Source organism: Cryptomeria japonica, chromosome 5 (assembly GCF_030272615.1).
Source record: "Cryptomeria japonica chromosome 5, Sugi_1.0, whole genome shotgun sequence".
Classification (NCBI taxonomy): Eukaryota; Viridiplantae; Streptophyta; class Pinopsida; order Cupressales; family Cupressaceae; genus Cryptomeria; species Cryptomeria japonica.
This window is the reverse complement of record NC_081409.1, coordinates 885,179,842-885,468,199: the sequence shown is the minus strand read 5'-3', so window position 1 is coordinate 885,468,199 and position 288,358 is coordinate 885,179,842. Positions and strand designations below refer to the sequence as shown.

At 38.2% G+C, this 288,358-nt stretch overlaps 1 protein-coding gene across 5 annotated transcripts; it reads left to right on the top strand.

The window, feature by feature from the left end:
- The first annotated feature begins 75,713 nt into the window (after positions 1–75,713).
- On the top strand, positions 75,714–278,310 carry LOC131028011 (uncharacterized). 5 transcript variants are annotated; one of them, XM_057958126.2, is made up of 15 exons: positions 75,714–75,923; positions 78,814–78,972; positions 113,154–113,302; positions 113,489–113,564; positions 150,924–150,975; positions 172,900–172,985; positions 173,107–174,350; positions 174,450–174,712; positions 175,090–175,336; positions 205,818–205,953; positions 229,101–229,195; positions 229,615–229,738; positions 277,091–277,233; positions 277,444–277,562; positions 277,712–278,310. In XM_057958126.2, the coding sequence occupies exons 1-13, from the start codon at positions 75,858–75,860 to the stop codon at positions 277,169–277,171; spliced, it is 2,778 nt and encodes a 925-aa protein (XP_057814109.1). In that variant the 5' UTR covers positions 75,714–75,857; the 3' UTR covers positions 277,172–277,233; positions 277,444–277,562; positions 277,712–278,310. The 5 variants fall into 5 exon arrangements, with proteins under 5 accessions (XP_057814109.1, XP_057814108.2, XP_057814107.2 ...); XM_057958125.2 differs by lacking the exon at positions 75,714–75,923 and adding an exon at positions 76,223–76,320 and having other exon boundaries at positions 277,091–277,229; XM_057958124.2 differs by lacking the exon at positions 75,714–75,923 and adding an exon at positions 76,224–76,320.
- The last annotated feature ends 10,048 nt before the right edge of the window (positions 278,311–288,358 follow it).

Genomic DNA, 288,358 nt, shown 5'->3' with positions numbered 1-288,358 from the left:
CTTCTGCCATCAACTGAAGTTTGGAGCATTTCACATGCCACGTGAGGGAGGAAAGACTGCAACTAACTAATTTGCATTCCCTTGGCTTTTTACTTAATGTGTTGGCTGCTACCACGTGGGAAGGGGAGGATATGATTGGCATTCATTTGCCAATTTCACCCATGTTTCAATAAACCTTTTACCATGCCATGTATGGGGGAAATTGATTTGTAACTGAGAATTTGCATTTGATCAATAACAGTCAACCATCCTTTTGGAATTTTCAAAGATATCTGCTTGAGGACTGGATCCTGATGCTCTTGTTGACTATTAGACAATACACATTCCATGTTCTGGACAAGAAGGGTCATATTCTCCATATCTCTATCTGAAATCTCTCCACAATTATTAGAATAACAAACATCTAGTCTGCAAATTTCTCTAGCATCATCATTTGTCAAATGGGAGATTGCATGCCATGAAATAAGAACAATTCGCCACAAAAATCAGTGCACAAACATGAGCCAAGTTGGGCCCCAAAGTGAGTCCGACTATAAAAAAAATTTGTTTTCATGCAATTGACCTTTGAAATGCTTCAAGAACCTTGAACACACCTTTGGAAACGATCGGCATCGTTTTCGGATCATAAAACTGAATTTTGCAACCTTCAAGCAATTACGCCGCATTTTCGCATTTAATCGTGAAGACGTATTTTTCAAACCTGTCAAAACAACTTTTTGGACCTTGCCATCTGACAGGCGTGTACTCTGATATACAAGCATGAAATATACCAAACGGTTTCTCAAGATGAGTCCCAAACGAAGAGATATTAATCGGCGAAAATGACAAACTGGCTTTGTCGACACTGCGGACCTGATGAAGTCAATGTTCTGGCAACACATGATGCCCTTATCAAAAATATCAAACGACCTTCATAGACCCTCAAATTTGAAACACAAGTACCTTGAAGTACATACTAAATATTTGAATTCTCATTTTGACCAAAAGCCTGACTGGATGCAAATGGCGCGCTCATAAAAACAGCTACTTTAACTGATATAGCACTGAAAGTACGGATAACTGAAAACGATGGCTAAATGAACCCTTTTGAAAACCGATCAAACAGATTGGCAGAGGCTTGAAATTTGAAACATAGCTTGTCATTTATACCGACATTAACTCAGAAGAAACATTTTGGCATGACACTCACTAAGGCAACTTTTACACTTGTGCAAAACAGGGCTCCGACTAGCTGTCGAAACAGGGACTAGTCAAACCACACAAACTGCAAACAGATTGATCCTCAAAAACGAAGCAGATGGATTCATTAGGACCTGAAATTTTGCAGGCTGACTCACATTTATGCATAAAATTGAATCCATTTTTAATTTCTTCATGAAAATCAACAGGGCAAAAGATGTAATCGCTTAAAGTAGGCTACTCAATAAAATCTGCATTTGTGCCTAAAATGCACTTTTAGCTCACCCCTCGAAATGGGTACCTCATAAACTTATCCAAACTAAATTTTGAAAGTTTCACATCACTTCATAGGCCAAATGAAAGGTGTAGGAAATGAATCCCGAGCCTCGCCCCTTGAAAATCAACAGGCTCCATTTTGCCCTCTCGCAAACTAGGCCATTCGAACTGACTCATTTGGAAATGCAAAGAAAAAATTTAAATTGGGCCTCAAAACTTGACTCAATTTTAATGAGTCCCAACAGACACATCTGCAGGTGAAAACCTTTTTAAGGCACCTAAAGATAAGAGACTTGACACTCTTTCTGAACACTATCAGAAACAATCACCCATATTGATTGAGCCTACTCAATCAATCAACATTGGTACAACAGAAGCAGCCAAAAACATACACCTAGTAGAATCTCTTACAGAGGAAGAAAGATCAGAGTTTATCCAATTTTGCAAAGAAAAGTAAATCAATTTTGCTTGGTCATATGCAGATATGCCCAGGATTGATCCATACTTAATCATGCATCACTTGTCCATTTCTTCGGGAGCCAAGCCAGTTAAGCAAAAATTGAGAAAGATGAATCCACATGTAGCACTCATGGTCAAAGATGAGCTAAAGAAACTATTAGACATCGGATTTATTCGACCTATCGACTATGCTAAACGGATTGTAACATCGTGCCAGTTTCAAAACCAGATGGCAGCATCAGGATATGCACCGATTTTAGAGATATCAACAAAGCCTATCCAAAGAATGACTTTGCTTTGCCCAGTATCGACATAATTGTAGACCTCACAGCAGGCCATGCAATTCTATCACTAATGGATGGTTTTTCTAGCTATAATCAAATCAAGATAGCTCCAGAGGATCGAGATAAAACAACATTTACCTGTCCTTGGGGAACATACTCTTGGAATGTCATGTTGTTTGGCTTAAAGAATGCTGGGGCAACTTATCAACGAGCAATGACAACAATATTTCATGACATGATGCATACCTTCATGGAGGACTATGTGAATGATTTACTAGCTAAGTCGTTTACCCGAGCAGAACATCTAAGCATCTTAGAAAAGATTTTTGACAGATTGGAAAAATTTCAAGTCATGCTCAACCCTAAGAAGTGTGTCTTTGGGGTTATATCAGGCAAATTATTAGGCTATATAGTCTCAAAAAAGGGCATTGAAGTAGATCTAGCAAAGGTCCAAGCTATCATGGAGATGCCACCACCTAAGAACATCAATGAACTCATATCCTTGCAAGGACGACTCTAGTCAATCAGGCGTTTCATCACTCAATTAGCAGATAAGAGTATACCATTCAATCATTTGCTACATAAGAATGTACCATTTAGATGGGAGGCCAAATATGCAGAATCATTCTACCAAATCAAGCAATATCTAATAAACCTGCCAGTTCTAGTACCACCCATAGCAGGGAAGCCACTTATTCTCTACATATCAACAACAGAGATATCACTGGGGGCACTGTTAGCACAAGAAAATCAAGAAGGAAAGGAACGAGCTATCTACTATATAAGTAGAACTTTAAATGAATATGAGCTCATGTATACATTCATTGTTAAGGCTTGTCTAACAGTGGTATTTGCTTCTCAAAAGTTCTGAGACTACATTGTTGGCTCATACAATCAAGCTAGTAGCAAAAATTGACCCTCTAAAGTACTTACTCAGCAAAGCAACTCTCACTGGCAGATTGGCTAAATGGGTAATGATTCTCAACGAATTTGATATCCACTACACATAGCGACAAGCTATTAAAGGACAGGTAATTGCAGATCAATTAGCTAATGCACCGCTACCAGATAACCAACCAATGGAGATTGAATTTCTAGATAGGGATGTTCTTGCTATTTCCACCAAGCAATGGACCCTATATTTTGATGGTTCCTACACTCAACATAGTTCAGGTGCCGACATTTTGTTCATCACTCCTGACGGGAACACCATACCAAGATCATATAGGCTCATATTTCCATGCACAAATAACATTGTTGAATATGAGGCACTAGTTACAGGGATCAAAATGGTCATGTAATGGAGAATCACAGAATTAAAAGTCTACGAAGATTCACAACTAGTCATCAATCAGATCAACAATGACTATCAGACGAAAGATAACAAGCTGCTACCATACAAACTGTAGTCACACAAATCTGTCCATTTTAATTAAATGAATATTTCGTATTTATTTGATTAAAAATCCACTAGCCATCAATTAATTAAATTAATATTTAATTAATTCATCCCCAAACATTCTTCTATTAATTAAATAAATTATTCGATTTATTTTAATTAATTCATTAAAATCAAATTTCAATCAATTAAATAAATAAAATCAATTTATTTAATTAAAATCCCTTTTCCTCTTTTAAATAAATTAAATAAAATATTTATTTAAATCATTATCTCCACCCCACTTGCATTTTCCTACAAATGCAACTTGCACACATTATTGAAATAAATGAATTTTTATTTCAATAAAATCCTATTTTCCCTCACCCACCAAATCCACTTGCAAAATCTAATCCCCTTCTAGATTCTTCTAACCCCTTCCTAATTAGCCTAATCCATCCTCTAATTATTGTCACATTCCTAAGCAAAATGGAGTCACTTCTCAAATGGCCCAAAGTCTTGGATAACCATTGAAGGTTTTCAACCTTCAACCACCAAAAACCCCAAAGTCTTTGAAAACCATTAAAGGCTTCCAACTTTCAACCACTTAATCCCCCAAAGTCTTCAATAACCATTAATGGTTAATTCAACCCTCCCACATGGTTAAAACATTTGTTTGACTCAACCTCTATCCAACCACAAAGGTCTCATCAAGCATTTAATACTTTGACCATGATTATCTCTTAATCATTTGCACAAAGGTTTATCCTTGGATTAACTCCTAATCCAGTGGGTAATCCTAATTTAGGCTTGACCCTTAGCCTTTAGATAACCATGAGGTCTTCTCAGGCCTTTAATGCCTCCAACCTCTTCTTTCAACCCAATCCTATGTTGACACTTGTCACCATGTCATTGGTGCAAATTGTGCACATGGATCCCCAACTTTCAAGCTTGACCCTTGATTGAACCATTCAATCCTGGCCATTCATTGCTCCATTTTTCCTATAAATAGAGCCCATTCCTTCATAATCCAGATCCTGAAAACTTGTATGCATTTAGACTATAGCCATTTTAGAGAGCATTTTAGCATAGCATAACTAAATCTTGTCTTTTTAGTTAAAATACATCATTTTAGCATTACTATTAGCTTTTCATTTCATATTTGGAGCTATTATACAAATCTCAATCCTCCATAAGCATCCATAGTGCAAAAAGCTGCTGAGAGCTACACTATTTTGGAACTTGGAGAGGAGAGGAACAAGGGAGAAGAAGCTAAGGCCATGCTAAGAGGCAGTTGGAGATGTCTCATGATCATTTGTTCTATTTATTAGATATATTTAGCATGTTTCTTTTAGTGTCTCTTTTGGAATGCCTTCATGTTTTAGTTTTTGATTGACTAACGTTAACATCTTGTGTGTTTTGTTTTGATTGATCAAGAACTAACAATTGTGCCATTTAGGAGGGCATCATTTGGTGAACCCGACGTGAATCGAACACGCAACATTCTGATCTTCATTTTTGAAATTAACATTTTTCTTGTTGAAATTGCCACACAGGTCGCGCTTCGGCGCTATTGAACGCGTTTTAGCGCTATTGAAAAATTTCTTTTAGCGCTATTGACCATAAAATAGCGCTATTGAAAATGTTTCAGCGCTATTGGAAACATTCTAGCGCTATTGTCACAGTTTCAGCGCTATTGACACACTTCTAGCGCTTTTGTCTTCTCGGATTTTTCTCTTCTTTCAGCGCTACCGTTTAAATTAGCGCTTCTGCTCATGCAAACTAGCGCTATTGCATGAATCAGCGCTTCTGCAAAAACACAGACTAGCGCTATTGCAACAGAACGTTATAAAAAAAGGCCTTGTAACCAATAAATTTTTTTTAGGCTTGTGGGAGGTAGAATATATATGGAATATAACATTTAAGTATAAGTGACATTTCCTCTTATCTTTTCTCTTTCTTATACTTTAAGTTATATTCCATATATACTTTCAGGATGTTTGAGAGGGGTTTCAGACCTCTAGGAGTTGAAATGCAAAATCTAGTTTTTGGAAGATCCTCCAAATTTCAGACTTAGTCAAATTTCAGGGCATTTCAGGATCAGGATTTGTAAAATTTGTAACCGAAAAATCAAAAATTAGGCTTGTGGAAGCCCCCCTTTGAGCATTGATTTTATTAACTTGTTTCTTTTCTTTGTGCAGGTTAACAACACAACAAAAATCACAAAAAAAAAATTTCATTTAGTGCTTAAAAAGAACTTAAAAACACAAAAAAATAGTTTCATTGTTTTCTAGTTAGGGATACATTTTGTTTTGGTGCTTAAAATCAACAAAACAAACTTTCTTTCTTACATCAATTGGGACTTAAAAATCACAATCCACACTTCAACTTTTTGGTGCAGTAAAAAGAACAATCCACTTGTCTTCATTTTGGCAAAAACAAATTTTCCTTCATGCAATCGTGTTTTTCATTAAGTTGACCAGGATTTCTCAATTCTAGATTACAAAACATATTGCTTTGAAGCTAAAAATGAACACCATGGCTATTGGAGCAACATCTCCAAATAGTTAGATCACATTTGCAAATGCTGGATTAAAAGGAACAAGTGTTTTACGTGTTTGGCACGCTTGTGCACAAAAAGTCAGTCGAGTGGTCCTACTTCTAACACACACTATCCTCTCCCTTGACTCTCGTGGTCCTAGGTGCAAGAGAAAAGTGTTAGTAACGCTCAAAATTTTATCTTTTTAAGAGAGGCCTGCCAAGGGATCGATACTCTTGGGAACGACCTCGAGCGGTAAATCCTTCGAGCCGCTATAGAAATCAGGTGAGAGCGAAAGCTGTAGCCTTGGGTATAGCTGTTCCTACAGTGTAACTGGCCGAAAGGACAAATGGGCCCCACCACCAGTTACAAGGCTCTTAAGTGAGTCACTGCAGAATGAACTTATGTCCAAAGCCATCGAACATGACTAAACACCTTTAAGTAGTAGCCCACCTGTTCTATTGATTGAGGATATTTGAGATACAATTTAGTGCAAGAGCATAGATGGTTTTGCTCCCAAGATACTCACCATACATATTTCCTTGAGTAGAAACATAGCTTTTTGAAAAGTCACTTGTGGCTTGATAAAAGTGGTGACTCCCCCATCATAGGGATCATCTATTTGTTATGCTCGTGCAAGACTTAGTATATCACATCCTTACCTGCCACGGCGGGATTCATAAGGTATGTAGTACCAAAGTCGAAGAAATATCAAGATGTGGGCTAAATTTATCACAACTGGCCATTTGACCTTAGGGATAAAAAGTGTTTGAAGTGTGTTCGTTTTACAGACCTAGTGCAAATTGAGCCGACTTCAGGCTTTGGAATTACACCTTAAAATAAATCTAAAGGAAGGGTCAGAAACAAGTCCAAGGATTGGGTTGATCTAGACCCATACTCATTTGTGCCTTTGAGGCTACAATCTTGTGTTTGTGTGCTTGCTTTGTTTTTTTGTCAAAGAAAAATCAGAAAATCAACCCCAAAAACAAAGTATTTATCCAACATCTGTCAACACAACCAAAAACATCAAAAACAAAGTGCAAACAAACAAAGAATCACATTTTATGACCATTCTTCACATCTTGCGAAAGAAGAAGTGTCATCAGAGTATCACCTTGAAAAGGAGACCACTAAGCTCAAAGGCTTTAATCAAAAGGAGGAAATTCTTCTATCTCAATAGACAAATATTTGTCTCACATAGAGTCTTTCTACATCGCATGCGTCTCTATCTTCAAGGTAAAACAAACGAGTTTGATTCAGAATCATTGAACCGCAGAGCTTTTATGCAATATAGAGCTCTGAGTTATCACAAAAATCAAGGAGGAAAGATTAATCTCAACTTCTTCCCAAACATCTGTATCACCTACAACACAGCTCGAGAAGTGCCACCAACGCCTGAAAGGGAAGAAACAGAGTTTGTCCCATTTGTGACACAGAGTTTTTATTGAAGTTAAAAACAAAAACATCCATCATCTTTCTCATCCATCATCATTTCATACTCAATCTTATACATGCACCAGCACAGGAACTGCAACCATTCACAACATCCTGGCCTTTTTTCCAGTGGGGACTGGACTTAGTGGGTAAAATATACCCTTCATTTTTAAATTGACATAAGCTCATTATCACTGCAACAAAATATTTTACCAAATGGATTGAGGTGGTCCCCATGACCACAGTAACTGGAAAACAAATTGCTTCTTTCATTCTTAATTATTTGATCTGCAGATATGGCATTCCAAGTTTCATCATCACAGACAATGGATGACCTTTCAAAAACCAAGATGTGTGAGAACTATGTGAACGATTCAAGATCCAACATCATTTCTCTACACCTTACTACCCACAGGGGAATGGTCAAGCTGAGGCATCCAACAAAACAATACTGAAAATCCTCAAAAAAATAGTAAATGATGCAGGAAAAGATTGGCATGTGCAACTCAATCCAGCACTTTGGGCATACATAACTAGCATTTGTACACCTACAGGATCTATGCCATATTCATTGGTTTATGGATCAGAAGCAATTTTACCCCTGGAGGTAGAAATCCCATCTCTCAGAGTATCTTTGAAAGGCCTCATTCCAGATGAAGAGTATCGAGTCAACCGATTGCAAGAGCTATAACTTCTAGATGAAAAGAAACAACATGCCTACACTCACCTCAAAGCATATCAGCAACTCATGTTTCGAAGCTACAATCACAAAGTCATCCCTAGGACTTTTAAAATTGGTGATCTAGTACTCAAAGAAAATCCTAGAAATCAACAGGATCAGGAAAAGAAAGGGAAGTTTGAACCTAATTGGTTAGGTCCCTATGTCATCATATCAACCTATAGATCAGGCACCTATCAGCTAACAACTTCAGAAGGAGATGTGCTCGATGAACCAACTAACAACATCCATTTGAAGAAATACTATACTTAAGCAGTCTAATGCGTGGAAAAGTCAAAAAATCAAAAACTGCAAAAAAATCAAAAAATCAAAAAAACCAAATAAAAAGGTACAATAAAAACAACTGGTGAAAACCTGGCAACATGCACTATTGTGAGAGGACAGCTCCTCTATCTATCTATACTCTTGAACTTTTATATCTACAGTCACACAATATCGGCCATCGCCCGACATTTTATCAACATAGCATTATCTAGGACATACTTAGAGTAGTCACTATCTTGGTTTATCCAAATATCATTTCATCATATCCCACCATGGCTTGCTAATCATTGTACATATCTGCATCAGGAGGAAAATTTAGCTAGGGGCAGCATTGATCAACATTTCGTCGTAAGTCAAAACTTACAACAAACTCAGAGCATTTTGTCCAACAACAAATCAACAATCACGAGAACACAACATTGATCACTTAAACAAATTCACAACATATGATGGATGATTAAACAAATTCACAACATATGATGGATGATTTTTTTGAAGTATAAAATGTTTGCATCTCACATGAAGTTTGGACTATTTTCGCACGTGAACTTTTTTTGAATTATTGGATCCTCTATATTTTCTCAACAATGCATCGAGCTAGAGAAAGTCATTAAGACTCCAATATCTTTTTAGTTTTCTATCTGTGAGGCGATCACTTGTACTATGCAAATACTTGTCTCAAGACATGATTCAAAGCATATCACTAAAGACATGATTCCACTTTGCACATACAAATGGTTTAATCTTGTCTGTTTATACGCAAGCCGCACTCAGGTCATCTTGGTTCAATTATACCTCGACGCTTGTGCCATCTTGCAAAATCAAAAATCATGTAAATTTTTTCTCAGGTCATTATGGTTCAATTATACCATTATGCTTGTATGAATTTTCAACATATCCCAACAAATCAATGCTCAATGATGATAACCACAAAGAAAGCAAAAACATGTGACTATACAGGAATGACAAACACAGAATGAGGATGATCAATTAGTTGCATATCATTTTACAATTAGTTGCATATCATTTTACAATTAGTTTCACATGATTATCAATATCATGCATCTCATTTTCAAGATACATCTCACAACATATCAATATCATACATCTCATTTTCAAGATACATCTCACATCACTATCATTATCATACATCTCATTTTCAAGATCATCTCATACATCATCCATCATCCATCAAATATCAAATCACAAACATCTATCTAAGGATTGCATCACCATCATAAAAGCATCAAGATCATATAGAAAGCATCATCCATCAAAAACATCACATGTGGATCAAAGAAAACGGTGTCATATATATATATATATATATATATATATATATATATATATATATATATATATATATATATATATATATATATATATATATATATATATATATATATATATATATATCTAAAAAATGATCAAGTACAAAATATGTCATGTCTATCCGAAAATACAACAGAATGATCAAAATACAATAGAGACACGGTCTCTCAGGTATGACTATCTCTTGAGGGTGACGGTCTCACAGCAGATGTCCCAGCATCTGGATCCCCAGGTGGATCCTGATGAATAGGCCCAATCACGCCTCTGCTCTGTGTCCTCAAACCAGTCTGCCTAGATCGACTGGATCTCATCATTGTGAAGTTGGGCACTCTGTACTCCCTAGGCACCGCATCCTCAAAATTCCATAGGTAATACTCAGCCTCTTTGGCTATATACGCCAACTCCCTCAGGGTGTCTCTCGTCGAGCCACCCGCTACTGCTCTCTCCAAGCTATCTTCTCGAGCCTCAGCTCGACCCAACCACTCCAAAACTATATGCCACTCAGTAGTCAGTTGTGTAATCTGTCGCTGATGTGCCATTAGCTATGTTTGCAGATGCTGCACTGACAACTGTAACGACCTAAACTGAGAATCCCCCCGGTGAGTAGGAATCAGAATCTGGAGAGGTACCTATGTAGTGGGACCCCCTGTCCCTGTCCCTGTCCCTGTCCCTGTCCCTGTCCCTGTCCTTGGCGCTGGTGGGGGTAAAAATCTGACCTCCTCCTCTAGGTCGACCATCTAAATTCATTTGTCCTTCCCACAACTGCTATCACCTCTCCCACTCGCTCACCACCACCAGCTCCAATAGCCAAACCTCCCCTCCCTCTATCCTCCACGGCTCGCCGCACAACTCTCTCCACTCGTATCCCTCTGTTACCACGAGCTCCATCTCTATCCCCTCTCCTCCCTCGATCAACTCTCCCCCTATCCCCACACCAACGTCGGCCACCTCCTCCACCATCTCCACTGTGATCACTTCCACCATCCCCACCTCGCTCATCTAGCTCCTCTCCCTCCTCTCCTTGTCTCCCTAGCCTCTTGGGCTACTCATCCTCATCATCATCAAAAGTGGGAATCATCTCCACTAGATCTGATATCTCGGCCACAACATGAGCCGCAAAGAGTGTTGCGAACTCATCAGTCATCCCTGCATCCACTATCACATAGGCATAGTCCCATATCTGGTCGGCTAGGTGCATGTACTCCTCAACAACCACAACTCTATTAATGGTGGGTCCCCACTCTGGCACATCCTTCTTTCGTCAAGCATACAAGCATGCTCCATGTGATATCCCCTGTTGTCATCCATACTACCACAACACTCGGTTGTGCGAAAATCTCTCAATAACAAAGGGTGTCCGCCCTATCAGAAATCGGGACATGTAGACATAAGGCATCTCCATCCCATCCTCTACCTACACCTCACAATGCATATACAGTCTCCAGACGACCGTGTCAATATCATCCAACACTTGCCTCCAATGCTCTAGTTTGCCCAGCTTACACTGGAAAACTATCCCTCGGTATCCATAGGCATAAGCACACCCAACTGGCCTATCTTTGTTTGCTAGTGGCCTTGTTGCGGGAATATGCTTCCATGCCCACACCTATAGCAACGTAACCCCACCTGATAGACTCCCATATCCCAAGTAAACCACCTGATGTAGGTCCCTGTATAAGTGTGCCAACATAGCATACCCCCATGCAAATCGGTGACCCTATGTCACCATGTCCTCCAAGACCAACCTCCATCCTACTGCTAGTCTCTTCGACCTATGGTCGAGACATAAGAAGCCACCTATAAATCTTGCCAGCACTAATGGTAGAGGAGCATAATCCAAATCAATAAACTCCTGCCATGGGATCTCATACCCGCAAATATGTTCATCATACAAAATTTGGTGAAGAGCCTCTGTCCCGCCCTCCTCAGTCTACTCATATGGTAAAAGTGCACCTACCACGGGAATCTGCAGAATTTGGTAGCAATCCTCAGGTGTCACTGTAATCTCACCTGTTGCCAAATGAAAGGTGTTGGTGTCACTATGCCACCTCTCATCCAAAGCTGTCAATAACCCCCAGTTAATGATATACTGGGGCATCTCTAACAAAGAGGATATATAGTCCACATATCTCAATAATATCCTTGTCTGCCTGTGTCAGATGTGGTATCAATGACCACGGTCTTGGAAATCGCTCTCGCGACTGCACAACCCCAAGCTGCTCCTGTCACAAACAAAACATGTCCAATATTAGTTTCCTCATCAAATCAAAATTCATATCAGAATCAAATTCATATCAACTTGAAACAATGCATATCAAATCAAGTTCATATCAAATCAAATCCATATCAAAATCCATATCAACATCCATATCAATATCAACTTGAAACATTGAAAATCAAATCAAGTTATCTATCAAATCCATATCAGCTTGAAAAACAACTCAAGTTTCACATCCATATCAGCTTGATAAACAACTCAAGTTTCGCATCCATATCGGCTTGAAAAACAACTCAAGTTTCACAACCATATCAAATTGAAAAATAACTCAAGTTTTCCATTCATATCAACTTGAAATAATGCATATCAAATCAAGTTCATATCAAATCAAATCCATATCAACATCCAATCAACATCAACTTGAAACATTGAAAATCAAATCAAGTTTGTCGACCAGATATCTGGTCGGCTAGGTGGATGAAGGTATACCATACCTGTAGATGATATAATTAAGAATTAATAGAGCTACTTGTTTGTTGGTTTCCTTGATGAGCGGAACCGCTTTTACCCACTTAGTGAAGTACTTAGTGGCAGTGATAATAAATTTGTGTCTGTTAGATGATGCAGGATATATTTGGCCAATTAGATCAAATGCCCACTGTTGGAAGGGCCAGTGTGTCACAAAGGGTATGAGATCCCTTGCTGGAGCGTGTATAAGGTGCCCATGCAACTGGCATTTTTCACAGGTTTTAGCAAATTTTATAGCTTCTTTCTCCATGTCTGGCCAGTAGTAGCCAGCCCTTAGTAGTTTTCGTGCTAAAGTTAGACTGTTTGAATGGGATCCACAAACACCTTCATGAACCTCAGATAATGCGCGTTGGGATTCCTTAGTTTCTAAACATCTACGAAAATTATTATCTAAACCTCATCTGAATAGGTCATTAGCAATGATGACATACTATGACGCATTTCGGATTAGGTTCATTTTTTCATTTTGGGAAAGATTACTAGGGACAACTTGGTCATGCAAGTAAGAATAAATGTGGCTATAAAGAGATGAGTCATGTCCAACAATAGAACATACCATCTGGGACTCAGGAGAATCATAGGCAGGGTAATGTAACTCTTCCACCAGGAATTCAAAGCAAAAATTAGACTCCTGTAGCTGTGGTATAGATGCCAAAGTGGCCATTGCATCCGCTGCTCTATTTGTTGTTTCGAGGATCTGCTGAAATGATACAAAGGTAAAGTATTTCTTGAGATCATCCACCATTCTCTTATAAGGCATCAGTTTCTCATCTTTTGTCTGATATAGATCATTGATTTGGTTGATAATGAGTTGAGAATCTCCATAGATGTGTAACTCAACACTCTTCCACTCAATGGCCAGCTTGATCCCGTTTACCAAAGCTTCATATTCTACAATGTTGTTTGTGCAAGGGAAGAGAATCTTGTAAGCTTTCAGAATCGAGTATTTCTGAGGAGTAATAAAAAGTATTTCAGCACCAGAACCATGTTGAGTGAAAGACCCATCAAAGAACATCTTCCATGTTTGTTCAGTAAGGTGCATGATTGATTCATCTGGGAATTCTATGTGCAGAGGTTGATTGTCTTCAAGTGGAGCATCAATGAGTTGGTCTGCAATAACCTATCCTTTGATGGATTTATGTTCCACATATTTGATATCAAATTCCGTAAGAACCATGACCCATTTAGCCAGTCTTCCTGTAAGCGTTGCTTTACTGAGAAGATATTTGAGCGGATCAATCTTGGCTACCAGCTTAATGGAGTGTGCTAACATATAGTGCCTTAATTTTTGTGATGCAAAGACCAATGCTAAGCATGCCTTCTCTATTATAGTGTAGTTCATTTCATATGACACCAATGTTCTGCTGATGTAATAGATAGCTCGTTCCTTTTTATTGTCATCCTGATGTGCCTGAAGTGCCCCCAGTGAAGTATCTGTAGCTGATATGTACAGGATTAGTGGCTTACCTTGAATTGGTGGCATTAATATGGGTGGATTAGAAAGATATTCTTTGATTTCCTGTAAATGTCATTCACAATATTTATCCCAGTTGTATTGAATCCCTTTCCTTAATACCTTTGTAAAGGGTTGAGCTTTGTCTGCTAGCTGAGACATAAAATGCCTTATTGACTGAAGACGACCTTGTAAACTTTGCATCTAACTGATATTCTTGGGTGGAGGCATTTCCATTATACCTTGGACCTTTTCAGGGTCAACCTCAATTCCTTTTTTTGAAATTATGTAACCAAGCAATTTTCCTGATGTTACTCCAAATGCACACTTTTTAGGATTTAATCGGAGCTTGAATCTTTCTATTCTATCTAGTATGAGGCCTAGCTCTTGAATATGTGTAGATCTCTTCATAGTCTTTACCAGGGTGTCATCAACATAATCTTCCATGTTTTTATGCATCATATCATGGAAGATAGTGGTTACTGCTCTTTGGTAAGTTGCTCCTACATTCTTTAGACCAAAAGGCATAACATTCCAGCAGAAGGTTCCCCATGCACATGTGAAAGTTGTCTTTTCTTGATCTTCAGGTGCTATCTTGATCTAATTGTAACTAGAGAATCCATCCATTAATGAATAAATCTCATATCCAGCAGTCATATCTACTATCATGTTAATTTTGGGCAATGGAAAATTGTCTTTCGGACATGCTTTGTTGAGATCCCTGAAGTCTGTGCAAACTCTAATAGATTTTTCTACCTTTGATACAGGTACTATATTTGATATCCATTCTGCGTAGTCTATAGCTCTGATAAATCCAGCTTTCAGCAATTTTTCTAGTTCATCTTTGACTAGTAGTGCCACATGAGGATGCATCTTACGGAGTTTTTGTTTGACTAGTTTAACTTCTGGTGTAATAGAGAGATGATGCATGATAAGATCAGGATCTAGTCCTGGCATATCTGAGTATGTCCATGCAAAGGTGATCTTCTTTTCTAAAAAAAGGTTATTGAAATCTTTTAAATCTTCTGCTGATAGTGATTGAGGTAAATGAATGATGTGTGGTGTCTCTGGACTCCCAATGTTCACTAGTTGAGTTGGCTCAATGAATATGGAAGATCTCTCCTAGAAGTGACTTGGCAGTATATCAAGTATCTCACCTTCAAGCGCCTCAGAGAGGTTTTCACCTTTAGGTACATCCTTTATTTTCTCTTTTTTAGATTCTGACACCGCCACAATGTGGTTTTCGCCATCAGATCTTTTATTTTTTATTTTTCTTGTTTTTTCGACTAAGATACTTGATATCCGCTTCAGTCATGTTTTCATTATGTTCGCTGGTGGAAGAGTACATGGGTTCAACTACATTGAGATAGTAGGCTAATGTATAGTCATTTGCAAAAGTAGGTACATTCAAGGGTTGGTTATAAAGAGTACAATCAATCAGTTTCAGATGCATTAAGGATAAGGTTGGAATAGGCTCAAGGGAGTTCACCGTACTATCATCATGGCTTTGGACTGACCAGTCGGGTTCTAGAAGACTACCTTGCGTATGTGTCTTGAGACCAGGAAGAGTTACGACATGATTATCGAAATTCATGTTAGTATTTATTGGACCTAACCCAACTGACCTACTTCTAGCGTCGTCACCTACTTTAGACTGGACTACATACCGTGGTGTGATAGTAGACAGTATCTCATCATTCATGACAGAGTAGTCATAATGCGTTGTTGAATAGTTGTTGTTATAAATAGAGCTCCTCTCTGAGTCATCAAAGTCATAGGATGAAGTTGCCGACTTATCTTCAAGTGGCTTAGTAAACATATATATAGTATCAACACCCACATCTTTGATTCTTCAAGTTCCTTCATGATTTGGTTCATTGATTGCTTGTATTTGACACACTTATGGACATGACTTTGACGGTTCTATTAATCCCTGTCGTCTCTTCCATTCAGCTTCCTCTAGACTGATGACTGGTTTTGTTTCTGTAGCGTCTAATTCTTCTTTTGTAGTTTCGTACCTGATTTGTCCTACCTTATTAGAGGTAGAGTTAGTAGGTGAAGAAATTGCTTGTGTCCTTTCTTCATCCATCTGTCATTCATTGTCTTCTTGTCTTTTTAGTCTGATTTCTTCCATTTCTTTTTGCATTTTTAGGTGTATCAGCTCTTGTGCATCATTTGTGATAACTTTGGATTTGTCAGGGGTTTCTGTAGTAGATGTATCTGAGAGATGGTCAGGACCTCATTCATACTCATTTGAATTGATTTCTGAATCATCTACTTGTTGTCTGCCAGTATATGTGACTGGAATGTTTAGCGGTGCAAACAATTCTCTGATTTTGTATACTTCATCTCTCATATCCTCTGGGACTTCTACTTCCTATGGTATTATAGTTGATATAACTCGAACTTGATTACCATCTATTTCCTCTCTCTGGGTGGGCAATTCTTGTTGTTCATCGTCACATTCCTCCTGAGTTTGTTGAGTATCAATTTCTTGTGTTGTTAAAGGTAGTACCTTTTTCTTCCACTTACGTTGATGGTGGGGCGTGTGCTTCTGATTTGATGACTTTCTTGGAGCATATCCCAGTCCATCTTTATCGTTAGCAGACTTAGTTTGTAATTGAATAGGTCCAACAATACCTTTTTGACGTTTGCCAAGATGACCAGTACCTGAATATCCCATGCGTTGAAGCATCTTATAGCCTGGACCATATTGTGTCGAAGAAATCTCACAATGTCATATTTCTTTATTTTCGCTGTCTTCTTTGAAAAGTGACTTGATAACATCATCCTCTTCTATTCACTTGCAAGAGAAGTAGAGGATTGTATAAAGACACCATCGTAAATGACTTTTGGAGTTGAAGTTTGGGGCTTCATAGCCTCTGATGGTTTTCCCGACTGTCTTGGTGATGGAGGAAGAGACATTAGTGAGAGTATAGGCTCTATTTTGTAGCCATCTATGCTAGTGTTTGTGATTTTCAATTTCTTTTGTAAATCTTTCAACAAAGATTCTGAACTTTTAGTTGTGGAGTTTGCTCTATTATGAGGAACAAAAGCATCAACACCCTGCGTTAATGCATTGTAGGCATAACTCGTATCGGCAGGAATACTGACTTCAACTCCATTATAAGGAAACTTCAAGCATTGGTGATACATAGATGGTACTTCTTTCATTTCATGAATACATGGCCTGCCTAGTAAGATGTTGTATGAAAGATGAAGATCCAGGACTTGAAAAATGACATCTCTTTCTACAGGTCCTACCCTGATCGATAATCGCACTAGACCCTTAGAGGTTCTTTCTTCTTCATCATAAGCCTTGATTGTTATTTTCTTTATTGGGTCAATAACATTTACAGAAAATCCTAGCTATGTCAATAGATTATATGTATAGATATTCAACCCAGCGCCTCCATCTATCAAAACACGTGTAACTCAGTGTTTATGGATCATGGCTTCAATGTGTAATGGCTGGTTATGTGGGTGACTCAGTGAGTTATCATCTTCTTCAGAGAAAGTGAGATAATAAGGTGAAGTCAAGTGACCCACCATAGATGGAAACCGATCTATGTCTAAATCTTTAGGGACACTAGTGGTAAGTAAAGCCATTTCCAGGACCTCTTTATGAGCAGAAGAAATCTTAAGCAATTCTAAAATGGAGATTTGAGCATTGGTTCTCTTCAATTGTTCGACAATACTATAACAAAGAGAAGATGATGAAGCCACTTGTTTTGATTTAGCCATGATTGTGTCTGTTTGTCTATTTGGTAGGTTTTTTGTTGTTTGATTGAAAGTTGAGGAACTGGCTCCTGGGAGAGTAATCTTCCTTTGAGCGCGAGTCATGGCATTAGCAGCTTGTGCTTGATTTTGGTGGTCTGGGACTATGATCACATTGCAATATTTAGCTTGAGCAGATTCAATCATGTTGATCACATTATCATTGTTAGTGTAAGTATAATTGACTCTAGCTCCTCCCTTGGATTTTGAGGAATCTCCTTGTTCATAAGTGGGTAAGGGATCTTTAAAGGCCTTATGGTCAGCATTAGTTGCATGATTTCCAACAACGATCTTGCTTGCGTCAATGAGATCTTGGATTTCATGTCGAAGTTTCATGCAGTGGTTTATGTTATGTCCCTTGTTTCGATGGTAGTCACAGTATTCGTTTTCTCTCGACCATTTGGGTCTAATTCTGGGTCATATGGTCTAGAATTGTCTGGTAATGTTATCAGATTATTTGCCAATAAAGTTTTGAAAGTCGATTCATATGATTCATCTAGAGGAGTAAAATCACGCTTAGGCTTTGGAAGTCAAGGTTTTTCTTTAAACCATTCTCTTGTTTTCTTTGGAGGATTCTCTGTTGTAGTTTCAGCTGCCTTGAGTGCTTGCGTGCCACTGGCCAAGTTAAATATGGTGGATTTTATTTTTGCTTGGACATTATCTACCACTCCATCATTAACGACGTTCTTGTTGCTATCTTCGCCATATTTCCAGTATTTACTCTTTTCTTTAGAGCTAGAACCTTGTGATGTTTCTTTCCAAAGCAATATATCTCCCTTTTTGATTGTTAGGTCCCGGGGACAACTGAGAGGGGGGGGGGCGGGGGGGTGAATCAGTTGTCTAATAAATTCAAACCAAAAACAACTTAACCAACTTAATGCTTTATACCGGTAAACTAGTTAAGTATGTCGGTAGACAGTTTTAACAGTTAATTGCTATACCGGTAAGTATTAGTGTATGAAGCATAAACACAAAGTCATCCACAACACATAACGCCAATATTTGTACGTGGAAACCCTGTAAGGGGAAAAACTACGGTGGGAAACCTTACCCACAATCAGATGATACTACTGTAGATAGTAAGTGTACATAAATGGGGTCTGCACATGCAGAAAGGCCAACAGCCTAGAGCTCACTGCTCAATCACAAAATGGGAGTCACACTGATTACAGTTGGATGGTTAAATCCAATAAGAATGTACTACACATAATAGCATCTTCATATGCTGGATTTAGTACGGGTGTAATGCTAATATGCTTTCACAAAAACCTAGCTTCACCTTCAAATGATGTCTTCGTGTATAGCTCTGCTTAAACTCGCATATACCTTCACACAATCCTTTTTCGCATTCCACATCTAATCTTACAAATAAGATCTTACATTTATACCATAACCTAAGACCAATTTTAGTAGGTCGGCTCTACAAGATATTACAATAAAAACACTTTACAAACAATATAATATGTGATGCAATAACCAATTGAACATGTTGGCTTATTGCATTTACAACAATAATTAATCATCTCCATAGCGTGCCATGTTGATCTGGAAAAGATAAACCTGTCGGTGTAACCCTAGACCTATTTGTCAGTAACAGCAAATATGCAACTATGAATATACCAATGATCAAAACTCCACGACAAGATGTCCAAACGATGTGTTCGACATAATCATGTGTCTTCCATGTCATTCCAAGTGCCGATGATCATTATATCTTGCCGATGTGCCATATACCAATAACTGTGCAATAGTTACTTGCTTGCCGGTGAATGTTGTTGGATCTCCAAAGTGCTAGTGTTTTAGTAGGTGTTGACATCAATGACAAAACCATACCAAAATACCAACAATCTCCCCCTTTGGCATTGATGGCAACACAAGATGGAAAAACCATCAAAGTGCCAAAATAGAAATGCCAAGTATCAAAAAACCAACAATCTCCAAAAAGATCATAACCAGAAATCAGAGAGTAATAATCTCTCCTAAACAACAATCTCTCCCCTTGCGAGCAACATGTGTTTTCCATACCAATCTCTCCAAAAGAACATGTGTTTTTCCATATATATCTCTCCCCCTTTGACATCAAATGCCAAAGTTATAATAAAACCAAGTTCATATACAAAATACCAACCAATTTAATATACCAACTACTCCCCCTAAGAAGTAGCTTCCTCATCAAAGACCAGAATAAAAGATTTCTCTATTAATCCTGTCGGTTGATGACAAACATCAATTGTCTAAGTCTCTACTGGTGGTGGTATGACTCCAAGCTGATCTCTGAGATATTCAAAAGTCTCCTTAGGCAAAGGTTTAGTGAAAATATCCACAATCTGCTCTTTAGTATTCACATAAACCAGTTTTGTCTCCTTAGCTTCAACTTTCTCCCTTAGAAAATTTAGTTTGATAGAAACATGTTTGGTTTTAGAATATAATACTGGATTCTTAGATATATCAATTGTTGTAGTGTTATCACAGTAGATAGTAATAGGTTCCTTGCATTTTACCTTTATATCTTTTAACATTTGCTTAAGCCATAGTACCTGTGTACGGTTAGTTGCTGCTGCAACATATTCTGATTTTATTGTTGATAAAGATGTACAACTCTGTTTCTTACTTAACCAAGAAACTAGTCTGTTTCCAAGAAAGAATGCTCCGTCGGTGGTGCTTTTCCTATCATCCACATCTCCTGCCCAATTTGCATCTGTGTATACACATAATTCAAAGTTTTCATCTCTAGGATGCCATAATCCAAGATTTATAGTGCCTTGTAAGTATTGGAAAATCCTTTTTATTGTTGATTCATGATTTTCTCTAGGATTACTTTGAAATCTTGAAACAATACATACTGCATTCATAATATCAGGTCTGGTTTGTGTCAAATACAGTAAACCTCCTATCATAGATTTGTATATAGTTGGATTAACAGGTGTAGATTCATCCCTTTGTGATAATTTGTCATTTGTTGTCATAGGTGTGCTTACCGGTTTAGAGTTCTCCATCCCAAATTTCTTTAGTGACTCTTTTAAGTATTTGGATTGACTCAAGAATATACCTTTATCAGTCTATGAAATCTGCAATCCTAAAAACAATTTGATTTCTCCTATCATAGACATTTCAAATTCTTGTTGTATTTTAATAGAAAATTCCTTACATAATCCATCTTCTCCTCCAAAGATTATATCATCAACAAATACTTCTATAATCAACATGTCATCATTAGTTATTTTATAATATAAATTGTTGTTTGCATTTCCTTTAGAAAAACCAATCTTTAAAAGATACTTATCCAATCTTGCATACCAAGCTCTTGGGGCTTGTTTTAGTCCATACAGAGCTTTTCTTAACCTGCATAACATATCATTGTCATCTGTCAAAGAAAATCCACCAGGTTGTTCAATGTATACTTCCTCTTCAAGATCTCCATTAAAAAATGCACATTTAATATCCATTTGATAAACTTTGTAGTTCTTGTGTGCTGCAAAAGCCAAAAATAATCTGACTGCCTCAATTCTAGCTACCGGTGCAAAGGTTTCATTGTAATCAACTCCTTTATGAGAATATCCCTTACACACTAGTCTTGCTTTATTTTTGACAACCTTACCATCTTCATTAAGTTTGTTTCTAAATACCCATTTGGTTCCAATTACATTTTTATCTTTAGGCCGGGGAACTAATGTTCAAGTGTTGTTTTTCTCAATTTGTTCTAATTCACATGCCTCATTAACAGATGATGGTTCAATTTGAGAAATAAGACATACCTCTTCATTTTCCAATCTTCCTCTTGTCATAACTCCTTTAAACTTGTTTCCAATTATCCGATCTTCAAAATGATTCAGTCTTACATACCAGGGTGTCTTAGTTTGTTGTTGTTCCTCAGATGGTACCGGGGTAACTGGATCTTCATTCTGTACCGGTGGATTTAGAGTAGGTTCATTTATCAAAAATTTTGTTGCCGGTTCAGAGTCTATATACCTTGAAGTTCCTTTGAATTGTTCATCAATCTTTACATTTGTACTCTCAACAATTTTCTGCAATCTCTTGTTAACACATCTATATATTTTGCTCTTAGATGAATAACCAAGAAATATTCCTTCATCACTTCTAGGATCAAATTTGCCAATATACTCATCTCTTCTAATATAACATTGACTTCCAAAAATTCTGAAATACTTAAGAGTAGGAGTATTACCAAACCATAGTTCATGAGAGCTCTTACTGGTTTCACCTTTGATGTGAACTTTGTTAAATGTATAGACCGTTGTCCTGACTGCTTCTCTCCAATACACATATGGTAAATTTGCTTATGATAACATACTTCTTGCTGCATCCAAGATAGTTCTATTTTTCCTTTCAACAACTCCATTCTATTGTGGTGTCCGAGGTGCTCATAGTTGTCTTTTGATTCCATTCACTTCACGGAATGTATTAAATTTCTTAGATGTAAATTCACCTCCTTGATCTGATCTTAAACATTTGATTTTCTTACTGGTTTCATTTTCAACCATTGCTTTGAACAATTTGAACTTTCCAAGTGCTTTTGATTTTTCTCTGAGAAAAGTAACCCAACACATTCTAGAATAGTCATCAATGATTAGCATGAAATACCTATCACCTTGTAAGCTTTTAGTTCTAGCTAGACCACATAAATCAGTGTGAATCAAATCAAGAGTATTATTTGATTTTTCTGGAATACTTTTGAAACTAGCTCTAACTTGTTTTCCAAATTGACATTCTTTGCATACTGTATTTTGAGGTTTGACAATTTTAGGTAAATCTCTAACTGCCTTAGTAGTACTGATCTTTACCATGCAATCAAAGTTTACATAACAGAGTCTTTTATGCCATAACCAACTTTCATCTATATGTGCAATTAAGCATGTTTTTTCATTGTTATTCAAATGAAAGATATTACCTCTAGTCTGATTACCAGTTGCAATTTCCAAACCAGTTCTATTCATGATTTTGCATTTTCCATTTTTAAATTGTAACTGAAATCCTTTCTCAACTAGTTGACCAAAACTCAAAAGATTATGCTTTAATCCTTCAACATAGTAGACATTGTCAGTGTTATGCTTACCATCAAGAGATATTGAACCTTTACCTTTGATTGAACAAGCTTTATCATCTCCAAATCTCACTAAGCCTCCATTGTATTCTTGAAAGTTCAAGAATTTACCTTTGTCTCCTGTCATATGATGTGAGCATCCTGAATCAATGATCCATTCATCCTTTACTTCAACTTTAGCTGCCAGAGCCTGTACTACCGGTTGAGCAGTAGGTGTTGGTTGATCTTCTGTTATAGCAACAAAAACCCATCCATTGTCTGTTGGATCCTCATCAGAATCATCAGTCACACCTTCATCAACAATGTAACAAGATTTGTCTTTATTCTTCTTAAATCTGTATCTCTGATATTCAGGGTTAGGCTTGTATGTTTTTCTAGCTTCTTCTCTTAGTCTAGCATGTCTATCAGGGCATCTTGAATCCATATGACCAATCTTATTGCAGCTAAAACATTTAAAAGGTGCTTTACCTTCATACTTACTTCCAACTGGACCTTTAGGCATTTTCCTTGCAAATAGTGTTTCAAGTTCTTCAAGTTCTTCACTTTCTTTCCTACTTTCTTCAAGTTCTCTTGCATAAAAGGCTTTCCAATCAGCTTTGTCAAATGATGGAGCAAATGATGTTGATGCTTTAAAAGCCAAACCTATCTTTATAGCAGCAACAGGACCAAATTCTTCAATCTCAAAAGCTGAAAGTTTCCCAATCAATGTATCCCTAGTAACTGATGTATTAGGCATTGTTCTTAACTCATTTATAGTAATAACTTTCATTTTATATGCCGGTTGCAATCCTCTTAAAACTTTTGAAACAATTTCATCCTCACTTAAGGTTCCTCCACAACATTTAATACCCAAAACAATTTCATTTACTCTTTCCATAAAAGCAGAAATCCTTTCATCTTCTTCCATTTTTAGATGTTCATACCTGACTCAGAAGCTTTCAAGTTTTGCAATTTTGACTGTGGAATATCCTTCATTCAGTGTTTTCAAATGATCCCAAATAGCTTTAGCAGTAGACCTATCTGATGGTCCCATGATTTGTTGATCTAATAATGCGCTCAAAAGTGCTTCTCTTGCTTTGCAATCATCTTCCTCATCTTTTGTCAAGTTAGCTGGACTGGGCTGACCTGGTATAGCAGCAGTATAAACATTTTTTGTAACTTCCCAGATGTCTTTTCCAATGCAATTTAGATGTGTCTCCATTCTGATCTTCCATATGTCATAGTTGGTTCCATCAAGTTTAGGATTGTCCTTCCTGAAATAATTAGTAGACATTGGATCTCCTCAAGCCGTTAAACTTCTACAAAAGTGGACTAGGCTCTGGTACCAATTGTTAGGTCCCGGAGACAACTGAGAGGGGGGGGTGAATTAGTTGTCTAATAAATTCAAACCAAAAACAACTTAACCAACTTAATGCTTAATACCGGTAAACCAGTTAAGTATGTCGGTAGACAGTTTTAACAGTTAATTGCTATACCAGTAAGTATTAGTGTATGAAACATAAACACAAAGTCATCCACAACACATAACGCCAATATTTTTACATGGAAACCCTGCAAGGGGAAAAACCACGGTGGGAAACCTTACCCACAATCAAATGATACTACTACAAATAGTAAGTGTACATAAATGGGGTCTGCACATGCAGAAAGGCCAACAGCCTAGAGCTCACTGCTCAATCACAAAATGGGAGTCACACTGACTACAGTTGGATGGTTAAATCCAATAATAATGTACTGCACATAATAGCATCTTCATATGCTGGATTCAGTACCGGTGTAATGCTGATATGCTTTTACAAAAACCTAGCTTCACCTTCAAATGATGTCTTCGTGTATAGCTCTGCTTAAACTCGCATATACCTTCACACAATCCTTTTTCACATTCCACATCTGATCTTACAAATAAGATCTTACATTTATACCATAACCTAAGACCAATTTTAGTAGGTCGGCTCTACAAGATATTACAATAAAAACACTTTACAAACAATATAATATCCGATGCAATAACCGATTGAACATGTCGGCCTAATGCATTTACAACAATAATTAATCATCTTCATAGCATGCCATGTTGATCTGGAAAAGATAAACCTACCAGTGTAACCCTAGACCTATTTGCCGGTAACACCAAATATCCAACTACGAATATACCAATGATCAAAACTCCAGGACAAGATGTCCAAACGATGTGTTCGACATAATCATGTGTCTTCCATGGAATTCCAAGTGTCGGTGATCATTATATCTTGCCGGTGTACTTGCATCTGGACACTGTATTTCAATTCAGGGACTAAGTTGTTGACAAAGATATCCATTTTCTCAAGATCTGGGATAGTCCGTGAATATCTAGAGAACATCTTTCTCCATCGTTGGAGGAAGGTGAGAAAGGGTTCTCCTGTCTTTTATCTGGTATTGCAAAGCTCTATCATAGTGACTGGGTGACGAATGTTGTATGAGTATTGTTGTAAAAATAGTTTGATTAGTTCTTCAAATGTTTTTATCCCTTTGGGTAGGCTTGCAAACCATTCCATTGTTTGACCCCCTAAACTCCTTGGGAAAAGGCGCATGAGGTACGTTTGATCATGCATGAACTCCATACAAGCAGCACAAAATTCTCTGACATGATCTTGAGGATCTGAGGTACCATCATATTTGTCAAATTTTGGGATCTCAACTCGTGAAGAAAATGGAGACATGTAAAGGTTTTTGTCAAATGGGAAATGGGCATATTCTATCCAAAGAATATTGTTTTGGCGTTTTATCTTTGTTTTCTATTCTTGTGACCACAGTTTGTAATGCTTGCATTTGTTTGCTCATTTTTTCCCATGGTGTCTCTTCCTCTTTAGTGACGAGGGCCTCCACATTATAATTAGTAGGGAGTTTGGCGCCTTGCTTTGCTAATTCTAGGAAATAGTCTTCTTTTTCCCTAGCAATGATGACCTTCATCATTTTTTGAAATTGTTTATCATTCTGACATCTATGTACTTCAGCTTCATGAGGTTCAGGAAGCTCAGATTCAGTTGATGAGGAATCACTATCATTGGTATGATTGCTAAAGTTGTCGTGAGTGTCTCGTTTATTAGCTTCTCTTTCTTGTCTTTCTCCAGATGTGGTGGGAGATAGGGGTTGACCAAAGATTGGTATGTCGTAAACTGGTATCTATGACAAGGATGGTTTATTGTAAAAGGGGTCTTCCACAAAGAATGGATTATCTTTTGACACAAAGGGTGTTTCTTTTCGTTTGTCCTTTTTGCTGCGAGAATTTCTGGTTTGAACAGGCATTTTGTAACCGATAGGACCAAGAGTGAGATGTGTTGCAGAAGTCAAGATCAAATTGTAGCTAGTAGTTTGTTTAACTTACTGATTTGAGAGAAGTAACTGAGATCTAGTCTGATTTCAGGAATGATCTATCATGTGTAAGACATTATCCAAGTTAACTTAGGTTTGATAAGATGTTTGTTTGAACTAGCTTAAAGATGATCGACAAAATTGGGCAACGCAATGGCAGAGGTACACTATCAAGGTTGTTTATGCTCCGGAGGATGATAACCAGTTTTGAGGCTCGCTGTAGACTATTTTGGACAGGTTTGCCTATTTTGGACTGGCAAAATCAGAGACTCGTACGACTGTATTTCTGAGATCGTACGACAATATAACAGCTTTGGGACGACAATAGTTTTGTTTCGTACGAATTGCTGCCTAGTACCGTATGACAAATGGGTAGGTCCCAAACGAAAAATGATTCTGAGCAGTTGTGTCTCGTACGACATAGGATTTGGCTTGAAATGAAAGACTGTTGGGTTTCGTACGATAGAGGATTGACCTTAGGATGACAATTTAGTAGACTTGTATGACACAAGATATGGTGCAGGACGACAATTTACTAGACTCGTACGACTGTTCATAGAGCAGAGACTAAAAATTCTAAGTTTTTCAATGACTGGGTATGACAACTGAGTATAACCAATTCTGAGATGGACTGATTTTTTACCAGGATGGACTAGTTCATGACACGGATAGAGTTTATCACTGAATTGTTTGATATTGTTTCATTTGTTTTCTCCAGTTTTAATATTCCAGTTTTAGTTTGAGGGATGAAAACACAGAAAACATGCAGTATAAATAGTAACTCCAATCACAGCATGCAAACCCTATGGAAGTTGGCTTAGAGAAGAAAAGCTTTGCTTGCTGACTTAGGTACACACCTAATAGCTAATCAGAATACAACCGTTGAGTCTCATGCAATGGATTCTCAACGTCATATTATCCGACTCCAAACGCTAATGGGGGCACGATATGGCAAGTGTCTTGGGAGAGTTACTATCTCTCTTGCACAAAGATTATCAACCTTTCAGAGGTGAATCGGGTAGCTTCTAATTTTAATTGGATCTAGTAAGGGTTTCGTTTGGCGCGTCTAGGTAGAAACTTAATTAAGAGGTCTCCCAGTCTTGAAAACCAAGGTTCAATATACCCGAAGATATTGAGGAGAGCTATTCTCGAGCACTGTCGTTGACTTGATTTTCATCAAATCACGTTTATTTTATAGTGGGTTGGAGTACTTGGCGTTTAGTCATTCCCACTTAGGTCGTTCCCCTCACACCGGTCGTAACAACTTTAAGAGTTTTTCAACCCCTTGGGAGGGCAGGCCTGCTAAAGATGTACAAATCTCAAACAAAGAAAAAGCCTCAAGGGTCTATATTTCTGATTGTCTTAGAAAGACAAGAGCATACTCTCCTACCTCTTGGAATTTTCCAAAAAAGCACAAAGGACAGATTTGTTCATTACCCAGATAGAAAGTTAGGTGCCTAGAAAAATTAAAGAATACACGATGTTTGATTGATTTCTCTTTTAGGCCACCTGCAAAAACAACGTATCAGTAGTCATGTTGTTTTTATTCTTTGACAAGCGTATGTTCGATTGATAAATTCTTTGACAAGCGTCCTACAAGAAACCGGTTAGGCTGTGAAAATGTCAGGCAGACAAAAGACATTTCAGGGTCAGCATTAGCATAATCAAAATTTAATTCAAGAAAAACCCTGAAAAGTAATCTGTTTTTTTTTTTTAATCTATCAGAAAACAAAATCGTACGACAATCCTCATAAAATGGGACGACAGAACACTTTTATCGTAGGGGTTAGAAATCAATACAGAATGACAGAAGATAGCATAAGCAGTATGTTGTACGAGTCATAAATCAATATAGAACGACAGAATATAACAGAATCTGTATGTCGTATGAGTCCATATTCTGATCTGTACGACAATTTATAGGATATAATCTTGTTTCGTACGATAAACCGCAGGCTTGAATATAATATCGTACAATGCAGTGAAACTACTCGTACGATATTTCACAAAGACTGTACGGACGAAACCTATAGGATAAAAAGAATGATTTTGAGGCTGAAAAAGTAGTTTTCTGCCCCACGATGGGCGCCAGAAATGTGTGTGTGAAAAGTGGACCTGTATCTATAATACACAACACTTCAATGAAGTCATTACATGCATGGTTAGACAGATATAAACATGAATATGAAAACCATAACAAATCAACCCATTGCCTTCTAAAAGATGTGAGTATAAGATTGCTCTCAGATTTGTATAAGCAATCCAGTGACTAAACAACACCAAGACGAAGGATTTTAATCTATATGAGCATGATATTAATGCTAGATGGATGCAAGATTAATCTAACAAGATTTAAGCAATAAATGAGATAAATGATCTAAATATGTATGCAATATTCTCAATGAACCTAGAGCAAAATCAGCATAATAGCAATATATTCTCCAGGATTTAGGATGAGAGATGAGAGCCTGAATATATAGAAAATTCAGAAAGAAACCAACGGCTGAGATCAAATGATGATGAGCGATCAAGATTTTCCAAGAGGAAACACAATCCAGGTGAATTTATGTGATTGGATGCTTTTCTCAGTTTTAAAGGAAATTGAACTAAAATCAAGATTAAATCAAGAAAAAACCGATTTATTCTCTATTTCATTCAATTTTAATATTTAATTGTTTTAATTGCTTTCTTTGAGATTATTCATCAATTTTTAATTTGTTTTTCAAGATTATCTCCAATTGATTTCTTTTCTCAAATTTTTAATTCTTTCTTGGTCAATTAATTCCTTTTTTGATTTATTTCCATTTTTGAAGATTTGTGCTCAATTGATTTATTTAATTAAATTCCTCTTTTTGATGATTTAATGGCAAATTGATTTATTTAATTAAATATGCAAAAGATATTTAATTAAAATAAATAAGATAATAGTTTTAAATGATTTTCTTGGAATGATTTAATTAATTAAATAAATATTTAATTAATATTGAGTGATTGATTTGCCATGTGAGATTTGATGATTAAGGAATTAATTGTGTGCTCAAGATTTATTTAATTGCCTTTGGTTAGGACCTTGGTGATATTGTCGAGATTAGGGGCTCATGTTTAGATGACCATTTTTAGGGTATTACACTAAAAACTTTTATCCACGCGCTAAGCTGCTAGATATGCGCAACCTAAAATCCCCTATGCACTACCAAATGCACCCTAAGTGCTAAAATGCACCTATGCGCTACCCTGATCTAGCTTTGCGCCACCTAGAACACCCTATGCTCTAACTCTATCTATGCGCTATTCTACTCTACCTTCGCGCTGAACCCTAACCCTATGCGCTAGGTTACACCTACGCGCTAGCCTAACCTACCCATGTAGCCCCTTGTTGACCCTATGTGCTACCCTTTCCCCCTATGCGCTAGCCTGCTAACCAGTTGCGCTAAAAACCCTCAATGCGCTATCCTAACCCCCCTCCGCGCTACCCAACCCAACCCAAACGCTACCCTGGACGCGCTACCCTTCTTATGTGCTAGGGTGTAGACCCTACGCGCTAAACCGTTAAAATCCGTGTGAAAAATTGGAAAGCATGACTAAAAAGTACAAAATGAAAAGCAAAACGAGGCAAAAATTGATGACTTACCGGTGGTCCATACGTGGCGGGCCTCTGATAGCTCCAAAGGTGCTCGAATTGATGAGAAGCATAGGGAACCGACATCTTGACTTTCTCTCCAAATGTCACTTTCTCCAAAGTCAACAAACACAAATGATACAAATGAAATCACTTTTTACCTTTTTATAGGGTAAACAGAAATTAGGGTTACATGGTGGAACATGTAAATTGCTCATGGTCTCACTTCTAACCCTAACAAACATCATTATCAGGAGATGAATGAAATTACCACATTCAACATAGACAAAATTTTCAAATGCAATCAAATTTATCAAAATCCAATCCAATTTTCAAATTTTTGATTCATCTCCCGAGGGGGCATTATCAGCATCATTTATCAAATCTGAAACATAATTTTTCAAATCTGGGGCACGACATGAACATCTCGATACGACATCACACTGATCATAATCAAATTTTGACAACACATCGTTTTTCTTTGAATCAACATGTGCACACACGTCACTTCAAAGAGGGGAAAAATGTAGACGTATAAAAATGACCATATTCCTAAATGAATATTTAATGTTCATTTTATTCTCATTCCTCTATTTAGTTAAATCTAATTTAATTAAATCACCCACATTCCTCTATTTAAATTAAATTATTTATTTATTTAAATTCACTTAAGCCTTTTATATCATTTAATGGAATAAATCATTTAATTTAATTAAATCCTTTCTCTCTACTTTTAATTAAATTTACATTTAATTAAATAGTTCACCCCAATTAAATAAATCTAATTTATTTAAATCCCCCCACTTTCAAAATCCTACAAATGCAAGTTGCAACCACAATTGAAGTAAATTAATTTTATTTTAATTAAATTCTATTTTCCCCACCCACTTGCAAAATCCTACATCTCCCACTTGTCTCCTAAACCCCTTCTAGATTCTTCTAATCACTTCTAAATTAGCCTAACCCATTTCCTAAATATTGTCACATCCCTAAACAAAGGGAAGTCACTTCTCAAAGCCTCAAAGTCTTTGAAAACCATTAAAGGCTTTATGCCTTCAACAAGTTAACCTTGAAAGTTTTCCAAACCATTAATGGTTAACTAACCCTTAGTGGCATGGTTAGAGACCTTTTGCCTAACTCAACCCTCATCTAATCCAGGGGTCTCATCAAGCATTCATTGCTTTGACCATGGTTATTCCTTTAACCCTTGCACAAGAGTTTACCCCTTGGGTAAAAGCTTTATCCAATGGATAAACCTAGCCTAACCTTAACTCTTACCTCCTAGGGTAACCATGAGGTCTTCTCAAGCATTTAATGCTTCTTACTTCTCCTCTCAAGCAGTCTTATGTTGACAATTGTCACCATTTCATTGGTGAGAATTGTAAACATGGATTGATAACTTTCAATCCTGACCATTGATTAGATCATTTAATCCTAACCATCCATTTCCCTGTTTCTTCTATAAATAGAGCTCTCATCCCTCCATTTTATGATAAAAGTCTTTAGCATCATACTTATACTTAAATTTAGCAAGCATTTAGCCTCTCTTTGTAATAGGAATAAATCTAATAAACATTTTAGAGCATTTCTATTATCTTAGATTAAATCATATAACTAGTATATCATGTTAACATAGTATTTTTACTAACCTTGTCATTTATCATCTAGTTTGGTTCATTTTTTAAAATAATGCATAAATACGATGCATTCATACTAAATTTGATCTAAAGCATCCCTCGTTCTTGCATTCGTCATCCCTAAGTCACTTTGCTCAGTGATCTAAGAGCAAAGGCATTGGCTTGAGGGACCTTGTGAGATAGAGAACCATGGAACACTCCTTAGGAAGTTGAGCTATTCTTCATGGCTCCATAACTTGCACCAAGAGTCTCATGGGTGTGTGGGCAAGTCTTTGAATATTTTCATGTTTTAGATTTCATCGAACCATTTTTCCCGCATACAGGTTGTCCTACTATGAGTAGATACAAATTGTGTATTTGTTTGATATTATGCATATCAGAAAGAATATAACATAGAAGTTATGGAAAATATTGGATGGAAGGCATGACAAAGAAAAATTTGTGAAAATTTGTAGTGACATTCAGGAATCCAATCATGCAATGAAAAATTTCATTCAATTAAATAGTGATGGAGACTAAATTAATATAAGTGCCCTTCCGTGGTTATTACGAAAATTTTGATTTCTCACAACATTTGCTATAAACATAAACAATATCATAACAAAGAAAGGTGAATTTGGCCCAGGGATGAAAACGCATGATTGATAGACCTTCTTTAAGGTAATTCATGTTCTTGTATATTTACTATATATTTGTATACTGCATGTACACATTTTTCATTGTATTATGTTTACTAGTTTTGGAAAAACAATGAAAATATCATTTTATAATTGTTGCAGTACGTTCTACCTCTATCTCTCCCAGACCGCTTCGTCAACAATGTCAAGCAAGTTATATATGATATTGGAAAATACATGAGGTAAGTAGTGATATTTGTTTAATTTGTTGTATAGAATATTATATTTTCCATTTGTTTTACTTGTTATGTAATATATTGTATATTATTTGGTTAAGTCTCGTTAATATATTTGTGTCTTGAATCACTTGTAGATGGTTGTCATCTACAAAAATACATAAATAATATATAAATTATTGGAAGAGAAAAATTCCTCATGTAATGTGTGAAATGCAAAAGTCTCTACCTTCGACATTTTTCAATGCACAAGAACACTACCTCATACACCAAGTTGAGGAGATTGAATTGTGTGGACCTGTACACACAAGGTCAATATGGATGGTTGAGAGGCACTTGAAATTTTTTAAGGCTTTGGTTCGACAAAGAGAACATCTAGAGGGTTCTATGGTGGAGGGATATATGGTATAATAGACTATGGTGTACATTATTCCTAAGTTTGCGGCAAAGATCCCTATAGATCACATTTGGGATCGCAACTCCATTAACAAATTCGAAGGGGAGTACCCAATGGGGAAAGGTAGATTGAGGAAAGTGAGAGGTAATTATAAGATGTTCATGGGCATTAATCTAATTACATTTTAATTACAATTGGTTTTTATATATTTTAGTTGATTAATTCTTAATCTTAAATATACATCAATTGTAAATTTATATTTATTTTTTATACAATTGGTCGAGAGTGGGATGCACTACATTTGTATGTCGTAAACAATCTTGATTGGATGACGGTATGGATTGAATGACGTCAACAATCTGGTGGCGCATTAACATGGGAAGGCGTGGCTTCATTGGTTAAATAAGCTCATCGTAATGGAGATTCTAATGTTACACCAAGGGAAATTGATTTAGCATATGGTTTAAGAGACAAACAGGTACATATAAATATATTAATCACCCATATTATTTAATTTTTTCAATTGTATTGATGTATGTATATATATATATATATATATATATATACATATATACATATATACATACATATATATGTACATATATATGTATGTATATATGTATATGTACATATATACATACATATATATGTACATATACATATATACATACATATATATGTACATATATATGTATGTATATATGTATATATATATACATGTACATATATATATGTACATATATATGTATACATGTACATATATATGTATATATATATATATATGTATGTATATATGTAAATATATATATATATACATATATATGTATATATATACATATATATGTATATATATACATATATACATGTATATATATACATATATACATGTATATATATACATATATACATGTATATACATATATATACATATATATACATATATATACATACATATATATACATATATATATACATATATATACATATATATATATATATATGTATATATATATATACATATATATGTATATATATATATATATATATTGCTTTTTGCATAGATTCAACCAAGAATAAATATGTTTATCAATTGACGATGCAATAATTTTTACATGTTTGACATATTGCAGGTGAAATACCACAAGGCTATTCGGTGCAATGGTCATAAATTTCGCATCAAAAAGTTGGATGACACGAAGAAAACTTGTGATTATGGGATAACTGCAGTCTTTTGGGTGACTAATGTTTCATCTAAAAGCGTCATACATTCTCTAGTCCCAGAAAATAGATACTATGGGAGTTTGGATGATATACTTGAGTGTGACTTTAGGTCCTTCAAATTAGTTTTGTTCATTGTCCAATAGTATAGGCTACAATTGAATGAAAATGATCCTGACAGAACTGTTATTGAACATGATAATGGATTTATAATGGTTAATACAAGGTCATTCGAGCGAGCTGGAAATGAGCCCTATGTTCTTCCAAGCCAATGTGAGCAGGTATTTTACTTAGAGGTTCCACATAAATTGGGTTGGTCATTTGTTGTCAGACATGATCCAAGACGAAGGCCAGTAAAGTATAATGTGATCGAAGAAGAAGATACCGAAGAACTAGAAGATTATGTAGATGATGATCAGGATCAATAGTTAGTTGATGATGTGCCTGATGAAGATGTCGAAGAAGAGGAACAAGATCACGATGATGTAGGAGTTAATGATGATGATGATGATGATGATGATGATGATGATGATGATGATGATGATGATGATGATGATGATGATGATGATGATGATGATGATGATGATGATGATGATGATGATGATGATCCTTATGATGTCGATTCTGGATCAGATGATACAGACAAAGAGTTGGATGAAGAAGAAGATCAATGACATGATTGAAATGTATGAGGTATGCGATTAGTATATATATTATATAGTTCACATTGATTTTTTGATAGAATTTTATTTGACTTATATAGTTACATAATTAATTCATTATGTTTTTAATTTTAACGTCATTACATAACTAATTCATAGTAATTACTCTCCTTTAATGAATGATATTGATGTGTCTAAAAATGATAATAATTCCTTTTGTGATTATTCAAGGTGATATTATACCTAATAATGATATGACCTAATGCTTAATGTCATTCATACTTTTACATTACAAATATTTGCATCATGATGTGTTCCCTACTGAGACATTTATGGAAAATTTAATGGATGAATCCTTTTAATGGTTTGTTATGCAATAACACAATTATTAATTCCCACAACCTTCTATAACCCTTAACCAAATTAGAATAATAGGCAAAGAGAGATAAGGGGAGGAAGGGAGAAGGGGATTGAGAGAGATGAAAGGATAGAGACAAACAGAAAGAGAGATAGGAAAAGGGAGGCGGAAGGGGAGGGAGAGAGGGAAAGAGAGAAAGAGAGATACAGGGAGAGACTTGAGAGGTAAAGAAGAAAAGAAAGAGGGAGAGAGGGAGAGAGGGAGAGCTAGACTTGGGAGAGAAAGAGAGTTATAGACAAAGAGAGATAGATTTGAGAGAGAAAGCGAAAGGAAGGAGAGGGAGAGAATGGAAAAAGTGGGATGGAGACACCTGAGAGAGAGAGAGAGAGAGAGAGAGAGAGAGAGAGAGAGAGAGAGAGAGAGAGAGAGAGAGAGAGGGGAGGAAGAGAGGGAGAGAGGGAAAGAGAGGGAGAGATAGAGATAGAGGGTGATAGGGAAAAGGGGACTGAGAGAGAGAGAGAGAGAGAGGAAGGGGAGGAAGAGAGGGAGAGAGGGAGAGAGGGAAAGAGAGGGAGAGATAGAGATAGAGGGCGATAGGGAAAAGGAGATTGAGAGAGAGAGAGAAATGAGGACATACACCACTCGGCGCGAGAAGGTATGTGATACTATAAACAATGTAATTATGAACTCATTACTCTTTATTTTTACATAATCTAACATATTTCAAAGTTTTCATAGGCTACCCGACACATCAAAGGCGACAAAGGCAAGACTAGAAAAACACGGGCAACACAAACCTAGCTCTAGTGGTTACATGAAATTTTCCACATGAATTGTAAGTATCAATAAATGAAATATCTCATCAAAATAATAAATTGCAAACAATTTTTTTTTAATCACACAATAGAAGCAAAATTCATGATATTATGCAAAAATGTAGGGCTCTGAATTCAATAGAGCGCCCACAAAGGATGATATAAATATTGCCTTCCAGCAAGGCTATGGAGTCGTGGATGAACACCTAAGAGTCTAGAATGGGCAAACAAAAGCTTGCAGTGCATCTGTCACGTAGGTAAATAACCTAAATGAATATTATTTAAAATTGAATACTTGAGCAATAATCTATTCAATATTAATTTCCACCATAAAGTGATTATATTTATTTTAAATAAGCAAGCAATGATAACAATGCACATGACATTGGAATGCAGGCTGTTGAGGGTGGAGCACAACCTTCACATGATGAAGGTCATGGTGTGCATCCTGATACTAGAGGTATTCATGTGCTATACAGTTTTTTTTATATAATTATTAATACAATTAAATATCTTTAATTGTAATTGGTATAGTAATTAATGTAACCTTTTCTGATTTTACTTTAGAGCATGTAAACCGTGATGAACAATTTGAGAATGATCAGGCTAGACAACATCAGGAACGTGATGTGCCCCCAATAGGTAAAGAGGAACGCTATTATTATTTTAAATGAATTTAATTACAATTGGTGTATTGATTAATGTAACTTTTTGTGTTTCAACTCCAGAGGATTTAGAGGGTGTTTAGCATGTTGAGGATGAGGCTAGACGACATGATTAGGAACATGGTGTGGCCCCATCAAGTAAAGAGCACACTTGTAATATTATTTCAATTAATAAAATACTTGTAATGATAATTAAAAAACTTATCAATTTAACCCATTTCTTTGTTATTGCAGTGGACCCCCCTTTGCATAGGCGTCCACGTCATGAGTACATGACTAGGCATACATTAAGATCACGAGAAGAGGGCACAACAACTGAAGAGGGGAAAAATGATGAAGAAAATGATGCTCCACTTATTCTTTACTTAGCTTAAAAAAAATGATTGTAATCATATTATGTGTTAATGAATGATAATGAATGTTATGTGTTAATGAATGTTAATGAATGTTATGTGTTAATGAATGTTACGTGTTTATGAATGTTATACGATAATGAATGAATGTTATATTTTATTAATGGATGAAAGAATGAATGAATGCTATATGTTAACGGGGAATTTAGAGTGAAGTTAGGAGGGGGGGGGGGGCAAATGAGTTTCCACCTTCACGTGGTTGGTCCTGTTAAATAGAGAATATTAAACTATTCTTGAAACAAAGAGAAGCTTAATAAGGTAATAGACTTTTCAATATTTCATTATGCTCCACTGTTAATCTTATTGAATAATATGTATTGAATCGTAATTGCAGGGTCCACCAGAGCCAACACGAACAACAACACAACAAGTTACTTAGTGGAGACCATCATAGGTAAGGTCCTTGATTAATATTTTTTATTTTTGTTTCAGTTTTTTGTTTATGTATCAGCTTGTTGATTATCAAGCTTAATTCAACATGTAATTAGTTAGAAACTTTGATACAAATTGCATCAAATAGCATCAAATAGAAAATGTATTGGCCAACATTCACCAATTATGTATCCTTCATCCTATTCCTGAGTATAATCTTCATATACCATTCATCCTTCCAACAAGTATCGACACCCTTATCTCTTCTTCTTGTACATCATCTTGTGTCAGATCTTCTTCTACCCTAAGTTACCTTTCTTTGGTGATCTCTTCCTTAAAATTAACTTTTGAAACATTAGACTTTTAAAGAGCTCATTCCTCATTATTTATTATATCAATGGTCTAGGTTTTTTTGCTTAGTGGTATCCTTTGGAGTGGTTAGTCTTCTTGTCTTCTTTAGAAGATTCAATAATAATTTGTTTGGAACCTTTTCTTAATCCATTATGCGCCATTGGAACCTTTTCTTCTTTGGCCTTAGAGTACCTTGTCCTTTGATGGATTAAAGAAGGAGTTGTAGTAGTAATAGTAACTAGTTTCTCCTTTCTAATATTATGTTGCCCTCAATAAGTTAATGCACTTTTCAATATTTCATTATGTTGCACTATTAATCTTATTGAATAATGTGTATTGAATCTTAATTATAGGGTTCAACAGAGCCAACACGAACAACAACACCTCAAGTTGCTTGGATCAACTTCTTAAACGCAGAGTTACAAATTCCCATGAACATCAAACCTTAAAGGAAAATATGAGAGAAAAGATGAGTAGAGTAATGAGTCTATACTATGAAGCATTGGATGTGTTCATGTCTTTAAAGAATCCAATACTTCATAGTATAGACTTGTTAGTCTATCCATATTTTCTTCCTTCTTGTCTTTGGGGCATCTGATGCTTCAAGTCCTAATCTTTTAGACTAAAAGCAATACTTGACATCATCAGAATAGTTGAGAACTTCATTATTTTATCTTCAACATAATTGCAAGAACAAGGTATCTATGAGCGGTGTGGCTATAATTCAAGCCAGGTAATTTGAGTAAATTACCTAAATTATTGACTAAATTAAGTTTATATTCTTGTATTTTGTTAGGTTATTTTTTTTACTTTTTACCACAAAAGCTAACACGTATCTAATATTTGATAAATGTTGATTACAGATTAGGCGAGGAACAGTTCAGGTATGCTTACCCTTCAAAGACTCATTGATGGCTTACTTTGATTATGGTTTACATGGAAATAACTCACCATTGTTATTTCATTTTGTTACCAGGGGTTGAATCCATTGATGTTCATATTTTATTTAAGATGGATCAATACAACCTATGTGGGAAGGTATAAATCTATATATTTTTCAAGTTTTCTTTCCTCACTTTAATTTTCTTGAAGCTTTGTAGATGAAGTGCTTTTTTCTTTAGAATAGTAGAATCTTGTCATTGCAATCATTAACATTTGTCACTATGAAATACATATTGATGATTTGAGATTAGTCAAGCTAAGCACTTAAATAAGACAAAAAAATATCCCCTCATATCTAAGGCTTCCCATAAACAGTCATAAATTTTACATTTCAAGATTTTAGAGCATCTTCTACACAAAACTTGCAATCATTGAACTAATAATTTTTCAATTAAAACTTTACCCAAAATTACATAACAGTAACTCGATTGCTCCAAGTCTTTCTTTGACAATGTCTCTCTAATATAAAACCTCTCATTACTATCACTTCTTGGTGAGTGATTGAACTCAAGGGTTTTTTGACCGTATTCTTGGAATTTCTTTCACCCTATCTTCTATCACCTCTTGATACTCAAAAACCCTTATCTCTATTTGATAATAAAAACCTCATAGCACTGGAATTTCGACAACATGGACATTTTCCAAAGCTAAGTTTAAGTTTCGATAACTTTCTATAACCCTTAACCAAATTAGAGTAACTTAACAATCTATTAGCCAAGTAAAAATTTCCAAAGTTAAGTTTAAGTTTGTACTAATATGTAATGCAAATAATATAGATATGGAGAGTTTGTAGTGAACCATCAATCCCCAAACCTAACCCTAAACCTTGTAAAGAAAGGGAGAGATAAAGATAGAGACCGACAGGGAGAAGGGGACAGAGAGACGAAGAGTGGGAGGGAGAGAATGGATATAATGGGATAGAGACACCTAAGAGAAAGAAAGAGGCAAATAGAGGGAGAGATAGAAATATAGGGAGAGAGAGAGAGAGAGAGGGGGGGGAGGGAGAGAATGGATAGAATGGGATAGAGACACCTGAGAGAAAGAGGCAAAGAGAGGGAGAGATAGAGATAGAGGGTGTGAGAGAGAGAGAGACTGACTGACGTTTTTTTTTTTAAATATTTTTTCATCGGAATTTCGACTAATGCCCCTATAAGAGTGCTGAACTTCCGACGAAATTTTTTGTCGGAGGCATAGAATTCTCATCGGAGCACAATGGTAGTCTGTCAGAATTCCAATGATCAATGTCGTCGAAGTTCACCGCACATACAACATGGTTTCGACAAGAATGTTTTACGTGCAACAGAAAACTACCATGGTTTCCGTCAGAGTTCCAGCGAAAATTGTTGCATGGTTTTGTGCGAGATGAAATTGGTTTCCAACAGAATGTTCGTCGGTTGTTTGATGAAATATCCTGCGTCGGACGCTGCGATGAAAAACTCATCGTCATTTCATCAAACCTATTACACAAAACCGTCGGAATTCCTACAATATTTCATCGGAAAATGTGTCCAAATGTGTTAGTGCAAGCATAGCAGTTTGTTGAGTAGGGGTTGGCAATGTGCCTAATGAAGAAGTCCCTACTTGACTAGGACTGGTTTGACCTCTAGTATTTTGTCCTCCCTTGGTGTACACCATGGAAGCTTTTTTTTTTTGCTTTTGAGTCAACTAAATCTGAGTTCTCTTCAATACAATAACAATTTTTGAATTACGGTCTTTATGTTCCTTAAGACCCTAGTCTATTGGAACAATAGGCTACATTTGAATGTGAGAAATGTAGATGAGATCAATCAAGTCAGACTCACAATCCTTGACACCATCAATATCCCACCCCAATCTAAGTGTTATAGTTTGCCTCAAAGTCATTCTCATCCAATTTATCTTCGTCACCCTATAATCATCTAATTTTTTCCCAATAGCATTCCATATGTGGAATGTGATGAAATGCAGGCCCTCATTACATTTTTTTCTTTACAAACTTTGTTGTCAAAATGAAATCTCATATCATAGGTGGAAGTAGTGTACTTAACAATTTCTTGTTCAATATTGAGAGAATTAGATTGGGATTTGCATAAATAGTGTCCAAGTCCAATTGTATATTGGACTCCTACTTTCTTCCTCTTTGCATATCGCTTATGGATCTCTAAAACTTGCATACATATTTCAATCAAGATAAATTTATCCTCTACATACTTGAGCAACTTATGAAGTATCCCATTATAGCCTCCTACTTTGATGCAGGTAAACCTTTGGAATTGAATAAAATGACTTCCATATTGTTTTATCAATTGAATGGCCTCAATAGAAATATTTTGCCCCAAATCACCTTGTAACTCACTAACCAATCTCATAGTGAAATCAACACTCACCCTCCTCAACTTATGATAACTTTTCTCTTGTCGTAGATCAAGATAGCAATTGTAAATTTAAATTTGGTCTTCAAAAATTATGATAGGCTTGAGTCTTCGGCATGATCTTGTGCATGCTAGAGCATAAAATAAATATGAAGACATATAGAAAAACCTGTTGAGAAATTTTTTTGAAACAATATAATTGATTTTATCACTGATTAAATTGGTCCTATCTAAATATTGTTGTCCAACACAAATAATTTGCACAAAGAAAAAACATCCATTCTTTGAATTCATGGGCATTCATGTTGCCTTTCAATCTATGCAAAATAAGGATAATGTCTATAATTTCACCCTTGAAATGAGATTTATGTAGGCCTTTGGGTAGCTAAGACTTACCCCTCTTGGACACTACAAACCACTCCCTTATAATTATATTTGTGTATTGTCCCTTGTTTTCGCTAAACTGACCTTGTGAGGTGGTGAAGTCAAATTGATTAGAATTCCCTCTGGGGAAATCTAGAGCACCCACTAATAGTGGCTTTGTCCAGAGTGATGAGAAATTTCTTTAATAATCTCACACTTTCTAGATTAGATTATGTAGTAGTTTTTTGCATCAACATTTCGGATCACACTTTGTGATCCATCATCAAGATATAAGAGAGTTAAGAAATTTGTTGTCATAAGTTTTAATTTCTCTAGTGTTTGTGTTATAGTGTTAATACAATCAAGCACTAAGTCTATGAATTGTACAACAATAGGAAAAACAATTGCCTCAATTAAATCACTCTCTACAAGTCTCTAAGTAATTGGATGTTTGTTTGGGTTGTTGACCATCTCCCATAAATCTCCCAAATTAATTAGCCCTAGTCTAGTATTACAAATCTCTGAAGATCTTCTATGTAGACCATGTAAGGAAGTTAAGTAGCAGAACATCTTCCTACACTAACCTTGAGAGGAGGATAATGCAAAAACTTTTACATATCATTACAACGATTATAGAAACTTAACAAAATAGACATAATAGCATGCATACCACAACATGGTGACTTACATGGGGAAAACCATTTAAGGATAAAATCCACACACTCCAAAAGTTGTCCAATATATTATTGAAAAATCAATAACAAATTACAATATACTTGCAGAGCAATCTCTTCATAGAGTACCACCAAGACTCTTACACTCAACCTCCATCTTTCTCACCTCATATATAGGAGATATAATACATGAAACCATCAAATGGTATTATAAAACCATGGGCTAAAACCACCTAATAAAGTGGAACCAGCCTTATCTCTGATCTTAGATGCCCTATGATGTGTCAAAACATACATCATCACATTCACCTCCCTTTTAAAACTCATTAATGTGTCAAATGCATTTTTATATTTCCTATTTTAGGAGACCAAACTTCTTGGGGCCATAACTTGTGAATCGGGTTTTCGATTGACAAACCGTTTGAAGCGCTGAAAAGCTCACGACGTGCTATATCACATTATTACCCACTATGCCCGTTACACCCACTTTTCAGGACATTTCAAATCCTCTAAAGTCCTCAAAATTAAATTTAAACCTTTCATCGCAACCTTCAAAATTAAAACTTTAATATCTTCAAATCTAGTTATGATTTTGCAATGAAATTTTACCAACATGCTTATCTAACCAATCCGAAGCTTTGGGGAAAATTTTGAACCAATTTGTGCCCAAATGAAAACACTATAAATAGTAACCTTATTTAAATGCAATATTGAGACACCATTTTCCCAATAGATCAAACAAATGTTCATACAACAAATAGTTGTACTTTGTTTTCACTAATTTTTGCTCAAAAATCTAGCTCCTATATCTAAGAATTTTTTTTAGCAGTGCCACCTAAGATGCCTGACTTTAGCTCTAATAATTGTAAAAATTCCTCAATACAAGTAATATGAGTAATTATTGGAGTATTAGGAATGTACGCTCACAAATTTTAAAGTTTCTAAGAACTGCTTTATTTATAATTTATTATACATTGAAACTAAGGATGCAAAGATTGCCTTGGTCTAGGGGATTATGGTCTACCTTGAATGAGAAACAACCTACCTCCACTAAGGAGTATGGAAAGTTCTCACATAGGAACTAATGTGATGAGGTGATGGGCTTGATTGTAATGCATGTTTAGGATTCCTTATTCTACCACAGTGTGGAGCTCACTTCACCTAGAGAGGTATGGGTATGAAACTAAGGATGTAAAGATTGCCTTGGCCTAGGGTATTATGGTCTACCTTGAATGAGAAACAACCTACCTCCACGAAGGAGTATGAAAAGTTTTCACATAGAAACAAATGTGATGAGGCGACGGGCTTGATTGTAATGCATGTTTAAGATTCCTTATTCTACCATATTGTGGAGCTCACTTCACCTAGAGAGGTATGGGATAAACATAAATTTCACTTTAGTTCAATTAGTGATGCAAGAGGTTTACAATTAGAAGTAGAATTGAAAACTCTTTTATTGATCTATTTCCTGCTATCAAGGATTATTTATTTAACTTAAATTCTTTGAAATATCAATTAGTGGGTTGTGGAAAATAGAATTAAAATGATAAAGAATTTATTAATTTTATGTAAATTGAATGACATCTTTGCATATTTCTCTATTTCCTTTTACTCAACCATGGATAGGTTAGGTGCTTCATTTGTCATGCCTTCATTGAGGTTGACAAGGGAACAATCTATGCTTAGTCAAAATGATTTCACACCATAGTCTCATGTATTGATAGCTACACCACGTAAGGTAAGGGTGAAGAGAAAGAACAAACCTGAGACAATCTAGTGAGATTTCCATCACCAATTCTAAAAAGGTTCATTCTAAACAGGAGAAACCTATGTGTACCTTTTGTAGAGGTATTAAGCATAGTGAAAAAGTTTGTTATAAGGAAATTCATGAGTTAATATAACTTCTCAAGGAGCATCGTACTTCCATTCCTTCTTCATCTTCTAGTTTACACTATTCTTCTACCAATCATGAAAAAACTTCACACACTAGTTATGAAAAGGGTCATGCATTGATTATCACTCATGGAAATAGAGATATTGGTTGGATTATTGATTTGGGTGCTTCAAAATATATTGCTAGTTCATTTGATCACATGGTTCTAGGATCTCTTATAGCACCCCATTATAATATGCTCTTGACTAGAAACAATAAGTTTTTTCATGTTTCTGATGTAGGAAATATTGACTTGGGTATAGGTTTTGTATCTAATGTTCTTTGTGAGTTCACATCTGATTTAGTTTTCATTCATCTTGATACAAGAGTGCATTTTGCAGTGGGTAGGATTGATCATCGATCTAAGGTGTATACTTTTTCCCACTTCAATGATGATTATGATCTTTGTGTTCCTAGATCTCCCTCTTCTAGTGTAGGGATTAATCTAGGTCTTCTTAATAGGTTTGTGAATCTTGTCATGATTGCCCAATTACCTACTTCATCAAAGTTGAGAGTTGACATGGATTTTGGGACTTCAATAGAGCATAACATATTTGGTTTTTCAGATTTGTGGTTGCCCAATAGATTCATTTTAGGTATTTCAGACTTGGTTTGCCATTCTTCATATACAAATTTGGAGGACTTGCTTGATGGGGCAAATCTCCTCTTTGCATATTTTACATTGGAGTATGTTCTTGAGTCATGTCATTTCGTTGTTTCTTCCTTGATTGGGGTTCCTACTGATTTTGATGAGACATCTTGTGAGGCACCTGATTATTCTTAAGAGATTTAATTGTGATACTTCTTCCTTCTTCATGGAGATGAAGTTTCTTATACATTCAACATTGGATCTCTTTCTTCCTAAGGGTAGAGATGTTGTTTGTCATCATTAGATTCTATTTTGGATTGATACTTTATTTTGGCTTGAGCCAATGTTGCACCAAGAATGTCAAAGTGTGACAAAACCAAGTACAACTGTGCAATATGATAGAGAAGAGAAATGGAGACACTTGTATGAGCATCGATTGGATACTCAACTATATACATTCGCAACTAGAGATGTGTACAAAGTCTCACAAGATAGTTCCTAGCCTACTGAGTACATGAGGTTTACATCAAATAAGTCTCAATGACAAAGTGCAAAGAGGTGTGACACTTTATATTAGTGCATTTGTACAACATGGATCATTCAAGAGATTGCAACATGATCACAATGATGCAAATCTAGAAACTAAAAGAAGATACCATCAAAGAGATTTCTTGTAGAAGATTGTAAATGATTCCCTTTGATTGGTATGTCGCTAAGAAAAAATTAGGAGCAACTCGCCTCCTTAGTTGGCATTTCGAAGGATGGACGGTTGTTGCATGATAGGTCTGATAGGTGGAAGAAAAAAATTTGTTCCCAATTTTTCTCATTTATTTAAAAATATTTTTAAAAAATTATTAAAGTTTAATTAAAAACATTTATTTAAAACCCATGAACTTTTTTTTATTAAAATTAACAAGGAAAAAATTATTTAAAAAAGACAAACTAAAACTTTATTAGCAATAAGGATTTTTTTTTTAAATTCCAAATAATTTTTTTTATTAAAATATGAATAAAGAAAAATATAATTTTGTTAAATTTTTTATTTAATTAAAATTTATTAAAGAAAAAATTTAATTACTTAAAAAACATTATTAATATTTTTTTTTAAAAAAGTACAACCTAAGTTGGGGTAGTAGTGGAGAACTTGTGCTCTTGAATGAGAGGCCACAAGTTAAAATCCCACAAAGGGGTAGGGTATGTACACCTTATCGACTTCAGCCCATTACCAATTAAAAAAAAAAGATTTTAATTTTTAAAAACTTAAAAAAAATTAAATTTTAAATTAAAAAAAAACTGGCCCACAAACCTGTGGTAGTAGGTTTGCAACTTGTCACTACAAGCCTACAATTCTGTGGGTTCTAGAGCCCGAGAGGGCCTACATACTCGTAGGTTCATAGGTACCCTATCGGGTACTTTGTAGTACCCGTAGGGTACCACCATTGCAAAAAAAAATGATTTTTTATTTTTGAAAAGATGAAAACAAAATAAAAAACGCACTCTTTGATTTAATTTAAATTTTCAATAAATCCTTTTTATTCTAGATTTAATTAAAAAATGAGAAGAAAAAACGTACCTAACCTAATGCACGTCCATATCGTCGAACAACAAGGGGGGTAGATTTGTCCTCATATTTGGGCCAACTACTCAAATTTTGATGAATTAACAAGTATTTTGGGGTTTTTGGGCCTTCTAAGCATGATGGCAGGGTCGATTTTGGCCCAAAATGCTTAGAAATTATATGTGCCTCTCGGATCGGGTAACCACCTTCCACCTTCAAATGGTTATAGATTTGTCCTCTGGTGTCAAATATAGATGGAACAAAATATGATTCTCATTTTCTCGATGTTTATGAATCCAATGGTGACCTTAGATCTGATCCAACAAGCTCTAATTTTTACCTGCAATAGAAAGTCACAAAATGCAAAACCCCAAATTGCATCAAAATTCTCTCCAATGGCACTCTCAAAGTTTTGATACCATGTAAGAATTGGCTATGAAGGTAGCCACCCAAGATATAGAGGCCAAATGGAAAGCATATGAACAAGAGAGAAACAATATGACAAGAATAAATTGTATTCCTATCAATGATGCAATGCAATATGATCACCTAGATGATTATTACATAGAAGACCCCTTGGTTATATAGCCAAGGTGAGAACATAGGAATGGATAAGATTGTGGCAAGTGTCATAATATTATCACATGAGACAAAAAGTGAAAATCTATCATCCCACCTAAAGTGAAAAAGTGATAGTGTGATAACACCACTAAAGGTGGATCACCCACCAAAGGTAGAAAAGTGCAACAACGAAAGGTGGATATGATAATGTGATAAAGGAACTAAAGGAAGAGATGGCACGTAAAGTGGAAATGAAAACATTATAAGTTCACCTAAAGTAAAGATGCTCTAATAACTCCTACGTGGTTTCCTAAGTAAGCTCAAGTGATGTGGAATTAGGATCCTAGTGGAGAAAAAATGAGGTAAAACACCTTAATTACACCAACAAGATTCATTGGAGGTTGCATTTATGTTATAGATTTCACCTTGTCAATAGCCTCTTAAATGCAATGTTTGGAAATAATGAATCCTAGGAGTTTGCCTAATGTAAACGCAAAGACACATTTCTCGAGATTTAAGAAAATATTATATTCTAAGAGGATTTGAAAGATATGGTATAGAATAGCTGGATGGTCTATCTTATATTTTTCATTTTGGTAGGATAACATCTACTTAGTGTTTGACATATCATGTAGCATATCAGGGAACATTACTATCATGGCTCACTAGTATGTGGCACCAATATAGTCGATGCAAAAAGGTGTGAATCTATGATAAATAGTTTTCTGAGGGGTGATATATAGCATTTTGAGATGGTCTTGGGATGCAATATTTATTTGGTTATATCCAAACAAATTATCCATGAGGGACAACATATCATGGCCAAATGTAAAATTAACTATCAGATGTAATATCCCCATTTTTATGTTTGCTCTATAAACGGCCTAAGCCAAGATTTCTTGCTGAAAGATTTGATACTTCACCAAGGCTTGAATTCATGTTATTGAAAATTTCTCATCCTTCCATTCTTGTTGAATCTTCCTTCTCAAATTTGAGAGAACCTCTTCTTCTAACAACAACTCCCCATTCTGATTTACAATCTTACAAGAAACTTCTCACAACAAGAAATAATCTCTTGCAACACTTCCGTGCGCAATCCCAACGCATCATCAATATGTTTAATAAGTTCCTTCAAAACAAGGGATTTATTCTCCATAAGTTCTCCAAATTATAGATGCATGGTCTAGTAGGAATAATGCCACTCTCTTGTAGAGCACTCATCTTTTCCTATGGCATCCTATGCCAAATTCTCAAGTTACTTTCAACCTTCTCCATATTCTATTTGAAAGCTTTAGAAGTCTGTTTTAATTTCTCTTTGATTATTTCCAGCTTGACCATTACTTGGAAAACTTCCTTCAAGACTTGAACACATATACTAGAAATTTGATCTACCCAAGAATCTAGTGCTTGCACTTTCTAAGAAGCTCTTTCAATTTCCCAAACTGATTCTTTGGCATTGAAAGAAGTTGAAGGATTGGTCTGTTCTTCAAAAGACTTGGTGATTCTCTGAGTGACTGAGATAAGCTACAAATTTTCTTCTTCCAGCTTGTCTTTCTTTGTCAGGAGTTCATCATAATGTTGCACCAATGAAGACACTGAATGTTGAGAATCATGCATGATGATTGCATGTGTTTTTTTACCCAGCTCCACCCTTGTGACTCTGCAGTCAAAAGCTTGCATTTCTTCATACGGCTTATCTACAATTGGTTTAATAATTTTTGCAACTATTATCCTATTGCTGTCAATTGTCACTCTCCAAACTATCTTATCTCTTTATCAGCCTTGGGTTTAGATTGTTTTAGCTGCTGAAAATCAAAGATGTCAGGAGAAATTTATTACTTCTTTCTTTTAGGAGTGAAAGAACTTAGCCATGGAGGTAAAGCCATTTAATTTTCCTTAGAAATAACTGGAGGTGAGGGAGAAGTAATTTTTGTTTGAACTATAGTGGTCACTCTGGAAGAAGTTTTTGTTTGAACAACAACTATTGCCCATTCAGTAACCAAAGGATGTGATGCCTGTGACATGAATTTATCAAAATTGGAAGTAGAACTATCAATTTTTGACAATGACAAGCCAGGCAAGGAGACATTTGTAGGATTATCCTTGAAGATATTTAGAAAATCCTCCTACGTGTGATCAAGAGATGGCTTTGATGCTGAAATTGGAATGGCACTTTGTGCAGACACATTTAATTGAACATGATCAATGTGAATGATGGAAAAAGAATCCACAACAGTGTCAAATGGATATGTAGGCACATCTAGAGAGATCTAAGAAAGAACTTCACGAGGTGACTCTGAAGTTCTAGACTTAGGAGCATTGTCTCGTTGTGGTTCTTCTTTTGAATCTTCAAGATGAATGATGTGAATACGAAGTTGCGGTTTCTTTTTTCCTTTCAATGTCACATCTTCAGGAGGAAGTACCATTGCTCTACTGACTCTCAACTTGACTCATGTACTAGAAGAAGATGCACCCTCCTTGTTATCAATTTTGACTTTAGACTTGCATCCAATAGGCCCTGTAGAATCATCTTCTTTACCAATCTTAATCTTGATGAGTCTAACACCATTACTTTTGAGCCAAGTATTAGAGTTAGCCAAGACTGGCTGAAATCTATCAAGAATAGAAGTGCATTCCTTATGTGACCATTGAATCGATGGAAGTGGTGCTCCATTGACTCTTTTCTCAACGTACTCAGAATCAAGTGTGTTCCCATTATCAACCATTCCTTCGGGAATGTTTACTAGGTTCAAATCGATAATTTTCTCAAGTGTGAACCTGTAATAGTCCATCCTACGAATCTCCTCTTCTATGCGAAGATCAACCTATATGTCTTCTATACGATGCACATGTGTGAAAGTCCTCTTGATTCTTTCTATCATGCCTTGGTAGTCAAAATATGCCCTTGCCTTGAACCTTTTGAGTTTGATTTCCTACATTTGAGTCTCCATAGCCTTAGCTTTTGAGGATGTCACAAGAGAATATCGACCAATCTGTAATGGGTTATTTGAAGATATCCCCATTCTTGCCTTATGTCGAACAAATTGGTGTGCATGAACTACCATGATTTGTCTTCCCAACTCCATAAGAATAATCTTATCGGTTGGATATCTTGGAAGCATATAAGGCTATGTGTTGTAACATCCAACTCTCATATAAGTGAAAGTTGAGAATTGAAGAAATGAGAAACCATATTCATTCACTCTTTCCCATGCAGCATCTAATACCCTTCTATTCTTCAATGTCTTATCAAATAAATACATGTAATGACCATAGAAAGTGTCTTGAACTCTCCTGTAATGCAATCTACTAGGTCTCAAAGGTAACTGATCATAGTAGTCCCACATAGGCAAAAGCGAGTGATCACCCTTGGTAGAAAGTCCAGGGAAGTTTCTGAGTGATGCTTCTATATAAACTAAATATGAATTCATGTAGAAAGTAAAAGTGGTAGAAACCTTTGCAAGATGATCAAACAAAGCATCACTAATGATTTCACCCCAAAAGATGTGTTGGGATTGTTTGATAAGTAGGATGAACTGATACATCCATGGTTCAAAAACATTTGAATGCTCTAAACCCATGATTATGCTCAAAAGTGTAATTGTATCACCAATCTATTCTTTGAAATCGCAACGAAATAACTTATCCCACCAGGTAAGATAGGTTTTTGGTTCCCAAATACACTTGTTGTATGTCGCTTGCATTCCTTCTCCCTCTTCGTATAGTATTTTTTTGCACTTTCCTTTGAGATCTCCACATAAACTGGAGTTATAGGTATTTTGAAAATCATTTCAATGGTTTCAACGTCAAGGCGGATAATCAACTCACCATCATTGTCTCTAATGGTTCTGGTCCCCTGATCAAAGTGAGCGGCACAAGCAAGAACAAATTCCGGCTCTAGGGTAGCTACTAGGAAGGAAGAAACAAGATGAGTATGACTATCCAGCAAGCGCTGCATGTTGTGATACACAAGATTTTTAACCCTCCTGAGGAAATCTAACATATCCACATGTCTTATTTCTATATCCTTAATCTCATCCAAAGAAGAAGAGACTTGAGAAGGAGAGATTTCATTCTAATACTTGTCATACTTATACTTCATTTTCTTTTGGGAAGATGATGTTGGCAAATCAGTCATCGAACAAGAACTTGTAACGTTGTGATGAAAATCCAAAATTGTTAATGCAACATCACGATTTGTTGAAAAAGCAATATGATGATCTTCTTCAAATGGGAAAAACTCAACCCTAGACCCAAATCTCTTGAAGAAGGAATGATGAACAGACAAGAATTTTTAAAGACTAAGCTTTTGACAAATTCTGTATCTTGGAAGATCTATTGCAAGTATGAAAAAGGGAAAAACTTTTGGAAAGACATAACTGCAATTGGGTTTTTAAATCCCGATTGGAAGTAGACTTGCAAAGAGAAAAAATGGGTGAATGTGTAACAAATGGTAAAAATATGGTTTTGACATAAGGGGAAATGATGGAAATGAATCTTATGAGCAATGATAGTAACTGTGGAATATTTTCATCTTTACCATATTTAAAATGGGAAAAGCTTTTACTTGTAATCTGGTTCATAAAACCCGATTTTGAGTGGGTAAGCTTCAAAATAACTTTTAATATTGTAATTTTGGTAAGAGAATATTAACTTTTTTCAACCAAAGAGGAAGACCAACATTTACTTATACTTGTAATCGGATTTTAAAAACCCGAATACAAGTAAAGAGGAAAAAATGAAAGATGGGAAAAACAATGCAATCTACAAATTGCATTCAAGAAATCGGGAATTTGGGAAGATCTTATACAAATCCAAATTCAAACAAGAACAAATATTTTCAAAGCATGATCAATCAAGGGATTAAAAACAACCAAAAGAAAACAAACACAAAACTGAAAAATAAAACATTCCTTGCTTGATCAAAATGCCCTTCAAAGAGATGAAAAAGTTTGGAAAGAACCAATCAACTTTATAAACAGACAAGATGAAAACCCTTGGCACCCAAAAACGAGTTTAGTTTCAACCTCCAAGCAAGAAAAACAACATGAAGAGGAGAGAAGAAAAACACACAAAGGGATTTTGCTCTCCATGTTGGAAGGAAGGATAAAAAACGTCCACAAACTCGTTGCAAGAGAGACCCAAACCGAACAAGCAAACACGTTGCAATAGAGATTTAAAAAAATGTGGCAAAACATGTCTATTACGCCCAACAAATGAAGGAGAAAAATCCTCCCATGTCTCTAGCATTCAACACTCCCCTCCTAGCAAATCGAATTCAAACAAGAAAGCTACAAAAAATGGGATCTTGGAGATATATGTGCAGGTTGGGTTCTTCATTTGCAACTCCAAGTAAAAATGCCCTTCAAAAGATGCAATCAGGTTTCTAAATCCCCTTTGCAAGTTTTAAATTACATTACTTTTCCTTCACTTGGGCAAATCGGGTTTTTAGATGAAAGAAGCACAAAACGACTTGTAATAGGGAAATAAAATCCCTATTACAACTCGAAACAATAAAATATAAAAACATGTAATAGGAAAATAAAATCCCATTACAACTAAAAAGCACAAAGTAGGAACTTTTATGAGAACTTCCAAGTTCTCATTAAACTTTTATTTTTAAATTAACTTGTAATTTGTCCAAAAAGTTCCTAGAAACAACTTAAAAGACAAAAGGGGAAAATGGGAAATAAAAAGCAAGTTACTAGTTACAAGTCTTTTATAAAGTTCACTTGTAATTGCTAGAAAAAACCCCTATAACACAAAAACATAAAGGAAAACTCTAAACTTGCAAAGGAAGGAAAATTTTTCACTTGCAGTCTAGAGAATAAAACCCGATTTTGAAGGTAAGACATAGCAAACGAACTCGAAATACAATGAAATTTGAAATGCAGATCGAGGATGAACTGAAGATCAGTCCAATTCAACAAGAAGTAAAAATTTTGCCTCAGGAAGCATGCCTTAGAGTAAAAAATTTCATTTTTGAACAAAATTTTTAAAGGGGTTGTCCAATTTTATGAATGCAAAAATACAGACAACATGTACCATTCACTAGCCCAGTGATACCTTTCTCAAGACTAATTGTAATATTTTATGTTCTTAGCATAGGGTTTTGTGAGTTTTTTTAGATATGATTTTGAAGGATTTGTCAGTTGCTAAAGGGCTAAAGGGCAATTATAATCAGTGGAATTTTCTGGGCAGATTAATCTCTTGTTTATGGTCTGAACCAAGCCATACCATACCAACTAGCAGTTGCACCTTTATTCTAGCTTGGTGACACTATAGAATCTACTTATATGTTATTTGGATGGCGTTTGATTAGAGTATTTATTGTTCTTTATTTAATCGGCAATAAAGTTTTTGAGTTGTTGGAAAGTAAATTTATTTATTAGTGTTTAGAAAGGTTTTCTAGCATTTCTCTTTAAATTCCTGCAATTTATTTCATTATAGATCAAAAACAAAAAAAAATAAACAATTTGAAAAAATAAAAAAAGAGACAAAAATTAGAAAATGAAATATCCACAGAGGGGTGGGATGTTTTAGTGTTATCAAAGTAGAGTTTCCTGCCATCATGTGTAGAGAAATTTAATGAGTGAAAAGTTTTAGCATTACCATAGAGGAACAACACAATGACAACCACCATAGGTTCTAGAAGGTGAGACTAGTTTAGGTATCACTGGTCTTCATTGGAGTTCATCAAGTGACAATGATAGTGTTATATGATAGATGGTTGAAAGATACAAAGGACAAGTAGGATCAATTTGTCCTAACACAAGATCAAAGAGGAAATTTGACACCATGATGGATATGATGTACTAGTTATTAGGACAAATAAGGCAGTAGAGTGCATCTCAGCACACTATTCATACTAGTGAGAGGAGTGAGTCCAACAGAGTTACTGAACATCATACTATAGAGAACAGGGTAATATCTATAGGTTTAGTGTTTGGATCCCTACAACCTATCTTTTATTGTAGGGAGGAGACACATGCTACGCAGGCTCAAGGGAAAGAGTCACATTTTCCTATGACTGAGGAGATTAGACTACATCATGCAAAGTATATGACACTACCCATAGAGATTAGGGAGACATTGATATTAGAGCTATTTATAAAATAGAAGAGATAGAGACGAGGTGCAATAATTAGGACAAAGTACATAGCACCTCAAGGTTAGAGTTATTTTTAGTAGGTTGTGAACAAGGTAACCTTGCCACATTTAAATGGTAGTGATAAATGCACTGCAAGAGCTTGGATACAGAAGCTGGACAACTTTATTCCTTTGAGGCCTATGCTAGAAGAGGAAAAAAATTAAGTTCTCCACTTTATACCTAAATGGTGTAGCACATGAGTGGTGGTATTGGTGACACTTGGTCAGAATCTTATTACCACCTATGATGAGTTCACCACTAAACTCATTGAACGATTTGATAGGGAGGATCCAGAGATGTATTTCAGGGGGCTTGCTCAACTCAAACAATATAGTTATTTGGAGACTTAAATTTTTTTTATTTTTTGAGATTTTCCATGATGTTGCATATTATCAAAGAGAGGAGACTTGTGATTTTATTTAGTGAGGGATTTTTGGAGCTCTTACGCATAATAATCAAGGCATTTGACCCTCCCAATTTATAAGAGGTCGCAAGGAAATTTAGGGGCATGGAACTTGCTTCCCATAGTGGAAAAAATGTCATCTAAGTCCTTTTCCTCTAATAAGGAAAATAAATAGTTACAAGAAGGAATGGTTCAGTCTAAGAGACCATCTCAAAAAATTGATGATAAGACTAAATGACTTGAGAAGGAAGAAATTGTGCTTTAACTGCAACGGTCCTTGGGAACTAGGTCATAAGTTTGAAGGGTAAAGTTAATTGAATGGAATACTACTATGTTGATGAAACTAACTCAAAAAATTCTAATCAACAATATAATTTGGAGACTAAAGAGGCAAAAATTACATCCAGTGAGTTAGAGAGAGAACTAGAAGAAGTGGCTTCCATAACACAACTCTCTAGCATTCAAAAAGAGAGTAGATTCATGATTAGAGGAGTATTTGGTGGACAACTTGTGATTAATTTGTTGGAAATAGGTGCCACATATAACTTCATTGATGAAGGCTTTGTGTCTAAGAGAGGAATCAAAGATAAAGAATTCAGAGGACTCAGGGTGAGAATTGTAGATGGCTTCATTCTCACTTGTAACATAAGGACTCCCAAGTTGACCATTCAGTTGAGTGACTACAAGTTCTAGACTTATTTTTGTGTGGTTAGTTTGAGAGAGATGGATGTTGTGTTGGGCATGACATGGTCTCAGTCTATTGGAGAATTCTGCCTCAAATTTCAAATGTTGTAAATGATGTTTGAGGTTCATGGAAGAAAGCATGCTCTTAGAGGAATGTTTGATGGGAGTGAGAGTAGAGCCTCTCTAAGAAGAATGGAGCAAATCATTTAACATTCTCCAAAGGAGTGGGATAGTCCTAGAATCAATGATGACACACGTGTTAGTTCTGGGTCTAATGTTCATCATAGTGGCAATTTACTTTATTTAAATGATCAGTATTGGAGGAGTCAAATTTAATTTTATTGATAACCCATTGTTTGAGATGGGGGCTGACTCCACTCATGACAATTTTCTTTTTGAGTTGGGACATGATTTTGAATCTGATGTTGAAGGGTGTACCTTTTTTGATAGCTTAGAGATTTCTTTGTGTGCAAGTGATTTTGATCTTGGAGGTTGCAAATCATAGTGTTTAGAGATCTAATTGACATACCCTTATGAAGAGGATAATATTGTGATTGGGCATGATGTTGTCCCAATCTCAAAACTTGCAAATAGCTCTAATTTTTTAATTATGAATAGTCTTATATTTATTGGGTTAGGTTGTAGTTTTGAGAAGAGTGATTTTCAAAGTGATATACACTTTGGACAACAATGCACAATGACACTGATGAAAGAAAAATTGGAAGTGGTGGTATCAAAGAGTGGTATATTAATGGTGAACATAAAATTCTCAACTATATTTAATTTCATTGGTTATGTTGGCATGCAAGTTTATATGATGAAGATTGGAGAAACGAGTATGCCATTTTGTAATTCTTGTGTGAGATTTTTGGCAATGTTTGCTCTTGATTTCTCTTGGGGGTTACATAAGGCACATGTACATCATGATATCAAGGCTTGTTTTAAGATGTTGTCAATTTTTGATGGTGTATGGCAGAATGAAAACTTAGTTAATCCAAGTTAGGTGAACTTTGAATCAGTTAATGAGCAAGCTTATCTCATGGGTTAGTGAATTGAAGTAGGGATTTCAAACTTCATTTGAGTTCACTTCATACCTTGATGGTTGATGGCTGCCCTGGCCTATTGGGCATCACCTTTTCACATTACAAATTATTGTTGAAAGCTAGTTGGGTCAAGTTGGAGGCAAGGCCTTGTCACTATATCCCAAGGCAAGTGTATGTTGAAGGGATTATACCCTTTTATGATAGCAACAATATTATTGCAAATATGATTTTTAGTTTGTTGATTTCTAACCCAGACTATAGCAGCTGCCCAAAGTGGATGGACTTCATACAACTTATAGACACTTGTCAAGTCCATATAACATAATTCACCTCTAGATGATTATCTAATGATATTCCTAAAAGAGTAATGCAACAAAAGCCACTTTTGTATCCAAGTTCAATTTGGGATTTGTGTATTGATTGGAGTATTTGGGCTTACTACAAAGTTGACACATGTAATTAATTGTGGACAACCAATTTTTGGGAGGGCAGACTATAATGTCCCCATTTTTGTGTCTTCCTAAGTATCAATTATTTTCAGAGGTTAGCCCATGATCAATGGTCCTTGTAAGCTAATGTGGTGATTAGAGGGTCCTTTGTGGGTGATTTGGGGATTTTTTATTGACCCTTGTGTTGTTTATTTTACTATTCTCTATCTCAAAGATGACATTTGATTAGAGTATGCATTGTTCTTTATTTAATCAGTAATGAAGTTCTTGAGTTTTTGGAAAGTGAATTTAATTATTAGTATTTAAAAAGGTTTTCTATTATTTCTCTTTGAATTCTTTAAATTTGTTTCATTGTATCTAAAAAACACACAAAAAAAGAAGATTAAACAAAACAAAAAAGACAAAAATCAAAAAATTAAATATCCACATAAGGGTGACATATTTCATCATATCAATATGAGGGAAAGAAAAATCATCCCTAGGGCAAACTTTTTTGAAATCTATAAAAGTAGTAGATACCTTGATGCCTTTATTTTTTCCTCTCTTGAACTATATTGGATACCCACTTGGAACATTCAATGGGTTGGATGAATTTTTTATATAGTAGTGTAGACACCTAAAATTATCCTAGCCTAATCAAATAAATATTTTATTTATTATATTATTTTATCCTAAGCCTTCTATTAATGAAATATATTTTTATTTATTTAATTAATTCATTTATCCTCTTCTAGCCTTTCCCTATTTAAATACATATTTTTATTTATTTAAATTATCCTTTCCCTAAACTAAATAACTATTTTATTTATTTAAATGGTCCCACCTCTTCTATTAATTTAATAGATCTTTATTTATTTAATTAATTCATTAGCTTTTCCCCTCCATGACATTTGTCATTCATCTATTAATTTGCCTTTAACCACCTCTCTAATATTTTATTATTTCCTCTACTTACCCTTTAATCATAGCCGACCATTTATCCTTTCACCTCTTAATCTTATCCCTCCATTTTCTAAGGTGTCTTCTATATAAGAGAATCCTTTCATCCTTATCAACCCTAATGACTTCATATGCGATCAAGCAATAAATAATCTACATAACCACAATTCATTTTTTGTTGAGCTCTTGTGCACAATACAAAATCTAAGAGCAACCATATCAAGCCTGATCAATGGAGATAGGAAACAATGGAGATCAAACCCTACCAAGCTTGTGAAAGATATAATCTTTCATGTTTTGATGTTTTGCATTTTTTAGGTTCTTCATTGGTGTAAGGTGGTTTTTCAATTGTAGAACTAGGGTTTTATGTGGTTGGATCTTTATTGATTTTACAGTAGCTTATCATCCCATTTTCATCGTACACAAGTAGAATTTGAAGTTCTTCCTTTATTAGGATCGTCACCCAAGGATGCATTTTTTTTAGCTTTTGGTGAGCTAGTTAAGAATCATATCATAACATAGGGTGATGGATGACCAAAGATGTGTCTAAGATAGGCATGTTAGTATAGGACCATGTGAACATATCAAGATAGTCTTTAAGTACTATGGATATGTCTTCATTCAACTCAAGATGTAGAAAAACAACTACTTCTATGAGTTTGAGTTTGGAACTTGTACCCAAATTGATGTCCATAGCTTCCTCAATAAGGAAACATGATCCATAATGGAGAGATGTAGATATTAATAGAAATGGAGCTTACTACCAACTAATGTATCTATATGACATGCTAATTAGGATGGCTCCTTAGGATTGTAAGCTATGCTTTCTCCCCAAAATATTTGAATGAGATCAATGGGATTTTAAAGTCCCTTTTATCCCCTAAGAGTATGTGGTCTTGAGATTACATGAGTTCATGTATATCTTCATTATTTTTGAAGGAATCCAAGGTAGGAGGATCTTGTTGGTACTAGTTAATGATGTTGGGATATTATAGGTTGAGATGAGTATCAAAGATGATGTTTTCATGGAATAACCTTGTAGTAGAAAGATATTTGAAATAATTGACAATAATATTTTCTTTGATGTCACCATGACCAAAAGAGGTGTATTTATCAATACCATGAAAATTGATAAGGGTGTCATAATACTCATTATAGGTGCTAAATATTAGACCGATCGTGCCATCATTTAGTAGAATACATACAAGATGAAAAAGGCCTTGCTTGTGGAGGCAAAGACCTTTTCCTTTGTAATTCGCATAATGGAACATTCACAATGAGAAATGATACTTGTGTTCTCTAAAGAAAGTAGAATTCTATCCATATTTACAAAGGCATGTGGTATCAAATCCTTCTATTTCTTTATTCTCAGGGTATTTTTTGTAGATAAAGGTAATTGGCCTCCATTACAACATAAAAGGGAGTCTTAGAATTTAGGTGTAGGTCAACCAAAGGAGAAAGGGGAGATGGGTAATTTGGTGATGTGAAGTCATTGATAGATTTAATATTATCCATGCCCATTATAAAGTATTTTGAATATGGATTTTAGGGAATTACTTTTGAGGTGGATCGAAAGAAGTAGAAGGTAAATCATGATGACCAATGCATGTCAGGTTTTGTGGAGGCAGATTTAGGGACAACCTAAAAAATTGGACCACAATAGAAGTCTTTGTATTGTATTTCTAACATCTTATAGTATTGAAATGGATGGAGCTTTCTAAGAATAGTAACTTTCACATTATTATATGAAAATTTGAGACAATGATGATAAGTGGATGGAATGAATTTCATGGTATGGAGCCATGGTCAACCAAAGAGTACTTTTTAGGGAGAATGTAGATTGAGTTGTCCTTGTTAATTCTCATTGTGTATTATCAAAATCCTTGATGATGGTGGTTTGAGGACCAAAAGCATCTATTGAATATACTAAATGTTTCACCAATTGAAGTCTACAAATTTTTAGGCTAGACCTATTGTTTATGAGGACACACTTTATTTTATATCTAGATATGAGAAATTAAATATATAATACTTGAATTTTTTTGATGGGTTGATAGAAGGAGGTAATTGGGAATGAAAATGAGGTGGTAACCAATAAAGATATGGCCAATAATGACTTGGAAATGTGAAGTATTAAAGTTATTTTACATTTAGGATTCCTAAAGGATTTCATTTAGGATGTTGTTGTGGAGAAGGGATATTTGAAGGAGTTGAAAGATATAAATTTTGTGGGTTTCTTCTCAAGGTGGTCAATAAAGTTAAATCACTTTTTTAGGGTCAGGATTAGTTAGAGGAGGGCCTTGAAATGTGAATCTACCACTTTAAGAAGTTACAAGAAAATAAAGTGATTTAATATTGATGGTTTGAACTCATTTATTACACCGTTCATTATATCAAACGATAGGATCATAATTGTGGTGATTCTTATGGTAATAGATGTTTTGCATTTAGGAATGTCCTTGATTTTTCTTATATGCATGTTGTTGACTATGCTTAGGGAATGGGTTTTGATAGATCCCTAATTATTGATTAGGCAAGGAGTCGAATGGACCCTCAACTTTGACTTTGCCCCTATTTATAAGGTATTGGATATAATGTTTTAATTTCATGGTGTAGAGTTGTAAATTATAACCTTGCATAATTTACACCACCTTTTCACCTCAAAAATTATGTCATATTTCTGCAATGTGATCTAAACCTTGACATGGGGTCATGCGCTCTTCATTTCCCACTTGTTTGCTCTGTTTTTGGTGGATAGGAGTGATTGGGGCATCCTTGTCTAAATAGGAGTGCCCGAGGCACACTTTGTTAGTCCCAACCGGTGCTAAGAGGGGAGGGGTGAATCAACACTTTACCGGTTTTAACCAATTTAAACTTTTACTTTAAGTTTGAACTAATTTACCATTCATCAATATAAACATATGTTGCAGAAGATTAAGCATACATGAAAAGATACAAAATGACACACATGTTTATCTTGTGGAAACCCAATAGGGAGAAAACCACGGTGTGAGTAGGAACTCACAAAGTTTGTACTCTTCTGAAGTATGCCCAGTAAAGAGCCATCCCTGTTAGGAGATTACAAAGACATTGTTAGGTGCCACCCAGTTAAGGGATTTTGATCAAGGCCGATTAGTGCCTTTACCCTGTTAAAGGTAGCCTGGTTAAAGGACTTAGAACATCAATAAAGATGTTACCCGATTAAGGGATTTATACAATGGGACCTGTTAAAGTCCACCCAATTAAGGGGTTTATGTTGCAGTTGTTAGAAAGCAATAGATGGATGATCTACAAAACTGCTACTCATTAGCCTGATTAGATCACACTAAAGAATCACACTAGATCTGCATCGGTTATGTATGTTCTACACAACTCTGATTTCCAGAAATCACTTTCAACTCTGCCTTCTGCCGATTTGTTGATCCTTGAATGTCACACTGTCGGTCCTCTGTCACTTGAGTCACCACTCTGTGAAACTTCCACTCTACCGGTCCTCTGTCATTCGGCTCTGCAATCTCTTAAACTCCCCCTATGTCGACTTTCACATTTTCTTCATTCACCTTGACAACAACCATCACAAGAATGAGATATGTGTATTTATAGACCCTTTAGTCTGTTGCCAACTTTTCCCTCCAAAACATACCTTTCGAAATTATGTTGTCAGGCCTTAAATTACGCCTCTGAAATCATGCAGGAATCTCTGTCAATATAGTCGAACATGCCGATAAGTCCGTCGGTTGACTGGAGAAGACTTCTGATTTAGCTGGATGTAACTAAACGTTACCAGTCTATCGATTACCGACTCTTCCTGTTAACTGATCAAAATATGTCTAGCCGGTTTCCTCCTGAATACCGGTCTGTTCTTTGCTTAGCTGATAGACCTCTACTATGCCAATCTACTTACTGCTTGCTGGTCTACTCACTGCTTGCCGGTCTGCTCACTACTTGCCGGTCTACTCACTGCTTGTCGGTTTAGTTACTACTTGCCAGTCTACTCACTACTTATCCTATTTACATATTGCTTAGCCGGTTGACCTTAGTATCCTAGTTTGCTTACTACCAATGGATTGTGAAGACTTAAGAAATTATGTTGCCAACAATGACAACCATATCAGTAACCGGTCATACAAAACTGCATCTTAATGCCAACACACTTGTCCTCCTTAAACATGACCCATTTCAAATAGGTCGCATCACTTCCCCTTCCTGGTGATTTTGGATCTTTGTGTCTCAAATTGACCATTGGAGGTTGGCCTAATTGCTAAATTACATTGGGAACCCTATATAAGAGCATCCTTTTAATTTAGTTTATTCATCGCATCACCCATGCTCATCCATTCCACATGCATCCACAAGCAACATCAAGCATCTTCAAGCATTCGAGGTAGTAGTTCATGCCACCATATCCTTCCAACATTTTCAAGCATCATGGAGCAACAAGCTATATCGATATTTATGTAAGAATGTGTTTATGATTGTGTCTCTTATGTTTTGTCATGTTATTGCATTCAAAGAGCATTGCATCATCAACTATTATCAATTTCATCAATATGAGGTATATTAATTAACATTTACTTCAGTATTTTCATTTACAATTTCATTTCAATTCAAAGGTTGAATCCAAACTTGGGTTTGAATTAGGCAAAACTCTATCAACAATGCAATTTCCTCTCTTTCTATGCATAGGTGATAGATCCAAAAGGTATAAACAAAGATTCTGGTAGAGAAGATGACAACTATCAAATTTGACTTTTGTGGTAGTGAAAAGTGGAGGATAGGGTTGTCCCATACCACCTTGTCCAATGAAATTTTGACGAACTTTTAGGAGAAGATTCTAAGTGACATTTTGTTTCTTGAAGTTTCCTATTTGTTCACATCTAATAACTAGAGTAGAGGGTCGTCCCCAAGCCATGTTTTCTTGTACTTCCAGGCCATATTTTTAGACACGTTCCTCTTTTTTCCATTACCTTAGATATAGCTCCATGCCTATATACCACATATGTAGCTCACTATTTATGTTATTTTACACCAATTTTCTATCATTTACCATAGACCCAACATTCAATTTAAATTCCCTTCAACACCTTCAACTCAAACAAAGAGAGGGTGAAGTCTAATAAGCATTCCATTCCATTTAGGGTTGAATCTATTGATTTTACTCCTTCCATATTTGGTTGTCCTTTCATGGATCCCTATTTCACCACTGAACACATGAAATTGCTTTTGATGTGACCTATTATTTGATGATAATCACAATATTCATTTTTCTTATACTTGGAGGATTTGAGTTGAATTTCATCAAAATATTTTGTGATAAAAATGTTACCATGCTAGCTTCTACTAATTGATGGAAGACTATCTCTATAGGTTCCCCTAGTGGCATAAATTGTCATATATTTTTTCTGAATTCTGGGGTGAATATGGAATGGTTATGGATGGAGATTGTTAAATTTTTTGGATGTGTTTCAAGTTGATGATCATATTGCCAACCAAATTCTTGTTCTTGTTAAGTATTTTGGTTTTATTATTTGAAAATTTTGATGAATTTTGATTTTTTTAGTTAGTAATTGCTTTTGACTGGAGCTATGAACTAGTGGGGTCACATTGGGGGACCCCATCCATGTGGCTTTTGAGGCATTACCACCTCCCTTATTTTGTCTCTCTTGCCTTTATCCCTTTGCTCCTTGCCTTATCCCTCAACTCCCCCTTATTCCTTTGCTCCTCGCCTTATCTCTCTACTCCCCTTATCCCTCCACTCCCCTATGTTCCTCATATTATCCCTTTGCTCCTCTCTACTTGCCTTATCCATCTGCTCCTCACCTTATCCCTCCACTTCCCTCTATTCCTCACCTTATCCCTCTTCTCTCCTCTGCTCTTCGTTCCTCACCTTATTCCTCCACCTCCCTTATCTCATCACTCTCTCCTCATCTCTCTAAATTTTGATTTATATTTTTGGCTTTGATATTTTACCGAAATTTTTGTTTACCCATTTATCAATGGGGGCCTTTTCAATGCAAATGCCCTTTTTCACAAGCTCATCACAATAAGTGACACATTGTAGTTGTGAATGAAATGCCAAATTTGGGTTGAGATTAGTAACAAAGATGGTATGGTTTTTTGTATGTTGGCCATGGGAACCTACTAGACAATGCTCTCCATTGTTGGAGGAATTATATTGATCTTTTCGTTGATTTTTATATGATGTTGCAAAGGTCCATCATGGTTTTAACCCATGTTCTATCTCGTAGGAGAAATATTTTTCTAGATTTCATAACTAAACCTCCAAATAATGTAATTATTCTCTTCTATTGGTGCAAAAACTACTTGAGTGCTTTTCCACATAGATACATAGGAATAAATAGAGTAGGTACATGTTCTCATATGCCACTTCTTGGATTTCCATGAAGAAGTCTTTAGCGTTTTCCTTAAGTCACCCTTACCTTTGTATTTTTCATACTTTGGGATCTCAAAGAAGAGAGGGAATTGTTATAACTTAGATTGTGCCCCTTTCTAAGTAGCTAAATTAGTAATATAGTGAAACATGGAAACACTCCAGGGCATGTGGATTGCCCGTAATTTGGAGTGAATCTCCAAAGAAGGTTGATTCCTTTGATTACTTCCTAAATAGGTGCTTCCATGTTGGGGGGAAAGAGAAGAATGGAAGTAAATGTATTGTAATCACTTTTATTTATTGATAATGGATACTTGACCTCTTTTTCTTGGTGGATTTTCCGTGTAAATCTTGTATTATGTGATGTTCTTATGTTCCTAATTTGTTCCTCTTTATTGCTTTCTTATGGTGATGCTATTCATTATTTTATTGTTGTTATAAGTTCACATAAATTAATGTTAAATTAAGCGTGATATGAAGGCTATTTTTTTGCATAAAGAAGAAGGATCTATTCATGGTGTTTCTACGTTAAGACAATAATTTTTTTATATTTGCATGCAAGTTTTAGATTTTCATGTCATAGTTATCCAAGCCTTGTATCCCATCCTTTGTTTGGTTTGTTGTAAAGAGATTGACCTTCACAATCTTTAATTTTGAACATATGCATTTCCTTATATATCTATCATATTGTAATGCTCTATATTTTATCAGATTGGTGATGCATCAATTGTATGTGTGCATAAGCTATTCTTTTCACATGTATTTACTGCATTGTATTCAATTATTTTCAATGACCCTTTCCAACTCATATTTGTTATTATTTTACAAATATATGTTATAATTAGTTACAAGCCTCAAAAACTTGATTATGTTTCAAATCTTTGTTTTAAATCTTCTTATTTGATGGTCATTAATATGAATCCTTGAGTGTATTCATAATAAAACATGACTTGCTAGCTTTTTCAACCATCTATTTATTCAAATGGCTTTGTAATTCATTTTAGATTATTTTATACAAAATATACTTATTTTCAATAAGAAATATTATTTATCTACATACATGATGACCTTGTATAATTCATTCATATACCTTTTGTTAGCCGCATTATTGTATACGGGAATAAGAATAGTTAATTAAGTCGTAATTGGGTTTGTTAGTTGGCAACCGAGGGGTGGCAGTTGCGGTGTGATGGTTGGCGCTCGCACCCCCTTGGTATCTTTATATACTTTCGATTGTAACTTGTGAAGGACACAAATTATGAATAGAATAACATATCTGATACTTGTCTGATATCTATGGCATTGTTCTGCATTACGTACTTTATGTTTTAAGTTATTCACTCGAGAGGGCAAACATTTAGCTCCATTGCCTATACGTACTCGGGAATGGAAGACACGGATGGTGCACAAACACAATGGGCCTACCCGTTGGTGAAATAAACCCAGAGGCCGACGACGCGCAAACAGAACTTTACACGGGAGAAGACACGACAACGAGAGAATTTTCAATTCTACTCCAGGTAGCCATCCAGACCTACGTCCGACGAGAGGTGACGGAGGCGGAAATCCCACCAAGTGTCGTGTGGACAGCTCTGGAGGTTAGCCCGGCAGTAAACCGGTTGATGAACCACCTCCCCCAGTTGCTTGCACAGGCATCGCTGGCACAACAGGCTCACCTGGAGGAGATTGCCTAAGAAGAGCGACGCCAACAGATCCTTTGACACTACGAAGAAAACAACCAATGGGAAACAAAACAGGATGGCGTCAGGCTAGGAGGGAATTGAACCTTGAACTTTTTATTTTCAAATAAAAGTGTCATTGACACGAGTTGTATTTGAGCAGATGAATTAATAAAGACGTGTTTTGATTTATGTATTGTGAGTTATGGAAATGTGCGACAATTAATGCCAAACCTATTGAATAAAGATAGAAATAAAAAAGCAGCAACAAACGAGTGGGAGGCCGCACAAAGGGCCTTGATTCTGGAGCAGCAAGTAGAACGTAAACGGAGGTTGAGGCAACTTGCTGAAGGACGACCTGCCGAAGGGTGGCCCGAGGGGAACCAAGGAGGTGTCACGGAGGGTGCAAAGGCCGATGAAAGTTTCTACGCATCGCCAGATCATCGTAGGATGCGGAGCCATGAAGAGTTTTTGGAAGAAACAAGGTTACAGCGAAATCTAGTCAAGGAGACTCGGGATTAGTTTAGGAACTTATCCCTTACACCACGGAGTGAAGATCACCAATGGGAACTAGGAGTGGGCACGTGTGAGAGCGAAGGGGAGGGCAACTGTATGGGTGTAGGTGCCACACACGATAGGCAAAACACCATACCTCCAGTCGCCCATGTAGGACACACCACCGACGCCACCAGAGGAAGCAGCGCAGGGTCACAAACACGACACAACCGCCCCCAGGAAGACGACCTGGGATGGCGAGTAAACAAAAATTGCCAAAGTTCACAGGGGACGGCAAGGAAGACCCCTTATGGCACTGTCGTACATGTGAAACCATTTGGTCTGCCAATGGAGTGACAGACCAGGATGACTGGGTACAACACCCTAGCCACGTTACGTGGAGTTGCCATAGATTGGTACTCCGATGTAGATAAGCAAAAAGTGGCCACGTGGGCCAACCTACAGAAGGAATTCACGGAGGAGTTTCAGTTGCTCCATGATGATAGCAAAATTGTAACGGAGATATACAGTACCAAACAAGGTACCAAGGAGACAGTACGGGCATACAGCAGGAGACTAAAGGAATTGTTGGGCAAAATGGAAAGCCAACCGGCTGAGGGCTTGAAAAAATGATGGTTTGTTGAAGGATTGAAATCCTCCCTATGAAAAAAAATGAAAATTGTACCCCCGCCGTCATATGACGACGCCTATAATAGGACAATGGACCTAGAGAGCGAATACAAAACATCAAGGAAGAAGAAAAGTAATAAATATTCATCTGACGATGATGAAGACTCTGACGGGGAAAGCAGTAGCGGTGGCGAATTGAGTAAAAAGGTGCACACTCTCCAAAAGGACATGGAACAAATGCTGAAAGAATTCAAAGCCATGAAAGGGAGTACAAGTAAGACGGAAGAAAATGACATGTGGTGTACCGATTGTATGAGTGACGGACACACCAAGGGGTCCTGTCCCAAGAAGGCTTTCTGCGACATTTGTCAGATTGCGGGACATTTGACAAAGGAATGTCCCTACAATATGAAAACCAGGAACCAACAAGTTCTCTTCACGCAAGAGTAGCCGGCCGTTGGAACTTCGCAAACCACCAACAATAATGCATCATCTGGCAGATACCGGAATAACCGGCGAGGGGGGAGGACCAATAATAATAATAGGAGCCGAATCCAATATGATGCAAAGGGATGACCAATGCTCCAGTGCCGAGCCTGCAATCAATGGGGCCACTTTGCCAGGGAATGCACCTCAGAAGAAACTCCACAAAAACTATGCAAATGGTGTGGGCCTGGAGACCACGATGATGGAACTTGCCCAAAGTTGGGAGTGAACCTGCTCAACATCGACAGGATGGAGGAACGGGTATTGGCAATCACACGGTCACAGGCAAAGAAGGCCACATACCTGGACCCTCGCACAGAGAAGCAACAGGCGCTGGAGGCCAAGGCTGAAGTGGCGAAGGAAATGTTGGCACAAGGGAGCACCCAGGAAGCAGTAAGTACTTCCTGATCTAAGGCAGAGGAAAATATCCTGAAGCAAATGCTGCAGATTGAAGTGTCGGTGAAGATGAAGGACCTCCTGGAAACGATGCCGCAATTACGTACGACACTCCTACGTACGGTCCAAGTAACCCCACATAGTCAGGTGATCCGGAATACAAATGGTTCCGACAGAACACCTATAGACCCATTGGTCCTGACACTATACAGTGGTCGACACCCGACGGTGGTAGAAATGGGAATACTGGGCACCATTCTGACTGACACTATCGTCGATGGCGGGTCCGGAGTGAATGTGCTTCCGGAAGAAACTTGGAAGTAACTTGGCAAGCCGACACTATGGCCGTCAACCTTGAACTTACTGGGAGTGGATCAACATGGTATCAAACCCCTTGGAACGCTCATGGCGCAACAAGTGACCATCGGAACACGACCATTTGTCCTCGACTTCGTGGTGATTCTGCTCACCAAGAAAGGATACGACACCATTCTGGGCAGAGGGTGGTTGGTGGCAACTAGAGTGAATCACAACTGGAAGCGTAACACATTGTAAATGGAGAAAGCCGGGAGAAAATTTATTATCGACCTAAAAACACAACTTGTGAGTGAAGAACTCGCGTTAGAGCCGGAATCAGACGATGAAGGTGGAGTTGACAGATGAAAGTATGGAAGGGAACTGAACGAGGAAGGCATTCTCAGAATCCAAGGATGTTCTGAGGACGAGACCGATTCCCTTAATGGGCTCTTCCACTAGCAAATGGAGGACTACGAGCTGCTGTATGGGTGTAACATGTTGCAGGTTGACGAGGATCGGGACGAGAACGAATTTCCGCCAGCGTACGAGGAATACATCGAAGGGGATGCCCCGGTCAACGAAGTACCAGCACATAGGTTTGACATGACAAAACCAATCCAGTACGAAGAGTCCGTAAAACCTACAAACCTCGGCACGGAAGCAGAGCCAAGGAACATCCTGGTTGGCGACGACTGGAATCCAGTCCTGAAAGCCGTAGCATTTAAAATATTCATGGAATACAAGGATGTATTCGCTTGGACGTATAAGGACCTCAAAGGGGTGCCGCCAGAACTGTGTGTACACTAATTTCACTTGTACCTGGGGCCGTACCTATACGAAAGAGGCCGTACAGAATGAATAAAAACTATGCGATGAGAGTGAATGATGAAATTGAACGTATGCTCGAAGCCGGGATTATTTTTAAAGTGCAGACCAGCGAGTGGGTGTTGCCCATTGTGCTATCCCTTAAAAAGGAGGCAAACCAGATCCGAATCTGCATGGATTTCAGATGCCTTAACGCGGTCACCATAAAAGACCCGTTTCCAATACCATTTACGGATAGCATCTTGGATGAAGTGGCCGGTCATGAAATTTATTCATTCATGGATGGATTTTCTGGGTATAACTAGATATTCATCGCCGAAGAAGACAAATTAAAAACCACCTTCATAGTGGAGGATGGCGTGTACGCGTATAATCGAATGTCGTTCAGATTATGTAGCGCACCAGTGACCTTTCAACGGATAATCCTTCACATATTTGAAAAGATGTCAGTAGGGAACTTCAGGGCATTCCTTGACGACTGGTCCATCTACAGTAACCAAGATACACATTTGGCCGCACTTGGCGAATGCATGGAGAGATGCAGGCGAGCTCGCCTAGCACTCAACCCCCAAAAATGCAGATTCATGGTGCCTCAAGGGAAGCTGTTAGGACACATAGTGTGTAAGGCTGGACTCAAGACTGACCTAGACAAGATTCAGGTGATAGTGGAAATGGAGGCACCCACAGATGTCACGGGAGTCAAATCCTTCCTAGGACACATAGTGTTTTACAGGCGATTTATCAAAAATTTTGCTCGAGTATCCTGCCCTTTGGACAAGCTGACAAGGAAAGGTGAACAATATACATGGGGGATGGCTCAGGAGGAGGCCTTCCAAGAACTGAAGTCACGGTTGGTGGGTGCGCCAATCCTAACATATCTTGACTGGGACAACGAGTTCCACGTACACGTTGACGCATCCAACTTTTCCATAGGGGCCACATTGGCGTAGGTTGGCGACCATGGGCTAGATCACCCGGTCTACTTTGCAAGTAGACTCCTATCGAAGGCAGAGAAAAATTATAGCACCACAGAAAGGGAAGCCCTCGGGATGGTGTACTCTGTCCAGAAATTTTGACATTACTTGCTCGGCACCGCGTTCACATTTTATGTGGACCACCAGGCTTTAATGTATTTGGTAAACAAGCCAATTATCCAAGGACGAATTAGCTGATGGCTGCTATTGCTGTAGGAATTTACATTCAACATTATAGTAAGACCTGGGAAGAGCCATGTGATAGCTGACTAGTTGTCGAGAATCCAGTCAGGAGAACCAGCCGAAGGAGTGAATGAAGATTTTCCAGACGCTCACTTATTTCGCATCGCAGTTCTCCTCGCTTGGTACGCAAGCGTGGGGGAATACTTGTCGACATCACGATTCCCGAGGGAGATGCCACTAGGAGAAAGAAGGAAACTGGTATTGAGGAGCAGGACATTCCAACTCATTAATGGCCTCTTGTATAAAATGGGGCCTGATCAGATCCTATGGTGATGCGTCCTAGAAGAGGAAATTTCGGGCGTCCTAAGGGAAGCACATGAAGGGCCCGCAGGTGGACACATGGGGCCCGACAACACGGTGAGGAAAGTTCTGTTGGAAGAACTGTGGTGGCCGACACTACATAATGACGCCAGGGAGTGGGTGACAAGCTGTGATACTTGCCAACGGGCCGGACGACCATTAAAGAGGGATTTTATGCCCCTCAACCCATCGAATGCCTAGGAACTGTTTGAGAGATGGGGATTGGATTTTGTCGGACCATTAAAACCAAGTAGAGCCCGACGATGCAAATACATTACAGTGGCAACATAATACTTGACCAAGTGGGTGGAGGCACGGGCCTTACCCGATAATTCGGCGGTCAATACAACAAAATTCATCTATGAACACATCATTACGCGGTATGGGATTCCAATCCAACTGATGAGTGACAGAGGAGGCCATTTTGTAAATCACATAATCCGATTGCTAACAACGGAGTTTAAAATCTTCCACTCCTTATCAAGCCCCTACTATCCACAGGCGAACGGGCAGGACGAGGCGACCAATAAAATAATCATGTCGGTGATATATAAGTCTTGTAGAGTGGAGAAGGATGACTGGGAGGAGCGCCTACCGTCAGTATTTTGGGCATACGAAACAACTTACAAGGTAACTACTGGACAGACTCCCTTCCAGCTAATGTATGGACAAGAAGCCGTGGTGCCAGTTGAATTCATGGTGCCGAGTCTCCGGATCGCCATCGATAATTGACTTGGCGACATGGAAAGCCTGAGGGAGAGACTATACGCTTTGAACAAATTGGACGAACGAAGGATGATGGCTCAGTGGGCGACAGAGACAACCTAGCAAAGACAGAAGGTTTGGCACGACAAGCATCTCCGACGAATGAAGTTTACTCCTGAGCAGTTGGTGTTGAAATTCAACGGAAGGAACAAAATCAAACCTGGGAAATTCAAAGTGCGTTGGCTAGGACCCTTCAAGGTATGCGAGGTCAATACCAACGGGGCAATTAAGTTGTGGACACTGGATGAGGAAGAGATACTAGATGTCGTCAACGGGTCGAAATTAAAAATTTACCACGAACGGAGGGAGCCTGGACCATGACGAATGCTTAAAAGACTTATAAAAAAGAAAAGAAAAGAAGAAAGCGGGCCCACCGTACGGTGGAACCACCGACTGTGGGACCATCGACGGTGGGGCCACTGGCGGTGGATGCCACCGTGCGGTGGTCACCGCACACCAGAAATAAAAGCCCACAGCCCCACGAAAATAGAAAAGCCCACACAGCCGAGGGAGAAAGAAAAAAATGCAGCCGAGGGAGAAAGAAAAAAAAAAGACAGCCGCGGGGGGAAGAAAGAGAGAAACGACGCGCAGCCGCACAACCCACACGCGCAGCCGCACAACCCACACGCACAGCTCGTAGCCGTAGCCGCACAGCCCGCACACGCGCAGCTGCACAACCTGCACACACGTAGCCGCACAACCCGCATCCTCACAGCCGTAGCCGCACAGCCCGCACACGCGCAGCTGGCACAAGCCCGCACAGATACACACACCAAGCCGCACAAGTCTGTGCCACTACGAGAGACGGGTTTTAGTTTTGAAAAAAAAGAAGAGGTTATAAAAGCAGAATTGAAGAAGTAATCTGGTACTAATGGACATAAACAGGAACAAGGCAGATTGGCGGAAACAGTTGCAGCCGTTAGAAGACAAGTTGCAGGGAGGGCAAAAAGAAACCAGTGCAGACACAGGCAAACAGATTTTACCATCTGGGGTGCGCATTGCAGGTAGTCTCGGTATGAGCACCAGTCAAAAAAGCAAGAAGCATCGTCCCAAACCCTTGGCGACAAAGGACAAAGATGAAATAACGACAGATAATATTATGTTCGAGGGTTTGAATGGAATCGATTGTCGGAACTGGTGGGCAAAGACACCTCAGGATGATTTAATAAAGAAAAGCCTTCGCTAGGCACAGGTACACTGGGCCGTCCAGATGCCATTTTTTTCGATAAAGGACTTTGAGGTAGTTTTGCGTGCCATGATTGGCATCTATGATAGACATCGCCACCAGTCGGTATTTGATTATCAAAATCAGAGGATAACAGTGTCATTCACGACAGGCAAGTTCACTAGGGTATTTGGCATACCGGGGATAAAAGGAAAGAAAATAGACACTTCACATAAAATATCCCCAAAGAATCGTGCCACAGTACTCCAGTTGATGTTGTGCGATAACCTTACCCAAGGCGAGAAAGATAGCTTCAAGAGTGCAGGCAAGAGTCGGGGAGTGAAGAAATAATTTTTTGCCAAGGGAGTATGGCGATGCCTGTTGTCGATGGTGAAGAGTCACCTCACAGGTGCCACCTACGCGTCAAACATAGCCATTGCACAGATAGTGCTGATGAACGGGCTGCACAATGGAGTGGTATATGATTGGGCGTCACTATTGGCCGATAAGATGGATGAGTTCATGACGCTACAATACAAGAAGTTCTACATGCCGCATCACGCCATTGGATTATTCCTGGACGCAGTCCACACGCAGATCACCCTGGGCTCACAACCATTGGAGCCACAGGGGCGTGTTGCACCAGACCAACCGCCCATATTCTATTGGTCCCACTTGGACGTCTTGGCACATGGCACAGAGGCACGTTTGGGTACAAAAAGAAAGAAGGCCGCCATGTCTGATACGGAGTCCGACACGAAAGAGTCTGAGGCTGAGGATGCAGAAAGTGGCAGGGAGGAATCCGCAGACACCTCCCAGGTAAGCAGAGGGAGCTTTTGACTGGCAGGGAGAAGGGGCGACCAGTTGCCTGAAGAGGGGGTAGTGGAGTCTGCAGATATAGTAGGGTCTACTGTAGCATCACAGGTGCAGGTCCACTTTACACCAGCCCGCTTACCAGAGACTTGTCAGTTGGCGGTGTCGCGGTCCTTCGGGACAGTGAGTGTAGTCACCACGGTACCAGTTCCTAGTTTTAGGCAGCCTTGGGCGACGATAGCCATGACACCACCACGGGTGGAGACCTTGGCGAGTGCAGAGGCTTCCATGGTGCATGAGGTGCCGGATGTGACAGGACAGGATGTGCCAGGGTTGCCCGGATATATGCAAGAGGCAATGACGACAACAGGCACTCTTCATGATGACCTCACTAACTGGTTGAGCCGTTACCAGATGGTACCCATGGCACCGGGAGAGGCCACTCTATCCCCAGGGCGGACCACATATTCCTTGGATGTCATTGACCTCGAGGAAGGGAGTTCCTCGAGCAGCAGGACAGTTTAAAGGGTTGCTTCACCCCCTGTGGTGGTAGTAACCAGTCCGTACAGAGCAGAGGAGGTGCCCGTGGGAAGTCAGCAGGGTGCAGAGTTGGAGCAGTTTATTACTGAGATGACTCTGGGAGCACAACGGCTTGTGTCATTTGCCACGCTCTAGGGCAATGCGACCATGGTTGAGCAAATGGAAGGGTTGTTGACCTTTGCCCGCACGGGATGCTGAGCTGAGTTTGAGAGGTGTTTTGAGTGTGCTGGGTGGCCGGACATGGAGACCCTGGCGATGCTGGAGGCTTGGCGCCTCACTGAGGGGGTTGGCGAGACCCAGATGCAGTCGTTGGTGAGAGAGGTAGAGCAAGCCTTCCGTGAAGGTTATCTGGAGCTTCGGAGGTCACAATAGACGACAACTACAGTTGAGGCTTTGAGGGTGGCAACAGTAACAACTCGGGAGGAGCTGGCTACTAGGTTTCGCGAGCTAGAGGCTACCATGGCACACAACCAAGCAACGGTGGACATTTTACTAGCAGAGAAGTCTGCCTTGCTGATACAGTTGGAAGAGGAGAGGGCCTCGAGGGAGCTGTTGGAGACTCGGTTGGTCAGTGCCCTGGAAAATATGGACAAGAAGGATAAGGAGGTGCTCGAGGCAACCTATATGGTAAAGACTACTATGGAGCGGCAGATGGTTGCGAAACGGGATCTCAAGAGGAGGACAGAGCAGGTGTATGACCTCTGTGGGCGCTTGGCGTCCAATGCTACACCACCACCGACGCCTTCTTCATTAGGGACGCCTTCTGCACTTCCTTAGTTTTTTCTTCTTCTGGATTTTTGCGAGCTCCATGTATTCTCCATTTTGTTGTAAGTCGCCTGGAGATGACTTTTCTTTTTGGGGGGGATGATGTTAGCCGCATTATTGTATATGGGAATAAGAATAGTTAATTAAGTCGTAATTGGGTTTGTTAGTTGGCAACCGAGGGGGGGGCAGTTGCGGTGCGTCGGTTGGCGCTCACACCCCCTCGGTATCTTTATATACTTCCGATTGTAACTTGTGAAGGAGACAAATTATGAATAGAATAACATGTCTGATACTTGTCTGATATCTATGGCATTGTTTTGCATTATGTACTTTATGTTTTAAGTTATTCACCCGAGAGGGCAAACACCTTTGGTGGGCCATTTATGTTAAGGTGTATTGGGCTTGTCCATTAGTATCTAATGGTTGCTTATTTTGTTCTTTTCAAAATTCTCATTGATCTTTTTAGGTCCTCAACTAATATATATGCACAAATAATGGCAATATGGTATTATATTATGTCAATATTAATGAATAATTATATCATACTTTAGTTATATATGTGTGAAAAACCTTTAGTTTAACACAATAAAAATTGGACTTGAAACAACCCTCTCTTTTCTCACACAAATTCCTTAACCTCTTGAGGTATTAATAAACTATGAGAATGACATAAAAACTTTTGCCAATTGTAGAAGAAGAAATAAATGTTTCTTCATTAAAAGTCAATATTATTACTTTTAAATATGGTTATGAGGTTAGAAATTTGTTATTGAATTATCTACTTATGGAATATAACAATCCAAGGTTGTGTAGAAACTTGAGAAGCACAGGGTTTGGTGACATTCTTGACAAGTTTTAGCATTGCATTTATTGTGTTGAGCAATCTTTTTAGTATTGACACTATTGTGTTTTAGCCATTACAATTTCCAAATTTTGTGGTAAACCTAATAGTTCATGAAGGTCAAATGCTAATGACAAGTATGTTATATCTTGCTTTATGTTTCATAAATGAATATTAAAAGAAGTGTTATGCAAATTAACATGTAAAACAATATCAACATCATCTTTTTTTTCGTTGGTCGTATAGGTATCCTCGTGACTCATCCCAACGATTTCCATTGGACCTTGCCTTAAACTTACAAACATATTTACGAAGACAAATAAAACAAAACATATTTTGTTATCTACATACAAATGTCCTTGATGATTCGATATGATTCTATCAATAACCATCTTAAGAAACATAAATAAATTAAAAATCAATCCATACTAACATTTAACATTTAACATTACCTAAAAATCTCTCTAAATAAACAAGTTTTTTTTATAAACAATAATTTACTAAGACAAAAACAAAACATATTTTACTCTCTAAATACAAATGTCCTTAATGATTCCATGCGATTCTACCAATAACCATCTTAAAAAACATAAATAAACCTTACCTAAAAATTTATCTAAATAAACGAATATTTTTTAAACAACAGTTTATATTAAATAATTATAAAATAATATTTAATTATGAAAAAACTGATATAAAATATAATTTAAAAATTAGTATCGAACTAAGAAATAATTAAAATTATAGAAAAATATATTTCGCATAAAAATCAAACATTAGAAATAAGGTTATATGAGAAGAGCCAAGGCAGATTTATAAACCCACGAAGTTTAAAGCTCACGACTAGATATTCATCATACACCCTTTTGAAACAAAGTTTTGAGACTTAGGCTTGGCACATATATATTATGCAGGACTCTGCGTGTGGGCTTTTGACGGTTTGAGGGTGCATCTTGGGTGTTTTGAAATCGTCATTAAATATGAAGATATCAGTTAAGGTTGTCAAAGGGAAACGCTTTGATATCCATGTCCACCTTTCTAATACGGTGAGTTACTATTCCATGTTCTGTTTATACGATTGTGTTGGTTTTTTTTTCTAAAGATAAATTAAAGAAATGAATGCCTATTTATTTCCAAAGTAGAGTGCATTCAAAATCTTTATTTCCCACAATTTGAAGTTCACATACAGATCTTCACTACCGCAGTTAAAAAGGAAGCCATATTCATATTTTTTAAACAGCGTTATGACCAGGAGCATTTACATGAACTTGTGGAAATATCATGTCTATAAAAACGATCACCCAAATATTGTTTGAAATTCTTCATCGTCCACAAGCGAGAAACTGCATTCGAAATATTCATTACCAAATGCTAGCAGTTGCATTCAGAATTTTCATCATGCACACGCCAAAATTTGCATTCAAAATCTTCAGTCATATGCATGTTAGTATCTCTCTCCATGGCACCTGAATTTCAAAACAAAACTTAAAATGATGAGTACGAATGATCAAAAGAGAAATTCTATAAACCCCAGAAAAACCCTTAGAAAATTCAAAGAATTAAGGGAAAATTAATAGTATTTTTTTTCCCTTCATTTAAATGGGTTGAGTGGAATTGCTTTACTTGGGTTGTGGGCTTGGATTACTTGGACACGAAGGTGATCATAATGCCCTGTGGGCTTTAGAATATAGTGCTATATTAGCTTGTTCTAGGTATTAGAGGTAGGTACCCATGCTTTATAATCCATAGTGATGGAAAAATAGAAACTAAGAATGCCAATGCGAGGATAACATTGCAAAGCGTCAGGTCTAATTTTTCAGTACAACCAATGGATACCTCAGCTTTGTAACAAATAATCTTGACAGTCAGCAGCCGGGAGACCAAAAAGATATGCACAAAGACCTGAAAACTTGACCATAATTCGTGGACTCAAAACTGATCAACAGCTTCTACTTAACTAGAAACTATACTAAAGTATACACAGCAGAGATTGGCATTAATAGTCCAAGATGCCTTTTTCAATATGATTTTAACAATAGAAATCCTAAAACATATCATTAATCCAAAATTTCCTTGAAGATGGATCTCAAAGGAGGCTCCAAACTTTAGAAGGAAGTAATTTAACACAGATGCATCTGGATAGATGTTCTTGATATATTTACCTGTGAAATCTCAATTCATTAAGTTCGTTAAATTTCCTGCTAAGAAAAAATTGTTAGACCAAAAGCAGGTCAAAATTTAAAAAATGCACTAGAAACAAGAAATGTCATGGTTCTTTTTTATGTGAAACCCATTTCATTGTGCAAGTCATGGAAACAGGAGCAATGCTTTACCAAGTCATGTAATTACCTTCAAAATGGCTATCATAGAAACTATAAGACCGTCGCAGGAGCAACTGATACATTCAGATTGATCCCTGGATGTCCTGCAATGCTTCCTGAAATGAAATGTATAATATGTGTATGCTGACTCATTTCATCCACTAGATTGCGAGTGAATATCATATGGGTAACTGTAAAGGCCTTGATATTGGCAATAGTAGTATGAAGAAAAAACAAAGACACTAGTTGCAACAAAGGTCAGTGGCAAGATCATTATCTAGTTGTGCACTTTATGACGGGTCATGATCTGGCCAAAGTTGTTGAGAACAGGTAAATATGAACAGCTATATCAGTGCCACCTGTATTTTTTCATTTCTGAGGCAGTGCAGATAGGCTTGAACATCCATTTACAAATGCGAGGTTTTTAATATTTTGCATGTTTTTTTATAAATGGCATCTTTCATTTCATCAAATCCAAAATTGCAGAATATGGACCAAAATCTCAGCACACTTACGTCATTCTGCTTTGGCCTTTGATAAGACTGCTCTTCACCTTCCTTCCATTGAGCTGCTGGCCAATATACCACAATTAAATAATGAGCCACTCCTCCAATAAAGGCTTGAGAGGCCAGATTCTTTCCAAAGATTGCACACATGATCAGTTCTGGTCTGGTGAGAGTTGGCGAGAAGTGCGTGATGTCAGTGGTGACATCTGTCTCACTAATCTTTTTCATTTTCTGGTCGGTCTGGGATAATCTTGAACAACTACTTACAAATGTAGGGTTTTAAATTGTTTTATTCTCAGTCACACCTATTTTTATTCCTTCTTTGTACCTTCTGGATAGCATTGAGTTTTGTGTTGGTAGGCCTGCGAAAAGCCTCCTATTGTGGAATTCATGCGCTTGCCCCCTCTTGTTGGCCCATTTACATTGTTTATGAAGGACATGCCTGTTGAAACTTTGATTATTGTTTAACTTTATTCTATATGCATTCGTGTTATAGCGCAGAACATTTACAAAGATTTAGGGGAGAGGACATTTTATTTTTCTCAGTATTTAATGTCTTTAAAATCTCTAATACAATCTGCTCCATAGGAGCCATGGATGATAAACCATTTAGCAATTAATTTATTATGCTTGAGCAGGACCTTTACAAAGGGTACAAATAATTTGATGGAGAGAAATACATACTATTGGATTATTTTATATGCCTTTCTGAATGAAACAAAAATGTCTTTAGGGAAAATTTTAGATGAACACTTTGGATGCGGACAATCCTTGAGTACGAGAACTTAAGATAAGTGCATTATTTTCTTTTGGATTGGAAGCCAGATGAACACATGTTATACAATGTCATAGTCGAAAATTGTAAAAAAATGCTTCAACATCCTTTAATTGGAAGACAATGAAAAGCATTATGCTCAGGCCTAGCAGATCTTACACTATTTATTCACCCAATTTTTCTTGTTAAATATTTTGTGTAACACTGTAAAACATTCAAAGTTTTAAGCTTTGTTACATTTCACAGACGCCTCGCTGAAATGTTAATATTCTGACTTTTTTTTCTTTTAAGATGCTTAATAAATTGCAAATTAACAATCTGTCTCATTTTTCAGGTTATGGATGTAAAGATACAGCTTGAACAAATACAAGGTGATACTTTCCCAAGTGGACGACAAAAAATAATATATAAAGGCAATGTGTTGAAGGATGACACTACCATGGATGATAATGGTGTTATTGAGAATAGTCATCTACATGTCATGTTGCATAAGGTAACTGTAATGATCTTCGATTGCTATCAGTAGCTGTTAAAAATGACCTGATGCCTTTGCTTGGTTAGAAACTTATAAAGGGTATGAAAGAACATAATGTCGCAAAAAGAAGAAAGGCAGCTTTGAAACTTAATTTTCTTGTTATCACACATTGTCATATGTATACCCATCTATTCTATTCATGGCAAAGCATGGCTCATATTGCGATATCCATACAATGTTTTCATCTTTAATCTTCATTTGCAACTTAAATAGTTCTGACAGAAACATATAATGAAATTCTTTTTGATATTAACAATCAAATTTATTGAACATCCTCCTTGTTTTCTCTTGGAGGTTCCGCAAAACCACTTCTACAAAAACGTATTGTATGTCCAAATTATGTTGCACTTGTAGCACATGATATTGTAGTCCAGTAGAGGGGAAAATGAATTATAGTTCCTTGAGGAGAAACCAAAGTCATTCCTTGTACAAGTTCTACAAACAATTGCATTATGACCAGACTAATTGCAAAAGAAGCAATAACCAAAGAAAAGAGTGTTGGATCTTGGACATGTGAGACTGCCTTGGGGGAAATGATCTTTTGAATATTTCATTGTTGTCCTTGTGAGAGATTTTATTCTTATGTGAGATATTACTTTCTTGTTGATGGTATTATTGATAGATTTCCTTAGCACATCGGCATAGCCTTTAGGCTTTTCTCCATTAATTTTCTTTGGTAATTCTGTAGCCTTAGAACTTGCATTATCTTTGGTCGTCTTTTGATAGATTTCTTTAGCACATTGGCATAGCCCTTAGGCTTTTCTCCATTCATTTTCTTTGGTAGTTCTATAGCCTTAAAACTTGCATTATCTTTGATCGTCTTTTGACTTTCCTCAAAGTCAAGACCTGTCTTGATGAATGGTGATCTTTGGGAGTTGATAATGTCCTCCAATGTTTCGGTGCTCTTTTCAAAATTCATGCTTTGATTCAATTGATAATTAGTTTTTTCCAACTCCTTCCCCAAGGAAACAATTTCAAGCTCCATTTTCTCACAATCCTATTCTTTTTCCTTTAGCTTTTTTCTTACAACTTCAATTCATTTTGCCTCCTCAATTTGAATCTTCAGATCCATGATCATCCTTTCCAATTCTTCAAAATTTTGAGATATCTTTGCCTTAGATTCATCGTCATGTTGAATTTATAATTTTAGCTTTGAGTTCTTAAGCTTCTTGATTTCATCTAGGGCATAAATAAGTTCTTCCTCTAGATCTACCATGGCATCTTGTTCTCCTTCTAACTCTTTTTTTTTTTGTCTTCACATTGTTGTCCTCATTTTTGTTTCCAAAAATGAAGGACCACTACGATGGAATTTTTATGAAAAAATAAAAATTATTACTCTATGGCACGCTTTTCGAGGCAGAATTTTGACTAATCCTTGGACTGGTTTAATCCTCAGTCCATTCTCGAACTACGTTTCAAATTTCGTCCAATTCTGGGTTCGTTTGCTATGTCTTTCCTTCAATTTCGGGTTTTAAAACCCAGACTGCAGGTGGAGAATTTTCTTCAAACTGCAAGTTTTAATGATATTCATTGTTGTGGTCTTTGTAGGGGAATTTTTGATCACTTACATGTGCATTTTTTATTTCAAATATGTCACTTGTAATTTATTTTAAGTTTCCCATTTAATGTTTTTATCTTTTTGTTGTTTTTTGGTCATTTTTAGTTAAAATAGGGGTTTTTTAGCTCAACTGCAAGTAAACTTGCAGTTTGTTCAAAAAACCCCTACTTTAATGGTTTTCACATGTAATAGGGATTTTAAATCCCCATTACATGTGTGCAAGTGTTTAATACTTGTTGTAGGGATTTTATTTCCCCCTTACAAGTATTTTTAAACTTGCAGTTTGTCTTTTAAAACCCGATTTTAACATAAAAGTTCATTTTTGACAATTTTAAACTTGTCATTTGTCCAAAAAAAACCCGATTTTGGCTTAATGAGTGAAAAAGTGAGATTTTAAACTTGTCATTTGTCTTTTAAAACCCGATTTTAAGCATGAAAGAGGGAAAAAGTGAAAATCGAACTTGTTGTTTTATATCCAAAACCCGATTTGCTTCCTTTTGAAGAAAACGAACTTGCCTTTGGCTCTTCAAAACCCGAAATGCAAGAGAAAAACGATTTTAGACCTTTTCAAGGCGAAATTTGTGGAGGAATCGTTGGATGAAGGAGGCGTTTTGGGTTTGCATCCTATCTTCATGCATTGTTGGACATCTCTCATGCCATTTGAAGGATACATTCGCTGGTTTTTACCCTAAATCAGCAACCACGCTATTTATTAATGCCACGTTTTTAGGAGTTAAATCTATAACAATTTGCACACTCCTAAATCGTTTTGCTCTTTTCTACTAAGGCATGGAGTATGGGATTGGTTTCAAGACATTTAATAATCCATTGAATGTGTATTGAATACCACGTTTTTTGCAAAAACGTGATTCTCTTTGGCTGCGTTTTAAACCTTTGGCATTGTTACCTCTTCAAATACCTTTGGTGTTATTGCTTCAGCAAATACCTTGATCGTTTTGCTTCAACAAACTTGAAATGAACACTTTCATTGGCATTTTGCTCCTCCAAGTTTAAGATTGCTGCCATTTTTGGGGGCATTTTCACAAAAACGTGATAAGGGTTTAATAGTCCAGTTTTGCTTCTTCATCTCAAGAAGTATTGCATTGTTGGAAAAGCATTTTGATTTTCTAATCAAGCATTCCAGGTTCGCAATCAATGTCAGATTTGCTGGCATCGCCAACTCCAAAGAAAATGAAATACAAATATGACAAATACCAGAATGAGGTTGCACCTTCCCAGGTATCTTCTCCATTGGATCGCATCAGGGACACAGAAATAGGGCATGTTGATATGGCATAATTCATTCACAGGGTAGAAGATCCACAGGATAACAACTTGCAGTGGCTGTTGGACAGCCATATCCATCATGCGTCTTCTTTCCCAGTGGCTGCCCTAGAACCTGAATTTGTTCTTGCATGCGCCCATCATTTTGACAAAGAGTCAAGAGTCATAAAAAATGATGATGGTGAAGCCATAATTCGTCTTGATGCGGATACAATCGAGAAGGTCTTCAAAATACCTCCTGCACCTGTTTATATGGAAATCACCAAAGAAAGTGCAGCAGAGTATTATGTGAAAAGAGAAAAAGATTGCAAGCGCCACATCAATAGGTGGATTCATGAGCCACGTCCTTCCTTCTCAAGATGGGCAAAGTTGTACCGTTGTGATTTCAAGTGGGAGATAGGAGACACCATCACTCTTCTCAGCAGAATGTTAGGCCTTGAGCACTCTAATGTCTTTGAGCCATGGATGTATCAATTCATCATGTTCATACGGCAGTCGCATCACATTTCATGGGGTGAAATCATCAACGATGCTTTGTGCGAACAACTTGTAGCGGTTCCTACCACTATGACCTTCTTTATGAATTCTTATTTGGTATATTTAGCAGCATCACTTAGACACTTTCCAGGTCTTTCTACCAAGGGTGATCGCTTGCTCATACCAGTTTGGGAATATTATGACCAGCTGCCTTTGAAACCTAGCAGACTACATTTCAGAAGAGTCCAAGACGCATTCTTTGGATATTTTATGTGTCAGTTTGACATGGATCTCAGAAATAAACGAGTATCAGATGAGGCATGGGTCAAGGTATCTGAGTATGGGTGTTTATTCCTGCAATTTCCCACCTTCACCTACATGAGGATTGGGTGCTATGATGGACAACCATACATGCTTCCAAGATACCTGATCGATAGGATAATTCTTATGGAGTTGGGAAGACAGATTATGGCTGTTCATACTCTTCAGTCTGCTAGACACAAGGTTGGAATGGGGATCTCCAGCACAAATCCATTGAAAATTGGTCGATACTCCCTTGTCACATCTGTGAAGGCTAAGGCCATGGAGGTTGAATTGCAGGAAATCAAGCTTAAGAGGTTCAAACCTAGAGCTGATTTTGATTATAGAGGTATGAAAGAAAAGATCAAGAAATCCTTTGTGCATGTTCATCGCATTGAAGACATCTGGGCAGATCTCCGCACAGAAGCTGAAGTTCTGAAGATGGATTACTGCAGGCTCACTGTTGAGCAAATTGTTGACTTGAACTTGGCAGATATCCCACAAGGGATGATTGATGACGGGCGTATACTTGATCCTGAATACACTTCACGGAGGGTTGAGGAAGCTCCACTTCCTTTGATCCAATGGTCACATAAAGAGTTCGTCTCCATTCTTGACAGATTTCAGCCTATCTTGGCCAACACTAACGCATGGTTGAAAAGCAATGCTGTTAGACTTATCAAAATCAAGGTTGGTAAAGAAGATGATTCTACAGGGCCTCTTGGACGGAAGTCTGAGATTCAAATTGATAATAAGGAGGGTGCTTCATCTTCAAGCACAAGGATCAAATTACGAGTTAGTCGTGCAGTAGTGCTTCCACCTGAAGAGACAACTACTCGTGGGAAGGAGAAATCACGGTTCCATGTTCAGGTGGTCGATCTGGATAATCCAGAAGAGGGGCAGCAATCTGATGATGCGCCTAAGTCTCCAGTTCTAGACACGCCTCACGAGGTCATTCCTCCAGTTTCCATTGAGACGCCTCTTTCTCCTCCTGATTTGCTCATTGATGAGTCTCCTCAGAATGCAGTTCCCATTTCGGCATACGAGCCTTCTCCTGATCAACAGCGAGAAAGTGTGTTGAAAGTTCCTGAAGATATTCCCATTTGCATTCAGTTATCAGAAATTGACACTTCCACTTCTGGTTTTGAAGAATTCATGAGGCAATCTTCATGTCCGTTGGTAACTGAGCAAAACATAGTCGCTATTCAAACAGATATTCCTCCCAGGGTGACCACGGTGATTCAAACAGAAACTGCTTCTCCTTTGCCTACAGCTGCTACAGGAAGTGAGTTGATGACTTTGCCTCCATGGCTTAGTTCTTTCACCCCGAAAAGAAAGAAGCAAGAGATCTCACCTGATGCCTTTGACTACCAGCAACTCAAACAGTCCAGATCCAAAGTTGCTAAGAAGGCGAAGACTATTTCCAGGGTAACTGTTGATAGCAACAAGATGAAAGTAGCTGAAATTGTGGAACCTATTGCAGATAAACCACTTGATGAAATGTCAGCTGCTGATTATAAGGTTACAAAGGTAGAATTGGGCAAGCAAACACATGAGGTTATTAAACATGATGCTCAGTTTTCTGTTGCTTCACTAGTGCAAAGATGTGACGATCTTCTTGCAAAGAAAAACAAGCTAGAAGAAGAAAATCGACAGCTCATGGCAGCCATCCATAAAATCACAAAACCTGCTGCCGAAGGGAGTAACTCTATAGGTTCTTCTGGTTCCCAAGAATCGATTCGTGGAGTGGAAAGAGCTGCTCAGAAAGTACAAGCACTGGATTCCTGGGTTGATCAGCTTCATGATCAATGCGTGCAAGTGATAAAAGACATTTTTCAAATAATGTCTAAGCTGGAAACCATTGAGGAGAAATTGGATCAGACTTCTAACACTTTCAAAAAGAATCTGGAAAGTGTTGAGAAAAGTCTGGCAATCTGGCGTACCATGCCCCAACAACAGCTCAATATCCTGCAGGATCACGCCATCATTTCTTCCAGGGTCATGTACTTGGAATTCGAGGAACTCATGGAAAACAAAACTCTTGTTCTTAAATCCCTCATCGAAGAGATCAGCGATGCAAGGAGATTCCGGGATGAAGTTTATCAAGGTATTGTCTCACATTGTGAAAGGGCCTCTTGCAATATAGTAAGTCAGGATGGAGAGCTAATTCCAGAAGAAGAGGTTCTTGCGGATTTACAGATGAGGATTCACGGTGAATGGAGGAGTGAACAATTCTCAGCAGTTTCAATTCAAACATTGATGAAACACCAAGCCTTTTTGCATGAGATTCAGTCCATCTTGGATAAAGACAATTCCGCGCTTCTCCATTGCCACGACACTATTGTGAAGACTATGGTAGTTGCTAAGAACACTCATGAACCGAATCCCGAGGAACTACAAGCGAGCATCCGGAAGTTTCAAGGATTCATGTCTTCACAAAATTCAACTTAAGTGTTTCTCAGCACTTAGTTGAATTTTCTCTCTTTTTGTAATTTCTTAGTTGTAATTTTGTTTTAACAAGATACATGTAAAAGTAGTTTATGTAAAATGCAAGTTACACATTACTTGTACTTTTGTAATTACATGTAAGGTAACTACAAGTTGTGTCCGATTAGGACTGTAGTCTGAATAAGTCTTAGTTAGTTAGAATAACTCCTAGTTAATTAATGAAGTCTCAGTTATTTATTAAAAGAGTCTTGGTGGTTGAGAGAATCTCTCAAATTAGTTGGGATCCTTCCACCTTTTTCTCAAGCCTCCTATTCTATAAATACTTGAGAGGTCCATTGTAATTGATATCTTTTTGAAAGCAAGCAAAAACTCTGCCAAATTTACAGCAAGAAGTCTTTGAGCTTATGAATGTGAATTGAAGGTTTTGGAAGAATAATAAAGAAGGATTACTCAAGTTTTGAGTCTTTGAGCTACATGTTTGAGTTTGAATCTTTTTACTTCTTCTATGCAAAGTATTTCTAAAGGAGCTTAGTCCAATCTGATTTGAAGTCTTTGAGCTGCAAGTAGAGAAGATTAATTAAAATAGGAAACTCTCTTGAAGGAGCAACAAGTCTTTGAGCTTGCGTCCATTCTTGAGAAAAATTATTGTTTGATAAGAAATAGCAGCAAGTCTTTGAGCTTGCATTAGTTCTTGTCTTTGTGTTAAAAGAATAGATTATTTCAGTCTTTGAGCTGTTATCTTTTATTCGTTGTAAAATTTAGTATAACAAAGGGTAGATAGGACTTCCAATAGTCAAGTCTTTGAACTTGATATTGCTGTCCCGTCCCGAAGGAAGTGACGGAAGTCTTTGCGCTTTCAAGAAACTTCATTTCCTTTCTCTCATTTCACTTGAAAGTAGTTACTGTTGTTCGTTTTCAATCGCTATCCTTTTCTGTGAAGAGAAAAGGATATTGTCTTTCTTGAAGAAAGAAGGAAGACTGCTGTCCCATCCTGTTTTTATTTCAGTTTTAGTTAGATAGGGGGAGCCTTCCCTTAATTAGCAGAGTTTTTACTCGTGTGCTGTGGTTGAAACCACAATTTTGTATATTTCCCCCAAGTGTACAAAATTTTCAACCAACACACATTTTGAGTTACCATCTCTTGTTTCCATTGTCATGAATAGAATCTCTTCTCTATCATTGTTGGAGAAACTTCCATTGCTTTCCTTTGGATGAGCTATTATCTTCTTGGATGTAGAGGCTCTTCTTATGCTTTCAAAGGCTCTTCTTCTTTTCATGCTTCCTTCGCATGTACTTTTTCTTGTTATGTTGATGTTTCCTTCCTTTTGTTTTGCTCTAATCTTCTTCCTCTTCACTACTTTCACTCTCGGCTTTTGGACACAGCAGCAAAATGACCTATATTATCATAATTAAAGCATTTAAGAGTATACTTACCTTTGTGCTTGCCGGATCCTTTCTTGAGTGTAATGTTTCCTTCTCTCGGGTTCTCTTGCAATCTAGCTGGTGCTAACTTTTAGGGTTTGTGTCAGCCAGTTTAGAGGAGTATTTCGATGTCGCTAGTGAGTTCAAAGGTTTTTTTGGAGTTGTTTGATACATTCGGGAGGGTTCTCGGACAATTTGTCTATACTTACTATTCATAGTAAGTGTCAGTTTGAACAATGATTTAATATATTGACAGAGTTACTATTTTTGTATCTTCTATGATTGCTAAAATTGATGATATCTTGGTGACATAAGATGTTTTGAGATATTATTTTAAATAACCTCAAATTATTAAAGTTAAATTAAATATTTAACTTTATGTTATTTAATTTAATAAAATGACCATCTTGGTGCCAAAAGTTTTAAATAATCAAGTACTTTCTAGAGGTGGGCACCAACTTAGGGAGACAAAGTGAATTTAAAATAAAAAATTGCAAAACCCTAATCAGGGCGTTGGTCTTGGAGGAGCTTATTTAAAGGCATTTCAGAGATCATTTGTAGAGGGGGAGTTTCATTATTTCTATTGTCAATTATGTCTCTCTAATGAGAAAACCTTGCGTGGTTTTTGGAGTTGGACTTGGTTCATCTCAACCTTCTTGAGGACAAAATCCCTCTTGAAGAAGACTAGCTACAATAGTGAAAGATCTACTTTGGTTGGTATTGTTGAAGATATCTTACAAGTATTTCATAGTGTATTCAAGGATTTAAGATTATCAATTTGAAATATCCCCCTGTTGTGACCTTTTTCACACATCGCCCCATTGCAAATGGGGACCCTCTGATTTTCCTGCTTTCTAGGGTTTTGTTAGTGCCCTGTGACCTTTTGCTGCAGTTTCACCAAGCCTTATCTAGTTCAGAGCATTTTAGGCCCTGACGAGTGAAAGTTAGTTTTTGCAAGTTATGTGATTCCGAAGTGTGAACACCACCAGATTGCTTAGAGAGGCCAAAGGACGAAGATCGCAATTGATTTGGACGAATTTGGATAACTTTCTATTTTTAGAAAGTTTGCTTTTTGCTTTTTTTTTTCCCCTATTTTTTAGGAAGTTTCGTTTTTGGCATTTTCAGCCCAATCCCTGGTATGGCTATTTTTAGAAAGTTTTCCCTATTTTTTAGGGATGTCTGCTTTTTGCTTTTTCGGGATGCAAACCTAGGGTTTACACTTGCACCACTGACCAGCTTCGACCGGAACTCGAAAATTCCAAGTTTTGGCCTAAAAAAGCTAAATCCCTAGATTTTAGGCTTTTTGCTTTTTCGGGATGCAAACCTAGGGTTTACACTTGCATTATCAAGCTCTTCCATCCCTTGAAAAGTTAGTCAAAGGTATGCCTAAACTCAGTCAAATCCATGATAACACTTGTAAAGGTTGTGCTATAGGTAAAAATGTTAAAAGTCCTTTTCATAAAAGTGAAAATAGAGCTAAAGACAAACTAGAACTTGTTCACTCTGATTTATGTGGTCCTATGTCTATAACATCTCCTAGTGGATTTCTTTATTACGTAATCTTCATAGATGATTTCTTTAGGAAAACTTGGATCTACTTCTTGAAATCTAAAGAATCTGATGAAGTCTTAAATAAATTTAAAGAGTTTAAAGCATTAACTGAAAACTCCTCTGGTAAAAGAATTAAATGTTTAAGATCTGACAATGGAGGTGAGTACACCTTCGGTAGCTTTTATGATTTTTGTGTTTAGTCAGGAATTAAGAGGGAGTTTTGTGTTCCATACAATCCTCAACAAAATGGTGTTGCTCAAAGAAAGAATAGGACTATTGTGGAGGCTGCAAAGGCTATGATTCACGATCAAGACTTGCAGACCTTCCTATGGGCTGAGGCTTCTAGAACAACAGTGTATATCCAGAATAGATGTCCTCATCGTGTTCTAAAGAACATGACCCCAGAAGAAGCCTTCTCAGGATCCAAACCTGACATTAGTCACCTCAGAATTTTTGGAAGTCTCGTTTATGTTCATGTGCCCAAGGAAAAGCGATCAAAGTTGGAACCCTCCGGAAAGAAAGGCATGCTAGTCGGCTACAGTGAATCCTCCAAGGCATTCAGGATATGCATCCCGGGTCAAAGGTATGTTGAGGTAAGTAGGGATGTTACATTTGAAGAAGACATTGCTTTTAAGAAATCGAAAGGTTCTTGTGTTATTGATGAAGCTATTGACAAACAAGATATAAATGTTGATACTAACCTTGAGATTCAGAGGGAGCAAGTTGAACCTCCACCTCAAGATGAACATCATGATCCACTAGAGCCCATGAATCCCACTGATATTCCTAGTGACATTGTCATTACCAAAAAGAGGCCTCTTTGGGTAAGAAACACCATCCAAGAAGCCGAAAGATTTGCTACTCCCAGTGGCACCTTCCGTGAAACTAAGAGACCTCAGGTATTCTCCAACTACGTTGCTTTGATGTGTAGTCTCATTGAAACTAAACCTTGCAATGTTGAAGAAGCCTTGAATGATGTGTGGGACATTGTGCCAAGACCCAAAGGTAAATTTGTTGTTTCCTCTAAATGGTTATTTAAAATTAAACATAATGCTGATGGTAGTATTGAAAAATATAAGGCTAGATTTGTAGCTTGTGGTTTTTCTCAAAAGGAAGGCATAGACTATGAAGAAACATTTGCTCCTGTTGCTAGATATACTTCTATTAGAACGATAATAGCTATTGCTGCTGCTAGGGGTTGGAAACTACATCAGATGGATGTTAAGACTGCCTTCCTCAATGGTGTCATTGAGGAAGAGGTCTATATTGAGCAACCTGAGGGTTATGAGATTCAAGATAGATTAACCCATGTGTGCAAGTTAAAGAAAGCTCTGTATGGCCTTAAACAAGCTCCTCCTGCTTGGTATGAAAGAATTGGTAAATACTTGCTAAGTCTAGGTTTTTGTAAAAATGATGCGGACTCTAACATATACTTTAAGGTAGCCAATGATGAAATGCTATTTCTAGTTCTATATGTGGATGACCTATTCCTTACTGGTAAAGATGAATTTATTATTAGATGCAAGAAAGAACTAGCTTCAGAATTTGAAATGAAAGACTTAGGTCTAATGCATTATTTTCTAGGTCTAGAAGTATGGCAAAGATCTAACGAAATTTTTCTAAGTCAAGGAAAATATACTATTGACATTTTGAAAAGATTTAGAATGATGGATTGTAAACCCATGTCTACTCCTATGGAATCTAACTTAAAGAAGTTAAGTGTTTCTGCAGCTAACTCTGGTTTTGCAGATCCACCAGAGTATCGACAGTTGATTGAATCACTGATGTATCTTGTTAACACTAGACCAGACATATGTTTTGCTGTGAATGCTCTCAGCCAGTTTATGAGCATGCCCAAACATGTTCATCTTGTTGCGGCCAAGCACATCCTAAGATATTTGCGAGGCACAGTTGGTTTTGGGCTGAAGTATCCACTTAACACTCCAATAACCTTGGAAGGTTATTTAGATGCAGACTGGGCTGGAAGCGTCAAAGACAGGAAAAGCACCTCCGATATTTGTTTTAGCTTGGGATCCGCAGTGATCTCTTGGGCTTGCGGAAAACAATCCTCAGTGGCATTGAGTACTATTGAAGCTAAGTATATTGCAGCAAGTGTAGCTTCTAGAGAAGCAGTGTGGCTTCGCAAGCTTCTTGCAGGGCTGTTTGGACAGGCTTGGGATCCTACAGTTATTCACTGTGATAACCAGAGTTATATTAAAATGTCCATAAATCCAATGTTTCATGACAGATCAAAACATGTGGAAACCCACTATCATTTCATTCGGGATATGGTGCAAAGAGGAGCTATTCAGCTGAAGTATGTTAGTACTGATGAGCAGGTTGCAGATATTCTTACCAAGCCTCTATCCAAAGTGAAGTTTGTGTACTTCAGGGACAGACTTGGTATTATGGAAAATGAAACCCTAATTGAGAGGGAGTCTCAATCTCAGTGATACGTTGTGTTGTATCAAACCACCCTTTGCAGGCAATGTAAGGTGGTATTGTAAATTTCTCAAGGAGAAGTGTAATTATTAACCATCCTTTGCGGGCAATGTAAGATGGTATTGTAAATGTTAACCACCCTCTGCGGGCAATGTAAGGTGGTATTGTAAACTTCTCAGGGAGAAATGTAATTAGTAACCATCCTCTGCGAGCAATGTAAGATGGTATTGTAAAAACTTCTTAGGGAGAAGTGTAATTGTTAAACCATCCTCTGCGGGCAATGTAAGATGGTATTAGTGTAATTGTTGACCATCCTCTGCGGGCAATGTAAGATGGTATTAGTGTAATTGTTGACCATCCTCTGCGGGCAATGTAAGATGGTAGAAAAGATCCTCTCCACCCTCTGCGAGCAATGCAAGGTGGATCCAGTCTATGCTTGTGTGCAAGACAAAAGATTATGGTTATGATTCTCTGCCCTAATTAAGAGGGAGTGTTGTTTATAATTAGGGCCTGGCGGATTCCAATTGCCTTGGGCAACATTGGAATCCGCCTAAGGGGGCCAGCCCCTTCTCCAAGGTATAGGGCTAGGCCCTATACTTTTCGGCTACTCCAAAAGGTCCCCACGCTACACCTTGATAGGGCCGACCCTATCCTCTACAAACAAAAGAAATTAATTTACAAATTAAAAGGGTAAAGCCGACTTGATTAGAGGTGTTTGCTCTCCTATAAATAAAGCATACACTCCTCACAATATCAATCAATCAGTTTCAAGTAAATGCGAAATATATTCTCAGGTAGCGAACTCCTCTGTAAGTAGCAGATCATAGCGAACTTCATTCATATGCAGCAGAACACCAATTAGATCACAGCGAACTTCATATGCAGCAGATGATCAGTTAGGTCACAGCGAACTCCATTTATGTGCAGCAGTTCACCAATTAGATCACGACGAACTTCATCAAGACAGCAAGTTATCATCAAAGACAGTGATCTCCATTGAAGGATCAAGCAAAGGACTGGGAACTAGTTATGCACAGCAAGACAAGTTAGAAGGACTGCAAATCATGATCACTGCCAACAAACTAGTTGTGTAGTCTCCTATATCATCTTCCTTGTGACTGCAACTCCAGATAAGTGTGTAATTGTTAATTGAATCTAAAACCATAATCAGATCTGAGGATCTTTTCTGGCTGGGTTTTTCCTCCTAGGAGGTTTTCCCAGGGTAACTTTGTCTTGTCATTTTGCATTCATTTCTTACTATGTTTAAATCTGAAAAACAATAAATCTAATTAACCTAGTTAAGAACAAATTCTGAATCTCTGGGCTTCATCTAATCTGAAAGTACTAAAATTAACAGCCTGAACACCAATTCATATCTTTGCTAATTCCTTTCGATTAGCGGCAATTATACTTCTCGATGCTTCACATATATCAACATTGAAGCAAGGAATCTCGAACACATAGAACATGAATCACCACCACAAAGAATATGAATCATCGCATACAACAGGAACCTCCACAGACAAATAGAACAAGCAATGGCCAAGTCTTTCAACAATACCATGCCAAGATAGCAGTGATGATTTTAACTTTCATTTGTTGCTCAAATCTCAAGATTATATCAACAGCAATACCTTAAAGGAATCGTTCAACAATGAAGGATGTTCATGTTCAGCAATTGAGGCTCATGTTTGGGCCAAAAACCAAGTGTATACTGGAGATTCCCGTGTTCTGATATTTCCTTCCTCTGTTGGTGTTCTTTGGGAGTTATTTACCTATTTTGGGTGTTGTGCTAGAACTTAGACTATCGGGCATGAATTAGCCAATTCTCGAAAATACCAATGCTTGCTTCAATGTATATCGGGATGATATGAATCATCTCCTATGTGATTAAATAAGAGGTGTTTCTTTTCTTAATGTGCCATGCTGATTTGAGACTCCTTTAATGACTTCGTTGACTCCCAGCAATAAGGAAAAATAAAAGAGAAGCACCCAGAAATGTCAAAAACTCCAGCGCTAGGTAGAAAATTGGTCCTCAAATCCTTTATTACATGCATATAGGCAGCCAACAAGGAAACTCAATGCCTTCTTTCACACACCTCCCATTCTATTAATTGCCAAGATTATTAATTTGAGAAAGTTACAGTGATTCTTCAAAACATACGTAACTCACTCAAAGAAGCGGCTTGTATAATTTTCCCCTTATGCCTAATACAAAATTGGGACCTACCAAATATATTACGCCCATATAATTCTGAGGATAACATAATCGTTATTTTCCCCAAATCAGGTATAAATACCCGAGACTTGTGAGTATCTTATTCTTGCAAATTTGTCTTCGAAAGACCAAATACAAACGTTTAACACCAATTGCAAAAACTGGATGATTTCGCTCAATACCAAGACCGCACTCATAAGGCAACCAAGACTGCACTCACGAACTTCACAAGTTGGCAGGAAAACCAGCTCTGATACCACTGAAATATCCCCCTATGGATGTTTGCTCCAGATTTTTAACAAAACATTACACATGAATATTCATGAAATCATCTGCAATAAATTCAATCTTTAAACAACCAATAATTGCAACAATTTACAAATGAAAATCATTTATAACAGTTTGAAACCAACTTTGAAATTCCTTATGAATATTATCATTAACTCCTCAATAGAAAACCAACAGAAATATCCAATTTCAGCCACACAATTTACAGTCAGATTGGAATTACCAGCAATATATAATTGACGCACAAGTGACACTCGAATGATATCTCCAATAGACAATGGGATTCCATCAATTGCCTCCAAGCTCGAGGGTTTCCGTCCTCAAACCTGCTGAAATCCAGAGCTTCCTAGAATTCTCCAGGACAGAACAATAACCAAACATAAACCAAGCATGCCAAAATGGGCCTCTCCATGCTCTTAAAAGCACATCCCCGTGACTCTTTGCATAACCTTTGCTTGTCTCTTCGAATTCCCTTTTAATAATAAAGTGACTTCGTTTTATAATTTGATGTTAACATAAAGTCACTTTAATCGGCTTTAATAAATAATTAAATTAAGTTGTCTTCAAAGTTATTATGTTTTGACAACTTAAAACTTAATTATTTAATTGATTTTCTAATGTCCCAAAAAGGGGACATTACATAATTGAAGACAAATTTTAGGTTTGTGGTTTAGGGTTTTGTGGAAGTTTTTTGAGCTATGTGCTTGCGTGCTTCGTTGATGCATATTAATAATTTTGTTTGGATGCTTTGAGTTTAATCTCAAGCCATTCCCTTTTTACAAGTATAAGATTGCATTTGAGGCATGTTTCATAAAGTTAACTTGGGTGCTTATGACAAATAAATTCATATTTTTTAAGCCTCTTGTTTAAGACAAAAAAGAAAGGACAAAATCATGGATTTTGTCGTATGCATTTTGGCACTAAAGACAAAAAGGGAACAGATTGCTCTTGCTTTAGAAGCTTTGAAATATTTTTAAAGAAAGGGGAAATCATGGAAACACTATGTTGGCTTCGTTTGAAAGAGAAGCAACAGTTTTAGAAAAGACAAACTTCAATAGAGACATCTTATCTTTATTTTAAGGAGTTGTTGCATATTTTAATCGACAATATTTTTTTTTTTTGATTGGTAAAAGGGTCTCTATCCAATTTATTAAAACCAGGATTTTAAGCATTGCCCGAACTAGGTGTGGCAACAAATCGGGTGCCATCTCCCCTGATAAACAAAGCATCTAAAAGAAAGACCCATTAACAGGTCTTGAGATTACATCTTCATTTTAGGATCACCTTTGGAGTGTGATCGAAGAAGCATGTTACAAAATCCCTTCTTTGACTTCCCCTTCATTGTTTTCCAACCTTCCTGTAATATCCCCTAATAATTTCTAAGTCAAAATCATATTAATTCTTTTATATTAGTTCCCAATTCACTAATATAAATTAATTAATTAATAAATGTCTATTGAAATATTAATTATTTTATATTGATCTCTCGTCTGTTGATATAAGATAATTAATAAAAGTTTATACGATTCGATGGTTAAGATTAATAAAGAGAATTGGTTCGATTCAGTTGAGGAACCACCCCGGGAACAGATTTAATGAGGAGACGACTTTGGGAGAGAAGATTGGAATTATCTGTGTAACAGGATACGTACAGAAGCAAACCTCCTTTCGTCAGTTGTTGGCTGACCTATTGGACGTATGTTCGGGAGTGGCACCGTGTTTAAGCAGTGGTGGCGGGAGTCTCAGATTTGTAAACACTCCTTTGGCACGTGACGGGAATATGATCTCCGGACGCAGGTGAAAGTCGGCACATCAAACGATTTCCTCTGTGGCCCTGAAACTCGATATCGGGATATAGTGTGTGGGCGTTTCTACCGCTGTAAGAGTTCGTAGTCATCGCGCAGTGGTATCGGAAGGGACATTAAACACGCAACACACAGTGATGGTGTCGCGATCCAGTTCTATTCATTGATTATTCCTAATACAGATGCAAAAGCATATGGATTTCAAAGAATCGATGTTGTTCAATTAAACAAGGAGACAAAGCTCCTTTAAATAGAGTTACAAAGATGATGTTTCTAAAAGAAACAATCATTAACTAGAGGCAAAATTAGAAACAACTTAAATGACCATTAATAACACAAAGAGAAAGATATTATTCTAATACCCTCCCTTAATGGTCATCGTTCTAACTACCAAGAGAAATAACAGAGAAGGTTGCCCCCTTCTTCTCAAAACACGCTGCAACAGAAGACAAGAGCCTGCCACTAACTCTGCCACTTGAGATGAGCCTGTCACCAACCCTCCCAGAAACTGCAGAACTTCTGGAGATACCCAAAACAACACCAACCGTCCAACCTGATGTTGGAGAACTATTCCTCCCTGTAACTAGAGACACACCAAGAACAGTTGCCACGATTTTGAGGAAAAAATCGGCAAACCCTCCAAACTATTGCAGATGAGCAAGATGCCCCAAAATAGACTGCAAACAAGAGACTAGTGCAGATGTTCGCACAACAACTCCAGGTGCGACTAAAAACACACTGCAACAAAGTACAATTTTTGAGGAAAAAATCATAAACCCTCCCACGATTATTTTTTTACAGGGACAAAAAATAGTTAAAAACCCAGAGACTTTTTTTAGGGAAAAAAATATTAAAACCCATCAGAATTTTTTTCAGGTAAAAAAATATTAAAAACCGAAACAAACATCGATGCCCATATGCCATCTTCACGCTTTTCGAGGCACGAAAAACGAGGTACTAAGAAGATGCTAAGTGCACAAAACCTGAGGTACGAGGTTCAATGTACTGAGACAAGTCCAGGCACAAATTCCAATGCAGAAAATAGAGGCAAATACAGGTACAAACTTCAAAAAAACAGAGGAAGTACGACTGGCACAAATTTCGAAAAATTTTTACGGCTGACCCCAAAAAATACGAAGACAACCCAGAAATCCTTGCGAAAAACCCAAAAAGAATCTGAAATCAGAATTGAAATCCGCTGGCACGAAATTCGAGGCACAAAAAACGATGCAACCACAAAATTCTGAAAACAGCCCAGTTGAGCTCTCGAAAAACCCACCAAGAATCTGCAATCGGAAAAAAAATTCGACTTGATCTAAAGGGTAAAAACCCTAATCGAAAATGTAGATTTCCGTCCAAAAATGGCAGGAAAAAAATTTGCAGGTGGAAAAAATTGCGTCACGTGCAGAGGATTAATGGCCTTGCGGGACGAAGGTCTGGTTAAAAAGAAATCCGCCACAGAAAACATGAAGAATAGTAGAAAAAACCGTTTGAAAGGAAACCCTTTAGAAAAAAAAATTTGAAAGTCGAATTCTGAAAAAATCACAGGCCCTAGAATTGTTTTTTCAGTGATGAAAAATTTCATTCGAAAATTTTTAGAAAAAACAAATTTTTTCTTTCTGCTCTGATACCATATTACAGATGCAAAAGCATATGGATTTCAAAGAATCGATGTTGTTCAATTAATCAAGGAGACAAAGCTCCTTTAAATAGAGTTACAAAGATGATGTTTCTAAAAGAAACAATCATTAACTAGAGGCGAAATTAGAAACAACTTAAATGACCATTAATAACACAAAGAGAAAGATATTATTCTAATATTTTCCAGCAAATAATGATGAGTGGAAACCTTCCTCCACTAGGTAGCCCATTTGTTCAATTTCCTCTTAGCACAATGAGCAGCAATATGCTCTGTTTGAAAACATCTTCTACATCTTAAATGAGTTTCTTCATGCTCCACAATATGTAGCCAATTTCCTTTTGGTGATTTCAACTCTAAGTTTGCTGGAAGATCTTTCGTCACATTCATCTCCACCAATAGACTAGTGTAGGTAGTATGCAGGAAGCCAAGAGAACCCTCTTCCACCCCCAAAAATCTATCTAAAGAATATCCTACAACTTCAAAACAAGATTCAAACCAAAACTTTAGTGGAAGATTTGGAAGTCTTACCCAAACTGGAATGTTGTTGAAGGATTTTGTGGCAGGGTTGAAAGTCAGATACCATGGTTTAAATGAAAGCAAATGTTTCTTCTCCCAATTCCATTGATATTTGCATAATATTTTATTCCTGTTCTGCACATTCTCAAAAACTACCACAAAAAGCCCTCGGGCACCAAGATAAATCTGGACATACCCTTCCAAAATAGGGTTTGAAAACTCTTTAATCCATTTTTTTAACTCGCTCAAGCTTGGCCAAAAGCCCTTGAATTTGCCAATCAAGCCCTTTTCAATAAAACACTTCTCAATTTCAATGACTTCGTTTGCTATTTCCTCCCCTAAACACACCGTTGGCTGCACTGCTGCTATCCCAACCTTGTTTGAGCCCTAAGTCACGCCATTATTATTCTCAATCCTCTCATCCCCATTGCATCACCCCACCCCCTGTCTCCTCCCCTTCTGCTTCCTGTGTGTCCAATGCCCTTCCTTCTGATCCCATGTAGTATATTCAATCTGCCTGCCATTAAAAGAAGGATGCAATCCAAAGCCTGGAATGCCTCTGTTTCCAAATCTGCTGCTGGCCAAAACCAATCCTAGCCACCCAGGTAGAGCCAAAAGACCCCTTAAAATCTCCAAATGCATAAAGAACAGGTGCCGCCCAACATTGAGGTTGCCGCCCATGCAGCAAGCCAACACCACCTCTCAGCAAGCCAACACCACCTCTCTATGTTTCCACAGAAACCCTAGGCAGAGGAGGAAGCGGCAGAGGCATCGTGAACGAGAAATCTCAATTCGTTAATCACCAAAAATATTGCTACCATAGTAATACAGTTTTTTAAATTTAAGGAGTTGAAGAAATTAAAGTTGTCTTTCTTGGCTTGGCGTGTTCATATTGTAGCAACCAATTCATTATGCTGCACCTCTAGTTGATATCTGCACTTTAGGCAAGAGTTATATTGCATGATTGGGCTTCAAAGGGACGTTTCCAAACATTTGAACCTTTAATCTGAGGCGCTGCACACACAGGTGGTCGATTGGAACTATTCAGTCCAAAATGTGGTTAATGGAGGGTATGCCAAGATTTGTGTGATATTGTATTACTGTTGTGAGTTAGTTTTTGGTGGGAGATCGAGCCCTTTGCTCAAGCATAGGGATAAGATTATTTGGGGATGAAATCATCTAATTTTTTAGAACAATTCCATGTGGCTGGGCATAGCTATTCCCAAGGATGGCGGCTTGACTCATGCTCACAGGTGAAGGTGAAAGTTTGTGAAGAAGGAAGGTTGGTGTCTAACTTTCTGGCCTTGGTTGCTAAAGATAGAATAATAATTATTTTGTCTTAGACTGCAACAAATTTGTGTGAAATTCAGTGGGTCTTTTATCCTATGGCGTGAAGGCTTTGAGAGCATTGTATTATTGTTCTTATCAAGCTGATTGGCTGCCAGATGATTGCTGATTGTTGTTCCCTGTATCTAATGAAAGTTGGCAGACAATCCTTGTTTGTAACTGAGATATATTTCTGCAAATAAGAGTTCAGGTTTCACATGCATTATCTCTGCTATTTTACTTTGATTCTCTGCATACATCTCTGTCCTTAAAATTAGAAGCAAGATAAGTCTCTGCAAACTGAAACCTCTCATAAACACAACCTAGCAAATTGTTTGACAAAATACCTTTATAGCTAAGAGGTTGAAAGAAGTTGAAATTTTTGGGTCAGAACAGGGTAGCATACTACATTTAGCTTCCTCACAAAGTGAGCTTGTTCTTCATCACTTGAATTTTCACTTGATTCAGGTTCTTTGTTCTTCATCTTCTTGGATGCTTTGAAAGCGGCTTCTCGCTTTGTTGTCTTCTCCTTCTCAGTACTCATTTCGTATGCCATGAGGATCCCATACAACTCGTCCATCTTCAAAGTGTCTAGATCCTTCATTTCTTCAATGGTAGAAACATTCGCATCAAATCTCATGGACAGAGATATTAACATCTTTTGCACAATTATTGCATCAACCTTCTCTCCAAGTGCATGGATATTGTTGGCAATTTCGTCCATGCAAAGTAGATAGGCTGCGATATTTTCTTCATCATCCATCTTCAAACTTTCAAATTGTCTCTTGTGGGTTTGGAGCTTAGCCTTTTTCACTTTTTCAACACTTTCATAGGTCTTTTGAAGCTTGTCCCACATTTTTTTTTGCCAATGTGCATTGCATAACTTTGACAAATTCTGATTCAAATAGGCCACATAGAATTGCATTCATTGCTTTAACATTATTTTCCCTAGACCTCTTTTTGGTTTGATCCGTTGGTGGAGAAGATGGTGCCACATAGCCATCCACAACCGATTGCCATATATCAAATCCAAGAGCCATTAAATAGGTGCACATCCTTACGCTCCAAAAGGCATAGCTAATTCTGTCAAACAATGGAGCTCAATTTGAAGAGAAACCTTCTTGGCATGCCATGTGTGTTCTTGAGATCTTCCTTCTTATCTATACCAGTGGTGAAATACATTGCAGCAACAACTTTTTGCACATAGGTTCTTTGGATGAAGTTGAATTTGAAGGACACAAAAGTTGAATTTGACGATCCCATTTCCATATTTCTTTGATAATACGAGTGCAATCAACATCTTGAAGAATCCAGTTATGCATTCCAAGACAAAGTACATTCCAATCAAATATCAATTTTTAAGAGAGCAGGTGGTTGATCAGCAAGTGAGGTTGGAGTACGTTGCTACATAGGAATAGATTGTGGACATTTTGATGAAGCCCCTTCCAAAAGAGACTTTTGAATACCTAAGGGGGAAATTGTGAGTGCTATCACTCTCATTTAGTCAATAAGTTCTTCAGAAGAAGCATGAGTTCATGGGGAACTATTCATTGTCTTATCTTTTAGTGTTGAAAAGTCTTTGCCATTGATGTCAAAGGGGGAGCAGTAGAGACATTATTTTATTGTCATTTATTGCGACCTATCATAAAATAATCTATCTCTATTGCCCCCACTTTATGTATATCTCCCCCTTTGACATGGCAAAGACTTTCCAACAAAGTCTGCTGCTCCTTTGGCAACCTGGCCACCTGCCTTACGAATAAGTTAGTGGCTGCCTAGCTAACCTTGGGACTTCTTATATACTTGGATCTCCTTAAAACCACAGAGCATGGTTTCTTGGACATTTACAACTGGAAATTTAATATGCATATTGTATTTGAGTCATAGTATTTATCATTTTTGTGTACACTTTGTAACGCGTAGGAAAGTAATCTTATGAGATTTCGGTCTCAACTTGTGACATTGTGCTCCCTTTCTACGACTCATATGATGTGGTTTGTGCTATATGTTGAATTTAGTGATCAGATTTACAAGAATGAACAGAAAAATGATAATGCACAGTAACATGAAACAACACACACAACTAGAAGTGTACACAACACAAGTCTACCCTGGGAAAACCTCCCTCTTGGAGGAAAAACCTAAGTTACCGGTTCCGGTTCGGATTCGGGTTCGGATTTGCGGATTCGGCCAAAAAAAAAAAATTTTGGGTACGAGTACGGGTTCGTCCGTACATATATATATATTTTTTAATTTTTTTTAATATATATATATATGTTCAAACTTCAAACATCAAAATTATATATGTTCACAGTTCAAACATACAAATATGAAACATACAATGTAACTTTCCCATACAATGATACATAAATGATAACAGATAAATGCAAGTAGAATAGGTTGAATGCATGTTTTGATGCATGAAATGCATCATAGAGGGGCGGATTAGGGTTTAGATGTAAAAATAAGATTAAAAAAATTGTTTTTTAATTGTTTTTAATTGCTTTCTAACCCGTGGGCCCCGTTTTTGGGAACCCACGGGCTTGGGTTCACCCGCGTCCTCCTGGGTTTGCCCTGGGTCCCACCCGGGTCCTGCCCAGGCGGCTGGGTTCCCTGTGGGTCCCGCGTGACAGGACCCACAGGGAACCCAGCCGCCTGGGCAGGACCCGGGTGGGACCCAGGGCGAACCAGGCTGGGACCAGGACCGGGCAGGGACCAGGACTAGGACCCAGCCAATTTAGGCAAGAACCGGTAACTGAGGGAAAAACCCAGCATTAAGTGTCCCTGATTTGATTGATGTAAATCCAGTAACAATTACAGCATTATCCTACCTTAGGGCATAAATATAAAGACTTAGCTGATAAGGAATGGTGAACTTGTTGTCTGAATCAGAACGCGGCAGGTATATGATGATGCTCCAGTCTGAAATTTGCAATCCCTTCACTAATAGTTGCAGGCCTTCTAAGATATTCGCTGACCTTTAATGGTGATGCATTGACCTTCCAAGATGGTTCTCTGACCTTCAGAGGTGGTTCGCTTGCCTTCAATGAAGATTCGCTAACCTCCAGAATGAGTGGGCAGATCTTGCATTATTTAGGAGTAGACATAGCAGCATAGACTTTGCCTTAATCTTCAACTGGAAATTCACATTACTTGCAGAACTAACTTCACATTATTGATGATAAAAATTGAGTGATAAATGCATACAAATGAATCTCTATTTATATGTGGCGTGGAGACCAATTCAAGTCGGCTTTACCTTAAGTTTTGGTGCCAAGACTTAATTACAATTATAAGGCTTACGCGTTACCTTATGTCTTGCCCTATTTTGGCGTCCTAATAATGATTAAGTTATATTGCAAGGGGAGCGCACCTATTTAGGGCCACACGTTACATGAAGGGGTGTGTCCCTACGTTTGGTGAGCTTAATGCATTTGGGCCCAGCCCTATAATCCGAATCCATTTGTTTTCCTAACCTAGTTACAAAATCAACACTCCCTCTTAACTAGGGAGGAAAATAAATACATAACCAAATTCACATGGACAAACCCATGGCATGAACATTTACAAGGTTTAGGATTAGGGCCCAGCCCTAATAGTACAATCAATATACAATTCGTGATTTGATCACGCAATTACATTACAATGAACCTTTACATGATCTTCTCTAGCAATGCCTGCAGAGGATGAAGCCAATGCTTCATAACTTTATACTTTCTTGGGGACCTGCATGCAATGCCATGATCTTTCATCATGCACATCCGCAGAGGATGACAGAGACCTTTCCATATGCACACCTGCAATAATTAATACTCAAAGAGATATATAACCATACAACATAAATCATGCATAACCGCAGAGGATACATAAGCTTCTTCACAGAGAAGAACAACCTGTCACCTTGCACACCGCAGAGGGTGAACTCACCTTGCACTCCGCAGAGGGTGAGAGAAACCTACCACCTTGCACTCCGCAGAGGGTGGACTCACCTTGCACTCTGTAGAGGGTGAGCGAGAACTACCACCTTGCACTCCGCAGAGGGTGGATGATACACCCAGTGTATCATGGTTAGTATCATCATAAAATAAACATTTTGCAATAATCAAGTAATACTTTTAGACATATCAATTTCATTATCTGAAACACAATGATTAGAACTTAGCAAAATAAAAAAATATCAAGAAAGCATGAGGCTCCCTCTAAAACTCTATCTAATTGATAAGTTCAAAATAAGGTTTTTGACCAAACCCAAATCTAACAAAATTAACAATTGTATCTTTAATGAAGGAGAAGGTTTGAAAGCTTATGTAGTCCTTCAAATTTTAGACTGATGGCAAGAGCTGAAGTGGACCTTCTTGTAGTAAGCTTGTAGACCTGAAAAATTTTCCCTCCAGAGTAGCTGAAAGGATTAGATTCCAACTGAAATAAACAATAAGATCATAAAATCAACAAACCAATAGATCAAAGGAGGAAATCATCTTCATGATTCTGAATATTTGATACTTCATTTATGTTTGCATCTTCTTGCTCGCCTTGGGTTTGACAGTCCCTTGCAAAATGACCAAGCTTGTTGCATCGGAAGCATTGGATGTGGAACAAATCTCTTGGTCTCTTTATTGAGTGAGAAGTAGAAGAGTTAAAGTCTCTGTTCCTCTTGAAATCATTCTTCTTCTTCCAATGGCTGCCCTCCTTCTTAGTAAATAGAACATGTTGTTCATTATAAGGGTTCTTAATTTTTCCCTTTGCAACCAGCCGGGATTCTTCTTGAATGCAATCTCCCATTAACTGATCAAATTTAGGGAGTTCAACTTTAGCACTGATTCCTTGAACAAATGGTTCCCAAGAGGGAGGAAGGCCATTTAAGGCTGTCATAGATAAGTCGCTGTCTTCAACATTCTTCCCAAGGGTGGCAAGTTGATCTCTTAGCTCAGAGATTCTCATGAAGTAATCAGCAATCGGTTCTTCTGCCTCTAATTTGATGCTAGAAAGGTGATTCCTTAGGGCAAGTATGAAGCTGGTATTGTTGACTTCATACATCTTCTCCAATGTGGTGAACATTTCCCTAGCTGTTTTCTTCATGGAGATAGATGACACCAAGCGATTTTTGACTGAGTCTATTATAATCCTTTGAGCTTGGAAGTCCTTCTTCTTCCACTCTACTTTCTCAGTTTCGCCCTCAGGTTCCTTAGCATTCTTGCCAACATATTCAGCAAGATCATTCAATGCCATCATTACCCTGACCTTCCATGAAGCATAGTTTGTAGGACCTTCCAGTCTATCTTCAGCCCTGATGTACGAAGACATGAAGACTAAACCTTCAAACAATAGTTTAGACAGACAAGTACAAATTTGACCACAACCTTTACAACTTTTATGAACCTAGAGCTCTGATACCATGTTGAATTTAGTGATTAGATTTACAAGAATGAACAGAAAAATGATAATGCACAGTAACAAGAAACAACACACACAACTAGAAGTGTACACAACACAAGTCTTCCTTGGGAAAACCTCCCTCTTGGAGGAAAAACCCAGCATTAAGTGTCCCTGATTTGATTGATGTAAATCCAGTAACAATTACAACATTATCCTGCCTTAGGGCATAAATATAAAGACTTAGCTGATAAGGAATGGTGAACTTGTTGTCTGAATCAGAACTCGGCAGGTATATGATGATGCTCCAGTTTGAACCAGATTTGCAATCCCTTCACTAATAGTTGCAGGCCTTCTAAGATATTCGCTGACCTTTAATGGTGATGCATTGACCTTCCAAGATGGTTCGCTGACCTTCAGAGGTGGTTCGCTTGCCTTCAATGAAGATTCGCTAACCTCCAGAATGAGTGGGCAGATCTTGCATTATTTAGGAGTAGAGACAGCAGCATAGACTTTGCCTTAATCTTCAACTGGAAATTTGCATTACTTGCAGAACTAACTTCACATTATTGATGATAAAAACTGAGTGATAAATGCATACAAATGAATCTCTATTTATATGTGGCGTGGAGACCAATTCAAGTCGGCTTTACCTTAAGTTTTGGTGCCAAGACTTAATTACAATTATAAGGCTTACATGTTACCTTATGTCTTGCCCTATTTTGGCATCCTAATAATGATTAAGTTATATTGCAAGGGGAGCGCACCTATTTAGGGCCACACGTTACATGAAGGGGTGTGTCCCTACGTTTGGTTAGCTTAATGCACTTGGGCCCAGCCCTATATCCCCTCATGTATTAACTATTAAGTTACATGTATATGAATTTATGAATTTCAACTCTCGTTTGAACTCTACACTTAACTCAATCTCTATGTATAATGTATATGATGAATGATTTATCAATGTTATCATATGAATATTTGAAATTTTCCTATATATTTTAAATTTCCCCTATTTTTATATAGCCGTCCCCTAAGTCACAAGGTTTGAATTCGAATTCGAATTCAACAACCATAAAATTTAGATGAAATTCGACAAGGGAAAAATTTGAAAAAAAATTCAGATTAAATTCGCCTTATATATTTTTGTTTATTTTTAAATATATGTTATACTTCTAATAAATTATCAAAATAGTTTAACATTGCTAAATAGATTTGAAATCATTATATATAGATGGCACATTTATAAGAAACATGTGAAATCACGATTGCGAAGATGTTTTCTTTTCAAAAAGGTACAATAAAAAGCAAAGACTTTATAGCTTCAAAAAAGCTCTAAGTCATCAAGAGCACTTGGCTTAGATGGTGTAGCATCATTATCTGTATCGCTATCCAATTCCTCATCAAGAAAGTTAGGCTCATCTACAACTGGCACTTCTATGTCTTTTGGAATGTGTTGTTGTGAAGAACATGTGGAGTCGCTTGTTGATTTGTTCATGATCAATTTCAAATTGCTACGAATGTAGACAAGATCTCCCAACTTTCTAGACAGCAATTTGTTCCTCTTCTTGGAATGGATGTGGTCAAAGCAACTCCAATTCCTCTCACAAGCTGACGAACTTGCTCCCCGACTCAGTATTATAATGGCAAAGCGCTGAAGTTCAGTTTTTTGTGCTCCATAGCTCATCCGCCATCTATAACCAGGTACTGCATCCCGTGTCATATCATATTTGGCTGCTACTATTCCAAACAACCCTTCTTCTCTCTTGTATACCCAACCTTGGTCTTTGATTAGAGCTGCAACTGTTGGATTTGGTTCAAATTTGCTAATGGCTTCATGAAACCCTGCCATAATTTCAAAATCAGCTTGTCTATCAATATGAAATAGCTTAGGCCCCAAATAGCAAGCTGCTGCATGTAAGGTGTGTGGATCATTTTCCATCTGGAATCAACTGTCTCCCTTATCTCCATGTACTCTGCATCTACATTATTTAGTGCTCCTGAATAGCTTCCTTACAACGATCCATGCTTTCATAAAGCATGCCAAGGCAAGGAGTGTCACCATCAACCATATGAAGCACATCAACAATTGGCTCACATATACTTAGAACCTTTGTTCCACTTTCCCAAAAGCTGCTATTTAAAACAATTTGCTCTATGTTCTTGCCCTTAGCACTTTTAGAAAGTGTTGAATTTTCCCACTCGTTGGAACAAACAACAGATCTCAAAGCTGCTTTCTCTTCAACTCTTTTCAAAGTGATATAAAATGAAGCAAATCTTGTGTCACAAGGCCTCAACAATACCCTAGATGCATACTGCCTGTAAAGACTCAATGTGAGATGATGATTTCTTATGAAGTTTGCAATTGCTCTCCTTCTATGAATTGCTTCATGTATCCATGGAAACTTAGCCAAATCATGAAGCAACAAATCCAAACAATGTGCTGCACACGGACTCCAATATATTTGTGGGTATTTCTCAACAATTAGTTTTACAACTCCCACACAATTTGCTTCACTATTATTTACCACTTGAACCACATTTTCCACCCCTACTTCAAGAATGGCTTCCTCTAATATTTGAAATATGTATTCATAAGTTTTCTTTTGGTTCATGGTGTCAATCACTTTCAAGAACACAACACCTTCAACACAAGCCACCAAAACATTGACCAATGGCCTTTGACATATATCTAACCATCCATCACTCAATATGGTGCAACCTGTTGCCTTCCAAGAGGCTTTGACCTCTGCAAAAGAGTTGTCCTGAAAGCCTTAGAAGTGGGAGGTCTGTACCCTTTGCCAAACTCTGCAACTTTTTGAATTGCATTGCAAAAATGCCGATTCTAGCTACATTGAATGGAATAGCACTTGTGCAAAACAAATGTGCTAATGCATCATCCACTTGTTGTTTCTCTACTGGTTTCCAAAAACTGTTCAAAGTTCTAGTCTCTTTGGATGCCCCTGTAGCCTTGGGTAGACTCGAAGAGGAAGACATAATAGATGTGAATCTATACACATCCTCTTCGATTCTCTGTTTCTTTTGTGCCGCTTTCATCTTTCCTGCAATCAAAGAGGCTTGCTCTTTCTCTAAAGTAGCTCTAATTTCTTGGGTCATTTTTGGACATGCAGTAACACCTACCCCCTGTAATACCAAGCAAGTGGTCCATTACCCTTGTTAAAGTTCCAGTAAAAACTTTCGGGCACAAGTTACAATGAAGATAAACACCATTGCAGGTCACATGAAGCATTAATCGTTTGGGGAATTAATCGGCAAAACAAAAGTATAAGATTGTTTCAAAAAATCGGGAAAAAATCGGATTTACAAAAAAACATAAAAAATTGTAAAAAAACAATAAAATATTTTTTTTATATATTTAAGGGCATTTTCCATATCATAGAGATATTGCAAGCAAATAAAATAGACACTTCAACACATGGATTGTAAAAAATAGATTTTTCGTTGTTTATATTCATATGGTTGATTGCATTGCACAAAACATACCACAGTATATTCAATATCTAGATGGTGATAGATGTCAAAATGTCAATTAAAATATTGTTCAAGATTAGTGTGATTAGAAACCTGAATAATGCTTTTGCGGTATTTGGTGAAATTATAAGTAGGTGCCCTCGACTTGCAACTAGCCGAATGCCAACAACCCCCCACTCTATGTCACAAGGTTCGAGTTCGAATTCTTGTTCGCCAACAATAAAATTTGACAGGGAGAAAAATTCGGAAAAGAAATTCATCATTAAATTCGCCTATATAATTTTATTTTATATTAAATATAAGTAATAAATTAAATAGCAAATACTATGTAATATTTGCATCCATTATAATAAATTAAAAAAAAGGTAATATTCGCCAACAATAAAATTCGGATGAGATTTGACAAGGAGAAAATTTTGAAAAAGAAATTCATCATTAAATTTGCCTATATAATTTTATTTTATATTAAATATAAGTAATAAATTAAATAACAAATACTATGTAATATTTGCATACATTATAATAAATTTAAAAAAAGGTAATATTCACCAACAATAAAATTCGGATGAATTTTGACAAGGAGAAAAATTCGGAAAAGAAATTCATCATTAAATTCGCCTATATAATTTTATTTTATATTAAATATAAGTAATAAATTAAATAACAAATACTATGTAATATTTGCATAAATAAAAAAAGGTAATATTCACAATAAAATTCGGATGAGATTTGACAAGGAGAAAAATTCGGAAAAGAAATTCATCATTAAATTTGCCTATATAATTTTTTTTTTTTGATCGGTAATTTTGGATATATTAATTTTCAGAAAATTTCAACAATTTGCTAGGGCCAAGAAGATATCAACATCAGCCCAAAAAACAGTTCGAACCTACTATGCAGTTTCAGCAAACAGAAAATAGAAGTAAACCAGTACTGTGCATTAATGCACGAAACATTATAGTAATCCATAAAAGTTTTTTTTAACAGAAATTCAAAGAAGCATAAAGCAAAAAAGCTCCATATTTTGCACCATAGCCGCTCAGTCCGAGTCGCTCTGGTTCGGCTTCTTCAACTCCATATCATCGATGTCCGCCAACGCTTTCCCTTTGGCCGCTTCCGTCTTCATCTTCGGGATGCAGTCCAGGTTCCCAAAGTCTGGGTCACCTTCCAGGCTGACTAGGAACTGCACCACTCTCCCCTCCTCGTAACGGTCCCAGAGCTCTCTTCCCACCTCCATTCGCGCCACCACCTTCAACGCCTTTAGCACCTCGTCTATTCGAATCAACTTCACACAAAGCTTCATGGCTTCCCAGCCAATACGAGCTCGTTCTCTGCATTGCTCCTTTAGCCGACTCTCAGGTCCTTTGACAAACGATAGTCTCCTCGTTTGCTTCTCCTTCCTGGATGCGGATTCCGGTTTGGGGAATCACCCATTCCAAAATGGAGTTCAAATTGTTTAGGAAATCCCCATCAACGAGCTTTGTCATTGTTAGTTTGACTTTCTACACTTCGGGTTCGAATTCGCACGCCGATGCCATTATCAGGGAATAGACTTCCATGTTTGTTCTGTACCGGAAATGAATATGCACCAATTCCTCCCCCAACATCAATCTAGCCGCACTCCACAGCTTATCATCCTTGTATTTGAAGAGACCCTACAAATGTTTGTCCGAGACCTTTCCCAGGAACGGGACCAATTTCTTCTCTGTGCGAAGCGTGAAATTTGCCTCCATTAAAAGCTGCTCGAAACTTGCAAAAAACCAGAAAACTAGACTGCAAAACACCAACAAGCTTTATTAAACCGGATTTTGGCAAATGCAATGCGCAATAATTGAGTTTGTAATAAATCCGCCGTCGTTTGCGACGTGGTATAAATGCATGATCTGTGAAATAAATGGAAAGATATTTCACATCAGATTTCCTGCCCTCCGCCATTGTCTCAGACCAATATCTGTGCTTTGAACTGTCACATTTATTACCAAGTCAGTGGAATTGATTTCTCGTCCTTGCGAGCCGTCAAGCTTGCTTGCTTGTTTAGCTTTCACGAACTGCATTAATACCACTGCCATACACTCCCATTGCCCTTCCACCATCTGGCCACTTGATCTGACAAATCACATCCGGCATTTGAGAGGAGATCTGCCACTACGTTCGCACCTCTCCGGACATGGGAAACCCGAAAAGCTTCAAATGAGGTGAGTTTTTCCCGTATTATCTCTATCCAATGAGCTAATTTCCAGGAAGGGGTGGTACCTTTCGCTATTGCATTGATCACTACTTGGGAATCCCCTTCCAAATGTAGTTTGGACACTTTCATGTTAATAGCCAATTTTATAGCCATTAGTGCCGCCTGTGCTTCCGCTTCGTTGTTAGACCCATTCTGAAGCCATCAAGCCCCTTTGAATAGGATGATCCCCTTATCATCTCTTGCCACTACTCCCACTCCGGAGATACCCAGGTTTCCCTTAGACGCCTCGTCAAAGTTGATTTTAATCCACTCCTTAGCTGGCGATTCCCATTTAGGCTCAATTTTTATTGATTCGGACAAGGGACTAACCCTCCAAGACCCATTAACGGGTCTTTTAAAAAGGTTTGAACCAAGGATGTAAGCACTACAGGCAAGAAACCCCACTATTTCTCCAAAGTTCTCCCCAAGGTAATACTCCATTTTTTACACGGTAGAGACAAACCCGTGGGGGTTTGAACCTAGGTTGTAGGTACTACAGGCAAGAAGCCCTACCATTTCACCAAAGGGTCATCCCCCATTTGCCTATATAATTTTATTTTATATTAAATATAAGTCATAAATTAAATAACAAATACTATGAAATATTTGCATACATCATAATAAATTAAAAAAAAGATAATATAGATATGTTTAAAATCTTAATTTAAATATTATTAATATATAAATAAAAAATATATTAAAATGTACATATTAAATTATAAACGTATTATAAATAAAAATTTAATTTAAATATTTTCTAACATTAAAACTTTAATATTGAATAAAAAACAAAATAAAAAAAAAAATCATGTAAAACACAATTTATAAAGATATTAAATTTTATTTTAAAAAGAGAGAATGCCTCTCACTGTCGTGCTTCATATTTGCTCCTCACCGTCGCGCTGCAACACGAAGCTCCCCGCAATTTTCAGGCTCTTCTCCCACATTCTTTCTGCAACTCCTACATTTTTTGCGTTATTTTATAGAATTTTTCGCACATTTTCACAGGTTGTTTTAAGGGTTTAGAAATTTTTTTGGTTGATGTGATTTTCTCGCATTTTCATCGGCGATTTTTGTAGTTTTTAATCACGTCAACGATTTTTACTGCCGATCGGGGGGAAAAATCGGCAGACCTACTGATTCCCAATTAGTCACGATTAATCGCGTCTGGTCACTGATTATTGCTTCTTTGGTTTGCATGCCTCCGAAGTTGATTTGTTGGGAGCCATTATAATCTGTACAATTTAGAAGAAAAATAATATTTAATATTTATAACATTAGATTAAATTTTATTTAAAAAACATTAAAACAAAAAATATATAATATGTTAATTTTTAACTCTAAAAAGCAAAATAATTCAATAAGTTTAAAACTTTATTTAAATATAATATTTGTTATATTTAAATTGTTAATTTTTATTTATTTTAGTTTTAGCTTAAAATGAAAAAATAAAATAAAATAATATTAAAACTAATTATAATAAATGTTTCATTTTCTAATAACTAAATAAAATAAAAAACTACAAATAGAAATTTTATAAACATCTATTATTAAAATAAAAAATACATCAAATAACAAATAAAAAATTATCAAATAACAAATATAAAATTATATTTTTAAACATAGCATATATGATACATGTTCATAAGATTTAATTTAAAAAATAAAAATAGAATTTAAAATGTTGCGGAATTTTCACACAACACATGTTAAACAAAAAAGGAAACTATATGAAATGTAAAAAATAAAGATTCTGGAAAAACAATAAAAAATAAATTTGTATGGAACTTTTTTTTTAACCATAAAAATTGAAAAATAAAACTATATTTAATCGAATGTGGAAAAATAAAACTATGTGAAAGCTTTTTTTTTACCGTAATAAATAAAACTATATCAATATGAATATCGAATGCAGCTTAAAATAAACGACAACCCAAAAAATTAAAATGGGAATAAGTTGCCTACCTGAACACGGCAACGATGGCAAACGGGAGGAAGTTTGTGATGAAATCGAAATATCGCCGCCCCAACAGACACAAAGATATCAAGTACTCCACCCGTGACCCAACAAACACAACAAATAGAGATATCAAATGCAAAGAATGCTCAACTCGTGTTGTGGTTGGCAAATCCAAACATCCACTATCAACCTATATCAACCTCCTATTTAGCCAATGCCTTCACTGGTTCACAGGGGGTTTGTGTGTTCACAGAGGTGGGCATATGCATTTTATAAAGAAAATCTGTCGAAAATCTGCCGAAAACCCTAAAAGTTGTTCGAAACCCTAAAAAATACTTTTTAAATTTTCATTTTAATGAAAAAAATGACGCCGTGTTTGTACGAATAAATCGCCGAATTTAAAAGAATTTTATGTAAAAGTTTGAGATTCGAAAGATTTCGAACTTCATGGATGAAGTTTGCCAAATGTTGTGACTTAGGCTGTCCCCTTTGCCGTACCCTCCGTCCCCAAAAATGGCAAAAAAAAATCCGTCTCGGAAACCCTTTTCCTTGTCCCCTCGTTCCCCCATCTTGGAAACTCTTAGTAACATAGTATATAGGTAATTATAAATATGTATATTAATTTGTCTGCAGCAAAATTGACACCTAGCAATAATACTTGTTGAACAATGCTAATCATAAAAGATTCCATACATAATGAAAAATGACTAATAAAGTCATTTCATAGTAGTAGTTTTCTAGGATCCTAATCTTATCAAAAAGGAAGAACCCTACCAGTTCATGTATTACAATGGTCAGAGGAGGTTTCTAAGGTCTTATTTTCAGTCAAAAAGGGAAATTGTCGCTACCGAAGTCTGGAAATCTCACCCTTGGCCTCTTTTTGGATGGAGGAAACAGAATTTAGAGTTTGGCCCGTAAAGAAAAAAGGTATTGATTTCCAGGTTCATGGGAGTTTTCCCAGACCAAAAACACTCAGATCATGGGTGCAAGAAAATTGTAAACCTCAGGAATTATTGCATTATTGCTATTTGAATGATGGCAATTTTTTTTTTCCTGGCTCTTTTCACCTCTGTATCTGAAAGAGATGGAATGTTTTTAATGAAGTCACTAGTTTATGAAAAATCTGGACTCTCATGAAGCATTTGTCTCTAGCTATAGATCCAACAGAAAATCTACCAGGCACAATCTTGGATCTCCTTCTTCTACCAAGTGAATACTAGAAATAGTTATTGCTATGAAGCATGGTGAATACCACAAAGGAGTACAGTATAGCCTTTGAAATGACAAATCACCCGGCAATTCTGAGCCACAGAAGGAACTGTGTCAATATGGGAACGATCAATAGAATAAAAGGACATTTCTTTTAGTTGCAAGCTTTGCCATGAACATGACCATCTCAGCAGGGTATGCCTCACACATCAAAACACGGATGAACAGGAGATCGCTGAAGTTTCCCATTAACAATCAACAACCTAATTAGGAGACTAAGACCAAATGGGACCTGTAGAGCAATCCAAGCACAGCCCGAATTCTACCCAAGAACACAGATCTGAATTCTACACAACAATGCAGATCTCCAAGATGCTAAAAAGATTTAACAGGCCTATAAAAGAAAAGATAAGTCTTTTTTTTTTCTAAGATTTAATGACATTTATTTGTCCTTGATATATTGCCAAAAGAAGTAGTTCTTGATCACTAGAAATATGTATTATTAAAATTGAAAAGTTATGGAGTTGGATAATGTAAGATAAAATTACTAATTATTCCACGTCCTTTTGTGGTATGCCTTTGGGATTTATTGTGAACCAAGGCAGTTGAATCAGAGAATACAATTGCAGCTTGTCATTTCGATTCTACAAAGGTATCACATGCAATAATGGAAGATTGCTCTCGCATTTCAGAACTGCGTTCAATAAGAGGCTCATCTGCATTCTTAAGGATAACTGAAGTTTTCCTCATGTATGGTATTTAATTTTTGTCATTCATAATTTTTGTGGTATCATTGAGATTTTTTACTACTGTTTAGTATTGATTTTTGTCTTTCTTGCCTTGTCATTCAGATATGAAATTATTACTTCCCCACATATTTAGAAAGTAATTGAGATCAAGTAGTGCTACTTACTGTTTCATTGTGTAATTGAACAGTGATGAAGCTGCCATTGACAGATTGGATCTATCATCTACCTTTTCTCAAAAACAAGTACTGCATAAAAATGCGGCTGTAAGTAATACTTTTATGAATATCTCTTTATTACACAAATTATCTGACATAAGCTGATTCTAATATGTTTAGACTTAAGGCTGTATTCATAGAAGCAAATATCTTTCTTGGGAATTTATTGGCATACCAAAAGATAAAGAAGTTCTCAATTCTTGAGATATTATTAAGAAAAAACTGGAAACCCAAAAACACAGAAAAGTTCAAAAAATAAAATGAAATAACTGATGTTTTCTAACGGTTAAAGCCATTATAATTGCATGGAGGGTGAGAATGTGAAAGTAAACAATAGTTTACACAACAAATTTTGAAATATGGGTTTTTCTCATAAACTTAAAGACTGCTGATTACAAATAATTGTAATATAGATCTTTTTGACAATGTTAATCATTACTCTGCGAAATGATAATGAACCATTCATGCAATAAAACAGACCTGTTAGCCCTACCATTCTTCTTAATTATCAAGTCCAAGAGACTAATCTACACACAAAGTGGTAGCCACAGTGTTAAAATTGACAAGTCTCACTAACTTCTTCAAATACCTCTTAAGTTTACAGCAGTGGCAACAATCCTGCCTGGCATTTCAGGACATCAATGACTCATGTTAACAACAATGTTTAATATTAATCATTATGTTTGGCAATATTTCTTACAATGTTATGACAGCAGTAATGACTCCCATATTAACTTAGTGCATTACTACTAATTGTAGTTTAAAAACTCAGACTTTGCAATAGCTTGGTTGACCCAATTTTTTTAAAACTCGGGGCTTGGCAAAAACTCAGCAAATTTATCAAACATTTAAAAATACACAATTAAAAAAACTCTTTAAAAACATGCATATTATTGATTTACTTCATATATAAATCAAAATTAGAGTTCAATACTTAGATTTACCAAAAAACAAGTCTTTATGCTTGCCATATCTCCTAGTTGTAGATGCCATATTTTGTTCAGAAACTGGAAAATGGAAATAAATCCTAGCAAAAGACAAATATCAAGAAAAATATTAACCATCTAATGAACTACTTCTCATTGTGCATATGAATCTATGTTCCATGGAATCTCGAGGGAGCGGGACGATGGCAGGTTGGTGGTGCAATGGTGATTTAGGGGTGGAGCGCTTGGCAGGGTTGAGGGACATGGCATTTTCACAATTTTATCACTTGGAAGCTTGAAGTGGGTGGCAAAGTCTATGCAATTGGAAAATAATGAAAAGGAAAAATCTTCTAATCATGTCCTATATCTGTTTGCAGCAATTGGAGTACAAATTGTGCCCTAAATCCATTTGCAGTGAGCGGAAAATCTTTGGCTCCTTGTATACTGAATGTTGGATGAGTTTTAACATGTTTGTTAGGTGAATTTATCAATTTGTGAGTTAGGTGAATTTGAGGGACATGACATTTTCACAATTTTATCACTTGGAAGCTCGAAGCGGGTGGTGAAGTCTATGCAATTGGGAAATAAATAGAAAAGAAAAAATCCTCTAATCACGCCTTATATCTGTTTGCAGCAATTGCAATACATTATCCGAAGTTGGCTAGAGGGTGGTCCTTATCTGAACACTTGCTTTGGTTCAAATTTCAAAGCGATCAATTATCTGTCATCAACAACATAGTGGATATTAAAGATACTGTTCCCTTGGTGTTGAACATTTTGGCCATTTCTTATGTGACTTTTTGGTAAGACTGATCAAATGCTTCTCCAAGAAGTTGGAGTTCTCCCTAACTAATCAATTAGCCTCCAGAAGACTTGGAAAGTAGCTAAATGTGCATGAATTGGCTAAGCGCCATAAGAGGACATTACAGTCCTCCCTCCCCTGGATTGCTTGCCCTCAAGCAAACACAACTAAATCTTGATTGATCTTGGAGACCCAATGAAATTCCAGGATCCCAAATAAGTTTGAAGAATGCTTCCCTGTGATTTTGCTGCTCTATACTGATGCAACTGAAGATTTCCAACTGGCATTCTTGGTTTCCCTAAGAAGCAACCTACCAATCTTACAATTTCTTGGATATCAAATCATTGGTATCATCAAATAATCTGGAGGTGAGAGAATGAACATACCTCAACAAGTCATCCATCGCAAAATTAATGTTGTGGGCAAAAATTTGAAATGTTCCTCTGTGAAATAACACAAGTTAGCTTGTATGCAAGCTGAAAACAAATTATTAGAGTCATAAGTCACTTGATTTTCTACCCCAAACAAACTTATGATGACTATAGTATTCAATTTTTTTCTGACTGAAACCACTTTCCAACATATTCCAATAGTCTGGTGGTCCCAAAATACTCAATTTTGCATCTGATTAAACATAGAAACAGCAACTTGTAATCTGATTTTATAAAAATCAGCAACCTTGAAGAAGAACAACAGCTGCATAAATGCAATCTCCTTACAAGGACACGAATGGTGAGCATTGAAATGCCCAAAATCACCATGGAAGAGGTTGAGTAAGGCTCTCAACCAACTGATAGTGAGCAAACAAAAATATGAGGTGGCTGATCTGCAACAAAGCAGCAAAGTCAAAACTGAAAATTTGAATTATTTTTTTGCCATCATGGATTCGAAAGAATGAAGAAACTTCACCATGCTTGTGCTGCACAACTCTGCTATTCACGTGTGCCTCATCAGATGACCCCCTTGTGAAACTAAAGGCATTTCTCCAAAAAGAATGCCTCTCATGCAAATCATCCCAGTGCCACCAACAAATTGCACCTCCAAGGCACTAGGATCTTTGTAATAATCATATAATATTACATCTATATTGAACTGATCCTTCTGCTTCTTGTTGTGAGGTATTCACACATCGCCCCATCACAAATGGGGACCCCCACTTTTTCGCTTTCTAGGGCTAGTCCTTTTTGCTTTCTAGGTTGTCTTAGAGTCTTTGCTGTTAATCTTTGCATTGAAAGGATTGAGTTTCTCATCAAGTCAGGTGGGTATCCTCAAGGTAGAGTGAAGGAGATCAGGTCAGTTGAGTGATTAGGGGTTATTTAGATCATTCCTTGGGTATTGTAAGCAAGCTGCACTTTAGGTCCCGTCCTCCCAAAGGTTGTAGAGCGAATTCACCTCTTGAGTCTTGTCCTTGCAAAGGACGGTGAGCAAAATTTTATTTTAGATCCCGTCCTTCCAAAGATCCCAGAGCGAATTTCTTATAGAGGTGTTTGTGAGATTTTGCCAAGATCAAGAGCTTAATGAAAAGCACAAAATAGAGAGACAAAATATAGGACAAGAATAAATTGTATTCTCATCAATAGATAAATGATCAAATGTTCAATAGTTACATACAATGAATATGAGCCTGCTTATATAGGCAGGGCTATATGGATATGTGAGCACACAAACATGACATGTGGCTCAATAAGAAACAAGGGTAGGTAGAAGAAACAATATAATATTCCACATGAGGTGGATCACCCACTGAATGTGGAATTTGTAAAGTTTTATTCAATTGCAATAAAAGAACATATTATATATGTGAGAATTTTATATGATTATATTGTCTAATAATTTGATAATTTTGTTGCAGGCAAAAGGAGAGAGATCATTAATATTTTTCTATGTCTTCTCCAAATGATTCATGTCGGGCTTTATATGTTTTTAGAAGACCGGTCAATAGATGTCTTGACCGGTCATGTCTTTTAGACATGACCGATCAAGGCACCTATTGATCGGTGCACATCCCGATTTCGGTTATGTTTGGTAACTAACATTAATACTTAACACTCGGTTGAAACGGTGTTAGTTATGATGCTTTGTTAATGGCCCGAATAAATGTTTATCCCGATAACAAATAGCATTACATATGCTATCGGGTTAATACCCCGATAGCATTTTAATGCCGATTCATAAATGAATCGACATTATTATGCTATCGGGTTACTAGCCCGATAGCATTTAGATCGACGCTTAACTATGTTAAGCAAGTCGTCGATCTAATCCATATTTATCCAATGTCAATATCATAATCATGATCAATGTTACAATCTGATAAACATATTGAGTTCGGAAAGCATAAATCAGATAATCTAATAGCATAGATGAGTAAACCAAAACAAAATAGAGAAGATTAAAGGGTTAGGAATGTCTTATCTTGCAGAAGCTACTAATACATTAACACTCCCTCTTAGCTTTGGAAGATAGATAAAGTAACCTGCATCACATTTCTTTTCCATAATGTCAGTCTCCAATATATATCATCTATACATATGATATGAAGCATCATCAGGACATAAGATACAAATATAAAACATCACTCTAAGTATGTGACATAGAGTATCACCTAACCATGTGATATAAAAGATTCATCATTTCATTATGACAAGATATCACCTGAACACGAGATATCAGTATTGCCTAAACACGCAATACTAAGAATAAACATATGAGGATGGTTAGATTCTCATCTTATCCAGGTTGTGATATGTGCACAAACATTTTATACAAATGTTTTATCACAACACCATCATGGCACATCCATGACATACCAGAGATCCAACATGATAACTGGTTTAGAGAATCATAAGATCGTCATCTTATGATGTCTGCATACAAGTGTTCATAATCTGAGAGATCGTCACCTCTTAGATATGAACACAGGGGGTGAAACCCAGAATGTCCCAACATGACAAAAGAAGTTTACACATTAAACATCTTATTTACAAAGCAGATTACCTTTCTATCATACCTAAACCTTTTCTGAAGTGATCAACCTTCACTCTGGAAAGTGGTTTGGTCAGAATGTCTGCAGTCTGATCTCCTGTACTAACATATTCCAATTTGATCACATTTTTGTCTACCATGTCTCGTACATAATGGTATGGAATCTCAATATGCTTAGATCTGTCATGAAATACTGGATTTATAGAAAGCTTTATGCAGCTCTGGTTGTTACAGTGGATGGCAGTGGGTTTCATGGGTTCACCAAATAGTCCCACAAGCAACTTCCTAAGCCATACTGCCTCTCGAGCAGCCATGGAAGCTGCAATGTACTCGGCCTCGGTGGAACTCTGTGCTACAGAAGACTGTTTTCTGCTGATCCAAGATATCATGGTTGATCCTAAACTGAAGCAACACCCTGAAGTGCTTTTCCTGTTAGTCACACTCCCAGCCCAATCTGAGTTTGTAAATCCGTGTAGGTCTAGATCGACTTTCTCATATTTGAGACCAAGGTTTAGAGTACCTTGTAAGTATCTCATAATGTGTTTTACTGCAATCAAGTGGATTTCCTTAGGCTCACACATAAACTAACTTAAGGCATTGACCGCATAACAGATATCTGGCCTTGTATTCACCTGATACATCAGGGACCCAATCATCTGTCTGTAGAGAGTAGGGTCAGTGGATTGTGACTCTGCTAATGCTTCCTTAAGTTTATGTAAATTTGTTTCCATGGGAGAGGTCATAGGTCTGCAGTTATGCATTCCGAATCTCTTCAAAATGTCCAAGGTATATTTTCCTTGGTTTAGTATAATATTTTCAGAATTTTGCCATATTTCCAAACCTAGGAAGTAATGAAGGAGTCCCAAGTCCTTCATATCAAATTCTTTAGATAAATCTTTCTTACATTGATCTATGAGGTGATCTTCTCCTGTGATTAGTAAGTCATCAACATATAGAATCAATATTAACATATCACCTTTATTTTGTTTGTAGTAGAGATTTGGATCTGCATCATTTTTAGAGAAGCCTAGTTTAGAGAGATAGGTGTCAATTCTTTCATACCAGGCCCTGGGAGCCTGTTTAAGCCCATAGAGAGCTTTCTTGAGTCTGCACACATGAGACTCTGCACCCTGAATTTCAAATCCTTCAGGTTGCTCTTGGTAGACTTCTTCTGAGATCTCACCATTAAGGAATGCTGTCTTAACATCCATCTGGTGCACCTTCCACCCTTTTGCTGCTGCAATGGCTAGTACTGTCCTTACTGAGGTATATCTGGCTACAGGTGCAAAGGTTTCTTCATAATCTATTCCTTCCCTTTGAGAGAACCCTCTAGCTACAAATCTGGCCTTGTGCTTTTCAATACTGCCATCTGCAACATGTTTGATTTAAAAAAACCATTTAGATGAAACAACAGATTTCTTAGTAGGCCTAGGAACGATCTCCCAAACATCATTCTTCATAATGGACTAATACTCTTCAGACATGGCATCCGTCCATACCTGATGTTTAAGTGCATCTGATACATTGTTTGGTTCAACTTTAGAGAGATCATTCATAAGAGCAACATAGCTAGTGAATTTATTAGGCCTTTTGCTTTCCCTGAAGGTTCCTGAAGGAGCAACAAACTTCTGAGCTTCTGCTACAGTCTTGGTGGCCCATAGAGGTCTTTTCTTGAGGTTTTCTCTAGGTGGGATTGGAGTTTCACCTATAGTTTCCTCAAGATTCTCCCTCTGAAGCTCAGGAGTAGGATCTTCTTCTATGTTAGGAGTGGGGATATAGATTTCAGGCTCTATTGTACTTAGGGCTCTTTTGAAGGCTAAATCTTCTTCAAAGATTACATCCCTACTAAATTCAATATTTCTCTGACCATGTATATATATTCTATAGGCCTTGGATGTTTCACTATATCCTACAAGTATTCCCCTTTTTCCAGAAGGTTCTAGTTTTAGTCTTTTCTCTTTAGGTACATGTATATAGACAAGACATCCAAATATCCTAAGGTGGGTGATATCTGGCTTTAGTTTAGTAAATACTTCCTCAGGAGTTTTATCTTCAAGATGTGAGTGAGGACATCTGTTTTGTATATACACAGCAGTGTTAGTTGCTTCTGTCCAAAGATTTATATTTAGATTCTGGTCAAGAATCATGGCTTTGACAGCTTCTACAATTGTCCTATTTTTCCTCTCTGCTACCCCATTTTGTTGAGGATTATAAGGTATTGTTAGCTCCCTCTTAATCCCCGAGGTTTTACAAAAATCTCTAAATAATTCTGATGTGTATTCCCCCCCATTATCAGTCCTTAGGATTTTAATTTTATTTCCTGTGTAGTTCTCCGTCAGGGATTTAAACTCTTTAAACCTACTAAGGATCCCTTCTGATTCTTTACACTTCAGAAAGTAGATCCAAGTTTTCCTAGAGTAGTCATCAACAAATATTACATAATACAAACATCCTCCTAGAGAGGGAACGGACATGGGTCCACGTACATCAGAATGAACTAACTCTAAAACTTTGCTTGTCTTCCTAGTACTATTATGGAAGGCACTCTTGATATTTTTACCTAGGGCACATCCCTTGCATGCCTCTGAATGATATTGCTGCAACTTAGGTAAACCTGTGACAAGGTTTCCCATAGATGATAAAGCTCTAGAATTCAGGTGGCCTAGTCTTCTATGCCAGACCTCATTTGCATTTGTTGCTTCATGAATTAGGGCTAGGTTGGGCTCTGTGCACAACTCATACAAATAGCCTTGTTTTTGACCAATGACTTTAGCTTTCTTGATGGAAGAATTTCTTGGCCAAGCCAACACCTTGTTCTCCATGAAGGTTACTCTGTATTTGTTATCTTCTAGGGTTGATATGGAGACCAGATTTCTCTTGATGCCGGGGACATATAGTACTCCTTCGAGTTGCAATGATATTTTTCTATGTCTTCTCCAAATGATTCATGTTGGGCTTTATATTTTTTTAGAAGACCGGTCAATAGATGTCTTGACCGGTCATGTCTTTTAGACATGACCGATCAAGGCACCTATTGATCGGTGCACATCCCGATTTCGATTATGTTTGGTAACTAACATTAAACTTAACACTCGGTTGAAACGGTGTTAGTTATGATGCTTTGTTAATGGCCCAAATAAATGTTTATCCCGATAACAAATAGCATTACATATGCTATCGGGTTACTAGCCCGATAGCATTTAGATCGACGCTTAACTATGTTAAGCAAGTCGTCGATCTAATCCATATTTATCCAATGTCAATATCATAATCATGATCAATGTTACAATCTGATAAACATATTGAGTTCGGAAAGCATAAATCAGATAATCTAATAGCATAGATGAGTAAACCAAAACATAATAGAGGAGATTAAAGGGTTAGGAAAGTCTTATCTTGCAGAAGCTACTAATGCATTAACAGAATGTAACAACAAGATAAGACCACAAAAGGTGGAAATTCTCCTACACACACTATCCCAATGTGGCACAAACACCCAAGTGTCTCATACCCAAACTACCATGAAATGCATTATCCTCAGTAAACTTAAGTAAGGTGTAATAATATCCAACATGAATAAATAATTACACCAACAGTGTTCTTAGAGGGCTGAATTGATGTTGCTTTCAAATCGATGAAGTAGTAAGTTTCAAGTCATGTCTTTGTGAAGATCATAAGGCAAGTTGCCAAATCTTGTCATTTAAGTCCCGTCCCTAGAGAGGTCATAGAGAAAACTTCCTTATCTTGACCTTGTCCTTGGAGAGGACATAGACCGATTTCCATTTTTGAGTCATGTCCTTGCTAAGGACAGAAAGCGATCTTCATTTTAGGTCCTATCCTTCCTAGGGACATTGAGCAAATTTCATTTTAGGTCCTGTCCTTCCAAAGGACAGAGAGTGGATTACGTTTTAGGTATTGTCCTTGCAAAGGACAAAGAGCGAATGTCATCATGTCCTTACCAAGGTCTTGGAGCGAAATTCTACTTTTAGGTCCTGTCCTTCCTAAGGACGAAGAGAGAAATTCCTTATCAAGAGCCTTGTCCTTCCGAAGGACCTAGAGAAAACTTGACCTTGTCCTTCCAAGGGTCTTGGAGCGAATTTTATGCCTTGTCCTTTCAAGTGACATAGAGCGAATATCTCCAAGTCATGTACCTTACCAAGGTCATAGAGCAAATTTTGCATCTAATTCATGTCCTTGCCAAGGTCTTAGGGCGAAAATTTCACCAAGGTCGTGTACCTCCCTAAGGAACAAGAGTGAAATTTGCACTTTAGAGCAAATTTGATTCATGTCCTCACCTTGGCCACAAAGCGAAATTTGAAGCTTGTCCTTAGGCTGGTCCAAGAGCGAAAATTCTATATAGGGCCTGTCCTTAGAAAGGACATGGAGTGAAGTACTTGTTTTAACCTTGGCCACCCAAAAGACATTAGGCGAAGTGATGAGGCGTACCTTGCAAAGGTTTTGGAGCGAAAAGTATGGATATAGGTTCTGTCCTTGGGAAGGACAGAGAGCGAATTTTCCATATAAGGCCTGTCCTTGGAAGGGACATAGAGCTAATTATGTTTTGAAGAATGTCCTTCCGAAGGACTTTGGGCGAAATTGTAAGTCTTGTCGTTGCTAAAGGTCTAGAGCGATCTACATGCTTCGTCTTTGCTGATGGTTTAACGAACTAGAAGGTGCCTTGATTCGACCTTTGTTTTAAAAATCATACCCTCTCCTTGTTGATGGTCATTGAGCGAACTTGAATGTGTCTTTGCCTTGTCCTTAGAAGGGTCAGAAAGCGAATTAGGTCCTGTCCTTGGGCTGGCCAAGGAGCGAAATTAATCATTCGATGCCCTGTCCTTACCTTGGTCAGAGAGCGAAGTTTCAATATAGGCCCTGTCCTCATCAAGGACACAAAGCAAACTTTCTTGTGAGTCTTGTCCTTGGGCTGGTCATAGAGAAAATTTTGTTTCAAGCCTGTCCTTACCTTGGACCAAGAGTGGAACCAATCATGTCATGTCCTTAGAAGAGTTCAAGAACAAACTTGACCTGTCTATAGGCTGGTCATCAAGCGAAACTCACAATATAGGTCTCGTCCCTAGCAGGGACACAAAGCGAACTGTCATATCAATCTTGTCCTTAGGCTGGTCACCAAGCGAACTGGAACAATTATAGGGCCTGTCCTTGGGAAGGACGTAGAGCGAACCCCTAGTCATAGTCTTGATCCCCATGTAAAATGAGACAAGTTAATGATAGTGTACCTTGCAAAGGCCAGCCAATGATGACTTCATATAGGTCTTGTCCTTAGTAGGGTCAAGGAGCGAAAATTTCATATTTATCTTGTCCTCTCAAAGGATGATCAGCGAACTTCATATAGGTCCTGTCCTTAGGAAGGACAAAGAGCGATTTTTCCATTTAGGGCTTGTCCTTGCCAAGTACATAGAGCGAATTTCAAATCATGTACCTTGCTGGCCTTCTAGAGCGAATTTTGTATTTCAAATTCCAAGAAGAGAAGTTCAAGATAAGAAGTCGGCTATCATAAAGAAGCTATTTGTTATTTATTTTACCAAGTCGGCCTGTTACTCCCAAGGACATGTCTCTTACCCTAAATCGCATATAAAGGGAAGGTCAAATCAATCGTTCCAAGCATCAATTCAGACATTTTTTCTTTCCATCAGTGGCAGGTCAGCAAATTACTCCAGCATGACAAAGAATTTCATCAGCATATTTGCGAATTTCATCCAGCCTATAGACGAAATTCATTATTGAGGATGCAGGTCTGATGTCTTGAGAAGACGAATTTATCATTTAAGTGTTGAGGAAAAGTGAATTTGCTCAGCTAGGAGGCCTATCAACCAGCAAATTCATCTTTAGACAGCCCAAATTTGCCCTAGGATATTCAAATTATCCAATGAACTTATTGATTGCAATCATTCAAAATCAGAGATTGTGTCAAAATTAAGAGATTATATATGCTATATATCATATGAGATTGATGCCCATTTGTTTGTTTTGCAGGAAGCAAGGTATGAAACCTAAGAGATCAGATTAGAGGAAGATTGGAGTAAAGACCTCAAGGAGAAAGTTTCAACACCAAGGACAAGATACAAGGAAGATGCCTTCAAAAAAGCTTCACCATGCAAATACAAGAACATCAAGGGGAGAAGATCTCAAGATATTTAAAGATTCTTACCACACCTTGGAGGCATGAAGAAGATTGGAGTAAGGATCTGTTGATGTGTTTTTTATGCACATGCGAACACAGAATAAAATACCTAAGGTACCTTATCCTCTCTTGAACAAAGTTCCCGACTGCTGAAGATTTCGCCGAAGGATCAGTCAGAGTAACTCCAAGGTTCTTGTATGTAGGTTCTCTACGTGTGGATAAGCTCTTCGTGGTATGATGTGATTTTGCTGGAATCACAAGGGGACTTACACTCGATGACCTGAACGTCTGATTTGCTGGAATCACAAGTCCTATTTACTAACTGGAAGATAAACAAATGGCAAAAGATGCAGGGTTTAGGAAGTCTACTCTACTACCTAGAATGCGAGAAGATGGATGAACGACTAGGTGGAGTGCTACTGGGCTGGGTTTCACCATCTGGCTTGAACAATCCGACACCAACTCAGTGCGATCTTCTAAGGGATGCTTCCAATACGTTCAAATCGTACACCATCAGACACTGATCACCATTCAAGATAATGCATGAACAATAGACGTGTAACGACTTAAGATTAAGCTCATTTTATGCCAGTTGACCACATAGGGTGTACTTACAATCAGTAAGAGGCTAGTGGTATGGACTAGACGGATTCCACACAGGTGCATTCAACAACTTCTTTCGTTCAATTTAATCATCTATCATCTAAAATGAAGATTCAACAAGAGACCATGCATATTGCAACGAAACAACACACTTCACCATAACTTCAATGAAAATGGAGTTTGTTTACAATCACTGGCAACAATTTCTTGCCTTGTCCTCCTAATTTACTCTAATTGCTATTCTATTAGTTGACTATTCACTATTTCTAACTATTCACCCCACTATTGACTATTGACTAACTATTAGCCTTTACAAATGAGGAGCCAGGGCTTATATAGTGCTCTCAATACAATTCAATGGCTCAGATCAATTTGAGATCAATGGTCGAGATTTTACAATGAAAACCCTAATTAGGGTTTGTTACAACAAACTCAATTCAGGCCAATGAAATAATTGCATTATTTGGACACATGTCTTCTCTGGAATATTTGACCAATGGATAGCCGGGGTAGTGTTGTGACCATTTCACACATCGCCCCATTAAAATGGGGACCCCCTCTTTTTTTGCTCTTGTTTTGCCTGTTCTTCTCTCTGCTTTAGGGTTTTGGATTAAATGAGCGAGTCGTCTGGATTAGGGTTAAGCCTTAGGGTTTCCTTTGATATTTTCAAGCCGAAGTCCAGTCCAATTTTGACAGATTATTAAGCATCCTCGCATTGATTGCAATTTTGAAATAAGATGAGCCTGTCAGGATTTCAAGTTTGTCTCAGGATGGGTCCAGTTAAGATTTTGAAGGCAAATTCAAGTTGGGTCTTAGCATTTTAATGATTAAATTATACATTTTGTCCGGGTGAATTTTGACCAAATTTTTGAAGGTTTACTAACTTGCCCCTGGCCTTGGAGATGACCTGATTATGCCTTGTCAAGTGATTGAAGACCAAAAATGTGGATATTTTGGCCTACAGAGGTGAAATCGCCCCTGTCCCTCACCCAGGGACCAGGGCGAAAGTGATATTTGGTGCATATTGGTTATTGACTTGTTTAATTTGTTTTATGCAGGGTCTCCAGGAGGACAAATTGGACGTAAATTGAATATTTTGAAGATTTTGAAGACTCAAAAATGATGAATTTTGAAGATTCAAGACAAGTTCGCTCCTGTCCCTCACCCAGGGACCAGAGCGATTTTCCTCAAACACACCTTCTTGGACATTTTTTGGATTTGAACTTTTGTTCATAACTTGCGAAATGATGGTACCTTCCCCAGCAAAGGAAATTTGAGATGATAATTATGAAGATTTGACCCTAAGGAACAAAATCGCTCCTGTCCCTCACTGAAGGACCGGAGCTTGTTTTTCAAAGTTACACTATCCTTGCAGGACCAAGACAATTTTTTGATTGGAAGAGATCAAGGAGGGCATGTTTTGTCCATTGAATATAATTTGAGCAATTGGCAAGTAAGGAAATATGCTAAAATGACAAAAATTGCTCCTGTCCCTCACTGAAGGACCAGAGCTCGAATGCCAAGTTTGCCTTATCCTTGCAGGATTTAAATGATTTCGCGATTTGAGGAGGTCAGGAGAAGAATGCTTTGTTCATTGAATATAACTTGAGCCATCTACGAAGTTGAAAATCAACCCAAGTTGCAATAGGCGCTCCTGTCCTTGACCAAGGGACCAAGGCGAATTTCAAAGGCGCTCCTGTCCCTCTCCAAGGGACCAGAGCGATTTTCTCAAGAGACAAGTTTTTGAACAAGGTAAAGCGAATTTCAAGCTTGATATGAAGGAAAGAGGGCATAGTCACTCCATTGAAGATAATTTTGAAGGTTGCAAAACGCAAAGTGAGCCCATAATGGCCAAGGCGCTCCTGTCCCTCTCCAAGGGACCAGAGCGATTTCCTCATAAGGCAAATTTCCCGCAAAGTTAAAACGAATTTCATGTTGGAGATGAGTGAAGGAAAGCATAATGAATCCATTGAAGATAGTTTTGAAAGTTAGCAAAAAAAATAAAAAATGATTGAGCTTATAATTGTAAAAACGCTCCTGTCCCTCACCAAGGGACCAGGGCGAAAATGTATTATCAAGACTTCCCTTCCAAGTTTGGTCAAATCCAGGACAAGGCACAAGATGGCGATGATATTGGGAATGCTTCAAAGAGGAACAAAGTTGCAAAGACCACGAGAACTTGATGGAATTGGCTAAGGCGCTCCTGTCCCTCACCCAGGGACCAGAGCGAAATCTTCAAATTCGCCTTATTGCCTAACATTTTGGAGTGCTACTTTCTTTTACACGACTCGAGATGGATTAAGGAACAACATTTTACGCCTTGAAGACAATTTGATATCAATATGATTGAGGATTTGCGCCATGGACTAAGGATCGCTCCTGTCCTTCACTGGAGGACCAGGGCGATTTCTATAGAATCAATCATTTCCTTCCAAAACTACGCCAAGGCAAGGTTGTGCAAAGCGAGAAATGCCTTTCGAAGGACGATCAACAAGGAATTGCCCCCAAAAGTCAACAATTTCAAGCTCAAATGCAAAGTTCGCTCCTGTCCTTCACTGGAGGACCAGGGCGAAAATCCTTGGGAGAGCTCAGTTAGTCTTGAAAAAGCGAATTGGACATGCATGAAGCAAACAATAAGGATCATTGCCTGCCTCACAACTCGATTTGGCGACTTAGAAGATAAAGACCAAGGGCAAAAAGTAAAGATCGCTCCTGTCCCTCACCAAGGGACCAGGGCGAAAATCTCTAGAATATCAAGTTTGCCTTACAAAGGACAAGTTAAGCATGTATGGAATAGATGGAGGAAGATCATCGATTGCCTTGCAACATGAATTGGCGGTTGGAAGAGACAAGAACCAAGGCTAAGTGTGGGATCGCTCCTGTCCCTCTCCAAGGGACCAGGGCGAAAATGGTTCTAAGGGGCATTCGTTCCAAAAATTGAATAGATCAAACTCAAGATTTCAAGTAAAATGCCATTTTGGACGTCCAGGATGAAGTGTTGAACGTGAAAAACAAGAATTGCAAGGCTAAAGTGTAAGGGCGCTCCTGTCCCTCTCCCAGGGACCAGAGCGATCTTGTTGATGTCCATTATCTTGCCATGCCTAGGCGCCAATATCATCTATGACACATTAAATGCCAATTTTGATAAAACCTTTGGAATATTTTTAATTAAAATTGGCATTTAATGAGTCCGCATAAGGCATTTAATAATTGAATTAAGCCTTTTAAAAAATCGAAATTTAATTGCAAAGGCATTTAATTAATTAATTATTAAATTAAATAAAAAGGAGAGCGCTTGGGGTTTTATTTTAAATATTTTATAAAGGTCGGCCTCCTTTTTATTTAATTTTGTTTATTATTTGCTTCATTTCCACCAAGTCGGCCTATGGGAGATTATAATGGTGAGCGCCTATATAAGAAAGGTATTTTGAAACATTTTGATCCATCATTCAATCATTGTTTAAGTGCGATTTGGAGAAACAATAGGAGAAGTGCGAATCTTGATCCAAGAAGAAGTGCGAATTTCAATCCAAGAAGGAGTGCGAACTTCGTTGGAGGTGGAGCGAATTGTTCCTCAAGGCGTTGAAGACCCACAAGGTGGTGAAGTTGATGAAGGAGGCGCCTTTGCTAGAAGACTTCGATCTTCATTTTGCCTAGCAAATCTCTTAATTTTTGCATCTGTTTTTTTTAGAGATAGTTCTCAAAGAAAGGTATGGTGAAGATCTTCCTAGCCTAATTTTGAAATTTTGAAATTTTGAATTTCCAATTGCATAATCGTATTTAGGAAATGATAATTCAAGGATTTATCATGAAGTTTCCTAAATTTAAAGCTTAAACTTAATCTATATTTTTACGTTCCAAGGTATATTGCTCATTATGAAATGTTGTGTAGGTGTCAAGATGGCGACCCCAAAGCCAGGAGCATCCACCAGTCGTCCAGCCCTCATGAAGGAAGATCAAAGGAATGAAGAAATGGAGACCAAGATCGTGTCAAAATGGAACAACATTGGAGATACCAACTTGGGAAACTTCAGTGTGAAGAAGTTTCGGGAGGTCCCTTACATTGGAAAGCCATCACCTGTCGCAAGGAGAATAATTGAGAGTGGCATTATCAAGGCGGCCGGCTTCCCTCCAGCAGTCCAGTGCCATGAGCTGATGATCGAGTGTGCTCGCCATTATGACCCACAGTCAAGATCGATCGTGTCCAAGGAAGGAAACACTTTAGCTTATCTTTCAGATGAGGCTATCAGTGAAGCTCTCCATCTGCCAGAACATAAAGATATGATTTACAAAAGCTTGGAAGGAGCTAGATCCATGTACGAAGATGATCCAGACACTTGCTTGAGCATCATCAACAAGAATTGGTTACTAAAAAGTCGTCCTCGCCTGAGCAAGATTCCCAACACACCACATAGGATCGACTTCCAGGAGGAGTACAGAGATTTGATAACCTTACTCAATCGAGTTACAGGGGCTCCTCAAGCCATCTATTTTGAGAAGTGGATGTTCTTCTTCATCCAAGTGATAGTTCAAGGAAAAGGAACAATTCATTGGGCTAGAATTATTAGCCATTGCTTGGACATACAGTTGAGAAGACTGAAAGCTACTAAATCCTTCCACATGAGCTCGTACATCATGTATGCCTTGATCAGGAGTTTTGAATATGCAGGACTACCTCACAGAGGATCGATTGGAAGAGGACCTAGAGAAGTCGGAGTTTGTGAAGCTTATGTTCATTTGCATCATCCACCTGGGAGTAATTACAAGTTAATCAATGATACTTTCACAATGAACATCACCAGGACACTGCAAGGCGGGATTCATAATCGGCTATCTCAGGATGCACAAGAACTTGTAAAGAGGTATGGTGCTTGGTTTATCCAATTCCAGAAGTTTACATATATTAGAGTTCATGGGTGTCCTTCACCTCCATATATGTTGCCAAGATATCCGACAGACAGGATAGTACTGCTTGAGGTGACTAGGCAGTTGGCATCTTATGCAAAGATGTTCAGACACAGGCATGGAAATGGGATTCCTGTACCTATCATACTAGGAAATTCAGTTGAGGTATGTCCTAATGTTCCTGCTTTAGACGATGCAGAAAGGGAGTTGGCCTTATATTCATTTTCATTCTGTTCATTGAGGGAGAATTTTGATCCTTATGGGCATATAGAAGAGACAGTTGGTAGAAAATACAAGCATGAATTTCAGGTAGAAGACTTTTGGATGAATCTCTCAGATGATTTAGAAGTAAAAAGAAAGATGCATTCCAGATTGCCTTTGGATTTCATCAGGAAATGCAAAGTTTACAGAGTGGCCGATCAAGCTCAGGACAGTGGCAGGCACCTCCAGTCATCCTATGATAGATAGGACAAGGTAGTAATGATAGATTGGAACGAGCCTGAGGTTGTGGACTTGAAGACTTTGATGGCTCCAGTTTTGTCCTGTACTCGCAGATGGGTTGATGTGCAACATCAAAAGTTGAGAGAGCAGAATATATCAATGACTTTTACTTTGGAGGAAAGGTCGGCAGAAGGAGCAAGCGCAAGTGAGGGCCATCCTCATCCTAGAAGCACAAGCGGAGGCAATCCTCACCCCAGAAGCGTAAGTGAAGGCAATCCCCATCATAGAGGTGCGAAGAGGAAGGAAAGACCTGAGAAAAGAGAATCTTCCAAGAAGAAGCAAGAGGCCAATCGAGATCGCTCATCCGACACATCTTCTCGACAAGAGAAGAGGGTACTTGAAGTTGAGGAATCTATGGAGTCAATGGTTCAGAATGATAAACATGAAGAAGGACAGGCATCTCAACGTTCAGCAAGTCAATCTCCCCAGGTCAATGAGCTACATGAAGACAAGAATGATGATGAAGCAACATCTCCTCTCCGGAAAGAAGAGTCACTACCTAAAGAAATACAAGTTAGAGAGACAAGGTCCGCCATTCCAGATTGGTTGAAGGAGACACTAACAAGGGTGATTGTGATCGAGGACGAAGAAGATAATGTGATTGATTTAGATAGCCTTGTTGGAGATTCTCAGGGAGTAACAGAAAAGAAGAAGGCCACCAAAGTGTCCAAGATGATCAGAGATGAGACAGGGTCCAGGAAGTTGCAGATAGCTACACCGGCAGTGGACAAGTACGAGGGTGAGATCCTTGCAGAAGAGTATGATGTAGAAACTGTTGAGCTTGGTCCACTCACCACCGAGCAAGCATTGGATGAGTCAACTGATTCATTTGAGGCACTTAAAGATAAACTTAAGGAAGAAATGGAAAAGAATAGAAAACTTGAGAAAGAAGTCGGTGCTTGGAGAGGCTACTTTAGCCACCTCAGTCAGCCTTTGGGACGTCAGGATCCAGCAGTATCTCCTGTGCAAGCACTTCCCCTTGAATCAGTTGGTGAAGCAAAGAAAGTTAAGAGCTTGGTCCAGCTTATGAGCTCTTGGATTGACAAATCCCATACAGTTGCCGTTGAGTTTGCAACAAGAATGATGCAGACCATTCATCAGGCTATCCAGGTCCTTGAGATCATCCACAACCTAATGATAACGGTAGCCGCCTTTGCTCATACTAAAGATGTTATCATCCCTGTTCTTCAAGTAATCAGGCAAACACCAAGAAAGATCTTAGCACAAGAAAAGATAATGGATGGAGGAGCTCATAATTTACTCCAGTGGTCTACTCTACTCCAGATGAAGGAAGTACTTTTCGAAGACACCAGCACCAAATGCAATCAAGTAGAGGAGGTCATCCATCCGATCCAGGACAAGGTGTTTGGGGTTTTATGTACTATTCTTGGCAGAAGGATCGAAGTTGAGATAGATGTGGATCTTCAAGAATTGGAAGAAAGGGTCAAAGTCATCTTTTGCAAAGATGAGAATGTTATTACAGATGAGCAAAGAGATCAAATGTTTGCTACTATGCTCCTGATTGAGAAAATCAAGGAACTCGAACCTGAATGGGACGCAGCTCTTCTCAAGGCCTTTGATCAGATTATTCACTTGGAAGAACGAATGAGGAATCTTCCTGAGATTCCTATTGCTGAGATTGAGGGAATCGTGTCCAGATTCATTGCATATGCTAAAAGGGAGCATTGGAAAGGGAATAAGGTTCTAGAAGAGAGGTTGTTATAGATGACATGGCACCTTAATTGTCATTGGTCTGTTTCCTAGATTTTTGTGCCAAATTAAATATTTGGCTATGCATTTAATATTGTGCAATAAAAAGGGAACTTTTGTAATAAAACTCTAATTAGGGTTTAGGTGTCAGAATCTCAGCCGTTGATCTTCTTTTGATCTAGGCCGTTCATTGTAATTGAGGATGCTATATATACCCTCACTCATTTTCATTTTATTATTAGAAATTAGAAAATAAGAAATAGTTAGAAGTTTAGAGTTTTGGAGAGAAGAAAGTTATTTTGTAGCAAGATTGAGTTTGAAGAAGGAATTTCAAGCAATTGTTGTCTATTTTGGCTTTGAGATCAATAAAATATTGAAGTTATGGTGTTTTATTGCAATTCTTGTGGCTATCTTCATGGTTGTTTACTTTCTTGAATCATTCTCAGTCGAAGTAGTATTTAAGTTTGAAGGACTAAGTGTTGGGCTTGATTTTGGTGAGATTCACGTTCCAAACCACTAGCTTCTTACTGATTGTGGGAACGCCTTGTGTGGTCAACTGGAGAGACTTGAATTACTTAAACCTTCAATCGTCATTGAGCTTTGGATATGTGCCTTTGTGGTAGTGTCCATGATCCTTGATGAATTGAAAAATCATTTGTTACCTTAGAAGATCGCATCAATTTCAGTTGGGTTGTTATCTCATGGCAATATTGAAATTGGTAGAATCTTGCCAAGTCTAGTCTACATTAGGTCATTCATAGGATTAGATTAGAATTTATCCCTTGCAAACTCTATCCTTTGGATCTTTTTGAGAACTTGTTAGTTTAGAGAAATCTTGTTCCTACAGCTTGGAGGACGTAAGGCCCCTTGATGAAACAGCATTTACAACGACCACTGGTCCTTATCCACACGTAGAGACCCTACATAAAAGAACATTGGAGTCACCCTGATTGATCCTTTTTTGCGACATCTTCAGCAGTCAGAGGCTTTATTCAAGAGAGGATAAGGTACCCTTGGGTATTTTATTCTGTGTATGATTGTGTACAAAATACACGTCAACAGGTAGGTACATCGAAGTTAGTGTCATCTTTGATGAGTCAGGTACATTGAATTTGGACTTGCTGAGATGGACCAATCTGACTGGAGGAGTGATGATTGGGATGCCACCTTGTCTGACACTTGCACCTTGGTAGATATTCAATTTGATGATGCTGAGAAGCTAACTTTAATTAACTCTTCTGAAACTGTCTGCTTTTTCAACGAACCCTTGCTTTAACCTCCTTTGTTTTTGATGTGCAGGATGGATGGTGTACCTTCCCTTAAAATGCTGGACAGGAAGAGGTCGTCCTTGATGATGCTGGACTGGAAAAGGTCGTCCTTGATGATGCTGGACTGGAGGAGGTCGTCGTTGATCTGGCCTGGTCTTCTTTCATCTGCAAGACAAACCATAAGATGATTAAGGACACATAATATATTTATTCTAACATAGCATTTTATACCTTAAATCATCAACAAGAAGACACCAAAATAAAGCTTGCTCAAAATCCTTCCCAGGGACAGGCCCTATAAGAATTTCGCCCTGGACCCTTTGGAAGGGTCAGGAGCGAAATTTGCATTCCTGGCCAATTTAGACCTATTTTCAACTTTACCTCACAACCTGCACTTTGCCTGGCCCAAACAAGGTGAAGAATAGGCTTCCCTAAGGATTTCGCCCTGGACCCTTTGGAAGGGTTAGGATAGATTTTCTTGATTAGGCCTCAATCACCCCATTTTTTCACTCCAAAATCCTCCGGAAGGTGAGTATATGCTTGTTTTAGTCCAACAAAGTCTAGGGATCCATCCTTTTAGCTTCTCACATGGGCAAATTAGGTGATAATGAGAATTTCGCTCTAGACCCTTTGGAAGGGTCAGGAGCGAAATTCCTTCTTTAGGCTTTATTTTACACTTCCTTTACTTCAATTCACCCTACAAGGCAAGAATATCTCACTCCAGCCTCAACCATGCCATAGGTATCAACATTTTAGCTTCACTCAAGGGAAAAATGGTTGATTTGGAGAATTTCGCCTTGGACCCTTTGGAAGGGTTAGGAGAGAGAAGCGAATTTCTCTCTTTGCTGGTTTCCTTCACTTCAACTCATCTGGCAAGGCTTAAATAACCTCTCTCCAGTCTTTTCATGCCTTAGGAATCAAAATCTTGTTTTGAAACAAAGAGGAAATAGTGACTTTGATGAATTTCGCTCTGGACCCTTTGGAAGGGTCAGGAGCGAAATTCACTTTTTGCTTGCCTATTCACACTAAATTTCACTTTCTTCACCTCACTTCATCTGGAATCCCCCATATTGAATCCACTTCTCAACTTGGCAACATTGGTTTGATCTTCACAAGGCCCAAAAAGGAGAATTCGCTCAAAAAACTAGCCAGGGACAGGACCTATCCGAAATTTCGCTCTGGACCCTTTGGAAGGGTCAGGAGTGAAATTCCAATTTTAGCTCAAAATTTGCATCTTTGGTGGATAAACATCTTTCCAAGGCATTCCAAATAGCTTCTCTTACCCTAGTCTAGGCCTGACTTAGCACAAAATTTGGAGAAAAGGATGGTTTTAGTGTTTTTCGCTCTGGACCCTTTGAAGGGTCAGGAGTGAATTTCTTGCTTTGAGCTCATTTCTTCATATTTGATGACTCTTGACAATTCAAGGACATGCCTAAGGACACCTCTAATCTTGACCCACACTAGACTTGGCATAAATTTGAGGGAAAAGATAGGTTTTGCACAATTTCGCCCTGGACCCTTTGCAAGGGTCAGGAACGAATTTCATGATTCGCTTGTTTATCCTCATTCAATTCCATTCTTTTCACTTTGTTTACTTGGACTCTTATCCATCCCTCTCCCATGCTTGCAACATTTTGCTTGACCTCAAAGTGACTAGAAAAGAGAATTTCGATAGAAATCATGGCCAGGGACAGGACCTATAATGAATTTCGCCCTGGACCCTTTGGAAGGGTCAGGAGCGAAATTCTTCCTCTAGCCCAAAATCATCTTTTTTTGAGACAAAAATCCATTCAAGGGCAATCTCAAGGGCTTCTATCATCTTTGTCTAGGCCTGACTTGGCACAAATGTGAAAGGAATAGGTGGATTTTAGGATTTTCGCTCTGGACCCTTTGGAAGGGTCTGGAGCGAAAATCTTGTTTTAAGCTCAATTCCTTCAATTTCAATGATTCCTAGCAACTTGAAGTTACTCCTAAGGACCTCTTCCATCCCAATTCACTTTAGTTTGCAATTGTCTTGACACAAAATTGGAAAAAAGGTGGTTTTGGTGAAATTTCGCCCTGGACCCTATGGAAGGGTCAGGAGCGAATTTCACATTCTAGGCTTGATATTTCATCTTTTATTACTTTCCATCATTCCTCAAGGCAAGAATATGTCTATCCTTCCTCCAACATGCCTTGGACACTAAGAACTTGGCCTAACAAGGAAGACAATGAGGTCCATGAAGATTTTCGCTCTGGACCCTTTGGAAGGGTCAGGAGCGAAAATCATGATTTGAGCTTGATTTTTCATTTCTCCAACTCCAAACCACCTCAAGAGGCAAAGACATACTATCCCACTTCCATCCATGCCACAAAAAACCAAGGACTTGACCTCATCCAATGGAAAAATAGGTGTTTTTAGGAATTTCGCTCTGGACCCTTTGGAAGGGTCAGGAGTGAATTCCACTATTTGGCTCAAAATCCTTCACTTTTCAATGCTTTCAAACATTTCCAATGGCAAAAGATGTCCATCCTTCCTTTCAAGATGCCTTGCAAATCAAAATTTGGTCAAACTAGGGAGGAAATGAGCCTTAGGAGGATTTTCGCTCTGGACCCTTTGGAAGGGTCAGGAGCGAAAATCTTAGTTTAGGCTTGATCACTCACTTTTCAAACTTCAAACCACCTCAAGAAGCAAACTTAGATCATTTTCCACCTAAGGAACAAGGATTGATGCCCAAATCAAGTAGCAAATGAGGTTTATAGTGAATTTCGCTCTGGACCCTTTGGAAGGGTCAGGTGCGAAATTCTCTTTTAGGCTAAAATATTGATCTTCCAAAGCATCCCACTCCCTCTCAGGGCAAGAACATACTAATTCCTTCTCCATCATGGCAAAGCTTAGCCAAAATAAGGAAGAAAATAAGAGCTACAAAGATTTTCGCTTTGGACCCTTTGGAAGGGTCAGGAGCGAAAATCATGTTTTGGGTTTGATCCTTGACTTTTCCAACTCTCATCCTCCTTGGGAGGCAAACATAGATCCCTCTCCTTTCACTTCCACCTTGGTCCTGACTCTGGCTAAAGGAAAAATGAGTGTTTTCAAGAATTTCGCTCTGGACCCTTTGGAAGGGTCATGAGCGAAATTCACCCTTTAGGCTAGAATCCTTCATTCTTTTCACCTTTACTCATCTCCTAAGGCTAGAACATGTCAAAACACCTCAAACGTGCCTTAAAAACTAGGAATTTGGTCTTGACAAGTGATAAAATTGAGGTGTATAAGGATTTTCGCTCTGGACCCTTTGGAAGGGTCAGGAGAGAAATTCCTAATCTTGGCCAAAATCCTTCACATTTCTACATTCCATCACCTCAAAAGGTAAAGACATGTTATTTCCTTTCCAAATATGCCCATGGAACAAGATTGGTAGCCAAAACAAGGGAGCAAATGAGGTTTATGAAGAATTTCGCTCTGGACCCTCTGGAAGGGTCAAGAGCAAAATTCTAATTTTAGCTCAATTCCTTCACTTTTGGTGATCATAAGCAACTTAGAGCCATGCCTAAGGACTACCTCGATCTCGATCTACACTTGGCTAGACACAAAATTGAGAGGAAAAGATGTATTTTAGGAATTTCTCAATTTGAGCTCATCTTTCACTTGCTTCCTCCTTTTCATGCCTTGGACGCACTTTGCTAGGCTTCCTTCCATGTCTTAGTCAAATTTGCTCAACCACTCACTGACTTCCTCGAACTCAAACGAGACACCACCAGCAAAACCAAGCCTAAGGAAGACCTTGAAAGAAACCCTAACTCAGAGCATCCACTGACTCATCCTAGCTCAAGTAGAGCCTGCTATCTAGTGATCCCCTTGACAACGCTCAAAGTGCAAAAGCTAATAGACAAAACCCTAAAAACCTAGAAAACAAACCCCAGAAAGCAAAAAAGTAGGGGTCCCCACTTGCAATGGGGCGATGTGTGAATACGTCACAACAGGTTCTTAAGGAGAAGTCTTACAATCACTCCAAGGCAAGCAAGCAAGGATGGAAGAAGGACTGAGCTCCCTCAATATATCCCATCACCACTACTTCGAGCAAGCTTGTAATGTCGAGTATCAAATATTCCAAATCTACAAGTGCAAGTTGAGGTGGAATCCTAGTCATCGTCCCAATCACCACTCTCCAATCAGGGAAGGTCTACCTCTGCATGTCTTGATTCAATTTACCTGACCCACCAATGATAGCACAAACTCCGAGGTACCTACCCCTGATATCTATTGGTCCACACTCATGAAATGTAATTTTCTCATTGGCTAAGGAGAGTTTGTTGTAACAAACCCTAATTAGGGTTTTCATTGTAAAATCTTGGCCATTGATCTCAAATTGATTTGAGCCGTTGAATTGTATTGAGAGCACTATAAAAGGCTGAAGCTCTTCATTTCTAAAGGTTAATAGTTAATAGCGAATAGTTAATAATTGGAGAATAGCTAATAGCAGTAGTTAATAGTCAATAGATAGTCTAAAGAGAATAGAATAGAAGTTAGAGTAAAGTAGGAGGAGATGGCAGAAATTGCTGCCTAAGTTGTAAATGAACTCCATTTTCATTGAAGTTATGGTGAAGTGTGTTGTTTCATTACAATGTGTATGGTTTCTTGTTGGATCTTCACATTAGATAATAAATAAATTAGATTGAATGGAAAAATTTGTTGAATGCATTTGTGTGGAATCCGTTAGTCCATACCACTAGCCTCTTGCTGACTGTAAGTGTGCTTTGCATGGTCAACTGGAATAACATGAGCTTAACCTCAAATCGTCCTACACTCATTGTTTATGCATTAACTTGAATGGTGATCAATGTTTGGTGGTATTGGTTCGAATACCTTTGAAACGTCCTTAGAAGATTGCACTGAGCTTGTGTCAAATTGTTCTATTTGATGGTGAGACCTTGCCCAGTAGGATTCCATAAAGTCATTCATTCATCTTCTTACATTCTAGGTCCTAGCATATACTTTCTCAAACCCTACCTCTTTTGCTCTTTTTTTTATCTTCCAATTGAGTAGATAGGACCTAAGTTCCAGCAGATCAAGCATTCAGGCATTTGAATGTAAGTCCCCTTGTGATTCCAACATAATCACATCAACCAACAGAGCTTATCCACAAGTAGAGACCCTACATTCATGAACCTTGGAGTCTTTCTTGGATGAACCTTAAGCAAATCTTCAGCATCCAGAAGATTTTGTTCAAGAGAGGATAAGATACTTTTTGGTATTTTATTCTGTGTTCGCATGTGCATAAAAAACACATCAACACTTCCCATGGAGGATTGTGACATCTTTGACTCCCTCTTGCAACTCAACCATGAAAGCATCACCAATCAAGGGTCTAGGAGCAATCGAAGCCTCCATATTCCATTTCGAAGAAGGATTAACATATGTCAAATCAGCTCCTAATCCAAAAGTGGATTGTCAAATAAGTGGAAATTATATTTAGATCCTTGTCTTACCAATTCTTTATGCAAAACATGTTTTGAACTTGTTTTATTTACTGCCGTTCTGAAAATTTCAGCAAGCTCAAAATCACTTTTTGGAAACTCCTCAAGGTTAGGCATGATGTAGTCTTCATGTTCAAACACATCCCATGTGGAAATTTCATCTTCAAACTTCACTTACACATTCTTTATCAGGCTGCCTTCCTGGAGGATTACTAATCACAAAGTTTGGCACATCCTAATGATATGATCTTGAATCATTAGCAAGTTGAAAATCACACTATATCTCATTCTTGGAAACTTCACTGGGATTCCAAATCTTGACATTGTCACTAGAAGTTTCAGCTTCCATCAGAAAGAGTGAATTATTATTATAAGTTGACATTGCACCAATGTCAAAGAGAGGATTATCATAAATTTGAAAGTCCTACCTTTCCTCTTGCTCAAACCCATCTTGTTGATCCAAATCTGCACACACAACTTCTGATTTCTTTGGGAAACTCTCTAAATCAACTCCTCTTGAAGAGTATCAAGCTCATTGATTACTTGCTTGATTTCTTTAGCTCTTTGTTCATTCTCTTGCTCCCTGAATTTTTTTGTATCAGCTAGCTGACCTTCTATCTTCATTAGTGCCATTTGAGTATTTTCTAACATGTCTTTTGTTGAATCGGGCTCAAGAGTAAGCTCATCAACCCTTCTCTCCTCTTAGAATGCACTAATGGCCTCCTTTTAATCTCAATCTCTAATCAAGTGCAAGTATTTGATTTCATTGTCTCCAAAGAGTCTTTGATAAGTTGCAAATTTGAAGAAGTAACTCTACCTTCAACGTCTTTCTGCATGAGAATTTCAAGAATCTTGTGGGTGTTGTCCAAACTTGTGAGGACTTTAATCTTTTTCTCATTGGTGATCAAGAGTTGATTGTTCAATTCACCTAACTCTCTAGTTCTTTGTTCAACCAAGTGACTTGGTTGTACGTGTAGCATTAGATTCTGAACTATCTTCATTTTTAGGAGCTATATGATCATCAAAATCTGTTTTCTCCTCACAATCACTTTGATCAAAAGCCATGTCAGTACCATACTCAAACAATGAGTCATCACTAAGCGCTGATTTGAAAGCTTTATTCATGAGAAAACATTACTATTCCTCAAAAAGGTGAATGGTGCTCCATAAAGTTAATTATTTATTTTATAAAAGAAGTTGAGGGCTCATTAGATCCACTTTGCGCTAAGGTATTAGATCCAAAGAGGGATGACCATGTCTTCCCACACTTACTAAAACAGAAATGTAATGTCCCCTATTAGGAGGCTGTCAATTCCCAAAGAGCAATATCACAAAGTTATGGCAATATCACTTTGTACTATGGATGTATATTATGACTGTCATACATATTGTAGTCTAAATTAATATTACTACTAAATTTTGCATAAGAACATTATTACGGTTTATATACTAAACGTACATATTCAGCACATCCCTATGCATACCACCAAGAACAAAGATGTTACTGCCTATAACTTAATAACAAATTTGATCTGATCTGATTGATGGTGATTCACTGGATGCTTTGATTCCTTTCCTTGATATCTCTCAATGTGAGGGAGAGGTCACACCTCTTAATCATGTATGCCCTTTGGCAAGAGACACACCTGTTGTGACGTTTTCACACATCGCCCCATTGCAAATGGGACCCCCTACTTTTTTTAGGCCCTCTCGGTCTTTTGGTTTTGGTTTGTTGGGTCTTTTTGCAACAGTCTCTTCAGTCTCCTTGGTTTCCAAGTGTTTGGGGGTCAATTTGATCAAGTCTGCAAGTGTTTGGGGGTGAATTTGATCAAGTCTACAAGTCGTTTGAGTAAATTTGGCTAAGTTTGGAACTCGTTAGGTCCATTTTAGGGTTTTGCCCTTCAAACTTAGATTTGAGGCCTTTCTTTTAGGGTTTTGGAAAAATTGAGTGTTGCATTGGAATTAGGACCCTTTAAGGAACCTGCATGTGAAATTTGAGCGAATTTTGAGCAACTTTCTATTTTTAGAAAGTTCCTATTTTTTAGGGATTTCACTGCATCCTGGATTGATCTAAATTTGCCAAAAATCAAGCTTACTATTTTTAGTAAGGGTCTCCGCATCTTGTTTTGCCCTAACTTTGACATTTTGAAACACTTTCTATTTTTGGATAGCCTATTTGTGGTTGGTTCTTCGCAGGCAAACACTGAAGATGGAGCATTTGTGAACATTTCTAAATTCGGAAATGATGAAAAAGCAAGCTAATTGATCAAAAAATGGTTAAGTATGGACATCCATTCTAGGTTTGGCAAAATCACATCAAATCCAAATAAGGCATCTTGAATCTGGAAAACGATCAAAATTGACTAAGTTTGGAAAGAAACAAGTCAAATTCCTTCATGTGGTGGAAATGGTGCCTAAGGTCAGGTATGGGAGCTAAAGAAGGGGGGGGTCATGGAAAAGTCATGAAGATAGAAAATTCCTTCTTTGCATGGAAATAGCACCCAAGATTGTGCTAGGGCCCCAAAATGAGGGTGCTGTGGAAAAGCAAGAAACTTGAGAATTCCTCCTCCATGCTAAATTTCTGCCCAAGCGCAAGGTTGGGCGCCAAATCCAAGCCCCCAAGGAGAAACAAAAAGTTTCAAACTTCCTCCACTGGGGTGTTTTAGCGCCCAAGTCCAAGTGTGGGCGCTAGAGAGATAGGGTCATGGAAAAGTAGAAAAAGAATTTTTTTTTCCTCTATAGAGAATCAACGCCCATTTTAGGACTTAGGCGCCAAGTTGGAGGTGCCAAGGAATAGATGAAAACTTCAAAATTCCTCCCTTACATGGAATTAGCACCCAAGACAGTTGCAGAGTGCTAAATGGAGGTGAGCAAAGAAGATTGCCTAAGACATGAAACTCCTTCACAAAATATGTTTGGCGCCCAAGGTTAGGAAAGGATGCCAATTTCAAGGTGCCAAGAAAAGTGAAATTTCCTCTTCATCATGGAATCCACGTCCAAGATTGAAAAGATAAATTCGAAGTCAAAGAAAATAGGAAACAAGGATGAACTAAACAAGAAAATTCCCCTCGGAATTTTTTTTGAAAAATCCATTTTTGGGCATCAAAATTCATCCAAATTTCAAATTTTTTTCAGATTTGGATTCATGAGAGAATTTTCTCTCTCTTGCTCCCTGGAACACTAATTTGGAAAAATTCCTAATAAATAGGAGATGTTGGAAATTGATGAAAAAACTATTCCAGGACATGGAAAATTCAAGAACTCAAGAAAATTCTTCCTGGATAAAGTTCTCTCTCCAGTTCTTTTCTCTTTCCAAGAATTCCAGATGTGCAGGATTCTTGCGGGGGTGGATAAATTTGTTAAAATTCTTCTAAGGCAGGAAAATCTTCCAAAGTGTCTTTTGTGAGTCCGGAATGGAAAGATTCTTGTAAAGGATGAGTTGGTGACATGCAAAGAGGATATTCCGTATTAATGAAGCACAAACAAGAAAATTATAAATTATGGTGGGGTCCATTTGCATGGCAAGAATCTATTGAACGCATGGCAGTATGGTGGCACATTCATTGCCAAAATATTTGACCAAATGGCGGCTGAGTCAATGCATGGTGAGGTGGTGGATCATCTTTTGCATGTAGCTGTCGCGTTCGGGAGATGATGGTGCATTTATGGCATCATGGGCGATTTTGCATACAGGATTATTTATTGCATTTATGATGTATTGGGCTGATTTGATGGAAAACGGTGCATTTAATGCACAAGTGGATGCGATTTTGGGCATGTAGGAGTTAATTGTATATGGGCATAATGGGCATTCAATGAATATTCCCACCTTGTTGCATCTTGGGTGGGAATCTTTTAGGGTAAACCCTACTTAGGGTTTTGCATGTAGCCAAGGCATGAAGCCTATATAAAGGGGTGACCCCCCTTATTTGTAAAGGGAGGGAGATTTGTATGAAATTGTTGTGATAAGTTTTTGAGATAATAATAGTGAAACATTGTTCTTTGATGGTGTCTACTTAAGTTATTTTTTCAAAACTTGCATGGTTTCACCTTCCTCACTTAGAGTAGAAGTAGTATAGTGCTTTGATTTCAATGGAGAATGTAACGGCGTATGATGAATTTCCATGGTTCATACTTTTTGCATTTTGTTGATTAAAGTTGCAGTGTAAAGTTAGCTTGAGCCACCAAATTTGTGCTAAGTTCGATTGTGAATAGTTGTTTGGATTGCGCCGTGTTGGGTATTCAAATGCACTTTCTCAATGTGAAAATCCTTCAACATCCTTCGAAGATTGCACCGGATCTTGTGGAGTTGTAGTTAAACTTGGCGAAGCAGAGCTTGGTTTATTTGGAATTTGTCCACTAAAGCATTATCTATTGATATCGCTGCCCTTAGGAGTAGATTTAGATCCTTCTAACCCTTTCCCCTTTATTTTTAGTTTAGTTCATTTGAAGCAGAAGCATTGTAGAACTGCCATAGTCGATGATGAAGTTCGAGCCACAACAAAGAAGTGAAAGAATGATTCAAACGTAAGTCCTCTTGGATTACCAACATATCGCATTGTTGTGACGTATTCACACATCGCCCCATTGCAAATGGGGACCCCTGCTTTTTGCTTTCTAGGGTTTGTTTTCTAGGTCTTTTAGGGTTTTGTCTGTTAGCCTTTGCAGGATGAGTGTTGTCGAGGGGATCGTTGGATTGCAGGCTTTGCTTGAGCTAGGGTGAGTCCACAGGGCCCTAGAATTAGGGTTTCTTTGAGAGTCTTCCTTAGGGCCTGGTTTTTGCTCTTGTTGCTAATTGTGTCTTGCTTTGTGAGTGGGTATCATTCTTGAAGGTCCGAGCTAGGTCTAGTTGGTGAGTGATGAAGTCTGGAATGTCATCCTGATCTTCAAATGCCTTGAAATTTGGCTAAGTCTGGAATGCCCTGACCCTGAAATTTGGCTAAGTCTAGAATGTCCTGATCCTGAAATTTGACTAAGTCTGGAAAACTGAAGAATCCTCTAAAAACTAGATTTTGCAATATAACTCCTGGAGGTCCGAAACCACTCTCAAACATCCTGGAAGTATATATGGAATATAACTTAAAGTATAAGGAAATGTCACTTATACTTAAATGTTATATTCCATAAAATGATCTTGACGGAGAGTCCAAAATGTCAAATTTTGCTCCTGACCCTTCCAAAGGGTCCAAAGCGAATTTCGCTCTTGACCCTTCCAAAGGGTCCAGAGTGAAATTCTCCATAAGACATTCTACTTTGACCAAAACCTAGAACTAACGCATTCCTAGGCTTGAATGAAGGCAAAAGCAATTGTTTGAATGAAGAAATGCGAAAAAATGAAGTCAGGATCATGGCCTAAGGTGAATTTCGCTCCTGACCCTTCCAAAGGGTCAAGAGTGAAATTCATATTTCCTCTATTTTTCTCCTTAGCTTGATCAAGTTTGTAGACTTTTGAGGCATAACTGACAAGGTTTGATGCAACTTTGCCTTGGAGAGGAGATTTTAGACCTTGGGATGATGGATTCTAGCCTGGGAGAGGAATTTCGCTCTTGACCCTTCCAAAGGGTCCAAAGCGAAAATCCTTATAACCCTCATTTTCCTTCCTTGTTTTGGATGGGCGCTGGTTTATTAGGCATTGTGTGTGAGTCTTGATGTGTTCTTGCCTTGAGAAGTGTTTTGAAAAGTGAGGATCTTGTCCAAAAATAGGAATTTCGCTCCTGACCCTTCCAAAGGGTCTAGAGCGAAATTCTTCATAAGCCTCATTTGCTCCCTTGTTTTGGATACCAACCTTGTTCCATGGGCGAATTTGGGGAGGAAATAACATGTCTCTGCCTTTTGAGGTGATGGAACATAGAAATGTGAAGGATATTGGCCAAGATTAGGAATTTTGCTCCCGACCCTTCCAAAGGGTCCAGAGCGAAATTCACTATAATCCTCATTTACTACCTTGAATGGGCTTAAAACCTGGTTCCTCAAGTGTAAAACAATCTATATTTGCCTCTAGGAGAAGATTGAAGTTTGAAAAATGAGCAATTAAAGCCTAAATCAAGATTTTCGCTCCTGACCCTTCCAAAGGGTCCAGAGCGAAAATCAACCTAAGACTCATTTCTTGCCTTATTTGACCAAATTTTGATTTGCAAGGCATTTTGAAGGGAAGAGTAGACATGCTTGGACGTTGGAAATGTTTGAAAGCTTTGAAAAAATGAAGGATTCTAGCCAAGAAGGTGAATTTCGCTCCTGACCCTTCCAAAGGGTCCAGAGCGAAATTCCTTGCAAGCCTATTTTTTTGACCTTGCTTAGACCACAAACCTTGTCTCCTGGGTGAAGAATGATGTTTTGTTACCTTCCAGAGAAGATTGGAGTTGAAAAGATGAAGGATAAAGTCAAGAATGAGATTTTCGCTCCTAACCCTTCCAAAGGGTCCAGAGCGAAAATCCTCCTAGACCTCATTTCTTTCCTTATTTGGCCAGGTTTTGATGTCCAAGGCATGTTGAAAGGGAGAATGGGCATATTGAAACCCTTAAGGATGTTTGAAGGAGTTAAGGAATGAGTGTTTTGGCCTAGGATGGAAATTTCGCTCTTGACCCTTCCAAAGGGTCCAGAGCGAAATTCCTTACAAGCATATTTTTTTAACCTTTCTTGAGCTTAAAACTTTGTTCCTAAGGCGAAAAGAGATGAAATTTCACCTTGCAAAGAAGATTGGGATTGAAAAAATGATGATTTTGGGCTAGAAAAGGAAAATCACTCTTGACCCTTCCAAAGAGTCCAGGGCAAAATTGTGTAAAACCTATCTTTTCCCTTAGTTTCATGCCAAATCTAGTGTGGATCATGATTAAAGAAGTCCTTAGGCATGTCCTTGAATGGTCAATAACTATCAAGTTTGAAGGAATTGAGCCAAAATGAGAATTTCACTCCTGACCCTTCCAAAGGGTCCAGAGCGAAAATCCTAGGATCACCTACTTTCTTTGCAAGACAAGTTAACATTTTGATTTTTATGGCCTAGATAGGAGTGAGGCAATGTGTCCTTAGTCTTGGAGGTGGGTTCAAGTTGAAATGATGGAGGAATGAGCCTAAAACAAGATTTTCGCTCCTAACCCTTCCAAAGGGTCCAGAGTGAAAATCCTAAAACCCATCATTTTCTCCAAAATTTGTGCCAAGCCAAGCCTAGACTAAGGTAAAAGATGCCCTTGTGATTGCCCTTGAGTTGATGGTTGTCTCCTGAAGTGATGATTTTAGGCCAGAGAAGGAAATTCGCTCTTGACCCTTCTAAAGGGTCCAGGGCGAAAATCCTTCAATCACCTATTTTGCCTTGCAAAATCAAGATAAACTTGGGTTGGATGAGAGAAGAAAAGTGTTTCCTTGCCTTGTGAGGTGGATTGAAGTTGAAATGATGAAAAAATGAGCTACAAACAAGAAATTCGCTCTTGACCCTTCCAAAGGGTCCAGAGTGAAAAACACTAAAACCATCCTTTTTTCCAAATTTTGTGCTAAGTCAAGCTTGGACTAGGGTGAGAAAAACTATTTGGAATACCTTGGAAAGATGTTTGACCTTCAAAAATGTGAATTTTGAGCTAAAGTTGGAATTTCGCTCCTGACCCTTCCAAAGGGTCCAGGGCGAAATTCTTATAGGGTCTGTTCCTGGAGAAAATCTTGGGCAAGTTTCATGTTAATATCTTTTCGTTGATGATTTAAGTTGAAAATGCTATGTTGAAATGAATTTATCATGTGTCCTTAATCATCTTTTGTTTTGTTTTGGTAGATGAAAGAAAACCAGGCCAGAACAAGGACGACCTTCTCCAGCCCAGCATCATCAAGGACGACCTCTTCCAGTCCAGCATTTGAAGGAAAGGTACCCCATCCATCCTGCACATCGAAGACAAAGGAAGTTAAAGCAAGGGTTCGTTGAAGAAGCAGACAGTTTCAGAAGAGTTAATTAAAGATAGCTTCTCAGCAACATCAAATTGAATATCTACCAAGTTACAAGTGTTAGACAAGGTGGCATCCCAGTCATCACTCCTCCAGTCGGATTGGTCCACCTCAGCGTGTCCAGATTCAATGTACCTGACTCATGGGAGATGGCACAAACTTCGATGTACCTACCCTGGTTCTCCATTGGTCGAATATTCCAGAGAAGACATGTGTCCAAATAATGCAATTATTTCATTGGCCAAAATTGAGTTTGTTGTAACAAACCCTAATTAGGGTTTTCATTGTAAAATCTCGGCCATTGATCTCAAATTGATCGGAGCCATTGAATTGTATTGAGGGCGCTATATAAGCCCTGGCTCCTCATTTGTAAACGCTAATAGTTAGTGATTAATAGCTAGAAGGTTAATAGTTAGTTCATAGAGGTTAGAATAGCTAATGATTAATAGCAAATAGAATAGCAGTTAGAGTAGAATAGAAAGAGAAGGCAAAGATTGTTGCCAAGATGTTGTTGTAAAAGACTTGTAAACTTCATTGAAGAAATGGTGAAATCTATGGGTCGATTCAACAATTTGCATGGTCTCTATACTTCTCGGATTTGATTTCATGTTATTAGATGAGTGGAAGAAATGTGTTTGATTGATGGTGAAATTTGTATATCCATACTACTAGTAGTTTGTTGATTGCAGACTTGCCTTGTGTAGTCAATTGGAATCATTTAGCTTAAGCTTAACTTCAATTGTCGCTTCTTCATTGATATGCATCAACCTGATGGTGTTTATGCCTGTAGCGATGATCTGAACATCATAAAGCTTTCCTCCGAAGATTGCACTAACCTTGTGGAGATGGTCTTGGGATGTCAAGACAAGACTCAGTTAGAATTTCACCAAAGGTTATTCATTGCTCCTACATTCCTAGTGTTAGAATTAGATCCTTTCCTCGCCCTCATCCTTTTTCTTTTTTTTTCAAAATCTAGGCCAGTGAAATCTTGTGATTCCAGCAAATCAGACGTTCAGGTCATCGAGTGTAAGTCCCCTTGTGATTTCAGCAAAATCACATCATACCACAAAGAGCTTATCCACGAGTAGAGATCCTACATAACAGGAACCTTGAAGCTTCTCCGATTGATCCTTCTGCGATATCTTCAGCATTCGGGAGCTTTATTCAAGAGAGGATAAGGTACCTTTAGGTATTTTATTCTGTGTTTGGTCGTGTACAAAATACACCTCAACACGCATCAGGCCAACTGAGTAACGTCCATTGCATATAGGAACCTTGGAGTTGATTGTTTGAACTTACTGCAATCTTAGCACACAGTCGTACTTTGATCAAGAGAGAGTAAAGTGAACATTGGGAAACTTTATTCTGTGTTAGGTGATGTCATAAAAAACACGCCAACAACTCCCTTTCACCATTAGCACCCTTTTGAAACAGTGCAACTCTTCATTATGTCTGCTCTTTGAAAGGGACACAACCTTTCACAATCAGATCTGCACTTCTGATTCCCAAATTATCCCCTCTTCAAATGAGTTCTCTCCTCCCTTTTATACCTCATATTTGGGGGAGTCACAACTTATCATTTCATGCCTTTTGACCATTCATTAACTTTAATCAAATTTTAATTATATTTAATAATATTTAATTATATTCTTTTATGTTTTATTTTTATTTTTATTCTTTTGAATTTTAATTTAATTATTATTATCATTTATTATTAAATTATATTTCAAGTGGGGACATTACAAGAAAAGTGCACTAATAACTTATTAAACATATAAGAAAGCAATTCTAATTTAAACTAGTATAATTTCATGTTAAGTCAATTCATTTTCCTACTTAACCATTTAAACAAAAGCAGAGATATTTTTTTCATTTTTACTTATCTTAACCTATTAATAGTTATCATGAAAGCATTTGCTAATTCACCCTTTTTCCTTTCATATACAGATTAAATAATTTAACATTATCTACACTAGATAATCTTTCCTTTAAGCATGAGATAAAGGATAGGAGAATACAATGAAGAACAATTATACTTGTAAGGCATGCCATTCCTTTAGCATGCAAATAGATTCAATAAGAATGGATAATATGCCTTGTTCTCATTTATAAACATAAAGGATTTCCTTTCCTTTTTTCACAAACATGCTAAAAAATAAGTGAGAGTGGGAGATTGATCTTTTGTTCCAACACGTGTTTAAGCAGTTAGAGATGGGGCTCCAATTTTTGTACAAGATTAAATAGGCTTTCCTGCACTATGCACAAATTAATTCTTTTCCAAACACTTATTCATACACTAGCGGAAGTTACAAAATATATCATAGTCTATACTTGAATTATTTTTCTCTTTTATAATTCAGGTGTATATGCATTAATCAAACATTGAAAATAAAATTTCAGAACAATCCATTTGAGACCTAAATGTCTATGGACTAGGGTTGTGACCACATTGTTACTATCTCTATCGTAGTATAGAGAAGACTATCTTAACATTCAAAGTTCTAATTCAGAACAACCGTTCAATCATTGTTTTGTAGTAGGTTGCTATTGGAATTTCATGGACACCACTGCATAGGGTCATCATTGTGCTATGGTGGATTTGACTTCGATTTGACATTTTCAGTTGCAAAAAGTGAGTTTTTCTGAAAATTTCACTTTTAGATATTTACCACAGGAAAATAATAGGGAGAAACTCCAATATACCTTTATTTCAAACTCAAATTCTAGATTTAAGAGAAACATCTTTTACTTCATCCAAAATGCAATTTTTACTCCAACTTATATAATACAACATCCTTCTCCCTACTTCACCCTCCCACCTCTCTCTCCCCTTGCTCCCCCCATTCATTTTTACTCTTTGTTTCTCCACCTCACCTCCTGACGCTTGACTTAAACTTTAAGTTATCCTTTCTTGCTTTCTTCTCCTCTCCTCCTTTGCGTTCTTATTTGTTTTTCTTGGCACCAACAATGTGTCCTTGTTGTCCTTCCTCTTTTTATCCCTTGTGGTCTCTCCCTTTAGTCCTTATTTGATTTGTACTATTTTTTTCCTTATCTTATTCATTGCTTGTATTCTTTCTTGAATTTAAATTTGAAATGTCTTTAGTGTTTTTTCAGTACTTCCTTCCATTTTCTTGCAAGAGGTATCTTAATTAATTTATTCCTTATTTCTTGGCTTAGTCCTTAATTCAATTTGAATAACCATTTGTGCGATAATTGTTAACTATTTTATAATTTATCTAATTTTTCAATACTTATTTTGTAACAGCAATTTATCTTCCTTCCCAGTTATATTACATTCCATTTTGACATAATGATTTCTCTCTCTTATAGATTATAATCTTTATGTAGGGAAGTCATTTTTATTAAATGGTATATTTGTATAATCATTACAATTTGTTAATAATTGGATGTTAATTCTAGTATTTCATTTATTCAAATTATTAAGTGTTTCAGTACCTCCTATTTTATTTTACCCACTACTTTGTTTCCTCTAATTTAGTTAACTTTAGAATTGTATTTATATCATTGAGTGAAGACTCGCAGAATGATCTGCCAATTTGTGTAGTAATATTGAAGATTGTAGAGGTCTTGAAAAAGCGTTTGTGGTAGCATGCCAACTAAGTTATGCTTGTCCAAAGCTTGTGCAAAGTGCATGGAATAACTCAATGTAAATGCGTTTTGCACAAAAGAACAAACTGCACAAAAGTGCAAGAGTTGCACATGTTTGCTCACAACAAAAATGCTTGTAATAAACACCTACTAGTGAAAAATTTCAAAAGACACAAGTGTGAGCAAGCCGATCTTGTGTAGCAAACCTAAACCAGGAAAACAAAACAAGAAATATTTGTGGGTGATGCAAGATTTCTTAACAAATGCAGTACTTATAGACCGTGAGATGGCACAAGAAAAAATGTATTTTCTCCATCTATGCTCCCTTTTGCTTAATTTAATGTTAAAACATTTTTTAGTTTCATTTTACACAAGAGCTTCAACTCCATGTTTGTTTTTATTCTTCATTTGGTCAAAGAACTTTATTAACTGCATTTCCCCGAGAGACTTAATTTATAGATAGTCAAGATGTTTTGCATTGCATGGTTATATGACTTTTGCTATGTTAAGTTCAAAAGGACAAGATCTGTTCTTTATTTGTTGGTTTGCTCATGTGCTTGTGTCTTGCCTTTGTAGGTGGAAGACGATGCTGAGGGAAATCATTTTAAAGTTGATCCTTTTTATGAAGGTACTCTTGAATATGCCTAGTCATATTTTCCTTTCCCTTGATGAATTAAATTTCATTTACAACTTTATGTTTTCTTGTTATTGAATGGTTGTTACATGGTTCACAAACTAATACAAAGATATATGAAAACCAACCTAGCACTAGCTATTTAGTACAATATAATGAACACTTAAGTTGTGCTTGTCGTAATAAGAATACTTTGGTGTGTGAATAAGTTTGATAGCTTTATAGTTATGCTGTTTGTTTGTGTTTAGAGTTCAATTGTTTTCTTTCCTAGGTTTTTTTTTTCTTTTTTCTTTTTAATTATGGTAAGCGCTGCCATAGGGGGTAGCTCCTTGTATTAATAATCATAGTAAACTTTTTTACATAGATACCCCATTACATATCAAGATCTATCTGCTCCATAACATATAGACCTACTACATAGAAACTTAATACATAGAAACCCATCTTGTAGAACCAATTACATATATCCCATTCCAAATAAGCCAATTCCCAACAAAATCTATACACTCTGGTGATACATAAGGATAACTCCTGCACCGATTTTCACCGCATGCCACATTTCAACAAGATTCAGAAGACCAGGATCTGCATTCACGAAAGCCACAAACTCCTCCAAAGAACTTTTCTTAACCACTCCATTCTTAAACAAAGTCCATGCTTTCTGCATTTTGGTCTTTTTGCCCTCTGCATTCAAGTCAATATCTGGAACTACTGGAATGCTATCCACCACTGTCCTTATTTTTTTAACATGCCTGTTCCAACAATCATGCATGGCCAAAGAGTATTTCCTTGGGCTAGAGGAGTAAAAAACTTCTCAAATACCTCATCATCATTAACATGGCCCTCTCTCCACACTTATCCAACTATTTTTACCATTGCTGATTCCCTCAGTTCTACTGCACACCTGTAATCTATACCAAAATAAGAAGCCATCGCTACAGCCGAACTTGACAATCACTGTGTTTATGAAGGTCAATTTAAATATATTCCTGATCTGAGAGTCAAAAAATCCACTCAATGAATAATCCCATCGAGACAGTCTCAGGGTTCTTGAGAATTCGTTCTGTCAGCTGTCACAGATTTTCTCCAATTTTATTCAATGTAAAACCAAATGTTTTAAATTAAGCCAATGAAATATCACATCCAGAATATCCGGAATGACTGAATTAATCGAACAGCCACTTGATCACTTGGACACTTGACAGTTAGGAATGACATCCAAATTGGCTGCACTAGAATTTCCTTCTAAAACTGCCTTCATTCCATACTTCTCGCCAGTTCCCTCTTTCCTAAAAATCCTGAAAAGCTCTTTCTTTTTGCAGTCATATCCTTCCTTTAGAATAAAATCTACAACCAATCTAATTGTGAACAAACTGCATAATAATCTTTGCCAAAATCTGCTAAATGTACTCAACACTCGACACCTATCCTTATAAGGCTGCATTCCTTCCTTGGCACTTTCGTGAAAGCCATTTGACCTTTACCCAACTCCAACCCGAGATTTATTCTCCACAGCAATTATTTTATTTAACTCCGACCACTTATATTCTTCATCAATAAAACATTCCCCATTCTTCAAACTCACTCCTACATTGGCCAAATAATCTGCCGTGTTATTTGATTCCCTAAAAACATGGGTTGTCCTTATATTCTTAAAAAGTTTTAAATACTCCTTAATCCGATTCACCCAAGATATTAACTTCCAGCTATTAATCTGATCTTTACATACTACTTTTATATTGAATTGTGAATCCCTTCAACATCTAAATCCATAATTCCTTTTTCCTTGCAAAGCCTCAGTCCCCCGAAAAAGGCTTCCAACTCTGCCTCATTATTTGTTGCACAAACCATGTTTTTTGCTAGTGCATTGACTTTATTACCTTCAGAATCCCTAACAAAGCATCCAATTCCTGCCCTTCTATGATTTTTATAGGAGTTCCTTTCACTGCACCGTCAAAGTTGAGTTTAAATCTTCCTTGTTTTGGAGCAATCCATTTAGCTTCCTTGCATTTTCTTTAGTTGTTATAATTACTGAGGCGGAAACCAATCCATTGTAATGAACCACCTCCGGATTACACTTTGCTGAGTGAGTTCTCTGTGTTTTTGCTGTTTGAATTTGTTTTTCCTTGTTTATTTTTTATTTTTCTTGCTTTTGATAGTTTTTGACATACAAATGATATACAATCTGAAAACAGGAATTAAAGGCTATGAAAATGAATTGCTTTCAAACTGATATTTTATTTATGCTTTCAAAAGATCATTCTACATACCAATTCCTGCCTAGGGTTTGCCAGGCAACTTCAACAATCAAACACCCAAGCTGATGATGATTTATGACTGTAAAAATGGACTTTCAACATCTGATTTAAGCACAGCCCTGGCTAAAACTGAAAGCAAATTGGTACAGCCTGATTCTGGGTCTGATTCTGAGGCTGAATCAGCATGTCCAACTCTGTTTAGGGCCTGAAATGGTACAGCTGTTTCTGTAGATGGTACGGCTGTCTTGTGAACCTCCCAATCTCCCTCGATCTGCAATTGTTTCCTTCCAACCTGCTCTGAAGAACTTGCAATTCCTTCTGATTTCCCTTCAATTCTGAAATTAATAACCTCCTTGCAAACCTCTGAATGTAGAAAACCTGTGTGATTGCTCTTGGGTGATCTTTCAAACCTACAAGCAATAATCTGCCTGAGAGTTTTCGTTCTCAGCAAGTCTGAAACAATGGCTGCAAACACTTGTCTCTTCCAAGAAGCCAAAACTTAACAATTTCCAATATCATGAATGAATCAAGAAAGCCTCCAAAGTCTATTTTTTTTCGTTTCCAAAAGCCACGCACCTTTAGGGTTTCACATGATTTTATTTTAATAAACATTTTTATTTTACTTATAAATTTTTTTGCCTCCATCATGGCGTACCTCTTCATGGCTTCTTATTTATGCTTCTTTTATTCATTAAGTTGTTTTTAAAAACAACCTTTATGTCCCTAGGTTACTGTTATGACAAAAGCTCGCACCCTTGCTGAGCTATCAATTCAGCAACCTTGTGAAACATAGAGACAACCCCGAAGTGTGGGACCTTGCGCAAGGGGGTTGAATCTCCGGAGAAGGCCGACTTCCTTCTCACTCTAGGTGTAGGTGTTGAACCAACTCAACACTTCAAAACTTACTCCTAGGCCTATCTTAACAAATTGCAGAGGTAAAAGGAAGAGAGAATTGCTTGAAATAAAAGGAGGTGATGCACCAAGAAGAGATTGTTTCTCTCCCTACCGAAATGGCACAAGGAACCAACTAAAAAACCCAAGAGATGCACAACTTCAATTGCATAAGTGACCCAAATGCATGCATGGAGGTTAGAATTTGCTAAGTGTCAAGAGTGGAGAAGGATTCCCACAAGTCACGCTCAGAAAACAAATTAACACAACATATATGGAGAGAAAAGCCACAAGACATACACCTATAATGAAGGTAAGAAAGCATACACAACATACATAGGTTAGAAGGAGGCAAGAATGGTGATTTTCAATTAATCATAAGGCCAAAAGCCAATCTTACAGTTGCAGAAATGCAAATATAATTACAAGTCTTTAAGAGAAGAGAAGAGCATAAGAAAGCTCAAGCCAGTAGGGAGAGAACCCTTTACAATGAGGCTTAACAACCTTATATAGAAAAATGGTCACAAGAGTGATCATGACCCCTGCATGTCAGTGTGGAAGTGCAGGGAAGTGCATGCACTTGACTTGTACATGCAAGCAACCTAGCCATTCCCACAAAGAGCAATCCTGAGAAGGTGGATTGACTAACCTTCCAAAGTCAGACATGACATAAGTCACCAAGCATGGCCCCGTACCTCCTTGATGGAAATCCTGCCAAAAACATTTAATGCACCCTTGTGGCTCCACAAAAGAAAGTGCACAAGTCACCAAAACTGTCGGAGCATTAAAAGCCTTGAGCGTTGATCACGCCATCTTGGAGTGTCGCCAGTCGGAAGGAAGTTTGGAGACTTTGGAAGTTCGGACTCCCAAAGTGGGAAGACAAGGGAAGAAGCAAGGAAATTCGGAACCTCGAGGTTTCAGAGTTCCGAGATAGAGTGAGGAAGAGAAGAAAAGGAACTTCGGAACCTCGGGGTTCCGGTGTTCCGGAGGAACTAGAGAGAGAAGGCAAAAGAGGAAGGAACTTCGAAACCTCGGGGTTTCGGAGTTCCGGAGAGAAGAAAGGGAAGCGAGGAAGAGGACTTCGGAACCTCGGGGTTCCGGAGTCTCGAAGAAAAGAAGGAAGAAGGGCTAGGAGGGAACTTCGGAACCTCAGGGTTCGGGAGTTCCGGGAAAGGGGAGAAGAAAAGAAGGAACTTCGGAACTCCGGAACCCCGGGGTTTCGGAGTTCCGAAGAAGGGAAGGGGAAGGGAGAAGAACTTCGGAACTTGGAGTTTCAGAGTAGGAAAGAGAGCGGCTAAGGCAAAGAACTTCGGAACCTCGAGGTTTCGGAGTTCCGGAAAAGGAAGAAGGAAAGAGACAAGGGAAAAGAACTTCGGAACCTAGAGGTTCCGGAGTTCCGGAGAAGGGGAAAGAGAGGGAAAGAGAAAAGAACCTCGAAACCTCGGGGTTTCGGGGAAGAAGAAAAGGCTCAGGGAGGAACTTCCTCTAGACAAGGCAACACTTCACACTTCATGATTCTTCTCTCCTTGATCAACCGGGGCCACACTGGTCCATGGAACAGATCTCTGATTGGTTCTCACTGATGGACCAAGGGTGTCATAAAATGACAACAGTTACATGTCCCCTTAGGTGGCCCTTTTATTTGATCACTTTATTATTATACTATAAAGTGACTTTATTAAAGAACATTATTTTATTTAATTGAAATATTAAAGTTATTACTTTAATATTCCAAGTTTTATTCATCACCCGACCTCTCCAACTGAAAGCTGATGCTGCAACTGGTCTTAGGGTGATGTCTGAATGAAGCAGGCCAACTACCACTCCTCCTAAAAAATAGGGATTCTCCCCAAAAATAGGGAAATGTCTCTAATCACCTGATATCGCTCCTCTAGCTCCCTGTCAATCTCCTTGACCTTCGGAAGGTCAACAAGTAAACTACTAGTCTGTTCGTAAAAAGAAGGAACCTCGCTAAAAAATAGGATACAATTCTCAAATAATTGAAAATGCTCATAGGGTCTTTTGCTATGCTCCATAGGCTGCTGGTGATCTCCGGTGTATTGTTAGTCACTCCCTTAAAAATAGGAGCCCTTCCTATAAAATAGAAAACTGGCTCAGCTTAGGAAATGCCTCATAGATGTACTGTTAGTCACACCCTTAATAATTTTTTGTGAAAAAAAAATCAGAAAAAACCTCCATTAGAGAAAGAACCCATGAATTTTGTTTGAAAAAATGTGCAAAAAATGAAAATCTAACTTGATTTTTTTTGGAAAAATCAGAAAAAACCATCATGATTTTTTTTAAAAAGCCAAGTCCGAAATCCTTGGTATGAGAAAACCATGATTTCTCATAAAAAATCATGTCAAAAAATTTCTGGAAATAAATTCTAGGTAATGAAACCACAAATTTGATTAAAAATTCGTGAAAAAAATATTTCCCTGCCTTGATACCATGAAATGATAATTAAATGTTGTAATTAATTAAGGAGAGGAATACTCCTTACATAGAAAATTACAAGACGATCTTTCCATAATGGAAATGATCGAGAATAGAAACATGAAAGACAAAGGAAACTTCTTAAAATTATCTAAAGAGGAAAGACATAAACGGAAGTTTTTAAATACTAACTAAATGACTAAGATAACCATTATATTAATATTACAATATTATTTTAATATAAATCAATGGCCAAGAGAGTTCAATGAAACCCTAGGGTGAGGTAGTTATAAGTACCACCTCATACATTTAATGCCATCCAATGTGAAAATTACAATTCCTTAAATTCACATCCTTATGAGGAAAGTGTAGAACACAGGTTTACTGCTGAGAGGGGGGCTGGGGGAAGGCGAGGGGTTGAATTAGTAGTAAATAAAACTTAAACTTCTTATCCAATTAATAATCTTCAAACTGCAATCAGAAAATAACAGCAACTGAAGCAGAAAGTAATGCAACCACACCAGGAACAAAGCACAAGATTGGGTGGAAATCCAAGATGGGAAAACCATGGTGAGAAATGCTGCTAGGATCTACGGTCCTAATCTAGCCTCACAGTCAAAACTTCAATTACAATGTTTAAGGGCACCAACCCTAAGGAGTCACCAAACCCCTTTCCTAAGAGCACTAACTCAATCAAAGTTCTTATGAGAGAACCAACAATCCAAGTACATGATACAATGACTTGAGCACCATTTCAAGAAACTTAGAGCACCAACTCCGTGTCCTTAGGCACCAACTCCAAGGATGTTTTCAATATGTTTGAATTCAACCAAAATAACAACCTTTACAAACATTGATAAAATGCAGGTAAAACAAGACAGTATCACTTTTCAGCAGTGGTAGTTGATCCAATTGTAACAACCTGCAAACAAGTTCTTCACAACTTCTGTGTTTAGCACCAAACTTTAGTGAACCTGTTAAAACAACCTCAGAACAACCATGAAAGCATATCATTGTCAACACTGATTTTCAATATGTGAAAGCTGTATCCAAACAATTTCAAATACTTCTATTAATTTTCAGATCTATGATTCAGTGTAATATCACCAAGGAAAGTAGTGATCTTTTCCTTTAGCATTTCTACTATGAATGGCACAATGAATGCTTTTCACCGTTGTTATTTTCAGTGACAAAACACAGCAGTTAATGTTCAGAAATATTTCTCCATTACTGAAAATACCTCTGCCCTCTAACGTATTTCAGAATCAACTCTTTATTGCTCCAAAAACATAACACACAACATATATATGTTATTTTCTTTCTCAACTAGTTGTTACCTCTCTTTGCCTCAAATATGATGTTATGAAAATACCAATCACAAAACAAAGATCACAGTTATACCTGACTGTCTGAACAAAGCATGATTAATGTTACCTCATTTGAACTTTCTTTTTCACACGTATTGTCAACAGCCCTTCATTTGTATAGCAGAGATCTTCAATACAAGCAACAGGTGAATATGGTTCTACTTATCTTGCTTGAGAAACATTGAACCTCATACTCATTTCCAGATTTCACATTAGCTTGTACACACTTATCACACACTAATCTTTAGCAAACAGCAAGTTTTATATTCAAATTTCACATTGCACGAGCATACTCTTTACACAACTATTGAATGTCAATGACTTGTTATTAAATAGATTCCTCCTTCAGATGTTCGGTTGAGAGGTAGTTTCACATGGTTGAGAGATAGTTGAAAGTACTTTTAACCAACCCTTAACTAATAACTAATAACTAATACTTCCAATTTATGAATGAAAAGAAATGTTAATGATCAGTTCATCTAACCGTACCATAACCAACAGAAACTATCTCACAAAATAAATATTTTTGTAACATTGTGAGAGCAACAAATGCCATTGTCTCCATGCCTTCAACACAACCGATGAGAAACAAATTGAGGCCATCAGAAATGCAGATCTGCCTGCTGTACAGAGCGATGAAGCATCTCAACTATCATTCATTCTGTATGCATATAAGCAGATTCAATGGTACAATAATTTATTTATATGTTTTCTTCTATTTTATATGTATCACTTTGCAACATCTGTATAAATCTGGGCTATATTTTGCAACATTTGTATAAATCTGGGCTATATTGACAATTGTTACTGTGTTTTTTCAGGATCATGTACCAGACCCAACACAAAAGTAGAGTTTCAACAACTTTACAAATCTGAAACATAAAACGAAAAATCTGTACTTGACATCAATGACAAACACGCCAACAGAAAGGGACCAATGAAAATTAACATAGCCTCAATGGCACAATTTACAAGGAGTAGATGATGACCACTCTTTGCCAAACATTAAAATTTTTAAATGTTTTGTTTCTATTTTCAATTGTGATTGTTGTAGTTCTCTCTTTATGAAAATTCATTATGAAAAAAGGTTCAAAATTTAAATGGATGACCTTGTTATTAATTTTTGATTTTTTCTTTTTTTTGCTAGGTTTCATTTGTATTTTTCTAAAAGAATATGTCCTTCTGCAAGTAGAATTATTGGTGGCAAACCAATGGATCCTTGCTAAAAACATGGGACACTAGGTGCAGGGTGAGGATAGGTTAGTTGTATCCATTGTAATTAACCTATGAACAGTGGCATAAATCAACTCAAATATCGCCTTCCATAGATCCCTTGTTGAGGTGTTATGCCATGTACAAAAGATAGTCCAAAGGTTGATAGAGAGGCAAAAGAACTCCTTGCAGCATGTGATCAAAGGAAAGCAAAAATAAATAGAACAATAGAGGCCAAAGATGTAAAAATCTTAATCAGCAATAAATCTTTTGGCCGAAAATTTAAAAAAAAATCAGGAATCGGCAAAAAAATCGAGAAAAAATCAGCAATAAATTGGCAAAATTATCGAATATTTGAAAATATATAATTTCTTAAAATATTAGCAACGTTACATTCCAACCAGCTATAACATTTGTAGTGTATCTTGAACCAGTATTGCCAAGATTTAATCTAGTAACAATGAGTTTAAATGTGTTTATATATATGTGTGTGTGTGTGTTTATATATATATATATATTATTGCATAGGAAATTTGCATTAATGACAAATATATTTCTAATTTCAATCGGCGGATCGGGAGTTTAATCGAGCAACCAAAGCTTACATCTTTATTGAGCAAATCTCCTGTATAACCTCCCGAGCAATATGCAACGGACCCTCATCCCCACAACTTAGACTATCTAGAGCGACCATTGAGATCGACTGAACTAACCCTAAGAATCAACTTAAATATTTTTTAACACAACACTCCTAATAATATAGATAGACAAAATATATAATAATTTCCCATTTCCCAAAATATATTATAGTTAAATTTATACTTGAAACGTGATATAATTTTTGAATAATAAAAATTATAATAATTATCCATTTTCCAAAATATATTTTAATTAAATCTTATTCCTAACACCTGAAATTATATACTTTTGAAATACTAAAAGCCAAGAGTAAATTATTAATTTATTTATTGTGCATACTTAGAAGCTAACACCTCACATCAAAACGCACTGAATGTGAAGTTATCACTTGCCCGACCACTTTGGTAGCATTGAATTTCGTGAAACCTAATTATGCACACATGGGCGGGTCACAATTTTCATCTCATCAAACATATATTAAAACCCTAACACGCGAGTTGCATCCCCATAAATTCACGCTCATTCCCCATGCGGCCCACGATGATTTTTAACAGTTATGAGCCAATAAAATCGCAGAAACTTTTGTTCAAGAACGGAAAAATGACAGGCAACAAATAGAAATGGCGATTTTTTACAATTTAGTCGCAATATTTTGCATTTGATAGTCACGATTTTTTGGAAAAAAAACGCTCGCGATTTAAATGACGATTAAATCATCTGCATTTTTGACTCCCGATAAATCGCAATTTAGGCGATTTTTGAACGATTTTTTCATCACTGACGGAGGCAATGGCAAAACCAATCCTAGATTTGAGTGCTATAGTGTCATAGGGAGATATGGGGGGCTCTTCTATTGGACCACGAATATAGGTATTAGGAAATGTGGGCAGCCATAGGTCCATCTTTATTGTTCCTTGTAACACTCTTGGTTTGCAACCTTCATTGGAAGGCACCTAATGAATAAAGAATTCCAACATGAGGCAAAGTTAGCATGTGCAAGATTTTGATACTAATATTTTGCTGAATGTTGGTTGTAGTCCTTATTAGGAACAATTGGTCAAGACCCCAAGTCTGCATGAGTTGAGTGGGCCATTATTGTAGGATGAGGTCCAAAACACATGTCGACTAGTAGAAAAACAAAAGAAAAATTGTGATATTTTATAGGCAGATAGTGATCCAAGGAGTTGATCAATTGTATACCTATCTAAATCATGGCATTCTTCAATAGCACACTTCTTAGGCTTGTAGGGTTTAGGCAGAGTTAGCAAAATCTTTCTCACAACATCACCTTCTTCTATCTTTCCACCAACACCTCTGATAGCATTCATGATCTCATTTACCCTGTGTATGTAACCTTCAACACCTTCATCATCGGCCATCTTTAGACATTCATGTTTCTGTTTTAGATTCGTTAACCTAGCTTGCTTTGTCTTAGGATCTCCTTCATATGCTTGACTTGTTCTAGACTTCTTTGGCTTCTTTTAATCCAGTAACTATGGCAAATATTGCATCACTGGTAAGACACCTTATGAATTATGGTTTGGCAATACACCTACAGTTAAGTATTTCAGAATCTTTGGTAGTAAATGTTATATCAAGAGAGATGATATCATTGGCAAATTTGATCCTAGATGTGATGAAGGCATATTTCTTGGTTATTCTAATGAAAGCAAGGCATATAGATGTTATAACAAGAGATTGCACAGAATTGTGGAGAGTGCTAATGTCAAAGTGGATGAGATGAATAGAGGTCAAATCAAAATTTATGAGAAGGAACCAGTAGTGGAAATGATTATATTTGAACCGGTAGCACCTTTATCGGAATAGTGTTGAACCAGTTACTACGACAGTATCAAAAACTTCTACAGTAACTGAAGAACCGGGGAGAGTAACAGAGAATCAGAAGACTCCTAGGTATGTGAGATTGAATCATTCAGAAGATCAGATCATTGGGGATAAGAACAATGGAGTGATGACAAGAAGAAGACTGGCAACTAATGAGGTATGTTTAATTTTACAAGTTGAACCGGTATCAGTAATTGAGGCATGTAAAGATGAATATTGGTTGAAAGACATAGAAGAAGAATTAGACCAGATTGAGAAAAATAACACATGGACTTTGGTTAACCGAGCATATCTAGCTTTATTCCTTATAACTTCACCATCCTCATTCAATTTATTCCTAAAAACCCATTTAGTTCCAATAACATTCTTATGTTAGCCTTTGCATTATTCTCATGATTCTTAACTTCATTTGGAGTCTGAGGTCCATTTGGTAAAGGCATATAGCTAGATTTGAGAATTCCCCAGATTCTACTCAATAAAGTTTCTAAATAAGATTCCATCCTCTCCTTCCAATAAGAAAAAATCGTGCCATCAAACCTCGTTGCTTTAAAATTGAGTTCCTGCACCATTTCAGATCTACCTTAAGCAGTTAAGCTCTTCTAAGAGGAACCTTTCTCTGATACCGATTGTTGAACCGATAACATGATTGATAGGGGGGGAGGGTGAATCAGTTTGGATCTCAAAATACTGATCTATCAAATTTTAAGCAATGTTTAACCATTCTACAACAATACGAAAAAAACCATCAATCATCAACACATGAACACTAGATTTACATGGAAAACCCAACATGGAAAAACCATGGTGAGAATCATACTCACAATATAAATAAAATTGATTACAATGTTTTAGGCTCACTACTAAGGAGCATCATGCACCTGATGGACTTGCAAGACTAAGGCGCACTACCTTAGGGCAAAATACATAGACTTGTACAACTGAAGCTCACTGCTTCAGGGCAAGATACAAAGAGTTGTCAAGAGACCCACTGTCTTCTGGCAACAAAAAGAATAACATAATTGATATGAGAAGAATCTCTTGATCATGAAATTGTCCTTGAACCTTTGTGTCAAGTAACCAATATCATGGCAAACATATTTGACCTCTACCGCTGTCTTAGAACACTTTCCCATTGAATATATCACCATCAAAGCTCTCCACAAACTGACTTTCACACATCCGCAATATCAAATCTTCTTGCACATCATTCACATTCACTACACATCAATTCACACTCCTATTTCACAGCTCATACATCCGCACTCCTTAAATACAAGTTAGATCATCAAAAACTTAGTTGAGAGTTGGCCACAAATAGAGTATACAATATTGCATAAAATAAGCCACTCAGATGAAAAATACCAACGCGGTCCACTCCAGGAGAAAGAGGGGACCCAAATCCTTTAGAACACATCCTTCTAAGTCGAATCCAACGTATCGCACACACTAACACATCCTCCAAAGTCGACACCAAACGTAACATGTAGATAAGCAATAAAACTCGGTAACCAGTCAGCCAAAACATTTTCCAATGCAAATTACCTAACTCAGATCTCCACACACCATGGTGAGACCCATAATAATATTTTAACTCAACCTCCAATGCATATCCAAACCAAAAAGTATGATCCATTCAAGATAATCCAATCGGGCACATTGGAAAACATAACACAATTGAACATACCAAGCACAAACCAACATAAGTCACTTACGGAGTAGAAACACCACCAGAGAGTTGAACGGAAATACTACACAAACCAAATAAACATGTCCACCAATCTGCAACACAAGATTCCACATTTTCGGAAGCCACCAAGTACTTTCCAGACTAGTTCAACAAACGCCCTTGTTATCCGAGAACAACAACAACAAACTTCTACAATCTGCGAACCAAAAAAACCAAATGATGCAACATCCACAAAGAACAAACATTATATTCAGAACCACAAAACATACCCTTCACCATCTGTTGGAATGCAAAGTATTATATCATTGGAGCATTAAGTATTCTCTCCTGCATAATGAATTTGCCACAACTATAACTTTCCAGAGATACTTCATGAACACATATTCAATAGCAACACTAGACAGAGAAATCTGCATCAAACTCAACAACAACACCAGACAGAGAAACCTGCAACAATACAAGGTAATATCCGGACCAAATTTCATCCAGAACAACAAGTTTGACATCAATGACAACATAACTCAGATTTCCAACACTTTTGCCTCATTTCAATGATAGCCTCAGGCTCCAAAATCAAATTTCCTTCATCATCAAGTGGTGGCAACTCTGATGAAGCTGTGACTTGTTGTCCAAGGGCCTTCTTCAAACATGACACATGAAAAACATTGTGATTTTTTTGTTTTTGGAAGTTCCAACTGAGGCGACCTTAGCTATCCTATAAAAGTGTGGCTTAAGCTTCTCTCCACTACTTTTTTGGAGGGAAGATTATCTTTAGGGTTGTAGCCTCAAGAAAACTATGTCTCCCACCTTAAATACACATTTTAATTGGTGGTGATCAGCATACATTTTTTATTGGTTTTGGGATTGTTGCAAGTTCTCTTTGAATGCATTCAGAATAATAAAGCTTTGTTGAATCAAATCTCTAGCTCTAGGGACTCTACTATTCGAAAGAATCAAATCCATATATTAAATTTCATCATAACTAGAGAGTGCCTTAAAAGGAATTATACCTATTTACATTTGATAAGTAGAATTATAGCAGTACTCCCTAAGATGGAGACACTTAACCCCAACTGTTTTCTACCCTATAACTTTGTTCTTTAGATACCCTTATATCTATTTGTTGACAATTGTGTTTTCCAATATGTTTGAGTGTGATAGCTAGTGCTTTGAGTCAATTTAGTGCTTCTCGATTGAAAGAGCTCTTACAAAAACAAGTTGATAAATTTGCTATGTTACCCGAGGACGTGCCCTTGAGCCTAAATCCCTTGTCCCTGTCTCGAGGACGTTTTGGGGACGGTCAGGGTACGTCCCCCACCACCGTCCCCAAGATTGCAAAAATTCAGGGAAACGTCCTACAAACTTGGGGACAACAGTGATTCTCAAAGGGGAGTCCCCCCAACTGTCCCCCTTTTCCCATCATATTTAAAAAAAAGGCTCAAATCCTCTAAAAAACCATTTTTAAATTTTATTATATGTTTGTAAAAGTAGATTTTCACTAATATGATGGGTAAAAATGTCTGAATCACTTCCAAAAACACTTAGAAATAATGGGCAGCAACCTGGTAATAAATTTCACAAACACTGAGAACTTGGTAGTGCGTAAAAAAGTGATTGCAGGTCTGCAATATTGGACTTTTCACTGATAAGAAAGGTAAAAAGGTCTGAATCATAGCCAAAAGCACTCAGAAATGTGAATAAAAGCTTGGTAATGAATTTCGCAAACACCCAAAACTTGGTAGTACATATAGAAGCTGTTGTAGCTCATAATAGTAATGGAATACTATCAAAATATCCGCGAACCAGAAAGGAACAATGAACTACATGCAAACAAGTTTTGGCATATTGATGATGAATTTTCAATTATTGAGTATTGACAATGAATTCTGAATTATGAATGCATATTGAGTATTGACAATGAACTCACAATACAAAATATTCATCAGATTCAACCTTGGTAGAACTTACTTGATATGCAACTATGAGTGTAAATCATTCAAACTCATAAACTGATAAACTTGAAACAACAAAACACATTTAACACCAGATTTAACGTGGAAACCCAAATAGGGAAAAACCATTGTGGGATTTCGGACCCACTAAGAAAATATACTCTTCTAGAGTATGCTCGGTTAAAAGCCAATCTTGTTAAAGATTACATAACACATTGCTAGATGTGACCCGGTCAAGGGATTTCCCTCAAATCTATCAGAATCTTGCACTTTGTTAGAAGTGACCTTGTCAAAGGATTTCAAACACTCATTCAAAATGTTACCTTTGTTGATTTTCCCAGGTTTTATTGGATGTATTTTAATGTATATATCTGATTCAATCTGATACTTGCATTCTTGGAATTCTACGTGTTCTCAAATTGAATAACATTATACTATATATATTCCTTTGGAGAGGCATGTCCTTGAACAGACATGTCTCTCCTTTAATTATAATAATTTAATCAATATTATAATGTTTCATCAATCAATTATTAATTTAGAATAATATAATAGATTAATATTGAATATTAAATTTTATATGATTAATAATAATATAATAATATAACATAATAATATATTATTATTAATCAACATATATTATATGTATTCTAAATGATCATTCGACTCAAGCTACAAACATTAACACTCCCTCTTAGCTAGGGAGGATGATCAGACAAAATGTGTAGTGATCTCCCATGTCAACACTTATGGCCCTCACCATAGATACACAAAACATAATTAACACTCCCTCTTAGCTAGGTAAGATGAATGTAGACAATATATTCAAGCATCATAATTTAGTAGATAGTGATCATTTTAGTCATTCATGAGAATCATACCATCTAATCATTTGGTATGTAGTATCACCTAAACACGTGATCTTGAAGTTCATCACATCAATCTTGCGATTGATAGGATATCACCTAAGCATGTGATATCAGTATTGCCTACACGCAATACTTAAGGATAATCATATGAGAAAGCTTAATTTCTCACCTTATCCTAGTTGTGATAAGTGCACTAACATTTTATACAAATGTTATATCACCTAAATACATGATATGAAGTATCACCTAGACACATGATACAAATGTCCATCACGTCAATCTTGTGATGACAGGATATCACCTAAGCATGTGATATCAGTATTGCCTAAACACGCAATACTTAAGGATAATCATATGAGAAAGATTTAAATTCTCATCTTATCCAAGTTGTGGTATGTGCATTAACATTTCATATGAATGTTTTACCACAACACAATCATGGCTTCATCCATGGTTCACCAGACATCCACCATGATAACTGGTTTGGACATTATAAGATCGTCACCTTATAATGTCTCCATACAAGTGTTCATTATCTGGAGAGATCGTCACCTCTTAGATATGAACCCAGGGGATAAAATCCAAAAATGTCCTGTCATGACAAAGAAGTTTACACATTAAACATGCAAATACAAATTGCAAAACAAATTACCTTTCTATCATACCTAAACCTTTTCTGAAGTGATCAACCTTCACTCTGAAAGAGGTTTTTGGTCAGAATATCTGTAGTTTGATCTCCAAGGGAAAACTCCCCTACTCAAGGGAGAAGCACCCAGCATAAAATGTCTTTATATATCAAATATGTCTAGCAATAATGCAAGATACGGGCCCAATATATGTTGCTTCACTCCTTGAAGCAAATTTCACAAGAGCAAATCTAATTGGTTTTCTTCAGAGGATCGATCTGCTCTAACTTATATATAAACTGCTCTTCACATAAATTGAATGGATCAGAGAATGAGTTTGTATCTTCTATATATATGAGGGAGGCGCCCTTTCACAAGGGGTCGGCCCTCAATGGCACCATTTGTCTCTTCACAAGGGTGACCACTACAACATCAACACTCCCTCTTAGCTAGGGATGAATCCTTGTTAATAATATGGTCATGAAATAACATCCACCATGGCTACTCCTAGAGAGTGGAACACGATTCATCATGGTACTCAACATGATGATATCCATCATGGCTACTCCCATGTATGAGAATGCATATGAAGTATGAACACAAGTGCCCATCACAGAGTTGCTCAATGCGATGTTTTCATCTCATCATGACGTTCACCATGACTACTCCCAAAGGGTGGAACAGGGGCCTTCACCTCAAACTTCTCCCTCACAGAGAAGAGTGTATTAACAAGGGCTTGCTCCTCAAACTTATCTCTCACAGAGAAGAATGCATTAAGCATATTTTCATGATGGTGTGGCTCCCTTTGATATCAACCTTCTGACCTCCTTGTCTAAGGTTGCTTCTGATGAAATGTTAGACTCCCTCTGAATCTGATATCAACCATCTGACCTCCTTGTCTAAGGTTACTTCTGATGAAATATTAGATTCCCTCTGAATCTGATATCAACCATCTGACCTCCTTGTCTAAGGTTACTTCTGATGAAATATTAGACTCCCTTTGAATCTGATATCAACCATCTGACCTCCTTGTCTAAGGTTGCTTCTGATGAAATGTTAGACTCCCTTTGAATCTGATATCAACCATCTGACCTCCTTGTCTAAGATTACTTCTGATGAAATATTAGACTCCCTCTGAATCTGATATCAACCATCTGACTTCCTTGTCTAAGGTTACTTTTGATGAAATATTAGACTCCCTCTGAATCTGATATCAACCATCTAACCTCCTTGTCTAAGGTTACTTTTGATGAAATATTAGACTCCCTCTAATTCAATTTTATTGTGCTTTTGTCCTGAAGGTATGTTAGAGAGAGATTACAAATAGCTCATAAACTAAATTATCTCGAACAAAAATACCAATGATAGAAGCATACAAGATTTTACTAGCCAATATTATAGCATAAATTACAAACTCAATAATTCATGTGCCTTAATAAAACATGGAATACTTATCTTAAGTTTAAAACATTTCCTTTCATAAGGTGAGCCCATATAAGAAATATCACGCATGAATCATCTCTCATCATAATTCCCTTTGAATGATGTAGAACATTTTCATAATTTTGATCAACACTTTCATTATGATCTGCCACACACAGTCGTTAATAACTTTTACAATTTACCAAATTTATCCAATCTCTTCGTTGAGATGTTAGAAAATCTAATTACAAACATTTCCTCCAAGTTATAGCCAGATCCAACGGTTAAAACAGAATTTATGACATTTTTCCTAAAACTGCTAACCTTAGGTAGGGTTTCAAGTGACCTGCACCAAAGTTGTCATATCTTGCACAAAACTGAATCAAATTTAATGAGATAAACATATTTGAAAACTAGAAACACAGATCTTTCCATCCATATATTATAGTCCTCATTTTGAGGCCAACCAAGGGCTGTGCAATGGCATATTTCAGACTGAAAATTCTTAAAAAAAAACTGAATTCTCCAACCCTCTCCAACCTCCAATTTAAACTTCACAGGCCTGAGCTCTAATACCATGTTGATTTTCCTAGGTTTTATTGGATGTATTTTAATGTATATATCTGATTCAATCTGATACTTGCATTCTTGGAATTCTATGTGTTCTCAAATTGAATAACATTATACTATATATATTCCTTTGGAGAGGCATGTCCTTGAACGGACATGTCTCTCCTTTAATTATAATAATTTAATCAATATTATAATGTTTCATCAATCAATTATTAATTTAGAATAATATAATAGATTAATATTGAACATTAAATTTTATATGATTAATAATAATATAATAATATAACATAATAATATATTATTATTAATCAACATATATTATATGTATTCTAAATGATCATTCGACTTAAGCTACAAACATTAACAACCTTGCTAGAGGATTTACAAATAAGACTGTTAGGTCCACTCGATTAAGAGATTTCCTGTCACTTACAAAAATAAATAATAGTAATAAAATATATCTGCAACTTTACATCTGAAATGTTAAAGCAGACTCTATGTGCTCAAAATAATCTTGTCATAAGACTTATCTTCCTCCTTGTTGGGCTTCTCAATCTGTTTTTCAATCAGATCTCCAATCTTCTGTACTCGGTAATCACCTCTGCAGTATCACTGCTCTTCTATTTGCCTGCATACTTTGTTCATCAACTTTTCCTTATTTATAAGCAATTCCAAACCGCTTAATCTCCTTAATCACATTTCCCATGATTAATCTTAGCCATCAGATCTTCAAACTTGACTAGGTTCATTGAATCCTTCGAACTGAAAAACGTTTTATCTTGCCTTGGAACTTGTATACCTTCCTTGGTACTTGTGCTCGGTTATGACCGTTCAATCTGTGCTGTAGATCCAACTCTTGAATTTTCATTGCCGTTGATCCTTAACAAACTTCTTGCATGACATTCCAATCTTCTATAAATCTGCAGCTCATTGGCATCCTTCATTTAATAATGTATTTATTCATCCAATGCATTCTGTTATTGCTCGGTTGATACTCGGTAAATACCGAACTTTACTCGGTAGACATTCTTTCTACTTTAACTGACACTGATAACCTTGGTGTTTACCGACTAGCTCCTTGCTCGGTAAAATAGAACAGTATCAAACCTTTACTCATTCTGATGCATGAAATCTTTTCTCCTTCATATTCAGTCTTCGAATACACATATATAGGATATCAAAACAATCAAAATAACATAATCTCATTACTGTCTAACTCGGTAATAGTTGCCTATTGAATAACTTATTACTCCCCTTCATTTTCACATTCTTTCTGTGTCACTTACCGACATCTTTATACTCATCAAAACATACTTTTTAAGATATGGCAACATCATACTGAATTAGAAAATCAATTGCTTGACATCAATGACAAAATAATATTATTAAGACAGTAATCATCCTTTATCAATTATATCAACAATCTCCAACAACCTTCTCAATATCATCATATCAACAAACTTATTGTAATGCCAACATAATGCATATTGAGTATTGACAATGAATTCTGAACACAAATGTAGTATGTTAAGGTTCTATAATCCATGTATATGAATATAATGTATATATACATGCATTATTTATTTTTCATATGAACATTTAAAATTTCCCTATGTATTTAAAATTTTCCCAATATTTTATATAGCCGTCTCCCTACCGTCCCCAAAATTGGCAAAAAATTGCCGTCCGCCCACCATCCCCAAAATTGGCAAAAGAAATTGCTGTTCCGGAAACTCATCCTGTTGTCCCTTGTCATCCCCGTCTCGGAAACTTGGGGTAACATAGTAAATTTGCTGTCTCTGTCACTCATAATGTTCCTAGCGTTTTACTCTAAAGGTATGACATTAAAATGAGCATATTTAGTGAGTTTATCTATATCCTCAAGATGCAATCCTTATCTTGTGCGCTTTGGAGTCTTGTGATGAAATCCATGGAGATGCTCGTCCATTTTTGATTTGGAATGGTTAGTAGCTGCAACAAATCAATTGGAAATACATGTTTCGTTTTGCTTTGTTGACAAACCAAACACCCCTAAACATGTTTTAACACATCACCTTTGAGCCGTTTCCATGAAAAACACTCTCTTACCTGTTCATATATTGTAGTACACTGGATGACCAGCTATTGGTGTTTCATGGCCTGCCCTCAAAATTTTATCCTTCATTCTTGATTCTGAAACTAGATACACTCAGTTCTCGTTAAGAATGAGCTCATCGATCACCTTGTAGCTTGCCATCCAAAATGTCAATATTAAATGTATTCTTGGCACACTCAGCTATTATACAAGCATTCTGATTGAGTAAGAACTTAAAATTATTATGATCTGTTTTTACTACAAGATTTCATCAAACCACGTATTTCCTGAATTTAGCTAATGCATGCATGATGGCTAACATTTCTTTGTTATAGATAGAGAATTTTCCTCCATCTCCTTGAGCTTCCTTCTCTCAAATGCTATAGGGTGTCTATTTTGAATTAAAACAGCTCTAATCACCTCTCTTCAAGCATCGCACTCTGAAACAAAAGGAAGTGAAAAATATGTAATAGCCAAAATAAGACACTCATGATCTCCTTGAGTTTGTCAAAAGCTCATTGTGCTGGAATGAAGAGAAGTCCCCCTTCTTTGTTAGATCTGTTAATGGGTTTGCAAGCTGTGAAAATCCTTCGACAAAACCTTTGTAATAGCGCTAAAGCTATGTTACCCCGAGTTTCCGGGATGGGGACGGCAGGGGATGGGGGTATGCATTTCTGGGACTGTGATTTTTTTTTGTCAATTTTGGGGACAGCTAGTGGACGGCAAAGGGGACGGCTATATAAAAATAGTGAAAATTAAAATATATAGGGAAATTTAAAATATTCATATGAAAACATGGATAAAATATGCACATATACATTATAGAACCTTAATATATAAGAACCAACAGAGCTCTTATGTCAAATTTGTGTTAAATTGAGAGTCAAATTCGTGTTAAATTGAGAGTCAAATTCAAATTGCTTATAGAATTCATTGTCAAAATTCACTGCCTATATGCAGAATTTATGGGACGTCCCCTAGGAGTCCCCTGTCCTTGGGATGGGGACGCCTGAAAAAAATACCGGGGACGCATCCCCAGGTAAAGTAGCTCGAAAGTCCCATAAACCCTTTCAAATGTGACAAAGTCCTAGGTCTAGGCCCATCCTTGATTGCCTTGATCTTCTCCTCATCCATTCTAACCCCTTGGGCACTAATCATATGCCTCAAATATGATATCTCTGTCAAACCAAATTCATGTTTGGAAAGCTTTGGCATAGAATGATTGCTGCTCTAGTATGTCAAGTGCCTCATCTATGTGCCTCAAGTGAGATCCTCCCATGTCTTACTGTAAATCAAAATGTCATAAAAAAAACTAGCTCAAATATTCTCAATTGTAAAATAAATACTTGGTTCATGCATTACTCCAATGTGGCAGCTGCATTAGTTAGCTCGGATGGCATGACCAAGAACTAATAATGCCATGAAGGTTCATGTGGTCTTGAAGGCCTTAACTTGGGCTTTGTTGTGGGGGTTCTGCTCCTTGAAAACTCTGTATTGCGATAGGGAATGTGGGAGGGGTGCTGCTTCTTGACCCCTCTAGGGGCTCTGCCCTCAAAAGCCTGTAATGCTTGATGCCTTTTGAGTTCCACTCTGGTTTTAAAGAGCAAAAAAGAAATATATTTTGTCTTGATTCCATGTTTTGTATATATATGCACTGCTAGCTGGCATCCTCAAATTTGGGTACATGGTCTCCGTGCCCCCTAAAATTGCATTAGAAGTTTATTGAACGGAGAGTTGATTTGCGATTTTAGAGAATAAATAGGTTGCTTTTATCAACATATATCAGGCTTGAATGCATTTGTGATTTTTTTTTTTTACAAATAATGAAATAAACTATACAGGAGTCTAAGGTTTAATATGACACTCTCTATATAACAAACTTCTTTCTTTCTGCATTATAATAGTTTTTTATCCAAAGTATATTTCAAATTATAGAGCTGTATGAATCCTTTGGCTGAAAATATTTCTGATGCACAGTTCTCAGTACAGGTTCATTTAAAAAGAAATCTGTAGTATATAACTTGTCATTGATCTCTGATATGTCATTTTTTTGAATTAATAATGCAGAACATACAGATCTTCTAGGTGGCATGGATCTAATAAATGAGATGGTTGCATTGGGCCTTCCAAGCTCTTTCTGCACAAGCTCCAAAGTATATTGCTGTGCTTATCTTCCTGTCAGATTTATTTAATTGCCTTGCTTTGCATTTGTATGTTAAACATTGCTTGCAAAATCATTCTATATATTTGAGCACATTCATTCTGTAATAACAGGAAAAGCATACAAGCATTAAAAGGAAGAATAAGAAATCAGTAAAGAAAGGAGAAAGCAAGCTAGCTCAAGTGACAGAAGAGAGGGACTTGCCTCTTGTGGAGGCAGAGGTTTCTAATGATGAGGTTAATAATGAAGCAGCTGTTCATCTAAACTCCCATTTTGCATCGGTAGAACTATATGGAAAGGATGAAGATATTTCAAATCAAATTCTAGTTAATGGAACAAATGGAACATGTTCATCATCTTGTCAAAATGGTAGCACCTTGTTTAATGGAAGTATCATTTCAAACAACAATGTAATGACATCTATGCAGACTGACAGTTTGTATAATGCCAAAAATTCTTCACTGAGTGATCACAAAGCAGAAATTGACATTTCAGTTGACATGATGTGTGAGGAAGAGATAGGAGCGAGGAAAGCACAAAAGTGTAATGGAGGTCTAGATGATCGATCTGAGTTACATCTTGCATGCTGTGTACAGGAAATAACTAGTTTGTACAATGTTGACCCTAATTCAGATATTGAGATTGATGTCTCTAGAGTTTCTTGTCCTCCTCATGTGGTGGAAGTTTCCCAGCTTGAGAAGGCGTCCCTTCAGAATAATGTTCCTACAGAAGAGGCACAACACTGTGCTAAGAGTAATTGGGAACCTGTTTGGGATTCTTATTACCAAAGGTATTACTATTATAACTATGAAACATTGGAAACGTCATGGGATCCTCCAGGATTGGAGCATTCAACTGATATTCCTTCTATATCATACACAACAGATAATTGTGTTGCAGGGAATCAGGCCATATGTGAAGCAAGCAGTGGAAGCTATGATGAATGTTCACAATCAGATTTAAAAGATAATGAAGACAATATAGAGGCTACACTAGGTTGTCAAATCTATAGTCAGGTGTATCAAGAGCTTGCAGATGATATATTAAATAAGGTCAAAGTTGAGGCAGGTAAGGTGCATTATATGAAGGACAATATTGCATACGAATGTTTGATTGGAAAAGATAACTTTAATACAGAGAAGCTTCCTACACATAACCCATCTGATAACAGACAATATGGCAACATTGTACTGGAGCAAACAGATATATCACTAGCAACCACTAGTCCTGAGAAAGATATAGAGACAATAAGCACAAAAGCTACTGTGCAAGGCCTAGAGCGAACAAGTGATTGCTTTTTATCCAAGGGCTTAGGTTTTTCGACTCATTTATTGTCATCTTTAAATACCATAGAGAGGTAAGTTTGCTTTGATACAATTTCATGTATGAATTGAAACGGCTTATCTTTTTCAGTTGTTTCTGTTGTGTCTAATGTTAAAAGATTTTTGAAATACAGCTTACATGCCCTTCCCCAGGCATGTGGTACTCATATTTGGTTTGATGATGAGGGTAACATTGAGAGAAAATGCAGTTTACAACATGAAGCTACACATGTTCATGCTCATGAGAGTGACACTTATATTGATGCTATAGCAGAAGCAACCTATGAAGATACTTCCATATCTGAAACTTTTAGTTCGGGGAATGGTGATCCCCCAAAGGAGCAGAAGAAAAAGAAGAGAACAAGGCTGAGAAGGCTGTCATCTATTGATAAGGATGGTTGGTAACTTTTCCCATTGCTGACTTTGCACTCTGTTCTTTCTTTTCTCAGCATTCTGCTTGTTTTCTGGAACAATAATTCAGCCACCCAACATTTATCAGTGTTAGTTGTTTTCTTTTCAAAGTGGTTTTTAAATTTTTCTCTTAATTTTCAACCTCTTCATTTTCCGTTTTTAACTTTTTTCCAGTGATTATTTTAGTTTCCTAGATTTATCATATCTCATAATTCAGTGGTTGCAAGTTTTAACCAACAACTATTGCAGTTTAATTGTTTTAACTGTTTATTATGTATTTTGACACTAATTGTAAATAAACAGGACAAAAAAGAGAGTTTATTATCAAATCAAGTGGAAAAATTGTTTTTTCTTGAATTGCAGGAGAACCCTCCAAGAAACTCCTCTTGCCTGGGAGAGTGGAAGAAATGAGTACTACAATTATTAAATATTGGTGTCAAAGGTATCAGCTTTTTTCAAGATTTGATGAAGGTATTCAACTTGATGAGGAAGGTTGGTTTTCAGTTACCCCCGAAGTTATTGCGAAACATCATGCAGCACGCTGTGGGACTGATACAATTATTGATTGCTTCACTGGTGTTGGTGGCAATGCAATTCAGTTTGCTCAGAAGTAAGTTTTGGCAGTCATCAAGATCTAGTTGGGAACTTGGGAGTTACTTTTGACGAATATGGCCAGTGTTAGTTTTTATGTTTCATGTTGTAGTAATTATTATTTTTAGCTGTGTGTTTATTAATGGTCATTCAGTCATATTTTTAGAGTTAGTTATAATTTTAGAGTTCTTTAGTTGGTTGTTATATTTTTAGAGACTTCGTGATGGAACTAGTAGTTTCTATTTTTAGAGTGAGTTTAATGGTTAGTCCCAATTTGGACAACCGCCTTGTAACTGCCGATAAAAGGCTTATTATTTTTTCAATAAAGTATGCTGTTTTTTTGGTTTCAGTAATTATAGTTCAAAAACTCACAAGTCAGCAAAACTCAGCAGCCCAAATTGGACTTGGAATTATTGACTTGGCAAAACTTGGCAAATAAGAAAAAAAATTCTTTAAAAACATAAACCTAGTTGGAGCAAATTAAAAAAATTCCTTTAAAAACATAAACCTAGCTGGAGCAAATTAAAAAAATTCCTTTAATTCTCTTAAGGTACTCAAATTTGACAACTTTGTCTGGCTCAATGCACACCAACATTGTCTTCAACACACTCTCCACTTCTATCTTTGTCTTGAGATTTCCACTCATCTTCCAGCTTGACATCCACTAAATTGTACATCATAAAATGCCCATTGGATGAGATTGACCTGAACCAGCAAAATTGACATTGCAGTGACTTGTCCACTCAAAAATCTGACAGAAGAATCCTGAAAATGTAGACATCCACCTTTGCTCAGATGGGATGATTAATTGTCCATGCAGGTGCCAAATACTCTGATGTTCCTCATGGTGAAAAACCTATTCCAGACATTCTGAGGGCACCAGAGACCCAAAATATGAATATTTTGGCCCCTTTTTTATGCCGAGCCTGCAGCAAGCACCTAGGGTAATAACTTGATTCTTGCAAAAACTTGTGAGTTGTGTGAGTACTCTGCGATTTTTGAAAGTATGGTAATAATAATCATGTATAGCTGCAGTTAATGTGCATAGCACATGCTTGTTTTAACATGGATAAATGATTTCTTGTTGTATTGGCATTTTTGACCAAAAGGCATGATAATTTTAGAAGTGACTGCCTAAGTATCAGAAAGTACTTTAGTCTTTTATAGGTTTGAATTCACTTGTGGCATAGCTTTTATAATATAATCATTGTATTGGGCATTTGTGAAAATGGAAGTCATTTTATCAAGTACGCCACTCACATTAATAACAGGACTTCTCCACTCTCATGAGACAACCTCAAATGTATCATCTTTGTTAACTATATAATAAATTTTATTAATATTACACTTGATGGTTTGACATTTAAGTTGTCAAACTACCTAGATGAGACTATATAAATGTAATGTCCCTTATAGAAATGCTTGAAATACACCTACTAAGATAATAATATATTTAAATAATGAACAACCCAAGTATGAACAATAAGGTCTTTACTCTTTAGATAATGAGGAAGATTATGACTATCTTGAATTCTGATATATAGTCTGATTTATGTGCACAAGAGAATAAATTTGATCCTCTTTAAGATCTGATTGCTATTCCAGAATAATGTCCTAATCTTCATACATCAATCTGATTACACATCTGCCTATATGGTGGTTTGCTGTTCCTGATTTTATGACTCTTAAATCATGCAATATAATTAAGTATATATCTGCCTTTATGTAGCAGATTTAAAGGTCTTCGACCTGGTTGCTTCCCCTGATTAGAATCTTTATGAATATGTGACGAGTATGACGCTGTTCCTGATACTATCTCCTTACTTCTGTGTGCCTATGTCTTGTAAAGTGGTGGATATTTCCACCCTTACTTGGCTTGTGAAAAAGGCTCTTGTTGAGCACTAATAGTTCTGTATGAATCTCTGATAAACAATTCCCAAATTGTGTAATAGGTAGCCCTGTTTTGCCTTTGTTTTCTTTTTGTTTGTTTTTGAGTTTTGAGTGTTTTCACAATGGATTTGAGTTGCCAAATAAAGTGCAGATAATAAAATACTTTATAATAAATGAACAACTCAGAAAATTAAAGAAATTTAGAAATACGAGTAGCTGAAAATTCCAGAATTAATCTCTCTGATTTTACAAAATCTATCAAATGTAAGAGCAATCCAGATCATAAAATGATATTACATATCTAATTCCAACATACCCATTGCTGATTTGGTGAAATAAAGTTCTGCTACAGCAATGACCAGCAAATACAATGTCCAAAAACCCTAGTTACTTCACCAAATGACTCCAAAATGGTACAGTTGGGTGTTGAGCTGATTAGTAGAAAATAATAAACACCAAGAATGCTGATTTAAACCCTCAAAGATCAATCTTTTGCGATAAAACCCTGGCATCCAAGCTCTTGAAATGGTGCAGCTAACATGAGGAAGTACAACCAGCAATAGAGAACAACAAAACCCTCCAAATCACCTTCCAAATCGACATTTACCAATCAGATATTTAAGAAACTCTACAAAATTTAAATGTAGATCTTTCTCCAATGACCATAGTTGTGACCTTTGGATGAAATCACCAAGTATTCTCCAGATTGTATCGCTCAACAACGTAGAGAATGTTGTCTGCAAGGGTTTTCATCCTCACAAACCAAAGATGAAGAAGCAATCTTCTCCTAATGGAAGCAATATCGAAATCCAAACTCAACATATCTCCCAATGAGAGCCCCAATCTTCTTTTTATATTTTTGTTGCTTTTTTGAAAAAAACACTTTTTGCTTTTTCACTATTTTTTTTGAGAATGCATTTTTTGCTTTTATTTAATAAAACTCACTTCCCTTTTTTAATCTCCCAATGTAGTATTCAATAATAAAGGCCCATCCATTAAAAATAAATTACCTTTTATTTAATAATTGGCCTCTATAGTCCCGTCATTAAATAAATTAAAATAATGATAAAGTTAAATCTTTAATTTAACTTCATTAACCTATAACTTATCGCCATTTAATTTTAAGTCCTCAAACTATATCAAAAGTCAAGATGATCATCAAAATTGAACCCCTTGACAATAATAAAAATGACAAGCGTGCCAATTGACTCTATTGGTGCCAATAACCAATTTACTAAAAATAGCAAGTGTGGAAGAGTTGACTTGCAAAGACTCCAAAAAAGAGCGTTACACTCATCCAATTATCAGAATATGAAATCTCACCTGATATTGCCTCCAAGATTCCCCAACCCTAATCATTAGCCCACGAGAATCAATTGAATAGGCTAACGAGTCCACCATGTTGAACTAGCTTAGGAAGGGGACATTACAGTCCGCCTTTTCCAAAATTGCTTGTCCTTAAGCAATCTCAATTTCGGATGCTGCAAAATCTATTCGTTCTCCCATGTGGCATTCTCTATTGGTAAGTTCTTGACCAAAAATTCTTTGATGACCCTTTTTTGAAGAGTCCTTTCTCTATTATCAATTACAGTCTCTGGAATCAATATCAAATTTCCCTTCTCATCCAATGGTGGCAACTTAGATGAGGGAACCACGTTATGACCAAGTGCCTTTTTGAGCCTAGATTTATGAAATAAATTATGAACCCTGTTGCTAGCTGGTAGCTCAAGCTCATAGGCGACCTCTCTAATCCACCGAGATACTCTGAATGGTCCATAAAACCTGGACTTGAGTTTGTTTGCTCCACTCTTCTTGAGAGTAGACTGTCTATATGGCTACATTCTCAAATAAACCATGTCCCCAACCTCGAAACTGCACTCTATTCGATGCTGACCAGCATACAACTTTTGTTGATTCTGTCCCTGTTGCAAATTTTCTTTTAGTGACTTCATGATATCCTGACTATTTCGTAGTGACTTTCTTTTAGGCACTCTACTATCCACAAATAGTAGATCCATGAAGTTGGGAGCCTCATATCCATATAAAGCCATGAATGGCAGCATCTTGATAGACATGTGCTAAATACTATTAAAACAATATTCACCAAGGTGTAGCCATTTAATCCAAGCTCTCTACTGCCCTAAAACATAGTTCTTGAGATACCCTTCAACCCATTTGTTGACGATCTTTGTCTACCCATCTATTTGTGGGTGGTAGTTGGTGCTAGGAGTGAGCTTAGTCCCACTCAATTTAAGGAGTTCTTGCCAAAAAATACTTAGGAACTTGCTGTCCCTATCACTCACAGTGCTCTTGGGCAACCCATGCAATCTAAAGATCTCCTTGAAGAATAAATTAGTTGCTTGTGTAGCTATGTATTTAGCTGAAATGGCAAAGAAATGTGCAAATTTTGTCAACCTGTCAACCACCACATAAATACATTCTTTGCTTTGAACCTTAGGTAACCCTGTGATGAAGTCCATGGAGATACTTTCCCTTTTTTGATTCAAAATGTGTAAGGGTTGAAGTAAACCAGCTGGGTATGTGTGCTCATTCTTATTTTGCTGGCAAGTAGGGCACTCTCAGACATATTTAAGGACTTCATTTTGAAGCTCCTTCCAAGTAAACCTCTCTTGGACCTGCCTCTAAGTCATAAAGAAACCCAGGTGGCCAGCGATAGGTGCATCATGGAAAGTCCTCATTATCTTCACCTTAAGTTGTGAAGAAGACACCAATTAGATCCTATCTTTGTATATGATCAACTCATTAACCACCGTGTACTTGTCGTCATGAAGTGTGTCCTCTATATAACTCCCGCTGGCCATGAATCTTTGACATACTCTGCTGCAATTAACTCTCTCCAATCAGTTGAAATCTCTTTCAAAGAACATATGTGAGGTCTTCTAGAAAGTGCATCAGCAACTATGTTTTTCTTTCCCTTGACATAAACAATATCAAAATCATATGCCTGTAATCTGCTGACCCGCTTTTGTTGCCTATTATTGAGATCCTTTTGTTCATGAAGTATTTGATGCTACTCTGATCTGTTTTGATGATGAACTTGTGTGCAACTAGCTATGGTCTAAATTTGGCCAAGGCATGCATTATAGCCAACATCTCTCTATCATACATAGAGTAACTCCTCTACACACCTCTTAACTTTCTGCTGTCAAATGCAATGGGGTGATTATGTTGTATCAAAATTGCTCCTATACCTTCTCTTGAAGCATCGCACTTGAATTCAAAAGGTTTGGTGAAATTAAGTATTGCCAATATTGGGCATGTAGACATTACTTGCTTTAAGTGCTCAAAACTCTTTTGTGTTGAATTTGACCACTCAAAGGCTCCCTTATTAGTCAAATTTTTGAGTGGGGCTGCAGTATGTAAAAAACCTTTGACATATCTCCTATAGAATCTGCAAAGACCAAAGAATCCCTTAAGCTGTGTGAGATTCGTAGGGGTAGGCCATTCAATAATGGCCTTGATCTTCTCAAGGTCCACTCTTACTCCCATTGCATTGATGATGTGGGCTAGATAGAGTAGTTTTGTCATCTCGAAGTCACACTTAGACTCTTTAGCATATAGAGATTCACTCTCTAAGATACTCAATACCTTCTCAAGATGCTGCATATGCTCCTCCCAAGTCTTGTTAAAATTAGGATGTCATCAAAAAATATCAAAACAAATTTCCTAAATACCTAATTCATACAATTCTAAAAAGTGGCTAGAGCATTTGTCAATCCAAAGGGCATTACCAAAAACTCAAAATGCCCAAAATGACACCTAAAAGCGGTCTTCTCAATATCCTCTTTCCTCATTCAATTTTGGTGATACTCTGACCTCAAATCTATCTTAGAAAACTAACGAGCCCCATGCAACTCATCAATCAATTCATCTATTCTAGGAACTAGATACTTGTTCTTGATTGATTTTTTATTTAGAGCCTTGTAATCAATACACATTTGTATTGTTTCATCTTTTTTCTTCACCAAAACTACTGTTGATGCGAATGAGCTTTTGCTAGGTCTTATGTGCCCCATCTCCAATAACTCCTTAATTGCCTTCTCTATCTCATCCTTGTGTCTCTTAGGCTGCCAATAAGGAGTAGTAATCATTGGTTTTTCTCCCTCCTCCAACTCAATGCCATACTCTATTTCCTTTTCAGGAGGGAGTCCATGACGGATAGTCTTGAACACCTTGCTATACTTAGATAGCAACCTTTGAACATTTGGATGATAATTGCTCTTTTGCTGATCTGGAATTTCAAGAACTGTTGGCATGATGGTACACTCTACTGCCCACTCTACTTGATCATGCCTAATGAGCCGCTTCATCTTCTTGAGTGACACTAGTCTAGGTCCTCCATTGGAAAGTCCTCTGAGTACCACTTTCCTACCCTGATGCTTGAACCTCATTTACAACTTCTACAAGTTGAAGGAGAACTCTACAAGTGACAACATCCATGTCATGCCAAGAATAATATCATTGTCTTCCATGTCCACCACATGGATTTCATCTTCCAGCTCATAGTCACCCAATTGTATATGCAAATTGGTAATCTTATGAGTACAAAGAAGTTTGTGCCCACTAGCTACCATCACCTTGAATCCATCATGTTCTTTGGTCTGCAACCCCCTCTTAGCTACAAATCTCTCATCAATGAAATTATGTGTAGCTCCAGTATCTATCAAAGCAACTACTTGTTGCCCCTATATTACACCTCTTACTTTGAAAGTGATTGCCTTTTGGGCACTAGTAAGTTGCGCAATGGTCCTTTTGTCCTTGGGCTCTTCTTCTAATTTATTTTTCCCTTCACTACTCTTTGAGTCAGATTGCTGATCTGATTTTGCTAATGCATATTCCTCAACAAAAAAATACTCCAACTCCTTCGCCTTAGCTTTCATTGCACTTATGTGAAGGGTCCCAAGGATCTCTGCAATGGAAACATAATTTCCTCTTCCTAAGGTCATTCAACTGCTCAACATCCAACCTATTTGAATCACTCTGTGGCTTATGTGTTTCTTTATGAAATGACTTCTTTTCTTTATTTTTCTTAGGAGGGAAACCTTTAGACTGAAATTTACTTCTTGATGTATAAGCCTCCATATCCCATGCTTTGTAAATAGCCTCCTGCAAGGTAGGTGGGTTGAGAGCTTTGATCCATCCTTTCAAAGGATCTGATAACTCGTCTATAAAAAGAACCATTAGCCTCCTCTTTGATATATCTGTGACGAGTATTGCAAGTCTCTGAAAATCTGCAATAAAAGTATATGCTAAACTCCATTGCTTCAGCTGCACCAACTCCTTGAAATGCAGCTCTGGATCCTTCTTATCAACCCTTTCAATTAGCCTATTTGTAAACTCTACATAAGAAGTGATCCTATCATGTTTTATGTTGATTATACCATGATGCCACCACTCATGTGCAATGTAATCAAGATGTATCGCTGCATACTTAATTGTCTCATAGGGTTGAGCTGAAAATAGGTATCTAACTTCTGAACTGAAGCTGTATCTGTAATCTTCGCTGAACCATCGTAATAAGGAAGGATCAATTTCCCCATCTTCTTCTATAGATCATAATTCTGTGTCTTATTACCAGTGCGAAGTCTATGCTTCATTTTAACATCAATATAGTTCCTCAATGATATAGTAGCTTGGAACTTAGGACCTCCACTCTCCCAATCATGTGTAAATTGATCCTACAAATTTGTTATTTGAGGCTCATTATCAATTGGTGCTGGTATCCTAGGTGGAAAGGTAGGCATAAGAGGCCTTGAACTGATGGCTCTACTTTGCTGATTTGGAACTCCATAATGTAGCGAGTTCTCTCCTTGGCCATTATTTCCTCCATTCTTACCTCCACTATTATTTGCACCAATCTTTATTCCCATTTGCCGAGCCATCATTTCTATTAATAACCCCAAACACTGACTTTTTTGTTGGGCCATTTGTTCTACAGCTTGTCCTCAAATCAGTGCATCTAACAAATTCAAAAACCTTTCTTCTCTCTAATCTCTGGTATTCCTATTACCCATAGTTTCTATAACCTATACTTCTGTTTCTCTTTGTTCTTCTCTTTCCCTCTGCTTTTTTGCAACCAAATTTGTGTTTGACCTGTTTCTGTGTGTGTTATAATGGTGTGTAAAAGGTAGCTGATCAAACCCTGACATATCACTGTTTTTTCATTCTGTACCATTTAGGATGGCAAGATACATTGCTATGATACCACTAAAATAAGCAGCCCTGTTTTGCCTTCGTTTTTTTTTGTTTGTTTTTGAGTTTTGAGTGTTTTCACAATGGATTTGAGCTGCCAAATAGAGTGTAGATAATAAAATACTTTATAATAAACAAACAACTCAGAAAATTAAAGAAACTCAGAAATACAAGTAGTTGGAAATTCCAGAATTAATTTCTAAACTGATTTACAAAATCTATCAAATGTAAGAGCTACTCAGGTCATAAAATGTTATTACATTTCTAATTCCAACATACCCATTTGCTGATTTGGTGTAATGAAGGTCTGCCACAACAATGACCAACAAATGCAATGTCTAGAAACCCTAGGTACTTCACAAAATGACTCCAAAATGGTACGGTTGGGTGTTGAACTGATTAGCAGCAAATAATAAACACCAAGAATGCAAATTTAAGCCCTCAAAGACCAATCTTTTGCCATAAAACCCTCACATCCAAGCTCTTGAAATTGTGCAGCTGACATGAGGATGTACAACCAGCAATAAAGAACAACAAAACCCTCCAAATCACCTTCCAAATCAAACTTTATCGATTAGATATTCAATAAACTCTGCAAAACTAAAATATAGATCTTTCTCCAATGACCAGAGCTATGACTACTGGATGAAATCACTGAGTATTCTCTAGATTGTATCTCACAAAAGTGTAGAGAATGTTGCCTATACGGGTTTCATTCTCACAAACCAACGATGAAGAAGCAATCTTCTCTAAATAAAAGCAATATAAAAATCCAAACTCAACATATCCCCAAATGAGAGCTCCAATCCTCGCTTTATATTTTTTTGGTTTTATGGTTGCTTTTTCGAAAAAACACTTTTTTCTTTTTCGCTATTTTTTTGGGAATGCTTTTTTTTGCTTTTATTTAATAAAACTCACTTCCCTTTTTAATCTCCCAATGTAGCATTAAATAATAAAGGCCTATATGTTGTGACCATTTCACACATTGCCCCATTGCAAATGGGGACCCCCACTTTTTTTTGCTTTCTAGGTTAGTTGTGGAGTCTTTAGCTATTAACCTTTCACTTGGATGAGGTGTAGTATCTTAAATGGCTAGGAGATAATCAAGTCAAATTTTTCTCTTTGGGATGAAGTGAGGTTAGTTAGTTCTCAATGCTTATGAAGTGAACGATTCATGATGATCATCTTTTGCTTGCAAAATGGAGATGAAATGCAAATTTGGCTAAAGGCAATTTGGTTTCAAGTTCCAATATTCTAAGGAAAGAAGGAGCTGAAGTTTAAATTATCATGAGAAGCTTGGAGCAAACGGATCAAGTCAGCAAAAGTTGTCATTTTGGATCATTTCCATTGACCCCTCAAAAGTTTGACTTAAGGATTGGGCTTTTTCCTTTGATACCCCAAAAGTGCGACTTAAGGATTGGGTTATTTCCTTTGACACCCTAAAAGTGCGACTTAAGGATTTTGCTTCCTTTGATGACTTAAAAGTGCGAATTAAGGTTTTCAACTTTCTATGACCCCTCCAATGTGTGACCTAAGACTTACGGTACCCAAGCAAATGTGCGATCTTCCTACCATTTCCATCTCCCTTTCACCTTTCCATCTTTCCTTTCACTCCTTCCTCCCTTTTGTCCTTCCTTCCTTACAACCCATATGCCTTCACCACATACTTCACCTCTCCATCTCCCCTTCTATTTCTTTTTTCCCTTACCTCCTTCCATTCACCCTCACTTCCTCCCTTCCATCCTTATTTCCTTCTTTTACTTCCTTTTCCCTTGCTTCCACTTCCATCTCCCCTCCTTCATCCTCCTTGCCATCCATCTTCTCTTCCTTCCATTCACTTCCTTCAATCCTTACTTTCTACCTTTCCACGTCACCTTTCATTCCTATCTCCTTCCACTACCTTTCTTCACGTTCACTTACCATTACCACCTCACTTACATCTTCTATCCCTTCATCCTCCATTACGTTATCCTTCACCTTCCACCCATCTTTCTTCTTCCATCCTCTATCTTCCATTCCTTATCCCTCCATCTTCCTTCATCTTTCTTCCATTATACGTCCCAACTTCCCTTTCCTACATCCTCTAACCTACATCTATTATCCCTTATCCCTTACTTCCCCCATACCCTTTCACTACCCATCTTCAACTTCTTTTTTACCCTTCATAACCCCAATCCTATCCTAACCTAGACCCCTTAATACCTTATCTTTGCCACGACATTCCTTTATCCCTAATGCCTCCCCATCCCTCGACACCTTCTTCATCCAACTTACCCCTGCTACATCTCCCGTTTACTACATCCCACTCCCTCTTCTTCACTACATCCTTTCCAACTTATTGCCTTCGACCCCCCTTCTACTACTGTGCCACATTGCGTGGGCCCCACAAATCTTGGGATGGAGGTCGAATGTTTTTAAGGCATTTACAATGCCACTTCACAAGCTAGATCATCATTTCCTTTGACTGCTTCAAAGCATGACCCAAGGATTGAACATTTCCTTTGATACCTCTAAAGAGCGAACTAACACTTCCTTTGACCATTCAAAAGCATGAACTAAGGATTTTGACGTCCTTTGATCACCAAAAGGGGTGATTTAAGACTTGTTACTTCCGATGCCTAGCCAAATCAGCAACATAAGCATTTCGGATCATTTCCAATGACCCCTCCAAAGAACGACTTAAGCATATTTCATTTCCTTTGATGGGCTAAATCAGCGAACTAAGCATTTCCTTTGCCTATGAAAAAGTGCAAACTTATTGCACTGGCTATAGAGGGAGAGACATTTAAACATTAGCGCTAGGAAGAAGATATGTTTCATTTCCTTTGCCTATGAAAACGTGCAAACTTATTGCCCTGGCTATAAAGGGAGAGACATTTAAACATTAGCGCTAGGAAGAAGATATGTTTCATGCCAAATTTAAAGAAAAAAAATTAAGTTGGCTTCCCTTCTACATTGGAAAATGAAATTGTAAACAAACTATATCATTAATCCAAGTCAGCTGGGTTTGAAAGTAAACAGGTGTGGTGGTTGGCAAAGGAGGACATATATATAAAGGGATATCGCATTATTCCAAAAAAAAAATTCAAAACATATACGAATCTGCTCTTTCAAATTTGCATTAAGGAAAGGTAGACTCAGAAAAATCACAGCATAAGGAATTGTTTTAGAATCATGGCAAGGAAGGAGTATAGCAAAATCAAGGGGAAGATATTTAAGATTTCCACTCAGCATATGGATTCATTTCTAGATGTCGCTAAGGACTGAGATTTGTTGGACACAATGGATCACTGAGAGGGGGGGTGAATCAGTGATTTAAACTCTTTTCCTTCAACAAGGAGATATTGGTAATGTATAAAACAAACTAAGTGCTAACCGGTAGCTCAAATAGTGCAAACAAGGTGTGTGAAAGGATTTGCTAAAACATTAATATCCTACATGCACAAAGATGCAACACACAACATCAAATATATACGAGAAAAACCCAATGTGGGAAAAACCTCGGTGAGAATAGCTGTTGGAGATCTTCTGCTTCAATCCAGCCTCACAATAAAACTCTGATTACAATATTTAGGGCACCAACCCACGGAGCACCAACCCCTGATTTATGAGCACCAATTCAAAGGAGCACCAACCCCTGCACAATTCATAGGCTACAACCTAAAGGAGCTACAACCCCTGCACTAAGCTGCAACGTAGTGAAAACCGTATAAAACTTAGATATACAAATGAAATCACTGTTGCAAATGAAGTTTTGCAACCTTACAATATTCTCCACTGCCGGTTTCAGCCTTACCGGTCTGTATACTCTCCACTCACTCTGCAACTTGACTTTGCTGATCACTTTTCTAAATCCCCTCGCAGAATGTCTTTTCACCTTCAACTCACACTTGATCACTCTTAATCAGGCACAACTTCTGCCGGTTTGTACCTCTGTGTTCAATGCACACTCCATTGGTTGTTTCTTACACCGGTTCACTCTACTTCTCCTTATCAGTCAGATCTTCGCTCATAAACACTTGAAGTGTTTATCTCTTCGACTCTCAGATAACAATTTTACACTTGTCTTCACTTTGCAGCAACAACAATCATAGTCTCAAGTCATCATATTTAAACTTGAGCTTTCCCGCCAAGAATCAATTCAAACTTGGAGCGGTTAGGTTTTCCTTTACCCGACACAATCTGCATGAGATCCGATCCAGTCTGTCTTGGATCGATCACCTGTACTTGAGGAATGCATCTGTACACGTTTTCCATTATCCATTGCATACTTGCTAAAGATAGCAATTTCGTACATGAATTTCTACCTTTAAATCTGTCGACTCATAAAAAGCTCAGCTGCTTCCTTCTCGAGATCTTCTTGCAATCTGATTTCTTTGCTTCGATCCAGGCGCCAACTACTCCCTAATCTTCCTTTGTCATTCTTTCTTCCTCGAGCCACATTAGTTAGTTACAATCCCGTGATTTTTGGTTGTTTCATTAATGTTGACTAGCTATTTCAACCATGTCGATGGACGCTTCACCGACCTTTGCATGTTTGCCACCTCAGCTCCACATGGCATCACAACGGTCATACGCTTGGCTCACCGACACTCAGTCAGTTTACATTTGAACATTCAACAAACTCATACTGGTATAGGTCTTTACCGGTGAGACCTTCTTCTCCTGCTAACCAGTAGTGCACACTACACCGGTAGCACATCTTCACCTCCGGTGGTTTGTGATTACTTTAACAGTCTGCCTCTTCATCATAAATATGCAGCCAAACTCCAGACCGGTTTAAGCTCTACCGGTTATCACGCAACATGCTCACACACACATGTATCTCACCTCATACCGGTGAAGTCACTAATAGTCTCAACCAATGAAGCATTAATCGTTTGGGGAATTAATCGGTAAAACAAAAGTATAAGATTTTTTCAAAAAATCGGGAAAAAATCGGATTTACAAATAAACGTAAAAAATTGTAAAAAAACAATAAAAAGTATTTTTTTATATATTTAAGGGCATCTCCATAGCATAGAGATATTGCAAGCAAATAAAATAGACACTTCAACACATAAATTGTAAAAAATAGATTTTTCGTTTTTTATATTCATATGGTTGATTGCATTGCACAAAACATACCACAACATAAACAATATCTAGATAGTGATAGATTTCAAAATGTCAATTAAAATATTGTTCAAGATCAGTGTGATTAGAAACATGTAGCAGTAGGTGCAAAATATAAAAACCTGAATAATGCTTTTGCGGTATTTGGTGAAATTATAAGTAGGTGCCCTCGACTTGCAACCAGCCAAATTCCAACAACCCCCCACTCTATGTCACAAGGTTCGAGTTCGAATTCTTTTTCGTGAACAATAAAATTCGGATTAAATTTGACATGAAGAAAATTTCAGAAAAGAAATTCATCATTAAATTCGCCTATATGATTTTATTTTATATTAAATATAAGTAATAAATTAAAGAACAAATACTATGTAATATTTGCATACATTATAATAAATTTAAAAAAAGGTAATATTCGCCAACAATAAAATTCGGATGATATTTGACAAGGAGAAAAATTTGGAAAAGAAATTCATCATTAAATTCGCCTATATAATTTTATTTTATATTAAATATAAGTAATAAATTAAATAACAAATACTATGTAACATTTGCATACATCATAATAAATTTAATAAAAGATAATATAGATATGTTTAAAATCTTAATTTAAATATTATTAATATATAAATAAAAAATATATTAAAATTTACATACTAAATTATAAATGTATTATAAATAAAAATTAATTTAAATATTTTCTAACATTAAAACTTTAATATTGAATAAAAAACAAAATACAAAAATAAATCATGTAAAACACAATTTATAAAGATATTAAATTTTATTTTAAAAAGAGAGAATGCCTCTCACTGTCATGCTTCATATCTTCTCCTCACCATTGCGCTGCAACACGAAGCTCCCCGCAATTTTCAGGCTCTTGTCCCACATTCTTTTTGCAACTCCTATGTTTTTTCGCGTTATTTTATTGAATTTTTTCACACATTTTCACAGGTTGTTTTTAGGGTTTAGAAATTTTTTTGGTTGACGCGATTTTCTCGCATTTTAATCGGCAATTTTTGTAGTATTTAATCGCATCTACTCGCGAAAAAATTGTTGACCATCGGTCAATGATTTGTACTGCTGATTGGGGGGAAAAAATCGGCAGAGCTACCGATTCCCGATTAGTCGCGATTTATTGCAACTGGTCGTCAATTATTGCTTCTTTGGTCTCAACAACTACTTATCTTTCACCATACCGGTACATTCTTCTTCATACCGGATGACATACCTCTACCGGTAGCATGCCTGCAATACTGGTTGACATCGATGACAACTCAGTGCCAACAATCTCCCCCTTTGGCAATGGATGTCAACATTTTTTTTTCTGGTTTCTCTCCCCCTTTGACAGCAATGGCAAAGGGAACCTTAATCTGACACCAATAATCTCTCCCTTGACTGCATCCAGTTATGACACACTCTCCCCTTGTGTCCATGCTTCATGATTCAAGAGTCATAAGATAGTGGCAATGGTCGACTCCCCCTGAATCATGCAATCTCCTATGCATTCAAGTGTTGCCAGATGGTGGGACAACTCCCATCTTTTGTCTCAAATACTCAAATGGGCCCAAATGAAGTGGCTTTGTAAATATGTCAGCAATTTGCTCATCAGTGGGAACACACTCTACCATGACCTCCTTGTCAGCTACCTTCTCTCTTAAGAAGTGATACTTGATTGCAATGTGTTTTGTTCTTGAGTGCATTACTGGATTCTTGGAGATGATGATTGCACTTGAGTTATCATACCGGATTGGAATAGGTTCCAATATCTCCACCTGTATTTCTTTCAGTATCTGCTTCATCCATAAAACCTGTGAAGAACATTTAGCAACTGCTATGTACTCTGCCTCAATAGTAGATAGTGACACTGAATCTTGCTTCTTACTGTGCCATGATACTAACCGGTCTCCTAAGTAGAAAGCACCTCCACTTGTACTTTTCCGGTCATCAATACTTCCTGCCCAATCTGCATCAGTATAAGCCTACAAAGAGAAGTCTCCTTTCTTTGGATACAACATACCATAGTTGATAGTTCCTTGCAAATACCTAATGATTCTTCTGACTGCATTTAAGTGAGACTGTTTAGGAGCAACTTGGAATCTTGCTACCATGTAGACTACTTGTACAATATCCGGTCTAGATGCTGTTAAATACAACACACTACCGATCATAGACCTATACAGTGTTTGCTCAACTTCCGGTGATTCATCTAGTTTGCTCATATTACAACCGGTAACCATGGGAGTACTTACCAATTTGCTGTCCTCCATTTGAAATTTCTTCAGCATGTCTTTCGCATACTTGGTTTGGGAGATGAAAATTCCTTTCTCCTTCCGTGAGATCTGCAAACCAAGAAAATGGGATAACTCACCTAGCATGGACATCTCAAACTCCGTCTTCATTTGACCTGCAAATTCTTTGCACATGATGTCCTTGTCTCCACCAAAGATAATATCATCCACATATACAACAACTATAATCATGTGATCTCCATTTACCTTGACATACAAGTTGCTGTCTGTATTCCCTTTCCGGAATCCTTGCTCCTTCAAGTATTTGTCTAACCGGGAATACCATGCTCTGGGAGCCTGCTTCAAACCATACAGGGCTTTCTTCAACCGGCATACAAAATTCTCATCTTCATGCAACAAGTACCCTTCCGGCTGTTGCATATACACCTCTTCTTCAAGATTGCCATTGAGAAAAGCAGATTTTACATCCATCTGATATACTTTATATCCCTGTAGACTGAGATAGCTAAAAACATTCTTATTGCCTCTAACCTAGCAATTGGTGCAAAGGTTTCTTCAAAATCAATACTTTCCAGTTGAGCATACCCTTTGCAAACTAACCTTGCTTTATGCCAGACTATCTTACCTTCTTCATTCATCTTGTTCCGGAAGACCCATTTGGTACTTATGACATTCTTGTCTACTGGTCTAGGAACAAGTTCCCAAGTCTGATTTTTCTCAATTTGTCTCAATTCTTCATCCATGGCATCTACCCACTTCTCACTTTTGCTAGCATCATCAAAAGTTTTGGGCTCTACTTCAGTCATGAGACATAAATTTATTTGCTCACCTTCTCGGGCTAATCTCCTTCTGGTCTACACACCTTCATTCCTATCTCCTATGATCTGTTCTTTCGGATGATTCTTCTGCACATACCGGTTGGGGATTTTGTCTGGTGTATCTTCTACCGGTCCAATGTTTGATTGTTCTTCATTTTCAACATCTAAATCATCAATTTAAGGTGGCGGTGCAGAATTTCCTCTATGTGAGTCTTCATCTATTCTCACATTTACACTCTCAACCACCCTTCTCAATCTCTTGTTGTAGCATTTGTAGGCTTTACTGTTGGTTGAGTATCCCAAGAAGATTCCTTCATCACTTCGAGAATCAAAACTTCCTAATCCATCAACATCTCAGTTGATGAAGCACTTACCTCCAAACACTCTTAAGTGTTTAAGTGATGGTTTCCTTTCATTCCATAACTCATAAGGAGTCATTCTACTATTCACTCTTAATTGTACTCGGTTTAAAGTGTAGATAGCAGTATGAACTGCTTCCTTCCAGTATATATCTTGTATGTTGGCCTCATTCAACATAGTCCTAGCCATCTACTTCACTGTCCTATTTTTCCTCTCTACCACCCTATTTTGCTGAGGTATCCTTGCAGTTGAATACTGTCTTCGGATTCCATGTTTCTCATAGTAGTCAACAAATTCATTGGAAGAAAATTCTCCACCTCGGTCAGAGCTTAAGAATTTTAACCGATGTCCACTTTCATTTTCCACCATCTTCCTGAAAATTTTGAATCTCTCAAATGCTTGTGACTTATCATGCAGGAAGGTTACCCAAGTCATTCTTGAGTAATCATCTATGAACAACATGAAATACCTTTCTCCGTCCAATGCTCTTGTCCTTGTTGGCCCACATAAGTCAGTATGTATCAATTCCAAAGGTCTTGAGGTGTTATATTCTTTTGTTTTAAAGCTGACCTTTGCTTGCTTACCTTTGACACATTCATCACTGAATGTGCTTGCCGGTTTTATGATCTGAGGTATGTTTCTTGCATACCGGGTCTTGCTTATCTTAACCAGATTATCAAAATTTACATGGTCTAATCTCCGGTGCCACAACCAGCTTTCATCAACTTGTCTCATCATGCATTGGGACTCGTAGCATTACTTTAGATTGTAGACATTTCCCTCTGTTCTCTTTCCTTCTGCTACCACTTGACCGGTACTCTGCTTTCTTATCTTACAACCGGTAGAGTCAAATGAGAACTTGTACCCTTTGTCACACATCTGACTTACTCTCAGCAGGTTATGCTTCAAACCTTCCACATAGTACACATCATGAGCCTTGAGCTTTCCATCAATATACAGTGTACCCCGACCTTTGATCTTCATGGAGTTGTCACCAAAACGGACTGAACCACCATTCCAATCATCAAGCTTGATGAACTTTTTCTTATCTCCGATCATATGATTTGAGCAACCACTATCAATTACCCATAAATTCCTTCTTTCGGCATGTAGAGCAGTTTGTACAATCAGGCTGGACTCTGTCTTATTTTTGTCTTTCTCTACCCAAACTGGTTTCTCTTCTTTCTTTTCCTCTTCTGCTTCTTCGGGTACGGTACCTCTTAAGCCATAAAAAGGTTTGCTCTGACATCATCTCCACTGCAGCAGTCATCTGAGGCACTTTCCTCATCTGTGGCATCATCTTCATGTGTGTAAAGATTGCTCTGCTTTCGGTAGCCTTCTCTACCATGCTGGTAGACATTTTTCTTCCTATCTTTACTATATGATATGCTACCACTTGATTGATCATCTTCATTCTTATCACCATAAGGACATTTAGCAGCAAAATGTCCAATCTTTCCACAATTGAAACATTTCAGAGGCAGCTTGCCTTTATATTTGCTTGAACCTGTCTTGAGTCTTCTGACAAAGTTTGCCATGATGACATCAGAGTCTTCATCGGTTGCGTCATGAGCAGATTCTTCTTTTCCTTTTCTTGATGTCTTGAATGCAGCTTCTTTCTTCACAGCATAAGTACCGGTAGTCCTCATTTCATAAGCAGTTAGGGAGCCATACAAGTTATCCATTGTGAAGACTTTAAGATCTTTTGCTTCTTCTATAGCTGAGACCTTTGTATCATACTTAGATGTAAGAGATCTAAGTGCTTTCTTCACTACCACCTCATCTTTTACTTCTTCTCCAAGCCCTCTAATGGTATTTGTTGTTTCATCAACCCTTTGGAGATAGTCAACAATCTTCTCTTCATCTTTCATCTTCAAACCCTCAAGCTGTGTTCTCAATGTCTGCAACTTGGTTTCTTTGACTTTAGCATCGCCTTCAAATATCTTCTGCAACTTGTCCCAAGTTTCTATTGTGCGTTGCACACGCTCCCTGTCGCCGACAGGGTCCCCTTTCCTGTTTTGAGCTTTCGGTCGTTGTCCTGAGGTTCCGAGCAGAGTTTCTCGTGTCTCTTTGAGTGAGTTCGTGACCGATCCGTAAACTAATTGACGTTGAAGTAATGAACCGATGAGTCCTCCTGACTAGTCTAGCTCTCGGGCGTGAACGCCAAGAGCTTTGTTCGAAGTTTTGAGAATTGCCTTAGATAGGCGTAAGATGGTAGGAATTGACGGATCCCGCCAAGCCAGAGCTATGAGGCCGATTACATAAGGTTTGTCACCCGACCTTTGCATGGTTTGGGCGAGAGATGATTTTCGCCTGCTGATGAAAGATCGAATTGCCCGGCCAAGTGCCTTAGTATTCTGATGCCTCCCAAATCCAGATTTGTGGAACCTGGCAAACTAGTAGGAGGTTCGACGTTCCGTGCAAGTTTTCAAAATTGTCTAAGGGGCAAAAATTTCAAAAAACGGATGCTCCCTACTTGGTCTGATAACAATGCATAGTTCTTTTAAAAATGTTGCAAAGATAGCGCTTCAAGCCCCGAAAATCACCTTAAGTGTCCATTTTCGGACCTTAGGACAAAATTAGAAAATGTGAAATAGTGCTAGGTGTTTCAAAAACTCCAAGAGCTCCGAAGTTCGCTTTATAACCCCAAATTCGGACCCCTGCTCCGAAATTTGGAAGTGCATCGATTCCGCAAAAGCGTCCAAGTGGTCCGAGGTCTTCTTAATTTGGCAAAAATGTTCTGAGGTCCGAAACTTCGGATAGAAGGTTAAAATAAAAAAAAAGAAAAGAAAAAGCGCGTTTGAGCTCCGAAACTGGCTAAAGTGCTTTAGCCTCCGAAATCACTAAAGCGGCCTTATTTTCGGACCCCTAGGAATAAAATAAAACGCGAAGTTTAAAGGGATGCACTAGGTCCGAAAACGCGAAAGTGCTCCCCCAAATCCGAAAACCTTAAAGCGTCCTTCTTTTCGGACCCTTGGGAATAAGGAAAAACGCGAAATGTCTTTTCAGACCCTAGCTCCGAAATGCGAGATGATGAAAATCGCGAAAGAGGCCTTGAGGTCCAAAAATCTGAAATCTTGAAGTCCTCATTTTCGGACCTGGGAGCGAAGATTAGAAAAGTGAAAGTGTTGCAACTTGCAAAAGGAAAACGACCCAGGTCTGAAGTTTTTTGCGAATAAGAGCGCCGTGACTCCAGAAGTCGCGAAAATCGCGAAGGATGGCATAGTTAAAAGGTTGGCATAGCTTGCAGATTCATTCAAACACTCCGAAGTTTTACTGGCAAGCACTGCGAGTCCTCCGAAGTTTTTTCCAAATCGCCAAAACCCTTCCTTTGGGTAGCGAAAGCATCCAACATAAATGGCGAGTATAGCGTCAAGCTCCGAAATCACCAGAAATCGCCGAAGTTCAAAGGGGCGCCGTGACTCCAGGGTTTGGCGAAGCTCGCAAATAACGTTCAAGCTCCGAAGTTTGAAGGGGCGAGAGCATGCGAATGAGGGCGCTCAGGTCCGAGGTTTTGAAAGGTTGCGAAACGTGCTAAGTACTCCGAAAATCTCCAGCTCGCCTAAAACCCCAAGGACTTCCGAAATTCGCCAACGGGTTGAGAATCTCCAAGTTTGCAAGAGGTGTTCAAAGCTCCGAAGTTCATGCAGGCTGGGTAAAACCAAGTTTAAATTTCAAAAAGCTCCAAATTCGTCAAAGAATCCAAAGTTGGAGAGAAAATGGAATTCAAAATTTGAGAAAACTCTCCAAGGTCCGAAAATAAGAAGGTAAAACGCTGCATTGACCCCTCTCGATCATTTAAATTTAGATTGCCAATTACCCAGGGTAAAACCATTTAAAAATGATAAATTCTCTTTCGTCCAACAAACCACGAAAATTTAAATCAAAGGGATAACCGTTGGAATTCAAACTTTGCAGGATCGTCCATTCATTTCATGCAACGAGGGCGGGTAATCTCTCGCCATCCGCTCCCATCAGGTACGTACGCTTTATCGCGTATGATCATTTGAAAAATGCTTAAATCGAATAGACAAATGCGTGAGATTTAATCGCAATGCTTGAATTCTTGAAATCTGCATCTCTTTTTCATAAAACGTTGTTCAAAGCACTCGAAATTTAGAATTCACTCTCGAGGTTTAGCCGGAAATGGCATCTCTTTTCAAACTTAAGAAAATTTCCATGCTTTGCCTCTGTTGAAAGTTAATCCAAAATCCAAAAGTGATAAGTGTAAATGCGTAGTCACAAATCTTCAGGAATATGCTGCGGGTAAAGTTGATCAAGCTGTTAGCTAAAATAATATTGCTCCATGTCCAGACTAAACTTTAAATTAATCCCGGCCTGCTGGAGCACTTCTTTTGTTATCTAACCCGCATTACCTTTCTTGTATCACCTTGTAATCCGCGTCTGGCTGTGCAGGATAGATGCCTAAATCGGCGGTGGAATCATCAAAAACGCCCGCTGCAGCCGAAACCTCACGAGCATCCAAATCAGACATCCCGCGTAAGGTTGAAAGGATGAAGTACCAGTATCAAAGGGGAGGATTGAGGGAGTCGAAAGTTCAGAGCGTCTGGGACAACATTGGTGACACCGACCTTGGCCTTATTGATATTCAGGACTTCAGGAATCGGGTTTTCTCACCCAACACATATGGCAGGCCTAGGTAGATGGTGGAAAGTGGCATCGCCCAAGCGGCAGGTTTTCCTCCAACAATCCAGAACTATGAATTAGTAGTAGAGGTTGCTCGGCATTACGAACCAAAGTCCAGATTAGTGCTTCTGGAGAATATGACTATCGCCGACTTCTCCCCTGAGGCTATCAGTGATGCATTTGCTATCCCCTTTCCAAATAATCCCACAGCTACAACCATAGACGAAGCACAAGGGGCCTATGATATGAATCCGGCCCGATGCAAGGCACTGATTAACGAAGAATGGTTCAAGGAGAAAAGGCCTTCGAGCACCAGGATTGTGAAAAAGACCCCCAGAAGTGATTTTCATAATGAACATGGGGATATGGTCACCTTACTCAGCCGAGTCATGGGACTTCCTAAGTCCAGCTACTTTGAAGAGTGGATGTTCTATTTTACAGAGCAGGTCTTCGCCGGAAAGTCTAAGTTTGACTGGGCCCAGATCATAAGCGATAACATCCACACTCAGCTGCTTGAGCTCGAAACAAAGAAGTACTTCACCATGACCTCCTATTTGGTCTATATGTTCGCAAAGAACCAGCCACTGCCAAGATTGATAATGAAAGGTGAGATCGGGAATGGACCCGGTCAGGTGAAAGTCTATGATTGCTACCCGCAGCTGCACTACCAGGATATAGCTCAAAGGGAAAAGAACAGCCTGGCTTATGTGGTTGGTCAGTATGAACGCGTCAATGACGCCTTCACAATGCGCTTGGTTAGGCTAATGCAGGGCGGGTTGCACATAAGGCTCTCAGAGCAAGCTACTATTTTAGTACAGAGGTATGGAGCCTGGTTCATTCAGTTCCCAAGGTTTTCCTACATCCGAATAGCTGGCTTCGATGGTGCCCCCCTTCGACTTCCACGGTATCCAACCGACAAAGTAATCCTTATGGATGTGGCAAGGCAATCACGCCCCGTCGGCATCTTACTTCGAGAAAGCAAGCAGGCTGGATTCACATTTCCTATGATCATAGGCAGCCATGATGTCCAATTGAGGACCCCTACCCTAGCAGAGGAGTCCCTTGCGGAATTGGCCTCTTATGGCCTCCAAGACCATTTCCCAAGAAAATACTTCGATCATGATAATCTGGCAAAAAGGGCCTATGGTCGAAGATACAGAGCAAAGGAGTCAGTTGAAGACTATTGGAAAAATTGCTCCGATGACTACGAAGTCAGGCGACGGGAATATTCTAGGTTGAGCGTGCAGCAGATGCGACTCTTTGAATACCGTCGGGTCCCAGATCAGCTCATGGACTCAGGAAATTGCCTCCAGGTCCGAGAATTCGAAGCAGTAAGACACCTCTTGCCAGGCGTTGATTGGTCTCAGGACCCAATCACAGATTTCGAAGCAGTTATGGTAGCCCCAGCAAGATACACAGATCAGTGGTTACATCATCAGATCGAGAGGCTAGTCCATGAGGGGGTCCAGTTCACTTACCATTTGATGGGTAGTCTTGACTCTCAGTCTTCCGAAGACGAAGGGACATCAATTGAGAAACCAGAGAAAAGAAAGAAAGCTAAGGCTTGCAGAGGAACTCGGACGCCCAAAAGAACAAGAAGGGAGAAAATTCCCATAAAGAGGCCAGAGGTCACTTCATCTTCAAAAGATCCTAGTTCGTCCGACGATGCCATAGAATTGGATTGCGTACCTGCTCCGCCTTCCCAGAGCGACATCGATGCATTCGAGGCCAATGATCCTCCTGCACCTGATGTATTGGACACCGAGCCAAAAGTCCTCGAGTTGACCAAACTGGGTAACCAAATAGAAGAAGGAGAAATCCCATCCACCCAGGGGGTCAAAGTGCATGAACCTACCCAGCAGAGCCGTCACGAGTTGCTGCTCCTTAATACAGCTAAGGACGACTCCACCGTCGAGGGAGAACAAAGGATAGACGAAATTCATGAGCCCGAGAGAATTGAGGAGCAACCTTCACAAGAGGATGTCAGACAGTTGTTCAGCGAAATAGGGGAGAACTCAGCTGCAAGCAAGGAGCTTCCTACCTCTTTCACTCCTCCGATGGCGGGGCAGCTACGAATTTGTGGTCAGCCGGTTGGGAACGTAGGAGAACAGGATGCTAACTTGACCCTATCATCGACCCAGACAGTGCCTCAAGAGTGGCTGATCGCCAGAGCTCAGCGTAGGGCCGCCACCAAAGCACCCATCGATCTAGAGGATATCTTCTCGCAAATGGATCAAGCAAAAGCTAAAGGGAAGAAGAAACTAAGGGCATATTCTAGAGTAACCAGGGATGAACAAAGGAACCGCACTTTTCATATTGCCACCCCGCCCGTAGACAAGCCAGCAGATCAAATAACACTTGCAGATTATAGCATCACGACTGTCCCCATCGGACGAGCTACAAAAGAGCAGGAAAAGGAAGAATTTAAGGATTCAGTGCAGAACATACTTAGACAGCTCGAGGAGATCACAGCGGAAAAGGATATGTATCGGGCCTGTGCTGAACAAGCCGAGGGATACATCGATCAGCTCCTGCGGCCATTGCATAATCCCTCCGAATCCCATATTCCCCCAACGGCATTGGCACAAAAGCCCATGACTGAATTTGAAGGAATTCGGGATACCGCAAAGGCCGTCAAGGAATGGATGCAGGACATCAAGAAAAAGGGAGAACAGATCCTTAGGGAGGTGAAAGAAATGGCCCTCCATCGAGAGCTTACTCTAGTCAGGCTGTTGGAGGTAAAGAGGGAATCCCTTCACATGCACGAAGTGGCAGCCTCTACCCTTCCCCTCATGAGAGCCCTTTTCTGGACACATGCGCAAATTCCCACATTATCTGACATCTTAGATCCCCATGGCATCAGTGTTCTCAAAGAATGGTACTGGACCATCACCATGAAGAACAACGCCCAGGAAATTATTGACAAAGAAAATGACGCATGTGAGGTAATCCTGGGGAACATGCAAGAACTAGGTAAGACCATCCTCCGATCAATGGTTTTAGGATGGATAAATGACCTATCCGACAGTGTAATCCGGCCGGACTGGGAAGAAAGGTTGGGAGCAGATGAGGTTTCTTATTCCGTTGGAGACTTGAGTTTTGCTGGTCAGTTCCATTCAGACATATTATGCTTCGAGCGTAATCGCTCCAACTGGAAGGACGGTTTAAAGCACGTAGACCAGTATCTCGAGGGCATGCAGTACAAAATTCGCCACCCTCCCATGCCTCCTTTCAGTCTCCTCTTCTAGTTATGTATCAAATTCCAGGAGTATGTTCGCAAGGAACGGGCAGAAGGTCGTGATTTATGGCAGGAATACCTGCATGGCGAGGACCAGTTTCTAAAGAAAGAGTGTGAAACCGAAATAGAGAAAGTAGTTTCTCAAAAGTGTTTTTTCCCTTCCAAATCTTAAAATGCACTTTTTGTCCCAAAAAGGTGACAGTTGACTTTTGGTCAACAAATTGTAAAACTTTTGTGCCCCCTTTTTAATTTGTTCCAAATTGTTGTAATTATCCCTTTTTGGGTAGTTATTGCCCATTTTGGGGTAGTTGTTGATATTTGCCTCCCATTTATGGGTATGGGCAGCACTGCTTTATGGATGAATCGGGCCACTTATTTAGATTTAATCTAGGCCATTCATCCTTTTTGAGGCCTATTTAAGGGACTGGTTTTCCCTCATTTTGTAAGAAGTTCTTGGATTGTTGCAAAAGCTTTGAAGGAATTTGCAGGAATTAATACAATGAATTAAGGCTGTTTTCAAGTTTCCTTGTGAGTGCATGGTCTCCTTCTTCACTTAATTTTAAAAGCTTTTAGTTATGTCTATTCATTTTGCATAGCAGTTTTTTTTTAATCAAGCATCTGATAGAGTCTTCACAGTCCATACCATTAGAGAATAGCTGATTGCTTTTCTTTCCGCATGGTTAATCTGGACCATTTTATGCTCAGTTCGATTATCAAATATATACTATGAATGTAGAAATTCTAGTATCGTACTTGGTAATATGAAAATCTGGTTTCTCCTTTGAAGATTGCACTAAGTTTATGCAAGCATTGCGTCTAAATGGCTGATGATGTCTAATCTAGTTTCCTGGAGGTGTCTGTCTGCTTGACTGAATTTGCTGTCTTAGTTAGAATTTACAGTTCATGTCTCTCTCTCTCTCTCTCCCTATCCTTCCTTTCTTTTCTCCCCCTTTTTTATCTATTCGGAAAATCTGTAGTCCTACTAAAACAGCTTCAAATTAACCAATATCATCTGATGGAAAGATCGTAAAAGGTTCCGGGGAACTTATCCATAGAATTGCTAGTCAAATGTAAGTCCCCTTGTGTTTCCAGCATAAACACATCAAGCCATTGAGAGATCCCGCAGTCAAGACCTGACAAAAGAAACCTTGAGGTTGTCTCGTTTGATCAAACTTAGAAAGAAGCATTAGAGACTTCCTTATCTCAAGAGAGAGTAGGATAATCAGTCGGCTATTCTATTCTGCGTTGGCCGTATGGAGTTTGCAGCGATGCGATTTCATCCACGTCAACAGTTTCCTTGGCAGAAGAGTAGTGCATGACTTTAACAAACTCATTATCAGACAACCCACTAAGAATGGCATTCTTAGCTTTAGCATTGTTCTCATATTCCCTCTTAGCATCTGGATCACTAGGGGGATTATTAGGAACTGTATATCCATTTACAACCGCCATCCATACATCACAACCTAGAGAGGACAAATAGGTTTCCATTCTTCTACTCCAAAAGGCATAGTTGACACCATCAAACATAGGAGCTTTTGAGGAGGCGGATTCATTTCTTGCCATTGTGAACATTTGACAGGATCTACCCAAGCTAGAGAATGCTTTTGACAAAACAAGGTACCTAGGCTTTGATACCAATTGTTGGACACAATAGATCACTGAGAGGGGGGGTGAATCAGTGATTTAAACTCTTTTCCTTCAACAAGGAGATACCGGTAATGTATAAAACAAACTAAGTGCTAACCGGTAGCTCAAACATTGCAAACAAGGTGTGTGAAAGGATTTACTAAAACATTAATATACTACATACATAAAGATGCAACACACAACACCAAATATATACGAGGAAAACCCAATGTGGGAAAAACCTCGGTGAGAATAGCTGTTGGAGATCTTCTTCTCCAATCCAGCCTCACAATAAAACTCTGATTACAATATTTAGGGCACCAACCCAAGGAGCACCAACCTCTGATTTATGAGCACCAACTCAAAGGAGCACCAACCCCTGCACAATTTGTAGGCTACAACCTAAAGGAGCTACAACTCCTGCACTAAGCTGCAACTTAGTGAAAACTGTATAAAACTCAGATATACAAATGAAATCACTGTTGCAAATGAAGTTTTGCAACCTTACAATATTCTCCTCTGCCGGTTTCAGCCTTATCGGTCTGTATACCCTCCACTCACTCTGCAACTTGACTTTGCTGATCACTTTTCTAAATCCCCTCTCACAATGTCTTTTCACCTTCAACTCACACTTGATCACTCTTAATCAGGCACAACTTATGCCGGTTTGTCACCTTTGTGTTCAATGCACACTCCACCGGTTGTTCCTTACACTGGTTTACTCTGCTTCAACTTATCAGTCAGATCTTCGCTCATAAACACTTGAAGTGTTTATCTCTTTGGCTCTCTGACAACAATTTTACACTTGTCTTCATTCTGCAGCAGCAGCAATCACAGTCTCAATTGATCATATTTAAACTTGAGCTTTCCCGCCAAGAATCAATTCAAACTTGGAGCGGTTAGGGTTTCCTTTACCCGACACAATCTGCATGAGATCCGATCCAGTCTGTCTTGGATCGATCACCTGTACTCGAGGAATGCATCTGTACACGTTTTCCATTATCCAATGCATACTTGCTAAAGATAGCAATCTCGTACATGAATTTCTACCTTGAAATCTGTCGAGTCATAAAAAGCTCAGCTGTTTCCTTCTCGATGTCTTCTTGCAATCTGAATTCTTTGCTTCGATCCAGGCGCCAACTACTCCCTGATCTTCCTCTGTCATTCTTTCTTCCTCAAGCCACATCAGTCAGTTACAATCCCACTTGATTATTGGCTGTTTTATTAATGTCGACTAGTTGTTTCAACGACCATGTCGATGGAGGCTTCACTGACCTTTGCATGTTTGCCACCTCAACTCCACATGGCATCACAATTGTCATACACTTGGCTCACCGACACTTAGTCGGTTTACACTTGAACATTCAACAAACTCATACTGGTACAGGTCTTTACCGGTGAGACCTTCTTGTCCTGCTAACCGGTAGTGCACACTACACAGGTAGCACATATTCACCTCCGGTGGTTTGTGATTACTTTAACATTTTGCCTCTGCATCATAAACAGGCAGCCAAACTCCAGACTGGTTTTAGCTCTACCAGTTATCACGCAACATGCTCACACACACATGCATCTCACCTCATATTGGTGAAGTCACTGATAGTCTCAAGTCTCAACAACTACTTGTGTTTCACCATACCGATACATTCTTCTTCATACCGGATGACATACCTCTACCGGTAGCCTTCCTGCAATACCAGTTGACATCAATGACAACTCAATGCCAAGAAGATTTTGTTCCCAAATTGATAGGGATAAATCAGAACATATGATTGAATTTCCAACTGGAAATAAGGAATATGAGAGATAGAAGATAAATTTTAGAAGACTGAATTCTTTTATCAATATAAGACTTAAGCACAATTGTGATTCAAGGCCTTTTGTTTTGTAGGATTAACTGTCTAGAACGAAGGCAGGAGCTAGTGCAAAGATTATCAGTTTCAATAGGGATAGGTATTTCATCGCTCGAAAGGAGGACTCAACCATAACAAATGACTCTCAGGGAAACAAAGATATCTTCACCACATCCGAGAACATCTCAAGAATGTGAAGAAATGGATCAAGACAATATGGAAGACTTGAATAAGGTGACATAGGACACTTCAATGAAAGGAAGGAAATTTTGATAACCTTGCATTTCCTTCAGAAATCCAAGGATACTATCAGTGTGGGAGGTGGATTCCCAAATGAGGATTGTTTTACAAGAAGACACTCTATAGGCAAATTCATATGCATGGAAGTACTTCCTCATATGAAGGCAAGCTATCCATATACATCATAAACAAGGGAGTTATCAAAGGCGGAAGCTTCTGGTAAAGGTGATCAAGACAAGAGATAGTTTCAGAAGAGTTAATCAAAGAAGGTGATGCAATTTGGGAATATCTCCTACCTTCGTCTCATTCATTGATTGAGCTTGGAAACGTTGAGCATGAAGAGATATGCCTCATTCATTTACAACTTGTGATGTGTTACAAAGATCAATCAAACTAAGTTGGCGTCCAATCATCACTTATCGAATTACATCATTTCAAGCTAAGGCGTCCAAATTCAATGAATTCGACTTATCCATCAAAGAGATAACTACCACATATTGGCACAAAGTTTGATGCACCTACTGTCGTCATTTATTGGTCAATTATTCAAGGAAGGACGAGTCCATTTTATTGTAATTTTGTCATTGGTCAAGCATTAAATGCTTTCTAATGGGTGTAACAAACCCTAACTAGGGTTTCTATCTTTCAATCTTGGCCATTGATTGTGAATCAATCTAAGGCACTCAATTCGAATGAGACCACTATATATGGCTTTGCTTCTTCATTTGTAAAGGTTAATAGTTAGTGGATTAGTAGCAGATTGCAGTTAGAATCATAGAAACGAGACTCAGACTCGGCGCGAACTCGGCAAGGCTGACCCGAATCAGGACTCGGCAGGACTCAGCAAAACTCGGCGAAAAACCAGTTTCTAGTGAGTATTGCCTAGAGCGAGTTACAAAACCTCAATAAGTAAACACACTTGCAGCTGTGAGAGACCAGCCAAGAGTGTGCAAGGAGATTCTACTTCAGGGATCTTAGTTGGGCTACAAAGAAACCAATTTTGGAAGAGGTGTTTGCTGATAGAAATCTGAAAGAGGAGCTTGCTTTTTTAGCCACCCCCTATTTGGCTTGTTGGAAGTGAACAAGAGTCTTGATGCATTTTTAGATTGGGGTTTGTATGAAACTCCATTTCCAGCAGTTTGAAGTGTTTTTGGACCAGATTAAGGAGTCTTCTAGTAGTGGCTGTAGTGAGGTGGCTGCTTGCTAGGCTGATCCCCTTTGCAGCTCATTTGAAGGTCATTCCAGCCCCAAACTTCGTTTTAGGTAGCCGTCCATCATCGAGATCGCATCTCCAACACAATAGTTCATTCTCCAAGGGTTGTACTAGACAAAAGGGATTTAATATACATAAATCAGACCTATAGCAAGCCGTATCAGCTGTAGGATGTGGAGTCTCTAAACATCTCCAAACTCAAGGGTTAATCATAGCATATATCTACCAATATGAGCATCTACATCAGACCTCTCTATGGCAGCAGTTTGGAGAAAGGAAGAGCAGATTTCTAAATCACTGTGAATCATTTTTTGAGTGAACACCTTGGTTGTTTGCTTGCCTAATGATCAACTCATTAACTACTCTTATGCAAAGGAGCCATCGGGTATGTTAGAAAGTGATTTGAAAGACATTGCTTGTTTGTAATAGCACCATTATCATAAGAAAACTAGTGTATTTGTTTATAGTAGAAGTCTGATTGAAATAACAAGCTCGACTGTAATTCCTAAGTTAGTTTCAGTTTGCTTCATTAATTGCAAAAATATAATTGTTATTTCTCCTTAAAAACTACAAACACAAATCAAGACACATCTTCAAATCAAGACACATCTTCTGCAACTTCTGTCTAGTTCTGAAAGAACACCAAAATACTGGAAAAGATAGTTTATGAAATTAAAATTAACCAACAGGTTGCTACAGAACAGTTCTCAGTAGTTCCACCTAGGGCGGGACATTACAATCTTCTTTATGTTTAATTAATGTAAAGCAAGTTTCAAGAAAAGTCACAAATACACCCCACCATTGCATTGTAAGGTGATGTTTGGGTCTATTATAGCTAAAATGGTTGCGCTAAAGTGAGCTGTAAACTAGAAATGCATGACATAAGAATATTATTGGAATCCTGTGAGTTACTAAAATTTTTCACCAAATTGAGAGTGGAATTGTGATATCATCTGTTTTGAAATTTATTGTAATATCTTATTCAATTCATCATGTACCTGTTTAGTAGTTCATTAGTTCTTGTATTGTTCTTAGGTCTCATCATGTGGTTGCCATAGACATAGATCCAAAGAAGATTGATTATGCTTGCCACAATGCAAGGTTATATGGTGTAGCTGATTATATTGACTTCATTGTTGGTGATTTTTTCCAACTTGCTCCTTTTCTGAAGGTATGTTTTGTTTTCCTTACACAGAATATATAGGAAAGTATACAATATTGCAATTTAAGATAGTACAAAAAGTAACTACAATATGCAATGGCCAGTTGATGGAATACTTATTAACTTGATTAATCTTCACAAAGTAAGTTTGTTTTCATGATATGTTTTTTTCAACAATTGGATGATTGACTATTCCTTAAGCCACACTATACATAGAAGCCAACATTGGTAACTTGTAGGTATCAATTACGTAAAAGAAACAATATGGAACCAGAATATTCACCCAGATATTGAAGATAAGAACTCTCTACACAAATTTACACCACTGTTGTCTTTACATAGCTTAGACAGTAGTCTCATTATGCAAAATTTTGATCATGGTGATTCCACTAATATATATTGTAAAGAGCAAGGACATGTATATAGTTGGAAATGATGGTCCATATCACGGAAGCAATAATCGTTTGGGGAATTAATCGGCAAATCAGAAGTATAAGATTTTTTCAAAAAATCGGGAAAATATCGGTAAAAAATCGGATTTACAAAAAAACGTAAAAAATTGTAGAAAAACAATCAAAAACTACTTTTTTTATATATATTAAGGCATTTCCATAGCATAGAGATATTGCAGGCAAATAAAATAGACACTTGAACACATGAATTGCAGGAAATAGATTTCCGTTGTTTATATTCATATCATCGATTACGTTGCACAAAATATACTACAGCATAAATAATATCTAGATGGTGATAGTTGTCAAAATGTCAATTACAATATAGTTTGTGACTTTGAACAAAGTCAACTTGTAAACTAAGTACAAAATTCCAAAATATCAAATGTAGGCAATGACATGCTAGAGGGCAAGAGGCTCTGATGATGAAGCTCCCGGGTGAGAGCCTGTCCTAATTCGATCAATCTATTGAGGACCAAAGTCGGCTTGCCTCATGATATCAAAATCTTCAGTCTCAAGTGGACGATCAACAACAACATCATCATCATCATAAACATCATCATCATCATCAACATCATCAGCAACAAGCAACTCACACTCTGGATATATCTCATCGAGGTCAATTGGCAAGCCATCCTCAATAGTTCCTGATTTTGCCCATGTAGAAATTAGTGTTTCCCTTACAAGTGAAAAACACAATGAATAGTGAATACACTTTAAAAAACTACAACAATATATTAATATTCTCACCTTGAGCTTTCCTTATCTTCAAGCGAAGGTTGTGATGAACAAATACCAAGTCATTCATCCGTTTTTGTGATAGGCGGTTGCGTTTCTTGGAATGTACGTGTTCAAAACACTCCAATTACACTTAGAAGCCGATGAGCTGCATGGTTGGCTCGAAATGCGCACTGCCATCCACCTTAAATTTGGTATTTCGTCTCCAAAAGAAGCCCACCATGCAGCTGAAAAATACATTACATGGAGATGATATTGTAAGACTGAGAATATCTTATAATCTTGTCAACCTTATTGAGCATGTTGGCAAAATAAAGAGATTGTCAAAAGTTTATAGAGTCTACCTTGTTGAATGGTCTTCTTGCTTTGTATAACAGCCCTAGAAGAGAGAAAACCCTTAGAATGCTTGTACACTTCCAACTCTATCGTAGCCGCATCAAATTTTCCAAGTCAGGAAACATTTTTTCCATGCACTTGAAGAAGCCTTGTTTGATCTCAGCATCAATTTCCATGAAGTCAGTCTTATAGAATAACAAGGGATTGAGCAAGTATCCCGCAACATGGAGAGGAGTGTGCATTTGTCCATCCTATCTCCTATCAATTATATCCCACAACGGCATATACCTATCCTTGTTATTTTTCATCTTACTCCTTATCACCTCCTTGGCCCTATCCATGGCCTCATACACATATCCCATGAGGGGTTTTTCCCCATCCACTAGTCTCAAGTCTTTTACGAAAGGCTCTGAAAATTCTACAATCTGTTCAATAGATTCCCAAAAGGTGGTAGAATACATATACTCTGCCACTGCTATGCCATTTGCTTGAGTTGTGAAGCCAGACTCCATCCACTCAGCTGAAACAAACATTCGCCTCAAATTACCTTTTTGTTTACATAATGTTTGTAATGCAAGGAAATATGTTGGAAATCTTGTCACCCCTGGTCGAACTAGCTCCTTGCCTCCTGTGAAAGAGCACATTATAGCCAAAACCCTTGTGTGATTATAAACAAATTTGGTAACCTTGTCAGCCTTTTGAAATGCCGCCTTAACCCATTCAATTTTTCCAATGTCCTCTAGGGTTAGATCAAGGCAATGTGCTTGCACATGGTGGAAAAAACATGGAAGGGTATTTATCTGTCAGAAGTCTCCCTGCAGCAACACAAGCAACAACATTGTCTGTGATAAATTGAACCACATTTTGTGGCCCTACATCTGTAACTACCACGTCATACATCTCAAACAATGCATTTGTGGATTTCATCATATTAGATGCATCCACAGATTTCAAAAAAACAGTGCCAATCTCACAAAGACAAGGAAGTTAATGAGAGTTCGGTTCCTTCTATCTGTCCAACCATCTGACATGATACTGTAACCAGTCCTAGCCCACTGTAACCGATGTTGTTTAACAACATCTTGAACATCCTCTACTGCATCTTTCAGCATACCAACCCTCAATGACTCGTAAGATGGGGCTTGAAACCCAGGTCCTACAACTGCAATAGCATCTACCATGGGTTGCCAATATGGATTTCTAGAAGCATGGAATGCCATGTGAGAGGAGTACCAAAAATTACCAATTGCCATCTTTGCCTGTTCAGTGACAGTTTTCCTCCATCCTGTACTCTCCAAAGTGGTTTGTGATCCTGGTGTAGTACGAGGTTGGAAGAAAGTATTAATGTTTCCTCCACCTGTGTTTGGTCCACGTGCTATAGAATTAGGTGTTGACCCACATTCCCTAAAACTCCCATCTTCACCGCCCTCCTCACCCAAATGGTTCGTCCTGGGATTTGCAGAACTAGAGCCTAGTTCAACCCCAATTCTTGCCATTTTGGCCTTACTCTCAACAATCCCGTCAAGAGATTGTTTTGCCTGATACGAGACATCTGCAGGGCATGCTTTGCATATCACGGTGTTATTTCCTCGTTCTTTGGACAAATGCCATTTGAAACGATAAATTCCACCACTGATCTCTTCTAGACACCAATTGCACTTGACCTTCGTGCTACCAGGAACGGTTGTGCAATGTGTCCACGCAAAGTCTTTTTGACGTGGCATTGTGATCAAGAATCAGTTCTGCAAAAACATGTTAGTTCAGTCTTTCAACAATTTCAATTGATACTTTTAAACATATGAGTTTTTATGACTACAATCAAATGTTATGACTTGACCAAAAAGACAATTGTGAAGGCTTTTAGACTACATAAAAGAAAGAAAGTTTCAAATGCTTATGTTTCTTGTAAGCATGAATATACCCATTTAGGTCATGTACAAGTAATTCAATTTGTTGAATCATCAATTCCTGCATTGGTGACATGTAGAAGATGACTGTTGCAGCAGTCAAGCATGAGGATTAAGCAAGTCTTCCTCAGAATGCAAGCTGGTAATCTGTGGAAGTCCTACAGAAGATCCACAATGCATTTGAAGCGTCCTTAAGCAATTGGCTTGTAAAACTTCCAAGATGATAATGGAATCATAAACCCACTTTGCTGGTCTTTTCTCATATGCAAAAAATATCGATTTTGGCCTTAGGAGTGTTGACTTCAGTAGTATATTAGTATATTGCATTTGATCAGCATAGAAGTAAAAAAAGTAAAAATCAGTGTTGGTGAGTTTACACAAGAATATTTAAGTTGATTACTGATCAGTTGGTATTGGAGCAAACTTTTTTATGTGACTTGTTTAAGGGTGTTGCTAAAACGTTTTGGATAAGTGTATGTATTTATTCCATATTTGATAGTTGACAACTTGACAAGGAAGTGCAGGCCATTTGGTGGCATAGTTAAGCTATGAGCAAAATTTTGAAGAGAGATATTTTAAAATATTGAAGATACAATTCCAATTTGACGTAAACTAAACTGCAAATAAAATATCATATACTAAACTAAACTGTAAATAAAATTTCATAAACTAAACGAAGCTGAATACCATATATATTATATACTCCTATGACATGGTATTACATGATAAGATGTATAGTCCAAAGGGAAAGCCAGGGTAGTGGGTTCATAGTCGCTCCTAATAGAGACTATAATAGAGATTATAATATGGAAGTTCATAAATAGAGACAGACGTATTGAAAAAAACAAAAACTTTGATTAAAAAAAACCGTAAAACCCTGATAATGCTGCTCCCGGGAAATTTCTCAGAAGACTTGCTCTTGCTCTCGACTTGCAGATTTCTCAGAAGACCAAAGCCACCTAAATATCTTTGATTTGCTGCCCCCGTTGACTTGTATGGATCGATGTGTGCTCTCCGCAGACTTTAAAGAAAACGCAGGCAAAAATATTGCCGTTTTTTTCACGCGGTTTAGGGTTTCTTTTTCGGTCGCGATTTTTCGCTGTTTTTTGCCTTATTGGGTTTTAATCACGATTTTCTGGTGATTTTCAACGAAAAAATCGTTGACTGCAGTTGACCGATTTTTACCTATTTTTTGGGGGAAAAAATCGGTCTTCTCCCCGACTCCCGATTAAACGCGTATAATCACGATTTTTTCCAGATGTTTGCTTCTATGGTCCATATAGTATCTAGTGTGCAACTACTGTAGTTAAATTTTAATTAATCTTTTTGAGTATATCTTACCAGATATGTTCATAACATTGGTAATCATACTAAGTATATCACACCACATATGTTCATAACATTGGTAATCATACTAAGTATATCACCCTACATAAATGCATAAAATTATAGATTGCCATAATTCAAGATTAAATTACTCATACTGAGTACATAAATGCAGCCCATCTATCTCCTAGATTTGTCAGTACCGTTGATAACATTAGGATAAATAAATGTGCAGAACAGGTGTAGTAGGCTGTGGCAGCAATGTGGAAGCAAAATTGGAAGTGCTGGAGACTGTGTAGTTGTGGAGGTGGAAACAAAAGCAGTGGCGGAAATACTTACCTTAAGTTGTTCATTTTCCACACCTTCCTTTTCATAAGCATTCTTAAGTTTGTTTGTAGGCTTCACTGTTTGCAGAGTGACATCTTTCGTTTCATTTGCTTCAGTTTGAGCACTAACTTTTGCTCTGATTCAGATTTCTGCTGCCAATCTTTTAACATATCAATTCAACCTTACAATATCCATTTTAAAGGTTATAGCCATGGAACATCATTTGTTTCAAGGCTTCCTTATTGCCATATTTTCTGTGCTGCTGCCTGTGCAATCTTTCTGTGTGATACTAGTATTATGTTGACTAACATTATTATTGATCACCTTAACTTTGTCCTTCATTTCTGTTTATTTTTTTAATTTTACCGTTTGTTTCCTTCACATTTTGCCCCCTTTCAGCTATACTCAAGTGTTCTATATTCAATTTCTTTTGTGTTAGTCCTTGGTGGTTGACAAAACTATGACATGCCATAACAATCTTTCAGATGCTTACCTGCTTTTACATTATTCACCCTGAGTGAATTATAAAGGAGCTGCGGTCTATCTTCTAAACAGATCAGCTTTTCAATAATAGGTTGTGCACAATCATCTTGCACATTTTTACCTTTGATTTAATCTTGTGGTTTCCAGAAATACTACTAAACCTATAAACTGATTTGAAATCTGGGGGCTTAGTATTGGACCAATTGAATTGATGCATAATGAAAATTAAAGAGATGTTTTTATCTAGCTCTTTGCTCTTCAAAATATTTTGCTTCCCACACCTCTTAGGAGATTGAGCTGTAATATTTGCAGCTTTACAATCTGTGAAGTGTGTGATTATATCCATCAAATCCTTTATAGATGTACCTTCGGTGCTCTCGCCAACATCTATCTTGAAAAGGGAAGATAATTAAGGTTATCATAGAGAACATTGATAGGCTGTGCATCCATACAAATTCTATTTCTCTTTTCTAGCATATTAGTTTTACCTTTGGCTTCTATGATGAACATTTATAGCATTTCTAAAGTGGTTATCCTCCTATTCTATTCGAAGCAACATTGTACATTTATATTTCCTCTTGAGTAGACAAGAGTGCAATTAATGTGAGTATAGTCGTCAAGTGGAGATGACTTGTAGGCGATGCACACTCTAGTAGGTAGGAACTAGAGAGAAATTCACTATTCGATTCTTTGTCGACCGTGAGATCAAGGGAGATGTTTCTATACATTTAGAGATCTTGTGGGAAGCCTCTCTACTTTATTTCAATATCCTAGCTAGAACTTTCTAGTTTTCCTTATATTTGCCTTACGCGTTGTGACTTTGCCCTCGATGGCGAATTTCGGACCTTATGAGGAGTTTGCGAGCAATGCGAACTTTATGGTGATTTTCCAGTTTCGCACCATTTGGTGACTTCACCAATTTCCACCTCTACTTCTTCGCGCTTTTCCTCCAGCTCATGACTTTCGCGGATATGGAGGCCCTTTAAAAACTTTAAACTTTGTTTTTACCCCAAGTGCGAACTTCGGCGCTTTTATCCTTTTCGGACCTTTTAAACGTTTTGGCAATTTTGAACTTTTTTAGACCATTTGGCACCTTTGCCAACTTTAAACAAATTTCGGACCATTTGGCACTTTTGCCAACTTTCAACAAATTTCGGACCATTTGGCACTTTTGCCAACTTTAAGAGAATTTTGGACCTTAAGGAGTTTTTGTCAACTTTAAGTGAATTTCGGACCTTTTGGCACTTTTGCCAACTTTCAGCATTTCTCTCATTTTGGCCTGAAAGTCCGAAATTCGCCCTTCCTGGGCATTTTGGCGATTTTTAACTTTTCTCTCAAGAAGTGCGAGCTTGGGCACTTGGGCGAGTTTGTCAACCTTGGCATTTTGCAAAGAAATTTGCTCCTCCTTCTCCACCAGTTGGCGAAAACCATCATTCATTCAAATCTTGTAAACTCTGTAAGAACAAACATCATGTAATCTATCTCATCGCTCTTACGCGAAAAACGACAACTTTGGGTCCTCATGCGACCTTCAGACACACTGTCCTTTTCTTGGCTGGCTTCGCCAACCTCTATCATCTCACGCCTATTCAAGGCGATTTCACAAGTTTGAACAATCTCTTGGAATTCGTGCCCGAGTGCTCTACTAGCCTAATTGAATCACCGGCTTCTTCGTTCAACATCATCACTTCACAGACCAGTCGTGGGCTCGCTCGAAAGGACCCGAGACACTCTGCACAAAACTCAACAGGGCGAAGACAGAAAGGCCCAAAAAAGGAAGGGGGAGCCTGTCGACGACAGGGAGCGTGTGCAACGCACAACAAAACCCCCATTGCAAGTTACAAGAAACTTACTTGCAATGACACCAAAAAGTTCCTACTTGCAGTGACTGATCCGAAACTTGAATTTGCAAAGAAAATGGCCAAAATGAATGCCAAAAGTAACCAAAATTTTCACAGATATGGAAGATAAGCTTGTGATTGATTTATCTTCAAGAATCGCAGACTTTCCACCTTGGAAAACGTGCCTCAGAACCTTAAAATCACAAATTTTAAGCAGAAATTTGTGGGGTCGTCCTAATTTGTGCAAGTTCAAAAACTAGGACAATAGAAGTTGCATTGAATTGTTTGCAAAAATACCCTCTTGCCTTAGGTGTTTATTTACTTTGGTAGGTTGCTTGCCAAGTGTTTGCATTAATGCCCTTTGGCTGTAGTGGCACATCAGCTATAGAATTGCATTATATTTATCTTGCATTACATCCTCATTTCATTTCAGTCATTTGCATATGTTCTATGATCCTATTGAATGCATATTATAATTATCTTTGTTGAAAACACCGAAAGAATCATCAATCAGCAAGTTTAAACCTTGTGTGCAAAGTGTTTGACAATATTCCTTGGAGTTTAAATCAGCAAAACAGGGGCAGATTCCTAAGGGATACTACCCAGGATTTTTGTGTACTTTTAACCTGAAAGGACATAAAGGAGAAAACGTAAAACTAAAAAGATATAAAAGATAGAAACCCCAACGATATACATACGAACATCAACTGATATTTGCCAACTGGTATCACATTACAAGGGGAGTTTATAACATAGCATGGTTGGCCAAGAATGATAGATCTCGACATACAAAGAGATAGGCTACTCCAACACATTCAAACCGAGATACCAAAGGTTGCTTGTGTATCATCACATCAATTGCACATATCACATATGCATAAAAAGACTACCAATTTGACATACGAGAAATTGGTAATGATAACACATGATTACATATAGAACACACAAACTAAGATACATTCTTCATTATCCTTTTGAAAATATACAAGTCCAAAATCCTTTCTATACATAGTATTGTTGTGACGTTTTCACACATCGCCCCATTGCAAATGGGGACCCCCTACTTTTTAGGCCCTTCCGGTCTTTTGGCTTTGTTTTTGGGGTCTTTTTGTAGCAGTCTCATCAGTCTCTCTACTTTGCAAGTGTTTGGGGGTCATATTGGTCAAGTCTGCCTTTCGTTTGAGCAAATTCGGCTAAGTCTAGGGCCTGTTTTGTCTTGTTTTTGGGTTTATGCCTTTTGTCCTAGATTTTAGGGGTTTCTGTTAGGGTTTTGAAGAAACTGAACATACAAGTGGAATCAGGACCCTTCAAGGAACCTCCCAATAAAATTTGAGCCCAAACGGAGCAACTTTCTATTTTTAGAAAGTCCCTATTTTTTAGGGGTTTTTCTGAGTCCTGGAATGTCATCATTTTGCCAAAAATGAAACTTACTATTTTTAGTAAGTTTCTATTTATAGTAAGTCATTCCTGCACCCTGTCTAGGGGTCTAACGCTGACACTTTGAAGGTTTCTATTTTTGGAAAGTCAGTACTAGTAAGGTCAGTCAGACAAGGCGACAAGGATCAAACGTTCGCAGACATTTCTAATTCCGGAAAGTCAGACAACAGACAAAGAAAGCCAGAAATTGATCAAGTGCTGGAAGCCTATGCCTAAAATGGAAAGCTCAAAAATTCACCAAGGTTCAGGAAGTCATTCCAAAATTGCAAAGCGGGAAAAATTCCATGAATCCATGGCAGAGTGAAAATTGCACCCAAGTATGCAGTTGGGCGCCAAAATGAGGAAGGCAAGGACAGATGGAAAATTCCATGAATCCATGGCAGAGTGAAAATTGCGCCCAAGTATGCAGTTGGGTGCCAAAATAAGGAAGGCAAGGACAGATGGAAAATTCCATGAATCCATGGCAGAGTGAAAAATCTGCCCAAGTATGCTGTTGGGCGCCAAAATGAGGAAGGCAAGGACAGATGGAAAATTCCATGAATCCATGGCAGAGTGAAAATTGCGCCCAAAAATGTCGTTGGGCGCCAAAATGAGGAAGGCAAGGACAGATAGAAAATTCCATGAATCCATGGCAGAATGAAAATTCTGCCCAAGTATGCAGTTGGGCGCCAAAATGAGGAAGGCAAGGACAGATGGAAAATTCCATGAATCCACGGCAGAGTGAAAATTGCACCCAAGTATGCAGTTGGGCGCCAAAATGAGGAAGGCAAGGACAGATGGAAAATTCCATGAATCCATGGCAGAGTGAAAATTGCGCCCAAGTATGCAGTTGGGCGCTAAAATAAGGAAGGCAAGGATAGATGGAAAATTCCGCGAATCCATGGCAGAGTGAGAAATCTGCCCAAGTATGCAGTTGGGTGCCAAAATGAGGAAGGCAAGGACAGATGGAAAATTCCATGAATCCATGGTAGAGTGAAAATTGCGCCCAAGAATGCCGTTGGGCGCCAAAATGAGGAAGGCAAGGACAGATGGAAAATTCCATGAATCCATGGCAGAGTGAAAATTCCGTCCAAGTATGCAGTTGGGCGCCAAAATGAGGAAGGCAAGGACAGATGGAAAATTCCATGAATCCATGTCAGAGTGAAAATTCCGCCCAAGTATGCAGTTGGGCGCCAAAATGAGGAAGGCTTGGACAGATGGAAAATTCCATGAATCCATGGCAGAGTAAAAATTGCGCCCAAGTATGCAGTTGGGCGCCAAAATGAGGAAGGCAAGGACAGATGGAAAATTCCATGAATCCATGGCAGAGTGAAAATTGCGCCCAAGTATGCAGTTGGGCGCTAAAATAAGGAAGGCAAGGACAGATGGAAAATTCCATGAATCCATGGCAGAGTGAAAAATCCGCCCAAGTATGCAGTTGGGTGCCAAAATGAGGAAGGCAAGGATAGATGGAAAATTCCATGAATCTATGGCAGAGTGAAAATTGCGCCCAAGTATGCAGTTGGGCGCTAAAATAAGGAAGGCAAGGACAGATGGAATTCCATGAATCCATGGCAGAGTGAAAATTGCGCCCAAGTATGCAGTTGGGCGCCAAAATGAGGAAGGCAAGGACAAATGGAAAATTCCATGAATCCATGGCAGAGTGAAAATTGTGCCCAAGTATGTAGTTGGGTGCCAAAATGAGGAAGGCAAGGACAGATGGAAAATTCCATGAATCCATGGCAGAGTGAAAATTCCATCCAAGTATGCCATTGGGTGCCAATATGAGGAAGGCAAGGACAGATGGACAAATTCCCTGAATCCATGGCAGAGTGAAAATTCCGCCCAAGCTAAAAGTTGAAATTTCGCCTAAGGCATAGAATCCAAGGAGTCAAGGAGGAATAAAATGCAAAATTCCCCTCACGCAAATTTTTGAATTTGCTATTTTTAGACACCGAATCTCAATGGAGTGTGGAAAATTTTATAGATTCAGAATAGTGGTAGAATTCTCCATCCAATGAACCTGGCTCCTAAATTGTAGGAGGATCCCTAAAAAATAGGGATGTTGAAAAGAAGACATGGACAATTCACAAAACAATGAATTCCTTCCTCGGGAGGAATTCCCGCCCTAGCCTTGTGGAGGGCGCCAGAATGAAGGATGCATGGAGAAACAGGCAAATTGCAAGAGTCCTTGACCAAGGCATTTTAGCGTTGTTGTGCGTTGCACACGCTCCCTGTCGCCGACAGGGTCCCCCTTCCTGTTTTTGAGCTTTTCGTCTTTGCCCTGTTGAGTTTCGCGCGGAGTGTCTCACGTCCTTTCGAGGGAGTCCGTGACTGGTCCGTAAAGTGATGGTATCGAAGAAAAGAGCTGATGAATCCACCCGGCTAGTCTAGCCCTCAGGCACGAATGCCAAGAGGTTTGTTCAAAATTTTGAAAATCGCCTTGGATAGGCGTAAGGTGATGGAAATTGGCGAAGCCCGCCAAGCAAGAGCAGTGTGTCTAAAGGTCGCACGAGGACCAAAGTCACCGTTTTTTTGCACAAAGAGCTATGAAGTAGATTGCATAAGGTTTGTCTCCACGATGTTTGTGGGATTTGAGTAAAGGATGATTTTTGCCTGCTGATGAAGAAGCGAATTTCCTGACCAAAGTGCCGAGGTTGCGAAACTTGCCCAAATGCCTTGGAGTTCCGAAGCCTCTGAAATCCAAATTTGTAGAATCTGGCGAAAACTGGTCTGGAGTCTAAAATTTTGCTAAAGTTCCCAAAATTGTCTTATGGGCCGAATTTTGGACCCAGAGGCCAAAGGTTAAAATTTCACAATGTTGAGAATTTGCCAAAATCGCCCAGGGGGCTGAATTTCGGACCCTGGGGTGAAAATTTCAAAATTCAAAGTTTCCTACTCGGTCCGAAAATCCTTTTTAAATATTGCAAAAGATGGGTTTAGGTCCGAAAATCACTTAACATGTCCATTTTCGGACCCTGGGGCGAAATGTGAAAAAATGTTAAAAGTTGCAAAGAGACCCTCAAGGTTCGAAATTCGCTTTAGACCTCCAAATTCGGACCCTGGCTCCGAAATTTCAAAATATATCAAATTTGCAAAAGATGTTATGAGGTCTGAAGTTTTTTTAAAAAACTTGCAAAGAGTGGCGTAAGGTCAGAAATTGGTGCAAATTTGTAAAAGCGCGTTTAGGTCCGAAGTTTTTGCGAATGGCATTTAGGTCCGAAAACCTTTTCTAACTCACAAAAACACTTAAATGCTCTGAAATTTGCAGAATCAGACAAAGGTCTGAAGTTTGGCAAAGCGTTGAACTCCAAAAATCTCCAAAATCGCAAAAGGCGATGAATGCTCCGAAATTCGCCAGAAGGTTAAAAATCTCCAAAATCGCAAAAGGTGATGAATGCTCCGAAGTTTGCATAGAAGGCGTCCAGGTCGAGCTCCGAAGTCCTTGCAAAGTCTTTGAAATTTTCCATAGACGCGAAAATCATGAAGGACGCCATGGCTCCAAGGTTTGCATAGCTCGCAAGAGGCGTTATTGGGTCTGAAGTTTGCCCTGAGGATTAAATAAAAGCAAAGTTTAAATTTCAAAGGGCCTTCATATCCCCAAGGCCACGAGGTGGAAGATAGACGCAAAATTTACAAAACTCTCCAGAAGGTCCGAAAATGAGAAGATAAAACGCCAATCAAATTTGATAAACCCCCTCCACGCTGCTACATTTCGTGTAAAGGAGACCACGTCCGATTTTGGAAGGCAAAGAAAGCTAATTTCGCGCGATTCATATTCAAGTTAAAACGCTGCATTAGCTATTCCAAATCATTCAAATTCAGATTGCCAATTACCCAGGGTAAAAACCATTTAAAATGATAAATTCTCTTTCGTCCAACAACTGCGAAAAATTTAAATCAAGGAGATAACCGTTGGAATTCGAAACTTTGTAGAACCGTCCATTCGCCTTCACGCAGCAAGGGCGGGCAATTCTTTGCCATCCGTTTCGTCAGGTAAGTATGCTCTGTCTTCCTTGATCATCTGAAATGCTTATAAATTAAACAGACATATGTGCGAAATCTGATTAAAATGCCTAAATTTTTGAAATCTGCATCTCTTTCGCTTGTAAAACGTTGTTCAAAGCAATCAAAATTTGGAATTCACTCCTAAGGTTTAGCCAGAAATTGCATTTTGAAACTTAGGAGAATTTTTCATGTTTTTTCTTTGTTGAAAATTAATCCAAAATCCAGAAAACGTTAAGTATAAATTCGCAATCAAAAATCTTCATGAATGTTGTGGTTAAAATTGATCAAGCCCTTTTTAGCTAGAAATGTCGCTCCATGTCCAATCTAAATTTCGAATTAATCTCGACATGCTGGAATATTTTCTATCTAACCTGCCTTACTTCTTTTGTATCACCTCGTAATCCACGTCCGACTGTGCAGGATAAATGCCTAAATCGGTGGTAGAATCATCAAAAATGCCCGCTGCAGCCAAGACATCGTGAGCATCCAAATCAGATGTCCCGCGCAAGGTTGAAAGGATGAAGTATCAATATCAGAGGGGAGGATTGAGGGAGTCAAAAGTGCAGAGCGTCTGGGACAATGTCGGTGATATCAACCTTGGCCATATTGACATTCAAGACTTCAGGAATCAGGTCTTCTCACCTAACGCATATGGCAAGCCTAGACAGATGGTGGAAAGTGGCATCACCCAAGTGGCAGGATTTCCTCCAGCAGTACAAAACTATGAGCTAGTGGTAGAAGGTGCCCGACATTATCAGCCAAATTCCAGACTGGTGCTCCTTGAGAACATGACCATCGCCAACTTCACTCCTGAGGCCATTGGCGAGGCATTTGACATTCCCTTTCCAAACAATCCCACAGCCACAACTATAGATGAAGCACAAGGGGCATATGATATGAATCCGGCCCGATGCAAACCACTGATCAACGAAGAGTGGTACAAGGAGAAAAGTCCTCCAAGCAGCAGAATTGTGAAAAAGACCCCCAGAAGTGATTTTCATAATGAACATGGGGATATGGTCACATTACTCAGCCGAGTTATGGGACTCCCTAAATCCAACTACTTTGAAGAGTGGATGTTCTATTTCACAAAGCAAGTCTTCGCGGGGAAGTCTAAATTCGACTAGGCTCAGATCATAAGCGACAACATTCACACCCAGCTGATAGAGCTTGAAACGAAGAAATACTTCACCATGACCTTTTATTTGGTCTATATGTTCGCCAAGAACCAGCCGCTGCCAAGTTTGATAATGAAAGGTGAAATCGGGAATGGGCCTGATCAGGTAAAGGTCTATGATTGTTACCCGCAGCTGCATTACCAAGATATAGCTCAGAGGGAAAAGAGCAGCCTAGCTTATGCAGTTGGCCAATATGAGCGCGTGAATGACGTCTTCACAATGCGCTTGGTCAGGCTAATGCAGGGAGGATTACATATAAGGCTCTCAGAGCAAGCTACTATTCTAGTACAGAGGTATGGAGCCTGGTTCATTCAGTTCTCAAGGTTCTCCTACATCCGAATAGTAGGCTTTGATGGTGCCCCTCTCTGACTTCCACGGTACCCAACCGACAAAGTAATTCTTATGGAGGTTGCAAGGCAGTCACATCCGGTCAGCATCTTACTCAAAGAAAGTAAGCAGGTTGGATTCACATTCCCCATGATCATAGGCAACCATGATGTCCACCTGAAGACCCCTACCCTAGCAGAGAAACCAGAGAAAAGAAAGAAGGCTAAGGCTTGCAGAGGGACTCGGACGTCCAAAAGAACAAGAAGGGAGAAGATTCCTATAAGGAGACCAGAGGTCACGTCATCGTGAAAGGACCCCAGTTCGTCTGACGATGTAGTGGAGTTAGATCATATACCTGCTCCGCCTTCTCAAAGTGACATTGATGCGTTTGGAATTGATGATCCTCCCTCGCCTGACATACTGGAAGCTGAGCTAAGAGCCCTCGAATCGACCGAACTGGGCAACCAAATAGAGGAAGGAGAGATTCCATCCACCCAGGGGGTCAAAGTGCATGAACCCACTCAACAGAGCCGCAACGAGTTGCTGCTGTTGGCGGCAATATTGTACACGGAAATAAAACTAGTTAATTAAGTTATAATTGTGTTGGTTAGCTGGCAACCGAGGGGTGGTAGTTGCGGTGCGACGGTTGGCGCTCGCACCCCCTCCGTATCTTTATATACTTCCGAATGTAACTTGTGACGGGGAACAATGAGGAATTGAATAACATCTTCATATATTGCATCTGATATCTATGGCATTATTATTTTGCGTTATCTGTGTACTTTAAGTTATTCACCCGAGAGGGCAAACATTTGGCGTCGTTGCCTAGACATACTCGGGAACAGAAGATGCGGATGGCGCACGGACATGATGGGCCTACCCGTTGGTGAGATAACCCAGAGGCCGACGACGCACAAACGGAACAATCATCGTGGGACGCAGAGTTTGATGGCAAGAGGCGAAGGGGAAATTGAACCCTGTAATAATCCCGCCACAATGTTGAGATAAATTGTGGCCGAAAGAAAAAATAATAAAATTTTTTTTTGTACATGGCGTGTGCTTGCTGTGTACAGAAGTGATTTATGCCCAATATATTAAATAAAGATAGAAATAAAAAAGCAGAAACGGACGAGTGGGAGGCAGCGCAGAGGGCCTTGATTCTGGAGCAGCAAGTAGAACATAGACGGAGGCTGAGGCAACTTGCTGAAGGACGACCTGCCGAAGGGTGGCCCGAGGGGAACCAAGGAGGTGTCACGGAGGGTGCAGAAGCCGACGGAAATTTCTACGCATCGCCAGAACACCGTAGGGTGCGGAGCCACGAAGAGTTTCTGGAGGAAACAAGGTTAAGGAGAGATCTAGTCGAAGAGACCCGGGATCGGTTCAGAAACTTACCCCTTACACCACAAAGTGAGGATCATCAAAGGGAGCCAGGAGTGGGCGTGGGTGACAACAAAGGGGAGGATAACCGTACGGTAGGTGCCACACTCGGCAGGCAAAACATTGTACCTCCAGTCACCCACACACGACACACCACCGGCACCAGAGGGATCGGTGGGAGCGGCACAGGGGCCCAGACACTACGATAGCCACCTCCAGGAAGACGACCCCCATCGATGGGGAGTAAACAGAAACTGCTGAAGTTCAATGGCGACGGGAAGGAAGATCCCGTCCACCATTGTCGAACGTACGAAACCATATGGTCAGCGAACGGTGTTACCGACCAAAACAAATGGGTAACACAGTTCCCAACAACTTTAAGGGGAGTGGCCATAGACTGGTACACAGATATGGACAAGGCCAAAGTCGACACATGGCCCGACCTGAAGAAGGAGTTTGGGATAGAGTTTCGCCTCTTGAGAGATGACAACAAAATAGTCGCCGAGATCTATGGAACGAAGCAGAACAAGAATGAGACTGTCCGAGCCTAGAGTCGACGGCTGAAGGAACTATTGGGAAACATGGAGAGTCAACCAGCAGATGGGTTGAAAAAGCGATGGTTCGTGGAGGGACTAAAGCATTCCCTCCGAAGGAAGATGAAAATCGTTCCACCTACATCGTACGAAGATGCATACAATAGAGCGATGGATATCGAGAGCGAGACCAAGACATCGAAGAAAAATAAGAAGGATAGCTCGTCCGAGGAGGATGACTCGTCACAGGAAAGCAGCAGCGACAGCGAGGCTGGCAAACGGGTGCAAGCACTCCAGAAAGACATGAAGCGAATGAGGAGGGAATTCAAAACAATGAGAAGCACCGGTCGGACCGAAGGGGACATTTGGTGCACTGAGTGCAAAGAGGAGGGGCACACAAAGGGTACTTGCCCGAAGAAGGCATTCTGCGAGATTTGCCAAGTGATGGGACACTCCACCAAGGAGTGCCCATACAACATGAAAACCCGGAATACGCAAATGAACCAGGTGCTGTTCACGGAGCAAGCCACAACGTCCGCACCAGCGGGTACGGGCCAACAAGCGAACAATAGTGCAACCTCGGGAGGCTACTAAGATAACCGGTGGGGAGGACGAAACAACAATAACAACACAAGGAGCCAGATCCAATACGACTCCAAAGGTCGACCGATGGTACAATGCAGAGCGTGCAGCCAGTGGGGGCACTTCACCCGAGACTGCCCGAAGGGAGAGGCCACACAATATTTGTGCAAATGGTGTGGACCGGGAGACCACGAAGATGCCACCCGCTCGAAGTCCGGCGTCAACTTGCTCAATGTCGAGGAAACCAAAGAAGAGGAAGTGCTGGCTATAACCCGCGCCCAAGCCAGACACGCAATGTGCCCAGACCTGGAGATGGAGAAGCGAAGGGCATGGGAAGCACGGGAAGAAATTGAGAAAGAGATACGAGAAAGGGCGAAGGCGAAGGGTACAGCGAGTACTTCCAGCCGACCGAAGGCGGAGGATGCTATACTAAATCAAATTTTAAAATTAAAACTGGAGGTGCCTGTGAAGGTACACGACCTCCTCCAAACGATGCCTCAATTACGAACGACGTTGCTGAATAATCTCTCCCAACCACGCACCAATACCAACCACCGCACAGATGTTCCTTGGGGGTCTGCAATAGACCCGATGCTGCTAGCAGTTAACACTGGAAGGAACCCGACCATTGTGGAGATGGGTATCCTTGGCACCATTCTAATCGATACCATCGTCGATGGTGGATCAGGAGTGAATGTTCTTCCAGAAGAAACCTGGCAGAAGCTGGGGAAGCCGACGATGTGGCCATCTACATTCAATCTGCTCAGAGCAGATCAGCATGGAATCAAACCCATCGAGACACTGAGGGGCCAACAAGTTACCATTGGGACGCAACCCTTCATACTGGACTTCGTGGTAATCCCACTAAAGAAAAAAGGGTATGATGCGATCTTAGGGAGAGGGTGGCTGGTGGCAGCCAAGGCCACCCACAACTGGAAGAACACTCTGTCTACGGAGAATGGAGGAAGGAAGTTTATCATAGACCTCGAGACATAGTTAGTTAGTGAGGAACTGGCATCATCTTCGGAATCGAAGGGTGAAGGAGAAGGCAACCTGAGGAACGAAGGACGAGGCTGCAGGGAGCCCAACGACGAAAGGATTCTCAAACTAGGAGAGTGCTCCCAGGATGAGACAGGGTCATTGAACGAGCTTTTCCATTGGCTGATGGAGGATTATGAAATGTTCCAGAGCTACAGGCTCGAAGTAGAGGAACTAGAGCAAGTAACAGAGGAGGTGTACCTGCCAGAATACATAGAATATTGGAAGGGAGACGCTCCAAACCTCGGTGACATAGATAATCCGAAGATCAATTGTGTCGGCAACAATTGGAACCCTATGTGGAAGGCCGCAACTTTCAAAATCTTTATTATTCTTCTTCTTCGTATGTATAGGAAGGAGGTCGTGGTCCCTGTAGAATTTGTGGTTCCAGGTGTTCGGATGGCCATTGAAAATAGACTTGCCACCAATGGGTCCAAATTGGAACCCTACCATGCGAAGCATGCAGGGGACCTGAGAGGCCGGAAGGGGACCCGAAAGCCCGGAGGGGGACCCGAGAGGATGGAAGGGGACTCGAGAGGCCAAGCAGGTGACTTGAGAGGCACAGGGCCACAGCAGGAGACCCTCGGGTGAGGCAAACCGAGAAAAGGCAATCCCGAAGGCACGAAACTCGAGCCGAATCTGGACAATTAAAAAAAAAAAAAACTCGTACGCCAGGTGACCGTACAGCTTGCAAAAAAAAAAAAAAAGGGGCAAAGTGCACCGTACAGTGGGGCTACGCATCCACCGTGCAGTGGCACCGTGGGGTCACTGTGCGGTGGCACCGCGGGTGCACCGTGTGGTGGTACCGTGTGCCCACCGTACGGTGGCACCATGTGTCCACCGCGCGATGGCACCGCGGGGTCACCGTGCGGTGGCTATTTTAACCCGGACAATCGAAGAGGCGAATAGAGGAAAATAAATAAAGAAGGGAAACAACGCGGAGGAAGGAGATTGCACACACCCACACGCCAAGTACACTGCACAAACAAACACAGCCATACGGTGGAGGGATATTGACCGCACGGGAAGTTGTCTGTATGCTGGAGGTGTGTTCGTATGGTAAGGAGGTTGTTGACTGTATGGGGAGGTTGTATGGCTGAGGTGCTATCGGGGACATTACAGTGGAAAAAAACAAAAAAAACGACAATGACGAGATTGAAAAATTATTTGATGACATCTGGAGCCAGGACACTAAAAATATTAGAGTGGAGAAGAAGGGTTTTGACATCATAAAATATCACAAAAATGATGTGCGCCCGGACCCCGCGAGGGGCACTGCCCCTTGACCCCTATTTATTTTTGAGCTACAATACACTTGTTGGAGTTGGGCGAAGGGCATTAGAGATGTCATGGTAAGTGTTGAGGTTGTCCGTACTGTGAGAAAGAAGTCTGCAGCTAAGCATTGGTGGGGAAGCGATAAGCCGTAGAGGGAGACGGATTTGGAGGTTGGGAACAAACAGAGTTTGAGGGAAGGCATTGCAGGTCTCCATAGTTGTATGACACTAGGGAGTTATTCAGTTCAGTTTTTAGCCTTTGGGGAGTGTGATGGAGGAATTGAGGTGTCTCCTAGCCTTTGTGCTAGAGGGTTGTGGCCACTTCCAGGCAGGAATGGTACGCTTTGAGGAACTCAGAGTATGTCTCGGCTGGACGAGAGGTTGCCTTGGTGGATGCAGAGAGGGCTCGGGAGGAGCTGACCACCAGGTTGGAGGTAGTAGTAGCGTGAGACTTAGCTCAGCGTACCAAGGAGTTGGATGCCGCGAGGGCAGCGCGGGTGGCTATCAAGGACAAATTGGCTAGGGAAGACAGTATCATTTGAGTAGCAGTTGGTGGAGGCTGAGACTGAAACATGTGTTTTGCAGACAAGTTTGGTTTAGGCACAGGAGGATGGTGATGTCGAAGGAAGCAATAATGGTGAAATCCGCACTTGAGCATCGGATGGTAGCAGAAAAGGGTTTTCGGACGGGGACGTAGCAGGTGTATGGGTTCCAGGCTCGACTGGCGTCAGCAGTTTTGTTTAATGTCATTTCTATTTTGTATTAAGTCGTCCGGAGATGACTTCTTTTCTTTTGGGGGGGATGATGTTGGCGGCAATATTGTACACGGAAATAAAACTAGTTAATTAAGTTGTAATTGTGTTGGTTAGTTGGCAAACGAGGGGTGGTAGTTGCGGTGCGACAGTTGGCGCTCGCACCCCCTCGGTATCTTTATATACTTCCGAATGTAACTTGTGACGGGGAACAATGAGGAATGGAATAACATCTCATATATTGCATCTGATATCTATGGCATTATTATTCCATTCCTCATTGTTCCCCATCACAAGTTACATTCGGAAGTATATAAAGATATGGAGGGGGTGCGAGTGCCAACCGTCGCACCGCAACTACCACCCCTCGGTTGCCAACTAACCAACACAATTACAACTTAATTAACTAGTTTTATTTCCGTGTACAATATTGCCGCGAACAGCAGCAACTCGTGGCGGCTTTGTTGAGTGGGTTCATGCACTTTGACCCCCTGGGTGGATGGAATCTCTCCTTCCTCTATTTGGTTGCCCAGTTCCGTCGATTCGAGGGATCTTAGCTCAGCTTCCAGTATGTCAGGTGCAAGAGGATCATCAATTCCAAACACATCAATGTCACTTTGAGAAGGCGGAGCAGGTATATGATCTAATTCCACTACATCGTCGGACGAACTGGGGTCCTTTCACGATGACGTGACCTCTGGTCTCCTTATAGGAATCTTCTCCCTTCTTATTCTTTTGGATGTCCAAACAAATCTACATAGAAGGTGAGTAGATCCAAATGTTTGAGATTAATGATCATATGTCACAAGCCATATTCAGGACCTTCTCCAAGTTGGAGTTGTTGAAGGTAATTTAATTTTAATTTTTTAATATATTTGTTCTAATTTTTAATTTTTGCTGTTGATGTGTGACATATATTTCTTTATACCATATTAGGTTGCCAAAATATGATATGCATCTCACACAATCATTTTAAGATGACTTGTGAGGGTACAAGAGGCCTTGAGTTTTATGGTTAGCAATAACTTTTGGAGTGTATGGAGGCATCCAAGCACAAAATGAGCCCCAAAAGTAAAAGCATTGATCCTAGATGATGAGTAGTGGGCTTGTGTGGAATATTTTCATTGAGCCCATAATGAGCATGACGAGATGTGTTGATACTGATCACCCATGTTTGGGTGAAATTTATGATGGGATGGACTCCAAGGTGGAGAAAATAAGAGCAATAATAGAAACCAAGGAACATGACACAACAAAAACTTTTTTCAAAATTGTACAAAAATATTATTGTTGACCGTTGGAACAAGATGACCACTCCCTTACATCTCTTAGCATTCTTCTTTGTTGCCAAAGTATTATAGCAAAGAGGTACTCTCATTGCTAAGGAGGGTGCCACCATATAGAGATGGGAAGGTTGATATTGGCTATAAGGCTGCATTTAGAAAGATATAATTAGATGAAGAAATCCAAAGTATTGTCTTGAGCAAGTTTGACTACTCCAAGCTTCAAAAAATCATGATGTTTGGGCTCTTCTAGAGAAATATAGGAAAGGTGTTGATGAGTGGCAGTATCTACATGGTCAAGGCTCCATTTATTTGCAACTTGTTGCAATTAAAATTCTCTCCCAAGTATATATACACTTCAACCTTCCTCTCTTGTCGCATAAGAAACATGAATACCATGAGGGTGTGACAAAGATTTGGGATCTAATTTAGATGGTATAGTTACACACCTTGCCAAAGTCTCTATAGATGAGGCAACTTTTACACTTGACACAACTAGCAGGAGTGACAATCCAATTGATTGTGGTTCAATGAAATTGAACCAAATGTTGGTTTTGATGCTACTGATGAAGACGAATATGAATATTAATATTGATTGTAATTTGAATTTTCATTATGTAATGACATTTTGAGACTCCAGTATTTTAATTTTTGCAAATTATGAATATGAGGTATTTTAAGCAATATAAACAGTAGTATAAGTCAGAAATATCTGACATGTAATACAAACTAATATATATAATAATTAAGACAAACAGTTAAACAGTTTTCTAAATCAGAAAAAATTTAATAATGAAAATCAGAAAGAATATATATATGTGTCTTGATTAGAAGAGAATAACAGTAATAGATTGTAAATCAGAAAGAACTCTTAAATAAGAAAATGAATATACTATTCATTCTTGCTACTACTGTCAGTATTTAAGGAGATGGGGATGAGATGTTCCAAAGAGGGGCAGTCTAAACCCAAGCAATAGGTTAAGTCCCAAGATAGGGTAGGGAACAGCGTCCCGTAAACTTTGAGGGCATAGTCCCAAGATAGGGTAAGGGCTTGGATCTGTAAACTTTGAGGGAACCTATTGTAGTTGGTCTCTAAGTGCTTTGGTAACATACATATCCTCCTTCCTTAAAACTGAAGTAGTAACAAAGGTTGGTACTTTGCGTTAAGAGTTATGGAGGATAAACTTAATTATCTAATATGGTTGATGAACGATTTACTTATAAATAATTGATAAATTAATTAAACTATGAATAGCACAGATTTGATTCATGTTAAAATAAATTTGTCTCCTAATCAATTTAGTTTAAGTCATAGGTATATTGAAATAGATTAATTATGTTAATCAGGTAGGGGACATTACAGAAGTTGTGTTTGGTATACAAGCCGAAGCAAAAGTACTGCTAGTAAGAGAGCTAACATAGAATGTTTTTAACATGCGATGCAACACACATCCAATGTGGCATTTGTATTTGTGCTTGGATGCCACAACAAAAATTACACAACATGGAATTAACATTAATTTGTTATAATGTATTTAGATGTGATAGAATGTGATTTTACAATTTCATGCTTCTGTAAACATTTTGACTAAATATTTAAGAATTGTTTGTTGTCTAATTTATGAAGTATCTTTTTTCACAGGCAAATGATCTATTTCTCTCTCCTCCTTGGGGGGAACCTGAGATGTCACACAAAAATTGCAGAATATAGAATTTACATTAATTTTTTTATGATGTATTTAGATGTGATAGAATGTTTTTACCATGCTTGGATGCAACACACATCCAATGTGGCATTTGTTTGACAGTTCATATTTTGTGGACCTGAGATGCCACAACATTGAATTTACATTAATTTGTTATAATGTATTTAGATGTGATAGAATGTGGTTTTACAAATTTCATGCTTCTGTAAACATTTTAACTAAATATTTAAGAATTGTTTGCTGTCTGATTTATAAAGTAACTTTTTTCACAGGCAAATGTTGTATTTCTCTCTCCTCCTTGGGGGGGACCGGATTATTTAAATGTTGAAAGCTATGATATTCAAGATATGCTGAGACCTAAGGACGGGTTAGTATTCTCTTTTACCTGTTTCTCTCTCTCCAAACAGGCATGTTTATTATTTTTATTGAATCATGCTTTCTCTCCATGTGTACTTGCATACAGGTCCTCTTAAATACATATTCACTTATGTATATCTATGATTGTTCTCTTGTAAAAAGATTTTATTGCTTACTTTTTTTTACAAATGATCATGTTGTAGGCTAAAAAATTTGCTTACAGATTCAATACACGAAGAAATAATTTTATATGCTAACATGCTAAAAATGTTATAGCCATATGTTTAAGCATGAATATTTAAAATGCACCAGATATGTATTTGTTTCTGGAAAGAAAATATATGGATATGTCAATTTGACCACATTTAAATAGCTAAGGATAATCATAAAGGTTGTATGGTGCCTTGTATCTCTGTATGCATTGTGCAGTTTTTCTCTCTTCAAAGCTGCTCAGATGATTGCACAAAATATTGTAATGTTCTTGCCAAGAAATGTGGATTTGAATCAACTTGCTGAGCTCTCTTTGCATTCCAGTCCTCCTCTTCCACTTCAGGTATGAATTTTGTTAACTGGCATTGCTTTGTTATGTCATTCTTGAGTAGAGAGTAGATGTATCTTCCTTTTCATGGATATAATACCAAGATTAATTAAAATTTAAATATCTTCCAAGAAACACATTGAGGTATCCATGCTCTGGGTTCATCCAGTCAGAAAATGTTTCCGATGCTGAAAGTACATTGTTCTTTCATATGAAAATGTGGGAAAATGCATAATGCCCTAGTGCTCTAGGAGAACTTGGTTGTAGGCATCTTAGAATTCACTTTCCTACATCACAATTGTCTTTTAAGAAGCCTCAAATACAATGAACAATTGGATCATAGATCAGTGACTAAATTTGCCTGTTGTGGCCTTGTTTATATTTCTCTTCAAAATGGTGACTTGGGCTAGTAAATATGGAAAAAACAGAACTGTATTGTGTTTCAATGTTCTTTGTGGTTGATGTTGTTGGTGCAAATAAATATTCATTTTGGATATTATTACACTTACTTAAGTTAACTTGGGATAATGCATCTCTTCGTAGTTTGGATTTGAAACACTTAGGGAAGTGTGCACATAGGGATAGAGCTTGTAGGAGAAATTCCACCTTTTGTGGTCTTATTTTGCTGTTACACTCCACATTCGGTGGGTCATCCACCTCTTGTGGAATATTATATTATTTCTCCTACCTACCCTTGTTTCTCATTGAGCCACATGTCATATTTGTGTGCTCATACATCCATATGGCCTTGCCTATATAAGCAAGCCTCTATTCATTGTATTGGTCAATCCAGTTGATCATTTGCATATTGATGAGAATACAGTTTGTTCTTGTCATTCTATTGTCTCTTTTATGCTTTTCATTGTGCCCTTGATTTTGGCAAAATCCTACATGGTATCAGAGCTATTGGGGCTTTATTGATCGGTTTTTGGAGACATCGTGGAAGGCTTCTATTTTCGGATTTGGGGATCTTCATTTTTTGGGGGCGTCATATAGCGATTTGGACATCACCGTTGAATCTGGGAGGCCGTTTCCATAAAATTTTGACTATAAAGTCGACCTATTTTGGTGAGAAATTTTTTTCCCCATTTTGGCTATTATCGTACGGATTTCGAAATTAAAAAAAAATAAATAAAAATTTATTTTTCAAAAAATCAAAAAAAAAAAATTTCAAAAAAAAAAAAAGTTTTTTTTGGGGGTCCGCAGACCCCCCCCGCTGTACGTGAGTTGCAGGGATTGCAGGCGGAGCGTACTTGTCCGTGTACCCGCCGGCCGCTGTGTCGTGTACCCGCCGGCCGCTCCGAACGCCGCGCCGCCGCCGTGCTCCCTCTCGCCGGCCGTCTTGGTTCCCTCCTGCCAGCCGACTTACCTGCATGCCGCCGCAGATCGTCGGTCTCCGCCTTCCGCAGCCGTCGGAGACTTCTGCAGGCCGCCGACAGCACCAGACCAGCCACTGCCTCCGGCGACCGCCACGCAGACACCCAATCAGCATACCAACCTCGCCACGTGGCTCTCAAATAGCCGTCCGTACGCCACGTCACCCGTGCCACGTCGATCGTACGACAGCACAGTCACTGTGCCACGCAGTCCGTCCGTACAGTGCCGCGTCATCATCCGTACTGCACAGCCATCTGCACAATCAGCAGTCCGTACTGTACGAATGCCCAGTCAGCAGGGAGGCAAAGTTTTTGCGACGGTCATACGGCCGTCAAATTTAACACAGTGACTTGCTGACGTCAGCGCCACATCAGCACTTTTTGAAATTTTTTTGACCCCTCTCCATTGAGCTTTTTACTTTTGCAGTCCAACTTTGAAAGGCCATATCTTGCTCATTTTTGCTCCTTTTTTGGTGCAATTTTTTTTGAAATGGGCTAGAATTTCGTGATCTTCGCAGTGGTGTGGTTATTTTCTGATTTTGGTGCACAGGGTTTTTGGAATTTTCGGATTCTCTCAGCTGTACCTGTCCAATCTTCAATTCTGCAACTTCAAAGGCCTCGTTTGAGCTCATACGACCTCCTTTTCAGGTGTGTTGTGACGTTTTCACACATCGCCCCATTGCAAATGGGGACCCATGTTTTTTGCTTTTTAGGGTTTGTTTTCTAGGTCTTTTAGGGTTTTGTCAGTTGGCCTTTGCATTTTTGAGTGCTGTCGAGGAGATCATGGATAGCAGGTCCTGCTTGAGTGAAGTCTTGATCCTGAAAATTGGCTAAGTCTGGAATGTCCTGATCCTGAAATTTGACTAAGTCTGGAAACTGAAAAACCTCCAAAAACTAGATTTTGCAATAACTCCTGGAGCTCTGAAACCACTCTCAAACATCCTGTAAGTGTATATGGAATATAACTTAAAGTATAAGAAGGAAATGTCACTTATACTTAAATGTTATATTCCATAAAAATTATCCTGTCGGAGAGTTCGAAAAGTCAAATTTCGCTCTTGTCCTTCACTGAGGATCCAGAGCGCATAGCGCTCTTGTCCCTCTCAGGAGGACCAAGGCAAAAGCGCTCCTGTCCCTCTCCAAGGGTCCAGGGCGAAAAAGACTTATTTAAGTCATTCTTGGCCTTGTTTGGTCAAATTGAAACATCAAAGGCATAGTGAAGGACGAAATGAACATGATAAAGCATCCAGACTTGATTGAAAACAATGAAATGATGAAGTTTTTGCCTAGAAGGTAAAAAGTGCTCCCGTCCCTCACTGAAGGACCAGAGCGCTTTTCTTTATATGCACAATTTTAGACATCTTTTGGACATTAACTTTTATTCATAGCGTGAAGTAAGATGAAATCTTCCCTAGCAAAGGAATTTCGAGGTGAAAAGTGAGACATTTTGGCTTAGAAGGCAAAAAGTGCTCCCGTCCTCACTGAAGGACCGGAGCTTGAATTTCAAATCTGCACTATCTTTGCAAGGTCAAAGTGATTTTACAATTTGAAGAGGTCAAGTGAAGCATGTTTTGTCCATTGAATATAATTTAAGTGGTCTACAAAGGAGTAAATCAACCCAAGTGACAAAAGTGCTCCTGTCCCTCATTGAAGGACCATGGCACTTTTTCAAGTTTCTCCTCTTTGTTTGATATTTTATGGCAAAACTTGACTTGGATGGGAAGGATGAATGATGTTTTATGCCTTAGACGCAATTGAGAGGTTTAAAGAACAAAGAAGTATGCCAAGATGTAAAAAGTGCTCCCGTCCCTCACCAAGGGACCATAGTGATTTTCCAAAAAGTGCTCCCGTCCCTCTCCAAGGGTCCAGAGCGATTTTCCAAGAAAGTGTAAATTTCTTGCAAAGACAAGGCAAGTTTGTGATTGAAATGAATGGAAGAGGACATGATTAGCCCATTGAAGATAATTTGGGAAGCTAGCGAAGGACGGATAAGCTCGAAGTTGAAAAAGTGCTCCCGTCCCTCACTAAGGGACCAGAGCACTTAACATGTTATCTAGCCTTTCTCATCATTTTTGGACAAATTGAGGCCAAGGTGCAAGTTTGAAAAAGTGTTTAAAATGCCTTGAAGTGGAATTGAGATGCGAGAGTTGCAAATTTTGACGACAACTGGCAAAAGTGCTCCTGTCCCTCACTGAAGGACCAGGGCGAAATCTCCAAATATGCCCATTTACCTTACATTTTGAAATGCTATTTTTGTTTCCAGGACTCAAGAAGGAGTGGGGAATGATGTTCTACGCCTTGAGGGTAATTTGAAGTTGATGTGATCAAGATTTGTGCAATGGACTCAAAAGTGCTCCTGTCCCTCACTGAAGGACTAGGGCGCTTTTTATGAAACAACAAATTCCCTCCGAGATTATGCTAAGGCAAAGTTGTGTGAGATGGGAAAGATCTTCTAAAGCATGGTGAACAAAGGTTTGACTTCAAAAAATTGAGAATCCTAGCCTAAAAATGAAAAAGTGCTCCTGTCCCTCTCCAAGGGACCAGAGCGAAGTTAATGGCATTCATTATTTTTTACCATATTTGGGCGTTAATATCCTCCAAATCGCATTAGATGCCAAATTGCTAACTTTGGAATATTTGAAAAAATTAATTAAATTGGCATTTAATAAATTAATTTTGGGCCTCAAAAAATTGAATTTCTATTATAAAGGAATTTAAAATTAATTTTTGTGAAATAAAAAATTAAAAGTTGAGCGCACAAGGCATTATTTTGTCTTTATTTATCAAGTCGGGCTTCTTCTTAGTGTTTTTTTATATTTTATTTTAAGGCTTATTTGCTAGGTCGGCCTCTTGGAGGAAAGAAGGTGAGCGCTCTATATAATAGGGGGGGCATTGTTTCAAGTTCAAATCATTCATTCATTCCTTCTAAAGTGTGGAGACTAAGGAGGGCGAAATTCATCTTGAAGGCTATTGGAGAGGCGAATTTCTTGCTAGATTGGAGGATAATTTCCAGATTTTTTGAAGACATTTGAAGGCGAATTTCCAGATTTTTGAAGAGGCTAGTGGAGTTTATTCTTTTTCAAACTAGAGGAGGCGTACTTCATCCAAGGAAGGACTATAAATCTTGCCCAACAAAATCCGGTCCTCTTCCTTCATTTTTCAAGGTTTTGTACTTAAATACTCAAAGGGAAGGTATGAAGAATCATTTTTTGAAGTTCTTATTCAAGACTTATTATGATCCCATTGCAATTTTGTAAAGTCTAAGTCTTGAAGATCCAAATTCCATTCATTATTAATTTGAAAATGTGTAGTTCTTGATTTATCATGACTTTTTTCAAATTAATATCTTAAGTTTTACCGTTGAAAGGTCTTAAATTTCATGCTTTGAGGTTTGATGCTCAAAAGACTAACTTTAATATTTTGTGTAGGCATCAAATGGAGATCTCGGAGTTGTAAAATAAAGCCAGATCAAGGACGGTCTCCTCCAAGAAGATCAAGCAAGGACAAGGGCGACCTCCTCCAGTCTAGCATCGACAAGGATGGCTTTCTTCGATCAAACATCAACAAGGGCGACCTCTTCCAATCCAGCATTCCAAGGCGACGTACATCAATCATCCTGCACATCAAGGACACAAGAAGTCAGAGCAAGGGTTCTTTGAAGGAGCAGATAGTTCTAGAAGAGTTAATTAAAGCTAGCTTCTCAACAACATCAAATCGAATATCTACCAAGTTACAAGTGTCAGATGGGGTGGCATCCTAGTCATCACTTCTCCAGTCAGTGTGGTCCACCTCAGCATGTCCAGATTCAATGTACCTAACTCATGGAAGGTGGCACAAACTCCGATGTACCTACCCCGGCTATCCATTGGTCGATTTTTCCAGAGAGGACATGTGTCCAAGCAATACAATTATTTCATTGGTCGAGCATTAAATGTTATGTAATGGTTGTAACAAACCCTAATTAGGGTTTTCATTATTGAATCTTGGCCATTGATCTCAAATTGATCTTAGCCATCGAATTGTATTGTGGGCACTATATAAGCCCCGGCTCTTCATTTTGTAAAGGGAATAGTTGGAAGCAGTTAGAAGACAGATAGAGAGTAGTTAGAAGGTGATTAGCTAGTTGATAGAATAGCAATTAGAGTAGAGTAGAGAGAGAAGGCAAAGATTGTTGCCAAGATGTTGTTGTAAAAGACTTGTAACTTCATTGAAGAAATGGTGAAATTTATGGGTCGATTCGACAATTTGCATGGTCTCTATACTTCTCATATTTGATTTCATGTTATTAGATGAGTGGAAGAAATGTGCTTGATTGATGGTGGAATTCGTATATCCATACTACTAGCAGTTTGTTGATTGCAGACTTGCCTTGTGTAGTCAACTGGAATCATTCAGCTTAAGCTTAACTTCAATTGTCGCTTCTTCATTGATATGCATCAACCTGATGGTGTCTATGCTTGCAGTGATGATTTGAACATCATAAAACTTTCCTTCGAAGATCGCACTAGCCTTGTGGAGATGGTCCTGCGATGTCAAAACAAGACTTAGTTAGAATTTCATCAAAGATCATTCATTGCTCCTACATTCTTAGTGTTAGGATTAGACCCTTTCCTCGCCCTCATCTTTTTTCCTTTTTTCAAATCAAAGCTAGTAAAATCCTGTGTTCCAGCAATATTCAAAGCAAATCAGAAGTTCAGTCATCAAGTGTAAGTCCCCTTGTGATTCCAGCAAATCACATCATACCACAGAGAGCTTATCCACACGTAGAGACCCTACATACAAGAACCTTGAAGTCATCCCGATTGAACCTTTTCGCGACATCTTCAGCATTCGGAGGCTTTATTCAAGAGAGGATAAGGTACCCTTGGGTATTTTATTCTGTGTTTGATAGTGTACAGAATACACGTCAACAAGGTGCCGTTTTTTTGAAAGTGCTTATTTTTTCGTCTACTTTTAGAATCTATGATCAGATTTCAGAGATTTTGAGTGAAAATTGTACTTTCAGATATTGGTCTTATTTGGCCTATTAGGTACTTGTAAATTGCTTGGATCTTAGTTAGATCTCTTGCATTATCAGTTTGAGTCTCTTTTGGCCTTATTGGGGCAGTTGTAAAATTGTAATCAGAAGTCCACTTTGCCATTTTTTGCAAGTGGCCCATTTTATACGCACTACTTATAAAGTGCCAAATCATCACATTTGGGGGGGTTCTTTGATTGAGTGAATTTGGGGGGGTGTCTTGTGTGATTGTGCTTCTCTTTGTGCTCTTTCCATTCTTGTTGCAATGAGTCCTAACAAATTTCCACCTTTAACTCCACATAATTATGCATCATGGAAAATTAAAGTATGGAGTAAACTAATGGAAAAGGGTCTCACACACTACATAGATGGAACAATAACAGCACCACCTGATCCTAAGGCTGATCCAATTGCTCAATTAGAATGGCTCACAAAGAATTGCATGGCTCTTGGAACCTTACGCAAGTATGTATCAGATGACCTCATTTTTCACATTGAGAAGTGTAAAACAATCAAAGAGGCTTGGGATATGTTTCAAAAATTGTATGGACAAGTTGATGAAATTAGAGGCTATCAGATTGACAATGAGCTCACCAACTTAGATCCCAAGAGTTTTGATACAATCTAAGACTATGTCACCAAAGCAAATGAGCTAAGAGCAAAGCTAAAGGATTGTGGAATTGACAAAAAGGATGCTCAATTGATATTCAATTTGTTGGACAAGCTTGCACCAGAATATGCAGCATTTGTATCTAGCTTCCAAACTCATCGTTTGACAGTGGGGAGTTCTTATGTTATGCCTTCATTTGATGCTTTCATAGAAATGTTAATATTGGAACAAACTAAGTTGTTGAACATGGGGTTTCTCAAGTCTTCAAAGTCCAAGGCTTTGGTGGCTAATCAAGGGAATCAAGGAAGTCAAGGCAAAGATTCCAACAAGAAGAAGAAGCAATCCAAGTCTAAGCCACACCAGGAAAAAGGACAATCATCCTCTCCATCACAAGGCGATTTTTCATCCTCTTCCAAGAAGGGGACACCACCTAAGAAGGATAAACCAACTTGTGCATATTGCAAGAAGTATGGTCATGATGAGCATCGATGCCACGCAAAGCAAGTTGATGAGTTAACCAATCTTCTCAAGAAAAACAACATCAACTTGCCATCCGCCTACACAAAGAAGGATTCATCTCCTTCCTCTTCCTCACAATCTAAGGGAAAAGGGCAAGCATTTGTGGCTACAACAGGTTCTTCACAGCAGTGGATACTTGACTCGGGTGCCTCATATCACATGGGTTCTACAAAGGAGCAGTTTTCTTCATTGGAGCCATCTAAGGTACCTCACATTTACATAGGTGATGACACACAAGTTGAGGTTGAAGGGAAAGGTTCAGTTGACATGGATGATGGAACATTTGAGAATGTTCTCTATGTTCCTAACTTGTCTACCAACCTTCTCTCCATCTACCAAATCACTCAATATGGGAATGGGAAAAAGGTTGAGTTTACACCAGATTCAGTTGTGGTAAAGGAACTTGATGATGATGCCTTGGTAGCAGTGGGACAAGTCAATTACAACTCAAGGCTTTATTCATTTTCCCACTTTGTGCCAAGTTCAACTTCTAGGGCCTTGCTTACTCATTCAAATTCAGAAAGTAAGCTATGGCATGAGCGGTTTGGTCACCTCAACTACCGCTATCTTCAGCAACTAAGCACTAAAGACATGGTCACAGGTCTACCTCGAATCAGTTTTTCAGAGGGTGTATGTTCAGGTTGTTCCATGGGCAAGCATCCCGAAGAGAAGTTTGATAAAGGGAAAACTTGGAGAGCTTTGGAAGTTCTTCAACTTGTTCACAGCGATGTAGCAGGTCCATTTCCAGCACCTTCATTTAGTAAGGCCCGCTATGTTCTTACCTTCATTGATGACTACTCCCGCTTCACTTGGGTCTACTTTCTCATTCATAAGAGTGAAGTATTTGACAGATTTCAGGACTTCAAAACTCGTGTGGAGAAGCAATCAAGAAAAGTGGTCAAGATTCTTCGCACAGATAATGGAAGGGAATATGTGAACAAGAGACTTGAGGATTTTTGTACATTTGAGGGGATTGATCTTCAGCATTTTGTTGCATACACTCCACAACAGAATGGGGTTGCAGAACGCAAAAATAGAACTCTCAAAGAAATGGCTAGCTGTATGATACATGCACGTTCTCATGATCCCGCCTTTTGGGCAGAGGCTATCAGTTGTGCCACACACATCCAGAATCGGGTTCCTCACAAAGCTTTGCAAGGTATTACTCCTTTTGAAGCTTGGGCTGGTAGGAAACTGATTGTGAGACATTTCAGAGTCTTTGGGTGTCCCGCATGGGCTCGCATACCTCCACAGAAACACAAGGCATTGGAACCTCAGAGTCGGCCTTGCATATTTGTTGGATATCCTGAGGGTGTTAAGGCATACAGATTGATGGATCCAGAGACACATGAGGTATTCATTGAGAGGAGTGTTCACTTTGAGGAAAGCTCTCCTAGCTTAGCCTCTCTACCTCCTCCACCTTCCTCCATTGTGGATAGTGATGTTAGTGATTCAGATGATGAGACTCCCTCAACTCCGACTCGCAGGGTTACACCTCCACAGGGTCCACTTGCAGTTGAGGAGCCTCGTTCTCCACCTCCACCTAGACCTCGTTGGGCTCGACAGACACTTGAGTCCGCGGGTTCTCTTGTTGGGGATCCTTCAGATACACGGAGAACTCGATCACAACATCAGGATCTTCCACATGCATTCATTGCTACCGCTTCCGATCCACAGACATTTAGGGAAGCATCAGGGGTTCCTGAGTGGGACCAAGCTATGGAGGAAGAGTATAGTTCCTTGATGAGGAACAACACATGGGATTTAGTCCATCTTCCTAAGGGGAGAAAGATGGTTCGATGTAAGTGGATCTATCGGACCAAGTTTACAGCGGATGGTAGTGTGGATAAGTATAAGGCTTGGCTTGTTGCAAAAGGTTTTTCTTAGGTTGCAGGTGTTGACTATACTGAGACCTTTGCACCCGCCATTCATTTGACACTTGCTATTGCTGCAGCTCATGGTTGGGCTGTACATCAGATGGATGTGAAGAGTGTTTTTCTTCATGGTGATCTTGATGAGGAGATTTATATGGAGCAGCCACAGGGTTTCATCCAGGATACTTCCTTGGTTTGCAGACTAAGGAAATCTCTCTATGGCCTTAAGCAGGTCCTCAGGGCTTGGTACGCCAAGATGGATTCCTTTCTTCTCTCCGCAGGGTTCACCAGGTGTCATTCCAATCCGAATGTCTACATTTTGCGACAGGATGACTCTCACTTGATACTTGTGCTCTATGTTGATGACTTGATCATTACAGGGAGTACTTCATCCATCATTAGCAGGGTCAAATCTGCTTTGCATGACAGATTTGCTATGACTGACTTGGGTCTTTTGCACTACTTTCTCGGGATAGAGATTTCACAGTCACCTTTCGGGATTACAGTATCGCAGCCCAAGTATGCTCTTGATCTACTTGCACGCTTTCATATGGCTGATTGTAAGCCTGCCCCGACTCCCTTTCTTTCAGGAGTCAAGCTTGAGGCTCATTGTTCTTCTCCACCAGTTGATGCCACTTTGTATCGTCAGCTTGTGGGTAGTCTCATCTACTTGACTCATACATGCCCTGATATTTCATTTGCAGTTGGCATGGTTTCCCGCTTCATGCAGGAACCACATGAGCTTCATTGGAAAGCCGCCAAACGCATCCTTCATTACATCCAGGGTACACATCACTATGGGATTCACTATGCAGCAGGCACAGGACTTCGCTTGGTTGGTTACACAGACTCCGATTGGGCTGGCGATCTAGTTGATCGTAAGTCTACTTTTGGTTACAGTTTTCACCTTGGTTCGGGCCCCATTTGTTGGCAGAGCAAGAAGCAACATGCTATTGCTCTCTCTTCGACTGAGGCTGAGTATCGAGGCGCTGTTAACGCAGCGACTGAGACCCTTTGGCTCCAGCAGATTCTCACAGAGTTTGGTTTCACCACTCTGTTGTGCGTTGCACACGCCCCCTGTCGCCGACAGGGTCCCCCTTTCCAGTTTTGAGTTTTTTGATCGTCATCCCGAGAATCGAAGCAGAGTTTCTCGTGTCTCCTCGAGCGAGTTCGTGATCAGTTCGTAAGCTGATCGACGTTGGAGTAATGAACCAATGAGTCCTCTTGACTGATCTGGCTTTCGGGCGTAAATACCGAAAGTTTGTTCCAAAATTTCAAAGCTTAACGTAATGCAAACATTTCGGACCCCAGGTCCGAACTTGGCGAAAGTCAAGTTGAGGTAAAAGGGAAACGTTATGCGCTCCCCCTTTTGGATTTAAGCGTCCGAAGGTGAAAATTCAAAATTTTGAAAGCATAAGGTGGCAATCGCATTTCGGACCCTAGGTCCGAAATTTCCAAAATTAAAATTTTTAAAACATAACACTACCCATCCATTTCGGACCTTAGGTCCGAACTTCAGTGAAAGTTGAGTTTTAACGCAGGCGAATGCCCATTTCGGACCCCCGCGTCCGAATGTCAACCAAGGCGAAATAAAGTTTTAACGCAGGCGAATGCCTACTTCGGACCCCCGCGTCCGAATGTCAACGAAGGCGAGAGTTAGGCTTTAAAAGCAACCACAACAAAGCCCATTTCGGGCCCCCGCGTCCGAATTTCAAAGGACAAAGTGTTAAGGTTTTAAAAAAGCGATATCAAAACACACTTCGGACCCTAAGCTCCGAAAAAGACCAAGTGTTAAGCTTTTAAAAAGCGATATCAAAACGCACTTCGGACCCTAAGCTCCGAAAAAGACCAAGTGTTAAGCTTTTAAAAAGCGATATCAAAACGCACTTCGGACCCTAAGCTCCGAAAAAGACCAAGTGTTAAGCTTTTAAAAAGCGATATCAAAACGCACTTCGGACCCTAAGCTCCGAAAAAGACCAAGTGTTAAGCTTTTAAAAAAGCGATATCAAAACGCACTTCGGACCCTAAGCTCCGAAAAAGACCAAGTGTTAAGCTTTTAAAAAGCGATATTAAATGCGTACTTCGGACCCTAAGCTCCGAAAAAAGACAAAGTAAGGTTTCAAAACATATTAAAATGCGTACTTCGGACCCTAAGCTCCGAAAAGGGACAAAGTATAAGGTTTTAAAGCATATCGAAACGCACACTTCGGACCCCCGCGTCCGAATGACAAAGGCAAAGTGTTAGGTTTTAAAAGTGACATTAAAATGCGTACTTCGGACCCTAAGCTCCGAACGACACGCAGTGTTAAGATTTAACGCAGTGCAAACAAAACGCATTTCGGACCCCTGCGTTCGAACTTCAACAAGGTCAGGCGAACAACGTTTTCGGACCCTAAGCGTCCAAAATTCCAAGGTGAAAGTTTAAAACGAAGTCCAAAAAGCAAGCAAAACTTTAACGCAGAAGGCACAGTGTGTAACGCGGAGGCCAAGACGAACAAACCCGCGAAGGTTAGATTCGAAAACCTCCAATTTGTCAAAGTTCAAAGGATACAATTCAAAATTCGAAAGGAACTCTTAAATCCGAAAACAAGGAGGTAAGACACTGCATCATCCTCCCATCAACCATTTAAAATTCAGGTTGCTAGGCACAGAACCATGTGAAATTGATAAATCCTCTTTCATCTCCCAAACCGTGAAAATTTAAACAGGAAGGATAACCGTTGGGATTCAAATTTTGCAGGGTCATCCGCTCGCCCCGCGCAACAAGGTCGGGCAATCACCCATCATTCGCTCCAATCAGGTAAGTACGCCTTATCGCGTACGGTCATTTAAAATGTGTGAATCAAATAAGCAAATACGCAAAATTTGAAATTCTTAGAGTCTGCATCTCCGTTATTCGAACATCCAAAATTTAGGACTCATTCCCAAGGTTTGGCCGGAAACTGCATCTCTTTTCAAAATTCTCATGTTTTGCCTTTGTTAAAATTAATCCAAAAAATTCGAGAGTAAGAATGCTTAGTCATAAATCTTCAGGAATATGATGCTGTTGAAGTTAATCAGATTGTTAGCCCAGAATGATATTTAAACTAATCTCAGTCTGTTGAAACACTTCTGTTATTATCTAACCCGCATCGTCATTCTCGTATCACCTTGTAATCCATGTCTGGCTGTGCAGGATAAATGCCTAAATCAGCGGCAGAATCATCAAAAACACCCGCTGCAGCAGAAACCTCACGAGCATCCAAATCAGACGTCCCACGGAAAGTTGAAAGAATGAAGTATCAGTATCAGAGAGGAGGGTTAAGAGAGTCAAAGGTCCAGAGCATCTGGGACAACATTGGTGACACCGACCTTGGCCACATTGATATTCAGGATTTCAGGGATCGGGTCTTCTCGCCCAATGCATATGGCAGGCCTAGGCAAATGCTGGAAAGTGGCATCGCCCAAGCAGCAGGTTTTCCTCCAGCAATCCAGAACTATGAATTAGTAGTGGAAGCTGCTCGACATTACGAGCCAAAGTCCAGATTAGTGCTTCTGGAAGATATCACTATTGCCGACTTCTCCCCTGAGGCTATCGGTGATGCATTTGATATCCCCTTTCCAAATAATCCCATAGCTACAACAATGGACGAGGCACAGGGGGTGTATGATATGAACCCAGCCCGATGCAGGGCACTGATTAACGAAGAATGGTTCAAAGAAAAAAGGCCTTCAAGCACCAGGATTGTGAAAAAGACCCCTAGAAGTGACTTTCATAATGAACATGGCGATATGGTCACCTTACTTAGCCGAGTCATGGGACTTCCTAAGTCCAACTACTTTGAAGAATGGATGTTCTATTTTACAGAACAGGTCTTTGCCGGAAAGTCTAAGTTTGACTGGGCCCAGATCATAAGTGATAACATCCACGCTCAGTTAATTGAGCTTGAGACAAAGAAGTATTTCACCATGACCTCCTATTTGGTCTATATGTTCGCAAAGAATCAACCACTGCCAGGATTAATAATGAAAGGTGAGATCGGGAATGGGCCTGGTCAGGTAAAGGTTTATGATTGCTACCCGCAGCTGCACTACCAGGATATAGCTCAAAGGGAAAAGAGCAGCCCGGCTTACGCGGTTGGACAGTACGAACGTGTCAACGACGCCTTCACAATGCGCCTAGTCAGGCTAATGCAGGGAGGGTTACACATAAGGCTCTCGGAGCAAGCTACCATTTTAGTGCAGAGGTATGGGGCCTGGTTTATTTAGTTCCCAAGATTCTCCTACATCCGAATTGCTGGCTTTGAAGGTGCCCCCCTTCGACTTCCGCGGTACCCAACCGATAAAGTAGTCCTCATGGAGGTGGCAAGACAATCACGCCCTGCCGGCATATTGTTACGAGAGAGCAAGCAAGCTGGATTCGCATTTCCAATGATCATAGGCAACCATGATGTCCAGTTGAGAACTCCCACCCTAGCAGAAGAGTCCCTTGCAGAGCTAGCCTCCTATGGCCTACAGGAACATTTTCCAAGAAAATGTTTTGATCATGACAATTTGGCAAAGAGGGCTTACGGTAGGCGCTACAGAGCAAAGGAGTCAATTGAAGATTACTGGAAAAATTGCTCCGATGACTACGAAGTCAGGCGACGGGAATATTCTAGATTGAGTGTGCAGCAAATGCGACTCTTTGAGTACCGTCGGGTCCCGGATCAGCTCACAGACTCGGGGAACTGCCTCCAAGTCCGAGAATTCGAAGCAGTAAGGCATCTCTTGCCAGGCGTTGATTGGTCTCAAGACCCAATCACGGATTTCGAAGCAGTCATGGCGGCCCCGGCAAGATACACAGATCAGTGGTTACAACACCAGATCGAGAGGCTAGTCCATGAAGGGGTCCAGTTTACTTACCATCTGATGGGCAGTTTCGACTCTTAGTCTTCCGAAGATGAAAGGACATCAGCTGAAAAACCAGAGAAAAGGAAGAAAGCTAAGGCTTGCAGAGGGACTCGGACGTCCAAGAGAACAAGGAGGGAGAAGATTCCCATAAGAAGGCCAGAGACCACTTCATCTTCAAGGGACCCCAGTTCGTCCGATGATGCCATAGATTTGGATTGCATACCTGCTCCGCCTTCCCAGAGCGACATAGAGGCATTCCAAGCCAATGACTCTCCTGCTCCAGATATGCCGGACACCGAGCAAAAGGGCCCCAATCCGACTAAGCCGGGTGACCAGATAGAGGAAGGAGAAATTCCATCCACCCAGGGGATCGAAGTGCATGAACCTACCCAGCAGAGCCGCCACGAATTGCTACTCCTCCATGCAGCCAAGGACGACTCAACTGTCGAAGGGGAACAAAGAACAGACGAGATCCATGAGCTCGAAGGAACCAAGGAGCCACCATCACAGGAAGATGTCAGACAATTATTCAGTGAAATAGGGGAGAACTCAGATGCAGACAAGGAGCTTCCTCCTTCTTCCACCCCTCCGGTGGCGGGACAGCTGCTAATTTGTGATCAGCCGGTTGAAAGCATGGGAGCACAAGGTGCTAACTTAACCCTATCCTCAACTCAGACAGTGCCTCAAGAGTGGCTGATCGCCAGAGCTCAGCGCAGGGCCGCCACCAAGGCACCCATTGATCTAGAGGACATCTTCTCACGAATGGATCAAGCAAAAGCAAAAGGGAAGAAGAAACCAAGAACATACTCTAAGATAACCAAGGATGAGCAAAGGAACCACACTCTTCGTATTGCTACCCCGCCTGTAAACAAGCCAGCAGATTATAGCATTACGACTGTCCCCATCGGACGAGCTACAAAAGAGCAAGAAAAGGAGGAATTTAAGGACTCAGTGCAGAACATACTCAGACAGCTCGAGGAAATCACGGCTGAAAAGGACATGTATCGGGCCCGTGCTGAACAAGCCGAGGGATACATCGATAAGCTCCTACGGCCACTACACAACCCCTCTGAATCCCATATTCCCCCAATGGCATTGGCGCAGAGGACCACAACTGAATTTGAAAGAATCCGGGATACCGCAAAGGCCGTTAAGGAATGGGTGCAGGACATCAAGAAAAAGGGAGAACAGATCCTCAAAGAAGTAAAGGAAATGGCTCTCCATCGAGAGCTCACTCTAGTCAGGCTGTTGGAAGTAAAGAGAGAATCCCTTCACATGCATGAAGTAGCGGCCTCTACCCTTCCCCTCCTAAGAGCTCTTTTCTGGACACATACACAAATTCCCACACTGCCTGACATCCTGAATCCCCATAGCATCAGTGTTCTCAAGGAATGGTATTGGACCGTCACCATGAAGAACGACGCCCAGGAAATTATCGACAAAGAAAATGACGCATGTGAGGCAATTCTGGGGAACATGCAAGAACTAGGCAAGACCATCCTCCGATCAATGGTTTCGGGGTGGATAAATGACCTGTCCGACAGTGTAATCCGGCCGGATTGGGAGGAAAGATTGGGAGCAGATAAGGTTTCTTATTCCATCGAAGACTTGAGTTTTGCTGGTCAGTTCCATTCAGACATATTGTGCTTCGAGCGTAATCGCTCCAGCTGGAAGGACGGTTTAAGGCACGTGGACCAGTATCTCGAAGGCATGCAATACAAAATTCGCCACCCTCCCATGCCGCCTTTTAATCCCCTCTTCCAATTATGCATCAAGTTTCAGGAATATGTCCGCGAGGAACGAGCAGCAGGTCGTGATTTATGGCGAGAATACCTGCATGGCGAAGACCAGTTTCTGCAAAAGGAATGTGAAACCAGGATAGAGAAAGTAGTTTCTCAAAAATGCCTTTTTCCCTCCAAGTCTTAAAAAGTGCACTTTTGTCCCAAAAAGGTGACAGTTGACTTTTGGTCAACATATTGTAAAGTTTTTTGTGCACCTCCCCCTTTTGGATTATTTCAAAAGTTGTAATTATCCTTTGGTAGTTATTGCTCCTTTTGGGGTAGTTGTAGATATTTATCCCCCTATTTATGAGTGTGGGTCCCTCTTTTTGTAAGGATGAATCTGGGCCACTTGTTTAGATTAGATCTTGGCCATTCATCCATTTTTGGAAACCTATTTAAGGGGACTGGTTTTCCCTCATTTAGGAGGAAGTTCTTGAATTGTTGCGAAAGCTTTGAAGAAATTTTGCAGGAATTAATACAATGGATTAAAATTACCTTCAAATTTCCTTGTGAGTGCATGGTCTCCTTCTTCATTCAAATTAGAAAGCTTTTAAATTATGTCTGTTCATTTTGCACAGCAGTTCTTACCAAGCATCTGATAGAACCTTCACAGTCCATACCATTAGAGGATAGCTGATTGCTTTTTCCTTTCTGCATGGTTAATCTGGGCTATTTTATGATTCAGTTCGATTATCAAATATATACATATCATGAATGTAGAAGTTCTAATATGGTATTTGGTAATATGAAAATCTGGTTTCTCCTTTGAAGATTGCACTAAGTTTATGCAAACATTGTGTCTAAATGACTGATGATGCTTAATTTAGTTTCCTGGAGGTGTCTGTCTGCTTGGGTAAATCTGTTGTCCTAGTTAACATTTACAGTTCTCTTTCTCCCTACCCTTCCTTTCTTTCCTCCCAATTTTATCCCCTTTTTTTAGAAATCTGCAGTCTTGCTAAATCAGCTTCAAATTAACCAACATCACCTGAAAGAAAACCAAAAGAAGTCCCTGGGAATTCCTACATGGAATTGCCAATCAAACGTAAGCCCCCTTGTGTTTCCAGCAAAAAACACATCAAACCACTGAGAGATCCCGCAGTCAAGACCTGACAAAAGAAACCTTGAGGTTATCCCCATTGATCAAATCGTAGAAAATAGCATTAGGGATTCCCTTATTTCAAGAGAGGGTAGGATTCTCAGTGAGTTCATTCTATTCTGCGTTGGCCATATGGAGTTTGCAGCGATGCGATTTCATCCACGTCAACACACTCCACGGTCGACAGTTCTACATTGCGACAATCAGAGTGCTATTGCAATCTCGAAGAACCCGGTCCAGCACCAGCGGACCAAACATATCGAGATTCATATGCACTATATCCAAGAGCTCATCCAGAAGCAGGTCATTGATTTGCAGTATTGTACTACAGCAGAGCAGGTTGCTGACATATTCACCAAACCTTTCACCGAGAGTAAGTTCCAGCAGTTGCGAGCTCTCTTGGGGGTGTGGGATGTGTCATTAGGGGGGGTCAGCTGACTTCTCCTTCCTCTCTTATGGGGGGGACTTTTTCCTCTTTGAGGTTTTGTCCTTTTTCTTTGAGAGTCTTTTGTACATTCATCTCTCTTTTGGGGGGGAGTTTTTTCCCACTGGGTTTTCTCCCTTTCTCCGTTTGTGAGAGATTGCATTGCATAGTTTTGCTTGCATTTGCATATTGTACATGGGTACCTATCATGGCCTAGTAGCTGAGACCCATCTTGCATTTTGACTTGAGTCTTCATTCCCCTAAGTTGCACTTAAGGGGGGTTTTGGTGTAAATAAATATTCATTTTGGATATTATTACACTTACTTAAGTTAACTTAGGATAATGCATCTCTTCGTAGTTTGGATTTGAGACACTTAGAGAAGTGTGCACATAGGGATAGAGCTTGTAGGAGAAATTCCACTTTTTGTGGTCTTATTTTGCTGTTACACTCCACATTCGGTGGGTCATCCACCTCTTGTGGAATATTATATTATTTCTCCTACCTACCCTTAGTATTTCTTACCTACCCTTGTTTCTCATTGAGCCACATGTCATATTTGTGTGCTCATACATCCATATGGCCTTGCCTATATAAGCAGGCCTCTATTCATTGTATTGGTCAATCCAGTTGATCATTTGCATATTGATGAGAATACAGTTTGTTCTTGTCATTCTATTGTCTCTTTTATGCTTTTCATTGTGCCCTTGATCTTGGCAAAATCCTACAGATGTTATGCACAAAGTGATGCTATTCTTGATTTTGTTTGTTTTGTTTAGTTTAGTTCTATAATCTATTCGATTGGCAACTTTTCTACAAGGGGGATTTCTGTAGGCCAATTGAGTTAAAGTCTTACTCCAACTTGAGTTCATTTCTTCATTCAAAATGTTCTTCCCAGGCTTCCTTTTTTCTTGTTGCCCAAGACTTCAGGTATATCTGCACTTACAAAGGAAAGGACTCTTTTTTTTGTAATACTAACAAGGAATTAGAAAGAGCTTACCTATCTACATGCAGCATTTTCCTATTATGGAAACTTATTCTATATTAATTTATTCCCAATAAGCTTGAATGAATTCAGTTCTCAAGAGGCTAATTTCTCAATAGAATTTTGTTTTATGCTTCTATTAAGGATGCTTTCCAACTAAATCTTCTGTGCTAACTTGAGTACATCTTGAGAATGGCTACAATTTTAATTCCATAGCTGAAGATAAGATCATCTGAGATTAGCCATTATGAAGCAAGAAGATAAAATGAATATGAAATTACAAATAATGTTATTTAATGCAACCTTAGGCAGACCTAAGAGTATGTTGCTTATTGTAGTTAGTGCACAATGTCTACTATTATGTTTCGATAATATTGGTGATCCGATTATGTATTAGTTGTTTGTATTAAGTGTTTGTCAGTCTCATGTAGTTATAAGAATTGGGTAGTTATAAGTGCCGGTTGACAATTGTGTTCCTCTTGGCAACCATTGGGTCCTTTAAATATATTGTGTATCATCAAGGTAGGTAAGATGATCTGGTTAGATCAACTCCGATCTTTGGTTGACCATCTTTGGTCTCCTTTTGTAATAATCTCATGTGCAAATAAAGATGTGTTTTACTCCTGTATCTAGTATGCATTGTCATTTCTATTTTTAATTCATGTATTTAGTTTATCAGATATAGTAGTAAACATTTGGTGCCATTGCATTAAAAGGAATCAGGTCAGATTTGAGCGAGTCATGCCCTTAGATCCCAATAAAGGCGAGAAGAGGCCACAAGGTGGTCAACACCACAAGACCGGGCAATCTTTAGGATCATCGAGTGAGATATCCCTTGCCAAATTTGTCCTCAAAATGTCGATTTTAGGCTCAAGGAATATTATCAAACACTTAGCATACAATGTATGAAACCGCTGTTATGAATTTTTTTGATTGTCTTCTTGAGTTCGTGGGCTGCAAATGAAGTTATTGAAGGCTTCTAACAATGCAAGGTTGTTATAGAAATGATATACTAGCTGTTTCAGACCTTTACACACACATGTAAATGACTGAAATTAACTAGTACAACTAGTTGACATTAAAACAAACACGTGCCATGCATCCCAATGTACACCTACAGCCACTAGGCAATTAAGCAAACAGTTGGCATACAAGCCATATGCTGATAATAAACCAAATACAAATAACCATAAAGCTTTAATTGTAATGCAACTCAAGATACATGACAATGCAATAAACAATAATCTGAAGAGTCTTTTCTGGAATGTAGCAAACAACAATGGTAATAACAAGTATGGAACCTGTTAACTACAGCAACAACCATAGACTTTATTGTTTCTTTTTGATAGTCTTAATCTTGGCCTTCTAAATGCTGTGTTTATTCTTCTCTTATACCAGCACTGCCAAAGATGATTTCCTTTGATTTTATTGTGCCTTCTAAATTGAAATCGCACCATACAGGTGTGCCCAACAATGAGGGTATACGACAAGCTTTTTGCAGCAACTGTATAGCTTAAAGAAGTAAGCTAATGGCTAAAGGAAATCACCAACACAATATTCTCGATCTGCCAATTGAAAACCCCTTTGGATCTGCTCTGAATGTCTACGAAACTTCACCAATAAAGCCCAATTAGAACTCATGAATGAAGCTCTCTTAAATGCCAAATTCATTGGATATTTCACCAACTCAAATGGCTGCAACACTGAAGATTTTCTGTTCTCCAATGGCTGTTGAAAGCATGAAACCCTTAGTCTCTTCTCCCAAACCAAGTTCAAAGAAAATAGATGCATAACATAATAATCGAACTTCTCTTTTTTCATGCTTATATATTCTCGATAAGAAGTTTGAACCTCTCCCAAAAAGGCACCTTTAATCATTTAAATGAAATATTATTTCATTTGCTCATAAATGAATAAACTTTGGGTTATGTGCCAGATAATTAATTAATAATTTGGCCCCCTCTTTAATGATGAAAACAACCCTTTCTTTATGAAATAATAATAACTTATAACATAACATTAAATGGCCTCATAATAAAATTTATTAATAAAGTTATCACTTTATTAATAATCAAATAAGCATAACTCCATGATTAATCAATATTTATTCATTCTATTTGCACCGGGGAGTTGACCATTTTATCCTCTGTCCAACCCATTGACTTACGAAAAATAGAAAGGGTGAAGAGCATACAGTTATACTGAGAGGGGGGGTGAATCAGTATAATGAAACTTTTCAATTCAATATTTTATATGATAGAATCAATCACTAAAAATAATTTTGCATATGAACACAATAACACAAAGATTTAAGTGGAAACCCAATGCAGGAGAAAACCACTGAAAATGAATGCTATATATTTATGTTCTTTTACAATTTTGTGAGCACCAACCCACTGGAAGCACCAACTCCCTAACTCTGTTTTGTGAGCACGAACCCACTGGAAGCACCAACCCCCGAACTCTGTTTTGTGAGCACCAACCCACTGGAAGCACCAACCCTCGAACTCTGTTTTGTGAGCACCAACCCACTGGAAGCACCAACTCTCTCTGTTGAAATTGTGAGCACCAACTCACTCTTCACAAATCTAATTTTCCATCTTGAACATGTTGTTGTAACAATGGATGATGGACAATGGTAATACTCTTTAAATCTGCATACACATCTTCATACAAATATGTCACAATTTCTTTCTTAAATCTGCTGTAAGCTGATCATAAATCTGCCTTACTCTTCATTTCAAATCTACATGTGCTAAGTTTATATATCTGCTATTATATTCTAAACTTATGCTCTTTTAGGACTGATTGTTCATGTTTCTCTTTGCACACCTCTTACTTCACCTACGTGAGGTATACTTTCAAAAATCCACAGTTTTATACAAAGTATATATATCCAGCATATCAACATCCTTCTTAAAGCATTTTTAAAAATTCATATATATATGTGCTAGTTCCACCGGTTGCAAACCAACATGACTTTTAGTTTGAAAAGTCATATCCTTCAATATTTCATTAACTTCTTTTTGTTAAATTCTATTAATAAACTTTTTACGGGAGTATTTGTTTGCCAAACACTTTTGTTTATATTAATAAACTCTTATGCCACTATACCTTAGACAATACTTTTCATAATAAACAAACCACCGAACTTAATGAAGCCCGATAATATGTATTGTAAAAATAAGGTATGTAATTTATTTACAATATTATTTTCTCCCAGCCGGTATTAAGTAAGTTCCGCAAAACACAAAGTTTAATAATTTTTGCTGTCGAGATTTATTTTTCACTTTTAATTTTGCCACTCCATATCTATCTCCACTTTAATTAATTTAAAGTGTGGTGCCGATAATATTGTTCAATATATTAACGCTCATGAGGTGCCGTAAAAAATACTTGGTTAATACATCCGCCATCAAAACATTTTTTCGCTTTAATAAACTTTCCGCTATATTAATATATTTGCCGATAATTATAAAGTCTTTCCATATTATATATCGGGTAATAAATATATCGGGTTATTTATAAAGTCTTTCCTCTAATAGTTTTCATTTGATTTCTATTTTTGCCTTCAGATAATGATATAGATACGAACCATGCTCACTGTAATCTTCTGCTTCATCGTGCTGATTTGCCAGGAAACTTCCAAACCAACACGCGACTCTAGGATATATTTTAGATACTTTCATTCTTTTTGTGATGTCATTTTAGATGCTTCCTGCTTTCAATTAATTTGACATCAATGACAATACTTGCATCAATCTCCCTCTTTGTCATTGATGGCAACCTTACAATCCAGATTGCTCCCCTTGTCTCCAATTTCTCCCCCTTTGACATCAATGGCAAGGGATTTTTTGTTGTTTGTAACCTGCCCCTTTTTAATGTATGCTTCATATGAAGTGCTTACTGAGAGGATGAGAGTGATATTACTCCCAATTTATCCCTTAGGTACTCAAAAGTCTCTTTTGGAAGAGGCTTTGTAAAGATATCTGCTAACTATTCCTTTGTTGGAACATATTCCAACTTTACTTGCTGCTCAAGAACCTGGTCTCTTAAGAAATGAATTTTGATAGGGATGTGTTTTGTCTTGGAGTGCATCACTGGATTCTTTGACATACTGATTGCACTTGTATTATCACAATAGATAGAGATAGGATGATCATACTCAATCTTAACATCTTGCAAGGTTTGTTTCATCCACAATACTTGCGTACAACATGCTGCTGCTGCAATGTACTTTGCCTCTGCGGTAGATAGAGATATTGAAGCCTGTTTTTTACTCAACCAGGATACAAGGTTGTTGCCAAGGAAAAAGGCTCCTCCACTGGTGCTTTTGCTATCATCCTTGTCACCTGCCCAATCAGCATTTGTGTATGCTTTGAGAGTGAAATCATCACATTTTGGGTACCACAATCCAAAATTCATTGTACCCTTCAAATACTTGAAGATTCTTTTAACTGCCTGTACATGTGTTTCTTTTGGTGATGCTTGATACCGTGCTACTACACCAACAGCTTGCATTATATCTGGCCTGGTAGTTGTTACATATAAGAGACTTCCAATCATAGATCTATATTGAGTTTGACTTGCATCAGGGGATTCATCATTTTTACTAAGTTTGCAACCAGTGACCATAGGAGTACTGACAGGATGGCAATCCTCCATTCTGAATTTCTTCAACATCTCCCTAACATACTTAGTCTGTGAGAGAAATATCCCTTCATCTGATTGTGAAATCTGCAATCCCAAGAAGAAAGAAAGTTCTCCAAGCATATACATCTCGAATTCTTTTTGCATGTTAGAAGCAAATTCTTCACACATTTGATTCTTACTACCACCAAAAATGATATCATCTACATAAACAACTACAATCAGCAAATGATTACCTTCACATCTGAAGTACAAATTACTGTCTGCTGCTCCTCTTTTAAACCCTTGTGTTTGAAGGTAGTTGTCTAATCTGGAGTACCATGCTCTAGGGGCTTGTTTGAGACCATAGAGTGCCTTCTTTAATCTGCATACATAATCTTCCTCTTCTGACAGGATAAATCCTTCGGGCTGTTCAATAAACACTTCCTCTTCTAAATCGCCATTTAGAAAGGCTGATTTCACGTCCATTTGATAGACTTTGAATCCCTTATGACTTGCAAGAGCTAGAAACATTCTGATAGCTTCAAATCTGGCAACTGGGGCAAATGTTTCTTCAAAATCGACTCCCTCCACTTGTGCATAACCCTTACACACAAGCTTTGCCTTATTTCTTGTAATTTCGCCATCCTCATTCATTTTATTGCGAAAAACCCACTTGGTCCCAATGACATTTTTGTTTGACGGTCTTGGAACAAGCTCCCATGTGTGATTTCTTTCAATTTGGTCCAACTCCTCATTCATAGCATTTACCCAATACTTGTCTTCACTAGCTTCATCAAAATTCTTTGGTTCTATCTTAGAAAGTAGACAGAAATGAGCATGTTCTGTGGTGGTAGCTAGTCTCCTCCTTGCCTGAATGTTTGTATCCAACTCTCCAATAACCAAGCTTTCTGGATTATTTTTCTGAACAAACTTTGATGGAGTTTTTGATGGTGTTTTTAAAGGTGTCTTTGATGGTGTTTTTGATGGAGTTTCAAAACTTTCTTGTTCCTCATTTTCACTTTCTTCTTTTAATTCTTCTTCATCACTTTGTTCCTTAGGATGATCTTCTATAGCTTTCTCAAATTGCTTTCCTTCATCTATCTTCACATTAGCACTTTCAACTATCTTGTGAAGTCTTTTATTGTAGCATTTATAAGCTTTGCTTCTGGTGGAATATCCAAGAAAGATTCCTTCATCTGACCGGGCATCAAACTTTCCCAAGTCCTCTTCATCTCTTCTAATGTAGCAAGTGCTGCCAAAAATTCTGAAATAATCAACAGTTGCAGCCCTTCCTTTCCATAGTTCGTATGGTGTCTTGTCATTGTTTACCCTTATTTGCGCTCCATTCAATATGCACACTACTGTGTGAACTGCTTCTTTCCAAAAAGTGTCTGCAATCTTTGATTCATTCAACATAGCTCTTGCCATTTCTTGAACTTTCCTATTCTTCCTTTCGACAACTCCATTTTGTTGTGGAGTTCTTGCTGCTGAAAGTTGTATTCTTATTCCATGTTTTGTGCAAAAATCTTCAAACTCATTTGAAGTGAATTCCCCTCCTAGGTCTGATCTAAGACACTTAATTTTGACATCCATCTCATTTTCAACTAACTCTTTGAAGGCTTTAAATTTTGCAAGAGCTTCAGATTTTTCTTTTAGAAAGGCGACCCAAGTCATCCTAGAGTAATCGTCTATGAGTAGCATAAAATGCCTTTCCCCTTGCAAACTTTTTGTTCTAGTTGGTCCGCATAAGTCTGTATGTATCAGCTCTAGAGGCTTTGAAGACGAGTATTCTTTGGATTTAAAACTTACTCGAGTTTGTTTCCCAAATTGGCATTGTTTGCAAATGACATTAGATGGTTTTGTAATTCTAGGCATATCCCTTACTGCTTCCTTTTTGCTGATCTTGACAAGATTGTCAAAGTTAAGGTGGCCTAGCCTTTTGTGCCATAGCCAGTTTTCATCCTCTTGAACAAAATTACACGTTTCTTCATTTATTTCATTTAGAATATATAAATTATTTGCAGTTCTATGGGCATTTGCAATGATTCTTCCATTCTTTTTAATCTCACATCCCTTAGACAAAAATGTCACACTATGTCCTTGATCACAAAGCTGGCTAACACTTAATAAATTTTCTTTTAAGCCTTTGACATATAGCACATTCTCAGTTTTAGTCTTTCCATAATCTAAATTAAGTGTTCCTTTACCTTTTATTTCTCTTTTTGTGTTATCACCAAACCTTACTGATCCTTCATCTGCTGGTTCAAAAGAGATGAATTTGTTTTTGTCCCTTGTCATGTGCCTTGAGCATCCGCTGTCTACATACCATCTATCCTTCTTGTTCTTTGCATGAAGAGCTATTTGAACAAATAAGGATTCTTTCTCTTCTTGTTGTTTTTTCTTCCAAGTCATTCTAGATGTTTCCTCCCTTTTGATAGGTACATCTCCCTTTCTTGGTAAACTAGGGAAGATAGTTTGGCAGAATCTGGTTGTGTGTCCAAAATTGTGACACTTATAACATATTACATCATAGATCATTAGAGGAGAAAATGAATTATATTTCTTTGGAGTGAAGTTAGAAATATTTCTAGTATGACTTCTACAATCAATTGCTTTATGACCAAACTTATAGCATGAAAAACAATGTCCTTTGAATGGATAATAATTATTAGTTACATGTGATTTCTTTATGTGAGATGTTTTCAACATATTTGTGGGAGGATGAGATTTTTGAGCATCATTCTTCCTTCTTTTGTTTTCTATTGTCTCCCATGAATCATCCAAAGTTTTTGACTTAGTAGCATTTGATGTTTGATCCTCTTCATGTCCTAGACCTGATTTAATGAACGTAGGTCTTTGTGCCTTAAGAAGTCGATCCATTTTCTTGGTGTTGTCTTCAAATTTTTGAAGTTTCCCCAAGTCTTGTTTTAAGGAGACAATTTCTAATTCTAATTTGTTGCATCCTTCCTCTTTTCTTTTAAGCTGATCCCTTATTTCCTTCTCATTCTTCTTTGCTTCCTCCAAGTGTATTTTTAAGTCTTCAATGAGCTTGCTTGATTCTTGTAATTTTGTCTTATATTTTGAGACCCTTCCTTTTAGCTTTTCATTTTGTTTATATGCATAATGTAACTCTTCTTCAAGATCTACATCTTCTTCATCACATATAGCCTCTTGTCCTTCTTCCTTCTCATCTTCATCATCTTTGACTTTCATTGCCATAAAAAGAATCTCTTCTCCATCACTGCTGGACATATCTTCAGAACTTTCCTCCGATGAACTAGAACTTTGCTTAGAGTAGAAGCTTTTCTTATGTTTTGAGTAGTTCTTCTTGAAGTATTTCTTTCCTTTCTTCTTTGAATAGCTTTTCTTCTCCTCTTCACTACTATCACTTTCATTTTGAGGACACTTTGAAGCATAATGCCCAACCTTGCCACAATTGAAACATTTGAAAGGGAATTTGCCTTTGTATTTGCCTTTGCCCTTTTTGAACTTTCTCATGAAGTAAGCTTCAGCCTCATCTGATTCACTGCTTGTACTCTCTTTTGGTGTATGATTTTTGTTCTTGCCCTTCTTTGATGCTTTGAAAGATACCTCCTTTTGTGATGGTTTGTCTTCTCTCCTCATTTCATAGGCTGTGAGGATTCCAAACAATTCATCTTTTGTTAATGTTTTCAAATCCTTCATTTCTTCTATTGCTGATATCTTAGGATCAAATTTCATTGTCAATGTTCTCAACAACTTTCGAATGAGAGGTGTGTCTTCAACTTCTTCTCCTAATGCTGTGATTGCATTTACGATTTCATCCACACGCAAAAAGTAGGTGGCGACATCTTCATCTTCCTTCATTTTAAGGCTTTCAAATTTCATTCTAAGTGATTGAAGCTTGGCCTCTCTTACCTTTTCATCCCCTTCATAGATACTTTTCAGTTTGTTCCATATCTCTTTTGCTGATTTGCAATGCATGACTTTTGTAAATTTAGAATCAGCCAGGCTGCATAGGAGAGCATGTTTTGCTTTGGCATTATTCTCACTTTTCCTCTTTCCTGCTGCATCGGTCGGAGGAGTTGATGGAGGTGTGTATCCATCTACCACAGATTGCCAAACATCATAACCAAGTGCGTTCAGATAGGCTTTCATCTTGATACTCCAAAATGCATAATTTGTCCCATTGAAAATTGGATTTCTAACTGCATAGTTATCTACCATTGTGCTCTTTTGAGGATCTACCTTCAAGCTGTAAGGCTATCTCCGAAGGAACCAGCTCTGATACCAATTGAAGAGCACACAGTTATACTGAGAGGGGGGGTGAATCAGTATAATGTAACTTTTCAATTCAATATTTTATATGATAGAATCAATCACTAAAAATAATTTTGCATATGAACACAATAACACAAAGATTTAAGTGGAAACCCAATGCGGGAGAAAACCACTGAAAATGAATGCTATATATTTATGTTCTTTTACAATTTTGTGAGCACCAACCCACTGGAAGCACCAACCCCCGAACTCTGTTTTGTGAGCACCAACCCACTGGAAGCACCAACCCTCGAACTCTGTTTTGTGAGCACCAACCCACTGGAAGCACCAACTCTCTCTGCTGAAATTGTGAGCACCAACTCACTCTTCACAAATCTAATTTTCCATCTTGAACATGTTGTTGTAACAATGGATGATGGACAATGGTAATACTCTTTAAATCTGCATACACATCTTCATACAAATATGTCACAATTTCTTTCTTAAATCTGCTGTAAGCTGATCATAAATCTGCCTTACTCTTCATTTCAAATCTACATGTGCTAAGTTTATATATCTGCTATTATATTCTAAACTTATGCTCCTTTAGGACTGATTGTTCATGTTTCTCTTTGCACACCTCTTACTTCACCTACGTGAGGTATACTTTCAAAAATCCACAATTTTATACAAAGTATATATATCCAGCATATCAACATCCTTCTCAAAGCATTTTTAAAAATTCATATATATATGTGCTAGTTCCACCGGTTGCAAACCAACATGACTTTTAGTTTGAAAAGTTATATCCTTCAATATTTCAATAACTTCTTTTTGTTAAATTCTATTAATAAACTTTTTACGGGAGTATTTGTTTGCCAAACATTTTTGTTTATATTAATAAACTCTTATGCCACTATACCTTAGACAATACTTTTCATAATAAACAAACCACTGAACTTAATGAAGCCCAATAATATGTATTGTAAAAATAAGGTATGTAATTTATTTACGATATTATTTTCTCCCAGCCGGTATTAAGTAAGCTCCGCAAAACACAAAGTTTAATAATTTTTGTTGTTGAGATTTATTTTTCACTTTTAATTTTAACGCTCCATATCTATCTTTGCTTTAATTAATTTAAAGTGTGGCGCCGATAATATTGTTCAATATATTAACGCTCATGAGGTGCCGTAAAAAATACTTGGTTAATACATCCGCCATCAAAACATTTTTTCGCTTTAATAAACTTGCCGCTATATTAATATATTTGCCGATAATTAGTCTTTCCATATTATATATCGGGTAATAAATATATCGGATTATTTATAAAGTCTTTCCATTAATAGTTTTCATTTGATATCTATTTTTGCCTTCAGATAATGATATAGATACGAACCATGCTCACTGTAATCTTTTGCTTCATCGTGCTGATTTGCCAAGAAACTTCCAAACCAACACCCGACTCTAGGATATATTTTAGATACTTTCATTCTTTCTGTGATGTCATTTTAGATGCTTCCTGCTTTCAATTAATTTGACATCAATGACAATATTTGCATCAAAGGGTCCCTCTCGATCCTCTCTTGACTTACTATAAATAGTAAGTATATGAAACTGAGCCCAAACGAAGTCCAATCTGAGCCAAATGAAGACCAAACTGGAACATACTAAATTCCAGGAAAGACAAGAACCTCCATTAACCATGCCTCTGCCTCGAAAGACCCTCTATCCACAGTTATTAGCCTACGAGGGTCAAAATGATTGACTAATCATCCAAAATCCATGTCTGCTAAAATGGGGACATTACATCAAGCAAATGGAATAGAGAAAATTACAAGAAAAATACTTGAGGAAAATACAATTGAATGATCCCCAAGTTAGAGCCCTTCCTGAGAATGTAGGCAAGTTGAAAAGTCAAGACAACCTTCTCTAGATGAGGAAAGTTCCTTCATAAAATTGTAGGAGAGCAACCTTCGAGGCATTGAAAGGTTGTTAATTGAAAGATAAGAAATTGAGCCAAGGGTGTATAAAAGAAAATTTGAAGGCGAGATAAGTGCATGGAAGGTTGAAGCCGAGGGAAGAATTGAGGGTTCCTATGTGGTCGAGAGTGTGAGAGAAGCATCTAAATATCCGAATCAAAACTCTTGAGAAAGTAGATTCCAAGTGCTAGGTTTGCATCAAAATAAAACCATGGCAAGCCCTAGTGAACAAAATCAAATGTTGCTGAAGTTTACAAGTAATGAATTAGAGGATCCCGTTAGACATTATAAGATTTGTTAGACAATCTGGACAACAAATGGGCAAGATGATAAAGCAATTTGGCTACAATCTTTTCTTGCCATCTTGTGAGGTGTTGCGATTGAATGGTATACAAAATTGACCAAGCCTCCATAAATACATGGGAGAGATGAAATAATTTCCTTTGAAGAAGAGTTTAAATTGCTTGGTGATGATAATAGAATAGTAGCAAAAATTTACAATACAAAACAAGGTAAGCATGAAAATGTACAAACTTATAATTAGAGACTTAAGAATTGCTCGTAAAAATCGAAAATAGAATCGGCTATCTAAAAAGGTGGTGGTTCATTGAAGGTTTACTTTTGTGAAAATAGAAGTGAAGGTAGTATCATCGTCGTCCTATTCTGAAGCCTCGAATTGGGTGATGGGCATAGAAAGTAAAGATTAAATGTCCTTGAGCAGTGAAAGAAAAACAAAGGAAGATGGAAGTTCTGATGACAATAGTAACAATGAATCAAGAACGATACAAGCACTTTAGAGGGACATGGTCCAAATGATGAAAGAATTGAAGGCAGAGAAAAAACCAACAAGGAAACAAACTATGGTGTTTTGAGTACAAAATTGTGGGGCACACAAAAGGTAATTGTCCTTGAAAGATGTTTTGTGAGATTTGCTAGGTTATGGGTCTTTCAATAAAGGAGTTTCCATACAATTTGAAGACCAAAAGTACACAAGTACTCTTCACACAAGGAGTCCAGTCCATTGAGGCCACATAATGCATCTCCAAGTGGTTATTGAAATCAACAAGCAGGGTGAAATCAAATACAGTACGACTCCAAAGGATGTCCTATCATATAGTGTTGACATTGTAGCAAATGGGGACACTTTGCAAGAGACTGCTTGAACATGCAGGTCAAAGTGCAATTATTATGCAAATGGTGGGTGTTGAGTGACCATGGTGAAATTGACTCCCTGAAACAAAAGGATATTAATATGATGGACCTGGAAGAACAAGATGAGGCAGTTCTAGCGATCACTAGAGCACAATTGAAGAAATTCATATACCCAGACCCTTGTGCAGAGAAAGAACGACTTTGAGAAGCCAAAGTAGAAGTAGAACAAATATGGCAAATGAATGAAGAACCACCACTAAAATTGCAAGTACCCTGTAATATCCCCACTTTGGAATAGAATTTACTAATAAATAATAAGAATAATATTAAAATAGAAAATAATAAATATAAAATTAAAATTAAAATATAAAATAATATGATTAAATATAATTAAAATTTGATTAAGTTAATGAATGTATAAACCATTATATGTGTAAATGATTAAATATTCATTATAATAAATTTAGTTGTTAAATTAATGAAAAGTTTATTTAAGGGTTATGATTCCTATAAGAGAAATATCATTCCAAGTGGAAAGACGTGACTCAAGAATAAGTCACGTCTCTCCCCAAACTATCGTACCTTTTCTTCCGCATAAAGAGGAAGCATTGCGTGGAAAGGAAGGGAGGGAAAAAAATAGAAATAAGAAAGGAAACTCTGTCAGCAAGGTATCAGGTCCAGAAACATAAACAAATTACTTCTGCTCTACTACGAACAGGTAAGCATTCCTTCACTAGTGCAGCCAAGAACACAGCTAATACCTTAATTCACTATACTGATTATTATGACAGAATTAAAATATTAAGAAATAAGGAAGTGTTCATGTTTGTAATTATAAACTATAACAGTTCTGAACTATATATATATAGTATGTGACTGGGTTAATATACTGGATAATTCATGTAGGTTTACTGCTGTGTATCATATAAGTAGTTTAGAGTTACTGTCTTAATTCTATCTTGGCAAGAGCATTGGAGAGAGTATCCAGTGGTAACGAGGGGAAAGTGGTGCAAGAGCACGTAGGACTTAGGCTTATAGTTTTTTCTCAATTTTGGCTTGTACTGACCTTAGCCAAGTCAGGTATTGAATAAGGACTCTTGGAGGGTCCAAGAGTGAGTGTGATGAGTAAAATGTAGGCCTAGATTGAGTTAGTTCTTCTTAGGTTTGCATTTTGTGCATAGGTAGTGGTTTGAGTAGGAAATTGACCTTCTTGATGGTCAAAAGTGGCAAAACTTGGTATAAGCATTAGGGAGGGTTAAAATGGTCTTAGGAATGCTTTAAAAGCCATGAGTAATGACTTAGAATAGGTTTCATGGATTAGGAAAGCAAAAAGTGCAAAAAATGCAAAGTTGCAAAAGTTGTCATAACAACTTTTGAAAGTTGTCATGACAATTTTTGTCCTAAAATGCTTAGCGATGGAGTTAGGGATAGCCCAACGCCCTAGAATGCCTCCACATGTGGGGAAGACTATAAAAATCTTCTCTTGCACGGTTACCAAGGTTGGAGTTTTGTTTTTGTAAGATCAACAATCTGAAACTACTAATTTCCAAACTGTTTGACATCATTTTAGCTTATTTTGCTCTTATTGTGAATACAAATGGATTGAATCCATTGATCCACTAATGGATTGAGTTTCTTTGGTGTGTTTCAGGGTTATTAGTTTCATTTCAAGCTTTGAAATTGGGTTGTATTAGTGTTTTCATTGGTTTGTTTGCAAACAGCCAGTTTTGGCTTGTAAATAGCACTTTTGTGTAAAATGTTTGTCCCATGAAATCCCTCTGTGCTACCATCACGGCCTGTTGGGACATGGAAGGCAACCACTTGTACAATGTACATATGCAGGGACAAGTTCTGAAGATGAAGTTTGATATGACTGTCACCTTGTTCTAGGCGAGTCCAAGAGCAACCCGGCTAGAGGAGACAGGGTGAATTTGGAGTGTAAAGTGCAGGGGTGAATGCAAAACCACAATCTAACCTTTTGGAGGGGTCCATGAAGTTCATACAGAGTTGCCAATGCAAGGAGAAGCCTTGACAAGACCATTTGATGCCCATACACAAACTTGACCAGTCACTGTCGGTTAGAAGGCCTAGAAACCCTTCAAAACCCTCATTTTTGAGTTAGGGCATTGTACGGGGGGTTGAGAAACCAAAACCACTAAAATCACTTGGGGTTAGGTGTGTCATTGAAGAAAATCAAGCCTTGTTGCAGGGTCTTTTGGACCGTTTTCTTCCAAGCCCTAGAAAACCAGATTTTGGAGGCCTAATAGGGCTCATTTCCTTGTAGCCCTTTTCTAGGCAAAATGGTGAAATCGGTAAGAAAGCTAATGGATGCAAACCTCAAATGGACCCAAAAGGTATTCAAATCATGTTAGAAGCCACCTCCACACCTCTTCATCAACTCACAACAGCAGGAGGTCAAATTGACAAGTTGAAGCCAAGACAACCATAATGAGCACATGGGAAACATTGTGAATTGGTAGGGTTCCTAGTTAAACACTTGAATCAAACACCTTGAGATTGACAAGAAGCAAGCCCTAGAAGAGATTGAGAAGGACTTGGAGGTCTTAGAGCATAGCTAGACCTGGAGAGTTGGTGGAATTGAGCAACACCAGCTAGGTGAAGTGTGAGCAAGCTAGGTGAAACCCCATCACAAAGGATAGCAAACAGGGCCGCCAATCTAGCAAGGGGGTTAGAAGCAACCAGCCCTTGGTCTTGGTAGACAATGGACCCTAGCTCTTCTTTTGGGCCTCTTATAGTTGCCCACTGTTTGTATGTTAGAATTGAATATCTTATGCTGATCAGAAACAAATATGTTTGTAGGTTTTGTGTGAGTCTTTGTGATTGCAAGATTTTCACTAATCAGGCCGTCTACTTTCAAGCATAAGGCCTTTTTACTGGTAGGGGACATTACACTCAGTATTGCCTGTGTGCTTTTCATTGCTATCATAAACACTTCAATTTGAGCACCTACCCAGCAATTCTGTATGAAAATACGTTCCATATTTTTGTTTTTCAGATCAATTTATGCAGAACGAACATGTATTTGTTCTTTCCAAAGAAACGGGACTCGGACTCGGCTCGAACTCGGCAAGGCCAACTCGGACTCGGACTCGGGACTCGGTGTCAGACTCGGCTCCAGACTCGGCTGGACTCGGGATAGTGAAAAACTCAAGAAATTTAGAGATTTTTAAATATTTAAAACTTGTTTCAGACACCCTTTATTGAATACACCTTAAAGACACAATAACATCATCAAACTCGACTCATTTGATTACATACACAAGTATACATCAATCACATAAGCATAAACGCAAATTGTAGCTGAAGAAAATAACAAACATAGATATATAAATATTGTCAAATGTATACAATATTACAAAACTCATGGAATAAAAAATCCATGTCATCATATGATCATCATCAAATGTTTCATACAAATACCAAAGGTAAATACAACTACAAGTCTATGGCTCAGAGGAGCCTGCACTCTCCGGCCCCAGCCCCCTGCGAAGGCGTCTAAGGTAGGTCCTGGATGATTCGACTGCCATAGCCGCTCCCCGTGACACCATGCCATGCTCACCAACATCAGGAACATCCGTGTCACTATCTGCCTCTGAATCTCCTGTCTGTGCTCGTGCTCTCCGCTCCTCCTCTATATCTACCTGGTCGATCCAATTAATGTCAAACTCGGAGGTTAAATTTTCTCTACTTCTATCGACGCAGTTTCCCCCATATTTTTCGACGGGGGTTTGGGGGCAGTGCCCCCAAGGTGGGGTCAAGGGGCAGCGCCCCTTGCGCACTCCCTGTCGCGATACAGGGCGAGGTCAAGGGGCAGCACCCCGCGAGGCCAAAAAAGCTTATTACAAGTCTGAATTAGGGTTTCTTTGAGAGTCTTCCTTAGGGCCTGGTTTTGCTCTTGTTGCTAATTGGGTCTTGCTTGGTGAGTGAGTATCATTCTTGAAGGTCCAAGCTAGGTCAAGTTGGTGAGTGATAAAGTCTGGAATGTCATCCTGATCTTCAAATGCCCTGAAATTTGGCTAAGTCTGGAATGTCCTGATCCTGAAATTTGACTAAGTCTGGAAAACTGAAGAATCCTCCAAAAACTAGATTTTGCAATATAACTCCTGGAGGCCCGAAACCACTCTCAAACATCCTGACAGTATATATGGAATATAACTTAAAGTATAAGTTCCTTATATCTTTCTTCTTTCTTATACTTAAATGTTATATTCGATAAAATAATACTGACGGAGAGACCAAAATGTCAAATTTCGCCCTTCCAAAAAAACTTTTTAAAATGTTTTTTTTTGGTCATTTTATTAACCCAGCCAGTAGCCGAGTCTGGGGCTCAGAACTCGCCGAGTCTGGCGATTTTGAGCCAAAATCGCCAACTCGGCAAGTCTGGCGAGTTTACTCTCCAGACTCGGCCGAGTCTGAGTCCGAGCCCCTGGGACTCGTTTGGCCTGACTCGGACTCGGACTCGCCGAGTTTGGGCGATTTCGGGCGAGTCTCGTTTCTCTGGTTCTTTCCAACATTAATCTGATTTGTACGTGGTTAGTTTTCAATATTATTATAAAACAATCTGTTTGTTTTATTAGGATTAATTGAATTCAAAACATATGAACTTACTCTTGTTTGTTTGCCCTGTTGGCATTCTATACAAATAATTTCTTTTGGCTTTATGATCTTAGGCATGTGCCATATTGAATTCGTAGAACTAGTTTTGACAAGATTATCAAAATTCACATGACCTAATCATCTATGCCAAAGCCAATTTTTATTATATTGACCCAACAAACACTATTTGCCTTTAACCTCTCTGAGATCACAAACATTACTTTCTGTCCTTTTCCCTTCAGCCACTAATTTCCTAATTTAATCTTTCTAACTTCACACCTTTGAGCATTAAAAATTACAAAGTACTCATTATCACACATTTGATTGACACTTAACAAATTATACTTCAATCCCTCAACATACCAAACATTATGTGTTTTTAGAGTACCATTAATGCTCAAGGAACCTTTACGATGAATTTGAAGTGATGATCTATCACCAAATCTTACTGCACCACCATTCGTACTAGTAAAGGTAGTAAACTTGCTTAAGGTGTATGAGTCTCTAGAGTTAATGATGGTTAATCCAAAGTGGAGTAGAAGGCTGATTGAAACATCACTAAAAGAAGACCTATTAAACAAAAGGTCCTCAATGGTGATTAGTGGTCCAGTTTGGTGTAAAAAATTACCGATTTTATTGTTATTGATATTCTCATTTTTTGTTTGATTTGAGTCTTATTCTTCTTTGAAAGTTTTGTTTGCAGATATGTTTGCTCCATCTCATCTATTGTAGATGTCAATATATATGCTAATATGGACTCTCCTAGTCTTGGATGGATTTATGAGACATTTGACAACATGCTTGGGTAGATGAAGTAAGAAATTTGTTTTATTCTATGTTACCCGGGGACGTGTCCCCGGTGTTTTTTTTAGGCGTCCCCACCCCGGGGATATCCCGAGGATAGGGGACTCCTAGGAGACGTCCCCATAAATTTTGCATATCGACAGCGAATTTTGACAACGAATTCTATAAGCAATTTGACTTTGACTCTCAATTTAACACAAATTTGGCTTAAGAACTCTGCTAGTTCTTATATATAAAGGTTCTATAATGTATATGTGCATGCTTTATCCATGTTTTCATATGAATATTTTAAATTTCCCTATATATTTTGATTTTCCCTATTTTTATATAGCCGTCCGCTTTGCCATCCCCTAGCCGTCCCCAAAATTGGCAAAAGAAATCACCGTCCTGGAAATGCGTATCCGCATCCCCTGCCGTCCTCGTCTCGGAAACTTGGGGTAACATAGGTTTTATTGATATGAATTTGGGATTATATGAGTAGCATATTAAGCCTATTGTGATGTGGCAGTGGAACACTATGAATGCTCTGTTTCATATGGCAGCCTTTCACTCTAAATCTCAAATGGTGTGCTCCAAAGGTTGGGAGGTTGTCTCCTTGTGATGTCGAAGAGATGAAAGAAGGGTTAAGGCCCGTTGATTGATGTATCCATGTGAGGAGCTTACTATAGTTCACTCACAATGGCTTGCCTTTACTAATCTTTGTGGTCCAACATTAAGCAAACTAAAGATAGATAAATAGAGCTTTCTTAGCTCAAACTGACACTATTGGATGGTGGACATGGTAGGATGAGGATACACTAGAGTTGAGAATGCTTCCTATTTGCCTCCTTCCACAGGTTGCTAGTTCCTCTATTGTAGAGAGGAATGGGTTTGCATACAACTGCAATCACTCTATCAAGATGAACATACTTACCTCTAGATGAGTTGAGAAGTTGGTGATCATGTATAGTGCCTTGTGACTTAAATATTGTTAGACTTTAGAGTATCGATAGAATCCCCAAAATGCCACCCAAATTGATGAGTAGGCACAAGAGGGATTGATCGGAGTTCCATTGGATGAGGCAGCCCCTTATGGTGGCAATGACTTAGAGTTAGGCTCCAATTTTGATGCATTGTTAGAAAGTGCTGATTAGAGGTAGCTGCATAATTTATTTGTTTTTGTCATTTTCTAGTTGAAACTTGTAGCTTTTGTTAATGCATGGTAGCTTATGCAAGATAAGATCTTCCTAACCTTCCTTGTTCTAGTATTTATCTACATGCTTCATGTCTGATTTATATTGCATATGATTATCGGATTGTACAAACATTGCTTATCATTATGCTATCGGGCTAACAACCCGATAGCATATTAATGTCAATTGTTAATTGGCATTAATATGCTATCGGGGTATTAACCCGATAGCATATTAAATGCTATAAGTTATCGGGTTAAATTCGCCGATACATACTTGCTATCGGGTGCATAACCATTGGCACCGATTCACATCTGTTATCGGGCTTAATTATATCGGGCATATTGGTTATCGGGTTTAATGAATACATCGCTTCATTTGGCATTAACATTGGTTAACAAATGCACCGGTTGGATTATATACATCGTGCACCTTGAATCATCGGTGTTTATATGAACCGATTCATTATATTGATCAGTCATTATATTATGATATTACAATATGCTATCGAGGATTTTGAACCGATAATCAACATTGTGTTAATGGTATAATTGTAAAGGCACCGATCAATAGGTGCATTGATCGGTCATGCCTAAAAGGCATGACCGGTCAATACACCAATTGACCGGTTGCCAAAATGATATATATGCCAATTGAATTCATTTGGAGAAGACATAGAAAATATTAAATGATCTCTCTCCTTCAGACCTGCAGATAAAAATCAGAATTATTAGACATTGACATAATTCCTCATATCCATATATAGCATACATAGTTCATAACTTGTTCTTTAATTGAAATTGAAATAACTTTACATGGTATCAGAGCCAAGGTAATCGAACCTAAGGCTATTCAATTTTGATAAAATTCAAGGACTAAGTTACAAACTACATCACATTTCCATAATGGCCAACGCTATCAGATTCGAAGATAGACTCGGAGGTAGCGAAGATTTTTCAGCTTGGAAGTTTAGAATCAAAATGATTTTAAGAGAAAACAAAGTTGATTCATATGTCCAAACTGAAAGTGCACAACCAGAAGATGAAACCGAGAAATCCACATGGATCGAGGGAAATGATAAGGCTATTAAAATAATAGTGGATGGGGTAAGAAATAATATAATGCCCATCATTAGAAAGTAGGAGACGGCTTATAAAATGTTCAAGGCACTTGAAAAGACATTTGAGATATCAAATGCAAGTCGTACTCTAGCACTAAAACGAGAAATAAATCATATCACCATGAACAAAGGGGAGACAATCAACGCCTACTTCATGCGGATATCAGTTCTAAAAGATGAACTTGCAACTCTGGACTACGAGATCCGAGGCAAAGAACTAACACTCATTGCTTTAGATGGGTTGCCTAGTGGATGGAGCACATTCGTCCAAGGCATCAGTGCAAGGTCCAAATATCCTAAGTTTGAAAGACTAAGAGATGACTGTCTACAAGAAGAATCCCGATTGAACAAGGTAGGAATAAAACAGAAGAATATAGATGAAGACTTGCAAGTCCTAAATACAAACATCAATAAAAAGTACAAAAAGAAGCAATTCAGGAAAAGAAAAGCTAAACAAGGCAAGAACACTTCTAAGAAAGACCTATCACATGTTCAATGTTATAGGTGTGACAAATTCGGACACTATGTTGCAAACTGTCCGAAGAAAGGGAAGCAAGCCACATTTGCAAAAGTGAAGAAATCTAGAAAAGAAAATGACTCCGAGAACTATGTCCTCTACTCAGCACTTACAAGCCATACTTCAAACAAATCTAACTCATGGGTGATCGACAGTGGTTCATCCAGACACATCACCGGCTTTAGAGAAATACTAGACTCCATGATAGAGAAAGATGATGAGGAAGTAACCATCGGAGACGATTCTTCACATCCAGTCAAAGGAATTGGAACCTGCACTATCAAACTGAAGACAGGCATGTCACTACGACTTGAAGAAGTACTATATGTTCCAGGCATCAAAAGAAATCTAATCTCCATATCAGCACTAGAAGATCAAGGATACAGAGTGACCTTCATGGAAAACAAGGTGTTGGCTTGGCCAAAGAGATCCTCCATCAAAGACGCTAAGGTCATTGGTCGAAGACAAGGCTATTTGTATGAGCTATGTACAAAGCCCAATCTAGCATTGATCCATGAAGCAACTAATGCAAATGAAGTATGGCACAGGAGATTAGGCCATCTGAATTATAGAGCTTTGTCAACCATGGGAAACCTTGTCACAGGTCTACCTAAGTTGAAGCAATATCTTTCAGAGGCATGCAAAGGGTGTGCCTTAGGTAAAAATACCAAAAATGCATTTCAGAATAGTACTAGGAAAACTAGCAAAGTTTTGGAGTTAATTCATTCTGATGTATGTGGACCTATGTCCGTACCCTCGCTAGGGGGATTTTTGTACTATGTAATTTTTGTTGATGACTACTCTAGGAAGACGTGGATCTACTTTCTGAAATGTAAAGAATCAGAAGAGATCCTAAGTAGGTTCAAAGAGTTTAAAACATTAACAGAAAATCTCTCTGAAAACAAAATTAAAACCTTAAGAACTGACAATGGGCGGGAATACACATCAGGACTATTTAAAGACTTTTGTAGAAATTTTGGGATTAAGAGGGAGTTGACAATACCTTATAATCCACAACAAAATGGAGTAGCTGAAAGGAAAAATAGGACCATAGTAGAAGCTGCCAAAGCCATGATACTAGATCAAAATCTAAACTTGAACCTTTGGGCAGAAGCAACTAACACTGTTGTGTACATACAAAATAGATGTCCTCATTCACACCTTGAAGATAAAACTCCCGAGGAAGTCTTTACCAAGACAAAACCAGATATCAGCCATCTTAGGATATTTGGGTGTCCAGTCTATATTCATGTACCTAAAGAGAAAAGACTAAAACTAGAACCCTCTGGAAAAAGGGGAATACTTGTAGGATACAGTGAAACTTCTAAAGCCTACAGAATCTATGTACAAGGGCAAAGAAATATTGAACTCAGTAGGGATGTAATCTTCGAAGAAGATTTAGCCTTCAAAAGGGCCCAAAATACAATAGAACCTGAAATTCATAATCCTACTCCTAACCTAGAAGAAGAACCTACTCCTGAGCTTCAAAGGGAGTATCTTGAGGAAACTATAAGTGAAACACAAGACCCACCTATAGATAATCGCAAGAAAAGACCACTATGGGCCACCAAAACTATAGCAGAAGCTCAGAAGTTCACTGCTCCTTCAGGAACCTTCAGGGAAAGCAAGAGGCCTAATAAATTCATCAACTATGTTGCACTTATGAATGATCTCTCTAAAGTTGAACCTAACAATGTTTCAAATGCACTCAAACATCAAGTATGGATAGATGCCATGACTGAGGAATATCAGTCCATTATGAAAAATGATGTTTGGGAGATTGTTCCTAGGCCAACCAAGAAGTCTTTAGTGTCTTCTAAATGGTTGTTTAAAATCAAGCATGCTGCAGATGGCGGTATTGAAAAACACAAGGCCAGATTTGTAGCTAGAGGGTTCTCACAGAAGGAAGGAATAGATTACGAAGAAACATTTGCACCTGTTGCCAGGTACACATCAGTAAGAGCTGTCCTAGCCATTGCAGCAGCAAAGGGGTGGAAGGTACATAAGATGGATGTTAAGACAACATTCCTAAATGGTGAGATCGTGGAAGAAGTCTACTTAGAGCAACCTGAAGGGTTTGAAATTCATGATGCAAAGTCTCATGTGTGTAGACTCAAGAAAGCTCTTTATGGGCTCAAACAAGCTCCCAAAGTTTGGTATGAAAGAATTGACACCTATCTCTCAAAGCTGGGTTTCTCTAAGAATGATGCAGATCCTAATCTCTACCTCAAAAGAAATAAAGGTGATATGTTAATATTAATTTTATATGTTGATGACTTATTAATTACAGGAGATGATCACCTAATAGATCAATGCAAGAAAGATCTATCCACAGAATTTGATATGAAAGACTTGGGGCTTCTTCATTACTTCCTAGGATTGGAAGTATGGCAGAATTCTGATAATATTGTACTGAACCAAGGGAAGTAGACCTTGGACATATTGACAAGATTTGGAATGCTAAACTGCAGACCCATGACCTCTCCTATGGAAACCAACTTCCATAAACTTAAAGAAGCAGCAACAGAATCAAGACCTACTGACCCCACTCAATACAGGCAGATGATTGGGTCCCTGATGTATCTAGTAAATACAAGGCCAGATATCTGCTATGCTGTTAATGCCTTAAGTCAGTTCATGTGTGAACCTAAGGAGATACACCTGGTTGCAGTAAAGCATATAATGAGATATCTACAAGGTACCCTAAAGCTTGGTCTTAAATATGAAAAGGTTGACATAGATCTACATGGATTTACAGATTCAGATTGGGCTGGCAGTGTGACTGATAGAAAGAGAACTTCAGGGTGCTGCTTCAGTTTAGGGTCAGCCATGATATCCTGGATCAGCAGAAAACAATCTTCAGTAGCTTAGAGTTCCACAGAGGCTGAATATATTGCAGCTTTAATGGCTGCCCGAGAAGCAGTATGGCTAAGGAAATTGCTCGTGGGATTATTTGGAGAACCTATGAAACCCACAGTCATTCAGTGTGATAATCAAAGCTGTATAAAACTTTCTGTAAATCCAGTATTTCATGACAGGTCCAAACATATTGAGATTCCATATCACTATGTACGAGATATGGTTGACAGGAATGTGATAAAGTTAGAATATGTGTGTACAGGAGATCAGACTGCAGATATTCTGACCAAACCACTTTCCAGAGTGAAGGTTGATCACTTCAAAAAGGGTTTAGGTATGATAGAAAGGTAATCTGCTTTGTAATCTATACTTACATATATTTAAGATGTTTAATGTGTAAACTTCTTTGTCATGTCTGGACTATCTCTTGGCTTCTTGCCACCTGTGTTCATATCTAAGAGGTGACGATCTCTCAGATACTGAACACTTGTATGTAGACATCATAAGGTGATGATCTTATGATAGTCAAACCAGTAATCATGTTGGATCACTGGTAAGTCATGGATGTGCCATGACTGTGTTGTGATACAACATTTGTACAAATGTTATTGCATTATCACAACTTGGATATAATGAGAACTTAAGCACTTCTCATATGGTTATCCTTGTATTGCATGTTAGGCAATACTGATATCACGTGTAGGTGATATCTCAACCATTGATCATGTTGGATCTCTGGTAAGTCATGGATGTGCCATGACTATGTTGTGATAAACATTTATAAATGTTATTGCACTTATCACAACTTGGATATGATGAGAAACTAACCTTTCTCATAGACTTATCCTCAAGTATTGCGTGTTAGGCAATACTGATATCACATGTTAGGTGATATCTTGATGAATCTTACAGATCACATGTTTTGGTGATTTCTCACATGATCAGGTGATGATTCTCTTACTTTTATCACATGTTAAAATAATACTTTATGTCACATGCTCAGGTGATGTTCTTCTATTTTGTATCATATGTCTTGATGGTACTTCTCATGTATAAATGATTTTTGCTGACTGACATTATCTTAGTTATGAAAAGGAAATGTGATGCAGGTTGCCTTATCTATCTTCCAAAGCTAAGAGGGAGTGTTAATGCATGGTAGCTTATGCAAGATAAGATCTTCCTAACCTTCCTTGTTCTGTTATTTATCTACATGCTTCATGTCTGATTTATATTGCATATGATTATCGGATTGTACAAACATTGCTTATCATTATGCTATCGGGCTAACAACCCGATAGCATATTAATGTCATTTGTTAATTGGCATTAATATGCTATCGGGGTATTAACCCGATAGCATATTAAATGCTATAAGTTATCGGGTTAAATTCGCCGATACATACTTGCTATCGGGTGCATAACCATTGGCACCGATTCACATCTGTTATCGGGCTTAATTATATCGGGCATATTGGTTATCGGGTTTAATGAATACATCGCTTCATTTGGCATTAACATTGGTTAACAAATGCACCGGTTGGATTATATACATCGTGCACCTTGAATCATCGGTGTTTATATGAACCGATTCATTACATTGATCAGTCATTATATTATGATATTACAATATGCTATCGAGGATTTTGAACCGATAATCAACATTGTGTTAATGGTATAATTGTAAAGGCACCGATCAATAGGTGCATTGATCGGTCATGCCTAAAAGGCATGACCAGTCAATACACCAATTGACCGGTTGCCAAAATGATATATATGCCAATTGAATTCATTTGGAGAAGACATAGAAAATATTAAATGATCTCTCTCCTTCAGACCTGCAGATAAAAATCAGAATTATTAGACATTGACATAATTCCTCATATCCATATATAGCATACATAGTTCATAACTTGTTCTTTAATTGAAATTGAAATAACTTTACAGCTTTTGGGTATGTTGTATTTTTAATTTTATATAATATATTCATATATTCGTATGCACATTGACAGTGAATATGAAATCAAATTTTGACATTTTTTAGTTTGTTAAACTCACGTGAACTCTCAATTCAACTCTAATGTTGCATATTAAGGATCTATTATGTATATGATGAACACTTTACCAATGTTATCATATGAATATTTGAAACTTCTCTATATTTTAATTTCCCTATTTTTAATATAGCCGTCCCTCACCATCCCTTAAAATTGCCTCAAAAGAGTCTATCCTTGAAACATGTCCCCTGCTTTTTCCATCCCAGAAACTCATTGCAGCATAGGTGGCAGCACAACCTATGTTGGAAACTTGTGCTATAACAGTTATGGGTTTTAACTTTGTGCTTGTAGATACAGAGTGCGTATTTTTATCTTTTTAGCTGCAAGAAGCTGACTTGTAACAGCCTCAATTTTAAAGCATAATTTTGACTGAACAATCAGTTTTCATGAAGCTGTTCATTTGAAAATGTACATTTCTTTATATAGCTCACGTTTTCAGTCAAGGATATAGAATGTCTTAAATACTGGATGGTACATGGAGAAATAGAAGGATATTATCCACTGTTAATAGCTTTTATAGTCTTGTAATGTCCCCTACTTGGTTTTGGCCTGTTCAAATCATTTTTAAACTATTTCATTACGCTTATGCCTTAAACTAGATTGAATAGGAGACAAATCTATCTTTGGGAATCATCCTACTGGCTGGACTTAGACCGTCCCTCTTGGAAACAACTCAATACCCAACTTCTTAAACAGTGACAGTAGTAACAAGAATTATATATAAACATATTCTTCTTTCTGTTTATCATCTTATGAGCCCTTTTTGATTTACAATCTAATATTGTTATTTGTCTGATTATGACACTATGTATATATATGTAAATGTATGTGTATATGTATATGTATATGTATATGCATATAACCTTATTGATATTACATCTGCTATCCTTATTCTGATTCATTATAAATCATTTACACATTTATTAATTACTAGTTATATGAATTATTAGACATTACTGCGGAGCAGCTTCTAATAGATATTATAATAATTATAATTATTATTTAATATCTATTATTATATCTATATCTATATTTATCAACATTATATTGATATCTCTATTTGTATTATTATTAAATTCTGCATATGATCATTATCGGGCTTCATATCTTTAGTACATCACTATGCATGCCACCAAGGAAAGGGAAACTGCCTTAACAACAATTCTAACTTGATCTGTTCGGTTTTCTTTCTCTTTATGAACGAATGTTTTTATAATAGGAATCTGTCAGTCAGATAACATTCTGCTGATCGTTGATATTATAAACTAGACCTCTTTCCATTCCTTTTCCGTGTTTTTGAATGCTAATCCGTACCGATTGGAGTTGGCCCCCCCCTATTTCCTTTGTTCTCCCCCCTCCGTGCCTTGTGCTGGGGGAGGTCAAAGGTATTTGAAATCTCTGACCAGCCACGTCCTTTCTAAGAGGACATGATTGTTTGGATGGTACCCTTGGGTCATGTCCTTTCCAAAACCAACGTATTACTAGGTGTCGATGCCAATGACAACAAATTTAATTGATATATGTTATTGTATTTTGTTAATAATTCTATTAATGATATGTAATGCACCTATTAATAATTGTTTTAATAATAATATTTTTATTAATATGAAATTGATTTACTCTGTTTGGATATTTCAGAATATTATTATTAATGAATGAAATAATAATAATATTTAATAAATAAATAAGTATTTAATAATTTCAATTAATCCTTCATTAATAAATATTATATTAATTAATAATAATTGTTTCATTTAGGTTTTATATATATAACGATCAAGGAGGGGACATGACAAGTCTAGTTTAATTTGAACTTTTTATGTAGGAATTTGAGAAGAGGGATTTTGACCCCAAAAGTAATTGTGCTATGTATCCCATGTATGCCCATTAGCTTTGTATCATAGCTTACAACTAGTTGCATCTCATTTTAGGAAAGATCACATCAGTCACATGTATCTAGAAATGTTTTTGGGTATTTTTAGTGTTGGAGTCAATTATTATTCAGTTTACACCTTAGTATATTCATCTAGCTTAGATGGACATTTGATGTATTTATGCTTTTTCTAAGATGTTGTTTTGATATTATTAGGATTGTCTAGATTTCTCTCTCAAGTCCTAGTTAGTTTTTGGAAACTCTTGCTTTCTTTCTATTCATGGACTGAGTCCATAGCCTTATCTCCTCTGGTACTCTTTATAAAATGCTTCATTGCATTTTATATTAGCATGCTCTCTAGTAGAATAGCCATTTTTCTGTCAATTCGGTTTTTCATTCTTAGATTAACATGGCTAGCTTCTTTGCATTTTGAGTTTTAGATATATCAAATCAAATGCAACAAGTGTTCCTTATGGTTAAACTTCATGGACCATTAATGTCCATCAGGTCAAAATTTGTGGATACTATCAAATTCTGCTTGGTATTTCATAGATTGTGCTATTTATATCATATGGATGGCAAAAATGTAGAAATAAGAGGTGAGATGTTATAAAGAGTTAAGCTAGCCATTTCTCCCAAAAGATGCATCTGTTCAGGAAATTGCTATCATCCAAGTTAAACATCTCACAAGAGGCTGTTAAACCTTGTAAAAAAACCCTGATAGGATATGTTGGACATGTACCAACAATCTCCCCCACAGCATTACCCGAGGGGATTCAAACCTGCTTTGATACCACTTATAGAGAGTTGAGCTGGCCATTTCTTCCAAAAGATGCATCTATTCAGGAAACCGCCACAATCCTAGTTAAAGATCTCACAGGAGGCTGTTAAACCATGTCACAAATCTTGAGGGGATATGCTGGACATGTACCAACAGATGTTTATAACAATTAGAGCCAGAAATATGAGTATGATGAGAATGTGAACATCAATGTAACAGATAACGTACAATGGTCATCCACCACAAGAAATTTGGTTGATAAAACGGAGTGCCTAACAAATGCAAAGCATATTTTAGAGTGTATAAATAGGACATTGCTCAAGGTAATCCTCCTCTTTTTATCTGTTGTCATTTGGCAGTGCATTTTGGTGCAACTTTATTCATCGTGTTTGTGTAATGTGAATAGTTTTTGCCTTAATCCTCTTAGAATGCTGTTTTGAGTTTCAAGTATAGCATTCTGCAAAGCTGAAGAAAACCTGCAGAAACCAAAATATTGTTGCAAAAATTTAATGTTTTTCCTGAAAACTAATCACCTTTTATATTTTTAAATTTTTATTGATGGGGTAAAGATATGAAAAGTATTCTCAAATTTTAATGCAATTTAACTACTATTGAGTACAGAATAGTCATCGGGATTTTCAGGAAGTGCAGAAACATGATTAATGAATTTAACTTCTAATATTTAGCTATTTGCTTCTGGTATGGAGTTTTATTGTTTGCATTTGTCCATGAAAATTACGCGGTAACAATTTATATAAAGTACTAATGGATTATGGTCAATATAATCACTATTTACTTTTTAATTCTGGAGAATGAGAGCTTTGTGGATTTATGCAATAGTGACATGGCCATTGAAATCTGGATTGCAGTTTTATCACTTTTTTCATAGGCCCATGATATAGATATTGTATTTATTTTCCAAACATGCATTTATTCCCTTGTTTATATTTCAAAATGGTTTAAATAAGGAACAATTTGAATCATATGCTCATGACTGAAATTTGGCACCCCAGATCGAGAAGAATTATGTTAATGGGAGGTTGAAGGCCATCACTGCTTACTTTGGTGACATCTCTTTACCTATTATTGTTTAGCGTCTGAAATACAGATATGCATATGCAACACTGCAGATGTTTCTGCTTTTGATTCGAGGCAGGTAGTAATTATTGTTCTTTCAAGTATAATCTTTTTAAAGATCTTTTAGATGCAGAACACTTGTAAATATTGGTATTTGGAATGTCTACTTATCCTCCAAAGCCATTGAAGTCATTGACCATTGCCCATTTTGAATACTTACATGGTTCATTATTTAGGAACATGAGTCTCACAAGGTGAGTTGATTTGCTTGTATATTTTCATTTTTCAGGAGTTCAGTTCAAACTTAAACTATACCATGGATAATCCAGAAGCATGCTTCCTTTTTGGCTGTGCTAGACCATGCTGCTGTCTGGAATTTAACGAGTACGCTATACCATTTGGAATCATGTGGGTAAATTCTGTTAGTTTGGATGGCTATTGTACGCCTTGAAAGTTGATTGTAGTTGTTGTTCTCTTCTCAATGTTGAATCATTATGTCTATAAAAGCTTAGAAGTCTAAGTAGGTGATTAATTTTGACTGCGTTTTTTTTTCTCAGGAAAAACCGAGGTAGACTACTGTATGGACGTCATCGCATAGTAAGCTTATCAGTTTGTGATAACTATATTGCTTTTTCCAAGTTGAATTCTTCTGGCGAAAGTTCATTCAGGCAATAAACAGTATGCTGATGAAGAAAGCTGTACTGTCTTCGAATATGATTTGTCATTATAATTTAATGCCTGAATGCCTGAAAATTCCAACCGTCTAGTACTACAATGCATTTTTTATTGGTTTTGGGCAAGTTTAGGTTCTTATATTTTGCTGTAATATCTATGCCCAGAAATATTTGTACATATATAATTGCTTTTGTATAATTTTAACCATGGGAACCTGAACAATTTCTGTGAGCATTTGAAGAATTTTATGCTATATTGTATTTAGAAGTCTTCAAATTCTGACTGTAACTTCATTGTAAAGCTTCCCTGTAAAGCCAAAGTAACCAGACATATTATGCAAAGTGGATATTTTTTGCTGAAGTGAACTATGGATGATTTACCTCTGAATTGAGAAGGCAGCTCAAGTTCAGTATTCATGTAAATTCAATCAGATCTAATCTGTTGAATTATTTAGCTTTTTTATTTAAGCTTCATGGTCCTACACAGTTTGCTATTCTATTAATCATTCAATGCACTGAGCCAAACATATAGGTAGCTGCAAATTTCTGCATGTGATCTCTAGTATGAGCTTGTAAAGTTCTCATGCTATGAGTTCATGGTCTCATGCATATGATGTACCTTGTGCACATGAAATTGTAAAGTTCGTAATTTTTACATGCCCAAGTTTTTCCAGCAAATCTTACTATGTTTCGATCAAATCTTACTATGTCAATTTGCTCCTTGTTGTAGTGGGCAGTTTTGCCGTCGTTAATAAATAATATGTTGTTAATTAATAATGTCGGCTGTGCAATGCCATTTGTTCCCGAATGGGTAGTTCTTGGTAGTTGCTGGCGGTGGCAGTCTTAACCAACTGCTAGACACTATTTATATATTCATTGTGTCTTGGGAACCAAGGATGATGTTTATATGCACATTACACTTGGTAATAAAGATAATTTTTCTAGCCTTTTTTTGGTATTTATTATTATTATTATGTTGTGTTTTTGTATGATATGATTTCTGTTACTATTTACTCTACATAATCTAACAAGTTCCCTTTGGGAGTAAACATTTTGGCATCGTTGCCGATACAAATTTTGGAGATCTAAGCCACAGAGAGGTAGTATGACATCAGGCAGTTAGGCAATGTAATGGGCTGATTGTTTGACCAAGAAATGTCAGAAAAAACTGAAGAAGACACAATTGAGGACAAATCAACACAGGATCTGGTATACCTATGGGAAGTATCCATCAATCAGTATGTTCAAAGGGAGGGTCTTCAGCGAGAGGTCTTTGAGAGCGTCGTCCATGACGACCTGATAGTGAACAATGCAGTCGACCACCTTCTCCGAAGACTCCCAAGGCTGTTGGCATGAAACTTAATTGGCTTTTGAGATCTTTGGTAGGAAAGGGATTGAGAGCAACGTTGGCAATAGATACTATGACGGTATGAGGAAAGGAACGAAAGGAGGAAGAAGAGTGTGACACAAGCAGACGTCGTACCCTTGGCAATTAATGCCCCTATGACCAAATAAGAAAAGAAGACATACTACACAACTAAGAGGAGGGAGAGGGATTGGTGAGGAGATCTCTTAGGCTTAAAGAGAAAAGTGAACACTATCAATGGTTACAAAGAATTGTCGAGGAATCACAAAGTCTAGCAAGAAGTAAAAGTAGAAGTGTCAACCAAAGTTGGAGTTGGGAGAGAAAGTCATTCGATGAGGGAGACACAACACCTTGTATTTCGAGTGAGTGAAGAAGTCACCAAGAACCTACCACTTCCCAACGAAGTAGACGAAGATCTTTTTGACCAAGTAAACAACTAGTCTATACAATCAATGTCAAACGTAGACTCTAGGAGCGAGTCCACAAAGAGTAGCTCTTTCGTACAATTTGTACGTGATGAAGATGAAGGACAAAATCACAAGGAAGAGGTTACTGAAATATTTGAAAACAATCAGCACTGTATTGAGAACCTATCTATAGTAGAGGGACTCAGAATAGTGGGGCCTGAGCCAAAGATCTTAGGGAGGAGGGAGTAGGAAACCGAGAAAGGTAACCAAGGTGTGAAGGACATAGATGGTGGACATGTGGAGAGCTCACACATGGCCAAGAGTGCATGTGACACACCAAAACATTGAGAGAAAAACACTCCTATGTGGACTTGGGCACATGGTACACATCGATCAAGAATGATGGTGACCCCCTTGGGCAAGTCCAAGTGTTGATAGGCAGAAACTTCCCAAGTTCACGGGGAACTAATTGAAGGATCCTACAAGACATTGCAAGACATGTGAAACTATATGGTTGGCAAGTAGTTAGATTGATAAGGATTATTGATTAAGGTCATTTCTCGCAACATTAAAGGGCCGGTTATTGACTGGTTCTCAGAGTTGGAAGAGAAACTCACAAAATCATGGGATAGCCTAAAGAAGGCATTCCAAGAGGAATTTAAACTCGTGAGGGATGACAATGAAATTGTGGTCGAAATTTATAACAGTAAACAAGGAAAGCATGAGAAGGTGTGACCTTACAATCGTAGGCTCAAGAAGTTGTTGGGTAAGATGGAGAACCAATCAGCTAACGGGTTGAAGAAGAGATGGTTTATTGAGGGATTTATTCCTTCCCTGTGGAATAAAATGAAGGTAGCACTTCCATCCTCATACGTTGATGCTTACAATTGGGCGATGGATATTAAAAGTGCAAACAAAACATCATAGGGAAAGAAGAAAACAAGCGACAGACAATAGTAGTGATGATGAATCAAAAAAAATTTAAGCCTTGAGGAAGGACATGTTGCACATGATGAAGGAATTGAAAGCTAAGAAAGAATCCTTAGGGAAAACAAGGGAATGTGGTGCACCGACTGTAAAGTAGGTCACACAAAAACGATCTATTCAAAGAAATTGTTTTGTGACATCTGCAAAGTACTGGGACATTCCATTAATGAATTCGCATACAATTTAAAAACAAGCACACAAGTGCTCTTTGCCCAAGGGGAACAAGCAACCTTGTCGATCGCACCACCAAAACCACCTGCCAATTTCAATGCATCACTTGGTGGATACAGTAACAAGCAAGGGAACTGCTATAATAATAATAATAATAATAATAATAATAATAATAACAACAACAGTGGGCCAAGGAGTAGAGTACAATATGACTTGAAGGGGAGACCCATGATCTAGTATCGAAAATGTAATGAATGGGGTTACTTAGCCCGAGAGTGCCATATCAATCAAAACAATGTAGGTATGTTGTGCAAGTGGTGTGAACTCGGAAACCATGAAGACGTCAACTGTCAAAAGCAAAAGGGGTATATATGTTGGTCATGGAAGGGCCAAATGAAGTACTTGCGATCGCCAGTTTGCATACGAAGAAGGCAATATATCAAGATCCTCGTACGGAGAATGAGAGACTTTGGGAAGCTAAACGTGAGGTGGAATATGCAATGGTTGATGAAATAAGAGCATCAAATGAAGCCACTAGTACTCCACTACGGTCGAAGTTGGAAAAGAATATAGTAAGATGGGTGTTGCAAACAACAATAGTTGTAAAGGTAACAAACCTTCTACAAACCATGCTACAATTGAAAATGACACTCACTAATATAGCCGGTGAAGGCACATTTGGGCAAAAATAAGAAGAATTAACAGTGAAACCATTAGGTGAAGGTAACTTGGCCAGTGACTTGATGTTACTGATGGTGAGCATTGGTAGAAAGCCCATCATCGTAGAGATGGAAATAATGGGGCAGAACTTGACAAATACCATCGTTGGCAATGGCTTGGGAGTTAATATGGTAACAAAGGATACTTGGAAGTGCCTTGGGAAGCCAACACTTTAGCCACCAACCGTCCACTTGGTGGATGCCCACCAACAAGGCATTAAGTCGTTGGGAACACTAATGGTACAAAAAGTAACAATTGGCATGCAATTCTTTTTCTTGGATTTTATAGCCATCCCATTGCAAAAGAAGGCATACGATGCACTCCTCGAGAGAGATTGGTTGATTACTGTCAAGGCAAACCATAATTGAAAAACATGTACACTTTCGATTGAGAGTGAAGGGAGGAAATGCATTATTTACATGAGGAATCAAGCAGTGAGCGAAGAACTGACATCCTCTGATTTAGAGTTTGAAGATGGAGAGTCGGGTATGGATGAAGGAAAGCAATGGAACCTAATGAGGAAGTGGTGTTGGAGTTGGAAGATTGCTCGGAAGATGAAACAAGTTCCCTAAATCATCTATTTAACTAGCAAATGAAAGACTACAAAGTCTTCCACCCCAAATGCAACACACTACAAATTGGGGAGATCAAGGAAGCTGACTAGGGCGCAAAGAGTGCTACCTTCCCCCTGGAATTCAAAGAGTAGGGAGGGGGTGGCACAGGTAGATGATACGCCTACTCATCACTTTGAAGGAGACAAAGTAATAAGTATGAAGAGTCAAGTGTAAAGAAGCTAAATCTTGACAATGAAGACAATTGGAAGGTCATCTTGGTCGATGATGACTAGGACCCCGTGCTAAAGCCAACCACATTCAAGATATTCATGATACTGCCACATTCAAGATATTTCACTTGGACGTACAAGAACCTGAAGGGGATACCGCCAGAATTATGCATACATTGAATCCCCCTCATATTAGGTGCACAACCCATACAAAAGAGACCCTATCGAATGAATAAAAACTATGCCACCAAGGTACATGAGGAGATTGGTAAGATGTTAAACATTGGTATAATCTTCAAAGTACAAATGAGTGAGTGGGTCTTGCCAATTGTCATATCCCTCAAAAAGGAGGCCAAGTCTAATAAGGATATGTGTGGACTTCAAGTGCCCGAATGCAATGACAATTAAAGATCTCATCCTGATTCCATTTGCCAACACCATATATTGGAGGTGGAAGGCCACAAAATATATTCCTTAATGGACACATTCTCGAGGTACAATCAAATAAGCGTCGTCAAGGAAGACAAATTGAAAACCACCTTCGTAGTGGAGAACGGGGTGTACACATACAATATAATGCCATTCGGCATGTGCAACGCCCTAACTACCTTTCAATGCATCATATTACACACCTTTGACAAGATGTTAGTGGGAAACTTCAAGGCATTCCTAGATAAATGGTCCCTATATAGTGGGTAGGATATTCACCTGATAGCATTAAAAGAAAGCATGCAAAGTTGTTGGAGAGCGAGACTGGCTCTGAACCTAAAAAAGTGCAGATTTATCGTGCCCCAAGGAAAATTGCTCGGCCACATAGTTTGCAAGGAAGGATTGAAGGCAAACCCTAACAAGGTAGGGGTTATAATCCAAATGGAGGCTCTAGAGAATGTAATGGGAGTGAAATAATTTCTAGGGCACGTTAGCTACTACTAGAGGTTTATAAAGAACTTTGCCCAAATTTCCTACCCCCTCGACAAGTTAATAAGGAAAGGACAACTATTAATGTGGGGGGAAGAGTATGATAAGGCAACTGGTGAACTAAAATCGAGTCTGGTTAGTGCACCTATCCTAGCATACTCGAATCAGAACAAGGAGTTCCATGTGCATGTGGATGCCTCTAACTATGCAATCAAGACCACATTGGCACAAGTGGGTGTACAAGGATTGGACCACCCAGTTTTCTTTTCAGTCACCTACTCTCCAAGGTTGAAAGGAACTATAGTACAACTAAGAGAGAGGCACTGGGAAAGGAACACCAAGCTTTAATGTATTTGGTGAACAAGCCAATAATCTAGGGGAGGGTTGGTAGATGGTTGCTCCTACTGCAAGAAATAATGTTCACCATTATTGTGTGACTAGGTAGGAGCCATGTTATCGCTAACCAATTGTCACACATCAAGTCAAGAGAGCCACTTGAAAGGGTGAATGAGGACTTCTCGAATGCTCATCTATTTTAAATTGCTACATTGTCACCATGGTACAAAAGCATTGGGGCTTATCTATCCTATTTTGCCTTCTTGAGAGAAATGCCTCCAAGGTAAAGATGAAAGTTGGTTTTCAAGAGGAAAGCTTTCCAACTCATCAACGGGTTGCTAAACAAGATGGGTTTTAACCATGTGCTACGGTGATGTGTCATGGAGAAGATCTTGAGAGTGTTGAAAGAGACACACAAGGGGTTGGCTAGCGGCTAGATGGGACCAGATGCCCTTGCACCCAAAGTCCTACTAGCAGGACTATGGTTGCCAACACTACACATACAGATGCTTGACAATGGGTTGTTAGCTGCGATACTTGCCAGAGAGATGACAAGCCACTGAAGCGAGACTTCATGCCATTGTTCCCTTTGCAACCCCATGATCTTTTTGAAAGGTGGGGTCTAGATTAATCAAGCTAGTTAAGGCGAGTTAGACACATAGTTGTAGCCACAAAATACCTCAGCAAGTGGGCAAAGGCGAGAACTCTTCCTAACAAGACTGCCCTAAGTATGACAAAGTTCATATATGAACAAATAGTAACAAGGTTTTGCATCCCCATCCAAATTACAAGTGATAGAGGGGTGCACTTTGTTTACCATTTCATGATGATGAAGTTCAAAATCCTCTCAAATGTGTATTGCCAATGAGCCAATGGTCAAACTAAATTGATGTGATGTCCCCTTCTAGCTAGACATCAGTGTCAGGTAGATTAGCCTATCATTTTGACCCTCGTAGGCTAATGAGTGTGGACAGAGGGTCTTCTGAGGCAGAGACTTGATCAACAAAGGTTCTTGTGTTCTCCAGAATTCAGTTTGATTGAGTTTTGATTTTCGTTTGGTATCATTTGGACTTCATTTGTTATACTTACTATTGTAGTAAGTCAGAAGTTGCTCGAGAAGGACCCTTTCTATTTTTAGCAGAGCATCTAGTCACATGGTGATTTGCAGTGTTGACTCCCATTTTAGACGACATAGCAAAATAATAAGCATTTGGGGAGATATTAATGTGTTATTGGCCTAAATAATAATTATTTATTGAAAGGTTATATTATTAAGTTATAACTTAACTTAATACTTGAGGGTCAAGTCATCATTGAAAGTGGGCCATTATTACAATTAAATATGGGGTCCAATGTTAATGAAAAATTTAAAGGATTTCCAAAGTTAAAATGTAATAACATTTTAAATGTTATTTAAATGCTTTTTCTTGGAAATCGAACTCTTGAGGAGAATATAAGCTTGCACAAGCCAAAATCGAACTCATTATGATATTGGCATTTCAACTATATTTTGGAGAGCATTGAGATTTGGAAAGACCAAGGGTTTTTGTAAGTTTTTCAGAGCTTTTTGGCATTGGACTGTGTAGCTACTTCATTGTAACAACAATTTGAGGGTGTGAAATACTCATCTAAAGTTGCTATTCAGATTGGCATCATACAGGGGTCAACAATGTGTAGACTTGAGAGGGTTTCATCAGAGAGTGGAGCAAATTGCACATCTTGAGGAGTGTTATATATATTGGCAACATTAATTATTCTTGAGCTCTAAATTGAGGCCGAATGATTGTTTTTTTTCCAGGTTGTATCACAGAAGGGAGGTTGCAAATTTATTCAAGGGCAAAATCAATGATCCTTTTCAATGGATTCTTTACTAAAGGAGGCAACCTCATCAAAGGATGTTGCAAAATAAATTTAGGAGAGAGATATTGACTATTTGCTGCAAATCAAATGAGTTTTGTGGATTTGTAGTTGCTTTTTGTTGCTGCAACATAAAAAGGGTTTCAATTAATGAAGATATCAATTATCTGGGTATGCATGTAATGATTTGACTTCGATATAATAAAATAAAGGATTTCATTGCAAATTATTCTCTATAATTACTCTCTTTTCAAATAATAGATTTCATGTTGTTATCTGCATTCTATGTCATTGCTTTTTATGTCAAAAATACAAAAAAAGTATAAAACCTTGGAAAAACAAAACAAGCAAAATCAACAAGCAATCACAAGCAATCAATGACACTGTTTGATATCAGAGCGGTTTCCTGTCATCCTTCGGATTTGAATCAACTTGTTAATGCAACCAAGTGATAGGGAAAGAAGGTATTACCAGAGGGAAGCTCGTAAAATTTGGCAACCACCACAGGTACCCGAAGGACAAACAACATCAAGATTAATTGGGACTCACCATGAGTCATCTTTTGGGAATACAAAACAGGTTGCAGGTTTGGGTGACATAATAGAAAATAGTCCACCATGAGATGAAGCTAGAGAAGTGAGAGAAACCATGAGAGGATTACAAGATGGGCAACAACGTATAACTGATACGTTGCAACAACTCACCACAACCATGCAATAGTTGGCTAATCCTAGAAGACAAAATCATGTGCAAGATGATAATAGGAGTGTGGTTGGGACTCCCAAGGCTCATAGACTATCTACACACACTGTTGGTCGGCCTACCTAGCCCACATTCCTGAGGAATGAACCAGAAGGAGGTGGTGATGAAGATGATGATACTATATTTGTTGATAATGTCATGGCACTGCATGATGAGCGGAGTTTACTTCCTCCTAATTTAAGGGAACACATGAATTTTGACCGGTTTATGAGCCAGTGGAGAGAGCATCAGAGGGAAAGACAAGACAACAAACCAAGAAATCAGAACACGGATTTGGAATATGCTACCAGTAAACTTACCCTACCTCTGTTTGATGGAAGTGGAAAGGTCACAACACGGTCATGGATACATACGTTGGATACCTACTTCAACTTGTGGCCTATGATAGAGCGAGATGCCATTAAATTTGCTACATTGCATTTAGATGGAGTGGCTAATGATTGGTGGCATAATGAAATGGTAACCTTGCGACATAACCTCATCACTTCATATTAGGAGTTTACTGATCGATTGGTTGAGCGTTTTGATAAGAAGGATCCAAAATCATATTTCAGTGAACTTCCTCAGCTAAAGCAAGTTGGGACCCTAGAGAGTTATATTGGAGATTTTCAAAGGCTATTAGTTATGGTTTCTAATATTTTTGAGGAGAGATTGGTTGTGTTGTTTGTGGAAGACCTATTGGAACCCTTGAGAGGATGGGTAAAGGCTTTTGACCCACCATCACTACAGGAAGCAATGAAGAAGGCCATATGCATGGAACTTGCGGCTCCTCAAAGCAAGTTCTCATCTAAGGGATCCTCTTCATCTAGGGACAACAAGTTCTTTCCTAAGAAACAGGGAAAATCAAATTTTAAGTGAGATCAAAAAGGAAAATCAACAACACCACTAGATAGGGAGACATTTAATGATATGCGCAAGAAGAAGTTGTGTTTCTATTGCAAGGGCCCTTATGATGCAAACCATGATTGTCCATTGAGGCCTAAGGGTAAGGCAAACCGTGTTATGTGGGCTTTCTATGAGGGTTCTGAATCTAAAAATCCAAATCAACAAACTGATCAAGAGAAATCCAATGCAAAGAGGGATGAATATTTGCGTGAAAATTTGCAAAAAATGGATGCACATGAAGAGGATGTCTGGCTTAATTAAGCACGCCTTACTATTATTCAGCCTGAGGGTTCATTCAGAATGCATGGGGCATTAGCTGGTCAAAAGGTTATTACCTTATTGGATACTGGTGCTACGCATAACTTCATCGATGCTAGGATGGTGGAGAGGTGTGGGATTTGTACTGAAGAGTTTGAGGGTATAAGGGTAAGAGTTGCAGATGGTCACACTCTTAAGTGTGATATAATAATTTTAGGTCTTCAATTGCAAGTGAATAACTACGAGTTTAAGAAAAAAACTTATGTGGTGACTATGGGGGACACTGATGTGGTTTTGGGGATGCATTGGCTTCATGATATAGGCAAGTTTACCCTTGACCTTCATGAGATGGAGATGACATTTAAGGTGGATGGGAGAACACATGCGTTGAAAGCCATATGGGATAGCAGTTTCAGGATGATATCATTCAAGAGGATGGAGAGACTTATGTGCCACGACATGGTAGAGTGGTTAGTAGAGTGTATGTTGATGCCATCATAGGAGGGACAACAAAAATTAGAATATCATCTAGACATACAAGAGTCAAGAATCAAGCACGGGAAGGTATTAAGTAACATCCCACATGGCAGACCCCTAGATAGAGGTATTGAGCACATTATAGAGTTGGAGGAAGGTGTTGTTAATCCTATGAGGATCCGGTTAATACTGAGAGGGGGGTGAATCAATATTAAGACCAATGCAAACTTTAACTCAAAAAAAAACTTATCTCAGCTCTGAAACCGTTTAACAATTATCTCAACTTTTGTAATCAGGTCTAATAACCTCTTTATTAGATTTGTTTAACACATTAATCAAATCATTGACCAATACTTTCACCACCAAAGCAATCATATAAACTTGATCAATTACCAGCTCATTAACCTTATCAATAAGATCAAATACTTTCTCAAACAACTTCTTGTCAGTACCAGTAACCTCTGATAAACTTCTGATAAAACATCATAACCGGTGTCTCAGAAATAATGCATGAAATGAAATATAAACAAGAACATCATACGAAAAACATTCAACAGATGGAAACCCAAATAGGGAAAAACCACTACGGGAGTTGGTACCCA

Coding starts and splice junctions, on each gene's coding strand:
- LOC131028011 (XM_057958125.2), top strand. CDS start 76,246: ATGCTAGCAGTTGCATTCAGAATTTTCATCATGCACACGCCAAAATTT. Junction 174,713..175,089: donor GTCATCTATTGATAAGGATG/GTTGGTAACTTT, acceptor CTTGAATTGCAG/GAGAACCCTCCAAGAAACTC. Junction 229,196..229,614: donor ATGCTGAGACCTAAGGACGG/GTTAGTATTCTC, acceptor TGCATTGTGCAG/TTTTTCTCTCTTCAAAGCTG.